General features: G+C 40.7%; 4 long non-coding RNA genes across 18 annotated transcripts; 2 read left to right on the top strand and 2 right to left on the bottom strand.

Moving 5' to 3' along the window:
* Positions 1 to 3,060: 3,060 nt before the first annotated feature.
* On the top strand, positions 3,061 to 168,398 carry LOC138757038 (uncharacterized). 15 transcript variants are annotated; one of them, XR_011353298.1, is made up of 8 exons: positions 3,061 to 3,331; positions 29,891 to 30,078; positions 78,690 to 78,835; positions 82,291 to 82,738; positions 83,369 to 83,451; positions 85,379 to 87,107; positions 89,032 to 89,166; positions 168,085 to 168,398. It is a non-coding gene; the product is annotated as an uncharacterized lncRNA (long non-coding RNA). The 15 variants fall into 15 exon arrangements; XR_011353301.1 differs by lacking the exon at positions 168,085 to 168,398 and adding an exon at positions 79,873 to 79,976 and having other exon boundaries at positions 89,032 to 91,072; XR_011353300.1 differs by lacking the exons at positions 85,379 to 87,107; positions 89,032 to 89,166 and adding an exon at positions 128,412 to 128,478.
* A 13,439-nt stretch (positions 168,399 to 181,837) lies between these two features.
* Positions 181,838 to 184,011, bottom strand: LOC138765270 (uncharacterized). Its single transcript, XR_011358554.1, has 3 exons — positions 183,940 to 184,011; positions 183,002 to 183,119; positions 181,838 to 181,947 (listed from the first exon to the last, which is right to left on the bottom strand). It is a non-coding gene; the product is annotated as an uncharacterized lncRNA (long non-coding RNA).
* A 4,320-nt stretch (positions 184,012 to 188,331) lies between these two features.
* On the top strand, positions 188,332 to 236,697 carry LOC138765327 (uncharacterized). Its single transcript, XR_011358555.1, has 3 exons — positions 188,332 to 188,392; positions 234,556 to 234,760; positions 236,589 to 236,697. It is a non-coding gene; the product is annotated as an uncharacterized lncRNA (long non-coding RNA).
* A 21,105-nt stretch (positions 236,698 to 257,802) lies between these two features.
* Positions 257,803 to 279,812, bottom strand: LOC138757052 (uncharacterized). The gene is made up of 4 exons (XR_011353313.1): positions 279,561 to 279,812; positions 276,044 to 276,228; positions 274,807 to 274,894; positions 257,803 to 258,015 (listed from the first exon to the last, which is right to left on the bottom strand). It is a non-coding gene; the product is annotated as an uncharacterized lncRNA (long non-coding RNA).
* Positions 279,813 to 288,358: the final 8,546 nt, after the last annotated feature.

The raw sequence follows: 288,358 nt of genomic DNA on the forward strand, positions 1-288,358 counted from the left end.
TTGTGGTCCGGTTGACTACCGTAAGCAGGTAGCGCGCCTCCTTGGACACCGGCAGGGGGCCCACGATGTTAACATGTATGTGTTGGAACCTTTTGACTGCCGGGTCGAACTGCTGAATCGGGGCCTGCATATGCCGGTGGACCTTGGAGGCCTGACACTGAGTGCAGCTCCTCGTCATCTCGTCTACCTCCTTCTTGAGCCTGTGCGACACAAACCGCTCTGCCACCATTCACACTGATGCCTTCACTGTAGGGTGTGGTAGATCGTGGACCATGTTGAAGGCCTGCAATCTCCACTGTGGTGGGACTACCAGGCACAGTGAATTGGTGGAGACATCGCAGAGCAGCAAGTCCAGGCTGTTCGGCAACTGAATGTCCTGGAGGCGGAGCCCCAAAATTGCGTTATGAAGGGTTTGCATCTCCACCTATTCCCTCTGCTCCTGTGCCAGTTTGGTGTAGTTGAGGGTGGGGGCAAGGGTGTTGATCGCCGGTCAGGAAAGCGCGTCCACCACAACGTTGTCTCTATTTGCCCTGTGCTGGATGTCGGTGGTGAACACCAACACATAGGAGAGGTGACGTTGCTGGCGGGCCGACCATGGATCCTTGGCAATCGCAAGAGCCTGTGTGAGAGACTTGTGGTCAGTGAATGCAGTGAATGGCCTGCCCTCCAGGAAGTACTGGAAGTGCCAGATGGCTAGGTAAAGCGCCAGGAGCTCCCGGTCGAAGGCGTTGTACTTGAGCTCCAAAGGTGCCTGCTAAAGAAGGCCAGCGGGCACTACTGTCCAACGAGTCACTGTTCGAGTATGCCTCCAATGGCTATGGCTGAGGCGTCTACTGTGTGCCTCCGGGCATGGCTGAACTAATAAGGTGGGCTGGCCAGTGCGTCCTTTGTGGCTGCGTAAGTGTCCTCTGCCTCTTCAGACCAAACCAGGACTTTATCTTTGGAGGCAATTAATGAGAACAGTGGCCGCATGAAGTGGGCGGCGCCGGGGATGAAACAATGATAAAAGTTCACCATAGCTATGAATTCTTGCAGGCCCTTGAGGGTGATGGGTTTGGGGAACTGCTGTATGGCCATTACTTTTTCTGGTGCCGGGGCGGCTCCTGCTGCCGAGATGGTGTGCCCTAGGAACTGCAGCATCTGCTTGCTGAACTGGCACTTGGCCACGTTGACTGTGATGCTGAATTCTGCCAGGTGGGCAAACAGGGTGCGGAAATGGGCCTTGTGCTCCTTGTGATCGGGACTGGCGATAAGGATGTAATCGAGCTATATAAACACAAAGTCCAGGTCCCTGCCTACTGCATCCATGAGGCGCTGGAAAGTCTGGGCCGCATTTTTAAGTCCAAAGGGCATGCGCAACTACTCGAATAGGCTGAACAGCGTGATGATCGGCGTCTTACCAATGTCCTTGGCGTGGACTGGGATTTGATGATAGCCCCAAACCAGGTCGACTTTTGAGAAGACTTGGGCACCGTGGAGGTTGGCTGTAAAGTTCTGGATGTGAGGGATTGGGTACCTGTTCGGCGTAGTCACATTGTTCAGGCATTGATAATCCCTGCAGGGTCACCAGCCTCCGGAAGATTTGGGGACCATGGGAAGAGGGGATGCCCAGGGGCAGTCAGAGCAGTGTATGATGCCCAACTCCTCTAGGCGAGAGAACTCTTCCTTGGCTAACTGCAGCTTCTCAGGCTGAAGTCGTCGAGCCTTGCATAAAGATATGGTGGCAGACCCCGTGCTGGGGCATGGCGGCAGTGAACTGCGGCTGCAGGATAGAGGGGAACTCGTCGAGTATGCTGGAATACTCATCCCTGGGGGCGGTGATGGTGGCTATTTTGGGCTTGCAGGGGTCCGTGGCATCGAGGCGGACTGAGTTGAATGTCTGGGTTTTAACTAGTCTTCTGCCCTTCATGTCTACCAGCAGGCCATGTGTTCTGAGAAAGTCAGCCCCCAAGAGCGCTGAGGCCAGCACAAACTTCCAGTAGAATTTATCTTTCCCGATCTGGATTTGTGCCCTGCGGGTGCCGATAGTTTTGATGGGGGAACCATTGGCTGCCCTCAGGGTGGGACCATGAGGTCGGGTGCGGGCCTCAAGGGTGGTTGGGGGCAAGATGCTCCAATATCCACAAGGAAACACTGGCCAGTGGACTTATCGGTCACGTGCAGGATGCTGTTCGCGTGGCCATCTGCCGCAGCCATCAACGGCAGCTGGCCAAGTAATTTCCCTGGTAGGTAAAGGTTTGCCTGCACTTGCAAGCTTGTGCCCCCCAGCGTTGATGATAAAAGCACCAAGTGGGGTGGTTGCTCCTCTGGCTTTTGCTTGTAGCGGGAGGGTCCTGTGACCGGCTGGCTCCTGGATGGGTGACCTGGCTGAGGGCGGCTTCATTCTCTCTCTTGGTGCACCAAAGGATGTCTTCTCAGGCCACAACTCACCGTGGGTCACTGAAGTCTTCATCCACCAGCAGGAGCTGAATGTCCTCGGGCATATGTTCCAGGAAGATCTGGCGGAACAAAAACAGGGCATGTGATCTTCTGCCAGTGCCAGCATCTCATCCATGAGGGCCGATAGTGTTCGGTCTCCCAGCCTTCCAGATGCAGGAGTCTGGAGACCCGCTGTTGTGGGGAGAGACCAAAGGTGCCCAGAAGGAGTTTTTGAGGGCAGGGTATTTACCCTCAGCTAATGGGTTGTGGATGAGATCGTCCACCCTGGCTGCCGTCTCCTCGTCTAGCACACTCACGATGTGGTAAAACATCGTGGAATCTGCGGAAATGTTCCTGAGGTGAAACTGCACCTCCGCCTGCCTGAACCACGTACGCAGGCGATGGGTCCAGAAGGGGGGCAGTTTCACAGCGATGGCATTGATCTTGGCTGGATCTATGTTGGGAGACCAGAAAAGCATCTGGGCTCATTGGGGTCAACAATGTAATGGGAGCTACAGCAAAGAAACTCACAGCCACCACCTTGGATACTCTCAACTACTGTTTTATTCAAATCCTACACGTGCCCCTTTAAGGGCAGCATGAGCTCGGGCACCGCATAAGCGGTGACATCATAATGGCTGCCTGAGGCATGCTCTGGGCTGGAAACATTGGGTAAGGAGGACCCCCGATGGCACCCTCTTCTCATGGCTGCCCTGCCATGTGGCGGTACAAGCGAGGCCAGTTCACCACGAGAGAGTGCACCGCCACAACAGATCTTTATTTCAGTAATAGTCAATTGGTATACGGGAAGTAAGTAAGGCTAATCAGGAGTGGTCAATTTCCTGCCTGAAGCCTTTAGCTCTCACTCCAAAGATACAGAGATTTCATTCTACATTCATATAATTTCAAATGGGTAAGGTGTAGAAGTTATCCCCACCTTTACATTACATAATTTCATCATTTAAAAAAATGTTCACTACTCTGTTTTCTGATGTTTATCTTACACAAAAAATGGTATGTGTTTTTGTGTGGTAAATAATCAACATTATATTGAAGGATACAATTTTAATGATGTTTATGCCAGATTTATTTTAGTTTTGATTATGTTTATACAAGCTATTTTTAAAAAATCTCTGTCTCAGCAAGGTCTACAACTTGTTTTCTACAGAGTTTGCAAAATGAAGTCAGCCATTTTATAATTATAAGCTGCCTTCTAATTCTAACTGCAAAACCTTAAGGACTGAAATATAAACTATACTTCCACATTCCCTCCTTTTTATCATTTGACGATAACTTACAGTGGGAGAGAGGCTGAAACCTATGCCAGTATGGTTGTATAACAAACCTTCATGCAGGTAATAGCAGCACAGAAAGCAACCAATACTGCAACTAGTATCATAATTGCTTGTAAGATATATGGCCATCATGATCCTCCGAATATCCACTTTAGCCAAGCAAACCACTCATCCTGTCTCGTGAGACCCTGTCTAAAATTGTCTAACTGATCATCGATATCCTGCATTGCCTTAGAGAATATTGGCTTGGTGATGCATTTATCTCCGATAACAGTGTATATACCACTCGAGGTAGCTAACTGGTAATCCACTTCATATCGGGTTTGTTGTCCGAAAAGTTTCAATTTTACCAGCTCTCGATTAACAGCCTTCAACCCTGCCATAGTCTCATTACCCAACCCTCTCAAGCCACAGATGAGATAATTGCAATTCTTTGTAGCCATCCTGCCAATCCTCCACTGGATATGCAGCTGAGCACTCCCCATCCAACGTCAGACCCTAGGGTTTTTAGACTATGATAGTCTGCACAGAATTCCTTTGTCACTCCTCTGGCAATGATCCATCTTCTATATCATTTCTTTAACCAATAATAGACAGTAGGGTCTCAAAAGATCACATGCCCTGCTGTCCACCACATGTTTTTATTTTTATTTTTTATTTTTCACACTATGAACCATACTAACCAAAATACACAAAAACATTTCTCTCTTGAATGTACACAGTGTAATTTTCTCCCCTTTTTCCCCCCTCCCTTCCCTCCCTCCTGCACCCCCCCTCCCCACCCACTCAACGGTCAACCTATATGATACATTAAACCCATTAAACAATGTCATCACACAATGAAAATAAACAAGAAATTTGTGTCTTCTACTTTTACATACTGGGTCAGTTCATTTCATCTTCTTCTCCTTCTGTCATTTTAGGCAGTGGAGGTCCGCAGTAGGACTTCTCTGTTGTGTTCCATGTAAGGTTCCCAAATTTCTTCGAATACTGTGATGTTATTTCTTAAATTATATGTTATTTTTTCCAATGGAAATACAATATACACGAGGTTACGCATGATACAATATCATTGATAACACAGGCTATACACCATGCCCCAAAAGTTAAATAAATGGGACCCAACAGTATCAGACAGATGTTTTCGTTGTAAGAAGGAAACGGGAACAACAGTACATGCAATTTGGGCTTGTGGGAAAGTGGAAAAGTTTTGGGAAGATCTAAACCAGGTATTAAATAAAATTACAAAAAGCAACATACCAAAAAATCCAGAGATCTTTCTTCTAAGTAATATAAGAAGTAAAGAACTTGGACTCGATTTGGATGAAGCACAAAAAAGATTTATTATGATAGCCTTAGCTGTAGCAAAAAAATGTATTATGTCAACCTGGAAATCAGAAGGTAGCCTGAGAGTACAGCAACAGTACATAGAAATGAATAAATGTAGCCCACCACATGTTTAAATCCTTACTTTCACTTGTCCTGTTTCAAAATCCATTCTATCACTTTCTGTGTGGGCTAGGGGCTTGGACTTGAGGGGATACCTCTCATTGAGTTGGTTAGAATAGGGAATAGATTCAACAGCTATAAACATTAATCTTATCAACATATAAGTAAGAAACATTGAAAAAAGGTATTTTGCTTCTGCTCAGAATTCATCTTTTCAGTCACAACTCTGGTATACAATTCAAAAGTCAAGTCAACAAAATGCATAAAAATAAAGTTCCTATGTTATAGGTGGGCCTTTTTTTCTCAGTCTATTATAATAAAAGTCTTAATGTTTTAGGTGGGCCTTTTTCCTTAAGTCAGTTTGGTGTATATAGTGAGGCTGTGTTGGGCGCTATCGGTAGCCCCAATAATGACGCAGACAGAAGACTGAGGGGAACGATAGGCTTTATTGAGCAAGAGACTGCTAGCCCTGGTCTAGGCTAGGAAAATGAGCAGGAAGGAGAAGGGACTCGACCTTTATGGCCCGGGGTCACATGGGTAAGATCAAGGGAGGAGCTAAGGCAGGCCAGCCAGTGCATACAGCCATATCACCCTATGTCCTTCAAGCTTTACTGCAGTCACTGTTATTAATGATACCTGCAATGGCCCTATCCGGCGACTTCCCAATTTCTTCCGATCCTAAACCTTTACCAGAATGTAATTTTCAGGTTTGATGTTAAGATATTCACCACTTGGATCAGTTGGATCACCATATTTTAGTTGTGCTTGTTGTACCTGCGAATGCATCGCAAAAAAAAAAGTTTAGTTAGATTACTCAAATATTTTCTTATGTCATCCCTACTAGCAGTGTGGAATTTGCTTACCAAGGTGTCCGTATTAGCTGTCTGTTGACCATCAATGCAGCAGATAGCCTCAACTTAGCCCGTGGTATCATCCGCATTTTAAACAATGCTAGGGGCAACACCTTTCAGCCAATCTTACTCAGTCAATTTCACCATCTTAGTTCTTATTTTTAAAGTTTTGTCCAGGCATTTCACTGTTTCTGCTGCCTGGGGTTAATGGGAATAGTAGAACCACTATAAGAACCCCAATTCCTTATACAGTTCTACATTTATATTGGCTACAAAGTGAGGAGGATTTTCATAGCAGGGAATTATTTCTCTTAACAAAATTTAAAAATAATAGCCAAAACCGTAAAACAAAATCTTAATCAACAATCAAGGCAGTTTTGTCTTCAAATTAAAAAAAAGGAAAATGGCTAATTATAAACAGGAAAAATGGCCTCCTGACAAGAGGAACATACCTTTTGGCATGGTGTCCCTTCACCTAAAATTTGGATGCCACCATTTGCAAAGGTATTTGCAGTAAAGCTATCTATCATTCCCTTCTTGCCAACGTGGTTATCATTGTGTATATAATCAAGAACAAAGATGTCCACGTTTGGCCAGCCGACAAAATCTTATAACTGAGTATTTGTCTGCAAAACTTGCTCTTTGCATTTTTATGTTTGATTGTTGCTGAATTTAAATGCATTCAGAAATCCTATGATCTTGTTAATTTTCAATTTAACCACTTATTAATTGCACTGCCTTTGGTGGGTTTGCAGGAACACTAGGTTAACCGATGATTGAGCTTAAAGTGTCCTCAGCTTGAAGGAAATTGGGATGTTCAGATCGTTGTGATGCCCTAGTCAATGATTATCAAGCATTGTTCTACTTCAAATTACGTAGTCACCAGGCTGGAGGAGGGGCACCAGTGGGTTCCTCGGGATGCCTCTGCGACTTCTAGACCTGTGAATGTTGGACTGACAGTGCTTTGATTAGTTGCTGTACATAGGTGACCATTTTGTCACTTAACATGTAAATCTAAAGTAACATCATGTCAGTCTTAGGATTTTAACCCTGGACTGGCGTGTGGGGTTATATGCATTTCAAATAAAGCCAACAGCAATACCTTTATCCAATTTAACCCAGTTTCTTCTGACAACTTAGTCAACTTATTTTTTTAAGGTCTCAAGTAAATCAATAATAACAAGACAATATTTATAGTCACATACTTGATTCTATAAAATAAATCTATATACACTCAAATGGTAAGCATTCATGTACTTCCCTGAGGGCACAATTTCTTTACTAGGAATACTTTGCAGCCAGAGGATACATCCCTGTGCTTTTCTTTATGCCTATTTTCTCAAATTAGTGATGTGACACTCCTACCATTCCTCCTTAGTCAAATATATTATTGCATATATATGATTAAGCAGTATAAGTAAAAAAATTACATTAGTTACAGAAATTGTCCAGTAGGGGTGATTCATAATTCATTTCCTGGATTTCTGTCACACCCCTTGTTGCTTAATGAAATTAGTAGGACAGGGGTGTCCCCCTGAAGTTATGTTATGCTTCATCCCCATATCAGGCAAGACCGTTGTATTTTCAAGCAGTTTATTGCTTTCTGAATAAATGGTGAAGGGACTGTTTATAGCAGCAGCCTTTGCAGTAGCATCTATGTAACAGGGTTCTGTTATGGACATAAATATTCCTCTCTCTATCATGTAGACTCTAATAAGGGCAAACAATTCAAATTGCTGGAAAAACTGGGTGATTGAAGGCAGCCATTTTTATTATTTTAATTTCTATATTTTTCACAATGGCATAACCGGCACAGTGTAGACCTGTATCATCAACAATGGCTGACCAGTCAATAAACCAAGTTGTAGTTTTATCAATGGGTCTATTTAAATCTTATCATGCCCAGAAGTCAAAAGCTAATTTTGCTGTAAACAGTCATAAACTGGTTCCTCAAGTTCATCTGGAGGCGGTGTTAAAAAGGCCATCAAGTTAATAGTAATACAATCATGGAAGGTCTGATATGAATTCACTAAAGGAAAAGTTCATAGTGGCACAAAAGTGAGACATCAGGAGGGTTGCCACTGAAGGCTGGATGTATTTCACTCTGGGTTTCAAAGGTGCCTTAGCTCCCTCTCTCTTTATTACTTGGCCAGAAGGCCATCACCACTCTTCTGGGTTGTTCTTTGTTTTAAACAATGTTGGAGGTTTTTATTTCTGGTAAGCATTGCTGAGCTACAGCATAAGTCTGGTGTGCTTCCAAAATTCCTGTGTGGTGTCTTTGGGGAGCGGCTAAACTTGAGATTGCAACACTGAAGGAGTAGAACACCATTTCTTACCTGCTATGACCAACGGCTGCAAAGCTGCGTTTTTTTTTTAAACCACTTCTTCCTCATTCATGCACAGTCTCATTATATAACAAATGTGATTGAAGGTGGGAGGCAAACTTTTAGACAAGTTTCTTTTTTTCTAAAATGAGCAACAATTCTCTAAGCTCATTGAAGATTTTTTCTTTATGGTATCTAGTGAGACATAGGGCTGGTGACTGTGGCTGCTAGGGTACATATCGGGGGTGGTCTTGCCCACAGGAATCTTTTGATTCCTCATTCTCATCATTCTGCAAGAATAGGGTTGCCATGTCTGACAGCTCCCTGGAGTTTTCTTTTTTCACCTTCTGTTTGTTAACCATTTGGTGCCTGATTTCTTTCCTCTCACATTTAGGCTGCAGGACTTCTCTATTTTTTTAAAAATTTCTTTGCTGTATCCTTTTCCTATACTTATCTGTCCCTGTGATTACATGATTCTACATCTTTTAAACTACTCCCTTTGTTTCCGTTCCCCTTTTTTTCCTCATTGTTTATTTTTGAAAAAGAGTTCCAAAGTAGATAATCTTCTGGAAGCAATAAATGTCTACTATTTTAAAGGGAAAAAAAATGGTTGCACAAGGGAAAGACTAATAATAATCCACGTGTGGTGATATGTAATTACACCACTAGGTCACCAGAGGTCATCCCGGTGACCTTGTATATAAAGCAGTCCAAAGCTTCAGTCTAGCCTTCCAGGTTCGTCTTGCAGAGAGACAAGACCTCTTAGTGTACATATTAGTTTATTAAAGCTCGCACTGCTGGTGTGGTTATTGTCAGTACACAACCAAAGGTGTTTCCCTTCTAACATGTCGAATCAATGTGTGAAAGTTTCAGAAGCGAGGATAAAAAAGGGCACTTGATGAATTAATTCATTTTATAATGCCTAAAAAAAATTCTGCATGTATTTAAAGACTGCTAATTACTGGCTTGATTTGGTCCATAACATGTTTTTTCTTTGAAGAGTTTCAAGTAAAACATTTAACATGGACTCAGTGCAGTTTTGAGAGTGCTGGAAGCCCTGGCACTTAACGTGGTCTTAGAATGCACATACAGAATAGCAGAACAAAGGGTTAAGTCAGTCACTTAGGCAGCAGAAAATAATCTCTCACCCTCTTTCTCTCTCTCTCAAGGGTGTGGGGGTGGGGGGGAGAAAGAGTGCACTCCCTTTTTAATAGTAAATATCATCTTTAATCTGAAATGCTAAATCAGTTTCACATACTGCAGTTGGTGCTGGTCTGTCCCTTGTTTACATTTTAGCCGTTTGTGATCCTTAAACATTGCATTTAATTTTTATTTCAATATTGATCACAATTGATTAGCACTTTCTAGCTTAATTTGCTGCTCTTCAGAATAACTTGGCTGGGTTAGTTTCTGTAACTCCTGGAGAAACGTTTAATTTCAGTCTTTAAAAAAGATACTGCACAGACAGGGCAGGAGTTTCCAATCATTATTAACTTTATTTTGATGACTAAGCAAGGTCAGGGTTGATATGCCAGTTTCCTCCCCTGTGGCTTGCTTTATCTCTTCAACTCTTTTATTTTTGTCTCCCATTTCTTGTGGGCCTCCACTTTCCATTCTTAATTCTGTTTTACCATTTATTTGATGCATTTTTTTTTCCACATTGAATGTTCTTCTTGGCTGTATTACTAGTATTATAAATTCTTCCTCCTGCTCTGTGACATTTTGGAGCAGTTCTGGTAAGCTAGACATGGATGGGACTGGACCCTTTTCTGGTATACCTTTACCTATATAACTGTATCATAAATTTATCCAGCCAGCCCTTTTCTGGCCTCCTGCTCAATTCTTACAGTTTTTTTTTACTGAGTAGCTCAACTCGCTGTCCAATTTAAATTTCTACCCTTAATCTTTACCATACTTCAGATACAAATTACACATTTGTGTGTTCCATCTGCCTTATTCACTTGCTGACTCATCTTTTATCTCCTGCCTGTTTCACAAATTAAAACCTTTTATCACATAACTTTAAGCCATATTTCTCCACTGACCTGTATGTTTTATTTCTCTTGGTTCTTTTATGAATCTCAGCAGAGAATCAACCTCGAATAAGGGACTACAGTGTTACTGAGAGTGGGGTTTGGAGTCTAGGCGCATGGATCCTGGAGTTGCACAGTCAACTCCATCTGAAGTTCTGGTCTTACTGTTGCCACTTATTCCATTCATGTCAATTGTTTCCATGAGATGCTGCCAACTACGTCAATGTGAAAGTCACCCCTCGCTAAAATGAAATTGAACAGCAGAATAGATCACACACACTGCAAAACATCACTTTAAAGCATACAAATCGTTATTTCAGTAACAGTCAATTCGTATATGGGAAGTGAATAAGGCTAATCAGGGGAGGTCAATTTCTGACACCTGTCTGAAGCCTTTAGGTCTCACTCCAAAGATACAGAGATTTCATTCTACATTTATACAATTTCAAATGGGTAAGGGGTAGAAGTGATTCCCACCTTTGCATTACATAATTTTATCATTAAAAAATGTTCTCAGCTCTCTTTTCTGGTGTTTATGTTACACAAAAGAAAGGTATGTAAGCAATCAACATTACCTTGCAATTTTAATGATGTTTATACCAGCTTTATTTCAATTTTAATTATGTCTATACAAGCTATTTCTTCTCTCTGTCTCAGAAAGTTCTACAATCTGTTTTCTGCAGAGTTTACAAAATAAGGTCAGCCATTTTATAATTATAAGCTGCCTTCTAATTCTAGCAGCAAAAGCTTAAGCATTGAGATATAAACAATACTACCACACTACTGTATACCTCCTTCCTGATGGCAGCAGCGAGAACAGAGTGTGTGGATCCTTTACGGGTTGCTGCTACTCTCCGATGGCAGTGTTCCATGTGTATGTTCTTGATGATGAGGAAAATTTTTCAGAGCTTTCCACTATGAGGTAATTGTCCCCTCATACCAGGCCTTCATAGAAGATTGTGAAGGTTTTCAATTTCATACCAAACCTCCAAAAACTCCTGAAGAAGTTGAGGCACTGATGTGCTTTCTTCTCGAGAACATTCATGTGTTGGGTCCAGGAATAAGCTGCTGAGATAGTGACTCCAAGGAATTTAAATTTGCTCATCCTCTCCACCTCTGATCCCCCAATCATCACTGGATTGTACACCTCTGGTTTTCCCTTCCATTCCTCAAGTCCACAATCAGCTCCTTGGATTTGGAGCAGCATTCAAGATCAAAGTCATTCACAGGAGTCTCATACATGACAAATCTCTTATTAGTGATGTAAAGTGAGCATTGCACATTCCAAGCATTTAGTATAGGGATGATGTGCTCTGCTGAAGAGTGTTTACTTAAAGAATAACTAATTCCAGAAGCCGATGTGCTTTGCTGTGTTTTCCCAAACTGCAGTGCATGTACTTTCAAATAATCTCAGAATAAAATGCATGTGTCCATTGCACACATGGAATGAAAGGTACATATTACTGGATGACATACAGCCTGTACAGGAAAGATGAGTACACCGCACACAGATTAATCATCCAAATGCCTCATTAATGTGAGTGGGAGAACTGAAATATCAATATCTCTTCCTGGTGGAGAAATTTCCAAGACATTTTCATCTATCTGTGGGATGTGGGTGTTGGCTGGCAAGGTTGACATTTAATGCCTGTCCCTTTGTGATTGAAGGACAATTAGGAACAAAGAATAAATATTGTTTGCTACTGGTCTTGCCAGTAGCACATTCATCCCAGAAATAAATGGAAATAAGGAATAAGCACAAAGCATCCACTTAAATCTAGTTTTCACTATCTATTTTAATAAGAATGAATGGCTTTTAAAATTTGAGATCAAATATTGACTTAAGAAATGTTTACATTGATCTTTATTGGTAAAACCACGTTTTGCAAGGATGTTGAGTGCTTAAGATATATATTTATTTTAACACCTTCATATGTTCACAATTTATTTTATGAAAATAATTATATCTATCCCTTCTCAGTTACCCTAAATTAATACGTTGTCCATTATGCATGATTGACTGTCCAAATAAATTATGTTTTAAAAGACATGAAATGACCGGCAGATGGTTTGATTCTGGGAATGTACATTTAAGTAAATTCCTGCTTCCTGGTATTTTGGCAGAAAGTGTAACTCATTTAAAATGACTGAGCTAACCAAAAGGGATTGGAGGAATTTCAGAAATCCATCAAATATTTAAAAATAATTTTGAACCTCTGTCTCTTTATAGTTAAATTACATAGATTGTGCAGGATAAGGGCTTGGAAACAGACCACAGTGTCCCTACAGTTATATCTACTCTGCTCAACCCTCCTCCAATCTCTTTTCATCTAATTCTATCAGCATTAACCTTCTACCCTGTTCTCCCCTACATACCTCTTCTTCTCCAATTTGTTTCAACCATTCCCTATGGGAGAATGTTCAATCTATTTACAGGCCTTTAGAGACAGAAGTTTTTTTTTCTGAATTGTGTTTCAATTACTTGACTAGCTTTTGTTGATAGTTCAACTTTATGCTCTTGCTCAAAAGGGATATTATTGTTCCTGTACCCACTTTATCTAAAACTGTAATAATTCTGAAGGTCTCAGTGAAGTCACTCCTTTCCTTAAGACTGAAGAGACTCATCAATTTATCTCTCCTGATGTCCCTTGCATATCTTGTATCATATTTCTTGTATATCCTTGTTCTCTCTCTCCATCAATAAACACTGTGACCAAAGCTATACTCACCACCAAGTCTGACTAAGGTTTGATATATCTTTCTATATTTCAATTCCATCAAGCTAGACATGTACCATAGTGTTTAGTTTTGCCTTTTATAGTTCAGCTAATCTATGGCTGAACTTCAAATGCTTTCTACATTTGTGCTCTGAGGTTCCTATGTTACTACATTTCAATTTGCATTTTTTTTCCATGATAAAGGTCATTCCTATTCCACCTCCCGAAATATACTATCTCATAATTATCTGCATTGAGCTTCATTCACTCAATGCAGATTTATTAATGTCCTCCTGTCATTAATTTCAGTCCTCCTCAGTGTCAAAACCTTCAGCTCCACTTATTCAATTTTGTTTCACCATTAAGTGTAAACATTGAGCTTTTAATTCCCGAAGGTTTCTTAAGGAAATAATCACTTTTTCTTTTGAATAAATGCAATAGCTCTATTGCACACAGCAAAACTCCATGCATGGCAGGTGAATAACCAAGCCATCTCCTTTTAGGAGTCAGCTTAAGGATAAAACCTGGTTGATAATTCAGTAAAGCTTTCCTTTCAGTTTTGATTCTTTTTAAAAATTCACCAAGGGGTAAAACAGGATCCCACTTTAATATCAAATCTGAAAGGTGGTACCTCTTTGTGGCTGCATTCATTCTCTTAAATAGATCAGAATCACCCAGATTTGATACTCAAGTCTGGAGTGGGTTTCAAACATGAGCTGACTCTGAGGTGAATTACATCACTGGTTATGAAGTGATGTAACAGGTCTGCTTTTAAGTGCAACACCAACCTTGCACTTAATGTCACCAAAACAAAAGAGCTGATTGTTGACTTCAGGAAGGGAAAAACTAGAGATGTACAATCCAGTGAGCATTGGCGGATCAGAGGTGGAGAGTGCGATCAGATTTAAGTAGTTAAAACATGAAAATCTGCACACACTGTGGTTGAAGTAAAAACACAATGCTGGAAAAACTCAGCAGGTCAAACAGTGTTCTTTATATCATGGCTTGGCTTCGCAAACATCGATTTAGGAAAGGAGCTGTCCATGGCTACTGCAGGCTTGCTGGTGGCTGATGTGGCCAATGCAGCACAGACACACTTGGCCATAGCAGCTACAAGGGAAATTCTGTTCTGGGTTTGATGTTGCTGTGTCATGGTGCTTCCTCCATCTCCATCTCCTTTACATGGCATAGATAAAATGCATAACTGATGTTTTGGGCTTGAATCCTTCCTCAAAGTATGGAAAATTTTCGGCAGGTGTCCAAATAAAAGGGTAAGGGCATGGTTGCAAAGGCAGTCAGTAATAGGTGGAGATAGGAGGGAGGGCAATGTAGCAAGTAAGGAGAGGAGGAATGGCTAGATGAACAAAGATGGAGGGAGATGGAGAAATGGGGAGAGGAGGGAAGGGAGGGTAGAAGGAGAGCAGATTAGCATAAACTCGAAAAGTCGATGATAATGCCATCCAGCTGGAGAGCGGCCGGATGGAAAATCAGATGTTGTTCCTCTGATTTATGGGTAAACCGTGGAAGAGTACATGAGGCTATGGACAGACAGGAGGGTGATATGGAACTGAAATGGTTGGCCACTGGGAGGCCTCTGTCACTGGTGTGGACAGAGCAAAGGTGCTCAGCGAAGCAATCTCCCAGTATGTGCCCACTCTCTCCAATATAGAGAAGGCCACAAAGGGAGCACTGGATGTAGTAAATCAATCTTGTGGATACACAGTGATGCTTGAAAGGCTTATTTGAGGCCCTGGGCTGTAGTGAGGGAGGAGGTGTGGGTGCAAGTGTGGCACCTCCTGCAGCCTCAGGGGAAGGTGTTGGGGGAGTAATGGAATTGGTGGGGAGGGATGAGTGACCGAGTGAGTCATGGAGAGAGCCTTCCCTAAAGAAGGCAGAGAGGGAACGAGAGGGGAAGATGTGTCTGGTAGTGGGATCCTGTTGTAAGAGGCAGAAATTCCAGAGGATAATGTGTTGAATGTGAAGGCTGGTGGGGTGGTAGGTAAGGACAAGGAGAATCCAGTATTGGTTGCATCTGGGGGTAGAGGGAGCCAGGGCAGCTGAGCAGGAAATGGTGAAGCCACATTTGTGGAAGAATGCAGACATTCCAGAAGATCTGGACTGGAAGACCTCATATTGGGAACAGATGTGGCAGACACAGAGAAATTGAGAGAAGGGAATAAATCCTTGTAGGGAGCAGGGTGAGAGGAAGTGTAGTTGAAGTAGTTTTGAAGTTAATTGGTTTGTAAAATATGTTGGTGGAGAGCTTGTCTCCCAAGATGGAGTCAGAGAGATTCAAAAAGGGGAGAGTGTTGTCAGAGATAGATGAGGTGAGTTTGAGATCGGGGTGGAAGTTGGCTGCGAAGTGAATGTTGACGAGCTCATTGCGGGAACCTGAGGGAGCTATGATGTAGCTGGAGGAAGAGTTAAGGGACCTTGCCTGTGTAGGCTTGCAGCATTGATCACTCCACAAAGCTAACAAACAGGCAGGTGAAGCTGGGACACATGCGGGTACCCATGGCTACTCTTTAGATTTGGAGGAAGTGAGACGAGTTAAAGGAGAAGTTGACAGATCGGGTCTCTGGTCCAGAAAGAAGTTAAATCTTTAAGACCTTTTGTATGCGAAATAGAGGTTTAAAGGGATTGGATATCCATTGTGAAAGATGAGGCAGTCCAGTTCGGGGAATCTGAAGTAATTGAAGGGTATGTGAGGTATTGTGGATGTAGGTGGGGAAGGATTGGATTGGGGGAGAAAAGATAGTCAAGGTAAGACAAAACTAGTTCTGTGGGTCTGCTTGGATGCTTGGCTTTGTGTATTTTGGGTAAAACATAGAAATGAGCAGTGTGGAAATGGAAGGTCATAAGGTTGACAGTCATGATAGGGAAGTGACCAGAGGTGGTGAGAATGGAGATGGTGTTGGAAATAGTAGCTTGGTGAGCTGTGGTGGGGTCCTGTGGAAGGGGTAAGTAGGAGGAGGTGTCTGAGAGCTGTCATCTGGCCTCAGCAAGTTAGAAGTCAGTGCGCCAGACCACAAGAGCACCATCATCATCTGTGGGTTTGATAGTGAGGTTGGGTTGTTGCGGAGAGAGTGGAGGGCAGACTGTTTGGAGGAAATAAGATCAAATCAAGAGGGGAGTGATAAAGTTGAGACGGTTGGTGGCAATTGGAAATAAAAAGGTCCAAAGTGGAAAGCTGACCAGGACATGGTGTGCAAAAGGAGGAAGCAGGCCCATTGTGGGAGAAATGGTTGGTGGGGGTGGGGGGAGGGGGGTGCTGGTGATTCACAGTTGTGGAAGTAGGCCCAGAGATGGAGGGGATGGAAGTGTTCAGCATCATGGAATGGACAGAACTCATTAAGGTGTGGTAGAGGGGATGAAGGTAAGGCGTCTGCTAAGGACTGAGTGCTCAGTTACCGAGAGGGGAAGGTCAGAGGGAATACTAGAGGCTAAGTAGGGGTCAGAGTGGGAACTGGTGTGCTGGAGGGAGTTCGAAGATGGAGGGTTAGTGAGGTTAGAAGGTAGAGAAGGAAGGCATTGGAGGTCAGAGAAGGGAGATGGGGGTGAGGAGGTCAGAGTGGGAGGAGAAGGGTGGGAAACTAGAGGGGGGGAGATGAGAAAGTCTGAGGATTAGGAAGAAGAGAGGAGCTGAGGGGGGAGATGGGAGTGGTGTAGGAGATAAGGAAAGGTAAGGAGTAGTGGGGAGGGGGGGGATAAGTAAGTAGGATCCAGCAGTGAGATTGACACCACAGTAAGAGTCTATGTTGGGAGCCAAGTGGTAGAAGTCAGTATAGGTAGCTTCAGCCCAAGGGCAGCCAGGACTAAGATGAGAGTCAGCAGCTGAAGCATCAGGTCCTCCTTCAGGTAGGTGGCTATGCTGGAGTCGGTGGTCAAAGTGTTGGGAACTCCAGTGGCCAGGTTCAGTGTCCAAGTTTGTAGCCACGACATTTGGAGCTCCGTTGGGTAGGTGGCCAAGGCTAGGGTTCGAGGCTGAGGCCATGAGCAAATTTAAGTTCTTGGAAGTTACTACTTTGGAAGATCCTTCCTGGACCCAACAAATGAATGGCATCATTAAGAAAACAAGTTTGTGCCTCTGTGGAGATTTGGCATGACATCAGAAACCTTGACAAATTTCTATAGATTTGTGGTTGAAAGTGTGCTGACTGGCTGCATCATGGTCTGGTATGTGAACCCTGAGCATAAAGCCTTGCAAACGGTAGTGGACACAGACCAGGAAATCACTGGCAAAACCCTCCAAACCATCAGAGAGCAGCAGCAATCATTAAGGATCCACACCACCCAGCACACATTCTGTTCTCGCTGCTACCACCAGGAAAAAGGTTTAGGTGGCACAAAACACGTACCACCAGGTTCAGGAACAGCTGCTACCCCTCCACCATCAGACACCTCAACAATAAACTGAATCAGGGACTCATTTAAGAATCTTACTTTTGCACATTATTTTTTCTCTCCTCTCTATATTGCACAGACAGTTGTTTATATTTGTTTGCATGTGTACATTATGTAGTTTTTTTTCACACCAGCAATAAGCGGTAATTCTGCCTGGTGCACATGACAAAGAATCAAAGGGTTGTATGTGATGTCACATATGTGCTCTGACAATAAATCTGAAAGTGAAACCAGAGGTGTACGATTCAGTGATCATTGTTGGATCAGAGATGGAGAGGGTGAACAAATTTAATTTCCTGGAAGTTACCATCTCGAAGGTTCATTCATCATGAAAAAAGCACGTCACTGCCTCTACTTCCTTAGGAGTTTGTGTAGGTTTTGTATGACATTGGAAACGCTAGCAAATTTCTACAGATGCGTGGTGGAAAGTGTGTTGACCAGCTGCATCATGGTCTGTTATGGGGACACCAATACCCCTGAATGGAAAGCACTGCAAAAGGTCGTGGATAGAGCTCAGGATATAACAGGCAAAGTATCTATAGAGAACGGTGGTGTTGGAGAGCAGTAGCAATCATCAAGAATCTACACTATCCAGGACACAGTCTGCTACTACCATCAGGAAAGAGGCATAGGTGCCACAAGACTCACACCACTAGGTTCAAGAACAGCTGCTATCCCTCTATCATCACTCCTCAACAACACCCTAAATCAAGGACTCATTTATGGACTCTTTGTTTTGCATTTTTGTGGTAATACAACCACAGCCTACTGCAGGGGGCGATCACTATACCTAAAGGAAGATCACCTGGGAGCTGACTCCACCTGGCCAGTTGTCAATCACCGACCTGTATATAGACTTGAGCCGGCCCCTCCTGGCCGGTTACACATGGAGCCATTGAGACTACTACTGGTGTACAACAGAGTTGTGGATTAAAGCCTGTAGTAGTCTTTTCTTTGTTTTGTGTTTGCTTGCTGCACCATAGCACACCACAACTTATTTGATTTTTTTTTCTCTCTGTATTGCACAGTCAGTTTGTTTACATTTATTTATTTGTTTACATGTGCCTACTTAAAACAGTTTTTTTGCACTACCTCTGAAATCTGAAGATTTTTCTTTTGAGTGCAAGATGATTTGCTTCCACTCTAATCCAACATAGGAACCACAAACACGTCAAGAAGTGAAGACATTAGATCCCAAATAGGAGGAATGGATGAGCCTTCTACTGATTATATTGGATGCATGAACTTAAGATTGTCAGTAGCATACTTCTTCACTTTGAGCATGAATGGGACAAGGTTCTCGCAATTCATTAGGGATATGGTATTTTTCTTGGAGGCTTTGAGCACATCTTTGAATCTTCTGTCCACCTTCTAATTCTTTTCCTTTGACAAAACATGGAAGAGCACATCTATTTTTGGAGTATAGTGTTAGGCATATGAAAGTCATTGGCCAATCTAATGAAGCCAAATGTAATTAGGACCTCATGCTGAGGATATTGGACTATAAAATAAACTCATGTCAGTTTGTTATTCTGCCTGTTATGTTGCAGGACTTTGCAGGGACAGCATTGGTTGTATCCTTGTGCTACTTTGAGCTGCCTGCTGTAGTCCAGGCCTAAAAAACATACAGGGACACTGGATGCAATACATTAATTTACCAAAGGAACTAAAATATTTATCTTTGCACCTTTCAGCTCCACATTTTTAACACTCACTGAGGGCTAAATTGTACCCTTGATACTCATCGAACCCCATTCAACTCCTTGTCTTCATACACTATATTACTTTCATATCATCATTACTTTCAAGCAGATCCCTGGTCTTAAGAGACATAACAATCCAGAGCCTAGTGCAGGGTAGATCACACATTCCATTCAGATTATGAGATTTAATTCTCTTTGATATTTGTCTATTTGTAATCACTCTAGCCTTTGGACAATTATATAATGCTTTAACAAATTTATAAAATTTGTTGTAATTCCAAAAACCTTCAAAATGTTAAATAAATAATCCCATTCTAATCTATCAAATGCCTTTTTCTGCATCTAAAGCTGAAGCCACTGATGGTATTTTTCTTTTCTGTGCCATATTTAATAAACTTTAAAATCTAACAATATTATCTGCTGATCCTCTATTTTTAATAAAGCCTGTTTTGTCCATATTAATCAATTTAGGTAAACATTTTAACTAATCTGTTAGCTATTAATTTTGACAAAATGTTGTAATCTGTATTCAATTGTGAAATTGATCTATATGAAGATGGAAGCAAAGGATCCTCCCCTTTTTTGCAATAACTGTTATTAATGCAGTTTTGAATGACTCCAGTAAATCCCAAAGATCTTCCATTTGATCTAATAATTCCATAAATATCGGGATTAATAACTCTTTAAATTCTTATAAGATTCTGGAGAGTAACCATCCTCCCTGGAGCCTTATTGTTTGGTAGAGACATCAATATGTCATATAATTCTGTAACTGTAAATGGATTTGTTAGTTCTATCTTCTCTTCTATATTTAATTGTGGTAAAGAAATGTGTTTTATAGGTAAGATGACCAGAATCTTCTTTTAACAGCTACTATTGTTCTCAATAATTGTTCAGTCTTCAATTGCCATGCTAAAACTTTATGTGTTCTATCTCCCAATTCATAATATTTTTGTCGGGTTTATCTTATATCCCTCTCTACTCTATAATTTGTATTGTATTAAGTTTCATTTTTTTATTCAATATTTTCCTTTTCCATCATTTACTTGATTCTGCAATTCTTTTTGCATCTTTATTATTTCATTTTCCAAATAATTAACTTCAGACGCTTTTTTTAACCTTAGCTGTATAACTTATTATTTGTTCTCTTAAATAAGCCTTAAAGAATAAAAAGTTTTATCTGTTGCCTTATAAATTCACAAAAATCCTTCCTTTTTAACAATGCTGTGTTAAATCTCCATCTATAACCTATATTTTGTTCCTCCTCCAGTAAAATTGGCATAACTAAAGGGGAATGATCAGTTAATATTCTTGCTTGATATTCAATATAATGAACTCTTGCCTGCAGTTGAGCAGAGATTAAGAACATATCAAAACAGGAATTGTCTTGTGTCAAAAAGAATAAAATGAATAATCCATAGTACCAGGATGCATCCTCCTCCAACTATCCATAAGTGTCATTTCATTCATAAATTTTTTTACATCTTTTATTACCTTACATTTAGCAATAACTCCACCTGATCTATCCAACTTCAAATCAAAGGTAAAATTAAAATCTCTTCCCATATTTATTTTCCCTTTTGCATAGGCTAACTGCATAAAAAAACATCTTGTATAAATTTTCCATCATCTACATTCAGTGCATATATGTTGATCAAGGTCCAATGTTCAGAATATATTTTACAATTTATCATCACATACCTCCCCACTTTATCAATCCAGTATTTCAACTGTTAAGCTTTTACTTATTAATATTGCTACTCCTCTAGCTTCAGAATTAAATGAAGAGAATACCCTTCCTACTCAATCTCTCTTTAATTTCATGTTATATTTCCATTAAATGAGTTTCTTGTATAGAAGCCACATCTACTTTATTTTTTCATGTAGCCCAATAACCTTTTTCTCTCTATCAGATTATGAATTCTATTAATATTAATTCCAATAAATGACAATTTCCCCACCATTAGACATCAGGATTAAAATCTATATCCATCCAGCATCTGCCTCTAACCCTCCCCCCCCATCCAACCCAACCTTCCTTATATAATATATTGCAAATATAAACAGTCTAGGCTATAAACCAAAAACAGAAAATATAAGAAAAAAAGGGAAAAAAAGGAAGAACCCCAGAGGTGTGTGATGTTATTCTTTTTGGCACAAGACAATTCCCCTGATCTATACAGGATGCAAAGCATGTTGCATTTATGCCCATGACTCCATAGTGGTCAGCATCACATTCCCCACTAACTCACCCAAAACACCATACCATCCCTTACTATAATCTTATCAATAAACCTTTTAATCCATTAATCTTACCCAGTATAATAGATCACACACAATATAGATTAAACCTTCCTCCCTCTTTAAACTCAATATATTTTCAGTTACAGCAAAACCTCAGTTATGTAATTAATTCAGGTATCAACAACCATCTGCTGGTCTTTAGCAGGCAATGAATCGGCATATACCTTTGCTTCATTAGGTTCAGTACAAAATCTATTTCTCCCTCCTAGTACGAATACTGTTAAAATGGCAAGGTATCTCAAAACAAAAGCATAGCCTTTTTTTTCACAATACATCTTTAACTGGATTAAACTCTTTTCTCTTTTTCAACAAATCAAAACTTACATCTGAATAAAAGAAAATCTTATTTCCATTATAAATTAATGGCTTTAATGGCTTGTTTTGCTGGCACCTCCAATATCTTCTCTCTTACTTTGTATCGAAGGAATCTAACAAATACTGGATGGGACCTTTGGTCAGGCTGAGGTTTAGGACTCAATGCCCTATGGATTCGCTCTATCTCCAAGTGACTTTGAAATTCAGTCTGACCCAAAGATCCATTGTTGCAAAAATCTTTTCAAGTCTTGAGCCTAATCCCCTTCTTTAAGTCCATCAATCTTGAATTTATCCATTTACTAAAATGTTTCAAAACATTTGCATTAACTGATCATGCTTAGCAGCCTGCCTCTGCTTGTGCTTTCTTCATTTGATCTTTAATATTTTGAATCTCGAACTCATTTCCATCCACTATTTCAAATCTAGTGTCTACCTGTTATAACAATCCTTTCATCTTATCACCATTCTTCTTTACTTCACCACTTAACCCTTCCATAGACTGTTGAAAGAAGTCTAACATTTGCTTTAATTCACCAGAAGATAAAGAAGCTTCTGCACCTTTTTCTGCTTTTTTTCTTGATTGTAGATTGTTCTTGTTCTTTCCTTTGCTTTTCCAGGACTTCTTCCTGATCACTGGAGCTCCGAGGGTCTGTAATCTTTTAAAAAAATTTCCTCCTTTTTTTGTGCTCTGCGCATGTGTGACTCCTCGCATATGCACAGAGTAACTTCTTCACCCAATGTTGCTGGCCTTTGATGGGGAGATCCTGTGCAGCAGTATCCAAGGTCTCCCTGGCTTCTGGCCTCTCTCCTTTGGATATTACCCTGTGAACAGCTCCAGGATCCTTTCTCAAGGTCAGCCTCTCTTCCTTTCATTGTTCCTTTTCCTGCTCGGTTCCTTGTACTATAGAAAGGTCTTTATCCTTCTTTGGTGGCATTTTTAATATCTTCTGTATATCTTCATGCAGTTCTTAAATTTTCTGTAACTTTTATAGTCTTTTTGTACTTTTTCATAACTTTTTTGAGGCGATCAGTCTAACTCCACGTCATTACGTGGCACGCCCAGGTTTCTTTCTTTTTTATCAACTCCATCTCCATTGCGGATATTGTCTTCACTCTTTGCCAACTGAGCCCTTACCTGGTATTTCTTATTTTGAAAATTATTTTTCATTCTATTTTATTGGTTTTTGAGAAAATAATAATATTAAATACATAGTATTTAAATAAGATATAAAGTTCAGGTAAATGTGAATTAAAATTACAGATAGTAAACAACAGTAAACAAGATACATATGATCCATGTTGTCAATAAAATGGAAAAGTAAAAAAACCTATAACTTAAGTAATTTCTAAACTCAACCTATTATCTGAGTGATTACAATCAAAACCAAGCATCAACTATTAATTTCAATACTAATAGTTCAAAAAATGAAGAAAAATAAAAATAAGGTTTTTGATAAAAAGCAAAAATAATTGATCTATAAATTTTCAAAATAATTAAAAAAAGAATTCCAAAGAGGAAAAAAAAGTAATACTCATTTTAATAGTTGAACACATAATTTTCTCTAGAGAGAGGAATACCATCAAATTCAAACACCATTGTGTATGTGTCGGAAGGACAACATCTTGCCACCACAGCAAACTGAGTATTCTAACCATTAGGGAAGCAAAAGCAACTGCAAGGGATTTAGATGGAGTCAGAATTAAGTCCATTGGTCCACTAATTCCAAAAATAGCAATAAAAAGGCCCGGAGAGAGATTTATATTATTTATAACCCAAATTCTCTTATCATGGCACTGAAGAAGGCTATTCAGCCTATTAAAGTTCATACCAGTTCCCATTTATTCCATTCCCCTTTCATATTTTTCTGCATTCGTGCAACATTTTTCTCCAATGCATGCCAATCAACTTGCTTTTGACTCTTTTTTTAGCCATTAGTCTATGCGAAGTGGCAATTTGCAAAAGATGGTTGACCCACAGCATGCCTTTGGGATGTGAAATGAGTGGAATGGCTGGAAGAAAACTATACAGTCATATGGAGAAAGAGAAAAATTCACACATCTGAAGTTAAAATCAAACTAGGTTCATGGAGATCAGTGCATCCTGTAGACCCATTGTGATGTGCAGGAATGCCAAAAAGAGAGAAAGGGTATTTTGAAAGGATGGGATGTTCGTCAAAAGTAGGTCCACTTGGATAGATTCCATCTCATTGTGGTCATTGAGAAATCTTGACAATTCATCTGGGTGATCTTGTTATGAAATACTAATACCCCAATGACATACAGTGCAAGAAGTCCTGGCTAACTTATCTGGCTCAAAAGTGTTTTCCCCATTAATGACCTCACAATGTATTTTCCCAGAATTGATATGTCACTGTACAACTTTGAGCCCTTAAAGCATTTCTGGACAAGAGCTTTTCATCCAGTGCACACCAGATACCATGATAATTCCTTGTAGAAACTTGGAACAGTTCAGATAGATGTTCATGTCGATAGCCTCTTTCCATTCTTCATGACTGAGTGCTTGGTTGAGTCTGCCATACACAAGCTTACACATGTTGTTAAAAGTTTCTTGCCCTCACCTATTTGTCTCATCCTTTTAATTGCCTTCAGAGAATTCACCAAATTTCAATCAACATGCCATTGAAAAAAAAATCGACCTATCAAGAGGGATTCCAATTTCACAGAAAATTCCACATCCCAAGTTTGAACTGTCAACTATATTTATCGGTGTTGGTGGTTGAATGCATTGCACAAATATATTATGGTGGCTGTGTCACCGGCTTCATTTCATGATTGTCTTTGTTACTCAGCTACATGTCAAGATTCCTATAATTTATTTAACAGAACCAGAATAAAGCTCTTCAACAACACAGTTTTGATATGCTCGACTTGTGCTTTCTTAACACTGGTGTACAGTAGCGAATGGAGCTGTCACTCATTGTGTACCTACAAAAGGTTAAGTTGCCTTGAATAACAAACAATATCTGATTATCATTTGCTTCTGCCTTGAATCTTTCATTTGCTTTACTCTCTCTCTCTCTCTCTCCCTCTCCTCTTCTGTATTTCAGACATCATCCAATTATATATGTGCCTTTCAACTTTTGTTCTCCAGCCATTCAGAGACCATCTCTTTTTTTCTCTCTATAGCTTCCCTATTTGCTCTGTAATTGAAAACTTATTTAATTTCTAACTTTCCAGTGTTGATGAAAAATAATAAGCCTGAACTCGATTTCTCTTCCATAGATCCTGCTGGATTCGCTGAGTATTTCCAGGGTTCTCTTAATTTTATTTCAATGTTTTTAAAATCAGCTTTTATCTAGTATCACACAAGGGCCAGATAATGACTACCACTAACAATAAAAATTAAACCATTTCCCTTTTACATTCAATGGCATTATTATCAGTGACATCCCCACCATCAACATCCTGGGAGTCACCACTGACAAGAAGCTTAATAGACCCATCTTACTAGGTACATTGACAGCAAGACTAGTTCAACAGCTGGGTATGTCATGACAAATTACTTAGTTCTTGACTCCTTAGATCCCTCCTGCTATTTACAAGCTTAAGTCACATATGGGGTGGGATATGCTCCACTAACCTGGATGTTCAGGTCCAATCAATCTCAAGGATCTCAATATCAATTCGGACAAGTTACTCCTTCCAGGCCTTTAAACATTAATTTTTCTGACCAATACATTTGTGATGGGGGAATGTAGTGATGGAAAGTGATGGAAAATGTTTCCCAATCATGAGCAAAGTGACGGCAGACACCATTGACAATGCCATCACACACCATTCACCTTCTCACCAGTGCCAATTTTGGGCTTCACCAAGTCTATTAAGCTCCAGATTTCATCACAGCCCTGGTCCAAAACATGAACTAAAGAAGGGAAAGGGAGAGTGATTGTACTTGCCATCAACTGACCACTGACTATTGTGGCATCATATGGCCCTTGTAAAACTGAAGCCAAGGGGAAGATATTCTTTTCTCTTTAAAATATCTTTATTGAGTTTAATAAAAAAACATATTAATCTGATATATGGGATGAAGTACTGTATATAAAAAAAAAGCAGATAACTTATACTTCTCTAATAATACCTTAAGCATACATGGTATCATTTGTGTGTACCCTTCTTAATCAACCCCATTTGCAAAACACTTTAAAAGAAAAAAAATCAGAAAATAAACCCCTATTAATCGAACCCTTCCCTCTAAATCAGGTTAACTTGCATAGCTAACATCTAAAGGAAACAAAAGCCAATGTTCGGAAACCAGACAACGATGTTCAGGAGCATCTAAACACTGTAATTCTTTAAATTATGATAATTTTTCATGAATGGGACCCACGTCTTATAAAATTTCACCTTCACATCTTTAACATATCTGATTTTATTTTCTAAACTTAGGAAGGTCATTGACCTCATGTAACCATTGAGTACGAGTAGGTGGATTGCTGTCTTTCCATTTCATCAAAATTGCCCGTCGAGCTATCAATGAGATAAAAGCTAAAATTCACTTCTGAGATGGTCAATAATATTTCCTCTTCTTCAGAAAAACCAAATAAAACAATTAAGGGGCACGGTTCTAATTTAACCTTAAGTATAACTGATAAAGTTTGAAAATAATTTTTCTAAACTAGGGCAAGTCCAAAACATATGTTTCAATGAAGCCTCAAAAATTTTACTTTTATCACATAATGGATCAATAGCAGAATAAAAGTGAGATAGTTTAACTTTTGAAATATGTGCTCTATGCACCACTTTAAATTGCAATAAACAGAAGGAGGATTCATTTATCAAATTTAGAGGAAGATATTTTAATGGTGGGTAGCATCATGGTATGTTTTATATATAGGAGGTCAGCCATCTCAGCCTCAGAACATCCGTCCAGGATGCTGTGGTTTTAGTCAATGATTGCAGGTAGACAGGGCCTTGGTTTTTGAAAATAAAGCACCTCCACAATCACAAAACTCCTTCTGCATGTTGTTAACATGATATTCCCAAAATGCTAGATTTGGTCAAGAGCCTGATAGCTTTCTAATTCCAAGACTATGAAATTAAGCACTCAAGGAGTTTTGTGCTTCTCCCATCATATCCCAAAAATTGACGATTAGGGTGATCAAGAACAATTCTAGCTGTTGCCCACCAATAAACTCTGACTGCTGTCTTATGTATACCTTTTTAAATAGCGGGTGATCAAGAACAATTCTAGCTGTTGCCCACCAATAAACTCTGACTGCTGTCTTATGTATACCTTTTTAAATAGCGGGCGATCAAGAACAATTCTAGCTGTTACCCACCAATAAACTCTGACTGCTGTCTTATGTATAGTTTTTAAAATAGCCTCTCTGTGAGGCCTTGATGAATGAGAAACAGAACAAACAAAATGGAAGCAGGGTTTAAAACTCATTTCAAGTTTATAAATATCTGAAGCAGAAAGATATGTTAATGTTTCAGAGAGACTCTTCATCAGTTCTGCTGGAGCATTGCAACTCAAATATTATTCTGTCTTTCTCCTTCTGATGATTGCTGGCATGCTGTGCCCTTCGAGCATTTTCTGCTGTTTTCAGCATTCATGCACTGCTCTTTATCTCCCCAAACATATGGGTATAGAACTGCGCTTTATACAAACATGGATATCTTGGCTGTGTCCTAATATATTTGATACAGAAATCAAGCCAATGCCGCATTTAATTAATGTCTAAATTAAAATGTACCATTGACCTCATTTTTTTGTCCCCTTCATTCAGGAGCAGGTACAAGAATACTCTTGATTGTATCTGTTCCACTGCAGTGCCAAGTGATTTCAACTCTATCACCAATAAGAGAGTATCCCCTCAGCACACTCAGAGTGATACAATCGTAGAGTTTTATTGCTCGGAAACAGGCTCTTCAGCTCAATATGCACAAATTGACAAAACTTGTCCCATTCCCCTTAATGTTCTATGTTGGATAGTCTATGAAAAAAGATGGCTGCACTGGTGTATATGGGCTGCCTATCATCATTTAGATAGTAATCAATTTATTCCTACTTGTGTGTTCAGCTCTTTTGATCAATGTGCGTTATGCTAAGTGCGCTATATAAATAAACTACTACTACAACTATTGTGTTTGACCCTTATGTGTCTTAAACTTTCCATCTAATTCCTTAAGTTCAATGTGCAGGACATCCTCTCTCTTCCTACCTGTGTTACTGAGACCAATATGGATCAATATCCTTTGGTAGTCACCTTCCCCTTCAGAATGTTCAATGCCCACTCCAAGATATCCATAACCCTGGCACCAGGAATGCAATACACCATCCTGGAGTCTCGCATATGGCCACAGAATTGCTTCCCTGGGGCCCCTGTCACTTTTGCTCTGCTAAGCCTGGTCTTACCCTGTTTTAATGCAGAGCTAGGGTTTTGGTACCACTGATCTAGCTGCTGCTGCTATTTTCCTCTGAGGGGTTATTCCCCCTCGCAACAGTATCCAAGATGGTATATTTGTTTGAGAGGAAAATTGCCACAAGAGACACTGGCACGATCTGTCAGCCTCTGTACACTATATACAAATTTGCTGACAATACCACCGTAGTGGGCTATATAAAAGGGGGTGATGAGTCAGCCTACAAAAGGGAGATTGAAACTTGGCAGAATGGTGTACTAAGTACAATCTCTTACTCAATGTCAACAAAGTGAAACATCAAAGTCTGCAGATGCTGTGATTGTAGTGAAAACACATCAAAATGCTGGAGGAACTCTGCCGGACTTTTAGGCATCAATAGGAGACAAAGATACTTTGCCAATGTTTCAGGTTTCAGCGCTTCTTCAGGGAAACCAACAACAAAACAAGGAGCTGATTATAAACTTTAGGAAAGGAAAATCTGACGTGTATGATCCAGTGATCATTGGGGAATCAGAAGTGGAGAGGGTGAGCAATGTTCAATTCCTGGGGGCCACTATCTTGGAGGACCTTTCTTGGACGCTGCAGAAGCAAATCAGTGCCTTTACTTCATCAGGCGTTTGTAGACATTTGGTATGTCATCAGAAACCTTGACAAATTTCTACAGATGTGTAGTGGAAGGTGTGCAGACTGGCTACATCATGGCCTGGTATTGGGTTACAAAAACCTCTGAGCGCAAAATGTAGTGGACATAGCCCAGGACATCACAAGCAAAACTCTCCTCACCATCAAGAACATCTACATGGAACATTGTTGGTGAGAGCAGCAGCAATTATCAAGGATCCACACCACCCAGCACATGCTCTGTTCTCGCTGTTGCCATCAGGAAGGAGGTACATGGACCACATGAGCTGTACCTTCAGGTTCAGAAATAATTCCAAACCCTCCACCATCAGACTCCTGAACAGTAGACTCATTCAGAGACTCAGCTGAGGACTCATAGTTTGCTCATTATTTATTACTGAATATTTATATTTCCATATTTGAACAGTCAATCTGTTTACATCTGTTTATTTGTTTACATTTCTTTCTTACTGAGTGCAGTAAATTCAACTTGTCCTGCAGGAAAAAGGATCTCAGGGTTTTGTGTGATGTCATGTATGTACCCTGACAATAAACTGAGTTTTGAACCAGCCGACTAAAACTTACATCCTTGATCCTCTCTGATTCCTGAATGTTCCTCAGTGAGTTCAACTTTTTTCCAAAGATACAGTTAAAAAAATTATGATCGTTTCAGTCTTCTGAATGAAAGAATATTAGTGAGTAACAATTCCATTTTGTAAAATCCTGACTTGTAACATATATTTCAAATTAATTTAAAATGTAAACCTATATTGAGAAAAATAGCTGTTTAATGCTGTTGGTTATAACCTTACTTTCTTCTGATTTTCTCATTTCTTTTATCTTATGTTGTATTCTATATTTCTCTGTTTTTCTTGTCCTTTCCTTTCCTGTCTTACCCTGTTCCTGTCTTTGTTCATATTTGTTGTCATTCTGTTCATTCTTTATTCCCATTCGCACGAGCTGCTAGACTCACAGAAATGTAGCTGTTTGCTTTGTTGTTATCACTGATAGTCTTCACTTAGTTACTACTTTCATTTATGTAAGATCTTCCTGCTTTCATCTCCAGCTTGAATTTTTTGAGAACACTCTAAAACTGTCGGATGCCCACAAAAGGATTTCATGAAAAACTGGCTTGGTGACTGTTATCCAGAGGATTATCCAACAGGTCGGACAGGAAACTGCTCCTGGAGGATCATCTGACAAGGCAGGTGGAAAGTTATTTTTCCATATCACTCAAGGTTAACCCACGCAAAGGTGAGGGCACATCTTATGATTGGCTCCTTTGAATGTATTGGGTTACACCTCTCACTGGCTCTCTTAATCACCTTCCCTATTTTGGACATACCTGAGTTGACACCCACTCCTACAACTGACTGCTGTGCAAAGTCCAACACATGGAGCAGCTGACTCTCTTTCCCCCTGGAAATGAACCTGAGCTCCACTCCAGGTTGCTAGCTGTGGGTGATGCTGGAGGGTCAGTTGCAAGATGTGTGCCAGTAAAGTAATGAGGATTTATAGAGGTGCATGCCCAGAATTACTATTATTCCTGTAAATGTTTTAACTAATTAATCAGGGTGCTGTGCCTGCACCAGATTGAGGGATGGCAGGTATTGTTTATTGCATCTTTTCACTGTATTTAACTGTCCGTGATTGGTCAAATACTGGTTGTTAGTTGTGTCTGATGTTAGTGTATTGTGAGTACCTTTTCTAAGTGTGTCTGTGTGTGTGAGATCCCTATGGCAACTTCCACGTGGGTAAAGAAAGCTCTTTGCTGTGATCAAATTGTATTCAGACTCGTTGCTTCTCAGACCCTCTGAACTTGTATCCCTTAACACATTTGGTGCTGTGAGCAGGGTCCGAGGCATCTCGGCTGAGCACACACATGAGAGATGTTCTGGAACTGAAGCAACAAAAAGGGATCCACATTCCGTGAGGATAAGGTCCCAGGGTAGACCGCGGACAGTATGTGGTTTGATTGTCTCGCGAGGCCGCTAGCTGTCAATGGGAGACAAGTATACTCACCTAATCTCTTAGACCCCTGTAGGGAGAAAATTGGATACTACGTGATGCCCCTCCTCAAGAAAGTGGGGTTCTCAGCAAGTCGGAAGAGTGCTTTTTGGCTGCTAGCAACCCACCTGGGGCACCAGCGTGATTCCTGAAAACGAAGAGGGCTGGAAATTGCCCATTTAAAGGGGGAGGTGGGAATGGTGCAGTAGCGTTGCTCCACTATAGGAGAAGCAGTCCAAGATGTGCAAACACAGTCCACTGAATCTGAACAGAAAGAGACAGAAAGAGCATAGAGGCTACTTAAATAACCACAGTTAAGAGCAGCTGTCAGGCTGATGGCGACCAGGCACAATCATGGTCCCCAACATGATAGGACGGGGTGGGGGTGATTCTGACACATGTTCGGACAGCGATGATAGGATACTAACCAACGCTGGACATGTCCTCCCCCATGCACCCAATCTCCTGCAAATTAAACCAGTGACCATGCAGACCTGGACCTGGCATGGAGACATCTTGCCTGCCCATATCAAAAGGGAGATAGAGAAAGTTTGGGGAGTCACATGTAACCAAACCCATGGGCCTTCTGAGACCATCAAAACCAGGGAATATTCAGCCAAAGAGCTGACTGGGCTGGGGGATTGTTATAGTCAATAGGATGGCACGGTTGGCATAGCGGTTAGCACAACACATTTACAGCTCCAGTGATCAGTACTGGGGTTCGAATCCTGCATTGCCTGTAAGGAGTTTGTACGTTAGATATCAAAGCCTTGTGAGAGGAAATAGCCCAGCAGCAGCAGCAGCAGGTTTCCACTGTAGGGTGGTGAGAATCCGCCTCATTCCACAGGGGGATGACCAATGTTCCTGACAAGTTTATTCAACAGCTCTTTCCCGACCACAAGACCTGTTGTAGTGGAGGAACGAAGGGGCTGAAGACATCATTATACCCAATAACTCCACCTTGTGGCAATGCCCACAGGTTGCCATGGAGGGATTAGTGGATGCAACATGCCCACCAGTGAAGCTAACCTATGAGCAGCCATTGGCCCTGAGCATACCCAAACAATTCCTGTCCTGCATCCCCAGAGTGCATTCTGGGGATGAACATACTCAATGGTCAGTTCCTATGCACCAACAGATGAAGGTTTACTTTCATGGTACCCCGTGCCATCATACTGGTTGGGGTTGCCAAGTGGGAGCCGATTGTGGTCTCACTCCTGTCAAGGGTAGTTAGCAATATCAAGTGCCTTGGGGCACCATAGAAATCGGGAAGACCATAGATGCCTTGCTGCGAAAGGGGGATTATACAATCTGCTGTGTCCCCATTGAACAGCCCGATGTGGCCTTTGCAAAATAGAAATGGCACATGGGGCATGGTTAGCGACTACCAACAGTGAAATAAGTATGACCCCTCCCCTTCACTGCAGCAGTCCCTGATATAGTGACTTTGGTTGAAGGCATAGGGGGTCAGGAAGGGAAGTGCTGGTCTGCCATCGTGGACTTGGAAAATGCTTTCTTCTCAATCCCCATCTGTCCTGAGTCGCAGGACCAGTTCGCCTTCACCTGGGAGGAGCACCAGAACACCTTTTGCCATCTGCCCCAAGGCTACATCCACAGCCCCACACTGTACCAAGGATCGATAGCCAGGGGTTTACAAAGCATTAAACTCAATACTGACGTGTCCCTAACCCACTATATAGGCAATGTGCTCCTCCAAGGACAATCAGAAGAGGCAATTGAACAAACCCTGGACATGTTAATCACCTTCCTGAGGGCACAATGGTGAATCATCAACCTCAATAAAGTGCAAGACTGCAGTCATAAGGTCCTCTTTCTGGGGATTCTGTGGCACCTGGGTGAGAGGAAGGTCCCAGGTGTGGTGAAAAATAAAATCATTGGTTTATTGGTTCCCCCCCACCACAGCCATTTGTTGTGCTGCTTGGCAATTAGAATCAGCATACCACATTTAACCATATTGCTACAACCCCTGTACAGTATTTCCCAGAAAAAGCCCATATTCCAATGAAGACCCAACCAGCCTATGGTGTTTGAGGCAGCCAATGGAACAAGCCCTCCTGCTGGCCCTCTGTCAAAATGGGGTGCTTTTGAGATGCAAGTCTCTGCAACCAACATGGTGGCAGAATGGAGCTGCTGGAAAATGCTATGGGGCTGCCAAGATCCAACTTCTGGACCAGGACCGTCCCTGAGGCAGCCATTTGCTACACCCCTTTTGAATGGCAGTTACTAGTGTGTTACTGGACGCTTCTTGTAAATGAGCATCAGATTAGCGCTGAGCCAATCATGCTCTAGCCTTATCTCTACATTATGCACTGGGTTAAATCTACAGATGAGATGCACAAAGGGGGCCTTGCCCAATGGTAGACAATATTAAATGGAAATAGTACATTGCAGATTGCGCTGAGGTAGGACCAGAGTGGGCGAGCTGGCTTCATGAAAAGGTCATGTCCCTGCCCAACAGTGAATTCCCACTGTCCACCCCTCCCCCATTACATGGAGCAAACTATTTGATGATCTTTTCCCAGAAGAGCAAGGGCAGGCTTGGTTTACTGATGGCTCCAGCTGCTGGAAGAGTGGAAATCAGTACTGGAAAGACGCAGTGTTCCACCCCACAACAGGCAAGACCCTTGTGCAAGAGGGAACGGGTGGATCCATCTAGCCAGCTGAACTGGTGGCTGTGATTTTAACCCTTAAAGCCACCTGCATCTACACTAATTCCTGGGTCATGGCTAGTAGCTTACCACTCTGGATGGCCTGGCTGTATGGATGGGGCAGGAGATTCATGGTCGCCCACTCTGGGAGGACCCTCATTTGGGAATTTATCTGGGGTAAAGCACAACAGTAGAACCCCACACCTTCCCAGATACCGAAGAGGCTGCCCACAATGCGGCCATTGACTGAGCCGCACAAACATACTCAGCAGTAGTTCACCCAGAACAGACCAACTCTAGTGCACTGGCAGCCTAGGCACACTGCAAAAGTGGGCACCTGGGAATGGATAAGACTCAGCAATGGGCAGAGGGCTGAAAAGTGATCCTTTCCCACAACAAGCCAAAGAGAGTGGTCGCCAATTGCCCAACCTTCCGGCAAGTCAAACCTCAGGGGTCACCTACGGGTCCTTTGAGGCATATTCACGGGCATGGGAGCAGGTCAGATATGGCAAATAAAAAGCAATATGCCCTCACCATGGAAGACACATACTCGGGGGTCCTGCTGGTGTTACCCTGTGATCATGCAGAACACAATCAAGGGGCTACAACACCACTCATCCATGTAAGGGGTGCCTTGGGAGATACAATCATTTAGGGCTCCCCCTTCACTGGCACCAAGGTTGAAGACTGGGCTGCAGAGACCAAAATCTCATGGCTGTTTCATATACGCTACTACCCAGAGGTAACAGGCCTTATTGAATGTATGAACAGCATGCTGATGTAGCAGATTTGCACATTAACACCCAAGCACACCAAGCAGGGGTGGCTCAGTGAACTACAACAGGTGGTAGACCAACTGAATTCCAGACCAATTAGTCAAGTCGTGTCCCCATTCTCACGGCTTCTGGTGGTGTCCGACCCATCAAAGTCCGAAGGGATGGAGGTTGAGCTCCCCGAGGACTCATGAAATATATGAGTGCATTAGGAGCCGCTGAGAAGCTGACAACCCAAAAAGAGACTATGGGGTGAAATTGTCCAACCCTGTGGGTTTTGATTCCATGTTGGAGGAGGTTGAGATGTAATGGTCCCCAACTTACTTTGCCCCACATCCTGTGAGCCTTGGTGGAGTGGGTGGCTCATGGACTGGATTTTCCCTCTGAAATGTTTGGCCCATACAAAGTCCTGACTCTCAGATGGAATTTCCAAATGGTGAGCAAGGCTAAGGAATATCTCTGCAGATAGTACAACTAGCACTGGTCTAATCGATCGGTCAGAGTACGAGCAGGAAGGGTACCCAGACATGACAGTATCCACAGTGGACAGTGCAGTGAAGGTGGGTGCTTCATGGCACTAAATGCCCTGGATATGTGGCTGCCAGGGCCACTCCTAGCTCTCATGGGATAGCACAGCTGCTGCTATTTAGGATACATGCTATCATATACCTCAAAAATCTGAGGGATCACCCATTTGGAGACACTGGCCAACAAGATGGCTGTGGTACTTCATCATATGGAAGGAACGGACGACCTGATTACAGCTGAGAGTGGTACCTGTGCTGTTGTCAGTAAGAAGGTCTGCACTTACGGATCGCACGGGGAATTTCATTCATCCGACACACGCAAGAGTCAGTGAACAAATTGAATGAGCCAGGGACCAATTCCTTGAACACAACCCTGAATCACTCCATGGGGCAGTCGATGACCATTTGGGGCAGTAGGACCACTGAAATTCTGTCGTGCACAATTGTATAAAGTGGCCTTTGTGTTTGCGTTAGTTTGTGGATAGAGTAGCATGTGGCAGTGACTTTCGAGGGGTGAAATGTTATCCGGAGGATTATGGAACAGGTCGGACCGGAAATTGCTCCAAACAAAGGATAATCCATGTGTTTTCTCCTGGGACCAGGGAAGTTGAAAGTCATTTTTCCATGTCAATCAAGGTTAGCCCACCCAAAGGTGAGAACACAGCATTGGCTCCTTTAAATGTATGCACACCTCGCCACTGACTCTCCTAATTACCTGCCCTCTGCTCTATCTCTAAAATGGTGGCGCTGCTGGAATGGTTGTTACAGCAGCAGCGCTGCTGGTGTGGACCACAGAGAGCAGGAAGTAGAGACCTTCCCCGCATGGTTTAACTGCCCAATCAGAATGCAGTTGGCTCTGTGCAGGTTTTAATCAGCCTGTTAAACTTGCCAACAGTGGTTTTTATTTAAAATCCTGCCACCATGGGATCTGGATCCAAGTTGGCAGCGCCTATGATTGGCAGTCGCCACAAGAGTTTGCAGACTCTGGGGAAACAGAGGACTGGCACAGGGCACTAGTTAATAGGGAGACCACACCCTCCCCGAAGGAGAAGCAGAGGAGACAACCCACAGGATGGTGACCATGGCGGCGAACCTGTGAGGGGCTCTGCGGCTGAGGAACACAACAGGTGGCAGGCTGTTGGGGGCTTGAGATGAGGAACCCACATAGGTGGAAACTGGCTCGAGATTGGCTGAAGTGGTATCAGGTTTCAGAACTGGGATGTGAGAGGGGTGTCGAGAGCACTGAAAGGTTTCTGATTGTGTTGGAGGTTTGGATCAGGAGCTCAGGTTGCCAATGGTTTAGACTGGAGTCTGTGTGGCTGCGGGAGTGCTAGAGCTGAATCCACGGACACTCAGTGACTCCGGGGGGGGGGGGGGGGGGAGCGGGTGGACACTGTAAGAGGCACCTGAAAATTTTTGCCAGTGGTGAATATGTCTGCTTACGGCAGACTAAAGTCAATTTCATTTGATATTACACTGTTTTTATTATCTGACAATAAAAGAATTAAATCTTGATTCTAAATTTAAATGTAAACTTTATAAAGTTCATGGTTGAGAAAGCTAATTCAATTGTTTCAGGGGTGATTGGCCTGATTGATGGATGATTATAGTAAACATGCATTACTTACTGATTACAGATGGCTATTGGAGAAGATTATAGGGTGCAGAATTAAGCCGAAGACAACAAATTAAATTAGAAATTAGCTCGGAAAGAAATATGTGTGTCAACAGTTTCTCAGAGTGAATGAAAAACATGAGATTCCTCACCCAATTCTGTTCAGTGAGCACTTCTGTTCACCAAGGAGTGCGGCTTTCATGCCTCATCACCCAATTTACACTCCTACTCAAATAAGAGACATTTTAGACACCTCTGGGCTTTCAAATAAACAAATTAGTTATCTTTATAAAATGGTGATATGGACAAACATGAATTTTTGGCTGTTGAATGTTTTTGGAAGACCTCAGTTGTGAATGGCCCAATGCATCTGTTTATTTCTCAGGAACATCAACCCATTTCAGAATCAGGATCAGGATTTATAGTCATGAACGAGTCATGAAATTTGATGTTTTGCAGTATCATCATAGTCCAAGCATACATATTATCGCCATTTTATGTCAGTACTATAAAAACAAATATTAACACTAATGGTGCATGTAAAGAAATGCAGTGTCTTTGGTTCATTGATTATTAATGAATCTGATGGCAGAGGGGAAGAAACTGTCCTTATGCTGCTGAATGATTGTCCTTAGCCTCCTGTACCTTTTCCCCGATGGTAGCAGAGTGGCCTGGGTGGTGGGGGAGGGGGGTCTTTGAGGATAGAGGCTGCTTTTTTAAGACCCTGTCTCATGTAGATGTCCTTGATGGAGTGAAGTCTGGTGGTTGTGACATCGCAGGCCGAGTCAACAACCCTCTGGAGTTTGTTCTTGTCCTTAGAGTTTGCGTTTCCATACCAGGCAACCAGCCAGAATGCTCTCCACTGTACACTTATAGAAGTTTATTTGTCATTTGTTCCCTGTCCTTACAGGATAGGGTTAAAAGTGGATCGATGCTTTTGGGTTTTGCATAAGTTTAATCCAAGATTTATGACAAGAAAGAGGAGAAATTTATTATTTATGCAGAGGACAGAAAGAGGTTTGAATCCACTATTGAAACTGAGACTAGCTGAGAGACTGCTGACATGATTGCAACATGTGGCTGGCAGGATCTGGGATGGCAGGAAGAGTCTAGCCTTTACATGGAGAACATAATGCCAGGAATATATTAATATTCCTTCTTCATTTCTTCATGGCACCTCCCCAAAATGTACTCCAACAAGTGGTACATCAGAAGAATGAAATTCCAGCTGAAGACAACTTAAGGGGCTCTATGCATCATGTGCGAGTGCAGAAAGGAACTGGAGGACTGAAAGAGATCAGAAATCAGGGTAAGGATGGGTGAAGGGGATTTCAGCATAATGAACACCATGGAAGAGAATGCATGGCAGGAAGAGATAAGGGAGAGAAGTTAGTGATCAGATCAATTGACCCTGAGGGGAACTTTTGCTCCTTCTAGCACATCTTGTGGTACTGACAAATGTTAACAAGCTTACAATCCGGTTTACCGACTGTGCGAAAGCCCCCTCAGCATCAATCAGTTTTAAATGGGCCTCCCTAGTGCAAGTTGCAATTCCATTTATATGTGGTAAGGAATTATTCCCTCTCTTCATACCCATTGGAACTCTTCAGTGGAGTGGTGCTCTGGAATATCCAGAAAACAGCAACTCATACATACGGTTGCTCTTCATCAATTACAGCTCAGCCTTCAACACCATCACTTTCTCAGTGCTTTTCAACAAGCTTCAAACCCTGGGCCCCTGCAACCCCCCTCTGTAATGGATCCTTGACTTCCTAATTAGAAGAACACAGTCAGTATGAATTGGAAGTGTCTCCTCTTCACTGCTCACTGACAATCAACAAAAATGCATCTCAAGGATGAGTTCTTAGCCCACTGCTCTATTCACTATACACCTATGACTGTGTGGCAAGGCACAATTCAAATGCTAACTACAAATTTGGTGATGACACTATGGTTGTCAGCAGAATCACAGATGGCAATAAGGAATTGTACAGGAGGAAGATCGATCAACTAGTGGAGTGGTGTCACAAAAACAATCTTGCCCTCAACATTCACAATAAATTTTAGGAGAACACAAACTAATCATTATCAATTGGTCAGCAGTGGAGATGGTCAAGAAATTAAAATTCCTGGGTGTCAACATCTCTGAGGATCTGTCCTGGAGCCTTCATAGTAACGCAATCATGAAGAAGGCTCATCAACGACTATACCTTGTGAGGAGTTAGACAAGATTCAGTATGTCACCAAAGACACTCGAAGTTCTACAGGTATATCATGGAAAGCATTCTGGCTAGTTGCATCTCTGTCTGGTACCGAAGTGCCAACGCTCAGGACAAGAAAAAAATTCTAGAGGGTTGTCAACTCGGCCTGCGACATCAAGGGAGACCAATGGACAGCCACCATCATCCTAATACCCAAGAGGGTAATAATAACAGGCCTTAATGACTACTGCCCTTTGGCACTGACCTCCACCATTATGAAATGCTTTGAGCATCTGCACACCTCCCAGAGATGCAGGACCAGTTTCAATTTGCCTATAGATGAAAATGTTCTGCAAATGATGCTATAGCCTTGTCCCTCAACTCTTTCCTGACCTACCAGAGAATGACTCCTCATATGCCAGGCTGCCGTTCATTAACTTCAACTTGGCATTTAATAGGATCATTCCCCAGAGGCTGGTAAAGAAGCTGTCCTTGCTGGGACTCAACACTCCTCTCTGTAACTGGATTCTAGACTTCCTGAAGAAAAGACTAGTCTGTCTGATTTGGTAGCAGAACATTGAGCAATCGCAGATCTCAGGGCTGTGTGCTAAGCCCACTCCTGTTCACGCTACTGACCCACGACTTCAACACCAGATCCAGGTCCAATAATGTCATCAAGTTTGCAGATAACCCACAGTAGTTGGCCTCATCAGCAACAATGAGTGGCACTACAGAGAAGAGGTGAAAATCTCATGATATGGTAAGAGAGTAACAACAAGTCTCAATATGGGCAAGACGAAGGAGATGATCGTGGAATTCAGGAGGACCAAGAATAACCATCCTCTACTACACATCAACAACTCTGTAGTGGAGTGCACCACATTCCTAGGAGTTCACTTAACTAGTGACCTATCATAGAGAAACATCTCCTCATTTGTCAGGAAGGCACAACAGTGACAACATTTCCTGAGAAGGTTGAAGCAGGCAAGGCTACCAGACACCATAATGTCAACCTTCTACAGGAGCTCCATCAAGTGCACCTGGCCATTTGCATCACAATGTGGTACAGTTGCTGCAGAGGAATGAATCAGATGTCAATCAACAGGACCATAATAGTGGCAGAGATGATGATTGAAGTCTCCCTCACCCCATCGATGTGATCAACTGGGATTATTGTCTGAAGAGGGGCACAAAATAATTTTGGAGCCCTTCCATCCTGTACACACCATCTTTCAGCTGGTCCCATCAGGAAGGATATGGGAGTATCAAAGCCAGCACCACCAGACTAAGGAACAGCTTTTTTCCACGGGCAATGAGAATGCTGAACGACCTAAAGAACTGCTCACTCTAACCATATGAGACGCCCATATTCATGAAACAATATTTATTTATATATTTGTATTATATGAATACTTGTCCTGCTTATGTATTGCTTGTCTGTGTGCTATGTCTGGTTGTGTGTCTGCTTGTTTTGCACTGATGGCCAGAGAACACTCTTTGTACTTGTGCACTCAGACGACTAGAGTCACTGCCTTATTTTGATATTTTATTTTTCTTGCACTATTTTTATTTATTTGATAAGGTGGTTAACAAAAAAATATTTCACTGCAATGCTGTCACAAAACAATCAATTCCATGACAATAAATTCAGATTTTGTGTCACACAAAAAGTAAATAAACAAAGATAGAATTGATTGAGCATAAGAAACTAAGAAGTGCACATGAATCTGTGATCAGCTGGATGCACTGAATGCAAAACACAGTAGCAGCTGTGTAATGCATACTGTTTCCAAAATTTGGCTCTTTTGATGTCAATGAGACTGAATTTGAAAGCCAAGTATAATATGTAGCTGTGCTTTGTGTTTAATACAACTGACTAAGGATGAATTTCTTGGAGTGGGTGAACTCAAACTCATTGTTCTTTCCCACGCCATAATTTCTTTGTAATATCAGAAATGATCAGAGACTCAGCAAGAAGGCAATAGAATTTTCAGCCCCTTGCTAAAGATCTGCCATTCAATAAAATCATTTGTATTTCATCTCCATCCACTAGTCTCAATAGCTCATTCTATAGTTTTCTTGGTGAGAGAAAGTTGGATTTAAAATTAACAGAGCTTACATCCAGTTTATTTAGTCAAGTTGTTCCCTGCTTCTATCACTTTTTATATAAAGAGGAACCACATCAAAATGGTAGGCTTGATTTTATGTTCATATCTCTTTTTCCCATGCTAACCTTTGAGGCTATAGATCTCATCAGTTTCTTTCAACATCTTACTAACTTCATTCATATAATCCAGGCACATTCTACTAACCAGGCCAGTTTATGTAATCATTCCTTCTAACCCAAGCATTGTGGACTTACCCTTTCAAAAGTGTACCTCTCTGAACTATGCACAGAATTCTAGATGAAGTCCATCCAAGTTATCTTCACATCAAAATATCTCCCTATTTTATTGTTGGCCTTGATCATAAGAAATCTTGTTCCTTCAGCATGATTAGATTTTTTTTTGAAATTGACTGCCCTGTTTTAATACCCGGATCCTAAAATCCATTTGGACTTCCATTGTTCCTAACTTTTCAACATGTCAATAATACTCTGAGCTATGCTTTTTTGTTCTAAAATAAATATTTTAACAGCAACTTACAATGATGTCAACAAGACACAATCTTTGATTTCTCTCACTTAATATTTTAATATTAATTAATAATATTTTAGTTCTATGACAATACCTTTTTCTTCTACCTATCTCCGTGTCATCAAATTTGGGCCACACAGTGGTGCAGCTGGTAATTTTGCTGCTTCATCAGTCCAATGACTTGAGTTTGATCCTGACTTGTAATTTCCTCCCGTGTCTTAAAGAGAGGTGGTTAATTGGCAACTTTAAAAAAATGTCCTTAATGTGGGTGGGTAGTAGGAAAATACTCAACCGTATTCAGGGCATGTGAAAGAGAATAGGTCATGGGAAAATAAATTAGGGAATGGAATTGCTTCGGAGTGAGCACAGACTTAATGGGCCAAATAACCTTCCTCTATTTCATTAGGAAACATGAGAAAATGGATGTATTTTTTCTGACTGGTTTAAATAAATCATTCTAAATAAAGTGAATAACTTAATCCTCTGGCTGCATTCTTCCAAATGGATATATTTCCACACTTTTCTAACCAATATCCATTGTAGCCCAATAGCAGTCTTCGCATCTATCTCCATCTCTCATTGAAAATGTTACAAATTCTGTCTTTAATATACTGCCTAGTTTCCTATCTCATGACCTCTTTCACTGAAAAGGACTGTGGCAGCAGATATATGGAGGACACCACTTCCTGTAGGTTCCCTGCAAGTGAACCACTAGCCAAAACTGGAATATATATCAGGTTCGTTGCCTATGGATATAAATCCTGGAATGTCCTCTCTCACAACAGAATGGGAGTACCTGCGGTGGCTTATGGAAGCAGTTCACCACTAATATCTCAAGGGCAATTAGGCATGAGCATTCTGTATTAATATTTCCCTCTGAGGCCAGATCCACCTAAAAGGAATATATCAAAGGTCTTCTGAATCCGGCACATGAAACGCATTCTGTCCAATTAACTTACCAATCCTGTACATTTTTCAGGAAACCGGAGCACCCAGAGAAAACCTATGCCGGTCATGAGAAGAGCGTACAAACTCTTTGCAGACAGCACCAGATTTGAACCCTGGGTTGCTCATTCTCTCAAAGCATTGAACTAGCTGCTATGTTAACCACACAGCCAAAACAACATTATCAATCCCCAAAAATTTCAATAACATTCCTTACTCATAATCTTACCTGTAGAAACTCCTGCCAACTTTCTTCAATCAACTCAGCTTCCCTGTCACTCTGAATTTCTTTGCCCATTCCAATACCTTCCTGAAGAGAAATTCCAATGACCTCTCTATAACTTCCTTGCCTTTCCCCTTTCTTATATAATGGGGTTATTTGCAGTTGAATAATTTGAGGGGAGAATTGTGGAGGTGAAGAGATTCTGAACATTGTGGCTGAAGCATCTTCAGTTTCACACTATCTTTGTTGCAGTCGTGTGCCTACTTAGGCCTGGTGCCATGATTTGTTCGCTTAGAGTGACGTGTGTGGGAGGTGGTGCGCATGTGCAAGCCAGCCACCATTGGTAATGCACAAATGGCCACCATTGGTAAACATGCACATGCTGTCAGAGAGAGGAGGTGTGATGATGCGTGTGGGGATGAGCCAATAGACAGGCAAGGAGGGTGGCATGAGGGATGTATTGGGAAGAAGGGAGTCCATTGATGATGGTTGGAGATCAGAATAAATGAAGACAGATGCCTATTTTAAGGCTATTAAAACTTAAAAGTTAAAATAAATATGCATCTTTGGGGCCACTGAGTTTACGTTTTTAAGGTATAAGGTTACAAAAGACGACGCCTTGCCAGAGGAAGTGAAGGTAGAGGTAATTTGAGATTTTCCTACACCTGTTATGTTTTGCTAGTTATGGTGGTTTCTAGGAATGGTTCTTTCTATCACCAGTTTTTACCTAATGTGACTGCATTTGTTTTGCCCTTGACCAAACTACTTAAGGGGTCTGATAAGTGAGCTTCTCAAAGACCATTGCTTTTGGATGATGATTCAGTCCATGCTTTCAATGAGGTGAAGACTGCCCCTGTGGAAGCTATGAAGCTGGTGCATAAGAAGCCCAATGCTGTCCTATCTTTCACCACAGATGCATCTGAGAGTCCAATGGGAGCTGTTTCAGAGCAAATATTTGGTGGGGTGTTGGAGTCACTGGTATCTTTTCAGTCATATTGTCACCTACACAGGAAAAATACAGTACTTTCAAACACAGTATAACATTTTGTTTTATGGTTGGAAGGACAAGTTTTTATCATTTATACTGATTACCAATCGCTTACATATTCTGTGCCTATGAGATAACACCATTATTCACCCTGTGAGGTACAGTCCTTGGATTTCATCCTGCAATTTTCCTCAGTCATACGGCACCTCAAAAGGAAGGCAAATTTGGTGGCATACACCCTGTCCAGCCAAGACATTGATGCCTTACATATGGCGGTGGTCATTTATTTCACAAAATCAACGAAAATGGCTTGGTCGCAGCACGTTCTCAATGTCATTGACATTGACACAGATCTGCATTGAGAAAACATGCGCCTAGTCTACTCAGGTGAGAGATTAGTTTGTGACTTTTCCACAGGTCGACAATGGCCTTTTGTACCTGCGACAATGTGGCAGAAGGTTTTCATGGCCCTCCAGATCATGTCCCACCCAGGCCAAAATGCATTGGTAAGGTTGATTATGGATCTTCTTCCTTGGCTTCATGTCAAGTGGGATATTGGATTATGGGCAAGGACCTGTTCACCGTTGTCAGCGTTCCAAAGTCTCAAAGTACACAAAGTCCAGGCTTGGAGATTTTTCTGTTCCAGATGCTCATTTTGCTCATGTGAACAGTACCAGGATTTGGTAAGTCCACTCTTACCATCGAGAGGATTCACTTATCTACTCACATGAGAGGACTGAGCTACCAGATGGCAGGACACCATTCCTATCAGTAAAATATACATAGAGAGTGTCACCCGGCTCTCATTCATCATTGGGTTCTTTATTTTGCTGTCCCAGACACTATTACCAGTTGTTAGTTTGAGATGACATTGTTTTGAGCTCTCATGGATCTGTTGGCCACCACCCACATTCATACTATGCCTGCCATTCACAATCCAACAGCCTCTTGGAGTGTTTTCATCGACTGTTGAAGACTGTAATAATGGCAGAGGGTGATGTGTCTCTTTGAAGTGAACATTTGCCCATGGTTCTCCTTGCCATGAGACTGGCTGTAAAAGAGACCCTTGGGTATTTGGCAGCAGAATTGCTGTATGATGTCATGATAATGAATATGCATGAGATGTATGCAGATAGAGGTTGAGCTATTAACCTGACTGGAAGTGAGAGGGCATGTGAGTGTTGTATGCAGGCGTGAAATGGTGGAATAATGGAAGCAGAGAAATAAAGACACACTGATGTTCAACAGGTAAATCATGTGTTGATGGTGTTATCAATTTCACATTTCGGGCCACAAATGTGACATTGGCGACGAGGAGAAACATTTTGGATTTTGAATCTGTGGCTTTGAGCTGGAACGATTCATCATGGCAGTCACTGGAGCTGAATTTCTAGCACTTTGCGGTGTTCCTCATTTTAACTCGACGGGCGATGCAAGCACTGTAAGCGTGAAGTGGAAGGGATGGCTTGAAGAGTTCGAAGCTTATGCCGACAGTCGTGGCCTATTTCTTGATGGGAGTACGGCGGAACAGAAAGCGCAGCGGAGGGCGTTACTTTTCTTCACCGCAGGACCTGTAGTTCGGGAAACTTTTAAGACGCTTTCGAATACTGGAAGGAAGGAGGAATACCAGAAAACTGTAGATGCATTGAATGCACACTATGTAGTGACACCGAATGCCACATTTCAACGCCATTTGTTTCGCAAAACAAAACAGGAAGATGGGGCAACGGTCGCCTAGTACATGACAAGATTGCGACAACTGACTGTTGGATGCAATTACGTGGCAGCTGATTTGGACAACCCGTTATTGGATCAAGTCGTGCAGCACTGCAGATCAGACAAACTCAGAAGGCGATTGCTGGAAAAAGGGGGTGAGTTGAAACTTACCAATGCTTTAGCAATTGCTGCTGCATTTGAGGCTGTTGAGGGGCAATTTCATACCATGAAACTGAAAGACAACTCAAGCCAGCCCAGTAAAGACAAAGTTGGTCAACAAGTAACTAGGCTCTTGCATAGCCATAGCCAGCCAAGAAAGATGCTGACACATGAATTGGAGTGTTACAGATGTGGAGACAGAGGTCATTTTGGAAAAGACCCATGCTGCCCAGCAAAAGGCAAACTTTGTAGAAAGTGTGGAGGTAAAAACCACTTTGCAAAGAAGTGCAAAAGCAAGTCAAATGCAAACCAGAATGGGAAGAGTACAGCTTCTAAGGGCAAAGCTTGGGGGAAAGGAAAGTCTCCTGGAAAGAAAGGCAATTATGGACAGAGAAAGCAAGGCACTATTCGCCATATAGAAGGTGACCCAGAAAGTGACGATGATGACGACAACCAGGATGGGCAGAAATACTATCAATTTACATTGAATGATGACCATCATGAGAAAGTCCCAGTGATAATTTGTGGTGTGACAGTTTCAGTCATTGTAGATTCAGGCGGTGACAGTAATGTAATTGACTGACACTTATGGGAGAAATTGAAAAAAAAAGATAATTTGTACGTCAAAAAAGTGTTCAAATAAACTGTATCCATACACAGCAACCAAGCCATTGCAACTATTGGATGTTTCACTGCGACTGTTGAAGCTGGTGACAAGCACACCGAAGCAGAGTTTGTTGTCATAGATGAGAGGGGAGAACCATTGCTGAGTAGACGCACGGCACAAGATCTGGCAATACTTCATATTGGAGCTCATGTCAATTCAGTTCAATCATACGAGGATATGAAGCAAGAATTCCCCGCAGTTTTCCAGGGAGTAGGAAAGCTGAAAGGTCGACAACTAAAGCTAACAGTGGAAAAAACGGTCAAACCCAAGGCGCAACCAGTGCGCAGAACCCCATTTGGACTTCGTGGGAAAGTCGAGGCCAAAATCAAAGAGTTGATTGAGCAAGACATTATTGAACCTGTAGAACATTCAACGCAATGGGTCAGCCCAGTCGTGATTGTGCCCAAACCAAATGGTGACATGAGACTGTGTGTTGATATGAGGATGACCAATGAAGCTATAATTTGAGAAAGACACCCAATACCAACAGTAGAAGAAGTACTCCAGGAGTTAACAACCAGTCAGGTGTTCTCAAAAATCAATTTAAAATCGGGCTATCATCAACTAGAGCTGGACCCAGAATCCAGGGATGTGACAACATTTGTGATTCACTGTGGATTGTACCGGTACAAGAGGCTATCGTTCGGCATCAATGCAGCTCCTGAGATCTACCAGTACGAAATCTATTGAGTGATTCAAGGCATTCCTGGAGTCAGCAACATTTCTGATGACATCATAATCCATGTGGCTACACAGGAAGAGCATGACAGATGGTTGAGGATTGTGCTATCCAGACTACAGGGGGCAGGTCTTACTGTTAATGGAGACAAGTGCCATTTCGATGTCTCAGAGATGGACTTCATGGGACACAGGCTTACACGGGAAGGATTGAACCCAGCTGATGCCAAGGTGAAAGCTGTTGCCGATACATGTGAACCCCAGAATGCAACGGAGATGAGGAGTTTCTTGGGATTGGTCAATTATTGCACAAAGCTCATCCCTAATTTTGCTACACTGGCAGAACCACTGAGGAATCTAACCAGGAAAGCTGTATCATTCAATTATGGCCCTGAGCAGAAGGAAGCATTCACAGCTCTGAAACAAAGTCTGACAAATGCCGATACTCTTGGGTATTATGATCCGGATGCACCAACCAAAGTCATAGCGGATGCTAGCCCTGTTGGTTTAGGAGCCATGTTTGTCCAGACGCATGATGAGGGACCAAGAATCATTGCCTATGCCAGCAGATCTTTGACAGACATTGAAAGGAGATATTCTCAGACAGAGAAAGAAGCACTCGGACTTGTATGGGCCTGCGAGAGATTCCGTGCATATTTGTATGGCATTGAATTTGAACTCTTCACGGACCATAAACCATTGGAGGTGATCTACGCCGCCAGGTCCAAACCATGTGCCAGGATAGAATGATGGGTGCTCAGACTCCAACCGTACAAGTACAGAGTAGTCCACATTGCTGGGAAAGCGAACATTGCTGATCCACTGTCCAGATTGTTGAAAGATGGATGCCCTCAATCCAAGTCAGAACTGGGAACAGAAGCAGAGAGCTCTGTATGCTTCGTAGCTATCCAGTCGACACCAGGAGCTGTGACAACGAGGGAAGTCGAGAGAGAGTCCGAACATGACCCAGAACTCATGGAAGTTAGAGAATGTATCCAAAATGGACAATGGGACAAGTGCACTCACAAGGCATATGTTCCCATTAGAGACGAACTTTGTTGCATCGGGCAGTGTGTGTTGAGGGGTTGTAGATTGGTGATACCACAGAGGTTGAGACCGAAGATCATATCATTAGCTCATTAAGGACACCTAGGTATTGTTGGTACCAAGCAAAACCTCAGGAGTAAAGTATGGTGGCCAGGTTGTGATAAAGATGCAGAGAAATTCATCAAAACCTGCCATGGGTGTCAACTCACAAATAAGAGTAATCCCCCAGAGCCAATCTGGAGTACGCAACTCCCGACAGGACCGTGGATCGATGTAGCTGTTGATTTTCTCGGACCTTTACTAACTGGCGAGTCAATCGTGGTAGTGGTGGACTACTACAGCAGATACTATGAGTACTCTCTGATGAGGTCAACAACCACTGAAAAAACGATACAAGCTTTGGCAGAGATCTTCGCGAGACATAGATTGCTTGTTACGCTATACTCTGACAATGGTCCACACTTCATCTCAGAGACATTTTCTGAATATATGAGGACTACAGGCATCCACCATCACAAAGTAACTCCTAAATGGCCGCAAGCCAACGGAGAAGTAGAGAGACAAAATCAGTCCATCGAAAAATGACTATGGATTGCTCATGCAGAAGGACAAAACGGGAGAGAAGCATTGCTATCCTATGTAGCTGTCTATCGGGCAATCCCTCATGCAACCACAGGAAAAAGTCCAGCAGAAGTATTCTTCGGGAGGAAAATCCACACAAAAATGCCCGAACTGAAGGAAATCAGGGATGACCAGGTGATGAGGGACCACGATGCTGAAAAGAAGGGGGCAGCAAAGCTGGATGCAGACTCGAGACGTGGGGCCAGGTACTCAGACATCATGCCCGGAGATAATGTTCTTGTGAGGCAAGAGAGTGGTGGTAAGCTAGACACACCTTATTACCATCAACCTTACACTGTTGTATCCAGAAGCGGCAGTATGGTGACAGTCAGGTCTCCAGCTGGAGTCCTCTACAAAAGAAACGTGTCTGGTGTCAAAAAGTACCAATCCAGAGCAGCACCGAGTGAAGTGGTTGGAAATCCAGTACGAGTTGCTCAACCTGAGGGACCAGACAATGTTCCAGACGTAGTTACCAGTTTTCCCAATGAAGTGGCCAGAATACCAGAAACACCAGAGGCCGTAGCGAGCAGTGTTTCCGGTGCTGAGGGTGAGCAACCAAGTCGTGACAGTAGCATTGCAGGAAGGTTGAGATGGGACAGGAAACCATCTAAGCGATATGAAGATTTTGTACCATATTTCTAATCATGCTCGCATTATCATGAAAGTGAAAGTTTGTGATAGTTGGAATGAGTTTCAATGAAGAAAAAAAAAGTGCATTGATTCGGTGGAAGCGCAGTAATGATACACGCCAAGGAAAAGTGGAAATGTGTGATGATTGTGAAAAAAAGAGAAATAATGAAAAGGGTGTACGCCGAACGCTACCCTTGTGAAACACGCAGTGAATGTGTATATGTGGATGTCAGGAAGGAAACCATCGCAAACTCCGAGAAAGAGACCTTTGCGAAGTTGTGCTATGATTACCTGGATCATTGCTGTTTCGTTGTGTTTAGCATTATTAGAAAAAGAAAACTGTGTGCCCAACATTTATTTTATACTTGACGTGGTTTGACTTTGGACCATCAATAGCAGTAACCAACAATCAGAAATATTTTGATGCAGGAAGAGGAATGATAAGGGGAACATTTGAATAGTGATTTTGATAAATACATCATAAAGTACATGTATGAGTGCTGTAAGAATAGCATTTTTGTTTTGGTTGACTATTTGGTATTAAATGAAAACAAAAATGTATAATTTTAAACGTGTACATTTTGCATATGAGGTGACCATTCTATTAGTATAACTACAGAAGAAATGTTGAGCCATTATATTACATTTGGTTATAACATGATTACGTTACATTTTGTGAAGAGGGAATTTGATGTTGCTTTTGTTGGTTTGAAGGCAGAAAAATGCTATTGATAGTGTTAAAGTGTTTACACTTAAACAGAAAGAAACACAGCAATGTATTATGTTCGGTGATATTCATACGAGATATACACTTAGATTGAAAGGTTAAGACACATAAAGATATAAAGTTTATTTCTGGTGAAAGGAGGGATGTCATGATAATGAATATGCATGAGATGTATGCAGATAGAGGTTGAGCTATGTAAGGTAAAAACATCATGAGTTGGGACCAGAGAAGGAGTCACCCAGTACTAAGGAGTAACAGGATGCAGGTGTGACGCTCAAGATAAGTTTGGCAATAACAAGCTGATGAGCAGCAGACTAACAGAGAACGGTAGCAACAGCTTATTCATTGGACAATGTAATGGTATGATAATTTACTAAGTACGTGTCCTGAGGTATAAAAAAAACACCACTTGCTGATATCGGGAAGATGCGCCTTCTCCAACTAACACTGTTAGTTGCAAGTGTTACAATCCGGTAATAAAGAACCTTGATTTCGACTCAGTCTGGTGTCCGACTCACTCATTCTCGAACAAAGCAGACCTAACAGCTATTAACCTGACCGGAAGTGAGAGGGCATGCGCGCGTTGTATGCAGGCGCAACATGGTGGAATAATGGAAGCAGAGAAATAAAGACACGCTGATGTTCAACAGGTAAATCATGTGTTGATGGTGTTATCAATTTCACATTTCCGGCCACAAATGTGACATATGGCACCACACTAACTTTACTTGGTGAATTTGTTGAGCCATTTGTTAGAACTCAGCTGCATGAACCGTCATGCACCTGGAGTATTGTGTGCAGTTTTGGTCACCTTATCTAAGGAAGGATGTTCTTGCAATGGAGGGAGTGCAGAGGCGATTCACCAGGCTGATACCTGGAATGGCAGGAATGACTTACGAGGAAAGATTGCGCAAATTGGGATTGTACTCGCTGGAGTTTAGAAGATTGAGAGGGGATCTCATAGAGACATATAAAATTCTAGCAGGACTGGACAGAATGGATGCAGATGGAATGTTTCCAATGATGGGAAAATCCAGAACCCAGGGCCATGGTTTGAGGATAATAGGCAAACCATTTAGGACCGAGATGAGGAGGAATTTCTTTACCCAGAGGGTGGTGAATCTGTGGAATTCATTGCCACAGAGGGCAGTAGAGGCAGGTTCATTAAATATATTTAAGAGGGAATTAGATCTATTTCTTCAGTACAAGGGTATTAAAGATCACAGAGAGAAGGCGGGGACGGGGTACTGAACTTTAAGATCAGCCATGATCTCGTTGAATGGCGGAGCAGGCTCGAAGGGTCAAATGACCTACTCCTGCTCCTATCTTCTATGTCAAATTATGACCACCATCTTCAGGAGAATATGTCGGTGTTAGGACTGACTACTACCCGACATTTTTCAACCATGGCTTATATACCACTTGATTTGCAACACTGGAAACATGTGTTCGTACATCATGATGAGATCTGCCAGCCACTCCATCAGATATACGATGGCCCCTACAAGGTCATGGAATGCCATCCTAAATATTTTATGATCCGGTTGAATGGTAATGCTGACTCTTGTGTATATTGATGCCCCATTCGCTTTGGCACTGATAACACCAGAGAAATATCTTAATCCCTGACCGTCCGGTCTTTCGATGCCTGCCGGACAATACCGGACTAGGTCTGGTTGGATGATCTGCCCACCAGATTGTTTTGTAGCAGCGCAGATCCAGTCAGTCGCCTCCTTGAATGACTCAGAGGCAGAAAGGGTAGTGGAGGGGTTGTTGTGGTTATCTACCTATCTGGGCTGGTGTCACAAGTTGTTTGCTTGGTGTGAAGTGTTTGGGAGGTGATGCATATGCGCTAGCCAGCCACTGTTGGTAACTTGCACGCATGTTCAGAGCGAGGAGTTGTGATGACTCATGTGTAGATGAACCAATAGGTAGCTAAATGGGGGTGGAGCAAGGGGCTTGTTGGGAAGAATAAAGGGGATAATTGAGAATAGTTGGAGAACAGAATAAGGGAAGGCAGATGGCCATTTGTGGCTGTTAAAACATGTGAGTGTTTGCTTTATTTTCGGATATAATATTTAAATTACACTCCTATACCTTTTTTACGTAAGCTTTGGCAAGAAAGCACAGGCACCTGGGATTTGTAGTCAATAATATTTATTTGTCAATAGCTTCTTACCCATTTTCTTTCATTAGTAAATTATTAATGTGAGTTAAAAATGGCCGCAGCCTTCCACTGCTGGAGAGCCACACCAGCTTGTCAACTCGATGCTCACGATTGTCCAAATTGATTGAGCTCCTCCACACGATCTTCATCCAGGATATCCGATTTCTGCTGAAGAACAAAGACTATCCCAGCACTGGGCTTTTCCAATTGCAAGCTCAGTCTTGGGATTTACTTGAATTGGTTGAACCATGCCTCTCTTGCTTGATGGGTATCGAAGCTGTCAATTAGATTAAAGCTTGTGAGTGTAGGAGAAAGCAGAGAAATCAATTAAAATAACCTTGTTTTCTCCTTCCTCCCAAGTGTGCCTCAGGGTTGAGGATCAGCTACTTCTTCTTTAGTTTTCTTGGTGTTGATGATGATAGATTCCATCATAGGTGAGGCAGGAGGTAGCTGGTGGACAGATGGAGTGGTAGTTTGTAGGTGGTGCACTTCTGTCATTTACTTTTGGCTTCTGTGTGCTCCCAATGCAGGAACCTGGGATTTTCAATTCATCTACAATGCTCTTCACTTTGAGCATTCATGGCCCAGGAATTCCCAGGAGTTCCTGAGGATATTATACTTTTACAAGTATGCTTTGAGAAGATCTTTGAATGTTTTCTTCTGTGTGTTGATCATCTCTTTCATCAATGGAACTCAATTCTCTTTTGTGAGTCTAGAGATAGGGTTGCCAAGAGAGCAAAAGTTATCGTTATTAATGCCTCAACACTGGGTTTTCTGAACTGGGGAAGATGCTGATACTGCTTTGTTGAAGGATATGGAGAATGTAGAGGCAGCATATTGGTGAACCTTTAGAGTGCTTGAAGTGCCAGCTGAAGGTATGCTTAGAATCAAAAACAAGCAGGAGGGCAGAGTTCAATGCCATCTGACACTCGTTATTTTCACAGTTGTCTCACCTCAGTCATGTTGTTCTTGGGATGAAAATTTCTGTGGAACTTAACCATGGCACACAATGATCCCAAAAGGTACAATTCGCTGAGAGCAATTTGGGGAATTTTACCTTCGCTTAGAAGTCCTGAATTTTCTCACAGTTATGTTGATGAAAATGGGGAAATCTGAGAAAATTTGCTGGGCTGAAACATAACATTTAGCTCATTATCTTTTTCTGCTATATGAAAATTATAATAAAATACTAATTCAATATATCTCCTACTCTCATATTTCCATTTGTACATAAACCCTTGCTGCCATTGTCGTTTAATGTCATTATTAAAAATGTGTTCATCTTGTTTTTTTTATATTTTGTGTATTCCATTCATGAGTTGGAATTAGGAAACAATGGATGAATTAGGAAGTGATAAGTCACTCATATGAAGGATGATGGAGACTTCCACACACTGTTGAGGTCATCCTTTATAATCTACATCAAACCCACTGTCTTTCTTATACAGCCTGTGATGCAAACAAATATGCCTTGTCTTTGAGTGACAGTAAGTATCCACAAATGGAAGCAATGGAGGAACATTCTGTCCTTTACCCTCAACAATTTTCTCATATTCAATAAGCATCTATTTGAATGTACAGTACTAGTTTCCTAACAGAGCAATAAATTCAGCAAACTTGCCAAAGAAAGCAAGTTTTTTTAAATCACTGAGTGCATATCTATATGCAGATATTTTTTTTTTAAATGGCTCTTTGACTCTTTAAAGTCTTTTCAAAGCAACAGTGAGTGGATGCTCTAAATCAGTGGTTCTCAACATTTTTTCTTTCCACTCACATACCACTTTAAATAATCCCTATACCATTAGTGCTCTGTGATTAGTAAGGGATTGCTTAAGGTGGTACGTGTGTGGGAAGGGATTGTTGAGAATCACTTCTCTAGACCCAAATGTTGCTGAAATATTTTGCTTGAAAACAATTGTCATTGGCCCATTTGCTTTGGAGTTATGAAACCGTGCACATAATAAGTCAATTAGGTATGATTAAAGCATTTTCTTTTGAATCACATACCACCTTAAGCAATCCCTTACTAATCACAGAGCACCTATGGCATAGGGATTACTTAAAGTGGTATGTGAGTGGAAAGAGAAAGGTTGAGAACCACTGCTCTAAGTAAACTCCTCTGACTACATTTAATCTTCATTACTTACCCAGAACAGCATTCCAATTTGGGAGCAACAAACTTAGTGGGTCAAGTGGAAGAAAAATAATTATCAATGTTTTCAAGTATCTGCAGTTTCCTGGGTGTTTCAAATTTGGGAGCATCTGTTCAACAGGTGATAATTTGTTTCTATATGATTTTTTTTACTTTCCCATTTCCCCCTCTCTCAGTGTTGAATGGCCTTGCTATTTACATAATTAGTACAGAGACCCAAACTCATTTATTTATGAACTCTTCCTTTCCTCAAATTATCTCAGATTCAGATTTATCATCAGATTATATATAGGACATCGCATAAACCCTGAAATTCTTTTTCCTGTGGGAGAGGCAGAATTACCACTTATTGGTAGTTCAAAAAAATGTACTCAATGGAAACAAATAAAGAAATGTAAAGATGTAAGCATCTGGCTGATGAAGACAGGGTGAAGTATGAGATAGTTTGACATGCCAGGACTGACAGAAGCAGAAATATTCTCATGCACTGCAAATTGGAGGAACAACACCTCATATTTCATCTTTGCACCTTTCAACCAGATGGCATGAACATTGACCTCCGGTTTCTGTTAACCTCGGTATTTGCTTCCCTCTATCTTATTTCATCTAGCTATCTCTCTCTCTCTCTCTCAATCTCTCTCTCTCTCTCTCTCTCTCTCTCTCTCTCTCTCTCTCTCTCTCTCTGAGAATCAAAATTTATTGTCATGAACAAGTCATGAAATTTGTTGTTTTGTGGCAGCTTCATGTGCAAACATTCATATTATGAACTGTCTTACAAAAATAATATTAAAAAAATAACAGTGCATGAAAAGTAAGGCAGTGTCTTTGGTTCATTGATTATTCAAGAATCTGATGGCACTGGGGAAGAAACTTTCCTTGTGCCACTGAGGGCTCATCTTTAGGCTCCTGTATCTTTTTCCCAATGGTAGCAGAATGAAGAGGGCATGGCCTGGGTGGCGGGTGTCTTTGAGGATAGAGGCTACCTTTTTAAGACACTATCTCATTTAGATGTCCGTGATGTAGTGAAGTCCACCTCCTCCTCCAATTTCCCAGCCTTTCTTTAATTCAGATATCTGTCTTTTGAACTCATACTTTAAGGAAGAGTTCAGGCCCAAAGCGTTGGTAATATATCTTTACCTTCTATGGGCACTGAAAGACCAGCTGAGTTCTTCCAGCATTTCTGTGTTTTGCCTACAAATTTTTGTGTTTCACCCCAAAATATTTTTGAGGCAGTCCCAGACTGAACCTTATGGAGATGCAAGGATAGTGCCAAGATATTTTACACTGATGAATTAAGAAATGAGAGCATACTGACAAGCATAAGTAGCACCAATCCTCTCCTTGTAACTGATTAGATACAATAACATATATTAAGGATTATTTAGCAGGCTCAGTTATAACTTTAGTTCTTTTGTTCTTTTTGTTGTGTGTGAACATCAGCCACAATGTCTGTCACTGTTTTATTATTTTCCCTCCTTTGTTTCTGTTGCACCATTCACACCAATCAGAATTAAAGCAATGCTTTTCCCGCAGTGACAAGCAATGGGAATTGATCCCTTCAATATGGACACTGATTAAAGAACGCCACCATTTCCCTTTGTAACTTGATATGCCTCAAGCTGTTTGAAGTTGATTCACTCGGTATTGGCAACCCTAGGTGCCTGAGGAAAAACATGAGCAGAGAATGAAGGGCCATGGAAGGGCCACTTCTGTCATCATTCCAAGATCTTCCATGACAGACAAAAAGGCTCAGTTCTCATTCCTACTCCCACTTCACCATCACTCAAGTGCTTACATCTTTTGCCAAATAATGACATAAGATATTTTATAAATGTTGTAGAGAGCAGTGATAGATAAAGAATTCTTAATTTAGAAGTGATGGTTAGAAATTTATATATCCATAATATTAAGAAACCTACAACACAATCAAACAAGCACCTCAGTGTTATGCCGATACTCTAGTTCTGAGTTCAAATCTCACCATTGCAATTTATTAAATCACATCAATTGAATAAATCATAAAATCTTTGGTTTGCAAAGCTCTATCATTTTGGGGCTTGGCTGAGAACTCCAGCACTCTTGTTGACAGCTCTTTAGACAATTTGCAGGAATAGCTTTGAATGGGAATCCAGGCACGTAAGAGTCAAAAATGTGCTGCTAGCAATAAACTAATTGTATTCAGTCATCCATGAGGGAGAACAATCCCATAGGCCTTTTAAAATGTTTCATAAAATTTTCAACAGGAAAACTGACCAATCAATCCATTTGGCCATTCCTGTGTCATCTGCTCCACAGTTGACACTCTCCCCTCTCTTTAAACCTTCTGTTTTTCTCTCCCTGATATCTCTTTCCTGTAATATACAAATCCCAACTGTTAGATCCTAATAGGATCAAAAATCCAGTTCTAAATGAAGCATAACACTATCTGCTGGAGAAAGTAAGTGGGTTGGACTGTGTGTGTGTGTGTGTGTGTGTGTGTGTGTGTGTGTGTGTGCGTGCGTGAGCATTGGGTGGGTTGAGGGGAGGTAGAGCAATTGGCAATGCAATGTTTCAGAACATGTTGAAGCTGTTTATCAAGGCTGATGGGAACATAGGAACATAGGAAGTAGGAACAGGAGTAGGCCAAAAATGGCCCATCGAGCCTGCTCCGCCATTCAATATGATCATGGCTGATCTAATTTATGACCTAACTCCACCTACCTGCCTTCTCCCCATATCCCCTAATTCCTCTATCATGTAAAAATTTATCTAACCAAATTTTAAATATGTTTAATGAAGCAGCCTCAACCACTTCCCTGGTTAGAGAATTCCAAACATTTACTACTCTCTGGGAAAAACTATTTTTCCTCATCTCTGCTCTAAATCTACTCCCCCAAATCTTGAGTCTGTGTCCTCTCATTTTAGTTTCCCCGGCCAGCTCAAAAAACCTTCCTATATCTATCCTATGCATACCCTTCATAATCCTATATGTTTCTATAAGATCTCCTCTCATTCTTTTGAACTCGAGCAAATACAATCCTAGATGATTTAATCTTTCATCAAAAGTCAACCCCTTCATCCCAGGGATCAACCTAGTAAATCTCCTCTGGACCGTCTCCAAAGCCAGTATATCCTTCCTCAAATATGGAGACCAGAACTGGACACAGTACTCCAGGTGTGGTCTCACTAGTACCTTATACAGTTGCAACATTACCTCCCTACTCCTGAATTCAATTCCTCTAGCGATGAAGGCCAACATTCCATTTGTCTTCTTAATAACCTGGTGCACCTGCAACCTAACTTTTTGCGATTCATGCACAAGCACTCTCAAGTCCCTCTGCACAACAGCATGCTGTAGTTTTTCACCCTTTAAATAATATTTAGCTCTTTTATTTTTCTTGCCAAAGTGGATAACCTCACACTTACTAACATTGCACTCCATCTGCCAGACCTTTGCCCACTCATCCAGCTTAACTATATCCCACGGCACACTCTCCACATCCTCATTACAATTTGCTCTTCCACTCAATTTGTTGTCATCCGCAAACTTGACTAAACCACATTTTGTCCCCTCCTCCAAGTCATCAATGTAAATGATGAACAGTTGTGGGCCTAACACTGACCCCTGTGGCACCCCACTTACCACTCTCTGCCAACCTGAAAAACTCCCATTTATCCTGACTCTCTGCCTCCTGTCAGACAACCAATTTTCAATCCAGGCCAATATACTTCCCCGGACTCCACTTTCCTATAACTTACAAGTCTCTTGTGCGGCATCTTATCAAACACTTTCTGGAAATCCAAATATACAACATCAACCTGTTCCACTCTATCCTCAAAGAATCCTAACAAGTTTGTCAAACAAGATCTTCCCTTTCTAAAACCATGCTGCGTCTGCCTAATTGAACCCTTACGTTCCAAAAGTTTCACTATTTCATCTTTAATGATGGCTTCAAGCATTTTTCCAACTACAGACGTCAAGCTAATTGGCCGATAATTTCCAGTCTTCTGCCTACATCCCTTCTTAAAAAGTGGCGTGACATTTGCTGTCTTCCAGTCTGCCGGGACCTGCCCAGAATCGAAGGAATTTTGGTATATGGCCACCAATGCATCAACGATAACTTCTGCCAATTCCTTCAGAACACTTGGATGCATATCATCAGTACCAGGTGATCTGTCTGGCTTTAGTCTCATTAGTTTCTCCATCACTACTTCCTTTGTAACAACTATTTTATCAAGGCCCTCCCCAACATTCACATCCTTAACTCCGCACTTGATCATGCTGGACATGTCTTCCACTGTGAAGACTGACACAAAATATTTGTTTAATGCCTCGGCCATTTCCTCATTTTTTGCTACCAGTTTTCTGTTCTCATCCTCCAAGGGTCCTATGTTAACTCTGGCCACCGTCTTCCATTTTATATATTTATAAAAATTTTTTCTTTCTGTTTTTATATTTTGTGCCAATTTACTTTCATAATCCTTTTTCCTATTTCTTATTACCCACTTTGTAACCCCTTGTTGTCTCTTAAAGTTTTCCCAATCTTCCAGTTTCCCACTGCTCTTTGCAGCTTTGTACACCTGAGCCTTCAACTTTAGACTCTCCTTCATTTCCTTTGTTAACCATGGTTGATTTTTCCCTCCCTTGATGCCCTTTTTCCTGACCGGAATATATTTTTGTTGAGCATTACAAAATATTTCTTTGAAAATCTTCCACTGTTCCTCAACTGTTTCATCAATTAGCCTGTGCTCCCAGTCCACTCTGCCCAATTCCTCCCTCATCCTATGGTAGTCACCCCTGTTTAAGCATAATATATTCATTTTAGATCTAACTATTTCCCCTTCCATCTGAATGAGAAATTCAATCATACTATGATCGCTATTTCCCAGATAGTCTCTGACTATTACATCATTTACTCTACCTATCTCATTGCATAACACTAGATCCAGGAGAGCATTTTCTCTTATTGGTTCCTTAACATGTTGCCCAAGAAAGCTATCGTGGATGCATTCTATGAAGTCCTCTTCCAGACTCCCACGACCAACTTGATTTTCCCAATCTATGTGGAAGTTAAAGTCCCCCATGACTCTTTGGCTTGGCTTCGCGGACGAAGATTTATGGAGGGGGTAAAAAGTCCACGTCAGCTGCAGGCTCGTTTGTGGCTGACAAGTCCGATGCGGGACTGGCAGACACGATTGCAGCGGTTGCAAGGGAAAATTGGTTGGTTGGGGTTGGGTGTTGGGTTTTTCCTCCTTTGCCTTTTGTCAGTGAGGTGGGCTCTGCGGTCTTCTTTAAAGGAGGTTGCTGCCCGCCAAACTGTGAGGCGCCAAGATGCACGGTTTGAGGCGTTATCAGCCCACTGGCGGTGGTCAATGTGGCAGGCACCAAGAGATTTCTTTAGGCAGTCCTTGTACCTTTTCTTTGGTGCACCTCTGTCACGGTGGCCAGTGGAGAGCTCGCCATATAACACGATCTTGGGAAGGCGATGGTCCTCCATTCTGGAGATGTGACCCATCCAGCGCAGCTGGATTTCGATGCTGTCAACCTCTGCCATCTCGAGTACTTCGACGTTAGGGGTGTAAGCGCTCCAATGGATGTTGAGGATGGAGCGGAGACAACGCTGGTGGAAGCGTTCTAGGAGCCGTAGGTGGTGCCGGTAGAGGACCCATGATTCGGAGCCGAACAGGAGTGTGGGTATGACAACGGCTCTGTATACGCTTATCTTTGTGAGGTTTTTCAGTTGGTTGTTTTTCCAGACTCTTTTGTGTAGTCTTCCAAAGGCGCTATTTGCCTTGGCGAGTCTGTTGTCTATCTCATTGTCGATCCTTGCATCTGATGAAATGGTGCAGCCGAGATAGGTAAACTGGTTGACCGTTTTGAGTTTTGTGTGCCCGATGGAGATGTGGGGGGGCTGGTAGTCATGGTGGGGAGCTGGCTGATGGAGGACCTCAGTTTTCTTCAGGCTGACTTCCAGGCCAAACAATTTGGCAGTTTCCGCAAAGCAGGACGTCAAGCGCTGAAGAGCTGGCTCTGAATGGGCAACTAAAGCGGCATCATCTGCAAAGAGTAGTTCACGGACAAGTTTCTCTTGTGTCTTGGTGTGAGCTTGCAGGCGCCTCAGATTGAAGAGACTGCCATCCGTGCGGTACCGGATGTAAACAGCGTCTTCATTGTTGGGGTCTTTCATGGCTTGGTTCAGCATCATGCTGAAGAAGATTGAAAAGAGGGTTGGTGCGAGAACACAGCCTTGCTTCACGCCATTGTTAATGGAGAAGGGTTCAGAGAGCTCATTGCTGTATCTGACCCGACCTTGTTGGTTTTCGTGCAGTTGTATAATCATGTTGAGGAACTTTGGGGGACATCCGATGCGCTCTAGTATTTGCCAAAGCCCTTTCCTGCTCACGGTGTCGAAGGCTTTGGTGAGGTCAACAAAGGTGATGTAGAGTCCTTTGTTTTGTTCTCTGCACTTTTCTTGGAGCTGTCTGAAGAGGTACTGGGCTTCTCCTCCAGGAAAAACAAGGACTGGTTTGACGAAAACAGCCAGGAAATCCAGGAGCTGCTGGCAAAGAAGCAAGCTGCCCACCAGGCTCACCTTACAAAGCCGTCCTGTCCAGAGAAGAAACAAGCCTTCCGTCGCGCATGCAGCCATCTTCAGCGCAAACTCCGGGAGATCCAAAATGAGTGGTGGACTAGCCTCGCCAAACGAACACAGCTCAGCGCGGACATTGGCGACTTCAGGGGTTTCTACGAGGCTCTAAAGGCTGTGTACGGCCCCTCACCCCAAGTCCAAAGCCCGCTGCGCAGCTCAGACGGCAAAGTCCTCCTCAGCGACAAGATCTCCATCCTCAACCGATGGTCAGAACACTTCCAATCTCTTTTCAGTGCCAACCGCTCAGTCCAAGATTCCGCCCTGCTCCAGCTCCCTCAACAGCCCCTAAGGCTAGAGCTGGATGAGGTTCCCACCCTGGATGAGACATATAAGGCAATCGAACAACTGAAAAGTGGCAAAGCAGCAGGTATGGATGGAATCCCCCCAGAAGTCTGGAAGGCTGGCGGCAAAACTCTGCATGCCAAACTGCATGAGTTTTTCAAGCTTTGTTGGGACCAAGGTAAACTGCCTCAGGATCTTCGTGATGCCACCATCATCACCCTGTACAAAAACAAAGGCGAGAAATCAGACTGCTCAAACTACAGGGGAATCACATTGCTCTCCATTGCAGGCAAAATCTTCGCTAGGATTCTACTAAATAGAATAATACCTAGTGTCGCCGAGAATATTCTCCCAGAATCACAGTGCGGCTTTCGCGCAAACAGAGGAACCACTGACATGGTCTTTGCCCTCAGACAGCCCCCATGACTACTGCTGTATCATTATTACATGCCTCACTTATCTCTCTATTTATTTCCTGTGCCACTAAACTATTGTTATTTGGTGGGCAAAGATAACACCCACCAATTATTTTTTCCCTTTGTTATTTTTTATCTCTACCCAAATGGACTCAACATTATGCTCTTTAGATCTTATATCATCCCTCACTACTACCTGGAGCTCATCTTTGATTAAGAGTGCAACTCCACCTCCTTTACCATCCTGTCTATCTCTTTGCACCACCTGATACCCTTGAAAGTTTAATTCCCATTTAAGGTCACCTTGTAGCCATGTTTCCGTGATGGCTACCAAATCATAGGCATGGGTACCGATTTGCGCCTCAAGTTCACTAACCTTATTTCTAATACAGCGGGCATTCAGATAAAGTGCCCTTATGCTCTTTGTCCTTTTAATATCTACTGTCTTCTGTAACCTTTTCTTTTGATTTTTCTGCCCACTATTTTTCTTTGTAATTTTCTTAACACTATCATTGACCCGAAAACTTACTGCACCATCTGATTTTTTACTTTCTCCTCCCAACATAACTTTTCCTATTTTACTTTTCCTGGCCATTACTTTATCTTCCCTACCCTTTTCCCTATCACTCTGGTTCCCATACCCCTGCCAAATTAGTTTAAACCTTGCCCCACTGCTGTACCAAACATACTTGCCAAAATGTTGACACCTTTTGGATTTAGGTGCAACCCGTCCCTCTTGTAAAGATCATGCCTTCCCCAAAAGAGATCCCAATGATCCAAGAAGCCAAATCCTTGCCTTGTACACCAGCACCTCAGCCACACGTTCATTTTCCTTATCCTTACATTCTTTTTATCACTTGCATTTGGAACAGGTAGTAATCCCGAGATCACCACCCTAGCGTTCCTGTCTTTCAGCTTTCGCCCCAGCTCACTGTAATCCCTTTTCATTATCTCCTCCCTTTTCTTGTCAATGTCATTTGTACCCACATGTACCAAGACATCAGGCTGTTCTCCCTCTCCTCTCAGAATATTTTGGACCCAATTTGTGATATCTCGTACCCTTGTACCAGGGAGGCAGCACACCATGCGGGTATACTTATCTGGCTCACAGTACCTCCTGTCTGTACCCCTGGCAATGGAGTCCCCAATAACTACTGCATTTCTCCTTTTCATTTTCTTTTGCACCACTCTGCCAGGCTCATTGCCATTGACCTGGTTCCCATGGCCATCTTCTGTCCGGTCATCTCCCTAAACAGAATCCAACACAACATAACTGTTGCTGAGTGGGATAGTCACTGGTGTGCTCTCCATTTTTCTCGCTTTTTTCTTTCCCCCCCCCCCTGACGGTTTCCCACTTACCTGACATGGGTTCTGGAGTATTTATCGCCCTGAAAGTTGAGTTGATTAACTCCTCACTTTCCCTTACAAGCCGCAGGTCATCAATCTGCAACTCTATATCCCTAATTCGCTCCCTTAGTAACTGCATCTCGGTACACCTGGTGCAGATGTGGTCATTTGGGAGGGTGGAGGTCACCCATTGTTCCCACATCTGACACCCAGTACAGAGCACTAACCCTATTGGCATGACTCTGAACATGAAGGCAAATAACTCAGCTTACCTTTTCTCCTTGCCTGCTTTCGCCGAAAGCCAGGAAGTCTCACTCCTTCACTGCTCCACTCACTCGCTGGCTGCTCCCTCCCCTTTCACTCCTTTTATTGGCCCCTTGACCAATTAACCCTGTCACTTTCAACAAGCCCCTCCTCCTCTGACTCACAGCCCGACTCTCTCCAAGCTCCTCCTCTGACTCCCAGCTGAACCAAGTAGGCCCAAGCCCCGGTAAGCCCCCGACTTTAATAGCTTACCTTCTCCTCACTTTCAGCAAGCTCCTCCTCCTCTGACTCACAGCCTGACTCTCTCCAAGCTCCTCCTCTGACTCCCAGCCGATCAAAGATAGGAGTAAGAATGAAAGAGTAAGAATAAGAATTCAGTGTAAGAATGAAAGGGTTGGGACGGTGATTCAGCAAGCATTAAGGAATGGGTGAACCAATGAAAGGTGGAGGGTGGACAGATGTAGAGGATGACTGTGGAGTTGGGAGACAGAATCGGGTGATTGACAGGTTCATGACAACGAGCAAATTAGAAGTGTATATAACAGGGGTGGAATGAGAAAGGTGGGCCAGGTGGAGGTGGAAGGTGGAGATAACTAGTGCAGAGGTGATGACTGGGGGGAAAAAACTGCTAGTGCTGGAAAGTGATGTGATGATGGTGATAACGGTGGTAATGGGGAACCATCAAAAGCAGTGAAATATGTGGGTAGAGTTGGATATATATAAGAAGAAAGACAGGGATAAAAATGGATGGACCAGGAGGAGAATTGTGGGAAAGTTGAATTAAAAGTGTGGGGGAAGAAGCAGAGACTGTCCAGGTAGAAAATGCCTTCACTGGGCAAGGTATTCAGTACAAATTTGGGGCCTCAATCATTGGTGAGAACATGTAAAGTACTGTATGCAGTTCTGTCTCCCAGCAATATAAAAGACATCAATAAATAGGAAGTGGTACACAGGGTTGCAGTCAACTGGAATTCACTGTCTGTGTATTGTCCTGATATCTGATTCCTCCCTTAGCTCCACCCTCACCTTCCCCAATATAAACCCTGGCTTTCCCACCTTATCTCAGATTACCTGAGGACTATTGTGTCTACTGGCCATTGATTGTAAGCTATTAAAAGCGTGTTTGTACTCCTCCCTTGTCTCTCAGTGCATTCAGCCGCGTAACAATTTTAATAGCTTAACTTTGAAATGGGATGGAAGCCCTTTCGAAGCCAGGTTTGCTCCAGGTTGACCTTCTATTCCCTGAGGCCCCAGAGGAATTCAGCTACCGGCTGGAGTGCTTCCAGACCTAGATTATGGCCAACCAAGACATCTTCACCTCCGATTGTCTCTGGAGATTGGCACTTCTCGCTCGAGTCAGACCCCAAGGTGTTTGCAGTCATCAGAAACTGTGCTACTTAAGAGTCTGCCATAGAAAACGAGGGCCCGCTATACATGAGGCCCCAGAATGACGTGCTGGTGAGGCACTGGCTTTCCCAACAATGGCAGCATCCGGATGAGTTGCTGGATGATTATGTTCTTGAATTATGAGCCCTGACTAGAAAATGCCACTACAAAGTGGTCACGGCCTGGGTGATAGAGGAGGACGAATCCGGGACACCCTCATGGCAGAGGTGAGGTCGAGTTGCATGTGGCAACGACTGCTAGAGTGGGGAAGAAAGACTTGGCCAGCACCCTGGAGCTGGCAAAAGTGCTCAAACAGGCCCAACTGGGAGTTGATGACCTCATGGGCGAAAGTGGCGCCTTTTCAGAGGACCAGGTTATTGGGGCACCAGCAACCCCCACAGCCCCAGCGCAGACCACTGCAGCCACACACAACCAGGAATGCTTCTTCTGTGGATAGTCACAGCACTCCCGTGCCCAATTCACTGAGAAGGATGCCATGTGTCCAGGATGCAGTAAGCAAGTGAACTGGGTGAAGGTCTGGAGAGCTAAGGGGAACCCAAACAGGGTGACCGCGTGTGTGACCCCTGAATCGGTGTTCGACCTGCTGGCCCCAACCTCTCTGTGCTGCTCACTGTCAGCATCTTACTGCGTCACATGGCGAGACCCGCAACTGGAAGTAAAGCATCACAGAAAGCAATGATTGCCATCTTGCCGTGCCTCGAGGGCAATGATTGCCATCTTGCTGTGCCTCGTGGGCAACGGCACCTAGATCTCCATCGGATCAAGGTGTAGAGTGACCATCTTGCCATACCTAGTGGTTGATGCCATCTTGTCTACCAGTGGTCCAGGAGGAAAGTGTCGACATCAGCATTGGGAGCGATGGGGTTTCCTGGATCAGGCAATACCTCACTCATTGAATAACTTGACGAAGTGGTGCACTATCCAACAGAAGCAAACACACAAAACATAAAGTCTGTTCTACAGGCTTTATTCAACATAAACTTCCACAGAGCTGGCTGTGAGAATGCTGTTGCAAGCTCTGAGATTGGCTTTGAAGGGCCACATCTAACTTATATACCGGAGGGTGAGTGGTAGCCGACCAGGTGTTGCCTTGTCCTCCAGTGCCCTTCTGCAGGTACACAGGTTGCCCCCTGCATTAGGCTTGTGGTGTATCACCACATTCACTCCCTTCTTTAAAATTGTCCTGGCAGGGGTGGGAGGAGGTTGCAGTCCATCATCTACCAGATCATATATACATTATTTAAAGGTTTAGACGGTCATGCGGCCGTTGGAGTCTCTGTGACCGTCCCAGGGTTGGCTCCTGGTCACTGGTCGGCCAGGGTAAGCGGGGGCTGAGGGCAGGGACCGGAGCAGCTGGTGTGGTGCAGCACAGAGGGGTGGCCGGGGTGGGAGGGGGGGGGGCTAGTGTTGAGGTGTGTGTGATACGGTAGATGGGTGAGTGGGGCAGATTCATCCCCAGTGGTTAGAATGAGTCCTGGGTGCCTGGGGAGGGCTTGGATGTCCCATAGCTATCCGGGGTTGGGGGATGGTGTCAGGCCAGTGTGGTTTTGGGATGAAGGATGCTGTTGTGCTGTGGTGGGTGCTCCAGATGGTGCCAGGTCCCTGGTTGAGATGGAGTCCTCTCTGCCGCTGCTGAACCTAACATAGATGTAGTTATGCTTTGCGTGTAAGAGGAACACCAAGGGTTTCGGCCTTGTGTGCCTGCACATGTCTACGCTGGAGCATGGTCCCAGGGACATGAGCCATGGTGGGAGAGATGTTCCTGTTGCCAATTTCCTGGGGAAGGAAAACAGGCATTCACAAGGGGTCTCGTTGGTAGCTGTGCACAGGAGTGACCTAATAGCCTTGGGGAGGGTGTCCTGCCAGTAGTCTACAGACCATCCCTTAGATTTAAGGACCAGGAGGACTGCCTTCCTGATTACCCTGTTTTCACGTTCCATTTGTACACTCTCGGGTTGTAACTAGTCATGCAACTGGTTGCGATATCCCTTGCTGTCAGGTACTGGCGCAGTTCCTCAATCATGAAGCTGGAGCCCCGACCACTGTGGATAAATGCGGGGTACCCAAACATGGTAAAGATCTGTGTCAGTGCCCTGATGATGGTGGCCATGGAGGTGTCTGGGCATGGGATGGCGAAAGGGAAGCGGGAGTACTCATCTATTACTGTGAGATAATAGACGTTCCAATTCGTGGAAGGCAGGGGGCCCTTGAAGTCTATGCTGAGACGCTCGAAGGGCTGAGTGGTCTTTACGACTTGGGCCTGGGGCAGGCGGAAGAAGTGGGGCTTGCATTCCGCACAGACTCGGCATGCCTCGGTCATGGTCCTGACATCCCTGATGGTGTAAGGGAGGTAAGGAGACTTGATAAAATGGTATAAGCGGGTGACGCCCGGGTGGCAGAGGGACTTGTGCAGTGCCTGCAGCTGGTCATCGTCGAGCGACGCGCATGACCAGGAGAGGGCTTTCGGAGAGTAGTTAAACTTCCCCGGATGATAATGGATGTCGTAGCTGTAAGTTGCCAGCTCGACTCTCCAGCGCAAGATCTTGTCATTCTTGATTTTGCCCCTGTGGGTGGTGTTGAACATGAACACCACTGCATGCTGGTCGGTGAGGAGGGTGAACCTCCTGCCGGCCAGGTAGTGACGCCAATGGTGGACCACTTCCATGATTGCCTGGGCCTCCTTTTCAATGGCGGAGTGCCCTAACTCGGAACCACGGAGGGTCCTGGAGAAGAAGGCGACCGGGCACCCTTCCTGATTAAGGGTCGTGGTGAGGGATACATCAGAGGCATCACTCTCCACCTGGAAGAGGGAGTCCTCATCCAAGGCATGCATTGTGGCATCTGCGATATCCTGCCTTTTGCATGTGAAGGCTGCCTGCACCCCGGGTGTGAGAGGAAAAGTTGTGGCCTGGACCAGTGGGCGGACCTTGTCCGAGAAGTGGGGGACCCACTGTGAGTAGTAGAAGAATAAGCCAAGACACCTGTGGAGGGCTTTGAGCATGGGAGGAAGGGCAGCTCCATTAATGGGCGCATCCGTTCTGGATCTGGGCCGATAACACCATGTGCCATGATTACCACAGGATGGTGAGGCAGGTGGTGCTGAACACGCACTTCTCTTTGTTGTACGTTAGATTCAGCTCCTTGGCCATCCGGAGAAATTTCTCCAGGTTGGCATTGTGGCCCTGCTGGTTGTGGCCATAGTTCGTGACGTTATCCAGGTACGGGAAAGTCGCCTTCAGCTTATGCCGGTCTACCATTCTATCTATCTCCTGCTGGAAGATGTAGACCCATTCGTGACCCCAAACAGAACCCGGCGGAACTAGTATAGGTGTCCATCCACCTCGAAGGTGGTATGGGGCTGGTCCCACGGGTGGATGGGGAGTTGGTGATAGGCCGACTTCAGATAAATTGTGGAGAAGTCCCAGTAGCGGGCTATCTCATTGACCATGTTGGCTATCCTTGGTAAGGGATAGGCCTCCAGCTGGGTGTATCAGTTGATGGTCTGTCTGTAATCCATAACCACCCTTGGCTTGCTGCCCCCTTTGAACACCAGGAATTGGGCTCTCCATGGGCTATTGCTGGGCTCTATGATACCTTCCACCAGAAGCCGCCTCACCTTTGCTCTGATGATATCAGGGCTATGGGTTTGCAGTCTGGCGTGAGGTGTGAGAAGAGGGTGGGAGGGAAGATGCGCAGCAAGGAGAGGCTGCAGATGTCTGGGGCTGGTTGGATGGCGCACGGTGGAGCGTGAGTCGGGGTAGGGGCCCTCCCGAAGCCCAGGAGGACCGGGGAACAGAGTTTGGGCATGACCAGGAGCCTGAACCTGGTGTATGTCTCCCCCCACCACAGTCAGATCGGCAGAGCAGTGCCTGAGAGTACTGATAGTTCAGTCCTGGGCGGTGAAGGCAATAGAGAAGGTGATAGGGTGGATTTTAAGTTTTAGAGAGTGGGCCACACTTGGGTGAATAAAGCTCTCGGTGCTGCCACTGTCAATTAGGCACTTTGTTACCTGCCCATTGATTTTGATGTCCATTATGGAGTGACCGAGGCCATGAGAGATGTCCCTGGTCAGAGTGGTGGGTGCTAGGACCATCTTGAGATCTGAATCATCATTGCTCGACGGTGGAGGCGTGTTACAGCCAGAGGCATCTTCTACAGGCGTCGTGAGAGGTGAGTGTTGATCGGTGGTGCTCTCCGTATGCATGGGGTACAGTGGGTGGTGATTGACGGCTTCCAGAGGCGTGGGGTTGGGCAGCCTGGTCAGTGCCCATGTTAACCATGTCATCATCGTCCTTGGGACTGTGTACGCTGAGGCCTGGGAGGGCCCGGGTGGCAGTGGAGCCTGCGCTTGTCCGGGCCAAGATGGCGGCGTCGCCACGTGGGGATGCAAGGCAAGTCATGGCTGGCCTTCCACTCCAGCTTTACTTGTTGCACTGGTGGAAGTGATGTCATGTTGTCAGCCGTTGGTGTGGTTAACATCATCACGTGCGGCGGAAATGATGTCACTCCATGGACCGGAAGTGATGCCATTGTTGTCTGCGGACTTGGCATGTTAGCAAGGCAGTGCTGGTGTGCACAAGGACTGGTCTAGACGCATGGCACGCACATGGTGATCGTTGCCGGTGAGGCCAGAAGTAAAGTGCCAAGGTTGGCAAGGCCGGAAGCAGCTGAGGGGGCAACGGTGTCGCCCGGTAATCACATGTGGCGGGGACCGGGAAGGAGGGGGTCTGGTCATAGAGGACCACTGAGCTGCCTGCCGGCGTACTTTTGCAAAGTGGCCTTTCTTGCCACATCATGAAAACAGTACTGATTTCTGGCTGGGCAGTTTTGTTGTGACCGAAAATCTGACCCATACCAGGACCCACAGTACTTACAAAGGCACTGGGTGCCCGCAGCAGCGATGTTTTTGTCTTTGTCTGGTCTAAGGTCTCAGCTGCTGTCTCTGCTGACCATGTGGAGACCTGGGGAAGCCCGGAGTCGAAGGCTTCGGTATGCAGGGCAGATGCCTCCAAGGTTCGGACTACTTCCAGTGTTTTGGCCAAGGAGTAGATATTGTCCTCTAGCAGCTTCTGCCTGATGACTTTTGCATGTAGACCCAGGATGTAGGTGTCTCTGATCAGTCTTTCAACTTCCCTTTCATTCATGCTGGGTTTTGCTAACTAACAGTCAGGCTAACTCACTCAGGGCTCCCAGATAGAACTCGACTGTCTCTCCAGGCAGCTGGGCACAGATATCTAGAAGGTACCTTGCGAAGATCATGTTTGTGGGAGGTTTGTACATGGTCTCTAGGGTGTTTATCACTTCTGAGTACCTGGTGCAATCTTTGAGTGCCTGGAAGGCTCGGGGACCCAGCTTTGAGTGGAGTAAAACAAGCCTTTTTCTGTTGGAGTCCAAGATGCCATTGGCATGTGCCTCGAAGATTACTTCAAAGTGTGCCTACGCTTCCAGGTGGTGTGGGTCGATTTCAAGGCTCCTGGTGCTCAGGAGCTTCTCCATAGCAGCTTCAATTTTATGTTGAATAAATTGTGGTGCGCTATCAAACAGAAGCAAACACACAAAACATAAAGTCTGTTCTACAGGCTTTATTCAACATAAACTTCCACAGAGCTGGCTGTGAGAATGCTGTTGCAAGCTCTGAGACTGGCTTTGAAGAGCCACATCTAGCTTATATCCCGGAGGGTGATTGGTAGCCGACCGGGTGGGGCTTGTTCCATTCAGGTTGGCAGATTGACAGCCGGCCAGGTGTTGCCTTGTCCTCCAGTGCCCTTCTCCATGCACACAGGTTGCACCCTGCAGAAGGCTAATGGTGTATCACCGCAGACAATGGAGATGAGGGTAAATGAACACTTGACTGATTGTTTAGTAGACTCTGGCTCCACTGAGCACTTTATAAACTCTGTGACTGATCTGCGGTACAACTTAAAATTGTACACAACTAACTATCGTATTTTCCAGGCTTTGCACTCACACTCTGCGATGATCCAGGGGTATTGTATAGTACATATAACTGTAAAAGTGGCAGAATTTTGTAAGTTCTGATTGTATGTACTGAAGGATTTGTGTGCTTCTGTGTTGCTGGGTCTGGACTTCCTGTGTCACCCTAAAAGCGTGACCATCAAGTACTCTGGCCTACTTCCTCCAATCACGGTGCAGAATGGAGGGTCCCAAAAGCTGGACGCCACATGCAGTCTCTCCACCCTAAATATTGATCCCCGCCTCCCCTCTCATTGTTTCCGAACCTGACTTCCTATTGCAAACCAATAGCGATAAAGACCAGGTGATACAGTGCGGGGGATCGGGAATTTATTAGAGCCGAGACACAGTGGCTGCTTAAAGAAAATATTATTAAGCCTAGCATCAGCCCATGGAGAGCTCAGGTTGTAGTAAAAAGGGAAGAAAAGTCCAGGCTAGTGATTGACTCTAGTCAAACAATTAATCGCTTCACACTCCTGGATGCATACCCCCTCCCTCAAATTTCGGACATGATAAACGAAATTGCGCAGCATCGGGACTATTTCACCATTGACCTGAAAGCTGCATACCATCAGTTACCGAAACATTCTGAGGACTGCCCCTACACAGCATTTTTAGGAAGACAGATGGCTTTATCAATTCCAGAGGACCCCTTCGAGTATCATTAATGCTGTCTCGGTCCTCCAGAGACAGATGGACAAAATGGTCGACAAATACAGGTTGAAGTCCACCTTCCCTGATCTCAACAATGTCACAATTTGTGGGTATTCTCTGGCAGACCACAATGCCAATCTCCAGCAGTTTCTCCACACGCCCAAAACCCTGAACCTCATATACAACTCCAGTAAGTGCATGTTCTGAACTAAATGTCTGGTAATTCTGGGCTACGTGATGGAGAATGGCGTCAGTAGCCCTGACCCTGATTGAATGTACCCCCTCGTAGACCTCACGATCCCATGGGTCCCTTAATCCTGTGGGTCCCTTACTATGCAAATAATGTCTGCCTCCTCTTAAAGTTGAACTCCTTCCCTTTATTGGCCGAAGCCAAGGCAGCTTTCAGTTACGTTCAGAGTTACATCGTAAAGGCCACCATGCATGCAGGGGACGAGAATGCACCTTTCCAGGTGGAAAGCTATGCCTTTGACATAGCTCTGGCTACTATTTTTATCCAGGCAGACAGGTCAGTTGCCTTTTTCTCCTGCACCCTACAAGGCCACGAGCTTTGCAACCGATCAATAGAGAATGAGGCTCAAGCCATTGTAGAGGCCATCAGGCACTGGAGGCATTACCAGGCCAGCAGAAAATTTACACTGCTCACTGACCAGTGATCGGTGGCATTTATGTTTAATAATGAAAAAAGGGGAAAAGTAAAGAATGATAAGATTGCTATGTGGAGGATCAAGCTCTTCACCTATAATTACCATGTAGCATGCAGGCCAGGTACTCTCTATGAAGCTCCAGATGCCCTATTAAGAGGAAGTTGTGCCTTTCCACACACTGGCCAGATATGGTCACTGCACGATGAGCTTTGCCATCCGGGCATCACCCATATAGCACATTTCATCAAGGCATGCAACCTGCCCTACACCATTGAGGATATCAGGGAAATGACAAGGTCCTGCCAGGTCTGCACAGAGTGCAAACTGCACTTCTACCACCCCGATAAAACACACCTAATAAAGGCATTCCACCACTTTGAATGACTCATTGTCAATTTCAAGGGTCCCATCCCTTCCACCAATGGAAATGTGTACTTACTCAACGTCATCAACGAGAATTCACATTTTCCGTTCGCCATCCCTTGCCATGATTACCACCAAGGTCATCAAGGCCTTGCACTCTATTTTCATTCTGTTCTGGTGTCCAAGCTATAGCCATAGCGACCGGGGTTCATCATTTATGAGTGAAGGGCCTCGCTAATATCTGCTCTTAAGAGACATTGCCTCAAGCAGGGCGATTAGCTACAACCCCTGGGGGAGCGGAAAAGTTGTAGAATAGAACGTGACAGTATGGAAGGCTGTGAAATTAGCTCTTTGGTCCAAAGGCCTTCCAGATTTACACTGGAAAGAAGTCTTACCCATGGTGCTCCACTCCATAAAGTCACTCCTCTGCAATTCTACTAATGCATCTCCTTACAAGCTTATGTTCACATTCCAGAGGAAATGCACATCTGGGATTACTCTCCCAGCTTGGCTGATGGCACTGGGGCCAATCTTGCTGAGAAAGCATGTGAGGTGGAGCAAGATTGAGAGGGTGCACCTGCTGCACGCCAACCCAACTTATGCCTATGTGGCAAACCCTGATGGCAGAGAGGACACCGTCTCGCTCAGAGACCTGGCACCCACTGGAACTGAGGTTCCGACACTTCAAATAAGCCAGGAACTACCAAGTACCCCAACCCAGGGTCCTGGAGGATACTCTGCGACCAGAGCCGGAGACCTCAAGACCCATTGACCCTGTACCACAGGGGGTCTAGAAAGTTAAGGAAGCCCAAAATCCTCCAGTACTGTGGCGCTAGACCAGAATAACTAGACCCCCAGACAATTCTTTTTTTGAATGTATGGTCTCTGTTTTTCACCAATGGGCTCAATTCTGAAGGAAAGGGGTGAATGTAGTGAACTGGAATTCACTGTCTGTGTATTGTCCAGATGGCTGGCTCCTCCCTTAGCTCCGTCCTCACCTACCCCAATGTAAACCCTGGTTTTCCCACCTTGCCTCAGTTTCACCTGAAGACTATTGTGTCTACTGGCCATTGATTGTAAGCTATCAAAAGTGTGTTTGTACACTCACTTGTCTCTGAGTGCAATCAATTGGATTACAAGGATATTCACCAGGATGTTGTCAGGACTAGAGTGCGTGATTTATAGGAAGGGGTTAGAAAGGCTGGGCCTTTATTTCCTAGAGCAAAGGAGACTGCCGTGGAATCTTATAGAGGTTTATAAAATCATGAGAAGTATGGATAAAGTGAATGCAAATGGTCTTTTTTTTTCCATGATAGATAATTCTAAATCCAGAGAGCTTAAGTTTAAGTTGAGAGGGGAAAGACTTAAGAAGAAAGTTAGAGGCAACATTTTAATACCAGATGTGGAAATGAGCTGTTGGAGTGAATTGTGGAAGTAAGCACATTTTTTTCTACATTAAAAAGATATTTGGTCAGATTTATGGATAGGACATGGATTTGGATCTGGTCCAGAATGCCAACTAGGTCAGCATGAATGAGTTAGGCAAAAGGACTTGATATTGTTCCTCAAGTTTGCGTTGTTCCTGTCTGCAGCCGTGGAGTAGGACAGGTCAGTACAGAATTGGAAGGGGAGTAGTACTGGCAAACAACCAATATTATTGGGGATTTGACAGGAATTGTTCTTACACATAGTGGTTGATATCTGGAACATTTTGTCAGAGGAGGTGGTGGAGACAGATTCATCAGCATGGTTAAGAGATGAATACACAGACATTTGAATGCTTAAGGCTTTACAGAGTATAGACCTAGTGTAGGCAAAGGGAATGATGTAAATAGGCTAAAAGGTTTCCATGGATATGTGGATGAAGTGATCATTTTTGTTCTGCACCATTGTACACAGAGTGCACATTCTCTGTGAAAATGGTGTAGAGTCTGCATTTGATCTTATTGACTTGGAGGAGGCCACATCAGGAACATCAAATGCAGAAGGCAAGGTTGGAGGAGGCACATGTGAATCTCTGCCTCACCTGGAAGGGATGATTATGTCCTGGATAGTGGTGATTTAAGAAGGTGTAAGAACATGTTTTGCACCTCATGAATTCACAGAAGAAAGTGCCAGGGATAAGGAGTGATGGGTGGGGAGGGGAAAACAGAGAGAGAGTGGTCCCTGCAGAAGTCAAAAAAGGGGTTGGGAGGGATAGATGTGGCGGGGTGGTGGAATTTCATAGTTGGTGGAAATGAAGGATGTGCCATATGTGAAGGCTAGAGAGAGAAAATCTTAGGATTAGGGGAATTATATCACTATCCTTTTTTGGAGTGACGGGGAGGGGTTGAGAGTGGAAAGCAGACCAAATCTAGTTGGACATTTTCCTGGCAACATATTCACATAGAAAATGGCATTGACTTTTCAAAAAGCTACATCACCCACTGGGATCATGTTTATGTTCCATACAAGTTACCGCACAGCATTGTTTATCTCATTATATCAATATATCTTTTTTATTACTTTATCTCATTCCTTGATCCAGTTTGCTTTTAGCTACGTCCTCTAAAGAGCTCAGCAGATGATAGCAGATTCCACATTCCTCAACTTTCTGCATGAGAAAATTTCTACTGAGTTTATTTATTGGTAATTATTTTATATTTATAAATCCTAATTTTGAAATCCCCGACCGGCAGAAAAACCTTCTCAACATCAATGGAATGACTTCCTTTAAACTCCCCATTTAAGAAGCTGACAATCTTTCATGATGGAGAAAAAATAATTGATAAAACTGAAATTTGAAAAAAAAGTACTGGAACTATGGAAATGTGATTGGAATTAAAAATAAAATACAGAAAATTCTCAACAGGTCGGGTAGCATTTGAGCTGATGTACTGATCATTCTTTTTCTTCCATTTGTGCTGTTCCATTTACTGAGTTCCCCCAGCAGATTCTGTTCAACAGGAGATAAAAGGGGTACTGATGAATATTTTTGCACAGGTGAAATGCCAGAAGATTGGGTGATAGCTAATGTTGTTCTTTTATCAAAGAGGGCAGCAGCGATGAGCCATGGAACTACAGAGATGCGGGAAATATTGGAAAGATACCAAGGTGTAGGATTAATACACATACAGAAAGGTAGAAACTGCTCAGGGATAGTGAGGCAGCTTTGTGTGGAGAAATCCTGTCTCATTAATTTGATAAGAGTTTTTGCTTAGGTAACAAAGAAGATCAAGGAAAACAGGGCAATAGATATTGTCTTTATGAACTTGAGTAAGGTGTTTGACAGCCTCTGAAGGAACCAAAATAAGATATCTAATTTGATCCAAAATTAGCTTAATGATGGGAGGCAGAGGGTAGTGATGGAAGGATGCTTTTCTGGTTGAAAGTATGTGAACAGTAGTGTACCACTGGGATCTGTTTTGGTACCCTTTTGTCTGTGAAAAATATTTATAACTTGTATATGACTGCAGGAGGTATGATTATTAAGTTTACTGATGACACAAAAAAGTTGGCAATGTTATGAAAGCAAGGAAGGTTGTCTATGGCTAGAACTGGATTTACTGTGCCCTCCATAATGTTTTGGACAAAGACAATTTCTCCTTTATTTTCCCCTGTGCTCCACAGTTTTAAATTTCTTATCAAATAATTCACATGTAATTAAACTGCACATTCCAGATTTTATTTAATGTTATTTGTGTACATTTTGGTTTGACTATGCAAAAATTACAGTACATTTTATACATAGTTCCGTCATTTCAGGGCACCATAATGTTTGGGACATTTGGCTTCACGAGTGTTTGTGATTACTCAGATATGTTGAATTGCTTCATTGGTTCAGGTATAAGAGAGCTAGGCTTGCTTCTAAGCTTTTGATCACCTTTGAAATCTGCAATTGCTATTTTTTAACATGAGGACCAGAATTGATCCAGTCATAAAAGGGTTTAAAGTGGACCAGGAAGAACATAAAATTAATTTATTTGCAGATGATATTCTAATATATTTGGCTGACCCATCCAGTTTCTTGGTTAGGCTCAAGACTGTATTGGAAAATTATAGTATAGTCTCTGGTTATAAAATAAACTGGGACAAAAGTAAATTTTAACTTTAGCTAACGCAGATTATACTCAACATCATCATCGCAGTCACTTCACTTGGGTTAAAACAGAAATGAAATACTTGGGGATCAAATTTAATACTAATTTAAAGGATTTATATAACTTTATTATCTCCCCTTGCTGTGGAAAATTGAGGAAGACCTACATAAATGGATGAATCTGTCTATCACTTTGTTGGGCAGAGCCAAATGTATTAAAATGAAAATAATTCTGAGACTTTAATATCTTTTTCAATCATTATCTATCCCATGACTTCCTAATTTTTTTTAAATTTTAAATGGACATGTTTGTTTATTTTCAAGATATCTTGAATCTCCATGGAAAAATTGACCTGGGATTATAAATTTGGAGGGTTAAAACTACCTGATTTTAAGAAATATTATTTAGCAGCACAGTCTGGATTTGTTGCTTCCTTTTTAAATCAGATGGCCATTCCTTCCTGGGTTACAATGGGTTTGTGCATGGTAGGAGAAGAGATGCCAGAAGAATTTGCATGTTAATGGAATGCTAAAAAGTAAAAAAAATCCTCTATTGAGGCATATATTTTATGTCTGGAACAAGATCGAACAATTTATGGCACTAAAAAAGGGATTATCCTCAAAGACACCTTTATTTCAAAATAATATAATACCCATGACTTTGGGGAATAAAATTGTAAATACCTCGTACCAAAATGGTATCAGGTGTATTGAGGATTGTTGCAATCAATAGAGGCAAATCATGTCTTTTGAGAAACTAAAAAATATATATTTTGACTATTAGAACATTCTTCTACTATCTCCAATTACGATCTTTTTTAAAGGGTAAGTTGGGACCACCAATGGCCCTACTAATGTGCACAGAAATGGAGGTTCTAATTCGAAAGGGAAATGCAACTAAATTTATTTCTATTATGTATTTCCTGCTCCAAGACCAAAGCCCAAAAGTTGTGTACATAGATCTCGGGAGAGATGGGAATTGGATTTGGGCATTGTAATTGATCACCAATGTTGGTCAAATTTATGCTTCGATAGTATAACAGCTCCTGTTAATTCAAGATATAGAATGATAAATTTCAAATTTTTACATCAACCTCAAAAGTTACATAATAATAAATCAGAAATCTCAAATATGTGCTTAATATGAGGCATAGATATTGATGCTTTTATACATTCTATCTGGTTATGCATGAAACTAGGAGCATTTTGGATACATTTGGGTGAAATATTAACGAAAATTATGGACATCCTTCTTGATCCTCAGTTGTTCCTTTTGGAGTATTTGGCTGTTGTGAATGTTAACTTTCCTAAAAGTAAATCCAAATTTATTAAAATCACTTTGGTAATAGCCAGGAAATGTATAGAGGTAACAGGGAAATCGAATTTCCTCTTATATATTGATCGTTGAAATATGGAAAAAAATATGGAGAAAATTACTTATAATCTTTGAAATGAACATAACATGTTCATAGATATTTGGCAGTCTTATTTGAATTATTTAAATGACTGGATAGTTTATCTATTTATTAAATATTTTATATTTAATTTTCATCCCTTATTAGTAAGTTAATTTTATATTTTTAATTATTGTTTGATTGTATTAACTATTGAGATCGGCTCTTTCCACTTTTCCTTTTTCCTCTCTGTCCACTGTTTCTTTTCCTTTCTCTTAGGGTAGGGAGGGGTTATTTCTTGGCTTAATGTGCATTTTAAGGATATAATTTTTTTTGTACATTTGTATATATTCATAAATACATTCACTAAGTCCTTCTTTTTGAGTATAACTCTCATTATCCGAACTGGTCATTTAAAAAAAAACAGCCCAGTAGCAACAGCAAATCACTTGTAACAGTGTTTAAACAACAAAAACGACAAGGGAAGGCTTTTAAAACATTAAAGTAATGTTAAATTCTCACCAAAAAAAATGCTGCCTGCGCCAATCACTGACACCTCCCCACCAAGCCCGTTCTCGTGCTTGGAGCCCGAGGGTCCCCCTCCTACCCGGGAGCTCAAGGTCACCACTGCCGCCAGGAGCCTGAAGTCTGCTGTTGCCTCCATGGGAGCCCAAAGCCCATTGCTGCTGCCACCAGGAGCCTGAGGTTCCTGCTGCCACTGGGAATCCATGATCCATTATTGCCCCTGTGGGACCCCAATATCTGATGCTGCCACCACTGGGAGCCCAAAGCTCACTGCTGCTGCCACCAGGACCCCAAGATTCCTGCTGCCGTTGCCACTGGGAGTCCGGGGTTCCCACTGCTTCTGGGAGCCAGAGGTCCACTGCTGCTGCCATCGAGAGCCTGAGGTTTCTGCTGCCACTGGGAATCCATGATCTGTTACTGCCCCTGTGGGAGCCCAATATCTGTTGCCACCACTGGGAGCCCAAAGCCCACTGCTGCTGCCACTGGGAGCCCGAGATTCCCTCTGCCATCACCAGAAGCCTGACTCCCCAGTCAGTTCGACTCTGAAAAAATTTCGGATAAATGAGGATTTCTAATTTGAGGATTTTGGAGAATTTAATTTTGGATAATTTGAGTTGTATTGTGTATATATAGGCCGCAGTTGTGCCAATGAATGTCAAAGAACCCATTATGAGGCTGAAAAACAAAATAAAACAGTAAGAGACATCATCTAAACCTTAGGATTACCAAAATCAACAGTTTTGAACATCATTAAGAAGAAAGAGCGTACTGGTGAGCTCAGTAATTGCAACGGGGCTGGTAGGCCAAGGAAGATCTCCACTGCTGATGACAAGAATTCTCATCATATTGAAGAAAAATCCCCAAATGTATGTACGACTGATCATAAACATTTCTTCAGGAGGCAGATGTGGACTACTGTCCACAAAACACCTAATGCAAAGAAACATAGAGGCTACACTGCAAGATGTAAACCATGGCAAAGGTGGTATGCTTTGGATCTTGGGCAGTTCCTTTACACCTCACTTTGTTCTTGCCATCGCTCTGATATAGATTAATCTTGGTCTCGTCCGTCCATAAGAGCTTTTTTCCAGAATTCTGCAGGCTCTCTTAAATACTTATTGGCAAACTTTAATCTGGCCATCCTATTTGCGGCTAGCTAAAGGTTTGCATTGTGCAATGTAGCCTCTGTATTTCTTTTCAGAGGAGGTGGTGGAGTCAGATACAATCAACATGTTTAAGAGATGCATACACAGACATTTAAATGGGAAAGGCATAATAGAGTTTAGACCTAGTGTGGGTAAAGGGAACAATGGAAATGGGCTAAAAGGTTGCCATTGTGGGCCAAAGGGTTCATTTCTGTGCTGAACTACTCATTGACTCTATAACTAAAACACTAAAACCCCAAACTCCTTCCAGTCACATTGTGAGACAACCTCACCACCAGAAGTTTGAGAAGGTGACTCACCACCACCTATATAAAATAACCCTATAACAATTACAGCACAGAAACAGGTCAGTTCGGCCCTTCTAATCCATACAAACACTGACTCCCACCTAGTCCCATCGACCCACACACATACCTCTCTCGTCCATATACCAATCCAACTTTTCCTTAAATATTAAAATTGAGCCCGGATCTACTACTTTAATTGAAAGCTTGCTGAAAACTCCCACCACCCACTGAGTTAAGAAATTTGAGGACAGGCATTAAATTCTGGCCTTACCAAAAAAAGAAGTAATTAGAAAGGGAAAAAGAAAGGAAGTCGGAAGCATCTGTACTGCAGTTAAATAAAGGGGATTATGCAGCTATGAGGGAGGAGCTAGCCAAAATAAAATGGAAAGATACACTAGCTGGGAGGACAACTGGGGAAAAATGGCACGTATTTTTCGACATTTTTCACAGGATTCAGGACAAATTTATTCCAAAGTGGAGGAAAGGCTCTAGGAGATGCAAATGGCAGCCGTGGCTAACTAATGAAATCAAGTGCAATATCAAATCCAAAGGGAGTAAGTATAAGATAGCAAAGTGGAGTGGGAAGTTAGAGGATTGGGAAACCTTAAAAGAGCATCAGAGGGTAACTAAGAAAGTCATAAGAGAGGGGAAAATGAAGTACGAGAGGAAATTAGCAAATAATATAATGGATGATAGCAAAAGCTTTTTTAAATATGTGAAGAGGAAGAAGTTGGTTCGGTCCAAAATTGGTCCATTAAGAATGGAAAAGGGTGGAATTATTACCGGAAACAAGGAGATGGCTCAGGAATTTAACAAATACTTTGCAACTGTCTTCACCAAGGAGGATATAGGTTATAGTCAGTTAGGGGGTAGTGGTCATGCAGTATCAAGAGACTTGGGGAACTTTCCTTGGGAAGTAGGGGATCTAATGGATATCCGGATCCAGAAGCAAGAGGTTGTGAGTAAATTGTTGGGACTGAGGGCTGATAAATCCCCAGGGCCTGATGGGCTGCATCCCAGTGTGCTTAAAGAAGTTGCTATGGAAATTGTGGAGGCACTGGTCGACATTTTCCAAAGTTCCATAGATTCGGGGGAGGTCCCTGAGGATTGGAGAGTGGCTGATGTGGTGCCGATTTTTAAGAAGGGAGGGAGGGAGAAAATGGGAAATGATAGACCGGTCAGCTTGACGTCAGTGGTGGGGAAGATATTGGAATCTATCATAAAAGGAGTAATAGCAGAACACTTGGGCAGAAATAATAGTATAAGGGCTAGTCAGCATGGATTCCTTAAGGGTAAGTCATGCTTGACTAACCTTCTGGAATTTTTCGAGGATGTGACAAAGAGGGTGGACTTGGGAGAGCCAGTGGATGTGGTGTACTTGGATTTCCAGAGGCCTTTGATAAGGTACCGCACGGGAGACTAGTGGGCAAGATCAGAGAGCATGGTATTGGAGGTAAGGTGCTGACATGGATAGGAAATTGGTTAAGAAATAGGAAACAAAGGGTTGGAGTAAACGGGTCTTTTTCAGGATGGCAGGATGTGACGAGTGGAGTGCCGCAGGGATTGGTATTGGGTCCTCAGTTGTTTGTAATTTATGTAAATAATTTGGATGAGGGGATTATTAATAACATGAGCAAATTTGCAGATGACACTAAACTGAGTGGCGGTGTGGGGTGTGAGGAGGATGTCAGGAAAATGCAGAGGGACTTGGACAGGTTGGGGGAGTGGGCTGTTGAATGGAAGATGACGTTCAATGTGAGCAAATGTGAGGTTATCCATTTTGGGGGCAATAATAGGAAAGCTGAGTATTATTTAAATGGAGACAAGCTAGGGAGTGGGGAGGTGCAAATGGATCCAGGTGTACTTGTTCACCGGTCACTGAAGGTTACATGCAGGTTCAGAAAGCTGTGAAGAAGGCAAATAGCATGTTGGCTTTCATAAAGAGGGGATTGGAGTATAGGAACAGAGACACCCTTCTGCAGTTGTACAGGGCCCTGGTGAGACCCCACTTGGAGTATTGCGTCCACTTCGGGTCTCCAATTTTGAGGAAGGACATACTAGCTATAGAGGGTGTGCAGCGCAGATTTACAAGGTTAGTTCCAGGGATGGCGGGGTTGGTTGACAAATGCTGAAAGGCTAGAAAAACTGGACTTGTATCCGATGGAGTTTAGAAGGATAAGGGGGGACATGATTGAGGTATACAAAATTATCAGGGGGATAGACAGGGTGAAGTCGGATTACTTGTTCCCAATGATGGGGGAGACGAGGACTAGAGGGCATAGTTTAAGAATACAGGGTAGGCCCTTTAGGACGGAGATGAGAAAACATTTTTTTACCCAGAGAAGTGTGAATCTGTGGAATGCTCTGCCACAGAGGGTGGTAGAGGTAGATTCGCTGATTATGTTCAAAAGAGAGTTAGATAAGACTCTAGTGGGCAAAGGAGTTAAGGGTTATGGGGATAAGGCTGGAAAGGGGTACTGATAGTAGTGATCAGCCATGATCTGTAAAATGGCGGTGCTGGCTCGACGGGCCGAAGGGCCTACTCCAGCTCCTATTGTCTATTGTCTATTGTTAAAATTGCAAGACAATCGCCTTTTGGTAGAATGAGAAAAACTTGGAAATGAAACATATTAAAAGGTGCAGAGAAAAAATGGAAGAAGGAACAAACTGAAAGATCATTGGAGACTTTAATTGAACTGGCTCAGGAGGTTCCAAGTGTCGCCATGACGTCATAATGCGATGATGTCACTTGGAACACGTGGGGTTTTAAAAAGCTGCGCGTAACTGTTTGATTAAATGACTTTTACTGAATTTCGACTCAACTATGTCTGATCATTTTCTCATTCTTCATTTCGCACTGCGACACAGTTGCAACATTGATTACTCTTGATGGTGACCGGTGATCGGAAGGGAATCCAATGGTGCCGGATCCCGGATCAAGACCATGTCCTTACGCCCAACGGGGAAGACAACGTTGGCATACTGGGGGTTAGCATGGAGGATGTGGACACTCTTGACCAGTGGATCAGTCTTAGACGACCTGGCGTGCTTTCAAAGCAAGACTGGTCCTGGGGAGGTCAGCCAGGCGGGCAATGTAGTCCCTGACCCAGGAAATCAATGAAGTTTAAAGGACACAATATGGCTGAGAGAGGATGGAGACTATAAATCTGGAGAAGGTGTAAAGATAAGTTGCTTGTAATACTGGAAGTGAAGGAAGAATAAGAATGAATACACAGATTTGAAATGCAGTACTGATCATCTGAAATTACTGAATCCAGATTTGAGTTCTGTCTGCTGTCAAATGACTTATCTGAAGGTAAGGCTAATGCTTCAGTTTACATTCTCCCTTATTTAAATATTACAAAGGCAGCATAGGTTAATGTGGAATATGGTTGCCATTGTTGTGTGAATGTGCTTTCTGTACATGCACGTGTGTGTCTGCACGCTTGTGCATGTGTTATGTATGTGGGAGGGAGAAAGAAGCCCCTTTTCCACTAGCATCAAAGTTAATCTGCTGTGCAGTGTCCTGGGGTAGGAAGCCCTTTGTGCCGTTTCCACTGGGCCACACTTAACTGGGACACTAATTGCTTCTCCACTGAACACTACTCATCCCTGGTGATCGGAGGGTTCTACCTTCAACTGGAAATGGGTGACTTCCTGCTGGCCCTTTTCCATTGGTTTTATCAGCATGCCAACATCAGCAGACACTGGGAATATGAGTAGGGGTAGAAGCAGTTCATCTCCGACGTGAAATGACATAATATGACGCCAGTGTTCGGACAGTATTCCTTTTCCACTGGACACTGTCCCAATAAATTTCCAGTTAATTCCTGGAAGAGGGGGCCAGTGGAAAAGAGGCTAGAGAGAGAGAGAGAGAGAGAGAGAGAGAGAGAGAGTAATCATCTACATATATGGTTAAAATTAAATATGTGATTTGCCTTTTTAGAATATTTGACATTTATGGGGAGTTTGGGTCAGTCAACAAAGAAAAGAATAGATGAAGTCTTCGGGTACAAAATTTCATTCATGGTAAAATGAGAATATGATTATTTCACTTTTAACAAAGACAATTTAATCATATCAACAAGTTGATGAGTGTAACGGTCTTCACAAAAATGATAAAGAGGGACACATGCCATTTAAATAATATAGGGCATGGCCTCACCAGTATTTTAGTCCTGATCCCAGAATGGATTTATAGTCTGGAAGGTTCCACACTGCTCAGCATTTCAGTGTAAGGCATTAGCACAACTTCCGCTAAGTTCATCTAGGTGTTGCTTGATTTTTGTAAACCTTGTTCTTTTTGAAACACTGCTGACCGTATTGGCTGCACATTGGTTGGTGTTGCTGGTAATCAGTTTACCAATTTCCCATGTGTCAGGTTGCAGCAATGTTCACCAATGTTTAAGCTTGTTGTCACGGATACCAATGTGCAATGTCGTTTGTTGTGCAAGCAGTCAAGCCGGACCCCTCACACACAGTATAGCGAATAAGACATAGTGCAGAAGGCAGAGTCACAGAGAAAGATCAGTTCGTAGAAAACAAAGTCATCATAATTTATTATTGTGAGGTTCGTTCAGTAAATCTGGTAACAACAGGAAAGAAATCATTACTCAATCTGGTGGTGTATGATCTCACACTTCTTCCCAATTTGGGAAGGGGGGGGAATTGGAAGTGGGGAGAGAGAGAGGGGGAGGGTGAAAAGAGTGTGACTGGGTTAGAAAGAGTCTTTGGCTGATTTTCCAAGGTACAGGAGGCATAGAGGGAAAGGGTTGTTTGTGTGATGGACTGAGGCATGTTCACACCCTTTTTTTTATTGTGGTCTTGGGTGGAGCAGTTCCTGAACCACACAATGATTGCACCCTGATATGATGCTTTCAAAGATGCACCTGTAGAAGTTGTTAAAGGATGCAGGGGACATGCTGATTTTCCTCTGACTTAGAGGAAATAGAGGTGCAAGTGCACTTTCTTGCATCGAAGTAGGCAGTGAGAGATGTTTATTGCTGGGAAAAGGTCAAGCCTGGCTCTAGATAACATCAATAAAGATGATGGGGGACTTATATGAAGGTGGATTCCATGCTAAGGCTGAAGTAGGAGAGATAATGTGGTCTCTTTCCTGTTGGTTGCTTCAAATGTTATTCTTGTTTTCCTCATTGCTGGCACCCACTGCTTCTGCTTCCAAATGTCTATCATCCCTGCTTAGTCTCTCAATAGCCCCACTTCTTTGGTCACTTTGGACTGTCTGATACCCTAGGCAAGTATGGTCACCATGCTGAACTTTTAGCCCCAGATATCACCCTGAAAGGTCAGAGAGAAAATAATGAGAACACTTTCCAAAGTTGTTCCACAACTTCTAAAATAAGTTGTTTCCTTATGTCCCCAGTTTAATTGCAACCTGTTCTGTTTATCCTTTCTGTAATCGTTGTGGGTTTCCATTCATGTTATTGCAAGTATCATCACTCAGGAAACACCAAACTTACAGCGGATTTCAGTAATGAATAGAGCTATTTGAAAACAAAAACAAAAATTAATGTCCAGTACAAAAATACATTGTGATCATAAGTTGCTTTTGCTTTAAAAGAAATATGCAAATCATCATCTTTCCACATATTAAATTATATTATCAGACAACTCTTCACACACGTGAATTTATACGACTAATTATTTTTATATATACACCGATATAAACTAACCAAACATATAATTAGTCTGATTCTTGACTTTCTTGATTACAAAGCTCTTCCCAATAAGCTGTACTTATTGCCTGTATAATTGTTGCATGGTTACCTCTATAACTTTAAACACACTGTCTGCAAAATGCAATTAAGATAAACTAACTTTAATTAATAACTACATCACAAACAATAATACAACATACGATGATGAGAGTTTATTGTCAAGTACGTAAGGACAATGTACAGATGCACTAATATTCTTCTTTGTTTGAGCCACACAGGATACTGCAGCTATAATAGTATATACTAACTTACCTCAGCATGCCAAGATCAAAGATAAATCCAAAATATAAAGGGAAATATAAATAATCACAGTTGCAGTTGTAGAGGATCACGTCAAAGTTCAGCTGCCCCGCCAAATTCATTCAGATAGTTTGTCAGTTCCATGATGGCATGAGAATCATCGAAGACATTCCCAGTCACCAATTGTGACAAGCAGGGCTGTGTGTTTTCACCCACGCTGTTCAGCATGACGTTTACTGCCCTGCTGAATGATGCCTTCCAGGACAGTGATGCTGGAATCAGCCTCAAGTACAAAGCTCTTCAACTTGAGGAGGCTTCATACTATTACAAAAGTGAAGGAGACTATTTTGAGAAACTTTCTCTTTGCCGATGACTGGACCCTGTCAGAGCCAGAGATGCAAGTCAGTATGGACAAATTCTCCACGGCTTGTGCCAACTTTGGTCTCATCATCAACATTAAAAAGACTGAAGTCATATATTAGCCTACTCCTCATGCTCCGTACACAGAATCCAAACTCACAATCAAAGGGCAGAAACTACAGGCAGTAGACCACTTCACTTACCCTGGCAGCACCCTCTCCCAAGCATTGACTATTGATACAGAAGTTAACTGCAGATTAGTAAAGGCAAGTTCTACTTTTGGAAGGCTGCATTCCACTGTATGGGAATGTTGAAGAATCAATCCAGCAACAAAACTGAAGGCCAACAGAGCCCTTGTACTCACTGCCCTCATGAATGCCTGTGAAACGTGGAATGTGTATTGAAGGCATGCAAGAAAGCTGAACCATTTTCACATGACTTGTCTTCACAGAATATTAGGCATCAGATAGCAAGATAAAGTATCAGACACTGAAGTTCTCTCTAGAGCAAGTCTGCCATTAGTCCACACACTGCTGATGCAGTAGGCAAGTCATGTCACCCGTATGCCGGATAAGCACATACCCAAGCAGCTCCTTTTTGGGGAACTCTCTGCTGGTACACACTCACGTGGAGGGCAGAAGAAACATTAGAAAGACACTCAAAAGGGCTTCCTGAAGTCATTTGACATAGTCACGACTACCTGGGAAATGCAGGATCAAAACCGCCCTACCTGGCGCGGCCTTATCCACGCAGGATGTCAAGCTTACGAAGCAAGGCACATTGCTGAAGCACAACACAAGTGAGAACTGCGCGAGTCCAGAGCCATCAGTGCAACAACTGCATGTGCCAGGACATTCTGTGCCAAAATTGTCTTGACCAATCATCTTTGGACACACTGCAACCAATTTTAAAGTGATTAATGGCTTTGAGGTCTTCATCAACGATGATGTACAAATGACGGCCTTCTTCATAGCCACCTTAAAGAACTGGCTCCAGATGAGGTCTCCCTATAGCTTAAAATTATTAACCCTCTCCAACACCATACTGTCAATGAAGACAGACTTGTGGTTCCTAAGCCTTCCTTTCCTAAAGTTCACAATAAGCTCTTTGGTCTTGTTGAAAGCAAAATTATTGTTCTGGCACCACACAACCAGATTCTCCATCTCTATCCTAGATTCTGACTCATAATTACTCTTTATTTGGTCAATGATTGTGGTGTTGTCAACGTATTTATAGATGTTATTGGAGCTGAACTTAGCCCCAGAATCTTGAGAGTAGAGGGAATGGAACAAAAGACTAAACATGCAATCTTGAGCTGCCCCTGTGTTGATGGTCAGCAAGGAGGAGGTAATGTTATTAATTCACATTAATTGGTGTCTACTAATAAGGAAAGTGAGGATTATATTACAAAGGGAGGAACAGAGTCCCAGATCACTGTGGTTGATTAATATTTTAGCTGTCTTTGGCTTGGCTTCGCGGACGAAGATTTATGGAGGGGGTAAAAAAGTCCACGTCAGCTGCAGGCTCGTTTGTGGCTGACAAGTCCGATGCGGGACAGGCAGACACGATTGCAGCGGTTGCAGGGGAAAATTGATTGGTTGGGGTTGGGTGTTGGGTTTTTCCTCCTTTGCCTTTTGTCAGTGAGGTGGGCTCTGCGGTCTTCTTCAAAGGAGGTTGCTGCCCGCCAAACTGTGAGGCGCCAAGATGCACGGTTTGAGGCGTTATCAGCCCACTGGCGGTGGTCAATGTGGCAGGCACCAAGAGATTTCTTTAGGCAGTCCTTGTACCTTTTCTTTGGTGCACCTCTGTCACGGTGGCCAGTGGAGAGCTCGCCATATAACACGATCTTGGGAAGGCGATGGTCCTCCATTCTGGAGACGTGACCCATCCAGCGCAGCTGGATCTTCAGCAGCGTGGACTCGATGCTGTCGACCTTTGCCATCTCGAGTACTTCGACGTTAGGGATGTAAGCGCTCCAATGGATGTTGAGGATGGAGCGGAGACAACGCTGGTGGAAGCGTTCTAGGAGCCGTAGGTGGTGCCGGTAGAGGACCCATGATTCGGAGCCGAACAGGAGTGTGGGTATGACAACGGCTCTGTATACGCTAATCTTTGTGAGGTTTTTCAGTTGGTTGTTTTTCCAGACTCTTTTGTGTAGTCTTCCAAAGGCGCTATTTGCCTTGGCGAGTCTGTTGTCTATCTCATTGTCGATCCTTGCATCTGATGAAATGGTGCAGCCAAGATAGGTAAACTGGTTGACTGTTTTGAGTTTTGTGTGCCCGATGGTGGGGAGCTGGCTGATGGAGGACCTCAGTTTTCTTCAGGCTGACTTCCAGGCCAAACATTTTGCAATGATATTAAATGCCAAGCTGTAGTCAATGAACAATAGTCTGATGCAGGTGTTCTTGAGGTTTCTAACATAGAGTGGAGGGCCAGTGAAATGACATCTGCTGTTGACCTGTGTGACACATACTTGATCCACATCTAAATATTACAAATTCAGAAATATCTCATAATTCCCAACTCACTCTCATGTTGATCTGATTCCTGATGATTGTCAATCTAGATGTCCCTCAACTTGAAGCTATGGATGGACAAGGAGGACATTTACTTCAAATTTGAAAAAAAAAATCTTGGCCCAGTTCCCAAAGGGAGACGTGCAGAACTGCTGGTAGTGATTGTGGTTCAATTCTAACCTCTGACGTTGTCTCTGTGGAGTTAAATATTCTCTCCATATGAATAGAGGGCAGCACAGTTGGCGTAGTGGTTAGTGCAATGCCCTTACAGCATCAGCGATTGGGACCAGAACTGGGATTGAACCCCGTTGCTGTCTGGAAGGAGTTTGTATGTTGAACATGTGGGTTTTCTCCGAGGGCTTCAGTTTCCTCCCACCATTCAAAGACTTACCAGGGTGTAGGTTAATGGGGTGTAAATTGGGCAGGATGGACATTTTGTGGGGCTGAATTGGTCTGTTATAGTTTTTTATGTCTAAATTTTTTTTAAAAATTAAGAATACATGGATTCCCTTTGGGTGTTCTGTTTCTCTTCCATTACTCAAGGGCAAGTGATTTAGGGTCATTTAGTTAGCCACTGTCTGTCAATTGTCCAAGTGTACAGGTCAGTGGACTTGATATGCTGTATGTCTTTATGGTCCTTCGGGATGACTTCAATATCATGGTGAGAAAGAATGCAAAGCTTTTTCCTTCTGTTCTCCTTCTGATAAAATGCTTGGAGAATACTCTTGAAATAATCAACATCCTGTCTTCACCAGAGAAATCAGGAGACTTCAAGGCAACATTCCCTTCCAAACAGAGTCAAAATCAGAGAATGTCATGAACATGTGTGGAGAGTGACATGACCTCTCCACCTGGAACCTCGTCAAAAGTTGCATCATCTGCCAATCAAGGTTGGAATCTGCCCACCCATTAGTGGACAATTGATCCCTTTAAATCACTTGCTGATAACCCCTTTAGATAATTGGGCTGGACTCCCCAGCTTACTGCACTTTAAAAATCCTTGGTTTTGACTATGAATGCTGCTCTATGCCAGGTTGCAAAATGTGAACATTGTTGGAGGATTCATTGATAAGATGTACACGACACTTCAAGTCGGACTGTAGTATTGTGTGGGAATACTTAGCATTGAGATGCACCCTCTCAATTCAGGGAATCGGGAGTGTCTGTTGAGTCCCCGTTTTGTGAGAATGCGTTAGTGACCGTATATTACTGTGCGTGTGTAATAAAAGAGAGTGCGAGAGAGAGAGAAAGAGAGATTGCTGTATCCGATGTGAATGCCAGTGAAGTTTTAGAATTGTGTCGTTTACTGTCTTTCCCATTATGATTACCCCATTTGCACAATAAAGATCATTCCTTGTTTGTCACCCTCTGCTTGGACTCCCTTCTCAGTGAACCTACTGAATCTGATTTAAATCTCATGTATCAATTGGCGCTGTGAGTAGAGTTCAAGGAGTGTCAACCAGACACATGCACAATAAGTAACCATGTGGGAGATTGTGCTAACCAGTGCGTGTGGACATCCTGTTAGGTCAAGTATGGGAGTGTACCTCCTCATGAACACGGTCGGAAATAGAATTTAGGATCCCCGGGTACATGGATGATAGGAGTTCAGCAAGTTAGTGGCTTGGTTGGTGAGCCATGTCATTCTTGTCGACTGAGTCAACAGGCTGGACCCCTGTTGGGGAAAGATTGAGCATCTCTTGGAGGAATTGGGATTTCCTGAAGCCAGGGTGTGTTGTGAGTTGCTCATATTCCTGCTGAGGTGTTAGTGGGATATCACTCAGAATTTAACAAAACAGGTGGTCAGAAAGATGAGCAGATCGAACTCCTGCAACACAACTGTGCCTCACTGCAGAAAGCACTGGACGCTGTCAGTGCACGCATCGGCAGCCTCGAGGCCAAATAGACTGAGACTGCCTACTGAATGGTCAAAGCGCAGCAGCTGAGGCATACCACCAATCTGCGGGAGGGGCCAATCCCGTTAAGATAAGGGTTATGATCATGCATGGAGGAGAGGGCGATGTGTGTTGGGGATGGGGACGTGTGGATGGATGATAATGATGACCCTGAGGAGTCACATTACATTGTCCTGTCCCAGTGAAACCAAGATCCTGCCAAGCCTAGCCAGGTGGTCCCAGACTCACCATGAGGACCACCAACCCACCCTCCATCGGCCCTCCTAATGGGGAGGCAGCTGAGAATGGGGAGAGAACGAGTGGCCACTACAAGGTCATAGAGTCCTGGGATTACTCCATCAAAGAGCATATTGGGCTGGGAGATAGATATCACCAATGGTCGGGCGAGCACTTGGCCACATGGTTGCTCCGGCTGTGGGATTGGTGAGGGGGGACTCCCTATATCTGCCTCTCCCAATTAGAGGTCAGTGTACTGGGCAGCCTGTCAGCACAGTAGACGATGAACAACTCCCTGCAGGTGTTGCCTGAAGGAACTGATGAGGGCACCACCCTGTGGGATCAGGTGGTGGCTGCGGTGATTATGACCATGGCTCATGAACTGTGGATATCTCTGCAGGAGCCATTGGTAAGATGTGCACTACACTTAGAGTGGGACTGTAGTATTGTTTGCAAATACTTAGATTGAGCTGCATCCTGTTGGTACAGGGAATCCGGAGTGTATGTTGAAATCTCTGTCTTTTAAGAGTGTGTTAGTAACCCTATATTACTGCATGTGTGTAATAAAAAGAGAAAGTGGGTGGCCATTGATATTGGAGATCGATGTATCTGATGTGAATGCCTAAGCAGTTTTAGTATTGTGCTGTTTTATCTTCTCCGTTACAATTTTCCTGTATGCAGAATAAAGATAATTCCTTGTTTATCAGCTTGTGTCTGGACTAATTTCTCTGTGATCCCACCTAGCCTGCTTTAAATCTCATGTAACAAAAATATGTTACATTTTTTTTGTTTTGTGGCAGCATTACAGTGTAAATATTGCTATGAATTTAGATTTAAAAATAAATAAATTGGTACAAAAATTAGAGAAAGTGAGTTCATGTCTGTGGTTCATTACCTATTCAGATATTTGATGACAGGGGAAGAAGCTCTCCTTCTGCCTCTGGAAGTTTGTCTTCAGGCCCTGTACCTCCTTCTCAATGGTGCCATTTAGAAGAGAGCATAGCCAGAGTGTTGAGAGTTCTTGAGGAGTCAGACTGCTTTCTTGAGACACTGCTTCTAGTAGATGTCTTCAATGGAGTGGAGACTGATGCCTGTGATGGCTCTGTGGTTGTTTTCTTGACTCGTACATTAGCACTTCCATAACAGATAGTAATGCAACCCATCAGAATGCACCCCATGATACACATGTAGAAATTTGCAAGAACCTTTGATGAAACTTCAGATCTCCTCAAACGCTTCATGAAGTATTGCTGCAGACAAGCCTTCTTCATGATCGCATCGACATGGAGGCCCCACAGATTCTTAGAGATCTTAACACCCAGGAACTTGAAGTTCTTAACCCTTCACACTACTGATCCCTCGATGAGGACTGGTTCATGTTCTCCTCATTTTCCTTTCCTGACATCCACAATCAGCTACTTGCTTTTGCTTATGTTGAATGCAAGATTGTTGTTGTGGCATCACTCACCTAACTGATCTCTCCCCCTTTTTGTATGCTTCCTTATTGCTGTCTGCGATTCTGGCATTTGAATTGTGGCTGGCCACACATTCGTGGGTGATTAACGAGTAGAACAGTGGGATAAGCATGGATCCTTAAGGTGATGATCGTCAGTGAGGAGGATATATTGTTTCCACTTTATAATTACTGTAGAACTGTCACCTGCTGGATTATCTAATGATATAATTATCTAAGCAAGAAACCATAAGAATATCCACAGAGCCTACATTATGATAGGAACCATTGACAGTTGGACAAACCACTGCGTAATGGTTCTGTTATCTCCATAAACCTAGGCTCAAAATACCAGTATCATCAAAGAAGTGCTGCTTGAAATCTCAAAAATCCCATAAAATGCAATTCTACACAGTGTCCCATAATCTTTCACCTCTCATCAACCAGGGGCCACAGAGAATCCAACTAAAAGGATCCTCTGCCTTAACGGGTGCACTTTATACCCATACCTCACAAACTGCTTGGTCAAATCTCCCTGACATTCCTCACGAATGAGTAACTCAAAAGTTGTATCTCAATCAAGAAACAACAAGGCTTCTGGAATTGAAGTTCTAAAGGGTGGAAAGAAATTGAAGGATGTGATGAAGGGAACGTGCAAACTCTATGCTGACAGCACCTGAGGAATAGGTTGAACCTTGAGCCCTGAAGCAGTGATTAGTTCCTTGAGATTCTTTATGATACTACCTCCGTGTCCCCTCACCTGTACCTTTATATAGCCAGACAATCTGTTCCAAAATGTATGAAACTACTGGAGGTTATTTCTCCTACTCTCTGCCATTGGCCTAACCTTGATCTCCATGTGATCTACTTTCTAGTTTTCGGTTCACTCTTCTCCAGAAACTCACTTCCTTCTGCAGAGCCAAATTTTTCCCAATATGACCTCCGCTAAGACCTATCCCCATCCCTCTATCATCCTAAGCCTCACTCCTTTGACATTATTGGCTTTGAGTGGCACTCAAAGGGTCTCCAAGCAGATATGTTGTGGTCAGGGAACTGAAACTGGTTTGGAAGAAAGGAGAGTGACGTGGACAAAATCTAGTTTAATGGTAAACAACTTGTATAGTTGCATCAAAGTCTGCTGATAGTTATCATGTGGATTAAGAAAGGAAGTTGCAGAAGAAAACATTTGACACGACGGGGAAGAAAAGGGTTCAGTGGGCAAATGCTCATATTTTAATTTAGGGAAATCCATACATTTCTCACTGCTAGCAAGGATGGAATAAAAGGAGATAAAGGTTAATGTGTATAAGTAGATGACACATTTTTCTTGTTTGTTTTCCTTTGGTATAAAGATTTTGTTTTATTGTATTTTGTGTGTTCAATATTTACTGGTTTTGGAGGGCGGTGGGGAGGGAGGAATGGGGGAAAAGAGAAAATCTCACTGTGTATATTTAAAGAGATGCATCTATAAATATTTTAGTTGATATGCTTCATAGTGCGATAAATAAAGAATTAAAAAAAAAGGTGAATGGTCATCCAGTGATGATAATGGAGGGAAGTAATGAGAAGTGAAGTAGTAAACAAGCAGGAGTTTCTGTGTATACCTCTACCTCTCCACTCAGGGTAAGATGCACTTGTCTCTACTATCTGCCACACCAAGCCTCAAATTTCTGCCAACTTCAACAAGACCACTTCCTCTCACAACCACCCCGCCCCCCCCACCCCTTTGCCATTCCAAAGGAGGCTTTATCTTTGACAGTTTCCCATTTCATTTTTTCATGTTCACCAACCACACCTTTTCTCACATCACCTTTCCATGCAACTTCTGGAGATGTAACATTTGCACTTTTTCCTCTTCCCGCCTATCATTGAGTGATCTATTTATTCCAGGTGAATCAGTGATTCAAATGCATTTTATACTTCCTGGTTCATGCCATTCATTTCTCAAAATGGGATCTCCTTTACACTGGAGAACCCAACTGCAAATTGTCCGAAACATTGTAGTATACTTCCAGTTTGTATGAAAGGGGAAATCTCAGTTTTTAATTACTTGTCACTTTCACTCAGACCTCTGTGTTTGACCTCCTGTTCCATCATGGCCAATGAATTTCACTTGCTGTGTAAACATCTTGCAACTGTCAGAAATTTGGCATTAAATTCAATATTTTCAGATATCAAGTCTTTCCAGTTGGGTATCAGCTCATCAGTTCCAATGCAGGAAAAACACAGAAATGATGGAGGAACTTGGTTGGTTTCGCAGCATCCACAGTGGGTAAAAATATATTACTAACATTTCAGGCCTGAGCCCTTCTTCAAGGCATAAGTTGGTATAAGAAGAAAAGAAGTGTCAGAATAAAGACAGGAATGGCAGGGAGAAGAGTCCAGGCCACAAATGTTGTTAATTGGATTTGATAAAAGGAAAAGTAAGAAGTAGTTTTGGATCTGTGAAAGGAGACAGAGGGATAAGGGAAGTGAGAGAGAGAGAGAGAGAGAGAGAGAGAGAGAGAGAGAGAGAGAGAGAGAGAGGGGGGGGAGGCAACAGGGTGAAGAAGGGAGGGGGGGGTTTAATGTAAACCGGAGAAGTCGATGTAATGCCATCCAGTTGGAGGAGTACATAAGAAATGCAGGGCCCTCAACCTGTAGTACAAACTCACCTTTACTCTCTATAGATCCTGACTGCCTTTTTCAGCTTTCCCAATATAGTTTTATTTTTCAGATTTCCAGCAATTGTTGTATTCTGTATCTCAGAATATTTCCATTGATTTTTCTTCTTTTTCAACTCTGTTTTCACTAATTTTGCTCCATAAACACAATTGCCAGAAAGATTAATAGTAAATAAAAAAAGGCTTTGTCATTCTCTCTCATGCAAAACATATGGTATCATCCAGATTCTGTATGTCCCTCTCTAAGACAGGAATTCCTTTTGTTTTCTTCACCCTTTCCCCTTTGCTGTGCCTTAAAACACCGATTGCCTTCTCAGTGTTCTTGGTTCCAATCATGCATCAACAGCCTAAAAATATTAACTGTTTGTCTCTCCACGGATGCTGCCAGTCCTGCTATGTACTTGCAAAACTCTTCTGATTTCATTTCAGATTTTGAGCCTCAGCAAAATTATGTTTTTCACTCATATTACAATTCAATTCATTGCATGACCCTCAGGCTAAACTTACAAAGTCAAGTGGTGCAAAATCCATTAAAGTTATGCTTTAGTAACTGTAGAGCGTGTTGAAAGAATCAAAGGCTTGTTGATCCAAACCAAGGCTTTTATTAATTAGAAGACTGGAGCGTATCATACGTAAGTCGACAAGTCCAGAATGACCTGGTCTGGCTAGAAGAAACCCTTTAAGACCTGCCAGTAGGTGTGGCTATGCTCTCAGCCAATCACAGTCATCCTACACTACCATCTGTACATATGCACATTGGTGATAGAATCTGTACGATCACAGTAACATTGATCAAAACAGGGCTCTCTACAATCTTCTGCCTTTGACTTGCTAAACTTTTCGAACCAGCAACGTAGCTTGATGCAACCACTTTGAGGAACTGTGTTAAAATGATTTACAAAGAAAAAGACACATTAAAAACAAATTGTTGTTACCAGAATTCTGCTCTGAATTTGTTTATTTTTCATATGAAACCTCACCCAGCTTCACTGATAGATCTTTGATTTGTTGCATTGGGCAATGAGGATGCTATGGCACATGTCACTGCTTCAGCTGACTCTCTGGATGTGACAATCTTCTTAGGCCATAAGCCCTTCAGTCCTTCTAGTCTGTGCCTAATTATTATTCTGCCTAGTCCCACTGACCACACCTAGTCCATTGCTTTCATCCATGTACCTATCCAAATTGCTTTTAAATGTGAAAATTGAACCTGCATTCACCACTTCAGCTGGCAGCTCATTCCACATTTCCACTGCTCTGTGTGAAGAAGTTCCCTTAAATTTTTCCCCTTTCATCCTTAATCCATGTCCTCTAGTTTATATCTCACCTAACCTCAGGGAGGGGGGGGGGGAACTACTTGCATTTTACTCTACCAAAATCCCTTATAATCTTGTATGGCTCTATCAAATCTCCCTTCATTCTTCTACGCTCCAAGGAATAAAGTCCTAACCTGTTTAACCTTTCCCTGTAATTCATTTCTTGAAGTCCTGGCAACATCCTAGTAAAATCCTCTAGCACCCTTACTACCTTATTGATATCTTTCCTGTTAGACCACAAGTAGCATTCTGTAACCAGGCAGCATCTGCATATCCCAGAGAGCACAGCAGCTGAAAGGAAATACTGCAGAGCCATCAGCTTTTGACTGACAGGCTGATGAAAGTGAGAATAAGCCAATGAAATGACTCGCTTGTATCCATAAATGAAATGGAAATATCTCTGCCATTAAAAGTATTATTTTATTACTTATAACACACTGGGAGTTAACCTATTGGCACACAGAAGAGGGAGATGCATGCTTGTTTTTATATTTTGATTGATGGCTATTCAGATATTGATAGGTATATCAAGATATATTTACAAGTAAATAATCAAACAATGCTTTACAGAGATAGTTTCTCCAAGACTTTTTTTCTGTTACCTTAATGTATCCATTATATTTTGTTGTCTCCGTGTTTCCTGTACTTGGGAAGTCAATTAAGCAGAAAATAACCCTTAAGACATGACAACGGAAAGAGGTCAAATCAGTGGTTTTTAATTTATTCTGCTCATGACAGTAATTATTGCTGATGCAAAGGAAGATGCTGAAAGCTATGGTATTAATGTGTAATGGGAATTGATCCATGGAGGACATTTTTAAAGCTAAAATCTCTAATTTGCCAACAATTGTTATTTCATCCCATTTACCTGTACACATTCTTTGTTCCCAAAATCCTTCACATTGATGATTAACTTCTGCCGATGGAAGATGTGTTACTTATGAGATAATAAGAAAAGTCTTGATCACATAAATCATTAATCAGATTAAAGAAATGCATACTGATGTGTATGATATTGCTTTGAATTCACTCTTCTAAAAACAGTCAAATTAAATTCCATTGCACACACATTCTGTATGAGAGTATTCATTTTTTGTCTCGCAAATTTTAAAATTCTGCTTCTAAATAGGAAACCATAATCTCCAAAATTTCATCTTTAGAATGTACTTCACATGAATGCTCAGCCCAAAAAGGCAGTGTGATTTATTTTGAGTTAGAATGGAAGGAAAAAAATCTACCAGTGCATTAAAGTGATTAAAAGATTAGCTTTATGGCTTTTTAAATGGACTGAATAGGCTGTACCACCCTTATTTGCACAAGAAGGGAAGATTGAGATCTTCAGAATCTTGGAGATGTTTGAATAGAGAAAATATTAAAAAGTTATTTCTATGTGCAGTTTGGACCAGAACTAATTTTCACATGTGAGAGGTAGTCCCTTAAAAGTCTGAGGAATTCAGGAGAAATACAAACTGAAACTCATTAGGACAAAAAAAAAGTGAAGTGATAAGCAATGATAAATTTAAGTAGAAGGCAAACAGGCAAGTGAGGAAACATTGGATTAGATAGAGAAGGATGAGGCTTGTAAAGGGTATTAACCCTGGTCACCCAGGTTTCGGGATCTGGGTAGTGCTGGCAAGAACAGCATTTATTATCCATCCCCTAATTATCCTTGAGAAGGTGGTAGAGTCCTACCATTAAGAGTACTCCCACAATGCAATTGGGGAAGCAAGTCCAGTGATATATTTCCAATGAGGAAGTGGTGTGCAGTTTGGAGGGAATTTTGCTGTTCCCATACATTTGCTTTCCTTGGTGGGAGAAATGGTAGGACTGTGAAAGAATATTGGGCAGCCTGGGCAAGTGTATGTTGTATTGCACCAGTAATGGAGGAATGAAATATTTAAGGAGACACCTTGGATGCCAATCATGTAGACTATTTCACCATAGATTGTATTTAGCTTGCTAGTGTGGTGGAGATTTCAATCACCCAAGCATCATGTTCCTGATTTCTACCTTGTCGATGATGGAAGGACTTTGGAGTATTAGGAGTTGAGTTATTTGCTGCATGACAGCTGCTCTTTTGAGTCCCTGGACAATGGAACCCTCATATTGTTGATAGTGGGGATCTCAGTGGCAATCATATTGGATGTTAAGGACAGTTGATTGAACTGTCTCACATTAGATATAATTGCCACTTGGAATTTATGTGGTTCCTTTCATCAGCCTTATACCTGAAGTTATTTAAGTCTAGATGCATGCAGATAGAGGCAGCTTCATTTGCTGAAGAGACCAAATGGAATTTAACATTCCTCTAACTTCCTCTTTGACAAGCTAATACTCCCAATTGCACTGTCTCATGACTGTCACATGTCTCATCAGCACATTCTCTTTCAGGTGACTTGGGTCATTTGATACACAGACACTTACATGAGGCTTTTGATCATATCCTACCAATTTGAATTCCTGACTCTTATCCTTACCCTCCATCTCATGCCTTTCAGCCTAATTGGGTCATTACAAGGCAGTTTATCAAATTAGAAAGGGAATAATTGGCTGAATATTATGTTAGTGCTTTCCCAGAGCTAGCTCTAGCAGAGAAAATTGATTAATCAAAAGAGAACTCACTGATGTTGCAATCAAATCATTCATATCACAGGAATATTTTGACCATTTTTCTGCCTCTTGCATTGAATTAATCTTTTTTAAGAGTACTATTTCCTTTTAAAAAATAAGCCTGCTTTGGCTTTAGGCTCTGGAATTTTCTCCTTCAATCTAGCTCTCTCTTCTAAACCCTTCTCTTTCAAAATATACCTTTTTTAAAAAAAAAGTCCTTCCACTGTGACTGGCTTATTGTCAGGAATACAATTTTTTTGAAAAAAAAAATTGTATTTTGTATTACAGTTAATAGTTTGACTTGGCTTTCAACTGGTCTGGTTGAAGGTCAAACAGGCAAAAATAATCCAAGTGGATTATACAAAAAAACTGGGCGATTTATTGATATTGCAGCTGGTACAATTACTCATTATTTGGCAGCCAGCTAAAAGGTTGCATTAGAAAGCATTGGAATTCTTTTTTTTTGAAAAGTACCACACAACTCATTGATGCAAAAATAAATAGAAGACACCAACCAACCAATCAACTAACACACCCAGCTCCTCCTCCACAAACTTAACTATTCACAAATCCAACCAGTCCACCTAACCCAACCACCACCCACTCAGCCATTCCATCCAACCCATTCCCCTAATACAATCAACCTAACCATTCTCTCAACCTATCTACCCCAGAATGCTCTCAACAATCCATCAATATCATTCACCCCCTCATCATCCCACCCATAAATTCCATGCCACAGCAGCATCAAGGCAATGGGTGTGTGGTGGGTAGTAGTATGAATGCAAAAGTCAGTGCTGGGAACAAAACCAAACAAATTAGTGAAAGAAGATTGATGCACTGGACTCCCAAACAATATATGTTGCCATTCAGGGGCCTTCAAATGCAACACTAATGTCTACGAGTGGTATGGAAGATTCTAAAGAAGTTGTCTTTTGTGTGCAGCCTGCACTTCCTTCAAAAAGCTTTTTTTTTCCTATGTCTTTGTACATTTTGCAAGATCATTCTTCCTGAGATCAACATTCAAATGATTTTTTTAAAAGAAACGGTGCATTGAAAATACCCAAAGAGTTTTTTTAAAAATCTATAATGTTGTAAATGTCAAAAATATTTTCATGACACACCACAGTTATTTCTAATATAGTCCTTTATTAATGAAAATCTATGAAATTGTTATAAAAGTTTTTTTCATAAAAATATGGATTAACTTCTTTAAAGCTAGATTAGTATCTCAGGGCTACATTAGAGGTAAAGATGTAGCTGTCTTATTACAGAGAACAGAACTGTATTCCTTATGGCTCACATTCTTGTCTTGGATTTGCACACTGAAGTCAAAGGATATTTGCATCATTTAAAGCTTTAATCAAAAGGCTTGTTTATATTCAGCCGTTCATGAATTTTAATTGGAAGGTAATGAAGTGTGAGATATTTCCAATAGTGGCACACACAGTCACAAGGATGTAGACTGATAATAAAATTGAAAAATCTGTGGCAGATTATAGAGAATTAAGTAATGTTACAATAGTTGTAATCTCAAGTAGTAGAAGAAAGCTTGTTTCGATAAGTAATAAATTCTAGTTGCAATGAATAGATTTACATTTATTTTCCAAAACAAAGTCAAATCAAGTTTATTATTATCTGATAGCGCAAGTACAACCTGACGTAAGTGTTCGTTAGTCCTCGGTGCTAACATGAGGACACACAAGACATAACACCCATTGCAGACAAACAATATATATGCAAAACAAGTATTCATATATACGAATAAACAAATGTAGTTTCATGAATATGAGAGTCTTGAATGGTCAGTGGGAGCAGTTCCTTTGATTGTTCAACATCTTACTGCCCATATGAAGAAACTGTTTCTCAGCCTGGTGAGGCTGGCTCTGATGCTCCTGTATCACTTTCCCGACAAGAGTAGATGAAAGGTTCTGTGTTTGGTGTGGAAGGGGTCTTCAATTATACACCCTTTTCAGATAGTGATTCCAGAAGATCATATCAATGGGGGAACAAGACTCCCCTGATCCTTTCTGCCACACTGATGGTCCTGTGGATTGACCTCCAATCCATTTCTCTGCAGCAACCGTATCACACTGTGATGCAGCTGGTCAGAACACTTTGGATAGAGCTCCTGTAGAAGGCTGATACCTTTTATAGCCTTTACCAGGCTTTGCTGGTACCTTTTCAGTCTTCTCAGGAAGTTCATTTGCTGTTGTGCCTTCCTGACAAGTGAGGAGATGCTATGTGTCCACGATAAGTCACTAGTTAACTGCACACAAAGGAACTTGGTGCTCTCCATGCTACAGAGTTGTTGATGTGTAGTGGAGGGTCGTAGTTCATGATCCTCCTGAAGTCCATGATCATCTCCTTCTTCTTTTCTTCTTTTCCACATTGAGACTTGGGTTGTTATTCGATACAGTTGCCAGATCCAACACTAAAAGGTATTCAGATAACACAATTTACCTTTGTGGGAGAAAAAATAATCTGTAAAACATGGAAAGTCTGCAGATGCTGTGATTATAGTCAAAGCACAGAAATGCTGGAGGAACTCAAACGTTCTTGCAGTGTCCATAGGAGGTAAAGATATGTCACCAAAGTTCTGGGCCTGAGCTCTTAAAAGTATAAGAAAAAAAAGCAGGCTGGTGCCTGAATTAAAGACCAGGGAGGGAAATAGGGAAGAATGGGAGGGGGAGGAGTACTGACCAACAGACAAAAGGAGTTAATTGGTTATAAGAGGAAAGGTGAGAATCGATTTTCACTCTGTGAAAGGAGACAGAGAAAAGTGAGTGAGAGAGAGAGAGAGAGAGAGAGAGAGAGAGAGAGAGAGAGAGATCTAGAGTAAAGGGAACAAGGGAAAAATATGGGAAGGGGAAGATTTCTAATGGAAACTGGTGAAGTCAATGTTAATGCCAGGTGTTTTGGATGGCACCCCGGCAGAAGCTGTGGCGTTGTTATTCAATTTGCATTTGGTCTCAGTCTGGCTATGCATGAGTCCGTGAACAGACATGCCTGCAAGGGAATGGGACTGGGAATTTAAATGGGCGTTCGGTTTTGAGGCAGACAAAGCTAAGGTGCTCAACAAAGTGATTTCCCCGTCTTTGCTAAGTCTCTTTGATGTAGAGGAGACCACAATGGGAGCATTGGATGCAGTAGGTAACACCTGCAGATTCACAAGTTAAGTGTTGCTTCATTTCAAAGAACTGTTTGGGGCCTTGAATGGTGGTGAGGGAGGAGGTGTGAGCACAAGTAGAACATCTTCTATGGTCACAGGGGTAAGTGCTAAGGGGCTGATAGGTAGGGAGAGAGGAGTAGTCAAGGGAGTCTCAGAGAGAGCGATCCCTGAGGAAGGCGGATAGGGGAATATGTGAGTGGTGATGGAATCATGTAATAGATGGCAGAAATTGTAGTGGAGGACATGTTGGACATGGAGGACAAGGGTATTCCTGTCTTTGTTGCGCATGGGGGTGGAGGGGGCCAGGGCAGACATCTGGGTAATAGAGGATATGCAGTTGAGGCCCGATTTCATGGTGGTAGAGGGAAATCAACATTGTTTGAAGAAGGAGGACATTCCTGATGATCTGGCATAGAGTACCATGTCTTGGGAGCAAAGTTTCTCCAGCAGGTTGATTTTGTTTTCATTTGTTCTTGTGCAATCTGTTTTAGTGACATTGAGAGAGTGCCATTACATTGTGGGGAGCTTCCTTCCCCTCCTTCAAACTACAATATGGTATGTTTATGCCTAGCTTGGACCTCTCCTCTGAAATATTGGGCTTCCAAGCATACAATCCTTCTCCACTGACTCTTGAATCACTTGCCCATGTCTGCTCAAAGTGGAGAAGCAACTTTCATGATAGTGTTGTAATCTTAAAGGCTGTGCATTAGAAAACATGTGAGAGCACCAAAAAGAGTACACCATCTCACAAATTACCCATGTCTCAGTCCTGTCAAGTATCTTCCTAAATTAAAATGTGGAAGAATCTCTGATTCCCAGTTTGACCTCATCAGCCTTCCCAGGATTCACAAAACCAAAATGGGAGCAAGTCAAGCTTAATCCTGAAGAACAGTCTGCAAAAGATATTGTATTGTTAACACCTCCCCTGCTGGTCTGATGACAACATGAAAAATAGAAATACACAAAGAAAATGGTATTCAACTTATTTGTATAAAGAAATAATTGATTTGATGAATGACTTGATTTTTTTGGGTAGAACCTTCCTGCATTATACAATTTTATAGATTCAATTTATATCGACTAAATTAAAAAAAAATCTTCTGGCTGCATTTTCACTTGTAACTCTTCATTAAAAAGGTCTGATTATCTTTAAACCATGCAGAAGCTGGCAACTCTGTGGTATCTGTCTCTGAGGCCAACTTCAGAACATCTTTCAAGAGGGTGAACCCACGCAAGGTGATAGTTCACTAATGGCGTTCCAGGCAAGGCGCTGAAAGTCTGTGACAACCAACTAGCCGGACTGTTCATGGACATTTTCAATCTCTCATTGCTGCAGTTGTAGGTTCCCATTTGCTTCAAAGGGGCATCAATCATTCCAGTCCCCAGGAAGAACAGAGTGAGCTGCCTCAATGACTCAGTAGCATTCGCAATAACTGATGAAATGTTTTGAGAGGTGAGCCAAGGCCAAGATTAACTTGCACCCAAGTAAAGATCTGTATACATCGCAATTTGCCTGCTGTCACAATCTCTCCATAGCAGATGCAATATCCACTCAGCTCTAGACAATAGCAACACAAATATCAGGCTACTCTTCATTGACTACATCTCAACTTTAACACTTTGATGTCCTCAGTGCTAGTCAACAACCTTGAAAATCTGGGCCTCTGCATTCCTCTTTGCAATTGGATCCTTGACATCCTCATTGGAAGACCACAGTCAGTACAAATCAGAAACAATACCTCCTGCTCAATAATGATCAATACAGTACACCTCAAGGATATGTGCTTAGGCCACTGCTCTATTCGCTTTACACCCATGACTGTGTGGCCAGTCACAATTCAAATACCATCTACAAATTTGCCGATTACATGCCAGTCATCAGCAGAATCACTGACAGCAATGAGGAAGTGTACAGGAGAGAGATAGATCAGCTAGTTGAGTGGTGTCACAACAACAATCTTACACTCAGTGTTAGCAAAACCAAGACAAAGAGTGGATTGTATGCTTCAGGAGGGAGAAATCGGAAGAACACGTACTAGTCCTCAGAGGGGTCAGTAGTGGAAAGGGTTAAGAACTTCAAGTTCCTAGGCATAAATATCTCAGGAGATGTGTCCTGGGGCATCCATGTTGATGCAATCATAAAGAAGGCTTGAAAGTGGATATAACGTGTGAGGAGTTTGAAGAGATTTGTAATGTCACCAAAGACTCGTGCAAATTTTTGCAGGTGTTCCATGGAGAGCATTCTGACTGGATGCATCACCACCTGGTATGGAGGTTCCAATGCACAGGACAGGAAAATACTACAGAGAGTTTGAACTCGGCCAGCACCATCACTGGCATTAGTTTTCATTCCATCGAGGACATCTACAAGAGGTGGTGTCTCAAGAAAACAGCTTCAAGGATGCTCACCACCCAGGCCAGGCCCTCTTCACACTGTACCCATTGGGAAGGAGATACAGGAGCCTGAAGATGAACACAGAGTGGCACAAGGACAGCTTCCACCCCTCTGCCATCAGATTTCTGAATCAACAATGAACCAGATGTTTTCTTATTTTTACATTCATTTATTTTTAAATGTAATTTATAACAATATTTGCACTGTAATGCTTCTGCAAAACAAACTTCATGACAATAATTTTGATGAATATTATTTTCAATTCTTTCAAAGTTGTACTGTGCCTTAAAGTTGTGAATGATGCTTCAGATACATACTGTTCTGAAATCACCCCTATTTACAGCCTTCAAAGTGTTAACTTTACGATGATTTGATCAGGTCAGGAATTATTCATCTGCGATAACTCAAAAGGACGGCACAATTGTTGTTGCAGTTAGCGCAATGCTGGGATTCAAATCCCATGCTGTCTGTAATGAGTTTGTATGTTCTTTTCATGTCTGCGTGGGTTTTCCTCAGGGCTCCAGTTTCATCTCACCGTTCAAAATGTACCAAGGTTATAAATCAATTGGTTGTAATAGGGTGCATGGGCTCATGGGCCAAAAGGGCCTGTTATCATGCTGTATTTCTAAATTTAAAAATAAATAGTCATCCTAGTCAAGATCCATGAGGGCAGTTTCCAGAATAGAAGATGATTGAAATTCTCTTTACAGGACATGCACATATAGAACAAAAATATATTGGATACTCATTAAGTCAGACAGCATCTGGGAGAAGTGAGAATCAAAACAAGCCTCAAAAAGGAGAGAAAGTGAGGAGAGAAGGAGGAACATGATAAGCTTGAGGGTGGGAAAGGCAATGGAGGAATGCAAAAAGAGTAAGAAGAGATAAAAAGGATATAAAATTTAAAAATGGATCTAAATATCTACCTGGTGGACATTGGATGCACAACCTTTCAATCATTATGCAGTGTGGGATTTTTATTCCGCAAATTCAGGAGTCCTCAAGAGACTTAAGCTTATTAGTGCCCAAAGCATTAAGTTTTGGGACTGTCTGACAAATGGATATTGATAGATCATCTGTCACCATTTTGGGCTACCCAAGCTCTGTAAATTATCTATTCTTCTGAAATGAGTTGAAGTTTGGAACTGCTTACTTAAGTGGGGCAAACACTGTCTATGCAAGACTGAATTGGGACATAATAAATCATTTGGTGATCGAAAAAAGCGAGTCAGTATTTTATCTCAGAAGAAATCCTTCTTTAATATAAATTTGGCTTTTTCGTGCTGTCTATGTTTGAGCGACTCATTCAGGATTAATAAACAGTGCATGAGACATGTCCAGGAGAAGATTTGGATTGGAATTTGGCACAGGGCATTAAATGACAGTCACCTGGCTTGAAATACACTGGAGGTAATTTTAAAAAATCAACAGAATGAAAGTTACCCTCACTAGATGAGACTTGGAAGTAAGGTTTCCTTGGGTGGATCAAACATGGCACTATTACAATAAATTGCAGAGGACTTAGCCTCAATTCCCCAGCCAACATTTGCCCCTCAATCAACATGGATCAATTGGTTCTATTATCATATTACTATATAGGATAGCTTTAAGCAAATTGCCTGCAGCTTTTCTGAGATTACAGCATTGATTAAAATGCTAAAGTGCATCATTGGGTTTAAACTACTTTTTTTTTAAACTTTATTTAAAGATTTTATCACAGGAATAAAAAGAAAAATTACATTTAAAGAAAAATATAAAATAAAATAATATAATTACAATATAAACATCAATAACCTAACTTAATTCAACCTAACTAAAAAAAAATCTATATTAAAAAAAAACCACACTTCCCCTCCCCCAAAATAAAGAGTGAAGAATTAGTAAAATTAATAATATTATATATTAAAAAAACACACACAGAAAAAAAATAACAAATAAAAATAATTTAAAAATAGATTTATCAAATCTAAAATATCACATCTAGGAACATACTTAAATCAAACTTAATTGCATATACTTAACAAATGGAGTCCACTTCAACTTATAAAAAGACATCTTATCTTGAATTGAAAAAGATATCCTTTCCATAATTAAACAAGACTTCATCTCTAAATATCACCTATCCAAAGTTAGTATATTTCTATCTTTCCAAGTAGATGCTATACATTTCTTGGCCACTGCTAAAGCTAAATAGATAAAAGAAATCTGATAATCATTTAATCCTAGATCAATTAATAATTGCATATTCCCTAACAAAAATATATCAGGATCTAATACAACACAAATATTATATAATCTATTAAATATAGGTTGAATACCTTTCCAAAACTGTTGCAATCGGTCACAAGACCAGACAGTATGTAAAAATGTACTAGCTATCTGATCACAACAAAAACAACAATCTGACTTACTAAGACCAATTTTTTTTAAAATTTTTCTGGTGTTAGATATAATTGATGTATAAAATTATAATTAATCATCGCTAATCTAGCATTAATCAATTTCCGAATACTATTTTGACAAATTTCCATCCAGGCTTCATCAGCTATTGTAGAACCTAAATCTTTTTCCCATTTCAACTTATCTTTATCCCAATCTTTATTACTTTCAATTTCTTGTAAAATACAATACAAATCAGATATATACCCATTTTCTGGTATTGAAAGTACATATTTCTCAAAACTAGTTTCGGGCAATAAAGTTATTTGATTACATCATATTTGTTTTACAAATTATCTTAAATGATAATACACAAATACAGAATTTCCACTAATACCAAATTTCTTTTGTAATTCCTCAAAAGAACAAAAATGTCCTTCAAAAAAACAATCAGATAAATTTTTTATTCCTTTCCTTTCCCATTGTTTCAAAGTGATATTGGAGACCGTAAAAGGAACAAGTTGATTATTATATAATGGCAATCGCCCAGACCATTTATATTTAAGCCCCATTTTATCAAGTTTACTCGTCCATAAATTCAATAAATTTTTCAATATTGGTACATCATAAGTTCGTAACAAATTTTTATTCCATCGAAACAAAAATTCATGTGGAGATTTTTCTAAAATAACTGCCAGTTCTATCTTTGCCCAACTGGGCGGATCCTCCATATTCATTAATGCACTAAGAAATTTAAATTGAGCTGCCTCATAATAATATTGAAAATTAGGTAATCTCAAACCTCCAAATTGAAAGTCCCACATCAATTTTTTTCATTGCTACCCTCGGAAATTTTCCCTTCCATAAAAATTCTCTAACTGCTTTATATAAATCCTTTAAAAAACTTTTTTTTTTAAATAAGGAATTGATTGAAACAAATATTGCATCCGAGGAAAAATATTCATTTTTATAGTATTAATCCTCCCCAATAAACCTAAAGGTAAGTCCTTCCACCTAATCAAATCTAGTTTAATCTTTTTTTATTAAAGGAAGGTAATTAATTGAATATAAATCTTGATATTCTGTATTAACGTTAATTCCCAAATATTTAATTTGTTTTGTCCACTTCAATTTTGTAATATTTTTATAAATCGAATAATCATCTTTACAAATTGACAAAATTTCACTTTTAGCCCAATTTACCTTATAACCAGATAATTGACCATAAATTTCTAAAGATTCTTGAATTGCTGGTAAGGAAATATCAGGATCTACCAGATATAATAAAACATCATCTGCAAACAAATTAATCTTATATTCCTCATTCAAAACTCTCATACTCTTAACATTTTCATTTTGATGTATTAACTGTGCCAAAGGTTCAATAACTATAGCAAATAAAGCAGGTGACAATGAACATCCTTGTCTAGTAGACCTTGTTAAATCAAAAGATTCTGAAATCTGTCCATTAGTAGCAACTCTAGCCTTCGGACTATTATATAAAGCCTTTATCAATCCAATAAATGAAGAACCAAAACAAAATTTCTCAAGTACTTTAAATAAAAACTTCCATTCCACTCTATTAAAAGCCTTTACTGCATCTAATGAGACCACTATTGGATAATTCATTTGAGATTTAAATTTATTTGTCAAAGTAATTAATCGCAAAATATTATCAGACGCATATCTATTTTTTTCTAAATCCTGTTTGATCTTTATATATTATTTTAGGTAAATATTGAGCCAATCTATTAGCCATAACTTTAGCCACAATTTTATAATCTACATTTAACAACGATATTGGTCGATAAGAAGAAACCTGTAAAGGGTCTTTATCTTTTTTTGGTATAACCGTAATTATTGCATTAGAACAAGATTCAGGTAATTGAAAAGTTTTATAAATCTGCTGTATTACATTCTTATAAATAGAAGATATATCAACATAAAAAGTTTTATAAAATTCTATAGAGAACCCATCTTCACCAGGTGCCTTTCCATTTGGCATATCTCTTATAGCCATTTCAATTTCATTCTCTGTAAAAGATTTAACCAACTCTTGTCTATCTTCTTGATTCAACAGTGGCAAGTTAATATTTTTCAAAAAAGAATCTATTGCATCTTCATTTACATCTTTACACTCAGATGTATATAGTTTTTTATAAAAATTACAAAATTCCTCATTAATTTCTTTTTGTCTAAAAGTAATACCCGATTTTTTTCTAATTGCTGGTATAATCCTAGATAATTGTTCTTTTTTTAACTGCCATGATAAAACTTTATGAGCTTTCTCACCGCATTCATAAAACTTATGTTTAGTTCGATTCATTAAACATTCAAATTGATATGTTTGTAATTCATTATACTTTAATTTTAAATTAGTTAACTGATCCTTTTGCATTTCAGAAGCATTTTTTTGAAATTCTTTTTCACTAACAGTTATCTTTTTTCTCTAAATCTTTAATCTCTCTAATTCTCTCCCTCTTTACATTAGATGCATAGCTAATAATTTAACCTCGTAAACAGCTTTCATTGTGTCCCATAAAACAAAATGACTAGAAACGGAATTAGCATTATTACTAATAAAATCCTCAATTTGTTTTTTTAAATAACTAATAAATTCTGGTTTTTGTAATAACATAGTGTTAAATCTCCATCTTGGGGTTCACTGAACATCTTGTGAACTCTGATATTCTAATAATAATAATGAATGATCTGAAACCAACCTTGCCTTATAATCCACAGATATAACCTTATCCTGAAAATGTGTTGAAATTAAAAAAATAATCAATTCTTGAAAAGGAATTATGACGTGAAGAATAAAAAGAAAAATCTTTCTCTGTAGGATTAAGTCTTCGCCAAATATCAACTAAATTCAAATCTTTCATCATATTAGTCACTTGTACTGCCATCTTAGATTTCTAAATTACTCTTGGATACTTGTCCAATAAAGGCTCCAATACCACATTTAAATCTCCCCCAATCATCACATTGGAATTTGTTTGTCCAAGTAATAAAGACACATCTACAATAAAAGCTGTATCTTCAACATTTGGAGCATAAACATCAAGCAAAGACCAAGCCTCATTAAGAATTGTAGAATTCAATTTTAATAATCTTCCTCCATTTTTCTCTTCATTCTGTAACTGAAATGGTAGATTCTTATGCACCAGAATTGCCACTCCTTTCTCCTTTGAATTAAATGAAGAATAAAAAACTTGTCCAACCCATTCACGTTTAAGTTTCAAATGTTCCTTATCTGTTAAATGTGTTTCGTGCAAAAAAGCCACATCAACTTTTAATTTTTTTAAGTAAGCAAGTACTTTCTTACGCTTAATAGGATTATTTAAACCCTAAACATTAAGAGAGGCAAACTTAAGTTTAGACATTACTTACAATAACACAAAGAAAAAGAGAAGGAGAGAAAAAAAAAAGAAAAGAGAAAAAAAAAAGAAAAACACCCCCTTCCCTTATCCCCTCCTAAAACTACAAAAAAAAGTTAAAAATAATTTTAAAAAACTTCACTCCAAAAATTGATTACAAAAAAAGAACAGGTAGGAGGTTACAACCACCTCCTCCTGTCTCAACCACTCAATGCGGTAACTCCCACAAAATATTGGGTGTGAGATAACTCACACGTAGCTGATGGCTTCTGGAATATGATGCCCACCCAGCTCCCTCTCCCAACTCCCATTTCACATTAAACTATCATCATTATCTGAAATCTTCTCAGGAAAAAAAAATTTTTTTTAAATCAACTTTGTCACTCCAACCACCATTGCTTCCATTTCTTCTTGGAATTCGGTTCCTATCTTGCGTCTCCACTCTCCTTGGAGACCATGGTGGAATACGTCGTTCCTGAAATTGCGTAATTGGTAGTAATTGAGCAAAGTCCATAGCTTCCTTAGGATTATCAAAAAATTTTGGTTGATAACCATCTTGAAAAATCTTCAATACTGGAGGATATCTAAATGTTGCTTTATATCCTTTTTTCCACAACACTTCTTTCACAGGATTAAATTCACGTCGTTGAGACATAACTTCTTGACTAAAATCCGCATAGTAAAAAACACGGTTGTTCTGAGCCATCAGGGGAGATCCTCTTTGTTGTGCATTTCTTATAGCCACACGCAAAATTGTCTCTCTATCATAATAATTTAAACAACGAACCAAAACAGGTCTTGGATTTTGTCCTGGAAAAGGCTTTCTTCTCAAAGCTCTATGAGCACGTTCCAATATTATGCCTTCTGGAAACTTATCTTGTCCTAACACTTGTGGAATCCATTCAGTGAAGAATTTTCTTGGATCTGATCCTTCCATATCTTCTGGCAAACCAACAATTTTTATATTATTCCGTCTAGATTGATTCTCCAAATAATCAACCTTTTTCACCAAATTTCTATTCTGAATTTGTAAAATTTCAATTGTTTTATTTACATCTTGTATTTGGTCTCATACCTCAACTATGCCTTGATCACAACCATCAAGTCTTTCACTCATTTCAAGCTTAAAAGCTCCATAATCAACCATCTGTTGAGTATTAATGTCCACCAAAGTATTGAGCTTTGTATTAACTTGAACTAAAGCCTTACCTATTTCTTTTATTGTAGAGGATAACTTAGATTCAAGATTCTTAATAAGCATATCTACTGGAATAGATTCAGGCACAGTAGGATCTTGATGTTTCTGTATAGCAAAAGGGTCTTCTATTTCCTTTGGTTTAACTGCTTTTCTTATAGTATGACTATGTGTGGAAACCCCTGCCACAACCTCCTCAGCAGTATCTGGAGGCTGATGGCCAGGGTTATCCTTAACCCATATATCAAATGCCTTCATTACATCGATATCTGTTGAAGTCTTCATTACTGGAGGTGCATTTCGCAGCACCACCGCTACATCAATTGGTAAGCGTCTTTTCGAGGTCGGGTCTTCAGCTGGCAGCGTCCCAGCTGTTCTAGCTGTCAAAGACTCACTGACAGTGCTCACAGCGGGCGTTGATTCACACGCACGCGCCTGGCCAGCCATTTGTTCCAAGGGCTGCCGGGCGCCATCTTTAAAGAGCCCTGCCGACAAAGAGCGGAGCTCCGTTGCCGAATCTTGTACCTCTCTTCCTGGATCCATTCCACACTGAGTCCTGGCTTCTTGTAAACAGGTAGGCTCAGATAACTTCGGGAAATGCAATTTCTTAACAATCTGTTGCTGTTTTTTTTTTCTCCTTTTCAGCAGTTGTACCATTAGAAACTGATTCAACACCTCTAACTATTTCTAAACTTTTAAAATGTTTTAACGGGCATTTATAGACAAAATAATAACAAAGAGTCAGGAGAGGACTGGAAGGCACGTCTGTTCCTTACGCCATCTTTAAACTACTTTAAAGACTCCCAAAAGGAAGGTGGCCTTAAGTTTTGTTTCTTCATATGATATACAGCCACTGTTTACCTTCTAGCACTTTGGGCAAATGTGTATTATTCAGAGTATATAATCTTTGATGAAAAGTATTTCTAAAGTAAATTCTCTAATTTTTTTGTTATTAAGCACAACATTTTGTACACAAAAGAATCTTGACATTTTTGTTTTGGCCTGCAATATGTAACAAAGCAACTGATAGAACATGAATTGAAGTAGCATTTGGAGGACAATTAATGTTCTTGGATTATGAAATTCTGCACATCCAATTGTTTTAAAGCATAAGTTCTGCTTTATATTTAAGTGCTAAACCAGTAGTCTGTCAAAACTGCCTCCAAAGTGAAGTAAGGAGGAAGCAAGGGTGGCACATCTAGAAGAATTGCTGTTTCAAGTGATCTTGACTGCTTCAAATAGGGGCATGGATGAAAGAAAATTAGAGGGTAGATATGAGAGGTAGGGGAGAATCAGATAGCCATAGAGTACTTTACTTAGGTCAGTACAATGTTGTGGGCTGAAGGGCTATACTCTGCTGTAATGTTCTATGTTTTAACTGTTCTGTCCAAACCTCTGGTGCATGTTCTCACTCTGAGTGCAAGGGTTTCCTCCCACATCTCAATCATCTAAAACTTGGTAAGTTTAACTAGCCACCATAAATTGCCATTTGTGCATGGATACACAATAGAATCTGAAGAACATTGATGGGGGTAAGGCAAATAAAAAGGAATAAAACAGTGTTTAAAGCATTTGGTGATTTTTACATTCCTTTATTTCCTTAATTGCACTCATTTGAGAGTTTTTTTAAAAAAGTGAACAAAGAACCATTCTCTTATTCCTAATTGACACTTTGTTGAAATAGATAAATTATGACCTCATTTATAACCTTAACTCAGAACAACCCTCACAGAAATACTTTTGTCTTATCCATCCCTCTACATCACTGGTTCCCTATCCTTCTCAACTCTGATGAAGAGACATAGACCTGAAGCATTAACTTTGTTGCTCTTTCCACAAATGTGATCTGAGATGCTTATATTTCCAGCCACTTCTACTTTTTATTAACGATCCAATGCATGGGTGCGAATCTCACTTCAATGGCAAGACTGGATTTTTTTGTCCCACGAGAGCCTACAATGGTGATGTTATCTGCAAATTTATGGATGGGCAAGGCTGGAGAGGAGTTTGGCTAAGCAGTTGTGCATGTACAAAGAACAGAGTAACCATTCTTATGGGGCTCTGGTGTTGAGATCATGGAGGAAGTGCTGTCTCCAATCCTCACTGCTTGCAATCTACCAGTCAGGAAGTTGAGGATCCAATTGAAGAAGAATGTGCTGAAATGAAAGTCCAGGAGTCTGTTTAGGACTATGGTTATAAATCAGGCAACAAACAAAGCAGAGCAGGTGAATAAAGGGGTGGATTTCAAGAACATGGCACATTGTGCTACAGCACATAGGAGCACGATTTGGCATTCTGGCCTGTTGATAAAATCATGGTTGATCTGGTAATGAACTCAACTCCACTGACTTGCTTTTTCCCCATAACCCTTAATTTGCCTACAATGCAGAAATCACTCTAGTTGTACCTTAAAAATATTTAAGGAGATAGCCAGAACTGCTTCCTTGGGCAGATAATTCCACAGATTCACCACTCTCTGGGAAAACTTCATCTCCATCCTAAATCTACTCCCCCTGGATCTTAAGGCAATGTCTCTTTGTTCTCATCTCACCTACCAGTGAATACAATTTTCCTGCCTCTGCCTTATCTATCCCTTTCATAATTCTACATGTATATAAGATCCCATTCTTCTGAATTCCAACAAGTATCAAACCAGGTGACTCAATCTCTCCTCATAGGCTAACTCCTCTCATCTCTAGAATCAACTTGGTGAACTTCCTCTGCACCACCTCTCAACCCAATATGTAAATCCCCTAATATCTGGCACTTATGGAGATTGGTAGATGCTGGATAAGTGTATTTTCTGACTGCTTGAGACTTACTCTCACAATGCCTAATTAATACACCTGCATTCAGAACAAACAGTTTGAAAAACCAAAAAAAATGTACTTGAACTGAACAAGCTTCACTTGCATGAATACATAAATTTTAAAGCATTTTATTTTAAGTCACATTCTTAGAAAACATTTCAATGTTGCTGTGTCTGCAGGTTCCTCCCCCTCCACAGAGCTGCCCATGCACAAACGATAACATTATAGATAATTAATCCCCTTTCCCCAAGTTTACAGATAAAGCCTCTGACCAGGATGATTATTACTAAGCAGGGATAAGGAGACACTTTAAAAGAGTCACCCCAACTGTGAGGAGCATTAATCAGCTCTTCATCCTGGGCGATGCCATTGCTGTTACACACAACTTTATTCAAACAGCTGCTTTGAAGAAAGTAAAACTGAGGCTCTCTGCTGGCTGAATATTTGCTGCCATCACAAAGGTTTTTATTAGTGCAGAGAACATTTAATTTAATTTTAAAAATTTATTTTCCTCAATTTTTTTGCCGGTTTCTTGAATTCCGGATACCATGGGTTTTGCTGTATATCTTTTTTTTAAATGTATGCAGTATTCTTGATATGGCATCACCACTACCCTGTACTGTTGCAATAAACCTCCTTATTCTTAAATTCAGTCCTTCCAGCAATGAAGATCAACATCCCAGTTGTCTTCTTAATAACCCATTACATCTAAAAATCAACCTTGTGTAGTTCATGTGCAGACTCCCAAGTTGTTTTTATATCATCATTTAATAATCTGATCTTCCATTTTTCCCCTACCAAATTGATTGGCCTCACATTTACCAACATTGCACTCCATCAGCTAGACCCTTGCCCATTTATGTTTTCTCTCTCACATTTTCGACACAATTTGCTATTCCACTTAATTTAGTGTCATCAGCAAACATAGATACACCACACTTGGACACCTCTTCCAAATCTCTCCCACCCATTCCTTAACTAATTTTTTCTCCATGCTATGATCCCAACTCCTTGCATCCTTTTCGGTTATGTTGCACCATATTGAATGCCTTCTGCAAATTCAGTGAACAACATTCACTTGTTCCCTTCTATGCACTGTGTGTGATCTTTCCTTCCCAAATCTATGCATCTTGGAACAATTTCTATCCAAAAGAATTTCTATTTCTTCCTTTTTAAAAAAAAAATTGTGTTTAACATAACAATTCTAAAAAGTATTCTAATTTAAATATATATATGTAAAAAAACAAATTCATATAAATGTTAATTTAACATTATTTCTTAAAAATAATTCTGAATAGAAACCGATTTAGTTACATTACACCAATATTGTTCAAAACAAAATAATATGTTTAATTAAACCCATATAGAATCAATTATTCTAAAAAAAATAAAAATAAAAAAAGGAAACAAAAAAAAAGAAACTAAATCTAATCTACCACATCCCTCTAATAAGGGTTACCTTGTGGAAAAAAAAATAACTATATGGATTAAAAAGCAACTTTCAGAAAGCAGACAGAAAATTACAGGAACACCCAAACTTCTTAAATCTGCCAATCATGATAATATTCAACAAATAGGCCCCACAACTTTTCAAATTGAAACTTTCTATCTACAATGTTGCATCTAATTTTCTCCAAGCTTAAATAGGACATTATGTCATGTAACCACTGCGTTTGAATAGGTGAAGAGACATCTTTCCATTTCATTAAATGTTTTCATCTGGGTAGCAATGTGCTAAAAGCATAAACTTTCTCTTGAAATGCAGACAAAAGTATACACAGTTCACCAGAAAAAAAAAGCAAACAAAGCAGTTGATCTTAAAAATAAGATTGAAAAATGTTTTTCCAAAATGTTCCTAAATTGAGACACTCCCAAAACATATGGATCAATGAAGCTTCAGAAATGTTTCACTTGTCACATAATGGATCAACATCTGCATAAAATGAGATAATTTAAGTTTGGACATATGTATTCTCTGTACCATCTTAAATAGTAATATGCAATGCCTGGCACAAAATGAGAAATCATTAATCAAACTAAGAGCAGAGGACCATTCTTCATCTGAAAATGTTATTCTGAGATCATACTCCTAATCATTCTTAATCCCAGCCATTGAGGCTGATCGTAAATCCAATAAATCATTGTAAATACATGATATTAATCCATCGTGAAAAAAACTGTAAATTAAAAAAAAATATATATATATAGTCTACATCATTGTTTAAACAGTAGTATGAAATTCATCATTTTCCAATCTGCTGGGGTCTGTCCAGAGTTCAGGAACTTTTAGAAAATTATCACAAACATCTCAAAGTGGGAAAGTCAGAGGATAGAAAGTTTAAGAATGGAATTTCCGAGAGTAAAGCATGACTGCAGCTAGTGAAGTTGTTGAAATTATGGATGAGCAAGAGGTCTGGAAACTAAGGAAGGTAGGCATCTTAAAAAAAGTTATGGGGAAGATTACACATTCAGAAAAGAGTGTGGACATAATAATTTTGAAAATATGGATTAAAATAGATTACATAGGTTTGCTTCATACTACATTTTTAAAAAAATGGATCTCATCAGTGGAAGACTTTGGGTGCAAAGTTTTCACCAGCACAGATAGGTTTTAAGAATCTCAGTAAATTAAAACATGCTCCATGCAACATTAATTATAATTGTCAATATTTTCTGGAACTGTTATTCAGCACACTTGTTCCAAATTTAAAAAAAAATTCAGTAAACTCTGGCTGTCATGGAATTCTCACGGAATTCTGATCATCAAAGATTACTTGAGATGCAATTCCTTGGCTAAGCATGAATTTGCATATGTTTTATGAGACTGCACAGTTACATTTATTAACTCAGTTGAAACCCTGTGGATCATATACTAAGCAGACATAATATCTGCCTTAGCCATCCATATTCTCAACCCGGAGAAATGTACTTTACAAGGAATCTGCTTGCATTTTAAACACAAAATTCAAAGAGTGAAAAGGCAGCACAAACATTAATTTTCCACTGAAAAGAAAATAAAATCAATAAGATTGCAATTGCCCACTTGTTTATATTTCAAAGATAGACTTTTGATACAGATTATTGACCATTTTTAATCATTTACCGTGATTGTCTGAATATATTCATTCCATTTGTGTGTCCTACAATTAAATAATCTTGAAAAAACTTGTTTATCTGGTGCATTTCAAAGCATTCTCAAACCAATTGCAATCTTTGATGCATTTGAAACCTTAGCAGCTATGATGTGTACATAAATCAAAATATAAATCATGGAAAAAAGAATGCATAAGCCATTCTATCACTCGTATCTGCTCCGCCATTCCACAAGATCATAGCTGATCTTTAACCTCAGCATTGCTTTCTGACATCTATATCCCTTGATTCACTCAATAGCTAAAAACTTGTCTTGAATAGCAACTGAACCTCTAAAAATTAAACATCCTATGGGTGAAGAATTTGCTACCATCTCTTATTTTGAGAGTGAAGTGCTGGGCTCTGGACATGCCATCTGGTAAACAACCTCTGGATCTGAACAACCTATACTTTCTTATTAATGTTTCAATAATATCAACTCTAATCCTTCTAAACTCAAAGGTATAGGCTCTGCCAGTTTGTCTCTCCTTGTACACCAAATCCAACATCCCAGGAATCAGCCTGATACTTTGCTGCACTCTGTCTATCATGAACATTAAGCTTCCAAGACCCTGGCAGCAGTCACTCTAAGTGACCTCGACTATTGGTCACAATCAAAATGAAGCACTTCACAAAAAACCTGACACAGGTCAATCCACTGAGAAGGCCCAGTTATTCAGAAAGCGTGGTTTGCTCTGAATTCCACAGAATGGCTGGCCACAAAACCTGGTTTCTCTTTAGCAGTTGTGTGTCTGGAGTTATTTGGGAGGCATCTTAAATAACTTAAAGATGCAAGATTCAAATAACAGAAGAGATTTTACTTATTGATGCCTTCCATCATCTCAGGAAACTGTTCACACACTCATATACATACGCCCCATAGTAGTGCACTACAGTTACAAGGGTGTATTCTTACACAATTACAAAATAGTTCACATTATCCAGACTATATAACAGCAGTCAGAATGGTTCTTCCTTGCAAAATCACAAAGCCTTTGCAAATGTATTGAATTCTGGACAAACCTTCCCTCAGTTTTTCCAAAGTATCAAATTATTCCTGGGCTGTGATTTGTGTTGTGCTTGTGTGAAATGTTAAATATTAACTGTGATTATTTAGTCCTTCATGTCTATACTATCCATTACAGAGATAATCCCATTTTACTAAAACAGGAGCTGGTAATAAGTAACATTAGTGCTAATGCTCAACTAAAGTTTCACTCATCCTTTTCAATGGCTCTATGTTTATAATATTCCAACTGAACCCCCGATTTAGGCTCTGCCCCACCGCACATGCTCCTACAGGCACTCAACACCCAAAGACACTGTGCACGCTCCATGCGCACTGCAAAGGTGGCCGATGAAAGTAATAACTAACTTGGTGATTCCAATGCTTGCGGGAACCAAACAGAACCCCAATTAACAAGGTAAGTAAAAGAATTAAACATTTTGGCCACTACATTATGAGTGAAGAACAGAAGACACCTCAAAGTAATTGATGCTTTCCCCAACTACTTTTTAATTTTAATTAATGTCAGCTTGTTTGCACTCTGATCTTACTAGTTCCTATCTCCAATTCTAAACCTACTGAGCATTCTTGTTTTGGAGCATTCCATCAGTGACCATAACCTCAGTTTCCTAATGCCCTGAGGTTTGACATTCTTTCTCCAAACACTTTCATTTCCTTTGCTCTCCTTGAATAGTTCCATAAAACAAAAAAATCTTTGACCATTCCCCAGTCGCAAGTGTGAAACAAGGAATGTTTTGCCATGTTAAAGAAACTTTCTAAACCTGGTTGCCTCAACAATATAGACTGTTCTCTTTGTAGATTAACCATATATGCTTTGGCATTCAAATTATGCTTTGGAAAATGATCAGCACAAATGGCTGCTTTTTATTTTGATGAATGCTGGGGAACCAGACTCATCAAATGCTTACTGCTTTCAGCAATGCTAAACAAAAAAAAATTTTGAGCAAAGAAAATGATGTAATTAGAACAGGATTTAAACTAGCACACAGGTAATGCCCTACCATCAATATCTCACACTGCATATGGAGCACAGGCCAGCAGACAACCACATAGGTATAGAGAGGTATAGAGTTTTCTCCATGGATATCCACCTTGATTGTATGTATACTCAGGACCTTGAGAGAAGTTAGTGAGGAAATAGCAGAGGCTCTGGCAGTGATTTTTCAAATGTCATTAGATACGGGTATAGTGCCGGAGGATTAGCGTGTTGTGCATGTGGCCCCTTTGTTTAAAAAGGATTCGAGGAGCAAGCCTAGCAATTATCCACTTGTAAGTTTGATGTCTGTGGTAGGTAAATTGATGGAAAGCATTCTTAAAGATAGTATATGCAAGTATGGAGGGACAGGGTCTGATCAGGGACACTCAACACAGATTTGTGCACGGAAGGTCATGTTTGACCAATCTGATTGAATTTTTTGAAGAGGTGACCAGGAATGCTAATGAGGGTAGAGCAGTGGATGTTGTCTATATAGACTTCAGTAAGGGCTTCGATAAGGTTCCGCATGGGAGGTTAGTTAGGAAGGCTAAGTCCTTGGGTATTAATTTGGAGATATTCAAATGGATTCAACAGTGGCTGGAAGGAAGGTGCCAGAGAGTAGTAGTGGATAATTGTTTGTTTGGATGGAGGCTGGTGGCAAGCGATGTACCTCGGGGTTTGGTATTGGGACCATTGCTGTTTGTCATATATATTAATGATCTGGAAGATGAGGCAGTAAATTGGATTAGTAAATATGCAGATGATACTAAAATAGGGGGAATTGTGGATGAAAAGGGTTTTCAAAGATTGCAGAGGGATTTAAACTGCTTAGAGGAGTGGGCAGAAAGATGTCAGATGGAGTTTAAGTGTGAGGTGCTTCCTTTTGGAAAGAATAATCAAAGCAAGACATATGTGGTAAATAGGAGGGATTTGAAGAATGCAGTGGAGCAGAAAGATCTAGGATAATGGTGCATTGTTCCCTGAAGGTAGGAGCACATGTGGATAAGGTGGTGAAGAAGGCCTTTAGTATGCTTGCTTATATAAATCAGTGCATAGAATATAGGAGTTGGGAAGTAATGATGAAACTGTACAAGGCATTGGTGAGGCCAAATTTTGAGTACTGTGTGCAGTTCTGGTCACTGATTTAAACATGAAAACAGAATAACACTTTAACTTATCACTATTAACTTAACTAACCTAACTTAACCCCCTTCTATTTCTAAATACACGTGTGTGTAAGTTCAGAAAAGTTCTTTGATTCACAATCCAATCTCATTTCTCATTCCTACAAGTTCACTGGTTGCAGGAAATTCTTATACTGTGCACAGAATTTAACATTTATGAAGTTCACCAGGCTTTGGTGCTTAAAAGGTAAATGGTTATCACTCAGGAAGGTTCTTGTCAGTTTTCAGAGAGAGATTTCCTGTTCCAGAACACAAACTGATCCCTTCTAATCAGCCACATTGGTGTCTTGCCAAAGAAATTTGCGCCATCAGGGTTTTCCAGATGATAACCTTTTTTTTTCATGTCACCAGAGTTCCTTTGTGTTTCTCTTATTTCAAGTGAAACATTTGGCAGCCAGTCCTCTCCTCTTGTATGAACCACAAGGGCTTAAACCAGACTTAACTAAGCACTCACAGCTTGTCTTCCAAATGGGATTTTTTCACAAGTTTTCCAGCTTATGCTGTTCCAGTCCCAGCTGCAGCTGCTGTCCGTAAAACTGCAGAACTGAATCCTCTCTCTCACTCTCTCTCAGAGAAAAACATGTTTTACTCTCTCTACACAGTATTTGAGGCAGACAGGCGGTTTTATCAATTCTGGAGGGTCCCTTCTGATATCTCTAATGGGGTTTCGGACTTCCAGAGACAGATGGACAAAATGGTCAATGAGTATGGGTTGAAGGCCACCTTCCCTTATCTCAACAATGTCCCTATTTGTGGACACACTCTGGAAGACCACGATGCCAACCTTCAGATGTTTCTCCACATGAGGAAATTCCTGAATCTCACGAACAACTACAGTAAGTGTGTGTTCCGGACAAAATGTCTGCTATTCTGGACCATGTGGTGGAAGATGGAATCATAGATCCTGACTCCAATCAAATGCACCCACTGTTAGACTTCCTGATCCCAAAGACCATGAAGGCTTTAAGGAGGTGCCTGGGCCTCTTTTCTTACTACACCCAGTGTGTCCTCACTATGACGATAAAATCTTCCCCCCTTAAAAATGCATTGCCTTCCATTATCAGCTGAACTTCAGGTGGCTTTAGGGATTGTAATGCAATTGATTGCACTCAGAGACTTGAAAGGAGCACAAATGTGCTTTTAATAGCTTACAATCAATGGCCGGTAGATACAATAGTCCTCAGGTGAATCTGAGGTAAGGTGGGAAAGCCAGGGTTTATATTGGGGTAGGTGAGGGTGGAGCCAAGGGAGGAGCCAGCCATCTAAACTACACATAGTCACTGAATTTCTGTTCACTATGTTTTGGCACACTACTCAGATTAATGCAGTCAATGTGTAACTAACATTATTGGGCTGAATACTGAAATGATGGGACTTCCCTTTGTAGGGGAATGGCCTGTTTTTAATCAGAGTTTATAAGAATAAGAGTGATTGATATGAGAGGCCAAGAAGATTTATGAATTATCAGTGGAATCTGATATTAAGGGTCGGGCATTTTAAACTAGAGATGAAGAGAACATCCTTACTCAGAAGATAATCTCTGCCCCAGAAGTCTGTGGACATTCAGCTGTTTTATATTTGTGAAAAGTGGGATCGATGGACAAAAAGGGGAACCAAATGACCAAAGTCTTCTCAACATAGGAGAACAGGACAAGTGATCAGTGTGTGCTACTCCGCTTCCATTTTAGGGATGGCAATTGGGAGTAATTAATCCCCATCAGCCTGAAGAATATTGGACTGCTCTTTCCTAGAGATGTGGACTTGGTTTTCAGTGTCTTCCCATTTCCAATGAAAAGTCATTGAAATGAAACAATCACTCTGTCTCTCCGCTGACTTTCTCTCACCTGATGAACTTTTCTTCCATTCTTGAAATGGTTAATTTAGCTCGGAAGACAAGTGTTGAATAGGTGAAATAAATTTAAAAAAAATCTGCTGCATGACCATTTGGTTTCCACTCTTATTGGAGTGCAGTTGAATGAAGGGAATTATCAGGAACAAAGGACCAATTATTCAGAATTAATAACTATCAAAAACACACTTTTGGATGTGAATGTAATAATTTCTTAATTGGGAGCATGGCCTGATGGTGTAGGGAGAATACATGGAAAAATACCTCCCCCTGGCAGAACTATTCAAAACCCGTTTTAAGTTTTACATTTAAAGAAAACAAAAGTTCAACCAGCAAAGAAAACAACTACTAAACAGTTAACAAGTGCTGAGGCCTACCTTGCAAGTGGAGCCTCTGGACTCGATGTGTCCTCATCCTCGTCCACAGTACCAGTCCTCCAGTACGATCCAATCTACACTGGTGCTGATTTCACACAGCACTGGAGAAGATGGCACCGGCACCCAACGTCATCCTCCTCTGGTCCAGGAGGAACAATTGCGCATGCGCAAAACTTCACACATGTGTATTACATCGAGTGCGGCCCAGGCTGTGAGGGGACCTGACCTCTCTCAGTCCAGCGAAGAAGAAGAAGAAGAAGAAGAAGAAGAAGAAGAAGAAGAAGAAGAAGAAGAAGAAGCAGAAGAAGAAGAAGAAGAAGAAGAAGAAGAAGAAGAAGCAGAAGAAGAAGAAGAAGCAGAAGCAGAAGCAGAAGAAGAAGAAGCAGAAGAAGCAGAAGAAGCAGAAGAAGAAGAAGAAGAAGAAGCAGAAGAAGCAGAAGAAGAAGAAGAAGAAGAAGAAGCAGAAGAAGAAGAAGAAGCAGAAGCAGAAGCAGAAGAAGAAGAAGAAGAAGAAGAAGAAGCAGAAGAAGCAGAAGAAGCAGAAGAAGCAGAAGAAGAAGAAGAAGAAGAAGAAGAAGAAGCAGAAGAAGAAGCAGAAGAAGAAGAAGAAGAAGCAGAAGAAGCAGAAGAAGAAGAAGAAGAAGAAGAAGAAGAAGAAGAAGAAGAAGAAGCAGAAGAAGAAGAAGAAGCAGAAGCAGAAGCAGAAGAAGAAGAAGAAGCAGAAGAAGCAGAAGAAGCAAAAGAAGCAGAAGAAGCAGAAGAAGAAGAAGAAGCAGAAGAAGAAGAAGAAGAAGCAGAAGAAGCAGAAGAAGAAGCAGAAGAAGAAGAAGAAGAAGAAGAAGAAGCAGAAGAAGCAGAAGAAGAAGAAGAAGAATATTTTCCAAATGGTCTGGAACTGAACAGAGCTCAGAGCAACAAGGAGGAAGCCTCCTCCTGGTCAAGCTCCACATTCTATTTTGATTAGATGTCTGCATTATGAAGATAGAGGGTTTATTTTAAGAGTTGCTGTTCAAAATGCGAGGAGTAATCAGGGCCCTTCAGTAGTTAAAAATAATAGTCTTTCATTATGCTGATTTGAGTTATTAAAATTAGTAAAAAATTTAATTCGGCTAAGGCTGTCTTGTGGAAGAAAGGATACAAATTTGCTTTACTGAATCCTGCTGTTCTTAAAGTTTTTATGGAGATTATCAATCTCAGATTTTTTATTGATGATGCTGAAGCTCTTACATTTTCTAATTCTTTATCCATTAAAAAATAGGTGCAAAGTCAAGAAAGGTTTCCTCAACAACCTGTTTTGGTTATAAAGAGGAAGAATGGAAAGCGAGAGATGGAATTTCAATGGTTGATTGGTATTGATATTGATGATGATCAGGTTAATAGAGATTTGGAGGAAGCATTTCATACTTGAAATATTTTTTTATATTTTTTTGGTTCTGTTTGGGGGAGGTTGTTCAGCTACTGATCCTTCTGAAGTTGTCAGCTACTTTGTGGCATTGGTCACTCCCATATAATTGAGGGAGATAATACTGCTTATTGTATATTTTTGTTTGTTTTTCTTTTAAATAGCATTTTTTTCTTTGTAAGAGATCTTTTGGCCTTATTTTTGTTGTTGCCTTGGGAAGGTGCTTAACCATGTGTGGTGAGGTGACTATTGTTATGTCTTAATGGCCAATTTAAATTTTGGTACTTTTAATGTTAATGGGCATAATAATCCAATTAAGAGAAAAAGGGTGTTGGCGTATATTTAAAACAAAATTGAAGGTTGATGTTGTTTTTTTGCAAGAGACATGTTTGACTGAAAAGGAACATCAGAAATTAAAAGGAGTACTTTGCAGAGATCTCTCCAATAAAGGATCCAAAACACAATTAAAATCTCCCCCGACCAAAATATTATTATTGGCCTGATTAAGCAATAAGAAAAGACTCCAACATAAACAATTCATCATCTACATTAAGTGCATAAATATTTAACAAAGTCCATGATTCAGCAAAAAATTTACAATTAACCATCAAAACCCTCACAGCATTTCCTTCAAATGATTCCAATTCAAACTGTAATTTCTTATGAATTAAAATCACCACACCCTTCATTTTATAATTAAAAGAAGAAAAAATACATGGCCAATCCAATCTCTCTTCAATTTCAAATGTTCTTTTTCAGTTAAATGTTTTTCTTGCAAAAAAGTAATATCAACTTTGATTTTTCTTGTATAAGCCAAAATTTGTTTACAATTAATTGGGTTATTCACACCCTGAACATTAAAAGTTGCAAAATTCAAATTAAATATGTCTTAATCTAATAATATATTCCACTACTATAAAATAATGTTCACCTTCTAATTCCCTTAATATTCTAACCCCCCCCTTATGTAAAAATTCCAAAAAAAGGAAAAAGAAACTAACAGTCCCCAAAACAAACTACTAAAAAAGAGGTAGCCCTTGAAAATCTGGGTGTGGTAAAACCCACTAGTGGCGGATGACTAAAGGTCTCAGTGTCATCCACCCCCAAGTCAGACTTTCACGAAGTACTGAAAAAAATAATCAACCCAATGGTTCCAGTCCCACTGATTGCTCCAGATCTTCAATATCAAGAAGACTTTGTCAATTCAACTTTCTTCCCATTCTTTCCATGTTTTCCATTCTTCCCATTTCCATTGCCATTTATCCTCCCCTTAGGTAACAATAATGATGATTGTCCATTTCCTAATAAATCTGGCAATGAATTAGCAAACATTAATGCATTATGATCATTTTCAAAGAATTGAGATTGAAAGTTCCCATAAAAACTATCAATACCGCCGGATAACAAAAAGCAAATTTATATATTTTTTTGCCACAATACTTCCTTAGCTGAATTAAATTCTCGCACCTTCTAATAATCTCTTGACTCAAATCCGCATTAAAATAACACCCTATTATTCTGGTTCCTCATTGGAGCCTGATTCTGCCATGCTTTCTGCAGTGCCATTTATAATATCATTTCTCTATCCTGATATTTCAAACAGCGAATCAAAACTACTTGTGGTGGTTGGCCTGGAAATGGCATCTTCCTTAGTGCTCTATGTGCTCAATCTAACTCCAGACGATCCAGTAAAAAATTCCTTGCCCAAAACTTCAGGAATCCATTTCTTTAAAAAAAAACTTTACCAGATCAGAACCTTCTACATCTTCTGGAAGACCTACAATTTGTTACGTTATTTCTTCGACTCTGATTTTCTAATGAATCAATCTTCTTCAAAATTTCCTTCTTATGGATCCCCAATCCATGAACAAATTCTCCACTTTTTCTCTATTACACTCCACTTGGTTCTTACATTAAAAAAAAAACTTCTTCAATCTTTTTAAAGTATAAGGAAATCAAAGATGACAGCACAAATAGGAGCTTTGATGAAGGACTTGAATTTGGTTGATGTTTGGAGGAGAGTAAACCCTACAGAGAAAGAGTTCTTTTTATTCCTCTAGACATGATTCCTTTTCTAGAATAGATTTTTTTTTGTTTCGGCAGATCGGCAAGGTAGAGTATTACAGGTTGAGTATAAAAGTCAGATTATATCGGATAATTCTATGTTACTTTTTTCCTGTGTAGGTTCAGAAGTAGTACAATAATCTTATAGATGGAGGTTTAATACAATGCTATTGAAGAAACCGGAGTTTATTACTTTTGTTAAGGAGCAGGTTACTTTGTTTTTGGCTGAGAATGTCAATTCAGTACGTAGTAATTTTGTATTGTGGGATGCTTTGAAAGCATATTTACGAGGGCAAATTATTAGTTATACTATGAAAGTTAAAAAGCATTATGCAGCGGAAAGCTTAATATTAGAGAAACAAATGCTGAATTGGAAAAGGAATTTCAGAAAGATGCTAGAGAAGACAAAAAAGCTGCTTTAATGAAGTTGAAACTACATTATAATACTTTGCAAACTTATCAGTATGAGCGTCTACTTCATTGATCTAAGCAATATTATTACGAACTGGGTGAGCGAGCTCATCGCAATAAAAAACAGAACAGACTTTACAAACTATTAATGGTGTGAAAAAGAATTCAGTAGTTACCTAAACCTCAGGAAATTAATGATCAGTTTTATTAATTTTATCAAAAATTATATACTTCTGAGGGAAAGAAGGATGCTGGTTCTATCAAATCCTATTTATCTGAATTAAACTTACCTGTTTTAGAGGAGAATGAGGTTAAAGAATTGGAAGCTCCATTTACGGATTTTGAGATTAAAGAGGCTATACAAGAGATGCCAAATGGAAAGTCGTCAGGAGATGATGGATTTTCTGTTGAATTTTATAAATTATTTTATGAAGATTTATCCTCTATATTTGGAGATGTGTGGCAGCAAGTAACAAAGGAGCAGTTGTTACCGGAATCTTGTTCAAGTGCTGTGATTCCTAAGAAAGATAGGGATCCATTGAAAGTATCTTTGTATAGACCTATTTCTTGATTAAATGTAGATTATAAAATTATGACAAGTCTATTCACTAACACCTTCACGAAGTTGATACATATAGATCAAACAGGTTTTATTAGAAAATATAAATGTGTCTGATAATATTCTTAGATTGATAACATTAGTCATTGCATTTAGACAGCATCCCAACCACTTGATGAGCTGGATGTGGATGAGGCCTTTGATTTGGTCGAGTGGAATTTTTTGTTTAAGGTGTTAGAGAAGTTTAATTTTGGCCCTTATTTTATTGGCTGGGTTAGGGCCTTATATACAAATCCAACTGCTAGGGTGGTGACAAATGGTCAAATTTCTTTATCATTTAACTTAACGCGTTCAGCTCGACAAAGTTGTCCATTGTCACCAGCCTTATTTGCATTGGCTATTGAACCGTTAGCTCAGACAATAAAACAGAATGATAAGATTAAAGGAATGAAAATTGTGGAGGATGAATATAAGATTAATTTATTTGTGGACGATGTGCTGGTATATTTGACAGAACCGGAACAGTCTTTGCAATATTTACAAGCTTGTTTGTTAAAATTTTGAGTTATCTGGATATAAAGTAAATTGGGATAAGAGTGAAATAATGCCAGTTGGGGATGGAGATTATTCAGAATATAAATGTATTATAAATTGAAGTGGTCAGATCAAATTATGTCCCTTAATTAAAAAAGGATTAAAATGGATTTAATTAAACGGAAAGATTTGCCGTTAACATCAATTGATTGAGTAAATTGTGTTAAAATGAATACTTTTCCTCGAATTCAATATTTGTTTCAGTCTATTCCATGTTTAATTTCAAAGGGTTTTTTCATGACCGGAATAGGGCAGTGCGGGAGTTTTTATGGAAAGGAAAATTAGCCTGAGTAGCTTTACATAAAATTACATGGAAATATACAAATTGGATTGCAGTTACCTCACTTTCAAAATTATTATGATGCAGCTCAGTTGAAATTTGTTAACAGATTGATTGATGTGGACCAACCTCCGAGTTGGACAAAGGTGGAAATGGCTTGTATATCTGAAGTTGAGATACATCAGTTTATATTTAAATGGAATGTGGATTTATTGTGGGAATGTAATATGCTGGTATTAAAACATTTGTTAAGGATATGGGTTAAAAGAAATAGGGCTTTAGGATCAAATTCAGACCCCGTTATATCATAACCAGCTTTCTGAATGTTTAAAAATAATTTAAAGAGATGGAATTCTCAGGGAATAAAGATAATTCAGGATTGTTTTGAAGAAGGCCAATTTCTTTCTTTTATTCAATTGAGGGAGAAATTTGATATATCTGTAAATTCTCTGTTTGCATATTATGAACTCAGAGCTCTGAGAAAAGATAATTAAGGTAAAGAGATGAATTTACCCATGTTGATGAAATTTGAGTGTTTGATTTCTTCTGTACCTAAGAAAAGTTATATTTCAGATATGTACCAATTGTTACAGGATAGTATGGATAAACCAGAATGGGAGAAATCCAGGCTTAAATAGGAAAGCGATTTACCCTATATTTTTCTGGAAGATAGTTGGGAGGTTATGTGCTATGATAGTGTAACTAAAATGACGAATGTACGTTATGGAATGGTCAATTATAAATATGGATTTAGTCATTTGGATTTTTGTTTTAGATGTGGACTATGTACTGGAACTTTTTTTACATGCTGTTTGGTCTTGTTTTAAAGTACAACCATTTTGGTAAGTAATTAGATTGGTTTTGGAAAAAAAACTATTTAAGATTAAATTATCGTTAGACCCATCAATCTTTTTGTTGGGATATATTGTTTCTTTGAAAGGACTAGGGTTGGATAAATTTCAAATTGCATTCGTACATCTAGTGTTATCTGTAGCACAAAAATGTGGACCTAGTTCTTGGAAGGATAATGTGGAGGTTAATATAACATGCTGGCATAATGAGTTTAGAAATTGTATTATTATGGAAAAAATTACATGTAATTTGCACAATAATTATTTGTTTTTTTGTTAAAATGTGGTCTTCTTATTTGGAGTATATGAATTTAGAAATACTTTGAAATATTCTTTATAATCATTGTATTATCTTTATATTGGGCTCCCCTTAAGGGGGTTGGCTGAAGGAGTGGGAGGGTGGTCGGGGTTTTTGTTTCTTTTATATATATATATATATATATATATATATACATATATATACAAAAAATTGTTTCTTTTTCCATTATGTTTAATTCCAAGTTGTCTAAGTTCTTTTAAATAAAGTTATCAAAAATAAAATTAAAAAGAGGTTTAGTTGGGCAAGTTATGGCATCTTCTTTTAATTCAAAAGCAAGAGATGTGGCTATTTTGATTAATAAAAAGTTACCTTTTAAATTGGAATTAGTTATTGAGTCAGTTGGTAGGCTTTTGATTGTCAATTGTTTTTTTTTCCCTGAGTGTTAGATTTTAATGAATATTTATACTCCTAATGTAGATGATGAGAAATTTATGTTGGATTATTTTCTTAATTTAAATATGATAAAATTATGGTAGGAAGTGATTTTAATCATTGTTTGGATCCATTATTAGATAAATCTCCAAAATCAGTAATTAGGACCAAAATGGGTATGAATTTAATACATATATGGAGAAGGTTAAATCCTAATGAGAAAGATTTTTCATTTTATTCATTTCATCATGATTCTTATTCTAGAATAGGTTTATTTTTAGTGTCAGCACAATTACAAGGCAGGTTTTGAAGGCTGAATATAAGCGTAGGATTTTGTCTGATCATTCTTTGCTATTAAAAAATGTGTACTGGATCAGAGAAAATTGAGAATGTTTATTGTTGGAGATTTAATTATTTGCTGTTGAAAAATGCTGAATTTTGTAAATTTATAAGGGATCAAATACAGATTTTTTAAAAATATATATAGGTTCAGTTGTTAGTAAATTTGTTTTATGGGATGCTTTAAAAGCTTATTTAACTCCTTAGTTGTCAAAATTAAGAAATAACATAGCTCAAGTTAGTAGATTTGAGGAGGAGATAGAAATTTTGGAAAAGGATTTACAACAAAATTCTATGAAAATTAAGGAAGTATGCTTAGTTAATATGAAATTGTGATATAATTTGTTACATACTTACAAATTTGAGAAATTATTACAGAATTAGACAGAGGTATTATGAATTGGGCAAAAGAGTTCATAAAGTATTAGCTTGGAACAAGCTTCTAGAACAATAAATGCTATTAGATATGATTCAATGATTACGTATAAACCTCAGGAAATTAATGATTTGTTTTGTAAATTTTATGAAAAATTGTATACTTCTGTATTGGAAGATGAAGCCAAAATAAATAATTTTTTTATGTGGTTTGGATTTACCCTTTTTGAGTGATAAGGATTTTAAGGATTTAAATGATTCCTTTACTGTTAAAGTAGTAATAGATGCACTTTGATCTATGCCCAGTGGGAATTCTCTAGGAGATGATGGTTTTACTTCTGAATTTTATAAAAACTTTCAGGACTTATTAATTCCTTTATTGATGGATGTATTGAAACAGACACCAGAGGTTTGTTCTTTTCCAGATTCCTTTTCGAAACCAATTATTACAGTTATTCATAAGAAAGATAGGGACCCATTAAAAGCAGGGCTTTATAGATCTATTTCTTTATTGAATGTGGATTATAAAATTGTGGCAAATGTTCTAGCTAATAGGTTAGCTAAATATTTACCAGACTTAATTCATGTAGATCAAGTAGATTTTTATTAAAAATTGATATTCAGCAGATAATACTGTAAATTTATTTCTTTAATTAATGCTTATCAGAAGCAATCTAACCAACCAATCATTATTTCTCATGATGCAGAGAATGCCTTTGATAGAGTAAAATGGAGTTTTTTGTAATTTAAAGTTTTGGAAAAAAATCAACTTTGGCCCTTTTTTTCTTGGTTAGAAAAAGGCCTTGTATAGAAGTACTAGAGTTGTGACAAATGGACTGTTATCTTCACCTTTTATGTTAACTAGATCAACTAGGCAAGGCTACCCTTTGTCACCAACTCTACTTGCATTGGTTATTGAACCTTTGGCTCAGATGATTAGACAAAACAGTAATATTGAAGGTATTAAGGTGAAATCTGATGAATTTAAAATAAGTTTGTTTGCAGATTATGTTTTGATATATTTAACACAACCTTTGAGTTCTTTGAGGAATTTGCATGATAGACTGATGTATGGTGAAATATCAGGTTATAAAATTAAAAGGGAAAAGAGTGAGATTATGCCATTAGCTGAAGTGGATTATTCTTTATGTAGGTATATTGTAAAATTTCAGTGGTCAGATTGGATTAACTATTAAGATAGATAGTAATTATAACCATTCATACAAATTGAATTACTTGGCTTTATTTTCTAAAATTAAATATGATTTGAATCAATGGAAAGATTTACCTATTACATTAATAGGATATGTTAATTGTATTAAAATGAATATTTTTCTTTGAATTTAATATCTCTTTCAGTCTATTCCTTGTAAGATTCCTCAAAAAAAAAAAAAGACTTAAATGCTTTAGTGAGGAAGTTTCTATGGAAAGATAAAACGGTAAGGGTATCATTACAGAAATAACTTGGAAGTATGCAGTAGGAGGTTTGCAACTCCCTATTTTTCAGAATTATTATGAATCGGCACAGTGAAAATTTATTAATAGGATATTTGAAGTGGATAAACCTTTGATATGGGCCAATATTGAATTATTGGTGAGAGGAAGGTGGATCAGTTTATTTATAGATGGAATCCTCAATTATTAATTAACCATAATTCACCAGAATTAAAATACTTAATGGATTTATGGTATATATAAAAAATGAAGCTATAGGTACTCAAGGTAAAATTTCGGGCAAAACTCCTTTGTATCAAAATCAGCTTTTTTTTCTTTTACACTTAATCAACTTTTGAAGTTGTAGAATCAAAAAGACATTAAATTGGTAAAAGATTGTTATGAAGCAGAATATTTTATTTCATTTCAAAGGATGAAAGAGAAATATCATACATCTTTGAATACTTTTTTCTTATTAGCAAATTGATAAAGCTTTATTTTTGGATAATTTTGGGCATGATTTACAGTTACCTAGTTGATCTAAATTCGAAATTTTAATTATTGAAGGTGGCAAGAAAGGATTCATATCTGAGATGTATGCTTTATTACAATATAAAATACTTTACCTGGATGTTCATAAATGTAGATTAAAATGGGAAAAAAGATTTGGCTGTATCTATTTCTCAGGATAATTAGATGAATCTATGTGAGGATAATGTGACTAAAATTGTAAACATAAGGTATTGATTGATTCATTATAATTTTCTTCATCAATTATATTTAACTGGAGAAATTAAGGAAATATAGGTTTATTTCTTTGGATATATGCTTGCAATGTCATAAGGAAGTAGGCTCCTTCTTACATTCTATTTGATTATGTGAGATGGTGAAACCTTTTTGGAACTTTTTAAGGAACATTTAGAAGGTATTTTTAAATTTAATATTTCACTTGATCCTTAGGTATTTTTGTTGGGTTATATTAAGAGATTGAGTTTGGAGTTAAAATTAAATAAATTTCAAATTGTTTTTCTGAGACTGGCTTTAGGTGTGGTGAGAAAATGTTTGGCAATTACTTGGAAAAATGAGAATAACTAGTATTCAGAAATGGGATTGGGAAATGAGATCTTGTATTCCATTGGAAAAATAACATAATTTACACAATAATTTTTTTTGTTAAACCGGAGCCCATATTTGGATTATATGGGGTTGAATTATTAATATCCTTTCCACACATTAATGGTGTTGTTCCGCACCATGGCAACTAATTGATGATTATTATGTTATGTGATCTCTTCTTTCTTTTCTTTTTCTTCTTTGGGGATAGTTTAGAGGGGGGTGGGGAGGGATGGGTGAGTTAGGGTAGGAGGGTTGGGAGTTGTACTGGGTATTATTTATATATAATATATCATGTATGTATTCTGTTTTTTCTTAAGTTGTATTTATTCATTGTATAGTTTATCATGATTAATAAATTTTTAAAAATTAAAAATCTTAATTGCATGCTTAATATGTTAAAGTACATCTCTGCACCCCACTGATAGCCAGAATATTGCTGTATGTGCATCAGTCTATAAGACTATAATAAAACTTACAATTGGGCCATTCTATCCATTGAGTCTGCTCTACCATTCAGATCATGGACGATGTAATTTTCCTTCCATCACCATTCTCCTGCCTTCTCCCCATAACCTTACTCATCAAGAAACTATCAAGCTCCACTTTAAATATACCCAATGACTTGGCCTCCACATCCATCTATGGGAATGAGTTCTGAAAATTTACTACTCTATGATTGAAGAAACCTCATCTCAAACACTCTTCTCATCCCTGGATCATTCTTGCAAACCATTAACATATCATTCCTCAGATTATGGGGCCCAAAACTGTTTGCAATACTCCAAACGTAGTGTGACCATTCCTTTGTATAGCCTCAGCTTTGCATCTTTGCTTTGTACTCTTGTCTTCTAGAAATTAAGGCTATCATTGCATTTCCCCTCCTTACTACTGATAAACCTGAAGGTTTACGTCTATAGGTGCGGGAACACAGGACTAATTGCAAGGACACTGCTCAGGGTGAGTAATATCAATCCAGATGCAGAAATCCAATGAAGGGGCATGATTGTATTTGGAATAGATGTATTAATATCTTTGAAAGATGATTATTTTCATTTCATTGATAGCAATTATCGAATGAATGAATTGTTTGGAGCACTTAACTTTTTTACTGATGGATGTAATGAGTGATACAAAAAAAAGGGGCTTCAAATCATTACAATGGGGCTGATTAACTAGAGTAATTTTAAATGTGGCTTCTATGTTGCTGTCCTTATTACTCTGGAAACAGACCACAGATAGTGATTGGAACTTTAGTCATTGTACCTGGACTCAGTGAGAGCAAACAATGCACTGAAATATATTTTTTTTTAAATTATTTCCTAATTTCTCTGCATTTAGAGTGATCTACACATATCATTGGGAGTGCATTGAAGTATTTGCAGTGATGGTTCAATGAATAATTTCTTGTCTTATCCCTTCCTGTTGGAAAACTAAAAATCAGCAGGCCTTTTCATCCTTGGTAAATCAAGGGAGTTACCCTCCCAGATTCTCTGCCACTTTTCCCAATGAAGAACCTGAGCAAATCTAAATGGTGTGAAATCTGAATAGTACCTGCAACACCATGGGAGTGACAGAGGATGTTGTTCACCTAGATTTCTTGAAGGCCTTTTACAAGGTGTCACACACAAGGTTGCTAAACAAGATAGAAGCCCATAGTATTATGAGAGAGGTACTAGCATGAATAGAAGAATGGTTGACTGGCAAGTAGAAAAGTGTAGGAATACAAGGCCCTTTTCTGCTGGCTGCCAGTGACTAGATGCATTTTACAGGGCACAATGTTGGGTCTGATACATTTCACATTATATATATATTTTTTTAGATGATGGAATTAATGGTTTAGTAAAGATTGTTGATGACACAAAGTGGAAGGAGTGTCATGTTGAGGAAGCAGGGAGTCTGTAGAGGGACTTGGATAGGTTGGGAGAATGGGCAAGAAGTGACAGATGGAATACAGCAAGGGCAAATGTATGATCATGCAGTTTTGGAGAAGAAATAAAGAAGGAGATTATTTATAAGTGAAAAGAGAATTCAGAACTTGAAGGTCCAAAGATTTTGGAATTCCCAGTGCAGGTTTCCCTGAAGGTTAATTTACAGGTTGAGTCAGTAGTAAGGAAGGCAAATGCAACATTTCAGCATTCATTTCAAGAGGACTAGAACATAAAGGCAAAACTAATGCTGAGGCTTTCCAAGACATTGTTCAGAACACATCTGGTGTATTGTGAGCATATTTGGCCACTTGTCTAAGGAAGGATGGGCAGATATTGGAGAGGATGCAGAGAGATTTATGAGAATGATCCTTGAATGAGAGGGTTTAATGCATGAGCAGTGTTTGATAGCTCTGTTTGGATGTTTACAAGAATAAGGGAGGATCTCATTAAAACATTCCAAATAAGGAAAGTACTGGATGGAATAGACATGGAGAAAATGTTTCCAGTAGTGGGAGAGACTAGGACTAGAGGGCACAGCCTCAGAATAAAAGGATGTACCTTTACAAAAGCAAAGAGGAGTTGTTGTTTTTTCCCAGCCAGAATACTGTAAATTTGTGGAATTCATTGCCACAGATGGCTGTGGAGGCCAAGTCATTATGTGAGTGAATTAAGGACTATTGTGATCTTACAAAACATTAGCTTTGCATTTGGGCTTTTATATGAATGTAAACATTCTATTTTTATACCAGCGGAGCTGTCTTAGAAAAAGTTATTCTATCTTTCTAACAATGCATCAAACTATTAATTTGAGTTGAATTGCTGTAAAAGATTTTTTCAATGAACAAACTATATCATTCTTGAGCTCAAACATGCCATGACTTCCAATATAACTGGGACAGGCATCTTGTCCTATTCCAGTTTAACAAGGATAGTGCATGCAATTGTCTTGTCAAGGTCACTCTCCCATCACCATTTCTGCATGTTGTACAATGCACTCTTGTTGTTACACATGGAGACGTAACAAAAATAATGGCTGTCACAGGAAGAAACTATTAAAATCAGATGTGGTGCCTGAAACTCATTTAAAATTATAAAGAACCAACAATATGCTTTAACAATTCTCAAGATAAACTACTACCCTTCTCACCAATTTGCAATACTTTCATGTATTGAGATACAGCATATATTGTCATTAAGCAGAGATCCATTTACAAGGCACAACACTGTATACCGAGTCTCTACGTTGTTGGCACCCATTGGGTTTTCAGCAGGTCAAACAGTACCTTTGTGTAGCACCTTTGCTCACACAGAGGATGATGAATGAATTGAACCAACTGCCAGAGGAGGTAGTTATGGTAGGAACAATTTAACCTTTAAGATATTTAGACAGATACATGGATTGGAAAGGTTTAGAAGGATATAGGCCAAATATAGCCAAATGGAACTAGCTTGGTCATCAAGGACATGTTTGGCTGAAAGATCAGTTTCTGTGCTACAAAATTCCATGATTCTTGACTGTATATGTTGAATGGCCTCATTTGATCTGTAAATTATGTCAGAGATGCGAGTGTGACTGGTGCTAGGATATACCTGAGCATCTATAAAGATGCAAAATCACCCAAACATAGCAACTAAACATTTTTCATTCAGAAAAATGAAATAACTATAATCAAATTTATGGTCCTCAATTTACTCATTTATTCAGCTGCAACGGGTAATGAAGCACAATCAAAAAAAAAACACATTTCAGTTTCAATAAAACCCTTAATGCTTAAACTAAGTTAGAATACAAACTATTTCTATTAGTGAAATGACAAAGCCCTAATTAAATACATCCTTGGATCCTCATATTGAATGCAAGGATCTGCGCCCTAGCAGATGTTGAACCAACTCTATGGCTTGTGGAAAGCTGACAAGAATGATTAAAAATTAAAATGGGTGTTTTACTGATTCACAGGAAATGATATTCTCAGCTGTGTGAATTAGTTGAATGTAAATGGAATGTGGGCATGTTGCCAAAGCAAGGTAATCATTGCTATAAGTGATGCTAAACATCAGAAATTCAATCAATACTAACTTACATTATCTGTAAAACCTCACATTTCATGGAGTCTGAGAAAAGTGCAACTGGTTTAATACTCATCATTAATCAATTGTACAATGGGTTCAAATCAAGAGGTGCTGAAGGTTTGGGTTCCTAAATTTTAGTTTTGTTCCAATATGTAGGTTTGCACACATCTTCTGAACTGTATCAACCTCATTAACTTTCAATTAGCTTTATGCTCTACATTTGGCAAAACTGTGGAATCCAGACACAACTTGTCAATTTAATTGGCAGTGGTGGTGTCATGGATATATTACCTCTTTCTCCAAGCCTAAAACTTTCTCATGATATCCACAAGAGCATTGCAGTCATGGCACTGGGCTGATCAACCAGAGGCTAGGGACAATATGAAGAAGAAACAACTTTAATCACAGAGTTAATCAAGAAAGTCTGTAAATGCTGTGATTGCGGTTCAATACAAGAAAGTGCTGGAGAAACTCAGCAGGCCACGCAACATTCTTTGTGTAGCAAAGATATGTAACCAAAGTTTCAGGCCTGAATGCTTCATCTTGATGAATGTCTTTGCTGCATAATGAACCTTGAATAACCAGCTGAGTTTTTCCAGCACATTTGTGTATTGAATAACTTAAAATCACACTGTTGCAGTGGGGTTATTTGAAATTAACTGGGGTAAAATACAAGGTGCAGTGATGAACATCATGAAAATATTGGATTCTCAGTAAAAAACTGATCAGATTCACTAATCTGCTTGAAGGGAAGGAATCTACTGTTCTCTGAAGGATTTAAATATCTGTGACTCTTGGTTCCAATCATATGATTAATCATTAAAACCCTCTGAAATAACCTTTCAATTTGAGAGCAGTTGTGGATGGATAATAAATACTGTCTTTGCCAGTGATGCTTTTATTATTGTGAATCAATGAATGAAATGATCAAGAACTTTTAAAAAAAAACAATTGCTTCAATTATCTCAGGAACTGCTCATTAAAAGATATCATATGGAGGAAGGAACACTGGTTGGTAAGTTATACCAATCTTAAAATAGGCATAAAATTTAGGGCAGTTTCTGCAGGACATTGGACTTTTTTAAAAAGGCTAGCCAATGAAACCCAGGCTGGAAAATTATCTGGAATCTGGCTGAAATCTGTTGGATGATGGTGGAAAACAATCCAGAGGGCTGAAGCTTGCAGGGAATTGAAGGAAGAGTCATAATAGGAAGGGGAAGAAGCTCCCAGGAGTTCGAGGGTCTTTGGGCAGGGGAAATGAGATTACAGAGAAGCAGAAGATAGGCATCTGGCTTGGGAAGGAAAAATGGAAAATGAAGGGAAAGAGCATGGTTGAATGGAGGAAAAGGTGAGAGTGAAAGAAGCAGGCAGGAAGGAATGAAGATGAGGGAGAAAAATGGAGAGGATAGGTGGGATGACTGATTGGGTACTTTCAACACAGCAGGATACCCCACTTCACTTTGCAGTCACTGAAGAATATTTGAAGTGAAGTTTTCGTTCAAAAATTGGTTGATTTTCTTAGAGCAAATTTTAGAGGAGCTCTGTTCTAATGTACTGTGCGTGAATGTATGTGTAGTGGCCTCACTTCCAACATCCAGCTTCTTTGACTTCAATGTCACTGAATATTTAGAAAATCTGCTACTCCTGTTGCACATTTTGTGCATGCAACCAAGGGGAAGCATCTACCCATCTATAATTTAGAGCTCTGGAGCCTTCTCATTGTTCCTCCTGTTCAACCAGTTCTCATTACCTTTCATGTCCTCCAAAGCACCAATCATTTCTGTTACTGCCCCGCAGATTTCTCTGATGTTGAGCCATTGGCTACTCTAGTTTAACTCAGGTTAACATTCAATTTTCCAGTTAATTAAATAATGCTGGGCTCCATTGAGAGTTAAATCTGAGTTGACTTCAGAATCAAGTTTTTAAAAGAATTCTGCAGTAAAACAAAAAATGCAAACTATTTTTTTTTAAAGATGGACATCTTTACCATAGAGTTGATGCTGGTTTATAAATGCCCAGTGAACCATGGTGTTTTAAAATCAGCAATTCCATATAACATCAAACACAAATCTCAAATGAAGAGTGATTCAATAGTCTGTGAAGATCTGATGGAAGTAAAACCAATTATCAAGTGTTATGAAAGAAAATTACTAGTGCAACAGTGAAACCAATAAGATGTTCTTAATAATGAATATGTTATAATAAATTGATTCTTGCCTTTTACCTTCCTTATTATGCTTTACAATATCTTTAGTTATAGAACAATTACAGAGGCCATAGAATCAAAGAATCATATGGAACAGTGGAAAGCCATTCTGCCCACGTTGCTTTCCCCAAATAATGCTATAATTAGCTAGATCTCTAGTTTGTTCTCATTTCTTTTTAGTTCATTTTAAAAGAATTCAACAGAAATCTAAACTTATCTTAAATGTTATTATTGAACATGATTCCCAACCCATTTTACATTGTAAATCCAGATCATTAATTACTACTAGAATCCCTGCAAAGGCTGAGGACCCTGTGGTATCTGTCTAGGGTGACAACGTTAGGACATCATTCAAGAGGATGAACCCTCCCAAGGAAACAGATCCTGATGGCATACCTGGCAGGGTACTGAAAATCTGCATCAACCAACTAGCTGGAGTGTTCATGGACATTTTCAACCTTTCATTGCTGCAGTCAGAAGTTCAAAAGGTCACCAATCATCCTGGTGCTCACGAGCAGTGTGAGCTGCCTCAGTGACTATCACCCAGTAGCACTAACTGCTACTTAAAGATATGTTTTGGGTGATTGTTCATGGCCAGATTTAACACGTACCTAAGCAAAGATCTGGACCCACTGCAATTCACCGATTGTCACAATCGCTCCACAGCAGATGCAAGATCATTGGTTCTCCACTCAGCTCTGGTTCACCTCGAACAGTAACTCATACTCTTCATTGAGCTCAGCTCAGCCTGCAATACCATTATTCCCTCAGTGGTGGTCAAGAAGTTACAAACTCTGGGCTTCTCTGCAACTGGATCCTTGACTTTCTCATCAGAAGTCCACAGTCAGTATGAATTGGAAGCAAAGTCTCCTCCTCAATGATTGCCAACAGAGGCACACCCAAAAGATGCGTGCTTAGCCCACCGCTCTACTCATTATACACCCACAATTGTGTGGCCAGACAATTCCAATGCTATTGGTAAGTTTGCCAAATGACACCACAGTTGTTGGGAGAATCACAAACAGCAATGAGGAAGCGGACAGGAGGAGATAGATCAGCTCTGAGTGGTGTCACAACAACAACTTTGCGCTCAATGTTAGCAAACCAAGGAGATGATTGTTGACTTCAGGAGGGAGTCAGGGGAACATGACCCAGTCCTTATCAAGGGCTCAGTAGAGGAGAGAGTTAACAAATTCCTTGGTGTCATCACCTTCAAGGATCTGTCCTGGAGCCTCCATGTTGATGCAATCAAGAAGGAGGCTCGCCAGCAGCTATACTTTGTGAGGTGTTTGAGGAGATTTGCAATGTCACTGAAGACTCTCAAAAAACCTTTACAAGTGTACTGTGGCGATCATACTGACTGGTTACATCACTGCTTGGTAAGGAGTCGACAAATCTCAAATCAAGTCACTTTTATTTGTCGTTCATACCATGCTCACACAGTAAGGACAAGATTGGATTACATTTCTTCAGGACCATGGAGCATACAAGTTAGAATAGGATCTATGAGCATTTGGTGAAGTACAGTCTACTCAAGGATAGTCAGCATAGCTTTGTGAAGGGAAGATCATGCCTCACAAATCTAATTGACTTTTTTGAAAAGGTAACAAAAGAAGTTGATGAGGATAGGGCAGCAGATGTGGTCTACATTGATTTTAGCAATGAATTTGACAAGGTCCCCATGAGAGACTCACCCAGAAAGTCATGAGATCAGTGGAACCTTGGCTGTGTGGATTTTAAAAAATGGCTTGTAGGAAGAAAGCAGGGAGTAGTAGTGGAACTATTTTTCCAGGAGGTCAGTGACTAGGGATTGCTGCAAGGATCAGTTTTGGGACCCCTGCTATTTGTGATTTTTATAAATGACCTGGATGAAGAGGCAGAAGGATGGATCAGATAGTTTGCTGATGTCATGAAGGTTGGAGGAGTTGTGGATGGAGCTGAAGGTTATTAAAGGTTACAAGAGGATATAGACAGGATGTAGAGTTGAGCATAAAAGTGGCAGATGGATTTCAATCTGGATAAGTGTGAGGGGATTCATTTTGGAAGGACAAACCGGAAGGCTGAGCATAGGGTTTATTGCCAGTTTCTTAAAAGGGACCTTGGGGTACAAATCTTTACATCTCTCAAGTTTTCCACATAGGTTGATAGGATGGTTAAGAAGGTCTATGGGATTCTAGGCTTCATTAATAGAGGGATTGAGTTCAGATCATACTGCAACTCTACAAATCTCTCATGAGACCACACGAGTATTATGTTCAGTCTGGTCACCTCATACCAAACATTGATGCAACCAGTCAATATGATCAGAAGGATGTTGAAACTATGAAGAGGGTGCAGAGGAGATTTACCTGGCTGTTGCCTGGATTGGGAACAGAGTCTTATGAAGCGAGGTTAGCTGAGCTGGGACTTGTCTCTTTGGAGTGTAGAAGGATAAGAGGAGTCGATAGATGTCTGCAAGATTATGAGAGGCAGAGATAGGGGGAACAGCCAGCACCTGTTTCCCAGGACAGGATCACTAAACACCAGAGGACTTGTGTACAAAGTTAAGGGAGTGAAGTTTAGGGGAGACATCAGTGGTAAGTTATTTTTTTTTTAAATATACAGAGTTGTGGACCTGGAATACCTTGCTAGGGATGATAGTGGAGACAACCATTGGGTGCTTTGAAGTGACTGAGACAGATATATGGATGTTAGAAAAATAGAGGCTTATGGGGTAGGGAGGGATGACTCCTTTTTTGGGAAGAATATGGGTCAGCACAACATTGAAGGCTGAAGGGCCTGTACTGTATTGTTGTATGTTCTAATACCTACACTTTCCTTTCAATCAAAAGCATTCATCATATTGAAAATTTCATTTAATCACACTCAACGTGTTCTGTTCCAACTTTTTTTTTTAAACTTCTCTCAAATGAAATCCCCTCTCCCATGATCAAGCTGAAGTAAATATATCCATGACACCACTAAAGCCTTGGCATTTCTTCTGACTTGAATTTTAATAAATGGTTGTAAAGGGTTCCACTGCTGTGCTGAACAAACATCCAGTGTCACTCATCATAATGTGATGAAATATTTGGGAATGTTTTTGGGAATTAAATTGGTAAAATTAGAGTAGTTACATACACACACTTTAAAGCAGTTCTTATTTGAAATACTGAAGAATTCATTCAGTGACTTTACAGAAACTATTGAGAATAGTATGCATATTTCACAAGTAGGTGCTAATTGAAATTATATCATGAAATGAATGGACTATTGTCTTCGAAGAACAACCAGAGCCAAGTTGTCTGTTTTGGACCTTTTTGCAAAGCTTTTGACCTCTCTGCAAAGTGCTCACACAGAGGTCATTGTTTACCTAAAACAACAGATGGACCAGAAGACTGATTCCTATCGTTTGCTGGAGAAAGTCAGGGGTTTTGCAAGTGAGAAAGAGGACACGCTGTTGGCAGTTTGAATCTAAGATAGAGAGATTCTTTGATTGTGTGTGACACAGAAAGCTGCAACAAGCCAGGATAAGCTTGTTGGAACTGAAACAGAAGCTCCAGAGTGGCGGATGGCTGGAAGTGCTCTCTGTCAGATATTTCTCTTGGAACAAGTGGAAAAGAAAAGAACTTTGTGATAGCCTGAAAGAAAGAGATTTTCATCTGTAGAACCCTGATGCGGGGGAAGATTCATCAGCAATACATTGAGGTGACTAATGGTGGTACCTCAGTTGTGGAAATCCTGGGACAACACATCTCTCTGCAAACCTACAACAACCTTCCTGAGCACTAAACATTTACCTTTCGAACACCAAAATCTGGTGAACTATATACATGTTCAATTCTGTGCAGTATAAGAATTGCCTGCAATGAGTGAACTTGGAAGAATGAGAAGCGAGATTGGACTGTGAACCAAATAACTTTTCTTAAATTTACATACACACACACATTACATACATGTGGCTTAGAATTAGAAGGGGGTTAGTTGGGTTAGTTAATAGTGATAAGTTAAAATTTGATTCTGTTATCATGTTTAACATTAATTAAGAACAACTTTTGTTCAAGAAACCATTCGTCATGGTGAATATCTATTGTTGCTAGGCTTTGGGGTCCTTTGGGCTCATAACAATACTCAAATCAGATTTTATTAGACTTACAATTTCATCAACTCCTTTCACCCATATGACGCATGTAATTTAGTGGTTAGCAGCAGAGGTCAGGATTGAACCAAAAGTAAGTAACTGGATCTGTGAGCAGCGACATTATGCACTGCCCTGACTTAGATTTCTGAATAATTTTGCAATTATAATTTTTTAGAAAATTTTATTTATTAATCATAGTAAATCATACAATAAAGATACAAACAAATACATGATATTTTACTCCTTATAACCCCCACCTCCTCTAAACTACCCTAAAGAAGAAAGAAAGAAGAGATCAAATAACATGGTTTGGGACAACACCATCAATATGTGGGGGGGGAAAAAAAATTCAAAACCACATAATCCAAATACAGGCTTATGATGTAAATTATGTTATATTTTCTAATGGAATACAAGATCTCATTTCCAAATGCTATCAAGTAATTGCCAAACATTTTCTAGCCACAGCTAAAGCTAACCTCAAAAAAGCAATTTGAAATTTATTTAATTTTAAATCCAAGCACAATTTCTTAATATAACCCAATAAATATACCTAAGGGTCAAATTAAATTTTAAATTTGAAAATAGGATCTAAATGTTCCTCAATTCTATTCCAAAAGGATTTCACCATCTCGTATAACAAAGTGTAACAAAAGAACCAACTTATGACTTTTGAAACATAAATCAGAAGAAATAAACTTATATTTCCTTAATTTCTCTGGAGTTAAATATAACTGAAGAAAATTATAATGAAGCAATTTATACCTTACATTTACAATTTTAGTCATACTATCTTAACATAACGTCATCCAATCATCCTGAGAAATAGACATGGACATTTTTTTTTCCATTTTAATTTAGATTTATAAACATCTGGCTTGAGCATTTTATTCTGCAATAAAGCATACATCTCAGATATAAATCCTTTCCTACCACAATCAGTGAGTAAAATTTCAAACTTGGACCACCCAAAATTATCCAACAATAAAGCTTTAATTTAATAAGAAAAAAGTATTTGAAGATACTTCATATTTCTCTTTCAGTCTTTGAAAAGAAATAAAATATTCTGCTTCATAACAATCTCCTACCAATTTAATTCCTTTCTGTTCCCACAACTTAGAAAATTGATTATCAAGCATAAAAAGGAAAAAGCCTATTTTGAAACAGAAATGTTGTAGCCGAAATTTTACCTTGAGTACCAAGAATTTCATTTTTTAATTCCACGATTATAATTCTTGTCATGGTAAGAATTTTATAATTCTTATTTCCTTTGACCTTATTTGCCTTTTATAAATACAAGTACCCATACACATTTATATTTTGCTTATTATTTTTTCTTGCCCCCTTTAAATTATAGTGCATGGAAACTAAGCATTTGATACAATTCTGGCATGTCATAAATAATTAATAAATACAATCAGGATTAAGTGGTTGAAAACCAGACATTGGTCACTCAGATCAACATACCTGATTAGCGGTAAATCACTTTGGAGCAGACTCCCGTGGTGGAATTTTTCATGGCCATCTGATGAATTCCGATAAACTGATCTTATTTCACATCCACAAATTCCAATAGTAATTCGCAGTTGTTTTCCTTTGCTGTTTTTTCTCATATTTCACTATGGTCACTCAGTGTGCTTAAACGCACATAGCAATGATAGTTCTAGCAACACATGTCCCTTTCTCTGCAATGTTCCAATGAAGCTCAAACCAAACTTTAGAAATTTTGCACTTTCTACTTTAGGGACACAACACAAAGTTCCTTCAACATTTGGAGCATAAACATCAAGCAGAGTCCAAGCCCCATTAAGAATTGTACAATTCAGTTTTAATAATCTTCCTCCATTCTTCTCTTCATTCTGTAACTGAAATGGTAAATTCTTATGCACCAGAATTGCCACTCCTTTCGCCTTTTAATTAAATGAAGAATAGAAAACTTGTCCAACCCATTCACGTTTAAGTTTCAAATGTTCCTTATCGGTTAAATTAGTTTCCTGCAAAAAAGCCACATCAACTTTTAATTTTTTTAAGTAAGCAAGTACTTTCTTACGCTTAATAGGATTATTTAAACTCTGAACATTAAGAGAAGCAAACTTAAGTTTAGACATTACTTACAATAACACAAAGAGAAAGAGAAGGAGAAAAAAAAGGAAAAGAAAAAAAGGGAAAAAAGAAAAACACCCCCTCCCCTTATCCCCTCCTAAAACTACAAAAAGAGAAAAGAAAAAAAAAATTAAAGATAATAATAAAAAAACTTCACTCCTTAATCCAAAAATTAATGAAAAAAAACAGGTAGGAGGTTGCAACCACCTCCTCCTGTCTCAACCACTCAATGCGGTAACTCCCACAAGGTATTGGGTGTGAGATAACTCACACATAGCTGATGACTTCTGGAAAATGATGCCCGCCCAGCTCCCTCTCCCAACTCCCATTTCACATTAAACTATCATCATTATCTAAAATCTTCACAGAATTTTTTTAATTTAAATCAATTTTATCACTCCGGCCACCATTGTCTCCATTTCTTCTTGGAATTCGGTTCCCATCTTGTGTCTCCACTCTCCTTGGAGACCGTGGTGGACTACGTCTTTCCTAAAATTGCATAATTGACAACAATTGAGCAAAGTCCATAGCTTCCTTAGGGTTATCGAAAAATTTTGGTTGATAGCCATCTTGAAAAAACTTCAATACTGCAGGGTATCTAAATGTTGCTTTATATCCTTTTTTCCACAACACTTCTTTCACAGGATTAAATTCACATCGTTGAGACATAACTTCTTGACTCAAATCTGGATTAAAAAAAAAACATGATTGTTCTGAACCATCAAGGGAGATCTTCTTTGTTGTGCATTTCTTATAGCCACACGCAAAATTGTCTCTCTATCATAATAATTTAAACAACGAACCAGAACAGGTCTTGGATTTTGTCCTGGAAAAGGCTTTCTTCTCAAAGCTCTATGGCCACGTTCCAATATTAAGCCTTCCGGAAACTTATCTTGTCCTAACACTTGTGGGATCCATTCAGTGAAAAATTTTCTTGGATCTGATCCTTCCATATCTTCTGGCAAACCAACAATTTTTATATTATTCCGTTTAGATTGATTCTCCAAATAATCAACCTTTTTCGCTAAATTTTTATTCTGAATTTGTAAAGTTTCAATTGCTTTATTTACATCTTGTATTTGATCTCGTATCTCGACTATGCCTTGGTCACAAACATCAAGTCTTTCACTCGTTTCAAGCTTAAAAGCTCCATAATCAACCATCTGTTGGGTATTAATGTCCACCAAAATATTAAGCTTAATATTAACTTGAACTAAAGCCTTACCCATTTCTTTTATTGTAGAGGATAACTTAGATTCAGATTCTTAATAAGCATATCTACTGGAATAAGTTCAGGCACAGTAGAATCCTACTGTTTCTGTGTAGCCAAAGGATCTTCTATTCCTTCCCTTGGTTTAACTGCTTTTCTTACAGTATGACTGCATGTGGAAACCCCTGCCACAACCTCCTCAGCAGTATCTGGAGGCTGATGGCCAGGATTATCCTTAACCCATATTATGTCAAATGCCTTCATTACATCGATGTCTGTTGAAGTCTTCATTACTGGTGGTGCATTTCGCAGCGCCACCGCTACATCAATCGGTGAATGTCTTTTCAAAGTCGGGTCTTCAGCTGGCAGTGTCCCAGCTGTTCTAACTGTCAAGGACTCACTGACAGCACTCACAGCGGGCGTTGATTCACACGCACGCGCCTGGCTAGCACTTTGTTCCAAGGGCTGCCGGGCGCCATCTTTAAAGAGCCCTACCGATGAAGAGCGGAGCTCCGTTGCCGAATCTTGTACCTCTCTTCCTGGATCCATTCCACGCTGAGTCCTGGCTTCTTGTATACAGGTAGGCTCAGATAACCTCGGGAAATGCAGTTTCTTAACGATCTGTTGCCTTTTTTTATATATACTTTTCAGCAGTTGTACCATTAGAAACTGATTCAAAACCTCTAACTATTTCTAGGCTTTTAAAAAGTTTTAACGGGCACTTATAGACAAAACAATAACAAAGAGTCAGGAGAGGACTGGAAGGCACGTCTGTTCCTTACGCCATCTTGCCACGCCCCCCCCACACAACACTAAGTTCGACTGCTTCCATTTTCTTGGACTTCAGCTAGTCACAGTGGCTCTGATGTGGCCATTTATTCATCCTTTGAGAACTTTTTTTATTTCAAAGTTCCCATAATTATCTCTTCCCTTGCACCATCACTCCAACACTCAGCAAATCACAAATCTTTGGCACTGAACTTCCCTTCTGTTCTTCCCTGTCTTCCTCCCTACTACCCCACCACAATTCTTTCAAGAGAATCTTCAGTCATGCCAGATACAGCAAAGATGGTTTAAAATCCTGCTCATAAAGTTCTGCCATTACGTTATAATATTTATTCCTCACAACTTCTAGACAGTAATCCTCAGCAAGTTGAATGTTTTGGTCTAAGTACAATAAAACTTTCTTTGAGCTTTGAAGATAATCTTCTGTTTCTTCTGAAAATAATGCAGTCGAATAATCACTATTCTCAGGTGATCTCCCGAGGGCATCTTAGGATATGGGGCCCTATGTTCGAGGTCGAGTAGCTTGGAAGTAGCGGGGAAAAAAATTGCATAGGTGACCCTTTCTTAGTTCCTTCTTTTAGCCCCAAGATATAAATGTTGTTACATCTATTTCTGCTCTCCAAGTCACATGTGGTATTAACTTATTCTTACTTTGTTGTTTCTTCCCATCTTCCTTCCAGTCTTTTCATCTTTTTGTTCATTATGATCATCTCTTTCCTTCCAATGTAGATTCCAAATGTGCCATGAACTCTTCAAAAATTGGAATTTTATACAAACTTTTAAGAAAGCCGTTCTCATTTCCAACCAACATTTGTTCTAGATGCTTCAATACTTTTGCCATGAGGTCTTTGTATTGCTCCGCATTCCCACTTTATGAATTAGCCATGACTCCAGTTCAGACTGGAGTCCCATTTCTTCTTCCTCTTCAAGTTCTACAGTCCTCTTTAGAATCTTAAGTTTCGCTCTTGACAATTTCTTAGTGGAAGTAATACTAAGAATCTATTAAATCAGTCAAACTTTAAAAAAAAGTTGGGTTTAATAGTGGAAATAGTAAGGGTTAACAGGAGCGCACAACTACAAATTCACTCCATGCAGTTGCCCCACCACAATTCTTATACATTATCTGTTGTTGCAAACTAGCAGGTTGAAACAAAATCTTCAAGACATTTGGACAGTTATATAGATTGGAAAGTCTTCAAAGGACATGGACCAACTCCAGGTGAATATGGAGTAGACCAGAATTCCCTCTTGGGTGGCATGGATGAGTTGATCCAAAGATTGTGTTCCATACTGTATAGCACTGTGATTCTACTCTCAGCCCTGATCAAATGTTTACTCATTTTCTGTCTCCAGAGAGGAATCCACATGTCAGATCTGCTGGGTAGATCATTTCAACGGCATATTAAAAATACCTCCTGCTGAACACTGCACAAGCTGGCTCTTTGGAGAGGCATGACAAGAGAGTAACTCCAGAGTCACGAGTTAGAACAATAGGACACAACAGCACAGAAACAAGCCCCTTCACCCCTTCTAGTCTGTGCTGATCCTTTTTTTGCCTTGTCCCACTGTCCTGCACCCAGTCCATAGCCGTCCATACCTGTCCAAATTCTTCTTAAACTTTAAAATTGAGCCTGCATTCACCACATCAGCTGGCAGCTTGTTCTACATTTCCCCCATTCTATGTGGAGAAATTCTCCCTTTATGTTTCTGGCTAAACCTTTCCCCTTTTACCCTTAATCCATGTCCTTTGCTTTGTATCTCACCTGCCATCAGTGGAAAAAGCTTATATATCTTTCCTCTATAAATTTTAAATACCTCAATCAAATCTCCCCCCATTCTTCCATGCTCCAGGGAATCAATTCCTATCTTGTTCAACATTTCCCTGTAAATCAGTTCCTGAAGTCTGGGCAACACCCTGGTCAACTTTCTCTGCTCTCTATCTTAGTGATATCTTTCCTGTAGTTGGGTGACCAAAACTGTACACAATACTCCAAATATGGCCTCACAAATGTCTCATACAACTTTATCATATATCCCAACTTCTATACTCAATACTTTGATTTGTGAATGCTAATATGCCAAAAGCTCCCTTTACAACCTTATCTACTTATGATGGCACTTTCAGGAAATTATGTATCTGTATTCCTCGGTCTCTCTGTTCCACCACACACCTCAGTGGCCAACCAATCATCGTATATGCACCTTCTTGTTTGTTGTTCCAAAATGCAACACCTCTCACTTGTCTACATTAAATTTCATATGCCATTTTTCATCCCATTTTTCCCCAGCTAGTCCAGTTTCTTCTGTAAACTTTGAAAAAATTCACACTCCACAACACCTCCAATTTTTGTGGTCTGCAAACTTGCTGATCCAATTTACCATATTATCATCCAGATCATTCTTTTCTTTTTCAATATTTTTATTAACATTGAAACATCACATCCAAAAAAAATAGAGTACTTATGGATAGAAAATTCAAAAAGATACATTACACTTAAATCATAATTTCATCCAAGGTACTCCACATTTTGATTAAACAGATTATATTGATATATTCTTTTATTATAAAAAGGAAAATCTAAACCCACTACCAAGAAAGAATCTGTATGACAAAAATTAATAATTCTTAGTGATAAATTAGCTAATTAGACAAAATTTCTACCTTCATAAGAAATCAAAGATTATAAAAGTAATTCAAAAGGGTCCCCACAGGGTTTGAAAATTTACATTCAAATTAGAAATTGAGCATCTAATCTAAATTTAAACATTACATCATTTAGCCATGGAGCATGAATAGGCAGGGTAACATACCTCACTCTGAGCAACACCACCAGTTGAGCCATAACAGAAATAAAAGCTAATGCTGTTGTTGTTGTTAATGTTATGTCACTCTCTCCAGCAATACCAAATAAAGCAGTTAAGGGATTTGGTTTTAATTAACTCTTAAAAAGTGCAGAGAGAGTTTGAAATACTTTGATCCAACATTTTTCAACATTTTTCAAGACTCTGACATGTCCAAAACAGAAGAATTAATGAAACATCTCCATTGCTGCATTTCTCAATGAGGAGATGCATCCAAACAAAAAAAAAACTAGATACTTTGCCTTTGGACATGTGTGTCCTATGGACTACTTTAAATTGTAGGAGAGAGTGGTGGGCACAAAGATATTAATCAATTTGAAAATTACATTCCAAGTTTCTTCAGGAATTAAATTCTGCAGGTTCTATTCTCAGACTACTTTAATTTTATGTGAAGGAGCCTCCCTTATTCCCAACATATCATAAATGTTAGATATTCAACCATTATAGATTAATTAATTAATTTCTTATCAGTCCTCTTAGGTAATGTATGTAATGAACATTGTAAAAAATTTAATTTGTAGAGAACAAAAAAAGACTTCAGTAGACCATATTTCACTGAAAATTGTTCAAAGGAAGAGAGGTTTCCCTCATCAAATAAATCCAAAATATTTAAAACCCAATCTATACCATTCTTTGAAAATTACATCAACCATGAAAGGTTTAAATAAATAATTAGAAAAAAGGACCAGAAAGAGAAAATCTAATTGAACCAAAATGTTTTCTAAATTGTATCCATATCCTCAATGTATATTTAACCACCGATTAGTTAATTTATTTAGAGATATGGATTACACACAACAATGATCCCAGCACCGATCCTTGAGGGATACCTTTAGTTATCGGCCTTCAAACTGAGAAGCAACCATCCACTAATATTCTCTGCCATCTCCTGTCCAGCCATTGTCAAATCCAGTTCACTACTTTACCATGAATATCTCGCATCTGAACCTTCCTGATTACCTCCCATGTGGGACCTTGTCGAAGATCTTACTAAAGTCCATGTAAACAATATGCACGGCATTACCTTCATCTTTCCTGATAACCTCCTTGAAAAACTCTACAGGATTGCTTAAACATGACCTACCATACCACAAAGCTATCCCTAATCAGTTTCTAGATATCCAAATAATTGTATATCTGATCTCACAGAACACCTAATAATTTACCTACAGATGATGTCAATCTCACTGGCCTTTAATTGTCAAGGTTGCTTTTAGAGCCTTTTTAAAAAAAAACAGAACACAAGCTAACTTCCAATTATCCAGCACCACACGCATGGTGAAGGACATTTTAAGTATTTCTGCCAGAGCCCCTGAAATTTCTACACTAGCTTACCTCAAGGTCCAAGGGAATATCTTGTCAGGTCTGGGAATTTATACACCCTTATTTTCTTTAAGGCAGTGAGCACCTCCTTCTCTCTTATCTGAATATGTTCCATGACCTCAGTGGTAACTTTCCTCAATTCCCACAGCATTGCCTGTTTTCTAAATGAATACTGATGAAAAAAAATTCAAAATCTCCACCTTCTCTTTGGCTCCATACAAAGCCAACAATTGATCTTCAGAAGATTCCCCCACCCCCACCCCAACCCCTTACTATCCTTTTTCTCTTAATATACCTGTAGAAGCCCTTAGGATTTTCTTTCACAAAATGTTCCAAAGCAACATCATGTTATTTTTAGCCTTCATTATTTCTTTCTTGAAGTTTTTGTTGCATTTTTATATACTTCTCAAATACCTCACTTGCTTCATGTACATTTCTCTTCTTCCGAAATAGAGCCCCAATATCCTCGAAAACCATGGTTTCATATGTCTGTTATCCTTACCTTTAATCTTGACAGGAACAAACTATTCTGAAAATTACACCTTTGAAGGTCCTTCACTTACCTCACACATCTTTCCCTGATTATCCCTATCCACACATTCTCGATCCTTTTTCTCATTTGCTCAAAATTAACTTTTTTTCAATTTAGAATGATAGGCCCAGACCTATCATTCTCCATGTTGTTCAGGTTCATGCAGGTCCCACATGTTAAGAACCAGACCAAAGTTGAGGTCCAAAGAGGCAGAACAAAAAGGCACATGGTCCTTTATAGTTCTGCAGGCAGTACTGGGGGTGGGGTGGGGGGGCAATCTGAGCCCCATTGGCTGCTGTGGCCAATGGCTTGAAGCCAAGTGCACGGGCTCAGCAGGGGTCAGCTGAGGTGATTCACCTGGGCCAATTGTATGAAGGTCAGGGTTGAGTCTGGGTGGGCTGCCTGGATTGCAGCATCTGATGTTTTAGTTGTGCCAATCGTAAGGGTCACCATGAAGGCTTGGGTGTGTCTTTGACCTTGATTGGCAAGCAGTGTGTGATCTGAACTGGAGCACAGCAGCACCACCAGGTGGTGGACACTGCCTCTCCATTACATTCCATAATTAATTTGAAACTGATGGCAGTATCATTGGATTCAAAATGTTCCCCTACAAATACTTCTGTCACTTGTCCGGTCTCATTCCCCAAAAGAAGATCCAGTATTGCATTCTCTCCATTTGGTACTTTTAGATATTGGTTTAGAAAACTTTCCTGAACACATTTGACAAACTCAGAGCCATCCAGCCCTTTTACAGTATGGGAATCCCAGTCAATGTGGAAAGTTAAAATCTCCTACTATCACAACTTTATGTTTCCTGTAGCTGTCTGCTGTCTCTCAACAAATTTGCTCCTCCAATTCTTGTTGACTATTAAGCAGACTATAATACAACCCCATGAGTGTGCTCATACCTTTCCCATTCCTCAGCTTCAACCATTTGGCTCTGTAGACAGACCCTGTCTGTCCTGCCTGAGCACAGCCATGATATTTTCCATGATGAACAAGAAATCCACCGTCCACCCAGTTCTATCACATCTAACACAACATTGAGTTGCCAGTCCTTTCCCTCCTGCAACCAAGTTTCACTAATCCCCACAATATCATAATTCTATATGCCAATCCACACTCTAAGATTGTCTGCCTTTCTTACAATATGGTACCCCTTGCATTAAAATAGATGCAATTAAAAATTTCCACCACACCCAACCTATTGACTTCTAACAGTGTATTCATTTTTCACAATCTTCCCTGGAAGAAAGCCCAATGATCTAAAAACCTGAAGTCCTCCTTCCAGCACTATGTCTTTAGCCATGTGTTATGGTGCATTATCCTCCTATTACTAACATCACTGGCACAGATAGAAATTCTGAGTTCACAACCCTAGAGGTCCTATCTTTCAACCTAGCACCTAAATCCTGAACTCTCCTTGCAGGACTTGCTTACTTTTCCTCTCCCTTGTCATTGGTCCCTATATGGATCACAACATCTAGCAGCTCCCCCTCCCTCATGAGAATGCCTTAAACATGTTCTGAGATATCTCAGACCCTGGCACTAAGGAGGCATTATAGCACTCAATCTCATTCCAACTATGGGATCCTCTATCACTACAGCTTGCCTCTTCTCTCTTCCTAGCCACAGGATGAGACTCTGTGCTAGAGACCAGAACACCATGGTTTGTCCCTGGTAGGTCAACCCCCTAACAGTATGCAACATGGTATACTTATTATTGAGGGAAACACCCACAGGGGTGCCCTGCACTGCTTTCCTGTTCCCTTTCCCTTTTCTGACTGTCACCCATCTACCCTCCTCCTGCATGTGAAAATGTCCCTGTAACTCTTATTTATGATCCCTCTGCCTCAAAAATAATCCAGAGTTCATACAACTCCAGATCTAATTCCTTAACTCAACTTGTTTGGAGCTGCAGCTGGATGCACTTCTCACAGATGAAGTCATCAGGAATACTGCTGGCTTCCCTGATGACTCACATTCTACAGGAGGAGTATTCCCCTGCCTTGGCTGCCATTCCCACTGTATATGACAAGGGGAACAAAATAGATAATATCTAAAACCTACCCTCACATGTGGCTACCTTCTTCTTTCTTGAAACGGGGGCCATTTCTTACTTCAACTCTTACTATCCTTCACCTCTTATCTATTCTCACTAAAGCCTCTGACAATAACCATTCCCTCAATGAGCACTCCACAGTTGCTCACTTTTTATAGCAAATCTTCTTCCTCCAATCCATTTCTATCTGCTGCCTCATCCCATTTTAAATTCTAACTGCTGCTGCTCTACCAATCACCTGACCTCTTGGTCCGATCAGCTTCTTGCTCCAATCAGCTTCTTGCTCCAATCAGCTTCTTCCTCCAATCAGCTTCTTCCTCCCATCATTTCTGTCCTTCCACAACATCTGCATGGAAGTTTTATATCTCCCTGTGACAGTGTGGGTTTCTTCTCATATCCCAAAGATATGGGGTTGGTACTTTAATTGGCCACCACAATTTGCCCGCATGTGTAGGTGAGTGGAAGAATTTAGGGGATTGGAATGGTGGGGAGAATAGATTTTCAGTGGTTCATTAGAATTGCAAAGATTATAGGCTAAGTTAACACTCAATGAACTGAAATGAGTCTTTATGTTGAAACCTGTTATGTCTCTGTGTTGATGGAAGGATTATTAAATAACTTAGAGATGCAAGATTCAAAGAACAGAAGAGATTTTACTTACTGATGTCTTCCACCATTTCAGTCAACTGTTCCTCATATATACACCCCACAGTGATACACTACAGTTTCTACAGTGAGAAGGGTGTATTCTTACGTAGTTACAAAATAGTTCACATTATCCTACTATATAACATTCCTCCTTCTCAAGATAAAGAAAAATTTAATGTTCTTTATCACTTTCTTTCCAGTGCAACTTAAGTAACTGTACTTGTACACTAATTTTGTTGGCTCTGACACCATTGCGTGTACGCAATGATGTGGGGAACAGATTTATACTGAACGCTTCGTAGTAATGCTTGTCGTATGTAATTAGTAAAGCATTGAGTTAGTCTGCACCGACATTGTGGCTGTTGTTATTTACAATGGGGAGGGGGGCTCAACATAACACTGGTGATAAAAATTCAAGAACTCACTCAACCATTACAGATTTATAAACTAACTACCACAAAACGTTGGGAATCCCAAGAGATGACAGCAGCAGTTTCTGCAGCACACTTCGACAAATTCAATAAAGACAAAGACAATTGGGAAGCGTATATAGAATATAGTGATTATCATCGCTATATTGTACATGATATTACTGAAAATCCTCTATTGGATAAAAAAAACAGGCATTGTTTTTAATGGGAGGAGGCACCTATGAGCTCTTAAGATTGCTAACTAATCCACGCATGCCTTCAAAGAAAACATATGCTGAAATCTGTCAACACCTTAATTCCCAACCTCCAGAAATGACAAAAAGACATAAATTTTATCGACGTAAATAACAGCACGGAGAGTCTGTCCCAAATTTCATTGCTGCGTTATGTAAACTGTCTAGATTCTATGCATTTGGACAATTCAGAGACAGTGAGTTAAGAGATCAATCTTAATTGGTTAATTGGTTATTTGAACAAACTACCTGAGGAAAAACTAATTACAACATGAAATCTGACACTTGAACTGACGTTAGACATTGCTACTGCCGCCGAGACAGTGGCAAACAACACAGATGTCTGCCGGAGAGACTTGGCTATCAATAAATCTTGGCACCAAGATTCTTCCCAGTGGGAACTTGCTCTCCAAAAATGTTTTCGCTGTGGGAAGACGAATCACAATCCCAATAATTGCTATTTCAAAAAAGCCAAATGCCACAGATGCATTGAGAAGGGGCACATCAAAGCAAGATGCCCAGTGATTAAACTAAAGAAAGATTACCAGCCAGGCTCCAGAAAAATACAATTTGCACAGGAGACAGGAGAAAGCCCAGACACTCAAAACTTGGATACCAATGAATCAGAAATGGAACCAAACGGAAGTAAACATGTTATACAAGTAATCCACATCCGTGGACTGGACCACAAAGGGCCGAATTTTTACATCCATGTCTACATTAACAACAAACCAATACTGATGGAATTAGATATAGGAGCAAAGGTTTCTCTAATGTCCAGAACAATGAAGGAGCATCTGCTAGTTCAGACAAAGAAGCCTCAAATGGACACCATCTTAAAAACTGTTATGGGGAGGAAATACAAGTTTTTGGAAAGTGCAAGGTACATGTTAAGTACAAGGATCAATCTAACCAGTTGTCTCTCTATATATCGTGTACAGCGAGGGGCCAGCATTGCACGGTCGCAATTAGTTAAGCAACTTCAGCTGGATTGGCAAGAAATTTAAGATAATCAGCCAAAAGAACAAAGTAAAGTGGGATGAAGATCTGCAGCGAACCACAGACCCCAAACTGTCTCCAATTTTAAAATGTTACGTCACAGTGTTCAAAAATGTTTTGGAAAAAAATTCTGGTGTACGAGCCAAGCTACACGTGAAATCCGAAGCAGAACCCAAATTTTTCAAACCCAGAGCCGACCGAACCTTTCGCAATAAAGGAAAAAATTGAATCGGAACATAATAGACCACAGAAAGAAGGGATATTAGAAAATATCCAGTACACCAATTGGGGAACTCCAATTGTACCAATACGCAAGGCAAATGGAGAAGTACGTATCTGTGGTGATTACAAGATGACCATCAATCAAGCACTACAAATTCTGAAACACCCCATTCCATAGGCCGAAAAACTATTCCATACATTAACTAGAGGTCAAACGTTCACTAAACTGGACTCGTCACAGGCCTACCAATAGGTGGAGTTAGACTACAGCTCCCAGAAATATGTAACCATGAACACACATTTGGGATTATTTACATATACCCATATGCCGTATGGAACATCAGCAGCGCCAGCCATATTCCAAGCAATTATGGACAAGTTACTGCAAGGACTCAGTGTAGGCTGATATCATTCTGACCCAACTACAACAGACCAACATCTGACCTCAGAAAGACAAATGTGTGTTCATGCCACCATTGGTGATCTATTAAGGTTTCACCATCAATAAGGAAGGGGTACAAATGAACAACAAGTGTACAGAGCTGAATGGGATGCTCCCTACCCAACCAAAAGAACAAAAGTACAATCATTTCTGGGTCTAGTAAACCATTCCAATATGTAATCCCCTGAATGAACTACTTAAGAAGGATCAGAAATGGTACTGGAACACAGAAACCAGATGAGCTGTTGATGAACTAAAAACAAATTTAAACAAGCAATAACCATATCTTAATTCATTACAATCCAGACAAAGATCTAACACTGGCAGTAGACATGTCGCCCATGCTGTACTGTCACAGAAAACTGAAAAGGGAGGATATTCATGGCATACGTCTCCCAATCACTGACTGCTTGTGAACAGAACTATGCTCAATTGGAAAGAGAAGGACTAGCCATCATCTTCGGGATAAAAAGATTTCACCAATACCTGTACAGACATAAGTTTATATTGGTGGCAGATAACAGACCACTGAGTCTAATATTGGGATCAAAAAACGGAATACCGATGCTGGTGGCAGCCCAAATTCAAAGGTGGGCGATGCTATTGGCAACATATGATTTTGATTTAAAACCCAAACCAGCAATACAGAATAACCTCACAGATGCCTTCTCCTGCTTACCACTCCCAGATACAGAGCAGAACGAAACAATTGTAAGTGGACATCAGAAGCAACAGAAATAAATCAAAGCCACCTGAATTAACTTCTGATAACAGCAAAGGAGATCAGTAAGGAATCCCAGAAAGATATAATACCAGAGTATTCTATTTCACAAACAATGGCTGGCCAGAAGATCAGGAATTGTCTGACAAAATGAAACCCTATTACATCAGACATGGTGAACTGTCCATCAAAGAAGGATGCCGACTATGGGGCACCCGAATTCATGGAAAAAAATTTCCAGATAGTAGTCGATATGCACTCGAAATGGCCGATTGTAATCCACGTGAAAAAAATGACCGCGGGTCAAACCATTGGAAAACTTAGATGATTTTTCACATCATATGGATTACCCATTGAACTCGTCTCCGACAACGGCCTTCAATTGGTATCAGCAGAATTTAAGGCTTTCATGTACAACAATAACATTCGCCACATACTGTCTGCACCAGACCATCCCAGTAAAAATGGAAAAGCAGAACGTTTCATACAAACTTTCAAGAAAGCCAAGAAAATGAGACGAAATTCAGACTCATCACTGTCCCTTAAAATCACAAATTTCCTGCTGAATTACTGGAACACACCACACTCAACCACCAAAAGAACACTGGCAGAGCTTATGTTCAGGCGAAATCTAAGGACCAGACTGTCGCCAATACATCCAAGTATCAGTCTCAGACTGCAACAGACAACTTCTGCTAAGAGAGACCCAATATCGATTGAAGAGGGGGAACCATTGTTGGTGCAAGACTACCACGTCTAGAAAGCTCCATGGATGTGGGGAGTAGTCCTGAAAAATTTCAGCCCATACTTGTGTCACATCCTAGTGGGGAACATGATATGGAAAAGATACATCGATCGAAGACCAGTGGATGATGCAATGACACCCAAAGTCGGAAAGGATGACCCAGCTACCAGTAGAAGCACTTCCACCACATGTCGATGGACACGGAGAAGGGCCAAGACCACCCGATTGAGGAGATACCTTCAAGAGGGCACCTGGAACCAGGGCCCAGGCGAGCAGCCCACTGGATCTTCACATCCCAACTCTGAAGAGACGGCCAATATCATTTTCTCCACTGCCCAGTTATATCCTGACTGATGAACCAGAATAGATCATGCCTAGAGCTCCTTTACAACAACAAAGTGCCCGACCAATACCCTCTCTGTATATCCAAATGACCACACACCCACAGGAGGGGGAAGAGTGTTGGATATGACACCATTATGTGTATGCAATGATGTGGGGAACTGATTTATACTGAATGCTTCATGGTAATGCTTGTCAAATTTAATTAGTAAAGCATTGAGTTTGTGGCTGTCGTTATTTACAGCTATTTTAAAATAGTTCTTATCGATATCGCCCTGGCGGCAGTATGTTGCTTTGCCATCTTGTGGATTTGGCTACAACCGTTGGGCTCTGTGCTGCTGGTACACATGTAGGTGATCTAGCTTGTTGTGCTTCACCTGACAACTGCTGTATTGATGTTTAGGTATTAGTAGTTTTGGTCTCTTCACTTGATACCTCATTTGATATTGGTGTTGCAGGCTTTGCTGGTATTAAAGCTTTCTGCTTCATCATATCTTTTGTCAGCCTGATGTGAATTCTGTTCCTCTTCAGCTGATTGCCAGAGACTGTCTCGACAATGTACGATCTTGGTGTCTCAGCTTCTCTCATGACCTTTTCTGGGGTCCATGTTTCCAATATCGGCTCTTGAATATGCACATGCTACCCTCTGAAGAGTTCTGGCAATGTTTGTGCATGTTTGTTGTAATGTTGGTGTCCTTCTTGCATTTCAGCCAGTATTTTTCTGGTTTCCTCCTGGACTTTTGGAGGGTGTAGTTTGCTTGGCAGAGTTGTTTTAGATCTCCTGCTATTTAGAAGTTCTGCTGGGGACTTCATATCAGCCCTTAAGGGTGTTGCTCGTAATGATAGAAGAGCTAAGTCTGGGTCTTCTTTTGTCCCGTGACACTTAACTAGTATGTGTTTCACAGTTTGCACTTGTCTTTCAATTAACCCATGACCTTTGGGTTAGTGATAACAAACCCATAGTCTGTAGCCATCTTTCTGAATTCTTGCAACGTGAACCGTGTTCCATTGTCACATATTAGTTGCTCAGGTATTCCTTGTTCAGCAAGGAGTACTCTCATTTCTGAGGTGATAGTTGATGCTCTCAGGTTTTTCACCGTTTTGACTAATGGAAACTTAGAGTAGTAACAGGCTACTATTAAATACCACTCTTGATTCTCGGTGAACAAGTCTACTCCCACTGTGTGCCATGGTACTTCTGTGGAAAAGATTTCCTCTTTTTGATGTATGTTTCTGTTGATGCTTTTGGATATCTTCTTCATCTGGATCATAATTGATAGAGATCAACTGCAACTCCCAGAAACTAGCCAGAACTAGAATTGCTAATCCATCTGTGTCTACCACATAGAACATACAGAGGATGATCTTTCCCTTATGACAGCCATTGACCTTAGTTCTCCCTAGTTGCTTAATCATAGTTTGTGTAATTTGCTGTTTCCAATGCACCATCTTTTGGATACCCTTTTATAATGTTCTCTGGGAATATCTGGCAGTAGAGTCTGAGTGGAAAGTCGTTGCTCTGTGATCCAGTATCCAACTTCACCTTTAGGTTAAATATTCTGGATTGTTCTGGATTGTCCTCTGTATTTAGATCCTTGTGTGCAACTCACTCCTTCTTTCATCTCACTCGACAACTCGTGAAGGTGTATGGATTCTATCTCCAGTATCTTGGTGATGGAGTCCTCATTATTATTTTTTTTTATGTGGTGGATCTTCTTCTTGTCTTCTTTCTTCACTGGTATCACTGTTTTATTCATACCAGACTTGCACATTTTTGCCAAGTAGTTTGCTTTACTACAGGCTCTATATTCAGAACTGTGTGCAGGGTATTTGTTTTGGTTATTGAAGGGGTGTTATCTGCTGCATTTCCTGCAGGTCTTGGAGGTTTGCTCTTTTTTGATTGTGTTCTTTATAGCATCAACCCTTCCTTTTCTTTGCTTTGAGTGGGTCTGCATAGATAGGGATTTCATTTGAGTCCTCGTGGCTTTGAAAGCTCTGGCTGTGTCTATAGCGTCAAACAGCTTCAAGCTATCCTTCCCTATAAGAGAATTTTGCACTTTGGGATGTGCACTCCCGCATATTAGTTGATCAACTAATCTTTCCTCTATATCTTTAAATCTGCATTTTGCAGCAATAATTTTTAGTCTAATGAGGACATTATCAACAATCTCATCAGCCTCTTGCATTAAGCCTTGAAATTCATAGTATTTAATTCTATGATTAGATGGGGGTTCAAGGTGAGAAGCAAAATTTGCAAATATCTGCCCTGGATCATTTTTCTCCACCTCTGAAAGCTCACAGCTATTAAACAAGTGAAGGCCTTGCTTCCCTGTCCAGAGAAGTATATAACTGACTTTCTCCTCTACTGTTGCATTTTTAAAATTGCTTTTGAATGCTTAATTGCACTTCTGCTGAAACTTTTTAAACAATTTAACAATGTCTTCAGCCTCCCAGCCCATCACTGGGTGAATTGCTGTTGCTCCAGCCATGTTTTTCAGTAATGTTTTCTTTGTTCTTCCCCTTTGTATTTCATGTCACTTTCAATAAATTGTATGGCTTTATTCTTGTTCCCTTATACCACTGCCACCATGTTATGTCTCTGTGATACTTGGGAGGCTTCTTAAATAACTTAGCGATGCAAGATTCAGATAACAGAAGAGACTTTACTTACTAATACCTTACACCATCTCAGGAAACTGTTCTCTCTGTCTCTCTCTGTCTCTCTCTGTCTCTCTCTCTCACTCACACACACACACACACACACACACACACACACACACACACACACACACACACACACACACACACACACACACACACACACACACACACACACACACACACTACAGTTACTACCATGAGAAAGGTGATCCTTACTTGGTTACAAAATAGTTCACATTATCCTACTATATAACAAAACCTAATATCTTAGAATAATGAAGAATAAGAAGCAGTTCGTAATTTATATTAAGCATCCTTAGTCCCCACAATATAATGTTTATTTTAAATGCAGTGATTTGGTAATTTTGATCCTTAAAATGTCTTCATTTATTTGGACAATGAGTAGGAAATTGCTCAAAGTCCACTTTCTCAGAATCAGATTTATTCTCGAAGATATTACAAAATTCTACATTATAGGTAGAAATATTGCTATAAATTACAATTTTTTAAAATAAATAAATTTGTTCAAAAGAAGAGAAAGTGAGGAAGTGTCTCTGGTTCATTGTCTATTCACAAATCCGATGGCAGAGGGATACAAGATGTTCTTGTACCTTTGGGTGTTCATCTTAGGCTAGAGCAGGTTTTGAAGTACTTCATTGACTGCATTTCACATTGGGATGTGTAGAGACTGTGGGAAAAAATAAATATTTCTTACATATTGAAGAATAACATCAAATTCCAATACTCATTACAAGTTTTTTGACTTCAATTGGAATCTGTCAGCTGCCTGAAGTTGAATGGAGCATTATCATTCCAGGTCCTCCAATGTTCAGAAGACCTCAGCACTGATTTGAGATCAGTATTAGGCATTTGTAGTACTGTTGTGAAGCACTTAGAAATGAGGAAAGAAACTGTGTGCATAGGTTTGATTATTTTTTTTAAATTCTGAGAAACAACAGCTCGCTATTCAAAAGAGAAGCAAATGCTGGAAGTCTCTGAAAGAAAAGCAGGGAATGGCAGAAATATTCAATCTCCCTGATTGGCTCATCATTTCCAATCGTTTTTTTTATTTCCATCAACCATTGGTGTTCCTTCCTGCCACCTTTCCAGCCATCTCTATTATCGATATGTTGAATTTGCCTATATTAGCAAAGGCTGATTGTGGGATCTCCCTGTAATTTTAGTGTTCAAATACTCACTGAATGTATTTACTAAGCCAACAGCAAAGAGCTTGACAAAGTGTGGTTTAATCCTCCAGAACTGTCAGGTAAATACTTTTCAATACTGCATTGCATATAATTGCTTCATCTTATCGCTAGTTCGGCAGCAAAGTAGAGAGTACCATTCTATTTTGTAAATGATCAATATCAGCATGCATTATGACCGGAATCAGAGTAGAAAAATCTCACTAAATCTGAATTGAAAAAGGATTGCAAAAGTTAGGGAGGCACAAACATACAAGAAAGTTAGTTATTCTTGACTGTACTGTACCTTAGGCCAGTAAACAGCTTTAAAATCTCAAGAGCAAAGGTTTAGTCTAGTTTATTTATATAGCACATTTAAAATCACTCACGTTAACTAAAGTACTCTTCGGATCATAAATTACATCTTAACTTAAGCAGCTATTTAAAGTGCAGTATAAAATGGGTACCTGAGGTTTAGAATTGTACATACAACATGGTGAACATGGTGACAATCACTTCAAAACACTTTCGAGTAAAATACAACTTCAGCCTGGATTTAAAAGAGTTAAAGGAAGGGGCTGATTTGATGGAGCGAGGAATATTGTTCCACAGTTTGGGGGCTGCAATCATGAAGGCGCAATCTCCCCTGAGTTTGCGATTCGAGCACCCTAAATTGGCTGATATAAGGGGTCTTAAAGTGGAATAGGGCATTGGGAGATCAGTGATGTAGGAGGGTGCTAGTCCATTAAAGGCTGGAGAACTTTAAAATCTATTCTGAGCCGTAATGGCATCCAGTGAAGGGAGGTGAGAATAGAGGCGATACGGTCCCTTTTCTTGGCTCTTGTCAGGAACCTTGCTGCAGCATTCTGGACCAGTTGCAGACAGGATAATGATGACTGACTAGTTCCCACATGTAGTGAGGAGTCTAAATGGGAGAAAATGAGGGCGTGGATAACTTTCTCGAGATATTTCAGTGACAGGAATGATTTGATTTTGGCAATAGTGCAGATCTGTAAAAAGCTCGCTTTGACTACTGCATTGACTTGTTTGTCAAACTTGAAGGTGAAATTGAATATCACACCAAGAGATTTGACACATGGTTTAATGAAGGGTATTGGCAACAATTTTGGTGGAGTTGGGATGGGACCAAATAGGATGATCTCAGATTTGGCTTCGTTTAGGGGCAGGAAGTTTTGTGTCATCCAGCACTTTATGTCCTCCAGATAGTTGATGAGGCTGGTTATCTTTTCTTGATCATTGTGGTTCAAGGGGAGATAGAGCTGAGTATCATCAGTATAGCAGTGGAAGGAGATGCTGTGTTTTTGGATGATATGGCAGAGGGGAAAGGTGAATAAGGAGAAGAGAATGGGGCCTAGAATAGATCTTTGTAGGACCCCGCAGGAAAGGATAGCAGACGGAGATGAAAAATTGCCCATGTTGACCGAGAAAGTCCTATCACTGAAATAAGATTTATAGCATTTCAGGGCCATGCCATCAACACCGACCCTCTGCTGGAGGTGATCTATAAAAATAGTGTGATCCACTATATTGAACGCTGCTCTAAGGTCAAGGAGAATTAGATTGGTAGAGCTTCCTGAGTCAGTGTCAAGGAGCAGGTCATTGTAAGCCCAACTCTGTGCTGTGATGGACCTTATAACCTGACAGGAATTTTTCAGATATGTTGTTTTGATGTAGGTAGGGGAACAATTGGCTAAGAACAACTTTTTCAAGGACCTTTGACAGGTATGGCTGTTTAGAAACAGGTCTATAATTTTTGGGTGTAGAGAGGTTTAGATTGAGTTTTTCAGGATGGGCTGTCCCAGTGGCTAAGGAAATGTTAATGATAGAGTATGCTACGACCTGCTGCATTGAAAACATCCTGCAGGAGGGGATTAGGGATAATGTCAAGGGGGCATATTGTCAACTTCATGGCAAACACAATCTTTCTAATGGTGGGCAATGTGATTAGGCTAAAACAGTCCACGTTGGATGAACAGAGCTGTAGTACAGCTAGATTGTGGGCAGAGGGGGCAATGTTGATCCTGATGTTCTCGACTTTGTTTATGAAAATGTTTTTAAATTCTTCACATTTTGTAATGGAAGCATCGGATTTGGTGTAATAATTGATTGATGGTATAGAACAAGACCTTGGAATTTTGGGAGAGTTGTTGGAAATTAGGTTGGTAAAGTATTTTGCTCTTTCAGCCTTTACTGTTTCTTGCTATGTGTTCAAGTTGTTTTTCAGAATTTTGAGGGTACTTTGTGTTCAGCTGTCCTGCACTCCCTCCTCAGGGTTTTGGTGATGCTATTGAGCCTTGAGCCAAGGTACAGTCTTGAGCTTGGGTTTTTTTTTCTCCTTGAGTGGGGCTACATTATTCAGAGTAAAAGATGAGGTGGTATTATATAGGGACCAAAATCCCTCCGTGTTGAGGTGAGCAGGATGCATCTCCATTGTCGTAGTACTTGGGGCAGTTATAAGGGCCTCTGAGAATCTATTCATGGTTTGTGACTTAATGTAGCAAGAATAGCATATAGGAAGACTAGGTTGTTTGAGGAATGAGGCAGAGCTAGGTTGAAAATTACTGCTGTATGGTCCGACACACAGGTATCAATTAATACCGGATTGTTAATAGATAAATTGGATGACAGGACAAGTTAACCATATATAACCATATAACCATTCATCCTCAATTTTACTGTCTAACTCTCAGCAAAGACACACACTAGTGTAAAGGTGTTAAGACATCTACTGTGTGCTCAATTATTTTACATGATATTGTAACAGTAGTGACAACCTCTGGGCAGACATTTTTCCCCACCTTACACCATTTTTATTGTTTAACAACTTCAAAGGAGGTCAAAATTATGAACAAAATATGAGTGCCAAGAGTCTTTAAATGCAAAACAGAGTATGGAAGATCAAAATTAGCACTGTGTATTTTGTCAACCTATTGTAGTTTATGCCACTTAGCTATTTTGTTTAAAATGAAGAAGGACTTACTAACCATTCAAATGGATCAATCATTTGAAACAGTTTCCATTATATATTTTAATCATTTAGAATTAAATAGAATAGTTCATTTTAATAAATATGTAACTGGAACATAACATTTCATTTTTATGAAAACAAATCATAAACTTATTTCTCACCTAGTATTATGAATTGTTCTTTGGACATTTGATCATTCGTTTTGTAAGTGTTCATCTTGTTTTGCACGGAACATTTGGCTTCAGATATATTACCAAAACCATCCTTCCAAAACTGGATGATGGGTGTCTGAAAGCCTCTTCTCCCACAAATGTGACTTTGCTCTCCTCTCCCCTTTCCTTTATATAACCAAATCTATTTACTATTTTTCCTGTGAGCCCCATTAAGTGCAATTGAGAGAAAAAAAATTAAAATTGACAAAACAGGTCCAGAATCTTTTACAAATTGACTGTTGGATGAGACTTTGGACCAGATAATCTTGAAAATCATTATATGCAAACAAGCAAGGTTCAAATTATAAAATTGTTGCTGACATATAACTGAACATGTTTTCATATTAACATGCGTGATCTAAACTGAACCTTGCTGAATTTTTCTATGCATTCATCTCTGCTCATAATCAAGCAGAGAGCAGCTGTATTCATGTTCATTTTGATATGCAAATTATTAAATTTAATCTTGATATAACCATCATATTTTCCATGAAGGCAGCTAGTGCCATTTGTATTATTTTAACCTTTACTTTTCATGTTGTTCAACTGTTGTTCTGTTTCACAAGCCATTTCCTTTGTGGTTTTTTTTAAATTTGTGAATATAAGTGCTGCACAATTACTCAGCCAAATGAAGTGTAAGGTGCTCCTATAGCCTACAGGTTACCCTTAGGCAAGGAGTAGTACCTGTTTAGCCTCCCAGTCATGGTCATGTGAAGCCATAGATTGCAGATGGTGGATTTTTTTTTTACAAGCAGCTTCTACAAATTGGAATTTATGATTGTAAAAACATAAATGCTGGGCAGATGAATTTGCTGATCAATGGCCAGGGTTACCTGTCCAGTATGGACATTGCAACTGAGAAAGGCAATGGGAAACCACTTCAGCATTTTTCCCTTTGTATAATCATGAACTCAACATCGACTATGGTCTCAGCTCAAAGATGGAGCCTTCACTGAAGGAGAACAGGGGAGGCAACAACTACAATTCAGGGTCAGAGATCATGATGGACGGAGAGACATGATTGCCCATGCTAAATGGCAAGGCTGAATGAAGTGTTTTCCTTGTATTCATAAGCAATATTCATTTTCTGGCTAGCAATCCTGTGCTGGGGTTTGTACACTGTAGCTATATGTTTTCTTTTATCTGATGAAGCATTTCACTGCTGTAAATGGGCATTCCTGGGGGGGGATTGATTTTCATTTTCTCAGTAGCAGCATTTCCTACCAATCTACTACAATGGAACTACTGTGTTGAGCCCTTAATTGACTTTGTACCAAAGCACCCAACTTTTTAAATGCAAATCGTTTTTTATGTTTATGAAAACCATTTCCATTATGTGGCAAATTTATATGTGTGCTCAGATTGTAATATCTATGTATTCATTTGAATTGAATGTGCCTTCAGTTATACCACAAACACAATGGTGATAAAATGCTTGATAAGTGAAGGCACCAAAATCTCAGTGCTGAAATAGATTCTTGAACATTATGGTATGGTAACTAAAAGTCTCTATTGGATTCTCTGCAATAGATTCTGCAGCATTCTATAACCTTCAAAGGTGCTGGATTAAAGTAATTCTCCAATGTCACTGTCACCTCAAACAAATAAATCTTTTGTTTTGAATGGCTAGTTTGTTGATGGTGCCACTGTAGTGGGCTGTATAAAGGGAGGGGGGGGGGGTGATGAGTCAGCATACAGGAGGAAGATTAAAAACTAGGCTGAATGGTGTACTCACAAAAACCTTGTAAACCTCATACTCAATGTTACCAATACCAAGGAACTGATTTTAGGAAGGAGAAACCAGAAGCTTATGATCCAGTAATCATTTGGGAATAAGAAGTGGAGAAGGTCAGCAACTTTCAATTCCTAGGGGTCACTATCTCGGAGGACCTGTCCTGGACCCATCATATTAATGCCATTGTGAAGAAAGCACGTCAGCACCTCTACTTCCTCAGGAGTTTGTGAATCTTCAGTATTTCATCGGAAATTTTGGCAAACTTCTATAAATGTGTAGTGAAAAGTGTGCTGACCGGCTGCATCATAGCCTGTTATGGGGGCACCAAAACCTCTGAGCATAAAGTCCTGAAAGGAGGACAGCTCAGCTAAAACTCTGCCCACCATCAACAAAATCTATTTCAAATGCTGCGGTAGGAGAACAACAGTAATCATCAAGGATCCACACCACCCATATTCTGTTCTCGCTGCTGTCATTAGGAAAGAGGAATAGGTATCACAAGAATCATACCACCAGGTTCAGGAATAGTTGCTACCCCTTCCATCATCAGACTCCATAACAACAAACTCAAACAGAGATTCATTGAAGGAGTCTTAGTTTGCACATTCTTTATAATTGAATATTTATCTTCTGTATTACACATCAGTTTGTTTATATTTTGTTCTTTGTTTACTGTTCTCTCTTTGTAAATGTATCTTTTTTTTAATAGTATTTTTTGCACTATTGATAAGTAGAAATTCTGCTTGGCCCACAGGAAACAGAATTCTGATAATAAACCAGAATTTTGAATATCACTAGGAGACTGCCATTGAGATGATCATATCGAAACCTTTGGGAAGATAACTTTCTCATTCTCTTGTATTGTTTCATTTTCAGCTTTTATCCTGGCCCTCAATTTCAACAATATTGCTTAGGACAGAGAAGATTTCCATCTGATTCTCTCTCTATAAACACTGCCTTGTCTGCTGAATGTTTCGAGAACTTCCAGCATTTATAACAGAGAACTACTCAGTTTGGTGTGCCATGGAGTATAATCTCACCCTTGTATTCAGCAACATCCCAACTTCAAAGTGAGGGTGCTACTGATTGATGTTCGGCTGGCATTTAATAGAAAAGGGAGAAAAATAAACATTCTGTCATCAATTTTCAATGCCATTTCTGCCAAGGACAATAAAGATACTGTTGATTCATTTGTCTGGACACTGATGTATTTCCATTTTTTTGTGGAGTAGCCGGCCCCACACTTTGAACACTGTGATTGCATTTCAAAGTGATGTTTTATTTCAACTCTTCCATTATTGGAAAGTGCCACATCTTTCTGCTTCTCAAACAAACATTGACATTTTCTATTTGAACATTTACACATGAATGTGTTTTTTCTCCACTTCCATCACAGCAACATCTCGAGCAATCGTCCTACAATCAGATACTACAGCACAGTAGTTCAGTGTTGAGTTACTATCCACGGCACTAGTGATCTGGATACAGGAATTTAAATCTCAACAAGACACCTGAAAATCTATATTCAAACAACTAAAAAAAATAAAACATGCCTATACAAAAAGATCATGTCTGTGTCAGTAACACGGCAATCCATTACCGATCCAGACATGTATGGCCTGGCACTACCACCCATACTCATGTGACTTATCCTTACAACACGATTGGCTTGAGAAATGCAAGAGACTGCAAATGCCAAATCTGAAGCCAAACACACACTGCTGGAGGAATTCAACAGCATTAGTGGGAGAAATAGAGTGGTCGACATTTCGAGCCAAAAACTTTCATCGAGTCTAGCTCTTAAGTGCATTATAAAATGGTGACTCAGCATGCTATTCAATTTAGGGCATAATTAGATGAGTCTTCCCAGAAACCTTTCTGTTCTCTGATTGAACAAAGAAATTTAATACACTTAATTTCAACAAGCAGTTGCACACACATCATCATTCTCTGTGCTTCAGCAAACTTTGGACTTCTTTTCCAACATCTGCTGTTCTTGTGTTTTACATATAGAAAAGCATGGGGAACTTCTGAGAGGTTAGATGTCAGCTGTCAGCTCTATTGCAGGAGTCATAATAATTCCAAGATGGAACAGTGAGGGGAAGATAGTAGAACTCTTTAAAATCTAGTTCTATACTTGATGGCTGGTACAGGAATCCCCAACTCCATTCATTTGAATGGTGGGTCACCAACCGAATGGAAGATATGGTAAGGTTTTCACTGATTTTACATCACTTTACATCTTTAAAGTTTTAACTTATTAGTTGGAATATGTTTTCAATTAAATTTGCTCATTTATTGTTTCATAAAAGTACTTTTATGATTACTTCATCAACTCTAAGATTTGAAGAGCATGTTACCATGTAACTTCTTGAAGTTTCAAGGGAATTTCAAAATCTTCCTGATTAGCTTCAAACTATCTGAAAACTATTCTATTTTCTCTGACAAAATTGGTCATGGTAAATCAGGAGTGAGAGATAAAAACATGATTCTGAGGCCAATTGTTGATCAGACACTCTGCCACCTCACCTGGATTCCCGTATCCTGACTTCATGTTCTACCCTCACATGAATCTAGCTATGGAACAGGCATCAAACCTCCAGGAAGTCTCAAATGTCCACATTTTGGGGTGGCACAATTATCATAGGGGATAGAGAAAGGCTATTGTAGTGCCAATAACCTGGGTTTGAATCCATCTCTTTCTGTAAGGAGTTGGACATAATCCCTTTGACCATTGGTGCTCCAGGATCTTCCTGTGTTCCAAAAAAGATACAGGTTAGCAGGTTAATTAAACACATGGGTGTAATTAGGCAACATGGATTCATGACCTTGTGTTTCACTCAGGAATAGATATAGACTCAATTGCCTTGCTCAATGTAACTATTTGGTGTGGTTATTCCCTTTAAAGCAGTCAGATGTTTTACCTCTCCACAACTGGAGAAGATCTGGGAATGGATGAGAGATAGATAGGTTCAATGAATAGCCTGGATCCAGCATAATTTGTTCCAGTGACAGTACTCATCAAAATGAAGGGGATAAAGCTGCTCTATGAAAACATAAGGATCCTCTTGAGATTAGTGGTCCAATCTTATTGGGTAAGTTCACTCTCACCCATGGATAATCTGCAGCTGCATCATAAGGTGGCCATTTATTCTGCCCATACTGATGTAGGCCTTGTAGCTGGAGTAATAGTATATTGAAGGCTCTGCTAAATGATCAGATCTTGCTGGTCCTTTTAATCCCAGTACTGGGGCAATGGGTGTGAGTGTTGCTGGAAGAGACACTGAGGCTTGTGGCTAATGATATAAATGGTCATTAATCCAAGAGCCTTTCAAATATGGTGATGTTTCATGTAAAGTGACCAGGCTGTGCTACATGAGCTGCTTGGTAATAATTTAACACTTTCCTACTACCAGAGAAGGAGGCTGATGCCTTAGATTTCAGGCTATTCTTTGCAGAGTTCTGCCGCTGATGGAAGTACTTATCTGCTGTGTCTTTAAAAAAAAACTCTGCTCTTTGCAATCTTTCTCATAACTGGAGCAGTGATTGATGGAATTTTCCACAAAATAGCATTAATTCTTTTGCTGGTGTTTAAACCAGATAGAAAAGAAGTCTACAGTTCAAATATGATGAGGGAATGGGACTGAGGCTGATGAATGATATTCAAGGTAGATTGATGTCATGCTATACACATGGATCAGGATAATATGAGATTTGAAAATGTCACAGTGAACTCAAATTTGTAGGGAAGTTGTTGAGTAGGGAAGTTATGAAGATTAATGACATATCCTTTGAGTTGAGAGCATAAAGAGATAAAACACAAGCACATTTGATGGAATAATTCAGTAGAAGAGAAGCGGAGGCCTAAAAATCCTGTCGCATTAAAATGGATCAACATTGCATGGGAGTGAAAGGTGGCTTTGATTCTTGAAGGCCTGTGTCGTGTCTTCCCAGGTTTGAAGTAAATTAGGAGGTTGTGAGGGTGGGGGCAGTGAAAATGTTGTGGTAGAATACCAATGACGCATAAGGGATGTGTGCTTTGGAAACAAGTCGGACATAGGTAACAGACTAATCTTACATGGGCCCCAACCTAGTTCTGGGTTTGCCTTCAAGTGTTCAACATTGATCTATGCTGGGATAATTTGTTCAATTCTCCTCTACAATGTTTGAAAGGGAATGATGAGGAAATTGTATAAATTTCAAAAAACTTGTTTGAATTCCAGGGTGACATGAAATATGCCAGAAATAATTACTATTCCAGAATATACAGGGTAGTCAATTTTCATTTGCATATTGTTGGAATGAAATATTATACTATTGAACTTTTAGGCCATAATATCCTTTCACGTGATCATGTGTGTGGTTCTTCCAAGATATTTTTATTCAGGAAATAGAAAGATTCTGATAAAGGGGCCATATAAAATGACCCTGCACCTGGACTCAACCTGTCTCTTGCAAGGATGCAATCTCTTTCTCCCACTTCATCTACCTTCACCACATCTTTTCTTGGGATAATGCCTTCCACTCCAGAACACTTTCTTCATGAAATGTGGTTTCCACACTCCCTCATAAAGTAATTGATAAATCTGAAACCAGTATCACCTTCATTTCACTCACATCCACTCTCTCATCCCACCTCCTTGTGGATAGAACTAGGATAGATTTCTTGGTCCTCACTTTATACTCCACCATTTAACACATCAATTTTTGATTCTTTTGCCTTTAATGTGATTTTTTTTAAAAACTTTATTTATTCATTCAAAAAACAAATAATATATGACATATACAGCAATTAAACATGAAACAATTTTTTTTTTAAAAAAGAAAAAAAAGAAAAGAAAAGGACCCCCCCCTTCAGCCAACTCTCCTAAGGATAGCCATAAAAAAAGAAAAAATATTAAAAAAAGTTAAATATACATATTAAAATCTAATCAATGTAAATTGAAATGTAAGTATTCCGAGTATACAGCCACTTATTAATAAAAAAATATAATTATCATGTGAAACATATGTAATTTTTTCCATTATTAAACAATATTTCATCTCATTATTCCATCTATTAATATCAATCATATTTGTATCTTTCCACATACTAGCAATACATTTTTTCACTACATTTAAAGCAAAATGTACAAAAGCAAGCTGGAATTTATCTAATCCCAAGCCTTCTAGAGGTTGCAAACTACCCAATAAAAATACTGTTGGATCTAAAACTATTTTAATCTTATACAGATATTCTAAAAACAATTGAATTTTCTTCCAAAAAGAGGATCTTGTCCTTCTTTACCCTCTGGAAAACCAACAATTTTCACATTATTCCTTCTGCTTTGATTTTCCAAATAATCTATTTTTCTTTCTAACTCCTTCTCATGTTCTCCTAATTCTATAACTGATTTTTCCACCTTCAACACTTTTTCTGTTAGAAGTCACTTGTTGTTTACAGTCCAAAAAAGCAGTCTGAATTTTTAAAAATTCTTCATAAGATGCATCCACACGAGTCTTAACCATATTTAATTCTGAACTTATACCAGCATTCATTTGAACCTTTGAGATTCATTTGAGATGTCAACAAAGGTTTTATAACAGCTTGAATAATTGCATTCAATTGCATACACTGTGAGTCAGTAAACCTCAACTCTGCTCTCTCTGACATAGTGGCAGAACAAGGTAACTGCAGCTCCTGCTGCAACTCAACAGAAGGCATTTTAAAAGTTTTACTGCGGGTCTGGACTCCCAGCAACGGCAGCCTGATTTCCTCAGGGGGGTCACCGCTGGTCTCCCCCCGTATCTCGTTTTTTCATCAATTCACGAAGAAAAACGATTTCTTCAGATTGAAATGCTACCTGATGCATTTCCAACAATGGAGTCATCTTCCTGCGTGCTCCCTCCATTGAAATCAAAAGGCTTTCCAAATCGGGGTCCACTTCTTGAGAACACGCACCTTCTTTCGGAGAACGGGTAATTCCAGCCCCATCCTTCATTTGGCGAGCAATAGATTTTTTTTTCGGCCCCCACAGGCGATCTTTGGGGTTTAGACAATGAAGAGATTGAACCTCGGGCTGTATCAGGTCGTCTAGGCCACAAATCTTCAGCACTTCGAAAATGTAACTTCTTATGAACTTGAGGTTTAGTCTTTTTACCATTAGTGGCCATAATAGTTCCTTAATACTTTAAGCTAAAATTTTAAAAGTTTAAGCTTGAAAACAAATGGTTAAAAAATGGATATTTAAAAGTCTGGTCAGAGAGGTCAAGATTGCACGTCTAGACTCTACGCCATCTTGCCACGCCCCCCCCTTAATGTGATTTTATCACTTGCCTCATCTTCCCTCCCCTTTCCAGCTTTCACAGGGATTATTTTCTCCCTGACCCCTTGTCTGCTTTTCCTTCCCACTCTTTCACCACTTTAGGCACTTCTGAAGAGGGTGCAACATCTCCTCATTGCCTCCATCCAGGGCCACAATCAGGCGAGGCAGAGTTTCACATGCACCTCATTCAACTTTATCTATTGCATTTAGTGCACTCAATGCCAACTCTTCTGCATTCTGAGCATCAGCTCTCTGTTCTTGACTTCAAGCTGGAACCACTGGTTGCCAGTCATTTTAATTGTCATCACCAATCCCACACAAACATGTCTGTCATCGACCTTATTCATTGTCAGAAACAACAGATCATATGCTACTTAGGTTGCCCAAATCACAATGCAATGAATATTGAACTTTTCAAATTAGGTAACCCCAAATGGGATCTGGTTCCTATTTCCCTCTATCCTTTTCCTGCTCCTGCTCTCAATTTTCTCTCAAATCATCCCCCCTCCCCAATGGTGTCCTCCTCTTCCTGTCACTCTATCTCTCCCGCCTTCCAGTATCCAATCATTTCTTGGCCTCTCCCCTGTCCATTCCTCTTCCCCTTTATGCTTGCTATCTCCTCTTCCCATTTCAGGCCCAAAAAAGTGACCTGAGCTGAAGCGTCGACTAACCATTTCTCTGCCTGACCCACTGAGTTCCTCCAGCTTCTCAATTTTTAGCTTATGATCCTGGTATCAGTCCTTGTGTTTGCTTCAGAGCCAGGTATTCCTGTTCTTGCAAGAGTGTGGACATGGCATAAAACTGAGGTAGTTAAAATTCATCAGTTTAAGACACAGATTTCTTTCAATGGTTGCAAACTGTCTATTGCAAGCCATGCATGGGTTAACTGATGGCCAATATGCAGTTGAGCGATCATCTTGTGATTTCCTTAACATTTGCTTTGCTGATGCATTTTGAACCAGAGCGTAAAGACACAAATAGGTCTTGTTCATGCATTTTTTAAAAGGCACAAGCAAAAAGTTTGCAAGCTCAAGCAAAATAAATAACATGATCTTGTGAGATAATAAAATCCAGTAGTCAAAAATAAAAATACATGTTCAGTGTTTTCAAACACTAGGCCTTTTCACACCATGGGTGAGAGATGACACTACTTGGACCTGGTTGAAATTCCTGGGAAGGCAGGACCACCCAGGCCTTTCACACCACAATCCAAATTCCCTGTAATTTGACCTTACTGGAAATTTGGGGGGGGGGGGGGGGGCTGTGGCCTGCCCCAGCGATGATGTAGAGAGTGACACATTACGCACTCACAGGAAGTCCTACCGGAAATCCCCATTTTACACAGAGGTGTGAAACTGTACAACAAGATTTTGATAACTCCACCATTGGCTGAAAGGAGTGTCACAACTCAATACCAGAGACAAATATACTTTTTAAATTTATGTCAAATTAATTTTTAATTGAAATAAAAGCTCTCCAGGGCTCTTGGGAAGAGGCAACAGATGTTTGATGTGGACCAAAAGGGTCAAAGGCTTGTTTCCATTCTATTTGATTAAATGGCTCTATTTGGAATGTAGGAAAATGTGGATGGAAGTGGGATGAATTGAGTGGTAGACTGGAGTATTGGCGAGTGGAATGTATGATGTAGGTGGGAGGAACTTTGATAAAGGGGCAATTGAGGTTGGGAGGGGGATAAGGTCAGCAAGTAGGGAATGGGGGTTGAGAAAGATTTGGGGTGACATTGGCACAGCTATTAGGCTGCAGCCTCAGTGATTCAGAGAATCCTGACCAAGGGTGCTTTCTCTGTAGAGTTTGCACTTTCTCTCTGTGATTGCATGAGTTTTGACCAGATGCTCCAGTTTATTCCCACATTCTAAAAATGTCCAAACTAGGAGGTTGATTGGCCCCTGTCAATTGGCACTGGAATCTTGGGAGAGTTAATGAGAATGTCAGGAGAAAAACATGGAATTATAGTAAAAAGATGGGTGCTTGGTGATCAGCATGGTGTCAATGGTCAAAGGGCATTTGTGGTGTGTGTAGGTGGGGTGGGGGGGGTACTGAGTCCATTTGTGTACAATTAGATAGTGAATTGAAGTGGACATGAAAAAAAATAACCACACAAGGCGTTTTTAGAGTGAATCAAATGGATTTACTCTTCATCACCTGCACAACCTTTTAAAAGCCAGAATCATGTGCTGGGCACGTGCTGTCGTCATCATGCACTGACATCATATGGCCGGTTTGATGCCTCCTTGGAGTCATAGTGCCACCATAGTGCCCCCCCCCCCACCCCAAGAACCAGCAGAAAGGTTTGCCTGTCTTTTAGGTTGTTGATATCTGACAGACTGTTGGCTCCTGCAGTGGCAAAGTCTTGTTCACATGAGCTGGTTTAAGCCTGTCAATAATGAAGGACTGTGGCTTCCCTCCAATGTCCAAAATACAGGTTGACCTAGTTTGTCTGAATATCCTATAAGGTCCTTCGTAGGGCATCTGTAAAAGGTTGAAAAAGTGTTCCCCTAGGACAAAGACATATTTGCAGTTTTTGAGGTCTTCAGGCACAAAAGATGAGTGTTTTCCATGTGACGATGGTGGTATAGGGATCAATTTTGCTACAGTTTCCCTTAGCCTGCTCAACAGTTCCTTATGATCACCACTGGAGTTGGAATGGTAGGGGACATACACCCCTGGAACCATCAGCAATGTGATGTACATAACCTCCATAGGTGAAGCTTGGAGATCCTCCTTTGGAGTTATTCTAATGCCCAGTAAAACCCAGGGAAGCTCATCATCCCCATTCAGGCCCTCAAACCTATGTCATCCTAAGGCTAACTTGAGATGTGAATGATAATTTTCCACCATTCCATTGGCCTGGAGATGATAGGCATATGTATGATGAATTTCTGTACTGTGCAAGTGAGACAAGGCCTTCCACAGCAAGGAAGTAAATTTTGGTTCACTATATGAAGTAACATGCACTGCCAAACCAACATGAGACACTTAGGAACTGAAGAACACCTGAGCATAAGTGTTGAATAGTCATGTAAATGGTCAAAAGCTCTTTATCAAACGTACTGTATTTCTTTTCTGCTTCATGAAGATGGCAGCTGAAGAATGCTAACAGTTTCCATTGCCCATTGGCATATTGATTAAGTGCACCTCCTATGGCCTAAATGGAAGCGTCTGTAGAAAGGGCGGTGAATGCATTTAAAAATGGGAATCTGAGCATAGTGGCATGAATCATCTTCATCTTCAAGAAGGCATTGTTTCCCTTTTCAGTCCAATGGATGGTTCTGGCATTTCCAGACAGTAAATCGAAAAGAGGCTTCATGATATGCACTGCTCCTGGAAGAAACCAACAATAAAAATTCCCAAGAATTTCTGCAGGCTTTTAACTGTAGCATCTCTTGAGTACTTGCTAATAGCATTAAATCTGGATGGCAGCAGGTAATCGTATGCCCCAAGAAATCATAATTTCTTGCCCAAAAACGCATTTGTCCAGATTGATGATCAGTCCAAACTCTTCAAGATGAATTAAAAAGTATACGAAGATGTTTCAAATGTTCTTCCTTCGTCCCACTGGCTACTAAAATGTCATAGAGGTAAATGAAGACATTGGGCAAACCACATCCTAAAGCATCCATCACCCGTTGAAATGATTGAATGGCATTCTTTAATCCAAATAGCATTCGTAAATATTTGAACACCCAAATGGGGTAATTATTGTTGTTTTTGGAATGTCTTCTGGCTCTACTGGTATTTGGTGATAGCCATGCACCAAGTCTATTTTGGAGATTTTCACTTCATGCAAATTAGCTGAGAAATACTGAATATGAGGTATCGCCTAACCATCTGGGATGGTGACATTGTTAAGCCACCTATAAACTCCACAAGGTCACCAAGCTCCACTATGTTTCGGGACCATATGTAGCAGAGATGCCAAGGAACTGTCGGACCTATGAATTGTGCCTAGTTCCTACATTTTGGCAAACTCTTCCTTAGCTAAATGCAACTTCTCTGGAGGTAAGCAGCACATTTTAGCATGAATAGGAGGGCCCTTAGTACAAATGCAATGAGTAACACTGAGCTTTGCAGTGGAGGCAGAAAGTTGTAGAGTAGTAATCTCAGTGAAATCTTCTTACAGCTTGGAGAATTAAAGTTTGAAGGTACAGAACAGGGGTATAGGTGTCTGCCAGAGAAATAGTCCGAAAAGTATTTCATCGATTAACTGACACCCTTTTAAATCAATGAGGAAAAAATTAGCCCAAAGAAAATCTCCACCAAGCAAAGGATTGGATTCAACTGCTGTAATAAATGGCCAAGTATAAAGATGATTCTTGAACTGGATATTCATCTTCCTGGTGCTGAAGGTCTAAATGTTGGAACTGTTTACTGCTCTTAGTTGCAGGTCTGGGGTAGGATGGCGTGTGTCAAAACTGGTGAGTGGAAATATACTAACTTCTAAACCTATGTCCACCAGAAATTTTCGCTGGGACAACTGGTCCCATATATACAATAGGTTTGCAGATTTCTTGCCAACCACCACAGCCCTTATTGGCGGTTGGCCTGGGCATTTCCCGCAAATGGACAAGGTGGAAGGCACTTGCGGGCATTTATTCCCCAATGCCTGTGGTAATAATATGAAGGCAAGGTGTCCACAGGCTGCTTACTAGTCTTGGGGCATTGCTTGCCTGTAGGGAGTGATGTGCTAAGATCACTAGAGTGTGACACAAGGTCAATATTGGAGGGGTTGACTATGCAGACTTGTCTTTGCTTGCTGTGCTTTTTAGGTAGCCATAGACTGTCTGCCTCTGCCACTACAGCCCTTGGGTCTTCAAATGAACACTTGGATAACAAGAGCCTAATATCATCTGGCATTTGTTCTAAAATGAGCTGCTCGAATAACATATTGGGCCTTTCGCCAGCTGACAGGATCAGCATTTCTTCCATTAGTTCTGAAGGGGTGCTGTCTCCCAACCCATCGGAATATAGTAGTTTGGCTGCCCTTTCCCTACAGGTCATACTGTATACACATAATAAAAGTGCTTTTAAAGCATCATACTTGCTGGTGTGTAGTGGATCCCATAGAAAGTCGTCGACCCTTTTGCAATGGCCTGGTCTAAGGCACTGACGAGATGGTAATAACAAGTGGTGTCCAATTCAACTTGGCAAAGGTGAAACTGCGCTTTCACCTGTTGGAACCACAGTTCGGACTCAGCTCTCCAAAAAGGTGGTAGCTTCACAGCAATGGCTGCAGAGTCTATATTTGTCCAAAAATACATTTTTGGACTCATCAGGGTCACCAAATGTGGCCACTGGAATACAGTGGCCATGATGAAATAACCACACAAGGCATTTTTAGAGTGAATCAAATGAATTTACTCTTCATCACCCGCGCAACCTTTCGAAAGCCAGACTCACGTGCTGACACCACATGGCTGGTTTGATGCCTCCTGGGAGTTGTAGTGCCGCCATAGCGCCACTACCAGTGGATCGTAGTATGAGAGCCCATTGAATTTCCAATTGTTTCGATTATTCCTGCCATTGGACTAAAACCACTTGATGTTGCACTTCTCTGGTAGTTTGCAAACACTCAACCCATATCAATGGAATACACCCTCAGGCATCTTCTTTGAACACAAAAAAAGCAAGTCATCATCAACAGCAAAGAAAAGGCAAAGATACAAGAATTTGATAGGTTGTTTAAGAAGGCCTATGGTATGATCGGACTTGTCAGCCACAAACGAGCCTGCAGCTGATGTGGACATTACCTCTCCATAAATCTTCATCCGCGAAGCCAAGCCAAAGAAGTATGATGGCTTCATTGGTTGGGGAGGTTTGAGATCAAGAGTCATGAGGTAATGTTGCAGCTCTATAAAACTTGTAGAAAATTGCATTCAGTTCTGGTCACCTCATTAGAGGAAGGATATAGATTCTTTAGACAGGGCGCAGAAAAAAATCACCAGGTTGTTGCCTGGATGATAGGTTGTCAGAGCCAGGACATTTCTCTTTGGAGCAACAAAGGATAAGAGGTGACTTAGAGGTACAGTATATAAGATTATGATGGACATAGATTAAGTGGACATCACCTATTTCTTGGGATGACAGAAACCAACACCAGAGGACATCTGTTTAAGGTGAGTGGCATAAAGTTTAGGAAAGATGTCAGAGGTTATTGTTATTTTCACAGAAAGTGACTGGAATACTTTGCCAGGGGTGGTAGTGGAGGCTAGTACAATAGGGACATTTAAAAGATATAGATAAGTACATGCATGTAAGAAAAATAGAGGGCTATGAATGTGAGTTAGGGATGGAGTAGATTGATGTGGAGTAAGTTTGCATAGGTCGGCCCAAGATCGTGGGCCAAAGAACTTGTTCTGTCCTGTCATGTTCTATACTCCATTTGTGACAGATTATAGATATGATTTTGGGAGATAAATTGGAACAGGTTTTTTTTTTAGTGTAGGTCACATACAAACACTTTCAAACAGATCTTAGATCTTATACTGGAGCTCTCCTCAAGTTAAAAGTGTTGTGGCCAACAGTCTTTGTGAAAACCCAAGAGACTTCACTAATGGATTGTTGTTTACAAAGAGGCAGCAGATGAAAGAACTCATTGACAGCTGTCTAGAGTGGAACTTGCTGTTCTAAGAGGGTCATGTGGTTTTGCACACAGAGAGAGTAAAACAGGCTTTCTCCCAGAGAGAGAGAGAGAGGGCGGGCTGGGGTGGGTGGGAAAGAGAGAGAGAGAGGGAGAGAGAGAGAGAGAGAGAGAGAGAGAGAGAGAATTCATTTCTGCAGTTTTACAGTCAGAAACAGCAGCTGGGATTGGAACAGGATAAGCTGGCAAGCTTGTGGAAAACCCCATTTTGAAGACAGGTTGTGAGTGCTTAGTTCAACCTGGTCAAAGACCTTGTGGTTCATACAAGAGGAGAGGACAGGCTGCCTAATGTTTCACTTGAAATAAGAGAAACAAAAAGGAATTCTGTGGTGACATGAAAGAAAGAGGTTATCATCTGGAGAATCCTGGTGGGCAAGTTTCTTCGACAAGACGCTGAAGTGGCTAGTTACAAGGCATCAGTTGTTGGTGTCCAGCGAACAACAAATCTCCCTCTGAAAACCGACAAGAACCTTCCTGAGCAGTAACTATTTACCTTTCAAGCACCAAAGCCTGGTGAACTTCATAAATGTTAAATTCTGTGCAAGTACAAGAATTGCCTGCAACCAGTGAACTTGGAGGAATGAGAAGTGAGATTGGACTGTGAATCAAAGAACTTTTCTGAACTTACACACACACATTACATACACGTGTGCTTAGAATTAGAAGGGGTTAAGTTAGATTAGTTAAGTTAATAGTGATAAATTAAAGTGTGATTCTGTTTTCATGTTTAAAGATAATTAAAAGCAACTTTTGTTTAAGTAACTATTTGTCTAGGTGAATGCTGCTGGGTGTTGGGGTCCTTTGGGCTTGTGACACATTTTAAAAATTTGAATCAGTTTTCAGTTTTAATGCCAGAATTTGCAATGAATTCAGGAATAAAATAATTGACCCAGCTCAGAGCAAAAATGATTTATTCATCCAAGAAATGTTTGTTCCTGGTAAATCCACTGTGGAAGTGTCTTTATTTTACTTCCCCATTTTTTACTTGATTCAACGATGGATGATTTCAAGAAACATAATGTGTTCCTGGAGGCATTTCATTTGATGTGTGGCTTTGTTCAATCAGATGGATATTGGCTTCAATGAAAAGAAAACTTCACTGATTGCTGTCAAAATAGCAGAGTACTTGGCTTTTGATTGCAAACATTTTGTGACCACAATCTTTTCAAGTTGAATGAACAATGTGTATACTGGATCAAGGAACCATACAACTGTAACTGGCCATTCTATTACCAGTTCCCAGACTTAACCTCACTGTAATGATATGACCATATAAGTTAGAAGCAGAAGTAGGCGGCTGAGCCCCTCAAGTTGTTCCGTTATTTAATAAGATCATGATTGATCTGATTGTATCCTGAACTCTACTGTTCATCTACCCTGGTAATCTTCCATCTCTCACTTGTCAAGAATACCACCAGCTATTGTGAAGATATTCAAGAAGTCTGAATCACTCTTTGAGACAGAGTTCAAAACATTCTTAACCCTCTGTATTAGCTCAGCAATCCCATATTTTCAAACAGTAACCCCCAGTTCCAGCTCAGAGGAAAACATAGTCTTTAATCTGTCAAGAATATTCAAGATTTTATATGTTGATTTACAGACCCCTCTCACACATCTAAGCTACAATAGATAAAAACAAATAATCTTAATTTTTAAACTTGCTCTTCTCAGTTGTTGCTTTGAGATGAGATGAGAGTTTATTGTCATACACATAAATACAATGTTCAGATACACTGGCTCCGACAACCTTTCCTCCAGTCCACATAGAATCAGCAACTAGAAAATTATAAATAAAACGATCTCAATATTTCAAGATAGACAAAAAGATAATAAAGGATACAGAAATAATATTCATGATTGCAGTTAGTGAAATAAATAAAGTAACGTTTTAATAGTGCAGATAAATTTTTCGGTGCCCACAGTAATTAATGTTTGGGTAGCTTTTGGTTAAAAATAACTGTTTTGAATCAAGACCTTGTGGACTTCAAATTTCTGTACTTACTCCATGAAAATAGCAGTGGGAGAGGTTGTGACCAGGGTGATGGAATCCTTTATTTTGCTGGCTGCCTTGGAGTGTCTCACATAGAGGTCTTGAATAGATGGGAGGTTGGTGCCTGTAATGGACTTGGCAAGATTGGCCATTTTTTTGCACTCCTCTGCATTTCTGAGCACCTGAGTGTCCAAACCTGGCCACAATGCAACCAGTTAGTCTACATTCTACAGTTCACATGTAGACATTTGCTAATGTTCAATATGTCAAATCTCCTCAGACTTAGAAAGTACATTCAGTGTGGTGTTCCTTCTTCCTAGTTACCTTGATGTGTTGGCTCCAGGAGAGGTACTACAATATGTAGATTCCCAGGAACTTAAAGGTACTAACCCTCTCCACCACCATCACACCAATGAATGTATAGTCCACAATAAGCTCTTTGGTCTTGCTGATATTGAGTACAAGATCGTTAATCTGGCACGTCCCAACCAGATTCTTGATCTTTCCCCTGTGTCCTGACTCATTATTACCTGTTATTTGGCCAGTCACAATGGAGTCATTAATGAATTCAAAGATTGTGTTGGAGATGAACTTGTCTATGCTATCATGAGTGTAGAGGGAATAGAGCTGGGGTCTAAGGACTACTCAACCTTGTTTTGCCCTGTGGATGGTGGTCAGTGAGGAGGAGGTGATGCCGCTGATGTGCATTGATTGTGATCTGGTGATGATGAAACCAGCTGCAAATAGAACCGCAGATTTCTGAACATTGAAATCAGAAGAGGGTGCAGAAGAAGAGACAGGGAACTTATCACTTGAAATGAGAAAATTCCATGCTCATACCATTGGGTTGTAGACTTAGATTGTGAACACCTCATATTTCATTTTAATATCTCATGTTCTGTCTCGAGATGGCATCCACTGCTGACTTGATATGATGAGATGTGGACCCAGGTCCTTCCTGAAATGGGAATTAATTTACTCCATAAACAACCTCACAAAACATTTCATCATGGTAGATGTAAGTATCATCGGCTTATGGACTTTGAAGCAGGTCACCTTCCTCTTCTTGGGCCCCAATATGATGGACATCTTTATGAAGCAGATGCGGACCTCAGACAGTAACATCGAAAATATCTGCAAACACTCTGCCAAGTTGGTCCCCACAGGTATTTAAGATACAGCAAGGTACACTGTCTAGGTCGGGTAGTTTCATAAACCTCTCTGAAATGCTTCTGATCCATTAATATTCCCCCTTAACCACAGATACACATAGCATGTACAGTACTTCAAATGTTCTGGTTAACTGAAACATAATTTCATTAAATGATAATACTCAGTTATTAAAGGTTGAGTCTATGATAATCAAAGATTGTTTTATTTGAATGTTAAAATATTTAAGAGTGAATGGAATGACCAAATATAAACTAAAGCTTCTGGCGAAGGATGGATGGATGTATCAATGAATGAATTAAGTTTATTGTTATGTACATAAATGCAGTGTATAGATGTAATGAATGTCTTACTTGCTGAAGGTTCCCAGGTGCATACAACATGCAACACATGAGAAAAGATAAAAAAAGATAATGTAAAAGGGAGCTGAAAAATTACAATGAATTCTCACAGATGGTCAGAGTACACAAATATGTTAGTCATGGGTGGAGGCAGATCTTTGGTGGTTTTGAAGTAATGTTATTGAACGGTGTGCGGGGGTTTGTTGCTTAAAGAACCTGATATCTGTTGGGTAAATTCGAGAGGCGTGAGACTTCAGACTTCCGTACCTTCTGCTTCTAGGTAGCAGTGACAGGAGAGCATAATCAGTGTGGTGGGTCTTTTACGATGTTATCAACTTTCTTCAGGCAGAACCTTCATATGGTGTCATTAATGGATAGAAGGTTGGTGCTTGTGATGGACTTGGCTATGTGTACCATGTTCTGCAGCCTTCTGCATTCCTTGTCATTCAAGTCTTCAAACCAGGCGGTGATTCAACCAGTCAGTATATTTTAGAGAACCCACACATACATGTTTGATGGAGTGTTCTGTGAAATCCTACACCTTTTCAAAGTCATTTGAAAGTAGAAACATTGCAGTGTCTTCATATTTGCCGTGATGCACTGGACCCAGCATAGGTCCTACAATATATGAATGCCCAGATATTTCAAGTTCCTCTCCACTGCCATCCCATTAAATAAGATGAGTGTGAGGTCCCTTAGCTTTTCCTTCTGAAAGTCCACAACCAATTTCTTGGTCTTGCTTATGTTGGATCTAAGAATGTTGTTCACCCAGTCAGATTCTTGATCTCTGTTCGATATTCTTATTCATTATAATCTCTTATTTGGACAATGATTTTCCATCAGCAAATTTCAAGATGGTGTTGGAGACAAACTTGTCTACACAATAATGGGTATAGCATAAATATAACCAAAGACTTAACATACAGTATTGACCTGACTATATATTGATTAGTGGCAATGAGGAGATGATGTTTCCAATCTAATGAGAATTTGAGTAAGGAACAGAGTCCCAGGTCCCTGAGTTTGGTTATCATTTAATGTGGTATGGTTAACAGAGCACAATGCTAATACAGAACCAGTGAATTGGGATTGTGAGCTACCGATGGGAGGAGATGGGCAAGCAACCGACCTACTGATGGTTGGGGGGAAGGGAGTGGGCGGGTGAGTGACTGATCTACTGTCGGTCGGGGGGAGGGAGCGGGCGTGTGAGCGACCGACCTACAGACGATTGGGGGGGGATGGGGCAGGCAAGTGATCGACCTACCGACAGTTGGGGGGAGCGAGTGGGTGGGCAAGCAACTGACCTACTGATGGTTGGGGAAAGGAAGCAGGTCGGCAAGTGACCTACCGATAGTCATGGAGGAGGGGGCGGGCAGGCAAGCGACTGACCTACTGATGGTCAGGGAGAGGAAGCAGGTGAGCAACTGATGGGAGGTAGTGGGTGGGCGAGTGACCTACCGACAGTTGGGGGAGGGAGCGGGCAAGTGAGTGACCGATCTTCTGATGTTCTGGAAAAGGAAGCAGGTAGGTGAGCAACCGACCTATCGATGGTCAGGGGGAGGAATTAGTTGGGCAAGCGACCTACCAATGGGAGGGAGAGAGAAGGAGCAGGCAGGTGAGTGACAGACTGACTGACAGCTGGCTGGGAGGGAGTTGGTGGGTGAGAGACCAGAAGGGCAGGGAGGGACCAGGCGAGCAATCAATGAACTTGCTCTTACTCCTATGTGTGCATAACATGTCATTGGTTGGGGGCGGGCCTCCCCCTAAATTGCCGGGGAGAACAAATTCTCAGGAATTTGGACTGTGGTGTGAAAGGCTTGGGAGGTCCTGAATTCCTGGGAATTCCTCCAGGACAAAGTTGGGTCACTGCTTTCCTGTGGTGTGAAAATGCCTATTGAGACAAGGCACCTTGAACTTCTTGGATACCAGAATGATAAGTTTCTTTTTGCAGCAAGTGGGAACCGCAGAGCAGCAAAATCTCAGAAAAAAAAACATCACCCAATGTGTCTCCGTAGGTTTTTGAGGATTTGACCAAGTACACTCTCTAGGCCAGACACTTTCTTAGCATTCACCCTCTTGAAGGTTCTTGTGATATTGGCCTCAGTAAATGAGAGCACAGGACAATTGGTATTATCAGAGCTCATGGGGTGCATCAATATTTTCCTTTTTTAGGAAGTATGGAAGATGTCGAGTTCATTATAGGAAATGAAAGTGCGCAAACTCTGTCATTGAGACTCTGGTCTAGAGTACGTTTTCACATTAGTAAGTGGTCTTCTGGAGGTCTCAAGCTATGGATGCTACATGGCCTGCTGAATTTTTCCAGAAGGTTTGTGTATTGAACGTGACCCCAGCATCTGCAGACTTTCTTGCTTACCTCTTTCTGAAGGTCTTCCTGAATCACCTGATTTGAACACCACAAATCTCATCTTCAGCAAGTTGTCAATCTTCTGATTCTCATTAGGAAGTACCCCTATGGATTTAGTCAGGACACAGTCGTCCATGCATTTCCTGATGAAGACACAAACTCTAGCATATTCTGCAGCCAAGTATTTCAACTTGGCCTAATCTACTAGCTCTCTGCAATCTCAAAACTGCTTTTCTGCCTCTCCATACAATATCAGTACCTCTTTACCTGCTCTTCAGTCACTGGCTGGACACAGGGAGAAAAAGCACAGCCAGGTAGTCCAATTTTTCAAAGTGCAGGTGAGAATTGGAGTGGTCATGTTCTTGGTGGAAGTGTAGCAAAGGTTGAGAAAAGTCAGTCTTCTGTTGTTGCAGGAGACATGCTGGTGGACATGCTGGTGGTAAGAGGTTCTGTCTTTATGCTAGGCTGATTGAAGTCCCTAGCGATGATGAAGAAGGCATTCAGGGTGTCATAAGATACTTGATGATGATAGTATGCAGTTGAGGGATGTCATATGATGCCATGGGATCAATAGTAGGCTCCTGACTCCCTTGGGAAAATAGTTAAAACAAGTTTTGAATAAACACTGTTTCAATGTGTATTTAAACCTTCTTACCTTACTTCAATTATGCCTCCAAAATATGAAAAAGAAACAGCAAAGACCTTTGGAACCTGACAGAAAGAAAATAAGAAAAAAAAAATTGAGGCCTAGCCCAACTTGACGATGAAACATGGAGCTGGAGTCTGTTCTGTCTCCCGACCTGGTGAGTCCTTGGAGGGGACCCTTGCTGGTGCCCTCTCAGCTGCTACTTTGGAGAGATAGCATCGATGACGAACCTAGAAGTGAACCGTGCATGGGCGAGAAATCACACATGCTTGGCACAATGAAGTCCAAGGCATTACTGGGATTGCAGCAACTCTATAGAAAAGTTGGGGACCTCGACTTTGGCACTGGCGGAGAAAGAATTGGGTTCAAGAGGAGGTTTGTCAGCTAAAGATGAGGAAGAAGGGATACAAGAAGAGGAGGTAATGGAAGAAATTGAATTTAATCCTCAGACTAAGACTGTAATGATAATGCAGCAGCTTAAAAAAATGAAAGGGGAAATGAGAGAAAGATTAATGGTGTCAAGGCTGAAATGAAAGAAATGGAAGAAGAAACTGCTAAGTTGGATGTTGTAAATAAAATGAAGAAGAAATTAAAGAAAATGGAAGAAACAATTACAAGAGTACAGGATGATCTGAAACATGCTGAAGACAAGGTGTCTAATGTGGAAAATACAACAACTGGTTTAATTACAGTAAATGAAAGGCTTTCTGATAGTGGATATTTTAGAGAATTTTAGTAGAAGAAATAACATTAAGGCACTAGGCCTTTCAGAAGGAAAAGAAGGTCCAGATTCGAATTGCTTCTTTCAAGATTGGATTCCTAAATTATTGGGAGATCACTTTGAGAATATGATTGAAACTGAAAGAGCCCATAAAGCTCTGAGACCCAAGGCTCTCCCTAATCAAAATCCACGTACTACATTAATAAAGTTTCTGTGGTATCAAAACAAAGAGGAAGTTTTGGGTCTTGCTGTGAAAGGAACAAAGGAAGGACGAGGTCCTTTGTTACGGGAAAGGGATAGGATTTCTACCCTGATTTGAGTGAAGATTTGTTGAGAAAAATGAAAGAATTTAATTCAGCTAAGAAAATTCTATATCATTATAGGTTATAAATTTGTCCTTCATTACCCTGCGACTTTGAAAATTTTCATTACATATTTTCATTAATTTTTTTTACATATTTTGCATAAGCGTAAGAATACGCTTGGAGTCTTCCAAAAGCTCAACCTTTAGCAATACTATGAACTTGTTCCAATGAACTATCCTTTTCCCCATTACTTTAATTTCATAATTGGATGGAAGAATTTGATGATATTCCTTCTTTATGCCCTTTCTTTTGATTTTCGAGTTGCTATTTTAATTGTGGATAATTGACTAATTAATTAACTAATTAATTGACTAATTTCTATTACTAAGTGATTAAAGCTTGTATATTGAATGTACCAAGGGAGTTTGGAGGAGTGGGATGTGTTGATTTCTGTAGGATACAAGTATGTTTGTGACCTTGGTCACAACCTGTAAAATGGAGGGAATTAGTGTTGAATTAGGCAACACTTATTGGGAGGGGACTTTTCTAATATTGTTATAGGTATGAACTTGCAAACTTTTTTTGTAATTTTGTCTTTTACTTTTATCTTCTTTTGGATTGTATGAAGTGATGTGTACAGATACAGAGAATTTTGTTGCATTTGGAGGAGACTTGAGGATGAGGTGAGGGAGAATGATTGATAAATATTTGATCTAGATGAGTAAGGTGATTAAGTTTGTAAATTTTAATGTTAATGGACTAAATAGATCAATAAAAAAGAAAAATGAGTGCTAACATACATTAAGAAACTTGGAGGTGATGTAACTTTTCTTCAAGAAACACATTTAACTTAAAAAGAACTTGAAATTAAAAAGGGATTCGGTGGGGTATGTAATATCTTCTTCATTTAATTCTAAAGCAAGAGGGGTGGAAATTTTTATTAAAAAGAATCTTCCGATTACACTTCAAAATATTGTTACAGAACCTGCAGGTAGATATGTAATAGTAATTCTCAAATATTTTTGGAACTGTGAATATTTTTGAATTTGTATGCTCCAAATATTGACAATGAGAAATTTATTCAAGATGACTTTTTAAATTTAGCAGAGGCACATGAAAATATTTTAATAGGAGGGGATTTTAATTTTTGCTTAGATCCATTGTTAGATAGGTCCACTCGAGTAAGGGCAAGAATGAAAGCTGTTAAAGTTATATTGGGTTTAATTATTTGAATTTAATTGATGTATGGAGAAAAATCGATCCTGGAGAGAAAGATTATTCATTTTATTCTTGCAGGTCTGAATCTCATTCTAGAATTAATTTATTTTTGGTTTTGGCTCAAATGTAAGCTAGGATTTTTGAGGTGGACTATAAACTGAGGATTCTATCTGACCATTTGAGTTTATTAATAATTATGGAAATACCTAACAAACAGAAGTTGATATATAGATGGAGATTAAATTCTTTATTATTGAAAAGGAAAGATTCTTGTGATTTTGTTTGAAATAACATTCGGACCTTTTGTAATACAAATTTGAACTCAGTAAATAATAAATTTATTATATGGGATGCTTTAAAGGAATATCTATGAGGACAAATTATAAGTTTCACATCTAAAATTAAAAAGGATCTATAAGATCAATTAGAAAAAAGAAATTAAAAAGGATCTATAAGATCCTTATAGAAATTAAAAAGGATCTATAAGATCAATTAGAAAAAAGAAATTACAGTTTTGGAAAAGGACATTCAAAAGTGTGTTTCTGAGAATAAGCGTAAACAATTGATTAATTTTATAATCTATTATAATGAAACTTTATCATAAGATGAGAAAGCTATTAGTAGAGCAAGGCAAAGATCACATAATGTATTAGCTTGGCAATAAAGAGTAGAACAGACTTTGAGAATAATTAATGCAATTAAAAAGTACTAATGTAATTACATATAAGCCTCAAGAAATAAATGAATCCTTTAGAAATTTCGATAGGAAATTATATACTTTGGAGTCTTTAGGAGACAAACCTAAAGTAAATAATTATTTATCACAGATAATATCGATTAGGCTAAGTTTAAAAGAAGAAATTGAAATTAATGCTTCATTTACTGAGGCAGAAGTAAGAGCTCTTTACAAAGAAATAAATCTCCAGAAGATTATGGTATTTCATCTGAATTTTATAAAGAATTTATGGACTTATTCATTCCTATATTTATGAAAGTACTAGACCAGGCTTCACAAAATTCAACTCTTCCAGCATAATTTTCAATGGCAATAATTATTGTGATTCCTAAAAAAGACAGAGACACTTTAAAACCTTCATCTGATACACCTATTTCATTATTAAATGTGGATTATAAAATAGTCAAAGAAGTTTTGGCAAATAGAATGAATAACCTGTCACCTTAATTAATTTATTAATTAATCTGATAATTAATTAATTAATGGGGATCAGACAGGGTTTGTTTTTTTTTAAAGACTATCTTCAGAAAATGTAGCTAAAGTGTTTAGTATCATTCATCTAGTGCAAAAAAAGTGATTTAAGTGTTGCAGTGGGTTTAGATTCAGAAAAGGCATTTAATAGATTAGAGTGGGATTGTTTTGTTTAAGGTTTTAGATAAGTTAGGATTTGAATCAAATTTTAAAAATTGGATTAGAGCATTATATAATAGTCCTAAAGCTAAAGAAGAAACAAATGGCCAAGTGTCTATGCCATTTAAATTAAAGAGATCAAGTAGACAAGGTTATCCTTTGTCACCAGCCTTATTTATTTTAGCTGTAGAACCATATGTCAAGGCAATTCACTCTGATTTACAATTAAGGGCTTTAGGGTGGGCCAGGAGGAACATAAAATTAGTTGATTTGAAGATGATGCTTTAATATATTTGACTGACCCTGAGTCATCTTTATGAAGACTGTATGCCAAATTGGAAGAATATAGAAAATTTCAGGTTATAAAATAAATAGGGATAAATGTGAAATTATGCCATTGATAGTAGGTAATTATACTCAATGTCAGAGGAATACACAGTTTAAATGTCCAAAATAAGGTATCAAATATTTAGGAATACATAAAAATAGTAAATGAAGAATTTATATAAATTGAATTATTTGTCTTCACTTAAAAAGATTGATGCAGAGTTTTAAAAATGGATAAATTTACCTATAACTTCAGTTGGAAGGGTGAATTGTATAAAGATGAATACATTTCCAAGGTTACAATATCTTTTTCAGATGTTACCAATATTAATACCCTAATTTGTTTTTCAAGAATTAAATAAAATGTGATGGTTTACATTATATTTTATATAAAAATGTCACAAACAGTAACACTTCACAAAATACATCTAATTTAAAATGAAAGAGCTATGCATAAGGATACCATGTCAATAGTGACTTTATAGAAACTTTGAAGAATGCCTATGGAGACTTCATTGGACTGATGCTGTGGAGTAATTGGGTCATTATTTTGAAAGCAACAGATAGCCAGGCAGAAACTGATTCCAGTGCCGGCAATCTGTCTAGTTGCAGTTTGCTGTTCTAAGTGGATCCATATGTTTTTTTTTAAGCAAAGAGAGAGAAAAGACCAAGAGAGAGAGAGAGAGAGAAAGAGAGACAGAGACAGAGACAGAGACAGAGAGAGAGACAGAGAGACTGAGACAGAGAGAGAGAGAGAGAGAGAGAGAGAGAGAGAGAGAGAGAGAGACAGAGACAGAGACAGAGAGACTGAGACAGAGAGAGAGAGAGAGAGAGAGAGAGAGAGAGAGAGAGAGAGAGAGAGAGAGAGAGCGAGAGGGGTGGGGGAACTGACTTCTGTAGTACCTTTTGGAAACTGGTGGAAAAACTCCATTTTGAAAAAGAGTTGTGAGTTCTGAGTTCACCTGTTCAAAACCCTTAGAGTACTTACAAGATGAAATGGCTGGCTAGAATGTTTCTCCTGAAATAAGGGAAACAAGAGGAACTCTGTGGTGACTTGGAAGAAGAGGTTATCATTTGGAAAACCCTGATGGGCCTAGTTTCTTCAGTAAGACACTGAAGTGACTGATCAGAGGAAATCAGTTTGTATGTGTCCAACGAGCAACAAATCACTCTCTGAAGCCAACAAGAATTTTCCGGAGCTGTGAACAATTACCTTTAGACACCAGAGCTTGGTGAAAATTTATAAATGTTAAATTCTGTGCACAGTATAAGAATTGCCTGATACCCATGAACTTGGAGGGGTGAGAAATGAGATTGGGCTGTGAATCAAAGAACTTTCCTGAACATATGCACATTACATACATGTGTGCTTAGAATTAGAAGGGAGTTGTTAGGTTGTTAATGGTAATAAGTTAAAGTGTTTTCATGTTTAAAGAAAATTAAAACAATTTTTGTTTAAGTAACCATTTGTCTTGGTGAATATATATTGCTGCTGGGTTTTGCGGTCCTCTGGGCCCATAACAATTTGGGATTTTAACGTGGGACCAATGGGCCATAATGAAATTTCTTTCGAAAGGTAAAATATCAAGAATTTCTATAGAGAAACTAATGTGGAAATATGAATAGGGAGGTTTACAGCTTCCTAATTTTAAAAATTATTGAGTGGCACAGATAAGATTTCTTGCTTTTTTTGAAAATAAAAAAAAAACTGGTATGGGTAAATATGAAACTAAATAAAACAGGAGAGAGGTAAGCAGACAAAGTTATATGTAGTGAATCAAATTTCTGGATGCTAATAAAGAGACACCATTATTTAAACATTTGTTTAATGTTTGGAATAAAATGAATCATGATATTGATGGAGGGTCCATATTACCTACAAATGCCAATGATAAACCTTTTTTTTTAAGAGATAATCAGTTCTTTAATATATGGCACCATAAAGGATTGTTCATGTTGAAGATTGGTATGAAAGAGGTCAATTAATAAAGGATTGTTCATGTTGAACATTGTCATGAAAGAGGTCAATTAATAAAGGATTGTTCATGTCGAAGATTGTCATGGAAGAGGTCAATTAATAAAGGATAGTTCATGTCAAAGATTGTCAAGAAAAAGGTCAATTAATAAAGGATTGTTCATGTCAAAGATTGTTATGAAAGAGGTCAATTAATAAAGGATTGTTCATGTTGAAGATTGTTATGAAAGAGGTCAATTAATAAAGGATTGTTCATGTTGAAGATTGTTATGAAAGAGGTCAATTAATAAAGGATTGTTCATGTTGGAGATTGTTATGAAAGAGGTCAATTAATAAAGGATTGTTCATGTTGAAGATTGTCATGAAAGAGGTCAATTAATAAAGGATTGTTCATGTTGAAGATTGTCATGAAAGAGGTCAATTAATAAAGGATTGTTCATGTTGAAGATTGTCATGAAAGAGGTCAATTAATAAAGGATTGTTCATGTCGAAGATTGTCAAGAAAGAGGTCAATTAATAAAGGATTGTTCATGTCGAAGATTGTCATGGAAGAGGTCAATTAATAAAGGATAGTTCATGTCGAAGATAGTCATGGAAGAGGTCCATTAATAAAGGATTGTTCATGTCGAAGATTGTTATGAAAGAGGTCAATTAATAAAGGATTGTTCATGTCGAAGATTCTCATGAAAGAGGTCAATTAATAAAGGATTGTTCATGTCGAAGATTGTCATGAAAGAGGTCAATTAATAAAGGATTGTTCATGTCGAAGATTGTCAAGAAAGAGGTCAATTAATAAAGGATTGTTCATGTCGAAGATTGTCATGAAAGAGGTCCATTAATAAAGGATTGTTCATGTCGAAGATTGTCATGAAAGAGGTCCATTAATAAAGGAATGTTCATGTCGAAGATTGTCATGAAAGAGGTCAATTAATAAAGGATTGTTCATGTCGTAGATTGTCATGGAAGAGGTCCATTAATAAAGGATTGTTCATGTCGAAGATGTCATGGAAGAGGTCCATTAATAAAGGATTGTTCATGTCGAAGATTGTCATGGAAGAGGTCCATTAATAAAGGATTGTTCATGTCGAAGATTGTCATGGAAGAGGTCCATTAATAAAGGATTGTTCATGTCGAAGATTGTCATGGAAGAGGTCCATTAATAAAGGATTGTTCATGTCGAAGATTGTCATGGAAGAGGTCCATTAATAAAGGATTGTTCATTTCGAAGATTGTCATGGAAGAGGTCCATTAATAAAGGATTGTTCATGTCGAAGATTGTCATGGAAGAGGTTCATTAATAAAGGATTGTTCATGTCGAAGATTGTCATGGAAGAGGTCCATTAATAAAGGATTGTTCATGTCGAAGATTGTCATGGAAGAGGTCCATTAATAAAGGATTGTTCATTTCGAAGATTGTCATGGAAGAGGTCCATTAATAAAGGATTGTTCATGTCGAAGATTGTCATGGAAGAGGTCCATTAATAAAGGATTGTTCATGTCGAAGATTGTCATGGAAGAGGTCCATTAATAAAGGATTGTTCATGTCGAAGATTGTCATGGAAGAGGTCCATTAATAAAGGATTGTTCATGTCGAAGATTGTCATGAAAGAGGTCAATTAATAAAGGATTGTTCATGTCGAAGATTGTCATGAAAGAGGTCAATTAATAAAGGATTGTTCATGTCGAAGATTGTCATGAAAGTGGTCAATTAATAAAGGATTGTTCATGTCGAAGATTGTCATGAAAGAGGTCCATTAATAAAGGATTGCTCATGTCGAAGATTGTCATGAAAGTGGTCCATTAATAAAGGATTGTTCATGTCAAAGATTGTCATGAAAGAGGTCAATTAATAAAGGATTGTTCATGTCGAAGATTGTCATGGAAGAGGTCCATTAATAAAGGATTGTTCATGTCGAAGATTGTCATGGAAGAGGTCCATTTATAAAGGATTGTTCATGTTGAAGATTGTCATGGAAGAGGTCCATTAATAAAGGATTGTTCATGTCGAAGATTGTCATGGAAGAGGTCCATTAATAAAGGATTGTTCATGTCGAAGATTGTCATGGAAGAGGTCCATTAATAAAGGATTGTTCATGTCAAAGATTATCATGGAAGAGGTCCATTAATAAAGGATTGTTCATGTCGAAGTTTGTCATGGAAGAGGTCCATTAATAAAGGATTGTTCATGTCGAAGATTGTCATGGAAGAGGTCCATTAATAAAGGATTGTTCATGTCGAAGATTGTCATGGAAGAGGTCCATTAATAAAGGATTGTTCATGTCGAAGATTGTCATGAAAGTGGTCAATTAATAAAGGATTGTTCATGTCGAAGATTGTCATGAAAGTGGTCAATTAATAAAGGATTGTTCATGTCGAAGATGGTCATGAAAGAGGTCAATTAATAAAGGATTGTTCATGTTGAAGATTGTTATGAAAGATGTCAATTAATAAAGGATTGTTCATGTTGAAGATTGTTATGAAAGAGGTCAATTAATAAAGGATTGTTCATGTTGAAGATTGTTATGAAAGAGGTCAATTAATGTCATTTGAGCAATTGAGAAATAAATATGCTCTACCACATAATTCTCTTTTTTTTCTGCTGTATTCAGATAAGAACATATTTGAGGGACAGATAGGACCAAGCATGTTTCTGTTTAGTTGTACTGAAGTAGAAATTCTTATTAGGAGTGGGATTGTTTAAAAAGAAGTTACTCTTTGAAATATTCAACATTACAAGCAGGAAGTCTTAAACTGGGATTTCATAAATCTAGACAGATATGGGAAACAAATTTGAATACTATAATAGATCAAAAAATGTGAGAAATTTTATGTGGGATTGTATGACTAATACTATCAATTTTTTACATCAATTATATCTTACATCACAGAAATTGAATAGATTGAAATCAGATTTATCAGACCAGCGTGTTAGGTGTGGTGAAGATGTAGGATCTTTTATATATTCAACATGTTCTTGTCCCAATGTGAGACCTTTTTGGGTGGCTTTACGTAATTTTCTGGAACAAATTACAGAAATTGCTTTTCCGCTAATTCATGATTTAATTTTATTAGGAAATATTGAGGGTACAAGTCTTAAACTGAAAATATCATCCTATCAACTGAAATTTGTTAAATTACCATTAGTGGTAGCAAGAAAATATATTGCAATTACTTGGAAAGTGGATGCATCTTTAAGCATGCCAAGAGCATGCTGAAATTCAAAGTTGTATTCCTTTAGAAAAAATGACTTATAATTTATGAAATAAATACTGTTTTTACAAATTTTACAAATAATGGGCTTGAATTTGTATCCTTCTTATCCCTCTAGCCCCGGCAAGATTCTCCTCTGTATGTTTACATTAGGATGGATGAGTTGTACTGGATAATATATCTCCCTGAAATCCAAACTTTTCTTTTCTATTTTTTCTCTTTTTTTATATACCTATAAAGTTTTTTTGTTCAATTTGTATATTGTTTCTTTGAGGTGGGTGGTTGGGAGGGAGTGGTTTTGGGGTGGGGTGAAAACCATCATGTATGTAATCAATTTGATCCTTTTTTGATATCCGTATATTATAATACATAGTTATTGCATGTATGGAATAGGAAATGAAATATTAAAAAAAAATAGTATGCAGTTCCTCAAGTTCTAGTTTACTACCTGCCTCTGGAAGGATAATGACTGCAGTCAGTTGAATTCCCTCGGTAGGTAGAAGGATCTGCACTTTAGCACTTGCTGGTCCAGGTAAGGGATAATTTGAAGGTGATATAAGTAGCACCATTTCATAATCCCTCTCCGTGCAAATATCTGAATGAGATTGCTAGTCCTATTAAAGTTTCAATTTGGAGGCTGTGTCTTTGTTAGAAATAAAGCCTTAATCTGTCGATCAGTCCCATTCCTGTGTTGTTGAAAACCCCTTTCTTCAATTGTACAGTGAACTTCTGGTCATTAAGTCAGACTTGTGGCCAAAAATACGATATTCTGAAATCCATGTCTGCAATTGTGTTCCTTTTCCAAATGAACTGTTCAATTATTTATTCTGGGTACAACCATGCTCCTTAACTATTATCGCAAGCAGATGTAATAATATTCAGAGATGCAGAAGAGGGATATTTGTATCCATGCTCAATGAAGAAAGTAGTAATGACCTTCTTCCAGTTTCCCCATCCCCTTTTAACATCACACGATGTTTTTTTGTCATTTAATGTTTCCATCCTTCACAGACCTTTATTTTTCTTTTCTGCTTTCATGCCTTTCTCTGTAACTAAAAACTCTTTTGTCTCTAATTTCTTATCCTTCTGATGAAGGATCACACTGGAAGCATAAACGCACCACTTTCTAGATATGCTGTTGGCATTTTCCAGCATTTACTGTCCTTAATGTTCTCATTTTAAAAAAAATTAAATGTAAAATATAGACATAAAGTATGGTAACATGCCCTTCTGGCCCATGACCACATGACACTCAAATAGCCCAATTAACCTACAAACCCTGTATGTCTTGAAGGGTGGGAAGAAACTGGAGCACCCAAAGGAAACTCATGCAGACAGAAGAATGTACAGGAACCTTATACTAGCACAGATATGTTCATCCAAATGTCCTGCTTATATACTGTCTGACTGTATAACTCTATTTCAGAGAAATAAAAAACATTAATTTGAGGTCATTAGATCATCTTAATCCACATTCTCTGAATGAAAATTGATTTATTGCTCAACAAAAGCTCTAAAATAATACTAAAATACAACTACAATATAATTGGAAGAAAAAACAAGCTGTCATGTTCAGGAACATATTATGCATATTAATCTTGTCTAATTGCCTTATCAGTTTGTCACATGGACTGTAACCACAGCAACAGGGAAACACTAGTTCAGGCATTTAAAGGAACAGCTTTTTCCTGCTCCCAGAACTTTATTGCTCTGACTACCACCCTTCAGTTCTCAGATGGGTACCTCTTGATCTAATGATTTTAGAAATCATGTCCCTGTTTATTTTGCAGTCCCAAAATGTTGGATTAAATAACATTCAGAGAGAACAACTGAGGATGTTCCACTTGCACTGAAACTGGTGCAATGTTAGTCTGGGATCTGGGGTTGGCTCAGCTGATGACTTCACTTGCCACAAACAATGGGGTCAGACATTTCAGGTGTAATTTGATAGGTGGGAAAGTCGCACAGATGAGGAACCAGACAGAGCAAAGTTGCGAAGCCTTCTGTATCTTTGTTCTCTGCATCACACGGACATTCATCCTTCAAATAGGGAGATGGTTACAACATCAGAAAGTATCAGCAATACTCAACATCACATTTTTGTTTTTGTTTTCGAATTCCAACTTTTTTTTTCAATTACTTTTCAAGCAAACTTTACACATCATCCTGTCAAACTTACCCAAATCAGAAACAACACAAAGTTGAATTCCAAGTAAAATGTCTTTTGCATATATTATCAAACCTTTCATCAGCATGTGATTCTGAGTATTGCTGATACTTTCTAATGTTGTAACCATCTCCCTATTTGAAGGATGGATGTCCGTGTGATGCAGAGAACAAAGATACAGAAGGCTTCTCAACTTTGCTCTGTCTGGTTCCTCATCTGTGCGACTTTCCCACCTATCAAATTACACCTGAAATGTCTGACCCCGTTGTTTGTGGCTTGTGAAAATGTGGAATGAGCTTCCAGTGTGTGGGTTTGATTTCAATATTTAAGAGAAGATTGGATAGGTACATAGTTGGGCAGGGTATTGAGAGCTATGATAAAGCTACAGGTTGATGGGGTGAGGCCTAAATAATAGCTTGGTACATCCTAGATGTGCCAAAGGGACTATTTCTGTCTGTACTACTATTCCATGGTTTAATGGTTCTATTTCCATGCATATACAATATGGGGAATAAATAGATACTGTCTGAACTGCTTAATATTTCTTATGTTGTTACTGTGGGAATTTAACGTTTATTCATTTCCCATGTTATGTCTGCTTGGAAATTTTTGATAATATATGCAAACAAAATTTGACTCCACATCCAACTTTGTTCTGTCCTTGTTATGGGAGAGTTTGACATGACAAAGTGTACATTTACATGTCAACTCTTCAGCCATTGTAGTTGCCTTAAAAATCTCCCAGAAGGCTGTTTCCTTCTGAAGATGGTATCCTTGGTTCAAAGTAAAGAACTCACAGTGAGTGGAAGCTTGGTGCTGGGGAACAATTTGAAGTGCCTGTGCATCTGTATATTTCATCAAATAGCCCCCACCTCAACAACTATGAAAACAGGTCAACCGAGGATGCCATTTCAATAGTGCTTCACTCTGCTTTGACTCATTTGGACATCTCTGACTCTTATGTTAGAATGCTATTCACTGACTATCGCTTGATTTTCAGTACTGTTGTCCCCTCTAAGCTGATAACCAAATTTTGTCTGCGTGGTATCAGCCCATCCCTTTGTAGTTGGATTTTGGACTTCCTAACTAACAGACGTCAATCTGTTAAGCTGGGCAATATTTTCTATTCCATTCTTACCTTGTGTCTCTGGGTTGTGTGTTGAGCCCCCTTTCATATACCCCTCTTTATCTCTGTTCCTATGTACAGTACAAATGTAATAATCAAGTTCACAGATGACACCATGGTGATTAAAGGGGACAATGTAACCCCCTCAGGGATGAGGTTCAGCACTCATGAAGTGCGACACTCAACACTCAGAAGACCAAGGAGATTATCGAGGACTTCAGGCATGCCAAAGCCACACTTGCATCCTGCTTTATGTCAATGGAGTTGTGGTTAGAGCATTTACCAAGCTTTAATTCCCTTGGTGTCCATATCTTTGAAGATTTCACTTGATCCTTGAAGTTTTCAATTCTGATTAAAAAGGCACAAAAGCATCTTTATTTTTTGAGTATGAGGAAGATTCACCTCTGTCCCAGGATCCTGTTGGATTTCTATAAATGCACAATTGAGAGCATGCTAATATATAGACTATCGGTGCAGTAGGGGAATTGTATTGCACAAGATGGCAAAGCACTCCAGTGGGTAGTGAAAAATTCCCAATGGATTATTAGAATCCAATTGCCTACCATCAAAAACATCTATAGCAGTGGTTCTCAATTTTTTTCCTTCCATTCACTACCACTTTAAGTAATCCCTATGTCTGGCAAGAACAACGTGGTGGCCGACGCACTGTCCAGGCAATGTATCCACACGCTATCAAGGGGAGTAGACTTTGTGGCACTTGTAGAGTCGCAGCAGAAAGATGAGGTGATGCCCCAATACAGGACTGCCATATTGGAACTGCAGCTCCAGGACATCCCAGTCAGCACAGGTGATACCACTCTCCTGTGCGTCGTGGCCACCAGTCAGGTCAGACCTATCGTCCCGGCAGCTTGGAATTGACAGATTTTCGATTCCATCCATGGACTGGCTTACCCGTCCATCAGGACCACGGTCTGGCTGGTGGCCAGAAAATATGTGTGCATGAATGTCAGTCTCTCTCTCTGTGCTTAGCCCTGCTTTACTGACATTGGACGTATATTATCTCTACCACTAAGGACACTCCCCTCGGGTATGCACCCATTATCATTCATTATTGTACCAGTAGTTTCTGCTAATAAAAGCCATGATTCCTGGTTAACTACACAGTCTTAGTCTTCTTCATTAACCGGCACTTCAATTTTATTAGCAAAAATGGATGCGGCACTCAAGCCAGAGCGGCTGATAATCGACTAGTCTGCCCCAAGGCTCAGAGAAATTTTCAACCACTGGATTGCTTGTTTCAATTACTACATGGCTTGGAACAACATCGTTGATGAGCCGATACAGTGGGGCCACCTGAATTCCTTACTGGGTGAGATCCCTTTTGCTGTAACGTGAGGAGCTATGACTCCGGCTATAGCCCGGGAATGACTGACCGCTTACTATGTGGCACCACGGAATGTGGTATTTGCTTGACACCAGTTGCTGACTAGAAACCAGAAACTCGGGGAAAGTGATGCTGCCTATGTACTGGCTCTCGACTCACTGGCAAACGAATGCGATGTTGGGGCAATCAATGTGGAACAACATCGCAATGCTTTGAAGCTGAATAATTTTGTCAATGGAATCGACTCCAGTGATATCCATCAGAGGCTACTAGAGACAGAGCCCCTGTCCTATGGCCGGGCAGTCTCTCTAGCCAAAACACTGAGAAGTGCTATACAGTCCAGCAAAATGCTGAAAACTAAAAAAGAAACATCCAGGAGTGCCAGAACCCCAAAGGAGAAAATGGGGTGAACCAGGCGTGGCCAGATCTTTTAGGGGTACATTGTCCATGCACCCTTCTGGAAATTTAACATGGGCATAATTGGGATTAGTGTGCAGTAGTTGAACTGGCTGGACCAGAGGGTCCGTTTTACACATCCGAGCATACCTCTTCAGCAGTATGGTCCCAGGCTCAGATAGACAGGCTGGCCAGTCAATCACAGTTCCTGATTTCCTTAGGAAAAGTAAACATACATTCTATTTGGTCCTTATTATGTACAGCAACAAATCAAACACCTCATGAACAGATGTACACTATCTGTGGTAAGACCCAGACCGAGCATGATAACAACCTAAAAAATATTTCTAGCAATGGCCAAAGAACTCAACCTTACATTTAACAAGGGTAAATGTGTTTTCAAAGCAAAAGAACTACCCATTTTTGGCTACATTGTTTGTGAGGGCGAAATCCACCCTGATCCTGAAAGAATGGCACCCCTTAAGAAGTTGCCACCCCCAGACTCCACAAAAGCCCTTAGGAGGTGTATGGGATTCTTTTCCAACTACTGCAAATGGACATGTGACTATGCTACGCCCCCTGTTTGACACAAAATCTTTCCCTCTCTCTTCAGCAGCTCTGAAAGCTTTTGAGAGAATTAAAACTGATATTGCCAAAGCTGCACTCTCGTCCATCGACGAGGATGTCCCATTCCAAGTGGAAATCGATGCCTCAGATTGTGGTTTAGCAGGAACCCTTAATCAAAAGGGCAGACCAGTGGCATTTTTCTCCAGCATGCTACACAGACCTGAACTTAAACATCCGGCCATTAAATAAGAAGCCCAGGCTATCATTGAAGCTGTTCACTACTGGAGACACTTTCTAGCTGGTAGAAAATTTACCCTGATCACTGATCAGAAATCTGTAGCTTACATGTTTGATACTAAACACAAAAGTAAAATTAAAAATGACATGATGGCACGCTGGCAAATAGAACTCTCAACTTACAATTATGAGATCCTGTACAGACCTGGCAAGTTAAATGATTCCTCCGATACAATGTCACGAGCTGCTGCCAATGCTCAGCTTGAAAGACTAAAGGAGATCTAAAGCAGACTGTGCCACCCGGGGGGTCACAAGATTCTTCCACTATATAAGGGCTAACAACCTTCCTCACTCCCTTGAAGAAGTCAGAAAACTTACTAAAAGCTGCCCTGTTTGCACAGAATGCAAACCGAAATATTTTAAAGCTCCAGGGGCCACTTTTATCCTCTCTTTTGAGAGGATCAGTTTAAATTTTAAAGGGCCATTACCTTCTAACAACAAAAATATATTTTTTCTTACTGTAATTGATGAATATTCAAGGTTTACCTTTGCGATACCCTGCCCTGATGTCTCAATAAAGTTTGTTATTAATTTGCTTGACAGAATCTTCAGTATTTTTGGTTTTCCCAGTTACCTTCATACAGACAGAGGCTCAGCAGCGCAGAGCTGTGGCAAGCTCTGTTACACAAGGGGATTGCCACCAGCTGCACCATGAGTTACGATCCCCAGGGCAATGGGCAGGTCGAAAGGGCTAATGCCAGAGTCTGGAAGGCTGTCAACCTCGCGTTAAAGATACATGGTTACCCTGTTACTCGGTGGCAGGAGGTGCTGCCTGAGGTGCTACATTCTATTCGGACCCTATTATGTACAGCAACAAATCAAACACCTCAAGAGTGTATGCTTACTTTTCCTAGGAAATCAGGAACTGTGATGGACTGTCCAGCCTGTCTATCTGAGTCTGGGACCGTACTGCTGAAGAGGCATGCACGGACGCTTAAAATGGGCCCTCTAGTCCAGCCAGTTCAACTACTGCACACTAATCCCAATTATGCCCATGTTAAATTTCCAGATGGGAGCACAGACACTCTACCCGGAAGAGATCTAGCCCTGCCTTGTTTACCCCTTCCGCTCGCCTCTACTCGGAGTGATCCTGAGAGGTTGAATGCACCACCCCAGCCTATGACCCTTAGTAAGCATTTAGATAGCCATGCTGAGGCCCCACTGCCTCACACTGGTGTTTCTGGAGTGGGTCCAGATGTCCTGCTATCTCACACTACAGACCAGGGGACTGTATCAACACCGTCAGTTCCCAAGGTTGTCACTCCTGCAAAACCACCACCTGCACCAATAAGAAGGTCTTCTTGCTTTCACAAACAACCCGAGAGGCTCCACTATTCATAAACATCTCATTATATTCTGATTGCTCTGATAGTTACTAGCCTTGTTTTGGCTACGTCAGTAAAGTCTCAATGCCATTTATTTTACAGTTTTATTATGCTTACAGTAGATGTGCTTGCCTGATTGAATATTATTCTAGAAGCTGTTCTTTTAATTTTAACCCTACTTCTGCCAGGAGGAGACTGTGGTGAATCTGTGTCATGCTGTCAGTCTTTTGCTGTGCTTAGTCTGCTCTACTGACATTGGACATGTATTATCTCTTCCACTAAGGACACTCCCCTTGGGTATAACTGTGTATGCACCCATTATCATTCATTATTGTACCACTAGTTTCTGCTAATAAAAGCCATGATTTCTGGTTAACTACACAGCCACTTTAATGGATTGTAGAAACAGGTCAACAAGTGGCCAAAGACATGCATGAAGACCAAAACAACCATGGTACAGAGGCACACCAAGACCCCACCTCAACACTTTGAACTGACCCCGATTCCGTCTTCCAAGCACAGACATGTGAGGACCAGCATACTCAAAGACCTTCAGGTCTATGAGTATGTTTTCATTTGCAGGGGTCCAGATTCTCCACTGCTTCAGAGGCTATACGAGGGTCCATTTGGGGTCATCCACAACAATGGGCCCACATTCAAGCTGAAGGTCGGAGGCAAGATGGAGGTCTTCACTACAGGCAGGCTGAAGCTGGGACACCTGGACTGGCATGTCCAGTCGAGACACCAGCACTACACCAAAGAGGTAGGACCCTTGCTGGTAACCCAGGGTTTTAACTATCTGTTCAAAATGGTCGATTGCTTCACCAGGTGGCCAGAAGCAGTCCCACTGGCAGACATGTCCACAAGCTCGTGCCCCAGGGCCCTCATTTTGTCCTGGGTAGCATGGTTCCGGTTTCCATCCCATATCACATCCGAGAGGTCCAGTTCACCTCCAGTCTGTGGTCCGACCTCACCAGCGTATGGGGTGCCCAGCTGCATCACACAACAACTTACCACCCACAGTCCAAAGGATTGGTGGAGCACTTCTATAGGCACCTTAAAACTGCGCTCATGATGAGACTCTAAGGGCCTAACTGGGTAGACGAGCTACCATGGGCACTGTTGGGTATCCGCACAGCACCCAAGGAGGACCTTAACACCTCTTCGGCTGAACTCATCTACGGAGCTCCACTGGTGGTCCTGAGAGAATTTGTACATCCCCAAGCAGACAGCAGGACGACTCTGCAGCATTCCTCAGCAGGCTAAGGGAAAGAGTCAACAACCTGACCCCGATTCCACCTTCCAAGCACAGACATGTGAGGACCAATATACTCAAAGACCTTCAGGTCTATGAGTATGTTTTCATTTGCAGGGGTCCACATTCTTCACTGCTTCAGAGGCGATATGAGGGTCCTTTTGGGGTCATCCACAACAACAGACCCACGTTCAAGCTGAAGGTCAGAGGCAAGACAGAGGTCTTCACTACAGGCAGGCTGAAGCTGGCACACCTGGACTGGCGTGCCCAGTCGAGACACCAGCACTGCACCAAAGAGACAGGCCATCAAAGGATGCAGAGACTTGGCCTCCAGGCACCAAGGACAATATCGCAGGTTCTGGGGGGGGGGGGGGGGGGTGGGTGTCATGTGGCGGCCCGCCACTGCAACAATTCAACTGGTGCTCCAGGGAGTGAGCGCAACCAAAGGCCAGTAGCCCATGCAGTGGTACTGGGCCCAACAAGTGAACCAGCGGGTGAATGGTAAGGGCAGCTTAAAGGCCAGCACCCCCAAAATGGTGCTGGCTTTGCTGCACAGTCAACAGTCAGGGACAGAACGCGGGGAAGAAGGGATTGTTATGCCTGCATGCGGGAAAACCACTTTTGTTATGCATGTTGTGATGCCAGCAAAGTGGGGGCCACGGTGGGAACAGTGCAAGTATAAAAGTCGGGCCTGAGCCCAAATAAAACTCAGAGCTTAATCTGACTACACTACATGTGTGTGTCTTATTTCGAGTAGTGTGCAGCTACAGCCAAAGATTTTCCTTTGAGTTATAGTTATTTACAGAGATAATAATGCAGTCAAAGTGACAAGCTTTCAAAGGCTGAATAGAGAACAGCTGCAGATATTTGTAGAAGCTAGTTGATATCTGAAGGTTTTGACACATTTGAAGGGGATAAAGTGTGAGAGGAGCCCGGATCTCCAGGGATTGGGTCTGACAGAGAGAGAGAGTTTCTGGGCAGTATCCGGGTGAATAAAGCTCTCTGTGCTCCCACTGTCAAACAGGCAGTTTGTTCCTTTCCTGTTTACCTTGATCTCCATTATCAAGTGGGCGATCGGATGAGGGCTGCCCTGGTTCAGAGTCACAGAGGCCAGGATTGAGTTATCATCGTCGTTGTCAGAGGGGAGGCCCGACCAGCAAAATGACAGCTCCCGAGTTGTGCACGTGGTTGAGCTGTTTGGGGCTGGACATGACGTCAGCGCTGCGCTGCTCGCGATGGTTTAGACTTACAGACATACTAGTAATATCCCTTCTTCCCACATCCTGAACAGATTTCCTCCTTTGCTGGGCAGAGTCATTGGGGATACTTCCGCTGGCCGCAGAAGTGGCAACTCAGGTGTCCGATCACAGTGGCAGTAGGGTTGTGGCTCGTTATCACAGAGAGAGTCTGTGATGCCAGATCCCAACATGGCAGCACCCGAGGTCTGCACGTGGAGGTCCTGTTCTTACCGGCAATCTTGTCAGCATTGTGTTGGGCGAATTCAAGGGTTCTGAAAAGCTGGAAAGTCTCTTCAGGGGCAGCTTGTCCTCCTCAAGCAGTCGCTGACAAATGTAATCAGACCTCACTCCAGCCACGCAGGCATCTCGGACCAGCTCCACCACACACTGGGCTATAGGCACAGGGTCTATAGTAGTGCACCAGCAGTCTCTCCCCAGGTCGTACAGTGCTTGGAGGAACTCATCCATGGACTCACTGAGTTACTCTCTCCTCAAAGCCAGTCGATACCATGAGTACACTTCGTTCACCAGAGGTCGGTAGAGATTGCAGAGTTCAACCATAGCCTCCGGGTAGATCATGCAGTTCCAGATCACCAGGTACACTCAGTGGGCCACTCTAGCTTGCAAAACCTTGACTTTCTTCTCATCAGAGTCCACCAGGCCCACTGTGACCTTGAGGAAGTTTGCAAAGCAGGTGATCCACTGCTTGTACCATTCAGCAGCACTGGGTGTCTGTGGATCGATTTCGAGTCTGTTGGGTCTCAGCAGCTTGTCCACCTTGTGTGGAAAGTTAATGTGTATTAAATTGATCTACACTATCAATGACTCCAAAGACTGAGTGAGAAACGATAGGCTTTAATACACATTAGATTTCAGCGGGCCCAACTCCATGTGCTTAAATGAATGGAAGGGGGTAGGGAGGTCGACATTTATGGCCAGGTCACAGGGGGCGGGGTCATCAATGGGCAGGCCAGCCACTGATACACAGGACAGAACAGTATATGAGGACATGCTCAATCAGCAAGTCTGCTCCTCACCTTTAGCTGGAAGCATGAAGGGCAGAGAGAGAACTTCCAATAGGAGCAAGAAGACCACAAATGTGATCAAGTGCCCTCACCTAAAATTCTAGAACTTTCAGTTGTAGCTCATCACTGAATATTTTACATGTACTGACTGTCACATCTTCAATCCACTGAAAGCTGGGCTGAAAATAATTAGGAGCTTACAAAGGCATTTTTTTTTTCTTATTGATAACTTCTTCCAGCTTTGTAACCCTCAAAGATTCATTGCCTCCATTAACCCAGGCCTCTTGTTTATCTCACTGAATTCTTCCCTCTAGCTGCCATTGTCCTAATGCAGTTGGGGCTGCTATCTCACAGGTCCCACAACCTGGGCTCAATCCTGATCTGCAGTGCTTCACTATGTGGTCCTTCCTCAGGTGGTCAAGCTACCTCCCACAATCCAAAAATGTGCTGATGGCAAGGTTCCTTGGCGATTGTACATTACCCCTGCAGTGGATGGTAGGAGAATAAAGAGAGGTGTAAATGGGCACATGTGAGAGAATAAATTACTGAGAAATAAATTAGGAATGGGATTGCTCTGGAAGGCAGCATGGACTCGTGTTCTGAAAAGCCTCCTTCTATGTTATATGAACTATAGTTTTTGGAATCTCTGCCCTAAATTTTGAACCCCTCAATTAACTATTATGTCAAAAAATTTACGTCTTTGATCAAATTTTTGTTGCTGCACCAACTGAAATGTTCAATTAATTATGTTCTCTTGAAGTGCCTTGCCACACAGAATGTCCCACAGAATTGCAAGTTTGTGCTGTTGCATTAGTTCAAACACCAACAAAAAATTTATGATCAAACCTAAAGCCATCATTCAGCCTTCTGTTGGTGATTCCCCCGGAGGGAAAAAAAAACTCTTCACTGACTTGTACCATTCTGTCTACATACTGAATCACTTTAACAAAGACTAACCACAAGTCTATAATGGGATTATGTAGAAGGATATTGATGATGCACCTTTTATCTCTTATTCATCTCAAAGATTGAAAGCTATCTCAACAAATATCCAAAGCAATGTGTGTTTTTGCTGTGTTGTAATGTGCCAATATGCAAAGGCGAACATTTAAAATAAATTTAAAGCATGTAATTCAAATGGAAAGTAAGGGTTTCTTTGGAAATCAAATTCCCGTGGTTATGAAGTCTGCATTGATCCAATATTTTTTTTTAAATTGAAGACCCTTTGTAGTTTGGTACTTAAGATATCTTTCTCAAATTATTCTAGTTTAAAATCTGCAATCTGGTGCACAATAACATCTAAAGAATAAATGCCAGCCATTTCATAATGCCAGGGTCATGATCTTATTGCTGTAATTTGAGCTCTTGCTTATGAAATGACTGAAATGACTGGTTTTGTTTCTATTTCCTCTTTTGGTCTTCGTGGCTTTGCTTGAATGAATCCTTCAAAGCTGGCAGTTGCTGCGGTTTTTCCATTAAACGAATCACATTAACTGAACTGTGTAGATTTATGCATCAATTTGCTGTTTTCTCCTTTTATACCAAGACAAGGACTGATAGGAAAAAGCTATCCACAAATAGTATAAAAAGCTACTTTTATAATTCAATAACAGCAAAAAAAGGTTGATATCAATGAAAATTGCTGATACATCTGAACTGCAAGGATTTGTCTCTTTTCCAACTTCAATGTTTAAAGTAAATCCAGTATATTCTTATTTGCTTGCATTGCCTTTATTTCATAGAAAAGGTGTTAATCTCATTGACAAGGGCAGCCTTTACTCCCCCTTAGGCTTCAGGATAAGGTGGTAATGAGCTGCCATCCTAAGCACCTGTTCTGGTGAAGGCACAGTAGTGTAACAGTGAGCTCAGGGCCTTGCCTTCAATGGTGTTTCTGGTGCTGTCTGTGTGGAGTCTGCACATTCTCCTTGTGGCAATTATGTTTTTACACAGCCACTGCATTCCAGAAAATTATTCCCAAATTCCCAGAATGCAGTCTATGTAAAAAGAACAGAATGGAAATTTATGACTCATTCCCATTCTGAAATTTTACCTCTGGCACCCCTAGACATTATGGCCTAATGAACGTGACATAACAGGCGACGTCGACCCATGTCCAGCCTACATAAGTGCCACACATCAGGTACTTTGTCTAAACATGCGGCGATATCCAAACCCAGGTTGTTCTGTGTGAAAAGCCACTCTAGAAGGAGAGTGTGAAAATTAACGATGGATAGATAATGTTATTTATATGTAAAAAAAATGCATGCTGCTCCTAGGTGCTCCAACTTCCTTCCATAGCTTGTGAAAGACTAAATTCTGCAGACATTGTATTTGTAATAAAAATACCTAATCTTCTGTCTGAATGCCCTCCATCCGGATGGCATTAACATTGACTTCTCTGGTTTCCATTAGCCCTCCCCTCTTCTTTGCCCTGTTGCCTTTTCCCTAGCTCTCTCTCTCTCTCTCTCTCTCTCTGTTTTGTCTCTGTCTCTCTTTTCCCTCTGTCTCCTTTCACAGAGCCAAAATCACTTCTCACCTTTCCTCTTATCATATCCAATTACCACCTTTTGTTGGTCTGGACTCCTCCCCCGCTCAGTTTTCAGTCATTATTCTTTGCTTATTCCTGAAAGAAGAGTACAGGCCCAAAAAGATAGGAATACATATTTACCTTCTATGGTCGGTGCAGGACGGGCTGAGTTCCTCCAACATTTCTATGTGTTTTTCCCTCCATATCTTGTTTATGTGCTGGTTATCAGGTTAACTAGCTCCTGCAAATCATCTCCAACGAAGGTGGCTGATGGGAGAAGCAGGGATATGACATTAATTGCCACACATGGAAGAGTAGATGGAAAATAAGTGGAGGAATGACAATGTTCTGGGAGCTTATAGACACTTGTTAGAATTACAGGCATACGACACCAAAGGGAAAACAGCAAGAGCGGCCATCTTGGGATCAAGGGCAGCCATCTCAGCATCGTGAGCACCCATCGGACTCAGACACCAAATCTACACTGGCCTCCATCACACTGAACCAAGAGGCTCCACACAAACTCGTCAGGTCCATGATGGACATCCAGGTAAATGGGTGTGTTACAAATTGTTTATTTGATAGGAGGAGTACAGAAAGTTTTATTCACCTCAATACTGCTAAGTGCCTATTGCTTAAGGTATGGTCCACCAAACACAAGGTATCACTTGCAACCAAATCCCATGCAGTAGCCATCCGTGGGTCCTGCATAGTGATCCTGACCGATGGGGGCATAGTTAACAAATATTTCAGGCTACTTATCATGCCATAACTCTGTGCCCCCTTGCTACTGGGGGCTGGACTTCCAGTGGCAAGTTCAGAAAGTTACATTGCAATTTGATGAGCCCCACCCCCACCTCACCATTTGCAATACAAAGTTCATGGACAGTTGTCTATCTCCATCCAGTGGCCTCTCAACCCTCAAGGTCGACCCGCCCACTGTTCGCCAACCTCACCCTGACTGCAAGCTGGTGGCCACCAGGAGTAGTCGATACTGTGGGGCTGACAAGGTTTTCATTAAGTCAAAGGTTCAGCTTTTCTTGGGCTATGGCATCACTGAGGCTAACAATAGCCCTTTGAGGGCCCATGTGGTTGTGGTCAAGAATGAGGAAAAGAGTAGGATGATCATAGATTATTGTCCATGCAGCTCGATGTGTATCCCCTTCCCTGCATACCCGATACGGTCAACTAGATCGCACAATATTGGGTATTCTCCAAAATCAACCTGAAGTCGGTGTATCACCAGCTCCCGATCCGCCCAGAGAACCACCAGTACACTGAATTTGAGGTGGATGGCTGCCTCTTCCACTTCCTTCGGGTCCCTTTCGGCATCACTAATGAGGGTCTCCATCTTCCAGCGGGAGATGGACCGCATGGATGGACCACTATAAGCTGCATGTCACTTTCCCATATATGGACAATGTGACCATCTACGGCCATGACCTGCAAGATCATGATGCAAATCTCCTTAAATTCCTTACTTATAACATGGACAAGTGTGTGTTACAGACAGCACAACTAGCCATCCTCGGCTGCATGGACGAGAACAATGTCATTAGCCCTGACCCCGACTGCATGTGTCTGTGCTAGAGCTACCCCTCCCATATACCGTCAAAGCACTGAAGAGATGCTTTGGGTTCTTCTCATATTACGCTCCATGGGTCCCCAACTATGTGGACAAGATTTGCTCATTGGTCAAAGCCACCATGTTTTCCCTGCTGGCAGAGGCCCAACCTGCATTTGACTGTATCAAGGACAATATCGCCAAGGAAACCATGCATGCTACAGATGAATCCATACCATTCCAAGAGGAGAGCGATGTGTCTGACTTTGCCCTGGCTGTCACACTCAACCAAGCAGGCAGACCCATCCCCTTTTTCTCATGCACCCTCCAGAGCCCTGAAATTCATAATTCCTCCATTGAGAAGGAAACTCAGACCATTGTGGAGGCAGTACGCCACTGGAGGCACTACCTCATAGGAAAACGGTTCACCCTTCTCACGGATCAGCGAGTGGTCGCATTCCTGTTTAATAGTAAGCAGAGGGGTAAAATCATGAATGATAAGATCCTCAGGTAGAAAATTGAACTGTCCACTTACAACTACAGCTTCTTCTACTGGCCTGGAAAACGTAACAAGCCCCAGGACATTCTATCCCGTGGGATGTGCCAGTATCCAAATGGACAGCCTGCAGACTCTTCATAATAACCTCTGTCACCCTAGAAAGACTAGGTTTTTCCATTTTATTGAAGCTCGGAACCTACCACAGTCCATTGAGAAAATCCGGACAATGACTAAAAACTGCCAGGTCTGCGCTGAATGTAAACCACAATTCTACCAACCAGACAAGGTGCACTTAAACAAAGCTACCCGTCTCTTCGAGCACCTAAGCATTGATTTCAAGAGGCCCCTCCCCTCCTCCGACCAGAATATCTACTTCCTTACAATCATCAACGAATACTCACGTTTCCCTTTCACCATCCCGTCCCCAGACATGTCCACAGCTACAGTTATCAATACCCTTCGCAATATCTTCATGCTCTTTGGGTACCCTAGATTTATCCACACCGACCATGGGACCAAATTCATGAATGATGAGCTGTGGCAGTATCTGCCGGTCAGGGGCATCATCACGAGCAGGACCACCAGCTACAACCCTACAGGAAACGGGCAAGTGTAAAGGGAGAATGCCGTGGTCTGCAAAACCATCCTCCTGGCACTAAGGTCACGGGCCTTCCCATCTCACAAGAAGTCCTCCCAGATGCACTCCACTCCATCAGGTCACTTTTATGTACGCACACTAACAACATGTCTTATGAACGGATATTTGCTTTCCTAGGAAGACTGCATCAGTGACTACGCTCCCGGCCTGGCTGACCTTCCCAGGACCAGTTCTGCTTCGAAAGCAGGCCAGGCAATCTAAGACCGATCCATTGGTCGAGAGGGTCCACCTCCTTCATGCTAACACCCAGTATGCCTACCTTGTCTTCCCTGACAGAGGTGAGGACACGCCTCCTGAGACTGATCCTACCCACAGCCCTTTGCCTGCTCCCCATTCCAGTCAATGGGGTTGATGGCTGTTCCAGTCTATAGTTCATAAAAACATATCAGTTCCTCAACTTCAGTCTTTTGTGATTATTGATGGTGCATCAGATGGCCTAATCCTACTGTGGAGACACAAGAGACTGCACTTGCTGGAATCTGGAGCAAATAACAATCCACTGGTGGAACTCAGTGAGTTGAGCAGCATCAGTGCAAGAAAAGCAGTGGGGAAACAGTAAGTAAAATGCCATCTACTTCTTCAAAGTTTGCACACTTGATAAATGGCCTTGTCTTCATTTGCCTCTCAGTGAGTGTAGAGCAGCGAGTCCAGGTATGCAAGTAGTCAGGGGCTGCTCATCTTGGTACAAGAGTACAGGATGTAGAGGTTTCACCTTCAGGTATCCATAGAGGTTGTCATATTTCTTTCTGCATTTCCATTTGTCGAAAGGTGCCTTTGAGAGAAAAGCTTGCTGATTATATTGTAATTGTAATTGAAAATTGGGATCCTTGAACCTAATTATATCAATATCATTTTCAATTCTATATAAGGTACAAGTAGAAGTTATTATATGGAGAGTTGTATACATCTTTCACATGACCTGCAGTCCCAGCTGAACATGAAAGGTCCAATATAATTACTTTGAAGAAGAATGGAGATATGGGTGTCCTATTCATAAATCAAGGTCCTTCATAAAAGGTGGCTGGTCATTATTAAATTGTTTATTGCTGTTCATTCTGTGCAAATTGACTGCTCTGTTTTATATTTGACAAAAATGATCACACATCAAAATTATTTCTCTTGCTGTACAAAATTTGAAGATGAGAATCTAGGAAATGTACTATTTCTATTCAAGATTATTTTTATTTCATTAATAGTAATACCATGACAAGTAATAATTGTAAAAAGTTATTAATATTTGCAAAATATTTGGGCCAGGCTTTCTTAAATCTAATTTTGTCAGACAGAGACAGAAGAAATAGATAGAGACATTCCTTGTAGAAACAAATGCTTTGTTTCAGGACAATCTGCTGGGTTTATGAATTCTATTAATAATAGTCTTTTTTTATTCAAAATGTATTTAATTAGTTAAATTTTCCAGCTGCTTTGATTTTATTTTTCTCATTTCTAGGTAATGGGCATTTGACATCTAGCCTAATTGCCTTTCACAAAGAGAAGGTAGATTTAGATGATTCACCAAATCACAAGCACGGGGGGGGGGGGGGGGGGGGGGGGAGGGGGAGGAAATACTGTGTTACTGTGACCTATTTGTTTTGCACTTGCAAGGGCTATAGTGCATGTCAAGTACTTCACAGTGAATGAAGTACTTTTAAAAGTGTATTTCCCTGTGGTAATTGAGAAACCACAGAAGTAAATTAGTGAAAGTGAGCATGGTAAATCATTAAGAGATCTTAGACTTAGTCTAGTTCTGTGGTTAACCAAGTTTTCCTGATTTAGCTCTTCTTTTCAAAATAATTTCATGCATATCAGTGGCACTGAGCATGGATGGCTCACCTCAGGATATTGGTGTTGAGCTGTCTTCTTGCATTAATGCAGCATTTTTAGTGAACGTGCTCCCACAGCACTGTTGGAAATTGAGTTTCAGTGGTGCATTGCGCTGCCTCGTATGACTTAAGTTTTTCCTCCTCATCATTTTGCTGCACTAACATCATATCTCTTGATTCTGTGTTATAATGCTGGATATGCAACAGTCGATTATACACAGCAAGTTTCCACAAACGACAGTGTGACGATAAGCAATTGACCTGGTATTGTGATATTCACTGATAGATAAACATTGACCAGGAAAACAGTTTAACACTTGTTCCTTTCATTGAAATAAAGTTTGTTATTACAGCACAGCGTTTCATCAACAATGATCTTGAGTATCTACTGAACTTCTTTTCTGGGATATCAATTTACAAACACTTGCTTCACAGAAAACTAATTTTGAAAAACCACTGAGTTTTTTATGACTTGCATTTTCTTAAAATCAGATGACTCATCATAATCTAAGAGAAACTCAGACTAAATATACTTATTTTTGATGTAATTGATCTATTTCAGGGTGCTAAATAAATCTTGCTGGGTTACCATTATTAAATATCTCAAATATGGGTTTAAATGAAACCTAAGCACAAATTAGTTGGAGAGAAAGAATGGCCGATGTTTTGAACCAAACCCCGTCCTTTTTTTCTGCACTGGTGTTGCTTCATCCGCAGAGTTCCTCCAGCAAATTGTGTTTAGCTTAAAATTGCAGCATCTGTCTTCTTCTGTTGAGTCTCATGCTAAAGTCTAAACTTATTTTATAAGCTACGCCACATTCCAATGACAGCCATTCAAATGGAATTCAACTGGAAATCTAAAAGAATAATAATTATTTAATGCATGTAATGGTTTCCTGGATGATATTGATCCAAAAATGAAAACCTTTGGCTTATTTTCTCAAAGTATCAGTAACAACAGATAGTTAATTGGACAGTTAATTCGAAGTGAAGTTTTGCACAGAGAAAGTGCTTTGAGGTGAGCATTTACTTTATTTCCCCCCATCATTTATGCACTGAACTGCTCTAATCAAAGATTTCAGAGACAAGGAGTGGCCAGGCCATGAGAGGAAATTTAGAAATGAAGATTTTTAAATCAAGGTACATGCACCTTTAACTTGAAGTAAATATAGATCTACATATAAAGGGATGAGAGATGAAAAAGTCTTGGTTTGACTTGAGGCTTGCAAGAAGATGGCCATGAGTTTACAGGTAGTGAAAAGATGAAGGATAGTCACTGGTGTATTAAAATTGTGAAGCCCAACCATAATGGGTTTGTAACAGAAACATAAATGTTACAGCAGCTAAGCAGCTGAGTAAAGGCCAGAATCAGGCTACGTTGCTGAAGTAGGCATTCTTAGCAATGATGTAGATACGTGTTGTAAAATTTATTTCAGAGTCAAATATGACTCATAGATTGTGAACTGGAATGCTAAGAAGACACTGAAAAAATTTCAGAAGATGAAATCAAGAACTTTGGTGAGATTTAAAAAAAATCAGAGTGGCTCTCCTGAACATTAAGAGGTAGTCCAATCGAGGAGTCATGTGATGGAGTAGTGGCTGGTAGGAGAATACCAGCCCTCTCAAGAAAAGAAGAAAAAAAGCGAAGAAAAAGCAATGCCCCAGACACACAAATCACAACAAATAAAAAATAAAGATGTGGAGAAAATGGCACCTAAGAAAGAAAAGCCAAAGACAACAGGAAGAAAAGAAGGAAAGATGCCGGAAGAGAAAGGTGAAGGCCTTACCTGTATGAAAAAGCAGGGATCCGCCATGGAAAGAGGAGCCCATTCCCCAAGATTAGTGGAGACCCCAAGGGTCACGGCCCACTGACCGCGGGACTTCAAAAATGGCTCACTGAGCCAAACAGAGGTGTGCAACTGCACATGCGCAAGGCGCACGACAAGGAGAACACCGACGGGAGGGGGGACCAGCTGTGGAGTAAAACTCCACAGCACTAACAGCTGAGAGATGCCCAACAGCAGGACTCCCAGCTGGAAGATAAAGAAAGCAACGGGAAAGGGAGGAGTGAAAAAGAAAAAAGGAAACAAGAAACACAACAGATAACCAGCCCAGAAGAGGACCAACATCAAGAAACCATGGAAAAAAATACTAACAAACTGAGAAAAGCAGCTCAACAAGAAAGTCAAAAGAGACACAGATACAAGGAAGAGAAATAGAAGACACAAACCCAGGAGCAGACACAGAAGAAGAAGAAGAAGAAGAAGAAGAAGAAGAAGAAGAAGAAGAAGAAGAAGCTGTGCACAGAGGAATAGGAGGTAAAATGAATGGACAGTACATAGATTTTAAAAAATTCATCAACAAATGAAAGCATTCAAAGAAGGTTGACACTAGAAATTAGTGAAATGAAAAGAAAAATGAAAAGTACAGAAGAAAAACTGAGTAGAATAGATATGGTCATAACAGATGTAGGGAAAGGATTAGAAAATGTGGAAGAATGTGTGTGAGAGTACAAACCTATCACCAATGTATATAGTTACAGTATCTAGAGTATAATGACTGTGTTTATAGCGATTGGCTGAGAGCTTAGTCACGCCTACTGTCTGGGCCTTAAAGGGTTGTGTCCCTAGCCAGGTCGGATTATTCCGGACTGGTTGGCCACCTGTGAAGAGCTCCTGTCTTTTGCTAATAAAATTTTAGAGCTCATCGAAAGAACCAAAGACTTGTTGATCCAAACCAAGGCTTTTATTAGCAAAAGACAGGAGCTCTTCACAGGTGTAATGGCAGTAGAAATGGAAGTGAATGACTTAAAAAGAAAATAGAAAGAAAGTGACAAAATAGTTAAAGAAATACAAGAGTTGTTAGCTCTGAAGATGGATATAATGTTAAACTACAGTAGGCGAAACAATGTATAGATAGTGGGCCTTAAGGAAGATGAAGAAGGCAAAGATATGAAAGAATTTATAAAAGAATGGATCCCAAAAGTCCTGGGAATGCCAGAAATGCAGGACGGAATGGAAATAGAAAGGGCACACAGAACATTAACCCTGAAACCACAACAAAAACTAAGATCCATTTTAGTAAAATTTCTGAGATACACGACAAGAAAAAATATATTGGAGAAGGCAACAAATAAAATTAGAGAAGACAAGAAACCAGTGGAATACAAAGGTCAAAAAATTTTTTTCTACCCAAACATAAGTTTTGAGCTCCTAAAGAAGAGGAAGGAGTTTAACGCAGCAAAATCGATCCTATGGAAAAAAGGCTATAAATTTATGTTAAGATATCTAGCGGTGCTTAAAATAGTTATACCGCAGCAGCAAAACAGACTGCTTTCAGATCCGGAGAAAGCACGAGAATTTGCAGAATGCCTGCAAGACAGAAAGAGAGATGAAGAGATGTAACAAGAACAAAGAACGACGACAAAATACATATAAAGAAGTAAAAATAATATATAAGTAAGAACTAAAAGAGGGAAGAAAAGGGAAGTAAGGTAGAAGGGGGGAGAAAAAAAGAAAGAGAAGGGGTTAAAAAAAAGAAAAAGAGAAAAAAGAGGGGAGCTTTGTTGTAATGTGAAGATAAAAGTATTTTCTGGAGGGGGTTGGGTGGGAGAGAGTAACAGTCTCTGTGAAATCAGTTGACAATTGCGAACAAGTTCACAGTCTGAATTGAGAGAGGAGTTGTGGTTGCCCGTCAAGGGATGAGAGGTGACTCAGCGAGGCGGGGGGGGGACACTTGGGGTTAAGGGAATTTTAGATGTGGGAATGGTTGAAATATTTTATGATTTAGAAGTGTTGTCATACAGTGCGTTCAAAAAAAGAAAGGTGGTGGTGAGGAATCGGAAATGAGACGTAAACAGAGTATGAGATGGCAATGTTGAACTATATGGCTATAAATATTAATGGAATACATAACAAAATCAAAAGGAAGAGGCTATTAAATTTACTGAAAAAATAGATATACCAATTGTGCAGGAAATGCATCTAACTGAAGTGGAACACAATAAATTAAGGAGAGATTGGGTAGGGCATGTAATGGCAGCATCATATAACTCAAAAGCCAGAGGTGTAGCTATATCAATCAATAAAAATGTACCAATTAAAAGAGAGGAGGAAATAATAGATCCAGCAGGGAGATGTGTAATGTTAAAATGTCAGAAATATTCAGAACTCTGGAATTTGATCAATATATATGCACCTAATGAAGAGGATCAAAAATTTATGCAAGATACTTTTCTGAAGATTGTAGATATGCAGGGGAATATATTGATAGGAGAGGAATTTAACCTTAATTTGGATTCAAAGATGGATAAAACTGGACAAAAGACTAGCAGAAAGTACAAAATAGCCAAATTTATGGTTAAATCAATTCAGGAAATGCAACTTTTAGATATATGATGGAGACAACACCCAAAGGAGAAGGAATATTTGAGTAGACATAAAACATACTGATATGTTGTCAGCCCATAACCAAGGGAGAGTTAGGAAAATGGAATATAAAGCTAGATTATTATCTGATCACTCATCCCTGTTATGAGCAATAGAACTGGGGGACATCCCACCAAGAACATATAGATGGAGATTAACTTAAAAGACAGGATTTTAGAGAATTTATTGAGCGCCAAATTAAAATGTACTTTGAAATAAATACAGAATCAATGAAAGCCTTCATTAGAGGGCAGATAATAAATTACGTAACTAAGATGAAAAAGGACTACAATTGGGAAATAGAACAGCTGGAAAGGGAAATAGTAAGTACAGAAAGAAAACTTATAACAAGGGAAGATACAACAAAAAGAAGAGAATTGGTGGTCAAAAAAAAAAGAAACATTACAAATGTACAAAATGGAGAAGAAAATAATGAAAATAAAGCAGAAGTATGAAGAGCTAGGAGAAAAAACACACAAAATACTAGCCTGGCAACTTAAAACAGAACAACCTAAAAGAACTGTATTGGCAGCAAGGAAAAAGGACAAACAAATTACATATAACCCAACAGAGATCAATAAAAACTTTAAGGAATTCTAGGAGCAATTATACCGAACTGAGAACGAAGGGAAAGAAGACAAAATAGATGAATTTCTAGCTAAAACTGAACTACTGAAATTGCAAGAAGAGGAGCAAAACAAATTGATAAAATCATTTGAAATAGAGGAAATACAAGATATATTAAAAAAGCTACCAAACAATAAAACGCCTTGGGAGGATGGACTCCCAATAGAATTCTATAAAGCATTTAAAGAGTTACTAATTCCTCCTCTTCTGGAAGTAATGAACCAGATAGAAGAAACACAAAACTTGCCAGATTCATGTAAAACAGCAATAATTACAGTATTACCAAAGACGGGGAAAGATCCACTAACACCAGCATTGTATAGACCAATATATCTACTTAACTCATATTATATAATAGTAAAACTATTAGCAAACCGATTGGGCGACTGTGTACCAAAAATAGTAAAACTGGATCAAACTGATTTTATTAAGAAAAGACGAACAATGAACAATGTTTGTAAGTTCATTAACTTAATCCATGCAATACAAGGAAATAAGATGCCAACAGTGGCTGTCGCTTTAGATGCAGAGAAAGCCTTTGAAGGGTAGAATGGATAGTTTTAGGGAAGAGCAAAGAAGGGCCTAAAGTTGAGGTTCTGGATTGGAGAAAAGCAAATTTCAAAGGAATAAGAATGGATTTGGGGAATATTGAGTGGGACATGATTTTTTCAGAAAAGGATGTAAATGAAAAATGGAGAATATTCAAAGAAGAAATTTTGAGAGTACAGAGTAGATGAGGATCAAGACAGTGAGGATCAAAGGAAAGGCTGGAAGTCATAGGGAGCCTTGGTTTTTGAGGAATATCAGAAATTTGGTTAGGAGAAAGAGGGAGGTATACAAGAGCTATAAACAGCAGGGTGATGAGAAATTGAAAGAGGACTACAAGGAGTGTAGAAAAAATCTTAAGAAAGAAATTAGAAAGGCCAAAAAGAGGCACGAAGAGGCTTTGGCAGGCAGAGTAAGAATAAATTCAAAGGGTTTCTATAGGTACATTAAAAGCAAAAGATTAGTGAGGGATAGAATTGGACCCCTTATAGATAGGGAGGGTAGGCTATGTGAAAACTCAGAGGAGATGGGGGAAATTTTAAATGATTTCTTTTCCTCGGTATTCACTAGGGAAAAAAAAATTGTACCAGTTGAAGTAAAGAAAAATAGTGGGGAGGTCATGAATCATATAAGGATAACCAAGGAGGTAGTGATGGCAGTGTTAAAAAAGATAAAGATGGACAAATCTCTGGGTCCGGACACTGTATTCCCAAGGACACTCAGGGAGACTAGTGTACAGATAGTAGGGCCATTAACAGAGATATTTAGGATGTCACTGGTCACAGGGGTAGTGCCAGAGGATTGAAGGGTGGCTCATGTTGTTCTACTGTTTAAGAAAGGGTCCAAACATAAGCCTGGAAATTATAGACCTGTGAGTCTGACGTCTGTGGTGGGTAAGTTGATGGAAAGTGGTAAATATGGTAAATATATTTGGAAGAACAGGGATTGATAGGTAGTAGTCAGCATGGTTTTGTCAGGGGTAGATCATGCTTAACAAAATTCATAGTGTTTTTCGAGGGGGTTACAAAAATGATTGATGAAAGGAAGGCTGTGGATGTTGTCTATTTCAACTTTAATAAAGCTTTTCACAAAGTTCCCCACAGGAGGTTAGGAAAAAAGGTGGAGGCATTAGGTATAAATAAGGAGGTAGTGAAATGGATTCAGCAATGGTTGGATGGGAGGTGTCAGAGAGTACTGGTAGAAAATTGTTTGTCAAATTGGAAACTGATGACTAGTAGAGTTCCTCAGGGATCGGTCCTGGGTCCACTATTGTTTGTTATATATATTAATGATCTAGAAGAAGGGGTGGTGAATTGGATAAGTAAGATTGCAGATGATACAAAGATTAGTGGTATTGTGGACAGTGAGGAAGATTACCATAGCTTAAAAAGAGATATAGGAAAGCTAGAGGAGTGGGCTGAGAAATGGCTGATGGAATTTAATACGGATAAGTGTAAAGTATTGCATTTTGGAAAGGCAAATCTAAATAGGACATATACATTGAATGGTAGACAATTGAGGAGTGCAGAGCAACAAAGGGATTTAGGAACTATGGTAAATAGTACCTTCAAAGTTGATACTCAGGTGGATAGAGTGGTGAGAAGGCATTTGGAATGTTGGCCTTCATAAATCAGAGTATTGAATTCAAGAGTTGGGATGTTATGATGAAATTGTACAAAGCATGGTGAGGCCAAGTTTGGAATACTGTGAGCAGTTTTGATCACCAAATTATAGGAAGGATATAAACAAAATAGAGAGAGTGCAGAGAAGGTTCACGAGAATGTTGACAGGATGTCAGGGTTTGAGTTACAAAAAAATGTTGAGCAGCCTGGGGCTTTTTTCTCTGGAGCGTAGAAGATTGAGGGGGGATTTGATGGAGGTGTTCAAGGTTTTTAAAGGGTCAGAGAGAGTCAACATGGATAGGCTTTTTCAATTAAGAGTGGGGGATATTCAAACCAGAGGCCATGGTTTGAGATTGCTGGGGGAAATTATAAGGGGAACATGAGGGGAAATTTCTTCACGCAAAGGGTGGTTGGATGTGGAATAAGCTTCCGGCAGAGGTGGTTGAAGCAAGGACATTATTTACATTTAAGGAAAGACTGGATAATTACATGGAGGGGAGCAGATTGGAGGGGTATGGAACAGGTGCTGGTCAGTGGGACTAGGAGGGTGGGGATTTGTTCCGGCATGGACTAGTAGGGCCAAACTGACCTGTTATGTGCTGAATATGGTTATATGGTTATATGAAATTATTTATTCAAAGTATTACAGAAGTTCAACCTACCTGAGAAATATATTAATTGGATTAAAGGATTATATAAGGATCCAATGGCGAAGTTGACAGTAAATTAATATATATCGACCCAATTTATATTAAGCAGGTCAACTAGGCAGGGATGTCCACTATCTCCCTCACTGTTCACTTTAGCAATAGAACCACTGGCAGAACTGATAAGAACAGAAAATAAAATAAAAGAGAGGGAATATAAAATCAGTCTATTTGCTGCTGACATCATAGTATACTTAACAGAACCAGAATTATCAATAAAAGAATTACATAAGAAATTGAAGGAATATGGAGAAATATCGGGGTACAAGATCAACGCAAATAAAAGTGAAGCAATGCCAATGAATAGTGCAGATTTCACAAAGTTTAAGAAAGAATCATCATTTAAATGGCAAACACAAGCAATCCGATACCTAGGTATTAGACTAGATAATAATCTAGACTATCTATACAAATTAAATTACCAGCCATTAATGAAGAAACTACAAGAAGACTTAGAACATACCTATTTCAATTGTTACCAATTATCTTAACAGATAAATTCTTCAATGAGCTAAAGAAAATAATAAGGAAATTCTTATGGAAATGAAACTGAGGATAGCGCTAGATAAATTAACAGAATGGTACAAACAAGGTGGTTTGCAGCTACCAAACTTTAAAAATTATTATAGAGCAGCACAATTAAGGTTATCTATCAGATTTTTATCAAGGGAAAAACCAGATTGGACCAGGATAGAGCTAGATAAAATAGGGGAGAAGGTACCAGAACATATATTTTATAAGTGGGTTGAAAAACTGGTGCAATATAGATGTTCACCAGTACTGCACCATCTGCTCAACATTTGGAAGATTCACGTAGAAAGGAAAAAAAACAAATTACCAACTACCAAAATTACTACTGATGCAAAATCAACTAATCCCTTTCACAATAGATAACCTTTCCTTTAGAAAATGGGAGAGAAAAGGGATTAAAAGAATAGAAAATTGTTTTTTGGGAAATAATTTCTTACCATTTGAACAAATTAAGTATGAATATAGAATAACTCATGGTATAATGTTTGCATACCACCAACTGAAGACCTAATTAAAGGGCAAATTGGGAAGCAGACTGAGGTTACCAGAAGGAAGCAGCTTTGAATATGTGATTACAGATACAATGATAATTAAAAGATTTATAACAAACATGTACATCAAGCTGCAAGAGAAAGATAATGATGAAATAAACTGTAAACCCAAATAAAAGTGGGAACAAGATCTAAACATAAAGATAAAAAATGAAAAATGGGAAATGCTATGCTCCAGAACTATGAGAAATACAATAAACACGAGGTTACGCATGATCCAATATAATTGGTTACACAGGCTATATACCACGCACCAAAAGTTAAATAAATGGGACCCAACAGTATCAGGTAGATGTTTTTGCTGTAAGAAGGAAACAGGAACAACAGTACATGCAATTTGGGCATGTGAGAAAGTGGAAAAGTTTTGGGAAGATCTAAATCAGGTATTAAATAAAATCACAAAAAGCAACATAGCAAAAAATCCAGAGATCTTTCTTCTAAGTAATATAAGAAGTAAAGAATTAGGCCTAAAACTGGATGAAGCACAAAAAAAGATTTATTTTGATAGCCTTAGCTGTAGCAAAAAAAATGTATAATGTCAACTTGGAAATCAGAAGAGAGCCTGAGGGTACAGCAATGGTACACAGAAATGAATAAATGTATTCCATTGGAAAAAAAAACATAATTTAAAAAATAAAGTCACATTATTTGAACAAATTTGGGAACCATACATGGAACACAACAGAGAGGGCCTATCATGGACCTCCACCCCCTAAAATGATAGAATGAGAAGAAGACTAAATGAACTGACCCAGTGTGTAACAGTAGATGACACAATTTTCTTGTTAATTTTCATTGTGTGATGACATTGTTTAATGGGTTTATTGTATTGTATATGTTGAACGTTTAGTGGGTTTGGAGGGGGGTGGGAAGGAGGGAGGGAAGGGAGGGGGAAAAAGGGGAGAAAATGACACTATGTATATTCAAGAGGTAAATGTTTGTGTGTATTTTGATTAATATGGTTCATAGCGTGAAAAATAAAAAATAAATTTAAAAAAAGAGGTAGTCCAATCGAGATCCTGATAAAGGGTTTTGGTCTGAAATGCTTTGTTCTGCCTTCCAACAATACTGCTTGAACTACTGAGTTCCTCCAGGATATTGTGGGTTGGTCTATTAGAGGTTTGTAGGTTGATAGAGGATTTTGATGCTGCGGGTAAACAGAAACTATTTATTGCAGTGAATGTTTTAATATCTGGGCTCAGAGATTTAAAATGATTGGAAAAAATTCAGAAGGAAGGTGAGAAGTTATGTTTCCTATTAGAAATAAATCAGGCTCTCTTAAAACCTATCTGAACTGAAGAAAGATTAAAATAATTTTAAAAGACCCTGAACATATGCTGGTGAATTTGAAGCTTACTGAAAAAGAGAGAAAAAAATTTCTGGCACTCATTGCTTTCCAAATAGAACAAGGCATAAGGCACACTAAGTTATACTAGGCACTTTCAGGTAGCCAATTGTGCTGCATGTAAAGCCGCATGTTTAGGCAATATGCAGCTGTTATGAGGCCACCTGAATATGCAGGAGGCACTCTTGAGGCGAGCTACGTAACCCTCCTCTGAGAGGGATGATCAGCTTAGCTCAGTGGCTCCCCCAGCCACCTGAATGCAGCTGGCTGAAAGCGGATGTTAGAGGGTCAGGCTGCTAATCATAGCTGACACTGGGCAGGAGCCGGAGTGTGCTCAGAGCCGCATCCTGTGCAGCTGTGTCCTTCAGGTGGCCAGCATTGCGCTTTAAATGCTGCCACCTGAATGGCAATTTAAAGGGCCACTTCTGCTTCTTCAGGCGCATTCTTAGCGTAGAATGCACCTGATAAAGCCTACTGTTATCTCACAGTTGCTGACCTGGGGCTTAGCCTTGACCTCTATTGCTATCTGTGAGTAACTGGTAGATTTCTTCCCTATGTATCAACTTAGACATATAGCATAGTAACAGGCCATTTCGGCCCATGTGTTCGTACTGCCCTATTTACACCCAATTAACATACACATGAATAGTGTGATGAAACCAGAGCCCCCATGAAAAACCCACTCAGACATGGGGTGTATGTACAAACTCCTTACAGACAGTGCGGGATTCAACCCCTGGTCTGGATCGATGGCACTGTGAAGTCATTGTGCTGACCACTACACCAACTGTGCCACCCATTACTTTCACATAACAAACATATGCTCATCGATAAGATAATCGGCTACTATAAATTATCCTTGGTTTGTGGGTGAATGGTAGAGGATTCAACTTACGGGGCTGAAAGAGTGATTTCAAGTTTACTGTCACATTAAACAGTGAGAAAGGTTCTTCCATGAGTGGTTGATCATGATTAGCTTAGCAGTTAGCACAACTCTATTACTGCACCAGCGATCTGTATTCGAATCTGGAACCGTCTGTAAGGAGTTTGTAGATTCTCCCTTTATTAGCAAATGTTTCCTCCAGGTGCTCTGATTTCCTCCCTCCTTCTAAAAACACATAGGCTTTTATAGATGAATCGGTGCATTTGGTTGGCATTAGCTCATGGGTAGGAAGGGCCTGTTACTGTGCTGTATCTCTAAATTAAAATTTTTTAAAGTTGTGAAGTTGGCACACCAATCAGAGGGATTAGTAAATACTTTTTTACAACGCTCTGGGGGGAAGGGGGGTTGAGGTTTTTTTTTGTGATAGTAAGGGGGGAGGGGATGTAGTTTATATATATTTTTTATATATATGTATTTGATTTTTTTCTTATGTAATTTGAAAATATAAAACATATTTTTTTTTGGAAATTAAGTTAACTTTAACGTTCATTTGGCTCTATAAAGTAGCACAGTTACAAACCAGATGAATTCATTGAGAAAGTTCAATTAGTATATAGCAAGGGCAGAATAAGAGTATTGTTGTGGGGTTGTTCAGAAGCCTCATGGCTACAAGGAAGAAACTGTCTTTTACCCTGTTGCTACTTGATTTCATACCCTCAAACCTTCTTCTTGATGAGAGGAGTTTAGCTTAAAGGTTTTTTTTTCTCACAAAATACCTGGTAGAGTGAATGTACTTCTGCAAACTGTCTAACAGATCATCTGTAACATTCATACAGCGGTGTAACAAGCGCCATTTACAGAGGAAATGATGATGAAGTGGCATGGAGCAAGTGTAGCATGAAAGCACTGATAATGGTTCATTCAGAAGCCTGATGTACATGGGGAAGAAACTGACTTTGTCTGTTGATGTATGCTTTCACACTCTTAACCCTTCGCCCAAATGTGAGAAAAGACTGTGCTGAGGTGTGATGGGCCGTTCACTATTTTGTCTGCCCTTCCTGGGCATCGGGGAGAAATAGATGGACTCCAAGGAGGAGAGGGGTTTGTGATATGCACTCAACAATTTCTGTAGCTTCTAGCAAGATTGCTATCAGAGATGATTGTGGTGGAACCACTGTTAATACTGTTTGTATTGTGTATGGCTGATCCGCCCCTTGCTGATTGTATCTGTGGCTCCTCCCCCTTGATTCCCCTAATATAGGGGGAAACACCATAACCCTTCCCCCAGAACAAGCTCGGATCTTAGGTCAGCATGTGCCTGCTGTTTACGGTAATAAAAGCTTATCAGTCAAGTAACTTCTAGTCTTTGGAGTTATTGACAATGTATCAATTTTATTACCATATTTATTTTTGGAATGTACAAGTTACTGAGACCAGAGAGGTTGGAAATCGATCCGTGATCACCGGAAGCATCCAACAAGTTCAAACTCTGGCTACAAGCTGCACCTATAACTCTCACAGGTCGGACACCATGTTTACCCAATGGTCAGAGACTGCGAGAAATTCACTGAAGCAATAGACATTCTGAAAAGCCAGTACCTGGCCCAGGTGAATGAAGTCTATGCCAGGCATGTCCTAGGCGCGTGTAAGCAGCAACCTGGGGAGGCAATGGATAGTTACCTTTGGGTCCTGAGAGACTTCACAGGCCTGCGGCTTCAAGGCCATATCAGCAGAAGAGTACACAGAGGAGCTGATCAGATCGGATTACATTCACCAGCGATTTCTAGAACAGGTGAAATGAAGCTGCAGAAAGCCATTGAACTAGCTAAAACTCTGGAAGTAGCCCTCTGCTACACGGACTCATTCTTGATCAATAATGTGGGCACCACCATCTTGGGATGCGGGTATGCAGGCCTCCCCACATCCTGACCCAACTACGGCCACCGCTGCTGGGAGGTACCCAAAGTGCTACTTCTACAGGCAGCAGAAGCACCCAAGGAAGTTCTGCCTGGTGAAGGGTGTGATCTGTTCTGGCTGCGGGAAGAAGGTATGCAAAAATATGCAAATCCATGCAACCTTCTAACCCAAGAAGCACTGCATGAGGACAGTGGGGTCCGCCACCATCTTGAATGCTGTCATTTCCAACAAACAACTACAGCATCACATGCACACCATGTGGCCGCCATCTTGGATGCCACCATCTTACCAGATCACAAGGCAGTGCAGCAGATCAGACAGCAACTCTACTCTGGCTTCAGTCATGCTCAACCAAAGCAGCCCTCAACAGCTCACCAGGTCAACAATGGACATAAAGTTAAATGAGCTGCCTGTTCAATAGCGGGAGCATGGGCAGCTTCATCCACCCAACACGGTGAAGCGTTTCTCCCTCGCGGTGAGACCAATGAGTTACAGAGTCTGCATAGCCTCTTAATTCCCACTCAGCAGAGATCCGCATCAGCTGCGCAGTGAGTTGGGTATCATCCATTGTTCAAACACGGTTAGATGGGCCACATCACTACACCAGTCATCTGACACAAGATGGCATGGGCCTTCTTTCCCTTCCGAGGAGAAGCCCACGGATGGCGACTCATGTTGCCTGGGAGTCAGCACCACTTCCGTGTTGCATGCTGCTGGATGGGGAGTGATGCTGTGATGTACTGATATCACTTCCTAAGGCCAGTGTGCCCCTTATAGGCTGTCTCCTCAAGCAGTGTGAGTAATTAAAAATAAAGTTCAGTTACTGGTTCACCTTGTGCTGTGAGGACATCTCTCATTTTGGTAGTACTGCCATTAGCAGACGCTACACCATAGCACTTTTCTCCCGTACCTTTCAAGGCTCTGAGATCTGTCACACTTCCATTGAGAAGGAGGCCCAGGCCATCGTTGAGGCGGTATGGCACTGGAGGCACTATCTTGCTGGCAAACTATTTACCCTGCTGACTAACCAATGTAGACATCACCACTGCCATCGTCATTAAAGCCTTGTGCAGCATCTTCACCCTGTTTGGATACCGCTGCTATATTCATAGTGACTAGGTGTCCTCCTTCATGAGTGATGAGCTGTGCCAATATCTGCTGGCCATAGGTATCACCATGAGCAGGACCATCAACTACAACCCCTGAATGAACAGCCAGATGGAAAGGGAGAATGTCATCATCTCCCAGCCCTGAGGTCACTGGCAAGAAGTCCTCCCTGAAGCACTCCATTCAATCAGATCTCTCCTGTGCACTGCTGCTAATGCTTCCCCACATGAAAAGTTGTTTCCTTTACCCAGGAAGTCTGCATTGGGGAATACGCTGCCATCCTGGTTGACATCCAAGGGTCAGTACTGCTCCGGAAGCCACAAGTCCAATTCACTGGTTTAGAGGATCCACCTCCTCCAACGTCAACCTATGCCTATGTGGCGTACCTGGATGGATGTGAGGACACGATGTCCATCTGGGACCTGGGGAGCGCCAACCAGTACATCCACCTCCCTCAATCAACCACCACATACCATGTCATCCTACCCCAGCCCTCGCCCCAACTGTCTCAGTTTAGTTGCCAGACACCCCACCCACTGACAATGACCAGACTGTCTAGGAGTCAATAGACTGAATTTGTGCTGGATATGGAATCCACTTCACCCTGCTGGACTTCTTTTAAAAGAGGGGGTGAATGTGGTGGAGCCACTGTTAATAGTGTTTGAATGTGAATGGCTGGCCTGCCCCTTGCTGATTATACCTGTGGCTCCTCCCGCTTGATTCCCCTAATCAAGGCTGCAACGCCATGACCCCTACCCCAGAACAAGCTCACATCTTGGGTCAGCTACATGAGATGTGCCTTCAGTTTATGGTAATAAAAGCCTATCAGTCAGTTAACTTCTCGTCATTGGAGTTATTGATATCACATCAATTTAAAAGGCTGAATACCTCTTTTTTGTTGTGAAAATCAATCAGAGGCCAGCTGCAGTTTTGTATCACTTCAGTAAGGTGCATTAATGTCCTTCAAAGTAATGGAAAATAAAAAGAATGTTGGGTATATGGACATTGCTTTAAAATTCGCCATGTGAGTTTAAATTACAAGGACATACTGCAAATTTTAAAATTAGTGGAAAGAAAAGATGAATGAATTAGCATTTTTATTGTTCCTTTGCTCAGGACATTACAAAGCTCTTCACTGCCAATGAATCACTTTTGAAATGTAATAAGAGCCCAGAAAACTCCAAAACCCAGCTGCATTCACCAAGTCAATGGTTACCTAAACAAAAGTTGCTTTTAATTTTCTTTAAACATAATAACAGAATCAATCTTTAACTTGTTACTATTAACAACCTAACTTAATCCCCTTCTAATTCTAAGTGCACATGTATGTAATGTGTATACATTCAGGAAAGTTCTCTGTTTCACTGTCCAATCATTCACTTTTGACTTCTCCAAGTTCACAAGTATCAGGCAATTCTCATACTGTGCACAGAATTCAACATTTATAATTTCCACCAGGCTCTGGTGCTTAAAGTTAAATGGTTACCACGTAGGAAGGTTTTTGCTGGTTTCAGAGAGAAATTTATTGCTCATTGAACACACACAAACTGATTTCTTCCGATCAGTCACTTCAGAGTCTTGCCGAAGAAACTTGCCCCATTCTGGGTTTTCCAAATGATAACCTCTTCTTCCAGGTCACCACAGAGTTCCTCTTGTTTCTCTTACTTCAGAAGAGACACTCCAGCCAGCCGTTTCCTCTTGTAAAGACAACAAGGGTTTTGAACAGGCGAAACTCAGAACCCACAACCTGTCTTCAAAATGGGGTTTTTCCAACAAGCCTGCAAGCTTGCCATGTTGCCACTTCAACTGCTGTTGTAGAACTGACCTCTCTCTCTCTCTCTCTCCAAAAGAGAAATCACTTCTTTGTTTTTTTCCCTCTCACTGCTTGTAAAAATCAAATAACTTCACCCAAAGCACCGAACCCAATTTTCAAAAGATCTTATCAGTTTCTGAACCTGGACATGGTCAACATTATGTTCCATTTGCACCTCCTTTTGAAGTCCTTTCCAAAGTAGTTGTAGTTCCATTGTCTCTGCAAAGGCATTGGTGACACAATGTGTGTGTTTATACTAAGGACACCTCGCATCACCGCGATTTTTTGTCCCTCGCATCACCGTGCATTTTAGGACTACCCGAACTGTTTCTACCGAGCGATGAATACGCGGTGATGCAGGGCGATGCGAGGTGATGCAAGGTATGCGAGGTGATGTAGGGCGATGCGAGGTGACCAGGAAGTCCGATGAGCAATTGAAAACCGCAGGTGAAAAATCGCAACTTCTGGTGAGTCACCCATGGTGTTTCCACTGCGAGGTCATCCCTCGCATCACCCCGCATCGACCACCTCAAAAGTAGGACGCCGGAGCACCTCGAATCACCGCACATCGGCCACAACCGGATGTGTTTACAGTGCGGCCAGATTCGAGGTGTCACCACGCATCACCGCGCTTCACTTCGCATTACCTCGCATCACTGCGCTTTTCCCGGCTCAGTAGAAACACCCCCAATGTCTCACTTCAGCAAAGCTCTTGCATTTTAAATTGAGATGTCCTTTGAGAAGCGTTACTCTGTTTGTGAAGTGTAACCTAAACTAAACCCTACACAATCTATCTCTTTCAAAGACATATTTTACTCATAACTATTCTAATGTATCCCGTAACAGTAACCACTTGAAGGTTTAAAAAAACAATTGAAAGAATTCAGCTTTTTACTGATGGTATTGAGATGATCGGAAATTTAAGTAGCTTGGTGTATAGTTGAGGGATAGAATATTGATGGCTTTGGAAATGTTCTTTGCCTGCCTCAGAAGAAATGCAATGGTATATTTTAAAAATTCTCTTAACAATCAGGGAAGCATTTATTTGATATGCCATGTTAAGATCCTCACCTCCAAAAATATTGAGCTAAATTTTAATTGACTACATTGGTATGTGATTGACATTTAAAAATAATTGATAGCTATGTTCTTGCCTCCAGAGTGCCATAAATTATTTAAAAATATTTGACATTTGAAGAACTGAACTTATTTCATGATAGATGCAAATCTATGGATAGGCATTGAAAATGCACATAGTTGACTGTTAAAGCATTACAGAAACACACAGAAAACTCCTGTGAAACATCCCCAATGCCCTATTGCTGTGATAGACATTCAAAGCATTACCGCAGCAGGATAAAACTATCTGAGCAAAAAAAAACTTCCAAATGCACAGTTCTGTTAAAAGTTTGCACCTGAAAATTCACACCTGAAGTGATTTACAGGCTGGAGGTCAGGCTATCCCAAGGACAAGATGACTAGAAGTTAACTGTCATTCAAAGGTTAACAATGAAATTTAAAACTAAGAGAAAGTTAGTCAAATAAAGGAGAAGAAAAAATAATGACAGGATATATTCAAAGTAATTTGGGGGAAAGAACACCAGGGATAAAATAATTCTTTCCCCATAACAAATTGTTGTGGTCTGGAATGTAATGAGGGAATGAAGCAGACTCAGTGTCTTTCAAACAAAAAATGGAAAGTAAAATCTTCAAAATTAACAAAATATCTAGTGCTACAGGGACTGTGAGGGAAAATGGGTTCTTTGGAAGCTCTTAAGGTTGGCTATTCTGAATTCAGTGTCCTTTCTTTGGCTACATCTGTTTGGTCTTCTATAGTTACACCCCATTTTCAGAATTACTATTAATTTTTTGCAAAAATTAGAACAAGAATTAGGAAGAAGCACTTTGCAGAACTTTCCCCACTGATTTGTAAAGTCCTTCCATTCGCATCTGATCATTATTTACATTGATGATTTGGGAGAGGGGACAGGGTATAGTGTAGCCAAGTTTTGAAATGATTCTAAATTGAGTGGAAAAGCAAATTATACAGAGGATGTGGAGAGGCTGCAGAAGGATATAGTTAAATTAGGTCTGGCAAATGAAGTACAATGTTAGTAAATGCAAGGTCATCCATTTATTTAAATGGTGAAATTCTGCAGGAGGACTTGGGAGAGCTTGTGCATGAAATGCAAACAGTTGGGTTGCAAGTACAACTGGTTATTAAGAAGGTAAATTTCCTTCATCGCTAGAGAAATTGAATTCAAGAGCAGGAAGGTCATGCTGCAACTGTACAAGGTACTGGTGAGGCTACACCTGAAGTACTGTGTGCAGTTCTGGTCTCTATACTTGAGGAAGGATAGACTGACCTTGGATGCAGTCCAGAAGAGGTTCACCAGGTTGATCCCAGAGGTGAGGGGGTTGACCAACAAGGAGTGATCAAATTGTCTGGGATTATACTCACTTGAATTTATAAAAATTAAAGGCGATCTTATCGAAATATACAAAATTATAAGATAAGATAGAGGTAATAAATTTGTTTATACTGGTAGGTGAGACCAAAACTAGGGGACACAGCCTCAAGATTCAGGGGAGTAGATTTAAGATGGAAATTAGGAAAAACTGTTTTTCCAAGAGAGTAGCGAATCTGTGGAATTCTCTATCCAGGGAAGCAGTTGAGGCTACTTCAATAAACATATTTAAAGTTCAGTTAGGTAGGTTTTTACATTAAAAAAAGGAATTAAGGGATATGGGGAAAAGGCAGGTAGGTAGAGTTGAGTCAATGATCAAATCAGCCATGATCTTATTGAATGGTGGAGCAGGCTCGATGGGCCGGATGGCCTACTCCTGCTCGTATTCTTATGTTCCTATGTTCTATGTCCACAATAGGTCACTAGTTAAGTGAATTCCAAATAACTTGTTGTTCTCCAGAGTTACTGATGTGTAGTGGAGGGTGGACAGTTCTTGGTAACCCTGATGTCCATGATCATCTCCTTCATCTTGTCTCTGTTGAGACTCAGGATGTTACCCTAATACCATATCATGAGATTTTCCACCTCTGCTTTGAGGTGCAATTCATCATTGTTGCTAATGAGGCAAACTACTGTGGTTTCATCTGCAAATTTGATGACATTGTTAGAGCTGGATCTGGTGATGCAATCATGGGTCAGTAGTATGAACAGGTGTGGGGTGAGCACACAGCTCTGAGGAGCACCAGTGCTCAGCGTTATGGTGCTTGATATTCTGCTACTGATCTGGACAGACTGATCTGGACATTATCCAGTTATAGAGAGGGGTTTTGAATCCCATCGAAGACTGCTTCTCCAAAAGCCTCCAGGGAATGATTGTATTAAACACTGAGCTGAAGTCAATGAACAGCAGCCTGGTGTATCTATAGGAAGAAAATTACAAATTTCTATGTGTGTCTGGTCATACTGAGATTGCTTTGGTTGGACCTTCATGCTCTATTTTGTTATAACAGCTAAAACAGGTGTTGTGCAAATAGTCACATTATTATCAACCAAATGGCCATCAACAGTTTATTATTGGTCAAATCCTATCAGAGATATTCATTATGCTCTTTCCATCCCCTCCCATCCTTTCTGAAAGTTAAAATTGTATTTTTCTCTTTTCCAGATCTTATAAAGAGTCTACCTCTGCATTAGTTTCCATAGAACAATGGTTCTCAACCTTTTTCTTTCCACTCACATACCACTTTAAGTATTCCCTATGCTATTGCTGTTCTGTGATTAGTAAGGGATTGCTTAAAGTGATATGTGGGTGGAAAGAAAAAGTTTGAAAACCACTGTTTTAATAGTACCTCATTGACTTGTTATGTGCACGATTTCATAACTCCAAAGGAAATGGGCCAATGGCAATTTTTCTCAAGCAAAATATTTCAGTAACAATTTGGACTCGAGCAGTGATTCTCAACCTTCCCTTCCCACTCACAAACCACCTTAAGCAACCCATTACTAATCATAGAGCACTGATGGCATAGATATTACTTAAAGTGGATTGTGAGTGGAAAGAAAAGGTTGAGAACCACTGGTGTAGATGCTGCCTGATCTATTGAATGTTATCAGTATTGTTCTATTTTGAATTTTAGATTTCCAGAAGTGCAGTTTTTCTGATTTTTCATTTCTTGCACATCTGATCCTGTAGACCAGGGGTGTCAAACTCAAATTCACGGAGGGCCAAAATTAAAAACTTGGACTAAGTCGAGGGCCGAACTAAATATTTATTGAAAATTTTCAACAACATCTGCATGTTTTCTCTTCTTTCAACATATGTAATGTTAAACTTTAGGATATAACTTTAGGAGGATAATGTTACAGGTCAGGAGTAGGTAGCTCAAGTTCACCCTTTGCTTGACCTGAGGGAAACATATTTGGTCCCTGTGGAGATGTAGTCAGCATTCACAGGCTGTGTCCATTTTGGCCTGCATCAGGACTCAGCATTTCCTGCTCACTCCTCAGGCTCTAGGCCTCTATTCGCCCTCGACCCACCATCCCTCTACCTGACCAGTCCTTTACCCAACCTCTACTCATCCCTCACTCCACTCGCTCTGCCTCTACCCACCCCATCCTACTGCCTCTCCCCTCAACCTGTTCCTCCCTCTACCCGTCTCTCACCCTCTAATCACCCCTCCCCTACTCACCCTGCCCCTCCCCTTTAACCTCTTCCCTATCCACCCCTCCTTCTACTCATCCCTCCCTCTAACTTCCCCTCGCACCACCATAACTTCCCCTGCCCATTAATCCTCACCTACACCCTCTGCCCACCCCTGCTTACCCACCCACTCAGGCCCAGCGCGCTGCCGATCAACCTTTGCGGACAGCCACCATCTCTCTCTTCACGTGCAGGGCCGAACCAGCCGTCTCTGTGGTCCGCGCGGGTGCAAGCGCTGAAGGCCGTGGCGACAGGGAGAAGTGCGCTCACGCTGTGGAAGGGCCATCCGGTGCCAGTCGCACAGGGCTCGTGCTGCCCGAGGGCCGTGCACAGCCTGCCATGCCCATCGCGCCGACAGGAAATCACAGGCGCTCGCCCATCCGCCGCACCGCTCGACAGGTGGGAGAAGTGACTGGTTGTGTGGGGAGCCTTCCAACCGGCTTGCCGGCTGATGACATCGACAGATTTCTCGTGTTACAATTTCTCGTGTTACAATGGGGAAGGATGTGCAATGAAGGGGGAGGATGGTTTGGGTGACATTACCAAAAAACAGCATCGGCTCTCGCTGCAGGGCAGGCCACCTCTAATACATTTTTGAAATGATCTTGCGTGCCAAATATAATTATATCGCAGGCCCAATTTGGCCCGCGGGCCAGAGTTTGACATGTGTGCTGTAGACCATCAGACACATTTACATGGATCATGTTTGTACTTGCCCAGCATATTTTTGTAATGGACACAATATTTTTTTCCCCCAGGAATGATCATCAGTTTTGTTTGTTCCAACTAAAATTGATTGTTATGCTATTAGCCCCCCAAAAAAACAGTGAAATGGACAATACACTTCCCAGTCGAATGTAACAGTAGAATAATTCTAAAGCCTGCAGCTAAAAAGGAATGACAACCCTTAAAGGGTCATGTTGGGCAAGCCTACTGATTCTCAAACATTGCCTCCAAGAGAATCAATAAAGTTCACCACTTCAACACAATTTTATTAATTCACACTTACTATCACAGTTATAAATGGCATTAAGGCATACAAGGAGAATTTAGTAACTCAGTGAGGCTCCTTTTATTGCACTTACCAAGCCCACCATTAATAATGGAAAAAACAGCATAGTGTGTAGCACTTTCACTTTGTACAAATGCCCCTTCAGGTAATATAGTATCCTGATCTGAGCATTTATCTTGATTCATAGAAGTTGGGTCAAGATTTCAGACTTCCCTACCTAATTTTACCAGATAGAATACATTGGTTCCAGTTGAATACCCATCAACTCCTTACAGAAACAACAGCAATATCCAATAAATATTCGCCTTGCTGGCAATGTTCAAAAAATGCATACATTAAGAAATGCCTCTATGAGAAGGGAACAGAAGAGAGGAGTATATTAAAACACACAGTTATCAGGATTATATTAGTAGACAGGAATCACCCCTCAAGTTCATAACTGAGAGTGTTGTAAATTTAATGGAGCATAAGATGACAAATTGCTTAAGATGCAGTCCTTATGACAAACTAGAGGCAATGAGAGTAAGGCTTCAATGTAGAAGTTTGCTCTGAACGGAATAGGAACATAGGAACATAGGAAGTAGAAACAGGAGTAGGCCAAAAATAGCCCATCGAGCCTGCTCCGCCATTCAATACGATGATGGTTGATCTAATTTATGACCTAACTCCGCCTACCTGCCTTCTCCCCATATCCCCTAATTCCTCTATCATGTAAAAATTTATCTAACTGAATTTTAAATATGTTTAATGAGGCAGCCTCAACCACTTCCCTGGTTAGAGAATTCCAAACATTCACTACTCTCTGGGAAAAAACTATTTTTCCTCATCTCTGTCCTAAATCTACTCCCCCGAATCTTGAGACTGTGTCCTCTCATTTTAGTTTCCCCGGCCAGCTCAAAAAACCTTCCTACATCTATCCTATCCATACCCTTCATAATCCTATATGTTTCTAAGGCCCTTTTAGAATTTGATGCAAGAAATATAACTAATTTCCTTTTAGGTAGAAATCTTTTTCTCACTTAATTTTCGAATGATTAGATGAAGATGAAGAAATTTCATGCACAAAGTGCAAATCAGGTTGCTTTGGTATAGAATTAGCTCTCTGTCTGGGAGTGGTGTTTAAGGCACATCTCTGGGCTTCAGCAAAATGGAGGTTATATATAGCAGGCAATATTGGGTGCATTCATGACAAAAATGGATTTTCTGTTTCCCCAGATTCCAAACACAGTTGATCGAAGAAGACCAAAACATAACATTTCATCAATGGCGGAAATATAGAAACAGAATAAATGAGATTGGGGATTCATGCATACTGAGCATTCTTTTGTGTCTATCTTGGACACACATCTACTCACATGTGAGAAATGTAGGAAAAATCTGTAAAAAAGAAAATACAAATAAATTTAAAGTTGGAGAAAGGGTGGGAGGGGATGAACAGAACATAACGAATATCTCTGATAGAATTTGACCGATGATAAACTGTTGATGGGCGTTTAGTTGATAAATTAACAATGTAATAATGTGATCATTTGCACAACATCTGTTTCCAGCTGTCATAATAAAATGGAACTTGAATATTCTACCAAAGCAATCTCAATACAACCAGATGCACACCAACAATTTGTTATTTTCTATAAACCAGGCTGGTGTTCATTGACTTCAGCTCACTGTTACTACGATCATTTCCCAAATGCTCATGGAGAAGCTGAGCTCAATAGGACTCAATACACCTCTCTGTAGTCAGATTCTGGACTTCCTAACAGGAAGTCCATCTGTCTGGGTTGGTATCAGAACATTGAGTACTGGAGCACAACAGGGCTCTGTGTTAGCTTGCTCCTCTTCATGCTACTGATCTATGAAAGCATCGCCAGATATAGCTCCAACAATGTCAACAAATTTGCAATGACATAGCAGTAGTCGGCCTCATCAGCAGAAATGAGTCGCATGACATAGAAGAGGTGGAAAATCTCATGAAATTGTGCGAGTAACAACGTCACTTCTGAGAAGACTGAAGTGGGCAAGGCTACCTGCCATATTCATATCAACTTTATGCAGGAGCTCTATTGAGAGCGTCCTGGCTGGCTGCATCACTGTGTGGGATCGGTGGTCAATCCACAGGGTCATAAGAGTAGCAGATAGAATCATTGGAGTCTCCCCCTCCCCCCCCCCCCCCCAACATTGATGAGATCTACCAGGATCACTGACTGACAAGGGTACACAACATTATTGAGGACCCATTCCACTCCCCACACATTTTTCAGCTGCTTCCATTGGGGAAGAAGATACAGCAGTATCAGTTTCTGTTTCTTCCCTTAAGCAGTGTGAATGCTGAATGAACAACGGAACTGCTCACACTAACCATCCGAGATTCTCATATTAATGAAACAATATCTATTTATTTATTGGTATAGGTGAATACTTGTCCTGCGAATGTATTGTTTGTCTGTATGTGGGTTATGTCTGGTTGTATGCCGGCATGTTTTGCATCTTTGCGGAGAATGCGGTTTCATCGGATTGTACTTGTGCACATTACAATAAACTTGACTTGACTTTTTCTACCTGGGCATGAATATGACATTTTCATTCCATCAAAATGACCTATGAGAATGGCTGATTTTTCCACAGATGAGGCAGAAGGTGCCCAATGTTTCAGGTAGGAGGTAGGCTGTCAGCTGGTGAATTCCTTCTGCCATTTACACTGATCCCTATGCTTGGAAGGATCCACTACCATTCCAAATGCTCTTTCTCTGCCCTGAAGTGTTGAGGGACAGAGATTCTCAAGACTAGATAGGGGGTACTGCCTATTTCCAAGGAAGTTTCAGAATGCTCCTTAAACTCTTCCTGTCTTCACGGAAATATTTTCCCATAACTGAGTCCAATATCAGGAATGTAAATGACATATCCTCCTCTACAGAACCTACTGAGTGTAATTATGGCCTCAATATTGGGGATGTTGGCTTGGGAGTCACATATCCTTCCAGTGAACTGGTGAATTTTGCAGGTGGTCTACATCTCAAGGCATGAGGGCAGGAATCATTGCTGCCTGGTGGACTATATGTTCTTAAACTTCAATCATCCTTTTCCCAAATCAACAAAAAGGTATTGATCATTAATGTGATATAGATTCTTGTACAAAGTAAGTCAGATATGAACTCTGCTTCAGCCCACCTCATATGTGTCAGCCATCAAGCACACTTTTATTCTGATCCTAATTCTCACCACATTCCCCTCAACTTCCCAGATTCTACCAGGCTCCTGCCAATTATCTGACTGACCTTCATGTGCATGGAAAGTAGGAGGAAACCATAGGGCCTCGAGGAAACCCAATCAACTCCAAAGAGAACATAAAAATTCAACAAAGAGGACAGTAGGGATTTAGGATCAAACTCAGCTCTCTGGAGTTGTGAAGGATGTTGTTTCAAAGATGTTCATTGGACTCTTGCCTTATTATTTAAAAGACTGATATGCAGGAGGGAGAAGTTATGCCATTACTAGAGAGAGCCCATACAAATGCACTCATGCACCACTATAATCAATCCTGGACACCATATATTTTTAAACCTGTGCTGCCCAAAATACATCAACATGACCAGTTAACCTACTAATCCTGCCTTTGAATTGTGAAAGGAAACTGGAGAACCCAGAGGAAACCCACACAGGCAGGGGTAGAACCTACAAACTCCTTTCAGACAGTGCCGGATTGCATCCCGGTTGCTGGCACTGTAATATCTTTACGCTAACCATTACACCAACTGTGCAGCCCTTTGTTGGTGTGGAGAGACTTCTCCATATCAGTATGAGATTACACTATAAAGTGAGATTATGTAAACTAGGGCTGTTTCCCTGGAATTAAAATGGTTAAAAGATTAAATGATTCTAGGGTACAAAGAGGAAATAGGACTGGCACCATTTAAAAATTATCTCAGGAATGATGTTAGGAAACACTTTTCCATTCACAGGGAAATAGCAATCTATTGACTGATGTTGGGTCAAAATTTACCTTTAAATTTGAAATGGAGAGTTTTCAGTTACGTGAAGATATTAAGAGTCAAGGTTAGGCATATAGATTGATGTGACCTCCAAATTAAGAAGATTTAACAGGAGTACAATTGAAAGGGTCCTCCCTGGCTGCAAAGCATCAGATTGGAAGTCAATACAAAGGATCTTCAAAATGGCTGAAAAAATCACTGTGGTCTCCCTTTCCTCTATTGACTGGGACATTCTTGCTTAAGAATGACTTAAAGAATTACTGAGAACTATTCCATCCATCATTCAGCATCTTTGATCTACTACCATCAAGAAGGAGGTACAGGAGAATCAAAATCAGGACTACAGGCTAGGATATAGTTTCTTCCCACAGGCTATGAGATTGATGAACAGTATCCTGTAACAAAGTAAATAATTCCAAAATATTTATATACACTCTATTTAAATTATATCTGTTGGAATATATGTGATGCCTTGGTGCTGTGTATGTGTGTACACTGTAGTCTAGAGAAATGCTGATTTGTCTGATTGTCAATGAACAATCAGATGATAATCAACTTGAACTTGAACTTGAGTCACAGTCCCATTGAATGATGGTGCAGACTGACAGGGCAAATGAGCTTCCTCTGTTCCTAGTGTTCTATTTTACTATCATTGTCTTTGATGAACTTGAGAAAGATATCAGATGCGTCTGCTCCAAATCAGACAAAAAAAAACCACTCAGCAGAAGCATTTAGATTTACATTGTTTGTGTATGGTGATGTGTGTCTGGTGAGAGTTTGCTATTAAACATTCTCTAAGAGTTATAGACACTTATGCTATAGAAGGAAACCGTTCAGTTCATTCTATCTATTCAAATTGTCTCACTCTCCTCTTCATTCCGCCATCTGTGGAAAATGATTTGTTTATGATGAACTCTGTTTCATTTCTAAATCTTTTGGGGCTGTGGACAGCAATGCTTCATGCCTATTCCTTTGAACTACTGAGCATTTGTAATCCAAGCCATCATCTGCAATGCACAGATTAACAGAGCAGGGAGGAGTGAACTGAAATAAAAGCAAATGCTTTCAAGTAAGCCCACTTGTCATGTAAATTGATGACCTGGTCTGTCATCTGCATTTATTTAAAATTACAAGCAATCAAGGAGTAATGGAATGAAACTCAGAGTTGGCTGTCACGTTCTAAGGCAATGAATTCCAACTTCATTCATTCATCTTGGACAGCAGAATGGTTCAGCTGGTAGAGTTGTTACCTCATAACTCTAGCTATTTATGTTCAGTCCTGACTTCCTGTGCTGTCTGCATGCTGTTTTTACATCCTGTGACTGTGTGCAAAGGTGTACAGGCTGGGAGGTTAAGTGGCTGCTGTTTGGTTAATTCTGCCATCTAGTACATTTAAAGTTGCAGGAGTAAATGGAAAGAGACATAAGAAGTTTGACACAGCCACTGATACGTAATCAATAACTCAAAAGATTGGAGTTACGGAACTTCAGGCTTTTATTTGCAATAAACTTGAAGGTCATCCTGTGCTGTGACCCAGGCTTTCTGGGGAGGGGTTATGGTGTTGGAGCCTTGATACAGGGTCAAGAGGGAGGAGCACAGGTACAGTCACAGGACGGGGTGGAGCCAGATTAATGAGTGTACAGCAATTCACCACATTCACCCCTTGTTTTTTTTTAAATTTAGTCCAGCAGTGTGACGTGGGACACAAAATCTTGCAAGTTAAGTCTGCCTGGTGGCCTGGTTTTCCATTGTCACTGGCAGAGAGCCATTTGCTGTGCTGTAGCTGGGGGTGTTGTTGAGTCCTGGTTGTCCAGTGCTGTGTCGACCTGCTGGAGGTGTGGTGACTGGGGCGGGGGTGGGGTTAGGGAGCGATGAAATGTAGTGTATGTCCATGGAAGGGGGTGGGTGCTGTTTTGTGGGTATGTAGAGAGGTCCTGGATGGAGATAGTTTCCTCGCACCCATCCGGGTAGGCCACATATGTATGCTGGTGGCTCGCATGGCCAGTGGGGCCAGTTTTATGGCCCCTCATTTGTGTCCTAGCAGAACCGACCATGGGGACATCAACCAGGATGGCAGGGTGGTCCCTGTCACAGAATTCCTGGGAAGAAGAAAATGTGTTTGTGAGGTGTAGCAGTGGTGGGAGAACATAACAGTGACCTGATAGTATAGAGTGCCTCAGGAAGGACCTCCTTCCATTGAGAGACAGGCAGCCTCCTGGACTTAAGGGCACACGGTGCACACGGTGACGTTATCCCTCTCCCCCTGACTGTTCCCTTAGACAGCAGGTATTGACGCAGCTTTTCGCTCATGAATGAGGACCCCTAGTAGCTGTTGACATATGATGGGTTCCTGAACAGGGTAAACAAGTTGCGCAGGGACCTGATGACTGTGGTGGTTGTCATGTCCAGTCAGGGGATAGCAAAGAGGAAAGGTGACCATGAGTAAATACACATTGCAGTTAGTAGAGGGAAGTGGAGCCTTGAAGTCTATACTCAGATGTTCAAAAGGCCATGTAGCTTTTACCAGGTCTGCCTTCTCAGGTAGGTAGAAGTGCAGTTTGCACTCCCTGCACAACCAGCCGTCCCTAGTCATGTCTCTGACATCCCCTATGGAGAACGCCAGATTACAAGATTTGATTAAGTGGAAAAATCTCATGACCCTGGCAGAGGTCAGGGTGGAGGGTCTTGAAGCAGTCTATCTGTGCACTGGCACATGTCCCTCGGGACAGGGCATCTGGGGCTCGTTGAGCTTCCCCGGCTGATATAGAATATTGTAGTTATATGTGGAGAGTTCAATCGTCCACCTCAAAATTTTATAATTCTCCATCTTACCCTGCTGTTTGCTTATAAACATGAATGCCATGGCCCATTGGTCCGTGAGCAGGATAAAACTTCTGCTGGCTACATAATGCCTCCACTGCTGCACTGTCTCAACTATTGCCTGAGCCTCCTTCTCGATGGAGGAGTGTTGGATTTCAGGGCCTCGGAGGGTAGAGGAGAAGACCATGGACCAACCTGTCTGATTAAGGGTGGGAGCCAGGGTGAAATCGAATACATTGCTCTCTATCTGAAATGGGGCAGATTCATCCACTATGTACATTGCAGTCTTAGCGATGTCTTCTTTTTTGTGACAGAAGGCTGCCCAGGCCACTCTCGTCAGGGGGAAGGATGTGGATTTGATAAGGGTTGGCTTTGTCCACATAAATATGGACCCACTGGCATAGTAGGAAAAGAACCCTAGGCACCTTTTGAAAGCCTTAAGGCTTTGGGAGAGTGAGAGCTCTTGCAAAGGATTGCCAGATGGGTAGTGTGGAAAACACATTTATCACTGTCGTAGGTTAGATTGTGGTGTTTGGCAGTTGTGAGGAATTTCTGGAGGTTGGCATCATGATCTTGTAGGTGTGGCTGGAGATTGTGAAGATATTCAGGCAGGAAAAGATGGTGCGCAGGTCATTTTCGTCCACCATCCAATCGATTTCCCACTGGAAGACAGAGACACCGTTGGTAACACCGAAGGTACTCTGATGAAGTGGTAGAGGTAGCCGTTGTGTCTGGATAGTACCATTGGAGATCTTAATAAATACTAGAAAGGCTTGTAAGTTTAGCAGCCATTTCTTTACTCACATCCAGCTACAGGGTCAAGTATAGATACAATGTGTCTCACAGTGCATGTGCCACTCTCAAGTGTGATGTGGCTCTTACAGTGTTAGTGTTCATGCTCTAGCATAAAATAGTCTCAGGTTTCCTCAGTATATAACATCCCTCCTTCTTAAAAAAAAATTCCTAACATTTAAAAAAATTATTAAAATTTAAGATGTCTTAAACATAAATCATTACAGCTTCTTTATTTGCAATTGCAATTAAGAATTAACTATTCTGTTTACACATTTGCAGTTCTATATTCTTTTCAGTGGAATCACACTGGTGGTAGGATGTTGCTTCTCCACCTCATAGACCTTGTAGCAACAGTTGGTTCTGCGGGTCTCCTGCTGCTTGCTGTGCAGTCGTTGCGGTGTTGTTGGTTGGGGTTTTGTCTCGCGCTTCCTCACAAGTTGTGGGAATTACCGAAGCTGCTAATGTTTCTGGCACTTTGTGTCAGATCTGGTGTTGACCGACACCAGATCCTGGTCCTGTTTCGACACAGTTGCCTGCTAGATTCTGTCTCAATAATGACCTTGGCATTTCAGCTTTTCTAACAATCTTTGCTGGACTCCAGGTTTTTATCACTGGCTCTTGAACATACACGTGCTGCCCTGTGAAGAATTCTGGTAATGTTTGTGCATGTTTGTTGTAATGTTGTCAATTTCTCTCTTGTATGTTAGTTAACTTTCTTCTTGTTTCCTCTTGGTCGTCTGATGGACAGATTTTGCTTGGTAGGGTTGTCTTGTGCTTTCTGCCATTCAGAAACTCTGTCAGGGACTTCATGTTGGTCCTCACGGGTGTTGCTCGCAGCGACAAAATGGCGAGGTAGGCATCTTCATTTGTCTCTCGACACTTTGTCAGAGTGTGTTTAATTGTCTGTACGTGCCACTCAATGAATCTATGGCCTTTGGGGTAATATGGTGATGATGTAGTTATCGTAAACCTATATTCTGTAGCTATTTCTCGGAATTCATGTGATGTGAATTAGGTCCCATTGTCACATCTCAATTGTTCGAGTATCCCTTGGTCTATGAAGAGTGCACATACTGCAGCAGTGATGGTTGGTGGTCTCATGTCCTTCACTTTCCTGATGAGGGAGAATTTAGTGTAGTAGCAAGGCACAATGAGATACCACTCTTGGTTTTCTGTGAATAGGTCTGCTCCCACTGTGTGCCATGGCCTGGTGAGTATTTCAGCAGGAATCATCTCTTCCTTTTGTTGTGTATTTCTGGAAAGCTGGACATGTAGCCACCATTTTTTTTGATGCCCTTATACATGCCTGTCCAGTAAACTGCTGACTTTGCTGAGTTTGCATTTCTCCATTCCCATGTGGCCTTGGCATATTTTCTGGAGAATTTCTTTTTGCATTGTTTCTGGTATTATCAGCCGAGATTCTGCCAGCAGTACACCATTCTCCAGAGATATGTCATCCCTGACAGACCAGTGCTGACTTATTGTAGGCTGCACCTGTTTTATCCTTTCTGGCCATCCCTGTATCACTTGCCGGGAGAGCAGCTGTAGCATCTCATCCTTTGTGGTTCCTTCTTTAATTAGGTTTAGTTTGTTACTGGTCACAGTGATGAAGTGATGTACCTTGATCTCCATGTCTTCTATTTCATATTTTTCATTGGGGAAAGACGTGACAAGCACCATTTCCTTCCCAGGCCTGTATTTCAAGGTGAAGTCATGACACTGAAGCCGGAGGAGTAGCCTCTGTAATCTGGCTGGTGCCTTGATGACGATCTTTTTCTAGATGTTTTCGAGTGAGCGATGATCATATACTGACTGTCTCCTGTAGAGGAATTTGTGGAAATTTTCACAAACCTATATGACTGCCAACAGCTCCCTTTCGATATTGGCATATCGGGTCTTTGCTGTTGCCAGGGCTTTTGAGGCAAAGGATATCGGTTTTCCTTCCTGTACCAATGGTGCCCCAAGCATCTACTTGTAATGTGACTGCTTTTTTATGTCGTAGTAACTCAAATCTATTTCTTTGCAGACCACTTCCTTAAGCTTGTTGAAATTTTGTGGATGCAATGGTGACCACTGAAACTCCACATCCTCTTTCAGCAACTCTTTGAGGTATGTGGTGTGAAGGAACTCATATACTGGACCAGGCCGAGGAAGTTTCTTAGTTCTTTTATGACCTTTGGGTGTTCCATTTCAGCAATGGCTGTTATCATCTCTGGGCTTGGCCTGACCCCTTCAGGTGTGTACATTGTTCTGAAGAACTGGCACTCCTTCACCTTAATGATGCATTTATCTGCATTGAGTTCGATGCCGGCCCCTTTTGTTCTCTCCATGGATTCGTAGGTTTTCCTGTCTCCACCAAATACCTGCATGTTGTCTGTGATGCCATCAGCACCCTTGCATCCCCTGTAGGTCTCATCTATCTTTTACTGGAAGATATCTTGGCTCACATTTAGGCCAAAAGATAGTCACAGGATCTTGTACCGGCCAAATGGAGTATTGAACGTTATTAGCAGTGTCGATTCTTCATGCAGCTTCAGGTTTCAATATCCATTCTTTGCATTGAGCTTGCTGAAAATTTTGTATCCCGTTAGTTCAGAAGTGATGTCTTCTAGCATTGGTGTTGGATAGTGACCTCTTTTGATTGCTTGGTTTAAATCTTTGGGATCCAGACATATCTTCAGGCGGCCATTCGATTTGTCCTTTATTCACCCAGTCGGTTGGCTCCACCACTTTCATTATCACTATTTTTTCTTCCATTTCTTTGAGCTCCTGCTCTAGCCTTTGTTTCAGCTCTATTGGCACCTTTTGTGGAGCATGGATTATTAGTTTGCATTCTGGGTCTATGGCTATGTGGTATTCAAAATTTCCAAAGCACCCAACTGTGTCATCAAAGCATTCAGGGTACATGTCCATGAGCTCGGCCTTGCTTGTGATCTGAGGGTGAGGCACAAGCAGGATGTCACTTTAGATCCTCTTGGACATTTTCTTCTCCCCGATCGCATTATGTACAGAGATTAGCTGTAATTCTGACAACTATTCAAGCCTAGGATTGCTGGTCCGTTGGCATCAACCATGATGAATGTGCATATGACGCTCTTTCCTTTATCAAAGCAGTCCGAGGCTTCTGGCGATTGTGGGTTGATCTCCAGCTTATCAGGCTGTGATAGTATAGATTCTATCACCAATGTGTATATGTACATATGTACAGATGGTACTGCAATCCACTGAAAATGTACTGGGCTACTCTTCCAGGAAAAACAAGGACTGGTTTAACGAAAACAACCAGGAAATCCAGAAGCTGCTGGCAAAGAAGCGATCTGCCCACCAGGCTCACCTTGCAAAGCCTTCCTGGCCAGAGAAAAAATGAGCCTTCCGTCTCGCATGCATCCACCTTCAGCGCAAACTCAGGGAGATCCAAAATGAGTGGTGGACTAGCCTCGCCAAACGAACCCAACTTAGCGCCGACATTGGTGACTTCAGGGGTTTTTATGAGACACTAAAGGTGGTTTACAGCCCCTCACCCCAAGTCCAAAGCCCTCTGCGCAGCTCAGATGGCGAAGTCCTCCTCAGCGACAAGATCTCCATCCTCAATCGATGGTTAGAACACTTCCAATCCCTTTTCAGTGCCAACCGCTCAGTCCAAGAATCCGCCCTGCTCCAGCTCCCTCAACAACCCTTGAGGCTAGAGCTGGATGAGGTCCTTACCCGGGAAGAGACATATAAGGCAATTGAACAACTGAAAAGTGGCAAAGCAGCAGGTATGGATGGAATCCCCCCCAGAGGTCTGGAAGGCTGGTGGCAATGCTCTGCATACCAAACTGCATGAGTTTTTCATGCTCTGCTGGGACCAAGGAAAGCTGCCTCAGGACCTTCGTGATGCCATCATTATCACCCTGTACACAAACAAAGGTGAGAAATCAGACTGCTCAAACTACAGGGGAATCACACTGCTCTCCATTGCAGGCAAAATCTTCGCTAAGATTCTCCTTAATAGACTAATACCTAGTGTCGCCGAAAATGTCCTCCCAGAATCACAGTGTGGCTTTCGCGCAAACAGAGGAACTACTGACATGGTCTTTGCCCTCAAACAGCTCCAAGAAAAGTGCAGAGAACAAAACAAAGGACTCTACATCACCTTTGTTGATCTCACCAAAGCCTTTGACACCGTGAGCAGGAAAGGGCTTTGGCAAATACTAGAGCGCCTCGGATGACCCCCCCAATTTCCTCAACATGGTTATCCAACTGCACGAAAACCAACAAGGTCGGATCAAGTACAGCAATGAGCTCTCCGAACCCTTCTCTATTGACAATGGTGTGAAGCAAGGCTGCGTCCTCGCACCAACCCTCTGTACTATCTTCTTCAGCATGGTGCTGAAACAAGCCATGAAAGACCTCAACAATGAAGACGCTGTTTACATCCGGTTTAATCTGAGGCGCCTGCAAGCTCACACCAAGACACAAGAACAACTTGTCCATGAACTACTCTTTGCAGATGATGCCGCTTTAGTTGACCATTCAGAGCCAGCTCTCCAGCACATGGTGTCCTGTTTTGCGGAAACTGCCAAAATGTTTGGCCTGGAAGTCAGCCTGAAGAAAACTGAGGTCCTCCATCAACCAGATCCCCACCATGTCTACCAGCCCCCCCCCCCCCCCCCCCACCACATCTCCATCGGGCACACAGAACTCAAAACGGTCAACCAGCTTACCTACCTCGGCTGCACCATTTCATCTGATGCAAGGATCGACAAAGAGATAGACAACCAGACTCGCCAAGGCAAATAGCGCCTTTGGAAGACTACACAAAAGAGTCTGGAAAAACAACTACCTGAAGAAACACACAAAGATCAGCATGTACAGAGCCGTTGTCATACCCACGCTCCTGTTCAGCTCCGAATCATGGGTCCTCTACCGGCATCACCTACGGCTCCTAGAACGCTTCCATCAGCGCTGTCTCCGCTCCATCCTCAACATTCATTGGAATGATTTCATCACTAACATCGAAGTACTCGAGCTGGCAGAGTCCGCAAGCATCGAATCCATGCTGCTGAACACCCAACTGCACTGAGTGGGTCACGTCTCCAAAATGGAGGACCTTCGCCTTTCCAAGATCGTGTTCTATGGCGAGCTCTCCACTGGCCACCGAGACAGATGTGCACCAAAGAAGAGGTACAAGGACTGCTTAAAGAAATCTCTTGGTGCCTACCACATTGACCACCGCCAGTGGGTTGATATCGCCTCCAACCGAGCATCTTGGTGCCTCACAGTTCGGCGGGCAGCAACCTCCTTTGAAGAAGACCGCAGAGCCCACTTCACTGACAAAAGACAAAGGAGGAAAAACCCAACACCCAACCCCAACCAACCAATTTTCCCTTGCAACCTCTGCAACCATGCCTGCCTGTCCCTCATCGGACTTGTCAGTCACCAACGAGCCTGCAGCAGACGTGGACATACCCCTCCATAAATCTTCATCCGTGAAGCCAAGCCAAAGAAAGAGAAGAAAGAAGAAAAGTGAAGTGTAGGATGACTGTGATTGGCTGAGAGTGTAGCGACACCTACTGGCAGGTCTTAAAGGATTGGTCCTAGCCAGACCAGGTCATTCTGGACTGGTTGACCTACTTGTGATATGTTCCAATCTTTTAGTTAATAAAGCCTTGATTTGGATCATCAAGTCTTTGGTTCTTTCAACGCGCATTACACAGGCTTCAATGTTCCATTGTTGGGAAAAAAAAATCATTGTAAATAAAATTGATGCGCTGTCAATAACTCAAAAGACTGGAGTTACAGAACAATAGCTTTTTATTTACAGTAAACTTGAAGGTCATCCTGTGCTGTGACCCAGACTTTCTTGGGAGGGGTTATGGTGTTGGAGTCAAGAGGGGGGAGCCATGGGTACAGTCACAGAACGGGGCAGAGCCAGATAAATGAGTGTACAGCAGTTTACCATAGCCACCACAAAGGTTAGGAAGGGAGGGATTTCAGTCTAAGGTTTGATGCCCCTCAGTGTTCTACAACTGCTGGACATTGAGAAGCTGGGCCCTGTGCATCAGCCTCTCAACCATTTAATGGGCACATTGTTTGCAGAGGAAATATAATTAGCTGAGTTGAATGTTTCCATGCATGGACTGGAAGTAAACATTCTCCTGCAGGGAGCCATTCTCAGGTCATTCCCATCCCCCCCCCCCCCCCTCCCCACTCCACCCCAACTCTATTCTCTTTCTTCAAGCAGGTTTTGCTGCTTTCTGCATCTGTTCCTCATCTTCCCTGTCATGCTGTGCCCTGAGGCGAATGACTGTCAAAAAACTAATGCCTGAAAGAAAAGAAAATTGAGCTTCTGGGGCACACTGTTCTTTATTTACATTACAAACTCTGAATAAGGATGGAAACACCAAACTGTACTTAATCCAGCTTTTTGCAGAAATCAGTCAGTATTTAACCTGTAAATCATTAATTATCCCACTGAAAGGCGCTGGTGGGTTTGACATGAGATTCTGCATCCTCTGTGTATGATGAGCACTTTCAATTAGCCACATCATTGAGATCCAGACTGGCAGTGCCGGTATCAGATCATATATGCTTGCTGATTGATATCACAATTGTCTGGCAGCAAGCCACATGGGAAGAACAGCAAGTCTTTTATTTCCCCTTGCAAAGATGTCAATAACTATTGGACAGAAATTTAAGGTAACAGGTACAGAAATCGGAGGGGTAGTGAGGAAATATTATTTCAGCCAAAGAGTGGTGACGGTCTAAAATTTACTTGCTGAAAGATGATGAGGACTGAAACCCTGTTCATGCGTATAATGTATGAATGTGTTGGGACTTTCAGGGCTTTCATCCAAGAGATGGGATTTGTCCAATTTTTTTTTTCCCTTTGTGGCCAAGCACACTGGACTAATAATCGTAGAGCCATGTAGTAGAAAAAAAAGCCCTTCTGCCTAACTTGCTCATGCTGACAAAAATGTGTATTCCCCCCCACCCCCCCCCCCCCGACCTGGATTTGGCCCATATTGGTCTAATCCACCCTATCCATGTATCCATCCAAATTTGTCTTAAATGCTGTAATAGTATCTACCTCAACCAACTCTTCTGGAAGCACATTCCTTACACCCAACACCCTGAAGAAAAGTTATGCCAGAATCCTGATAAATCTCTTTCTCCCACCCCTTAAACCTAATACCTCTGGTTGCCAATTCCTCTACACTGAGAAAAAGATCCTATGTGTTCACCTGATCTATTTATCTCATGATTTTGTACACCCTTATGAGATTACCTTTCATCTTTCTGCAATCCAAGGAATAAACCCCTTGCTTGCTCAACCTATAGCTCAGTTCCAAATTTTGGAGAATGTAATTAGACAAATGAATGAAGCAGAAAGGCAAGCACATTTTTGGGAGAATGTCCATAATTCTGAAATGCTCAATGTAGTAATGGTAAGGAATGAGATGGCATGGAAGTTAAGGTCTTGAAGCAAGTTGTATGACAATAACGCCATATACAAATTTGCTCACAATACCATGGTAATGGGTTGTACAGAAAAAAGGTGATGAGTCAACATGCAGAAGGGAGATTGAAAATCTGGCTGAATGGTGCATCAACAACAATTTTGCACTCCATGTCACCAAAACTAAGGAGCTGATGGTTGACTTCAGGAAGGGAAAACTAAATGTATATAATCCAATGATCACTGGGGGGATCAAAGGTGGAAAGGTGGTGAGCAAATTTAAGTTCTTGGGAGTCACTATCTTGGAGGATCTTTCCTGGATCCAACACACTAAGATTATTCATCTAAGATTATGAATTGTTGCAATTTCCAAACAATTAGAAAAGAGATTATTAGAGCTTCACTGTAAAAGAGTCAATGGTGGGTGATGGCATCATGCATGTTATACAAGGACCTAAGCATATCCTGAAGTTCCTGGTAATTCCTGGAGCTTATTTAACACAACAATCATCAACTCTGCAATTGTTCTAAAAATATGTCACAAGACTATTTTGGAAGATGAAAAGAAAGCAAAACACTGAAGATGCTGGAAATATAATAAAAGGCAGTACCAATAGAAAGTCAATGCTTCAGTTGGATGAGCTTTTCATCAGTACTGGAGATGTGTGAAAACAAAGTAAACATATTTTACATTTCAGAGAGAGAAAGGGTAGATAGAGCAGAAAGAATGTTTGTCATAGTGTGAAAGTTAGTTATTTGGAATTGTTGAATTTATTATTGAGTCCCTAGGAGTGTAATATGTCTAGGAAGATAAGGTACTGTTCTTTGATCTTAGGCTGGGCTTCAATAGTATTGTATGAGTGGTCAAAGGTAGAGGAAAGTGGGAGTGGGATGGAAAATTAAACTTGACAAGAAAATTGAAGTTCAAGGTCTCCCTTACAGACTGAATGAATGTATTCTGTAAAGCTGTCATCTAATGTGAATAAGAAATCCATTGTCAGCATTAAATGCAAGACACGAGTTTGGAAGAAATGCAATTGAATATTGTTTTACCTGAAGGAATAGGTCTAAGGATTATGGGAATTTAAATGATCAAAATTGTACCTCCGTAGCTGCTGTGAGGAGGGAAATGGAGCAGAACATTCATGTCAAACTATGAGTGTATTTTTTGGATGTTTTCATAACTGATTAAAGAACCACCCATTCTTTCCTTGTTTGTTTTTGAAAAAAAAATGTTTGAAGGCTAAATAAATCACACATTTTGGAAAAATTACAATCAAAATCAAATAGCCAAGTATAGAAGCAGTCATAAAATCATGATTAAACAACAAAAGGTTCATCAAGCATGAAGGAGGGTGTTCGTTGGGGAGGATTGAAAAGAGTGAAACCAATTAAATTGCAGGTATCATGTTTTCATTTTGGAAATAATAAGATACAGCTGCAAACATCTGCAAACTAGACTGTTTAACTAAGTTTCGTTGCTTCATTTCACTGCCTCCTGTAGATCTAACCCATCAGTGTAGCTTTTAGGTTCTCAATCTTGCTTCAGGTCACATAACTGCAAACTAAGGAGAAATCAATGTAATACCACATCAGTGGAGATCATTGTAGTTTGGCTCACATTATCTCTGTAGAAGAATAACAAGCTGGTCATTCTCTGACTTCAAACAATCATAACATTAACCTGCAGATAGAAAATTGCTTCAGAGCAGCGCAAAAATACTCCCTTTGAAATATTTTCTCTTATCTACTCTCCTAATGTACATCCTGGCTTTGAAACAGTCCTGATGCAAAAAAAAAACACAGATTTACAGGATATCTATAACCATTTTTTCCACATTTTTTGAGTGTGATACAAGAAAACTTCTTCTAGAGTTTGCAGTGTTTTGGGGAATTGGGCAAGAATTACAAGGAAGAGACCCCAGCGACTTTGTCAGTGAGCCAAAGAAACCCCCACCTCTTACCACCCCCTCCCCGCACCTTTCCCCACCTAACCATTGTTGAGAAGCAAAAAACAGAACATTTTGGAAATCTGAAATGAAACAAAATGAAAATGTTGGAGGTAATTAGCAGGTCTGGCAACATGGGGGAGACAGAAACAGAGCTAACATCTCAGACCATTTTCTGTTGTTCAAAACAGGCTCAAAGATTTTAGATACAAAATTGTTGTTCTTGTAAAGCATCTTTTACACTAGATGCAATGGAATGGTAGCAAAATACCTAATATTAATATGACTCATTTTTTGATACTCTTTTTAATATTGTCCTTCAGATTTGAGATGTGGGTGCTGCACAATAAGACAGGCAGAGGGTTCATATAGTTTTGGGATTACAGCTATCTGAGAAATGCAAGGTCTTTCTTGATCCCTTGCCAGATGTTCTCTTTAAGTGCTTCCTTTGCAGTGACCATCAGTCCCACCCTTCCCCCTCATCTATGCACTGACGTATTCACTCCCTTAGACTTCCTATCCATCCATCACTGAAATATAACAGCGTGTCTGATCAAGTTACTGATCTACAGATACACAAAGTGACTGCAGAATCTAGAATCTAGAGCAACAAGCAATCTGTTGGAGAAGCTCATGGGAGTAAATAACTATCAACATTTGAGTCCATAACCCTCGAAGAAGAGTCAATGATGGGTTTTGGTCTGAAACATTGACATTTTTTTCTCTATTTGCTCAAACGCCTGAATTTCTCAACAAATTGTTACCCAACAACCTATAACCCTTGACTTCACTCTAATCTTTCTTACCCCAGCCCAAGTATTGCTCCAGTGGATCTCATCTTAGATCCTGAATCCTACTTCTCCCACACACACTCTACTTCCCCAAACCTAATTCTACTGTTCCCCAAGCAGGATGAGTCACCTATTATATCCTGTAGGAAACTCTGCAGTGTAGGAGATGAGTGAATGAAAGGCCTGTTATCCCCAATATTTGTGTGTGACTTTATCATCATCAGTGCCTTGCAGTATGTGCACAGTACCACTTTTCAATGGTCTAATCAGGTGTGGCACAATTTTTAACCCTATTATTTTAAACCAGCAGCTAAAGCAGATCATTATTTTTCATGGGTGAGACCAGCATGTCTGAGTGGGAACATGGATCCATTCCAATTCAAACTCTGGCAAGGCATGGCACCCATCTGTTATATACAATGGAAAATTGGGACTATTTTATGTTGGAGCATGAACACTGAAAGACTGTAAGAGCTGCATCACACTTGAGTGGTGAGCATGCTCAGTGAGACACATTGTAAGAGCCGCATCACACTTGATTGGTGAGGATGCTCAGTGCAACAGTGTATTCATACATTACCGACAGCCTGAGATGTGAGTAAAAGTTTGTGCTGTAAACTAACAAACTTCTCTGAGTGTTTAATAAGACCTCCAATGGTACAGATGAGGACATAACACCTCCTGTTTCAAACAGGCCTCAATTACACCAATGTGGTAACCATCTCCTCTACAATCTTCATCAGTACTGGAACACCACAGGGCTGTGTTCTTAGCCTCCTTCTCTGCTCACTTTACATCTACGATTGTGTGACTTGGCACAACACCACTAAATCTTTCTACATGTTCGCTGATAATACCACATTAGCGGGTTGTATAAAAAGGGGCAATAGGTCAACATACAGGAGGGAGAATGAAAACTTGGATGAATGATGCACAAACAACAACCCCACACTCAATGTCACCAAAACCAATGAGCTGGTTGTGACTCCAGGAAGGGAAAACCAGAGGTGTGCAATCCAGTGATCATCGATAGAGAGGGTGAGCACATTTAAGTTATTGGGAGTCACTGTCTCAGAGGACCATTCCTGGACCCACCACACTAATGGAATTGTGAAGAAAACACATCAGCACCTCTACTTCCTCAGGAGCTTGTCAGGAGTGTGCTGACTGGCTGTATCACAGTCATGTATGGGGACATCAATGCTCCAACAGTGTTGTCAAGTTTGCAGAAAGCACAACAGTAGTTGGCCTCATCAGCAACAACGACAAGTAGCACTAGAGAGAAGAGATGGAAAATCTCATGAAATGGTGTAAGAGTTACAACTTTAGTCTCAATGTGGACAAGATGAAGTAGATGATGGTGGACTTCAGGAGGACCAGGAATGACCACCCTCTACTATACATCAACAACTCTGTAGTGCAGAGAGGGAAGAGTGACTCAGCATCTCCTCACTTGTCAGTAAGGCACAACAGTGTCTGCACTTCCTGAGAAGGCTGAAGTGGGCAAGGCTACCAGCTACCATCATGTCAACCATCTATAGGTGCTCTATTTAGATCATCCTGGCTGGCTGCATCATAGTGTTGTATGGTTGCTGCTGTGAAATGGATTGGAGGGTCAATCCACAGGACCATAAGAGTGGCAAGGAGGATCACAGGAGTCTCCCTTCCCCCCAACAACGTGATCTACCAGGATTGTTGTCTAAAGAGGGCACATAAAATTATTGAGGACCCCCTTCCACCCTGCACACAGCATTTTTCAGCTATTCCTGTCGGGGAAGAGATACAAGAATATCAGAGCCAGCATCACCAGGCTGGGGAACAGCTGCTTCCCATGGGCATTGAGGATGTTGAATGACCATCAAAACTGCCTACACTAACCATCTGAAACTCTCATCTGTACAAAACAATACTTATTTATTTTTTTAATAAATTAAATACTTGTCCTGCATATGTATTATTTGTCTGTATATATGTTACATCTGCATGTTTTTGCACCAAGGACCAGATAATGGAGTTTCATCGGGTTGTACTTGTACAATCAGATGACAATAAAATTGACTTGGCTTGACTTGACCAATGTTCCCTGCAAAATATAGTGAACACAGCCCAGAATATCATGGATAAAACCCTCTTCACCATCAAGAACATCACTGCTGTCGTAGAGCAGCAAAAATAAAGATATACACTACCCAGCATATGCTCTGTTCTCACTGTTACCATCAGGAAAGATGGCACAGACTCACACCACCAGGTCCAGGAACAGATGCTACCCTCCACCATCAGACTCCTCAACAATAAACGCAATCCGGGAATTATTTAAGAACTCTATTTTTGCACTTTACTTATAATTTTTCTCTCCATTGCAGTCAGTTTGTTTACATTTCTTTATTTGTTTGCATGCTTTGGTTGAACCAGGTTTTTGTTGCATTGGCAATAACTTTGCCTCACCCACAAGAAAAAGAATCTCATGGTGTATGTACTCTGACAATAAATGTGAATCAACATGAATGTATTGCCCATCATTAAGTGCACTTGAGAAGTGAGTGGACAAATTTGAAATGCTGCAGTCCTTCTGGCGATAGTTTTCTTTAAGAACTATGTCTGGCTCCAGTTTATTTCATGGAATTTATCTTCTCACAGCTCAGATGCACCCACAATCACAGATAACTTCAAACCATCCAACCTAACCTTACTCAAATCATTGCTCTCAATAGATTCAGGGCTGTGTTATTTCTAATAAAGGTGCCTTTGGTTGAAGAGTCCCCAGAGTTAATATCAATAATGTTGCCGAGTGAAGATATGATCTGATGATCAGACTGATGTGCAGCAAAAACAAAATGTTCAATTCGTGTAGAATTTGTGGAAAGAAAACAATGTTTTAGATCAGGGACCCTTGGTCACAACTTCACAATAAATGGGATATGACCGGAGGCAACGTCACAATCAGAGCATCAAAGAGCATCTTTGCTGACACAAGGGCACTCATCCATATCAATTGCATCTTCCATCATTTGACCTCTGGACTTCAGTCAAGGTGATCTAAATGTACGGAATGAATGAAAAGATAGTGTGAGATGCCAGTCAAATTCTGACAATCCCTGTATTGCGGGTGAGTTACCTCCCTAGAAATCGACCTCTATCACGATTGTCGATAACACAAGGCTGCATCTGTGCACAAAACCAGAAATGCAAGTTGAAAAAAATGTTTATTTAATTTTTTCATGTAAATTCTCTTTTTTCATTTTTCATATTTTTGTGTAATGATCTATGAATTCTTTAAGATTGCTTTCTGTGATCTGAATGACTATAATGCAGGGGTCATCTGTAAGCCTTATTTATTCTGTTTGATGTTGAGACTGGTGAGAATTGTTGAAAACTGTTGAAACTGCACTCACCCAGATACTGCTGAATGACTGATGAACTCTTCATATAAACCCTCCTTGACTCAACTATTTATTTAACAATAATATTTCATTATTTTAATATTTGTATATACATGCTGTGCATACAGTATGTATCATTTGTCTGTATGTGTGTCATGTCTGTATGTGTGTTTGCAGTGTGTTGCACTGAGGACCAGAGAACATTGTTTCGTCAGGTTGTACTTGTACAATTGAATGATAAATAAATTTGAACTTGAAGAGCCGTCCATCACATTCTTGCCTCCGATCTTGAACTTGGTGATAAACCTTTATGGTGTCAAGAGATGAGTCACTTGCTGCAGGATGCCTGCCCAACCTTTGAATTGTACTTGTAGCCATGTTGTTTTCAAGAACAGTAGACTGTTGATGTCAGGGGAATTTATTGATCTAAATGCCATTGAATATCAAGACTTTTGCTTCAGATAGGTCATTGTCTACTATGTGCTCTATGAATGCAATTTGCCACTTTCTATCCTCTGTCTGAATGCTGTTCATTTCTTTCTCCATATGGGCATAGACTTTTTTGCCTACAAAGGAGTTGCAAAGGAATTATGAATCTTCAATAAGGAAGAGTAATAGAACATATTTTGATATGAACAGGGACTGTCAGCACAAACTAAAGAAGAGTCAGAGCATAAAATATAGAATTAGTAGAATTATTGCCCTCTTTGACTTGGGAAAGCAGGGCAATGCATCAAGTCATTGTCCTCACACATGCATGATGTCAGGTAGCCATCTTGTATATCTTGGAATGCAATGGAAACTGGGGTAAATTGGAATGGACAATGACAACCAAATATCATGAAGAATAGAACTCCTTGCTAAATATTGACCTGGAGTATCCAGGTAGGTAGGCGAATATACAGTAAAAAAAATGTGGGCAAATTGAGATATATCTTACTTTAATACAAATCACAGCATGATTGGAGTGAGATAAGATGGCAACTTGTTGAGCCACTTAACAGCGGAAACTGGAAGCAAGGCTGTCTGGTTAGGAAATTCAAATTGCAACTTTGCCATCGGAGACCTGAATATCAACATTCCATATTTAGAGTAACTTATTCAGGCATGAATCTGTGAATGCCGTGGTGCCCCCAAGCTGATGTGATTCATTAGTGCTGAGTTCCTTCTCACTACCAAATCTTTAAAGTAGCAGAAGCAGAAATATCTCCAAGACTAAAATGCAGCTTTTAATGCAAACGAGGAAATTACACTGATTTATTTTAATTTAACTTCATATTTTTAATGATGTTCAGATAATATTGGCCTCTGGCTTGATGAGATTGGGCTTCTCTTAATCCATTGCTGGTGGCCTGAATAATGTGCCTGTCAACAATCAGATCAGTTGATAAAGATACTCTGCATCTCTTTACCATTTGGATCAATAAAGCTGCCCACGGCTCCAGGGTTTTATAAATATTCTGTTAGACTGCACCTGGAAGAGTAAAATATTAATGCTGAGGTATGCAGGAAACTGGAGCTGAAGTCACATGGGGCTTCTTAAAGCCCAATCCATTACAGATCAGCTGACATCATTTGAATGGCCCAGTTCTTTCCGAATCATGATGGAGTTCTAAATCTTTTGTCGACTTAATTAGGCACTAACCTACTGGAGAAAAAGGGGTGTTGACCATTGAAAAGCTCTGATAGAAAAGAGCAAAGAAGCACTTTGGTGCAGCAAGAATAATTTACTGCTGTCAACCAGCACAGTGAAATTCAGTAACATGTCATTCTGACTCTCAAGGGATCAAACATACTTGGCACACTTAGACTCTCTTGTCATTGATGAAATAATATTTGTGCTCTTGAAGCCATTGGCAATGGGTAATAAACACAGTAGTACCTACTCAGTCTCATACCTGATAATTAATTACTCAAGGTTACTAAAAGACAAGCTTAGTCCTCTGTGGTTTTATTTTACAAAATCTTCAATGCACTTATCTCTATCAAATTAAACACAGGTACTGTCCTCATTTTGACTGATGTGTGACTAATATTGTTCAATTAACCTGTTGACTTTCCTCATTGATTCTCTGTGATTAAGATGGGTAACATTGTTGTATGAATCTAAAGGAGGATGTCAGGGTTTCCCCAGAATTCAGAGCCCATTTTCAGGATGTTTTAGCATATATATTTAAAATTACAACTCTGCTCTCAGCATTTTCAATATACAAAAAATAAAGCGAATTTTAATATTTTCCAGAAGTAAAACTGTGGGAACTGTGGTCTGGAAGAAATAGTGGCCATATCTATAGGGGAGGGGAAATGTCTGAGGGCCAGAAATTCTTCAGTACCTAAAGAAATGTGCTGAGTCCGCAGTACCTGTGACTTCAGCGGTAATGCTCTTTTGTAGATGAGAACCAAGGCATTATCAATGAGAAAACTGACCTTTCATCCTAAATGACCTCCTGTGCTAGCTCTATCATTGCAGAAAACATCTTTGAAACTTAGTCCTTATAATATTAACCAAAATGTTAATTACCATCCTATTTGAGAAACAAAAAGGGAATTCAGCAGTTAGGCAGGTTTTATATATCATATTTTTTTTCCCTCCTGTCATAGAGAGTGGGAATGGCTGCCAAGGCAGGGCAAGGCTCCTCTTACAGAATGTGGGTCATCAGGGAAGCCAGCAGTATCCCTGACAACTTCATCTGCAAGAAGTGCATCCAGCTGCATCTCCTGATAAAAAGAGTCAAGGAATTGCAACTGGACTTGGATGAAATCTGGATGATTCGTGAGGCTGAGGGGGAGATAGACAGGAAAACAAGCAGTGAGGTCATGGAACCTATACATATTAAAGAGGAGGAAGTGCTTGCTGTCTTAAAGGAAATAAGGGTGGATAAATCCCCAAGGCCTGACTAGATATTCCCTCATACCCTGAGGGAGGCTAGTGTAGAAATTGCATGGGCTCTGGCAGAAATATTTTAAATGTCCTTAGCCATGGGTGTGATGCTGGAGAATTGGCAGTAGCTCACATTGTTCTGTTGTTTAAAAAAGACTTCAAACTAACCCTGGAAATGATAGGCCAGTGAGCCTAACATCAGTAGTAGGTAAATTATTGGATGTTGTTCTAAGAGATTGGATATATAATTATTTGGATAGCCAGGGACTAATTATGGATGTAACAGCACTGAAAATCAGTGGTAGCCGACACCACTCATGACGAAGGTAAATACATGACCGTGACAGGGATAGTCAACATGGCTTTGTGCGCGAAAGGTTATGTTTTATCAATCTTATTGAATTTTTGAGGTTACCAGGGAAGTTGATGAAGGAAAGGTTGAATCTGTGCTCACTTTTGACATTTAAGAAAAATTTGACCAGGTACATGGATGGGAGAGGTACAGAGGGCTACGGACTGGGTGCAGGTCAGTGGAAGTAGGCAAAAAAAAATGGTTTGGCACAGACTAGAAGGGCTGAAGGGGCCTGTTTCAGTTCTGAAGTCTTCTATGGTTCTATGGTTCTAGGTTTTAGATCAGATGTTGTGGTACCCAATTCTGACATGGGAAGACAAGAAGTCAAGAGGTGATCCTTCAATCGGATGCACAGTAAATTGTGTAGTGGGTGTATTTACAAAGTAAGATCTTTAGGGTATCAGTGTTGATTATTTCTAACCTGATGAAAAACAAATGGAAAGAGAAAGAAGATTAATGCCCAATTAAAGATGGTGGAGAAGGGAGGGTTTCAGTATCTTTGAGCCAATGCAGATGTCAGGGGTCATGTTCACGACTGGAAAGAACACTGGAGCAGGGGGGGAGAATGTGCAATTGGGGTTACAGATGGCATCAAGTGTTACCTGAAATTAGAAAATTCAGTGTTCCATATATCCTGTCCGACACATTAAGTTCCTTGCTTTTTTTTCTGAAGATGGTTCTGGGAGTTCAATCATCCCAGCCTCAGGAATTCCTTGTGACATTGATCTAAGCTCAACCACCTTTAGGTAAACAATAAATCTGCAGATGCTGGGGCCAGCTGCCATAAAAAAAAAATTGCTGGTGTTGGCTGGAGGAACTCAGCAGATCATGCAACATCCATTGGAAGGATCTCAACCATCTTCAGCTGCTTCATTTATTACCCTCCTTCCATCATTAGGGGAAAAAAATGTTTGCGGATGATTGTGCAATTCTATTTGCAGCTTTTTAGCAAATGAAGTCATCCATTCTCACATGAAGCAAGCCCTGGATTCCTTTAGTCATAGGATAATAAGTGATAACTCACACACATGTGACAGGGAATGATGCATCTAAAACAATAGAGTCTAACTGCCTACTGTTGACAACAATGAATACTCCGTTAATAACATTATCAGAATCACAAAACAACATGGCTCCAAGTGGAGTACAAATACTGGTATCCTGCAATGAGTGACTCAAGTCCCAGCTTCATCTGAACTCTTTGAACAGTGGGTGAACAGCTTCAATAACTTCCTCAAGGCCGCCGCTGGAGTGGTTGATTCAGACAAGAAGAGGCTGAAGGTCCTGCAGGCAAGAGTCAGCAAGAGGGCTTTCCAGGCCATCAGAAGCAGCATGACCTACACCGAGGCGATGGCTGAACTACGGGCACTGTACAAGCCCAAGGTTAACGAAGTCTACTTCTGTTACCTCCTGGTGAGTCAGCTGAAGGGTTTGTTTGATCCCTGGTCAAACTGGGAAAAGACTGTTTGGGGAACCCCACAGCCCTGATATCAGTGACCCAGTGCATGGAAGACTTGGTCTGGGATGCCTGTGTGTCGGTGTTGAGGTCGGATTATATCCAACAACATCTCCTTGAGGAGGATTAACTCCTACTAAAAAGGGCGATCCAACTGATCAGAACCTTAGATTTGGCCCAGTGCCACAAGTAGTCGATCGTGGGCAGAAGTGGGCCTACCATGTATATACCACTGCGAGGGCCGCCATCCTGGGAGTCAGCATTGGGGGCGACCACCCGACTGACCATGGCCACGGTGATGCCAGCTTCATCGAAATGCAACTTCTGCGGGCAGGCTAGACACTTGCGACGACTCTGCCCCATGGGAGGAGCTAACTGCTCTGGCTGCGGAAGAAGGGCCACTACCAGAAAGTTTATAAGTCCAGAACCCTGTCCACGACCAGTGCCGCATGTGGGACTGAAGAACTTCCAGTACTGACCGCATGCGCAGTAAGGGGGATGCCATCTTACTTGCTACTACCCCCATCCTCTACTCCACGGCCTACCTAATCGATGACATCATTTCCGCCCTCGGTGACAACACTTCCACCTTCTTTCTCAACGATGGCAGCGTACTCAACATGGAGGTTGCCATCTTGAGCGTCGAACCTCCCCACTGATGATTAGGAGGAGATACCTGTCCTGGCATCAGTCACCCTGAATCAAGTCATCCCTCACCCGATCACAATCTCCATGATACAGATCTAGGTGAATGAGCGCAAGACAAACTGCCTCTTTGACAGCAGCAGCACTGAAAGTTTTATCCACCAAGGTGGTCCGCAGACTCTCCCTTCCCATCTGCCCAATGACCGGATCAGTATCGATGGCAGCGAAAGGCCAACAGACTTGTATCCAGAGGTACTGTGTAGCATCTCTGACAGTGGGGGGGGGGGGGGGGGGGAATGTTACAAATATTTCATATTGTTGATCTTTCCCCAGCTCTGTTCGCCAATCCTCTTGGGCCTCGACTTCCAGAGTCAGTTCAGGAGAGTGACGATGGCGTTCAGTAGCCCCCAACTGCCGCTCACCATTCACAACCCCCAGCTTATGGACTCCACTCCCCAACCAAGCACCCAGCACCATCCTGCAGCCTCACCACTCTGCGGGTGGCCTCTCTGTTACTATTTGCAAACTTGACCCCAGACTGTAAACCGATTGCCACCAATCGCTATAGCTCTGAAGATATGGAGTTCAACTGGGCCGAGGTTCAGCAACTCTTGATGAAGGGGATCATAGCTCCTAGCTCCAGACCCTAGAGGGTGCAAGTCCTTGTGGTCAGAGGGGCAGGAAAGCCACGGATGGTGATTTACTATAGTCAAACGATCAACTGCTTCACCCAGTTGGACGTGTACCCGCTACTCCAGATAGCTGACTTGGTCAACAAGGTCGCGCATTATAGAGTCTTTTCGACCATTGACCTCATGTCGGCTTACCATCAACTCCCTTTTTGCCCGAGCGACCGAATAAACACGGGATTCGAGGCTGACGGCAAACTATTTCACTTCCTGCGGGAGTCCTTTCGGAGTTGCTAATGGTATCTCTGCTTTTCAGAGGGTTATGGATCGGATGGTGGAGAAGCACATGCTGACGGTGACATTCCCATAGCTTGACAATGTCACCATCTGCGGCTATGACCAGGAGGACCACGATGCTAACTTCATAATGTTCTTACGTATGGCCAAGTCCCTCAACTTGACATACAATAAGGACAAGTGCCTGTTCAATACAGATCTCCTGACCCTTCTTAGATGCATCATGACACATGGTGTAATTGCCCCAGTCCCTGACCGCATGCGCCCCCTCATAGAGCTCCCAATCCCAAACACCCTAAAGGCACTGAAGAGGTGCCTGGGGCTGTTTTCCTATTATGCACAATGGGTGCCCAATTATGCCAATAAAGCCAACCCCTTGATTAAGTCCACAATCTTCCCATTATCGGCAGGAGCTCAGGCTACTTTTCACCAGATCCAAGGCTACGATGCATGCCGTGGATGAATCTATCCTGTTCCAGGTGGAAAGTGATGCCTCCGACTTTGCACTGGTTGCCACACTTAACCAGACAGGCAGGCCGGTAGTGTGTTTTTCCCACACCCAATATATTCCTGAAGTACAGCACTCCTCTGTCGAGAAGGAGGCACAAGTGATCGTTGAGGCGGTGTGCCACTGGCGACATTATCTGGCCGGTAAAAGGTTTACCCTGCTGACAGACCAGAGAGCCATGGCCTTCATGTTCAATACGAAACAGCGGGGTAAAATTAAAAATGACAAGATTCTTAGGTGGAGGATTGAGCTATTCACCTATAATTACGACATCTTGTGTTGGCTAGGTAAAGTCAATGATCCCCCAGATGCTTTATCCTGGGGGACGTGCGCCAGTGCACATCTCGACCGTCTCCAGGCCCTACATGACAATCTGTGCCACCCCGGAGTCACAACGGTGTACCACTTTGTCAAAACTTGGAAACTTCCATACTCCGTAGAGGATATCTGATCCATGACCAGACACTACCAGATCTGCATGGAATGTAAGCCGTAGTTCTACTGGCCAGAAAAGGCACACCTCATTAAGGCCACACACCCCTTTGAATTACTCAGTGTTGATTTCAAGGGCCCCCTTCCCACCTCAAATAGGAATGCCTATTCCCTGACGGTGGTGGACGAGTTCTCCAGGTTCCCCTTTGCGATTCCCTGACCGGATATGTCCTCGACAACAGTTATCAAGGTGCTGTGCAGCATCTTCACTCTGTTCATGAGTGAGGAACTGCGACAGTACTTCCTAGCCAGAGGCATAGCCACCAGCAGGACCACCAGCTATAACCCCAAGGGTAATGGCCAGGTGGAAAGGGAGAACACCACTGTCTGGAAGGCAGTGCTCCTGGCCCTCAGGTCCAGAAACATGCCAGTGTCTCGCTGGCAGGACGTTTTGCCCGAGGTGCTCCATGTCAACCAATCGCTGCTGTGCACTGCTACTAACACCACCCAGCATGAATGCCTCTTTGCTTTCCCCAGGAGATCGGCGAACGGTTTCTCCATCCCTCCTTAGTTGGCAACCCCAGGGCTGGTCCTGCTATGGAAGCAAATCAGGGATCATAAGATGGATCCACTGGTGGAAGCGGTGCACCTCATTCATGCCAATGCCCAAAATGCATTCGTGAGGTACACTGATGGCCATGAGGACACTGTACTGATCCAAGACCTGGCGAGGGCCAGACACTTTGAAATGGCCCCGCCTGCTGCCAACCAGCCTACAGATCTGATCACACTACACAGAAGCACAATCCTGGAGTCCGAGCTGCCTGACTCCCTGTCTGGCACCTCACCGCAGGAGACGACCCCTTTGGAGTCATCGGACCACCCATCCTCCCAGGAGTCCCCCATCATCACCCCAACCCAAACTGTTCCCACCCCGGCCTCTCCCGTGACAGCCTCCACCCCCCCCCAAGGAGCAGCGCATGGACACACCGGCGCCTCGTCAGTTCAGCCAAAGGAGGAAGTCACTGGTGCGACTGAACCTCTAGTCAGATAGAGGGTTTGCTTTTTCCCATTTTTTATCTTCTTCTCTCTCTCCCCTTCCTCATTATCATTTCCTGTGATCTCTATTTAAAAAGAAGATGTGAATGTAATGATATGGTTTTTTGTATGTACTGGCCAGTATAGGCACAGGCTGGCCCGCCCTCCTCATGACATCGTCTCCTAGACTCCTCCCTGGACTCCTCCCCTGTGACCCATGTTGGTGAATGTCTGCCAAGCTGCCTTTCTCCCCCCCCTCTGGTGAGCCTTGCTGTACTAATATTGCCTGTGCATTATCTCTACTGTTAAGGACACTCCCCGTGGGTATAACTATATATGCATCTATTGTCTTTCATTATTGTACCATGAGTTTCTGCTAATAAAAGCCATGATTATTGTTTCACCACATTGTCTTTGTCTACTTCATCAACTGGCACTTCAACCCAGGCCATAAAGGTTGTGAAATATAAAGTGTTCACAATCACTACTCTGGAGACAAAGTCTTGTAGAACAGGTTCAGTTTTATTTCGAGTCTGTAGAGTCTGGTGTCCCTGGTCTGGAGACACACCGGAGGTTCAGAATCATCACTCTTTTGTACAGTCCTATGCTCAATATCACCCCACCTTCATTTACCTTCTTCCAATCAGCATCCCAATACATTACAATATTCTCCTTCTCTCTTCCATCAATCCAGGTATCACTCAGTTCATCCCTCTTCATACATCGCATGTTATGTTAATTAGTTCATTCCCTCCTTAGGGGTGTCTAAGTTAATATTCATGTCTCTATTAAGCAAGCACAGTACTAGCTATAGACTACCTTAGGTCACTGCACCAGCCTGAACCAGATCCTTGCATCCTTGGGGCTCCTGATAAGAAGGGGCCGACTAGCTAGTACTGTCTACTCTCAAGCTCTAATCCTCATACTTTGGATTCCATCACTTTTCACAGAATGGTGCGAGTTTAATCACCTTCAACCATTTTTCACAAGGTCGAGTCACCTCTTCCTTCCTTGCACTTCCCTAGCTTGGTCCCAGGCCAGCAAGTCTTGTGTGTAATAAAACCTATCTTTCCCCTCTGTGATTATTGGGGGAACATGTAGAGCCCAACACCGACACAGCTACTGCAGCTGCTCCCTCATAATACAGCTGTCCTTGTGCTGCTAGGTGCTCAACATCAAGCTCCTGTGCCTCCTTCCCAATTGTCGCAGTGTCAAGAGGACATGGTCTGGGTGATGAGTGTCCTTCTGTTGAAAATACCTCATTGCAATTGGGTAGGGATTCCTATGATCTGGAGTCAACAGCAATAAAGTTACAGCAACATATTTCCAAGTTAGTCTATGTGAAACCCTTACCCTGCTGCTAATCACTGGTTTAGCAGATAAGACCATGGAAATTTCTAGGAGTTACTGCAGACCATTATGGCAATGGTACAGACTTCAGCCATTTTGTGCTGCTTGTCGAGAGAGTAAATTTTTAACATAGTGACATGGCTGAATTCATTTGATGATTGAGATTGTTATGTAGAATTGATAGTTTTGACCCCTGTTCACCACTCACTGGACAGGAAACATTTATCCATTTGGATATACAGATTAATTATATTGTAAAATGTTTACACATTATGACCTTCTCTTGTTAGATGTAAAAATGCTGATTCAAGTTAGAACATAAAATTAATGTTATTTCCAACTGCAGCCCAGACATTATTTTTTCCATAAAGAAATTTTCCAGTTGAATTCTAATCATAGCTTTAAATATACTCCACTTATTCAGAGATATTCTGTAAGATCTCAAAGGTTAAAAAGAAAACCCTCATAGGCTGGAAAACGCATTGGGACATCTTGAGGATCTGAGTAGCAAAAGATAAATGTTAGTCATTTTTTTTTGCTATTTATCCTTGACTTTAAAAACTTGCTGTAACTTTCAAGAAACTTTATTTGTATTCTGCCTGAGATTTTATTCCCAATTGCTGACAGTAATTTTTATTTCTGTTTGATGATTGATACCAATTGCTCAATGAGATTGTGAGCATTTGTGTGGGCCATTCAGGCATAGAACAATTATAACACAGAAGCAGGCCTCTTTGGTCCCTCTAGTCTGTGCCGAACCACTTTTTCTTGCCTAGTTCCACTGACCTGCACTCAGTCCTGAACTCACCCGCCCTCAATGGAAAAACCATATTCACATTTACTCTGTCTATCCTCCTCATAATTTTAAATACCTCTATCAAATCACCCCTCATTCTTCTATATTCCAGGGAAAAAGTCCTAATCCGTTTAACCTTTCCATGTAACTCAGTTCCTGAAGTCCGGACAACATCCTAGCAAATCTTCTCTGCACTCTCTCTGTCTTATTGATATCTTTCCTGTAGTTAGGTGACCAAAACTGCACATAATACTTCAAAATTGGCCTCACCAATGTCTTAAACAACATTAATATAACATCCCAACTCCTGTACTCAATACTTTGTTTTATGAAGGCCAAAATGCCAAAAGCTTTCTTTACAACGCTATCCACATTTGACGCCACTTTCAGGGAATTATGTATTGGTATTCCCAGATCCCTCTGTTCTACCTCACTTGTCAGCGCCCTACCATTTACCATGTATGTCCTTCCGTGGTTTGTCCTTCCAAATGCAATTCCTCACATTTGTCTGCATTAAATTCCATCTTCCATTTGTCAGCCCATTTTTCCATCTGGTCCAGATCCCTTTGCAAGTTTTGAAAACCTTCTTCGATCTCCAAAACACCTCTAATCTTGGTGTCAACTGCTAATTTACTAATCGAATTTACCAGATTATCAGCCAGATCATTGATGTAGATAACAAACAATAATGGTCCCAGAGCTGATCCCTGAGTCAAACCACTTGTGAGATGCCTCCAATCTGATAAACAATCATCCACCTCTACTCTCTGGTTTCTCCCATCATTGTCAAATCCAGTTCATTACTCCACCATGAATACGTTGCTTGAACCTTCATGACTAACCTTCCATGCAGGTCCTTGAGAAAGCCTTGCTAAAGTCCCTTGTCCGTGGATTGTCACCTTATCATAGAGGAGAAGCTTGTGTGGTCCTGAGATCCTAAGAGAGATGCCATCTGGAGTTATGCTCCTGGTAGGGTCACCCATGACAGTAAGGTCAAAGGTGAGGTCTCTGACAAAGAACAATCCAACAAGTCCTCAGTGGTGGAACAGGCAGACCAAGTTATTCTAAACTCAATGGCTGTGAAGGCAGATGAAGGCTGCAACAAATTCATCAGCTCCAATTGTCATGGTTTTCATGCCATTGGAATTAGATGGTCGATTTATGAAATATTGTGTGGTTCTTGGAGTGCAACATCAGGTACATGTTAAACAAATACACACATAGGCGTCTTCGCTCTGTGGATCAACGGAACGAAGGCCATCGTCCTTGACTACATGGGATTACCACAATGGCTAAAGTCCATGTAGTCCATCTACAGCCTTTCCTTCGTCAACTTTCCTGGTAACCACTTTGAAAAATTCTATAAGATTAGTTAAACTTGACTTACCATGCATAAAGCCATGTTGACTATCCCTAATCAGTTTCTGGCTGTCCAAATAATTGTATATCCAAACACTTAGAACACCTTCCAATAATTTACCTACTACTGACGTTAAGCTCACCAGCCTATAATTTCAAGGGTTTCTTTTGGAGCCTTTTTAAAACAATGGAATAACATGAGCTACTCTTCAATGCTTCAGCACCTCACCCGTGGCAAAGGACATTTTAAATATTTCTGTCAGAGCCCCTGCAATTTCTACATAGCCTCCCTCAAGGTCTGAAGGAATGTCTTGTCAGGTACTGGAGATTTATCCACCCTTATTTGCTTTAAGACTGCAAGTACTTTCTCCTCTTTAATCTGTATAGGTTCCATGATCTCACTGTTTGTTTTCCTTACTTCACACTTTTTTGCGCCCTTTTCCTGAGTGAATACTGATGAAAAAAAAAATTAAGGTCTCTCCCCATCTCTTTTCGGTCCATACAAAGCTGACCACTCTGATCTTCAAGGGGACCAATTTTGTCCCTTACTATTGTTTTGCTCTCAATATACCTATAGAAACGCTTATGATTTTCCTTCATACTATCAACCAAAGCAACCTCGTGCCTTATTTTAGCCTTCCTGGTTTCTTTACTGAGATTTTTTCTTGCATTTTTTATACTCCTCAAGTACCTCATTTTCTCCATGCTACCTATGCCTGTTATACACCTCTCTCTTCTTCTGAACAAGATCCCCAATATTCCTCAACAACTAAGGTTTCCTAAGTCTGCTAACCTTGCCTTTAATCCCAACAGGAACATTAAAATTCTGTACTTGCAAAATTTCTCCTTTGATGGTTGTCTACTTACCTCGCATACCCTTGCCTGAAAACAACTCATCCCAATCCATGCATTCTAGATATGTTATCATTTCCTCATAATTGGTCTTTCTCCAATTTAGAATCTCAATCCAAGGCCCAGATATATCCTTCTCCATAATTAACTTGAAACTAATGGCATATTGATCAATGGACCCAAAATGTTTCCTACACATACCTTTGTCAACTGTTTTGTTTTGTTCCATAATGGGAGATCTAGTATTGCACTCCCTCCAGTTGGTACCTTTATATATTGGTTTAGAAAACTTCCCTGAATGCATTTGACAAACTCCAAGCCATTAAGTTCCCTTCAATATGTGGAAAGATTAAAATCACCTATCACATCCTTGTTTCCTAAAGCTGTCTGCTATCTCTCTACAAATTTGCTCCTCCAATTCTCACTGACCATTAAGTGGTCTATAATGCAATCCCATGTTTGTTGTCATACCTTTCCTGCTCCTCCTTTCCACCCATATAGCTTCAGTGGACAAGTTCTCTGATCTGTCCTGCCAGAGCAAAGCTGTGATATTTTACCTGACAAGCAATGTCATTCCTCCCTCTTTCATTCCCCCCTCCCCCATTCCATTCCATTGAATAAAGCAATGGAAGCCCTGAACATTGAGCTGCCAAACCTGTCCCTCCAGCCAGTCCTGTCCCAAGTTTCATTAATGGCTATAATATCATAATTCCATGTTCCAATCCATGCTCTAAATTCATCTGCCTTTCCTACAATACTCCTTGCATTGAAATAGAGGCACCTGAGAACATTTCTACCATGTTCGACCCATTGACTTCTAATGGTGCATCAATTAGATTAATATATACAGCTAGGTCTTGCCTCTGTGCAAGCCTAGATCAGAATGGAGGAGCCTAGCTCCGATCGCCTTTATATATAGGTCGTCAGGTGGTGGCCCCTGGTGACCTAATGGTGTAATAGCTTATCACCACATTGCCCATATCTGTGTAGGTTTCCTCCAGGTGTTTCAGTTTTCTCCCACCATTCAAAACATATTGGGGATGGTTGTAGGTCAATTGAGTGTCAATGGGTAGCATGGGCACATGGGCTAAATGTCTAAATTAAAAATAAATTTTAAAAAATCAAAGCTGCATCATTCTCCTATTTTTAAACTCACCAGCTCGTGGGATGGGTAGCTATCCTGTGATCACTACCCTGGAGGTTCTTTCCTTCATCCTAGCATCTCAACTGCCTGAACTCTCCTTGCAGGACCTTCTCAACCTTCCTACCCACAACATCTGGCTGCTCACCTTCCCACCTGAGTATGTTGTGAACTTGATCTGAGATATCTCAGACCTTGGCACCAGGGAAGCAACATACCATTCGGAGTACTCAATCTCCTCCACAGAAACTCTTATCTGTCCCCCTAACTATGGAATCACCTTTCACTACAGCTCACCTCTCTACCTCCCTTCACTTCTTAGCCACAGGACCAAACTCTATGCCAGTGCCTGATAGGTCATCCCCCTCAACAGTAACCAAAAGGGTATACTTGTTATTGAGGGGAACAGCCACAGGGCTGTCCTGTACTTCCTCTCTGTTGCATTTCCTCTCCTGACGGTACCTCCTTCTGTCTCCTAGGTGTGATAGTGTCCCTATAACTCCTGTCTCTCATACCCTCTGTCTCCCAAATTATCTGAAGTTCATCCAACTCCAGCTCCAATTCCTTAACTCATCTTTTCAGGAGCCGTGGCTGGATGTGCTTCTCACAGATGACGTTATCAGAGATACTGCTGGCTTCCTCGACAACCCACATCCTGCAAGAGGAACATTCCCCTGCCTTTGCTGCCAAATTCGCATTCTCTCTCCCTCTCTCTCCGTCGCTATCTCTATCTCTCTCTCTTTCTATCTATCTCTATCTCTATTTCTCTCTATCTATTGCCACTAATCCTTTTGGATTACTACCACTCTCTGCCCTAATATTCTAGTAATGTGGCTCCATGGGGAGGTGAAAAACCAAAGACAAAACCTGTGGCCAATTTCAGGAAAAACTTTAGGAAATTCCTCTTGACTCCCTAATGGCAATCAAGCAGAGCTCCAGATATCACTGAAATTTGTGATACCTTACCAGCAATTTTAATTTTAATTCTAATTCCTATTCTAATTGCTAAATTGACAGGATGGGCTCCTTCCTGCTGCTTCTGCTGGGCCTCGCCTCACCTCGTTGAGTCCAGTTCCTTGCCACTGCTTCTGCTTGGCCTCGCCGAGTCTGGCTCCTCACTGCTGTTCCCATTCTTGCCGGACCTCTCCCTCTCGTGCAGAACTCCTGCTCTCACCCTTTGAACCGTTCTTCTATTTGCTGGGATCTGTCCCTTTGTCCAATGGTGCATCACTTTATTTATTCATGCTTCCTTCTTCCCCCACAGAACCATTCTCCTTCGTATTAGTAAATTTGATCCATAACAAGAAAATCAACTTGGAATTGCACCTATGAAATTTCTTATCACCTCAGTAAATTTAATCCTAGAAATTAATTGAAGGCACCTCTGTTGTTGGCTGAATAACCGATAATGATGAATCAGATTAGACAATAGAGATTGAGAATCTGGTTGTGTGGTGACTGAACAACAATCTTGCTCTCAACATGACCAAAACCAAGGAACTTATTGTGGACCTTTAGAGCATAGAAAACTACAGTACAGTACAGGCCCTTCAACCCTTGATGTTGTGCCAATCCAGAAATTCCTTAAAAAAAATGCTAAACCCTTCCTACTCTGTAACACTCTATTTTTCTTCCATGTACCTGTCTAAGAGTCTCTTAAATGCCCCTAATGTTTCAACCTCCACCACCATCCCCCAAAAGGTATTCCAGGCTCCCACAACTCTCTGCATTAAAAAAAAAACTCTTACCCCTGTTTTCTCCTTAAACTTTCTTTCCATCACCTTGTTCACATGTGTTTCTATTCCTGCCCTGGGAAACAAGAACTGGCTATCCACCCTATCTATGCCTCTCATAGTCTTGTAGACTCTATTAAGTCTTCTCTCATCCATCCATGCTCCAAAGGGAAAAGTCTCAGCTCTGCTAACCTTGCCTCATAAGATTTATTTTCCAATACAGGCAACATCCTGGTAAATTACCTCTGCACCCTCTCCATTGATACCACATCCTTCCTATAATTAGGTGACCACAACTGAATACAATCCTCTAAGTGTGATCTTACCAGAAATTTGTAGAGTTGCAACATGACCTCTTTACTCTTGAATTCAATCCCCCTATTAATGAAGCCTAACATTCCATAGGCCTTCTAACTATCCTATCAACCTGTGTGGTAACCTTGAGGGATGTATAGATTTGGACCTCAAGGTCCCTCTGTTCATCTTAAGTAACTGACCATTAGGCCTGTAGTCAGGCTTCAGGTTTGTCCTTCCAAACTGAAAGGGAAAGCCAAGGGACCATGTACCTGTCTTCATTAGTGGGACAGTGGATTACTCACATCAAGTTCCTGGACTTTCACCTATCCTGGATCTCACCCATTGAGACAACTGTGAATGAGGCACATCACTGCCTCTACTTTTCAAGAAGTCTGAGATTTAACATATTAACTACTCCATCTATATGGATGAATTGTGGAGAATATACTGACTGTTTGTATTATGGTCTGGTTTGAAATTTAGGTGCCCAGAAACATAGTCAGTGCAGAAAATGAAAACTAGCCAGGTCTGTCATAGGCACTGATCTACCAATCCATTTATGTGAGGTATTGGTTCAAGAAGGCAACTAACATCATAAAGGATTTCCTACAACCTGGTCATCAACTCTTCTTGTGACTATCTTCAGGCAGAAGATACAGAAGCCTGGAGTCCAGCATTTTTAGGTTCAAAAACAGTTTTTTTTTCCAAAACCCTTCAGGATCCTGAACCTCTACAATACTAACCTAACATTAACAACGCTAAATTGAGATCCCCATAGGATCTGCGGGTACGAATGAAACATCATTTTTTTCTTGCACTTACTGCAACTGTGAATATTTATTAATCTACAATTTGAGGTAAATATAAAAGTTCCATTATTGACACATATACTATTTAGAATGTAACAAACATGAAATTTTTAAACTTTGTCTACCGTAAGGAAGACAGAGAGTCACCACTTTGTCCAGCGCCCCTCACAGAAATGAAGCCCCAGCGAAGAATGAATTCACAACCCCTGATTTACAAGACCAGTGCTCTAACCACTGAGATATCAGAGCCTCATTATCCCTTTTTATTGTCTTGGTATATTGTGGCAATTTATTCTACACTATTGTAGTTGGTGTACCCTCTGTACATGTATGGCTGGAGTAAGTAAGAATCTTGGTGCCACTGTACTTTGTACTTCTTCTTTGGCTTGGCTTCGCGGATGAAGATTTATGGAGGGGGTAAAAGTCCACGTCAGCTGCAGGCTCGTTTGTGGCTGACAAGTCCGAAGCGGGACAGGCAGACACGGTTGCAGCGGCTGCAGGGGAAAATTGGTTGGTTGGGGTTGGGTGTTGGGTTTTTCCTCCTTTGCCTTTTGTCAGTGAGGTGGGCTCTGCGGTCTTCTTCAAAGGAGGTTGCTGCCCGCCAAACTGTGAGGTGCCAAGATGCACGGTTTGAGGCGATATCAGCCCACTGGCGGTGGTCAATGTGGCAGGCACCAAGAGATTTCTTTAGGCAGTCCTTGTACCTTTTCTTTGGTGCACCTCTGTCACGGTGGCCAGTGGAGAGCTCGCCATATAACACGATCTTGGGAAGGCGATGGTCCTCCATTCTGGAGACGTGACCCCAGAAAGAGGTTCAATGTTGGAAACCTGCAGTCAGACGAAGCGAGAGGAAACTTCCAGGCAAACCTCAAAGCAAAGCTCGACGATGCAACCCGCCTCACGGACCCGTCCCCTGAAACCCTCTGGGATCAGTTGAAGACTACCATACTGCAATCCACTGAAGAGGTACTGGGCTTCTCCTCCAGTAAAAACAAGGACTGGTTTGACGAAAACTTTGTACTTACATATAAGATAATAAACTCTCTGAGAATCTTTTTCCAATAATTTCCCTGTCACTGATATAAGACTTACTACCATATAATTTATTCAATTATTCCTATTGTCATTCTTAAAGAAAGAAAGAACATTGACTATTCCCCGGCCTTTGGGACCTCATGTGTCAATAAAAAAAAGATATAAGATCTCAGCCAAGGCTCCAGCAGACTCCCGCCTTGAAACCCTCAGTATTCTCACATAAATCCCATCAGGTTCTGGGGATTAATCCTCCTTAATGTTCTTCATGAGAGTGACACCTCTTTCTTCTTCATATCAGCATGTCTCTCTCTGATTTTATTTCATCCACATCCAACTCCTTGGTGAAAACCATTGTGAAGTACACACATCTTACCTTGCCCATTTCCTTTTATCTCCAAGGATAAATTATCTCCTTTTTTTCATGAGTGGATATGCCGAATATGTAAATCTTTTTCCTTAACTGATGTATAAAATGCCTTTTAACAAAGGCAAAATGTTTCACCAATAGCAATGAGGCTTGTCCAAGTCCCAGTCATGGGCCCTAAATGCACAATTGAAGGCTGAACTCCATGCTGGCATTAACTCATTCACTAAAGTTCATGAGATCAGGTCATACAGCATCATTAGGAAGGCAAAAATTTTCTGTCAACCTTACCCTGCTTCATCACTCTTCCTTCCTCGATAAAGATTCATGGAAAGAACCTGGAGAATGTGGCGACTTTCCCATGCCTCAGGAGTCACATCTTAGCAAAAGAAAATATTGATGGCAAAATTAATTTTCCTCAATGTTTCAGTAGAACTACTGATAGATTCAGAACACCAAATCCACTAAATCTATTGGATGGATATGCAAACCAATATTGGTGCCTTCTTCCAGGCTGTAATCCCCAGCACAAAGTAACAAAGCTTATTGCTGACCATGATTACTCCATGAAGTCTCTGAAATTTCCAGCTAACTTCCTTTGATTAGGATAGGCACCTGTAAAATGGAAAGCAAAAGTAGAACCTGCACTCAAATAGATTAGATTTCACTCAGTATGAACCGTGCTGAAACTGAGTGTCAAACAGAAGCTGTTGGATCTGAAACAGAAGTTCCAGAGTGGCGGATGGCTGAAAGTACTGGCTGTCTCGTATTTCTCTTGGAATAAGAGAAGCAGAAAGGAACTCTGTGCTAACCTGAAAGGAAGAGGTTATTATCTAGAGAACCCGAAGGGGAAAGTTTCATCAGCGAGACACTGAGGTGATTAATGGTAGTGCCTCAGTTGTAGAAATCCTGGATCAACACATCTCACACTACAAACCCTACAAGAACCTTCCTGAGTGGTAACCATTTACCTTATGAGCACCAAAGCCTGGTGAACTTTATACATGTTAAATTTTGTGCACAGTATAAGAATTGCCTGTAACCTGTGAACTTGGAAGAATGAGAAGTGAGATTGGACTGTGAACCAAAGAACTTTTCTTACATTTACACACACATTACATACACATGCACTTAGAATTAGAAGGGGGTTAAGTTGGGTTGTTAAGTAAGTTAAAAATAGAGATAAGTTAAAGTTTGATTCTGTTTCCATGTTTAAAGAAAATTAATAAACAACTTTTGTTTAAGTAACCATTTGTCATGGTGAATATCTATTGCTGCTGGATTTTGGGGTCCTTTGAGCTCGTAATGCTAGTGTCTGATGATGACCCTCACCAGAAGTAGCTTCTCATGCTGGAAATGGGTAATGCCAATTTTACTAAGAAACTCATTAGCACAATGATGTTTTATAATCAGGATATCTTTTGTTTGAACATGGTTTCAGCGGCAGCAACTTCTATTAGCTATATTTGTTATTGCAAAGGATAATCTACATAATATTGGTTCTACTGTGGGTTTGAAAGTCTCATACTGTGTCATTGGCCATCCTCTGTGGCCTCTGTCTGATTGATGGTAGGTTGACTTGATGCTGCTCTGAACTTGAATCCTTAGATGATGTTGTGCCTTTGATGGGGCATATTTCAGACTGCGAAGTACCAACTAGCATAGCAAGCTTGGGTCCACTGAGAACTAGAGACTGTGGAGATGCCCTGAAATCTTAGGAGAGAACAGAAATTTCCATTAGTGGCTTCTCAATGTACTGAATAGACAACAGTGTGCCTCTCGAGAGCTGTTAAATTATGGTTTGAAGAAGCCGCCCCCCCCAAAAAAAAATGGCAAGTAGATCAATGAAATATGGCTGTCTTCTCTCTAAAAGGATGATGGCTATATGGAGCTAGCTGCCAGAGGCCATAGTTGAGGTGGGTACAATTGTAATTTTTAAAAGACATTGAGACAAGTATATGGAGAGGGCCAAGTTTTAGAAAGACATGGCAGATCATAGGAATTAGCTTGGGAAGGAAACTTGGTTGTCCTGAACAAGTTGGGTAAAGAGTCTGTAAAACTTTATAATTTTGTGTCCAACCCCCCCTTTCCCCCCCAAATAAAGAGTGAAGAATTAATAAAATTAATAATATATGTGAGAAAAAAACCCACTTACAAAAAAGAAACAAAAACATAACCGATTAAAATACTAACAAAAAGAAAAGTAATTAATACTAAGATATCAGACTTAAAAAACATATTTAACTCAAACTTAAATGCATATATTTAACAAACGCAGTTAAGATGAAACATATATTTAACTCAAACTTTATATAAAAAATTAGTAAAGTTAGCAAAATTATCTATAAAAAATTCTTAAACAATAATTAATTCTTAAAAAAAATTGTAGCATGAAAAAAAAGATGAAAAAAAACTTTCTCTATAGAGATAAACCTTCACCAAATATCAACTAACTTCACATCTATCATCATATTAGTCACATAAACCACCATCTTAAAACAAAATTCAAACCTCATTAAGCATTGTACAATTCAATTTTAGTACTCTTCCACCATTTTTCCCTTTTACTCTTGAATAGTTATCCAATAAAAGCTCCAATACCACATTTAAATATCCCCAATCATTACGTTAAAATTCAGATATCCAAATAATAAAAACACATCTACAATGAAATCTATATCTTCAACAAATGGAGCATAAACCACAAACAAAATTCAAGCCTCATTAAGAATTGTACAATTCAATTTATAACTTTCACCATTATTCCCTTCGTTCTATAACTAAAATAGCAAAATAATATACACCAGAATTACCACTCCTTTCACCTTAAAGTTAAAGAAAAAATTTAAAAAAACTTATCCATCCCATTCACATTTAAATTTCAGATATTCCTTATCTACTGAATAAACTTTACAAAAAAAACCACATCAATTTTTAGTTTTTTAAACAATCAAATACTTTCTTATGCTTTTTTTTATATTTAAACAAAAAAAACCCTTCACTCTTTAATCTAATAATATAAAAAAAAAGGAAAAAAAACGGGTAGGAGGTTAAAAATACCCCCTCCCGTCTAAACCGCGCAACGCGCTAACTCCCCAAAAAAAATGGGTGTGAGATAACTCACACGTAGCAGATGACTTTCAGGAAATAGTGCCTATCCAGTTCTCTCCCCCAACTCTCACATCATCTTAAACTAACATCATCATTATTTAATATCCCTTTAAAAAAAAAATAGAAAAAAAAAGGACAACTCTTCTTTTAATCAGCTCCAACTGCCGAGTCACCATTACAACCATTCCTTCTTGGGGCACGGCTCTTTTCTTCCATCTCTTGTCTCCTTAGAGATCGCGGCGGACTATGTCTCTGTTGAAACTGAGTAATTGGCAGCTCTTGAGCAAATGCTATAGCTTCCTTTGGAGAATCAAAGAACTTTGGTTGGTAACCATCTTGAAAACCTTCAAAACAGCTGGATATCTAAAGGTTGCCTTGTAACCTTTCTTCCACAACAACTCTTTAGCAGGATTGAATTCCCGTCGTTGGAACATAACTTCTTGACTCAAATCCGCATAGAAGAAAACTTGATTATTTTGAATCATCAAGGGTGATTTTCTCTGTTGTGCATTTCTAATAGCCACTCGTAAAATAATTTCTCTGTCCTAATAATTCAAGCGACGAACCAAAACAGGTCTTGGACTTTGACCTGAAATAGGTCTTCTATGCAAGGCTCTGTGAGCACATTCCAGTATTATACCTTCCGGGAAATGTTCTTGACCCAGCACCTGCGGAATCCATTCAGTAAAAAATTTTCTTGGGTCTGGTCCCTCCATACCTTCTGGCAAACCAATAATCTTTATATTGTTCCATCTGGATTGGTTTTCCAAATAATCAATCTTTTTCACCAAATTTTTATTTTGAGTTTGTAAGTCTTCGACCATTTTGGTCACATCCAAAACTTGATCCCATATTTCGTCTATATCTTCTTCACACGAATTAAATTTATCTCTCACTTCAAGCTTAAAAGCTCCAAACTCAGCCATCTGTTGAGAATGTATTTTCACCAGAGTATTAAACCTAGTACCAAGTTCAGTCATAATCTTGGATAATCCCTGCATTGTATAAGATAATTTAGATTCAAGATTCACAAAAATCTTTTCAATTGGAAGCGATTTTGGCTCAACAGATTCCTGCTTCTTCTGCATAACCAAAAGATCTTCTGTTCCTTCCTTCATTCTGGTTGCCTTCCTTGTAGTATGACTGCGTGTGGAAACCCCAGCCACAGCCTCTCCAGCAGTGACTGGAGGACGCTGGCCGGGGTTTTCCCCAGTCCATAATGTATTAAGTTCTCCCAGTACATCAAGTTGTATAGGTTCTTCTATCTCAAGAGGTGCTGTTTTCAGCGCCACCTCTACAGTTGACAAATGCCTTTGAATAACTCTTTGTTCTAAAGGCTGTTTGGCGCCCTCTTTAGGGGGCTCTACCGATGTAACATAGAGCTCTACATCCGAACACTATACCTCTCTCCTGGGATCCATTTCACGCTGAGTCCTGGTGTCTTTCCTGTAGGTAGGCTCCAAAACTTGAACTTTTGGAAAATGTAGTTTTTTGATGATCTGTTGTCGTTTTGTTTTTGCTCTTTTTCACCAATTGTACCATCATAAGTTAAATTAACAGCACTGAAATTATCTAAACTTTTAAAGAATTTTAACGGGCATTTCTAGACAAAACAATAAGATAAAGTCAGGAGAGGACTGGAAGGGCCGTCTGATCCTTACGCCATCTTGCCACGCCCCCCTTTGACAGAATGTTTAACAAAAAATATTTGTCCTCAAGGCACATTAGGGGATAAGAGAGACGACTGAAGTGTGGTTGAATAGAGTACATTTAAGTTCTGTTTTAAAGGAGGAGAGAAAGATACAGAAATAGAAAGGTTTAATCAGTGAATTCCAGAAAATGAGGCTGAAGTAGTTGAAGGTGTGTGAAGAAATTTCTTGTGAGATTTACTCATTGAGTTTCCTGCTAACAAATCATTCCTCATCCATGCTGACCTGTTGAATGGCACTGGTTTGGAATTCTGGAGTTGGACAGCAATCAAGGTGCCTTTCTGCACTCATCCCATTTGCCTGCTAAATATCATGCTAAATCTTTCCTATCCATGTATCTATCCAAACATCTTTTCAGTATTTTTATTGTTTTCAATAATAATAAACAAGTAAAAGCCATTAAACAAAGTAGTAATCATATGTAGAAAAAAAAACCTATTGTAGAGGTGTGAGCAGTGGAAGAAACAGCCACCACATTGAGGGTCGTTAACGACTATTTGTATTCAAACTCAGCTCACCCCTTTAAGGGCAGCATGAGCTCAGTCCCTTGGTGTATTGTGACATCATAATCACTGCCCAGGGTGTGCGCTGGAAGGGCTGCTGGAGTCAGAGAGAAACCTCTGACGATGTTATTTTCCCCATGGCTGCCCTGCCACGTGGTGATACAAGCGGGGCTGCCACACAACACCCCCACCTCCACAGAACCGGTATGCATCCTGTCGCTTTGGTGGCTGACCCTGGCACTTGGGCGCAGCTGTCTGCACCGGCTGTGATAAGTTCAGATGAGCCGCCTTCAGGCGGTCTACTGTAAAAAGTTTCTCTCTCCCCCCCAAGGTCCAGGGTGAAGGTTCTGCCAGACTGGTGCAAGACTTTGTATGACCCCCTCGTATGGTTGCTGTAGCGGTGTACCTTGTGGTCCCCTCCGCACGAAAACAAACTGGGCTGGGTCGAGCTCTTTGGGGAGATGTAATGGCCAGGTGCCATGGTGTGCCGGGGTTGGGGGAGCTAGGGCCAGTCGGTGGCCGTGGTGTCAGGGCCTGGGCCAAAAAGCTCACACAGCAGGGAAAGCGATGCTCCATAGACCATCTCTGCTGCTGAAGCCTGCAGGTCCTCCTTTGGTGCTAATTCTGAGGAGGACCCAGGGTAATTCATCTGCCCAGTCTGGTCCAGAGAGCCTGGCCATAAGCGATGCCTTTAGGTGCCTGTGGAATCACTCCACCAACCCGTTGGACTGCAGGTGGTATGCTGTGGTGTAGTGGAGCTTGACCCGCAGGAGCTTCGCCATCTGAGTCCACAGGGCAAACGTGAACTGCGCCCCTCTGTCGCTAGTGATGTGGACTCCGAAATGGGTGATAATGGCCGTCTTACCCATGTCATCTGGATGCACCGGGATCTGATGGTATCCCCACACAAGGTCCACTTTGGAGAAGACCCGTGCACCATGGAGGTTGGCAGAGAAGTCCTGTATGTGGGGCACTTGGTACCTGTCGAGGGTGGTTGCATCATTCAACTGACGGTAGACCCTGCACAGTCTCAAGTCCCTGGACGATTTCGGGACCATATGGAGTGGCGATGCCCAGGAGCTGTCCAAGTGCCAGATGATTCCATTCCTGGAGCCTGGAGAACTCCTCCTTTGCCTGCTGGAGATTCTCAGGCAGCAGCCGTCTGGGTCTAGCATGCACCGGGTGGCCCTGTGTGGCGATGAGTTGGAAGACCCCATGCTGGGGCAGGGCGGCGTTGAACTGTGGCTCTAAGATGGTGGGGAATTCATGGAAGATCTCGTCGAACTCATCCCTGGCAGCAGCTATGCGGCAATTTTGAGCCTGTGGGCTTCTGCTGTGTCTAGTTGGGTGGAATGGAACGTTCTGGTGTTGACAAGCCTTTTGCCCTTCATGTCAACCAGTAGGCCGTGAGCTCTAAGGAAGTTGGCCCCTAACAGCGCAGTGCCCATGGAGGCTAGGACAAACCTCCAGTGAAATCTTTCCCTCCTGATCTGGATCTGTGCCCTGCAGGTTCTGTAGGTCCTGATGATGGAGCCGTTGTCCGCCCGCTGGGTTGGACCTCGAGATCGGGTCCAAGTCTCTAATGGTGTGGGGGGAAGGAAATTGAGCTCAGCCCCTGTGTCCAGCAGGAATTGGCGACTGGTGGCTCTGTCCGTCACATGAAGGAGGCTGTTTGTATGGCCAGCCATCGCAGCCATCAACGGTGGCCGGCCTGGTCATTTCCCTGAAACCCGCAGGACTGGCGGCACTTACAGGCTTGTGGTGCTGGTGATAGAAACACCAGGTTGACTGGACCTCCTCTGGTTTGACCTTGGGACCGGGTTGCGGTCGGCTGGCTCCTGGTTGTGCTACTTGGTTAAGGGCTGCCTTTTTCTTCCTCTTCGTGTGTCAGATGGCATCCTCACGGGCTGCTGCTCTCCTCGGGTGAGAGAAGTCTTCATCTGTGAGAAGCAGCTGGATGTCCTCTGGCATCTGTTCCAGGAATATCTGGCGGAAGAGAAAGCAAGGCTTGTGGTCTTTGCCTAGGCCAGCAGTTCGTCCATTAGTGCCAACAGATTACGGTCCCCAAGTCCATTTAGGTGAAGAAGCCTGGAAGCCCGTTGCTGGGGAGTTAGGCCGAAAGTTCCAAGCAGCAGGTCTTTGAGGGCGGTGTACTTGCCCGTAGCCGGGGGGTGGTGGATGATGTTGTCCACCCTCGCTGCTGTATCTTGGTCCAGAGTGCTCATGACATGATAGAACATCGTGGTGTCTGAGGAGATGTTGCAGAGTTGAAACTGTGCTTCCGCCTACCCGAACCACATTCTCGATCAGTTGGTCCAAAAGGGGGGAAGCTTGCTGGAGACAGCGTTATCCTCTGCTGAATCCATGGGGTTTTGAGTCCAGAAAAATGTTGGGGTCACCACTGTGTCAGTGTGAGCAGTGGAAGAAACGCAGCCACCACGTTGAGGGTCGTTAACGACTGTTTTTATTGAAATTCAGCCCGTCCCTTTAAGTGCAGCATGAGCTCAGTCACCTGGTGCATTGCAACATCATAATCGCTGCCCAGGGTGCGCGCGGGAAGGGCTGCTGGAGTCAGAGAGAAACCTCTGACGATGCTATTTCCCCATGGATGCCCCACCACGTGGTGATATAAGCGGGGCCGGTTCGCCATGAGTATGTGTGCTGCCACACTATTATATATAAACCAAGTACTTTAACAAACAGACTAACAGGAAGACAAAAATATATATTATGCACTTAAACAAATATAAAAATGGCTAATTGAAAAAGACAAAAAAAGATATTAGTCTTCTACAAAATCTACCCCTTTCCCCTCTGAAGTTGTTAGTAGTTGTATATCTTTTATTACCATATAGAGAAGACTAAAATCACAAAACAATATCTGAATAATCTTATCACTTTTGAATTGTATACATTTTAAACATTGTAATTCTATCCACATTCACCACTTCCTCTGGCAGCTTGCACAGTACACCCATCACCCATCATCTTCTCGGTTGAAATCTTGTGCCTCAGATGTCTTTCAAATCTTTCCCTTCTCACCTTAAACCTATGTCCTCTATTATTAGACTCCTCTAGTCTTGATTGTGATTCGTGACAGTACGAGTCCAGGGAACAAGCAATGAAGGATTCTGTTAACAGATAGTCACTGTAAAAGGAATAATTACATAAAAATGATCTGACATGATAAATACGCACTGCTGAAAATTCATATCATTGGGGAAGTTCAGTTACTACTCCATATATTTTCAGAGTTCAGCACTAAAACAAATGTATAATCAGAGAATAATCCCGAGAGGTATGATCTCATTGAAACACAGAAACAGTCAGTAGACCATTCATCGCTTTGAGGCTGTTCTGCCGTATTGTTCAATCACTTATATCCACACCACATTCCGGCTTCATCCTCACACACATTAATGAATCATAAGAAAATTTGGGAAACTAAAATTAGACAAGACCCTTGAATTTCAATGTAAATTTAGGTATACAGCATGGTAACAGGCTATTTTGGCCCATAGTCTATACCTCCCAATTTACACCCAATTAACGTACAATCCCCAGTATGTTTTGAATGGTGGGAGGAAACTGAAGCCCCGGGGAAAACCCACATAGTCACGGGGAGAAAATACAAACAGACAAGTGCAGGATTTGAACCCCAGTCCCGTTTGCTGCCCTTGTGTAAAGGTGCTTCACTAACTCTTATGCAAACAGTGACCATAAAGGAAGCAGAAAAGAACTTGAATGGGAAATTAAATGGGCTAAAAAGCATCATGAAGAGACCTGAAAGAGAATCTTAAGTCATTTTACACCTGCATTGAAAAAGAGTGTCCCGCATGTCACCAACGAGCCAGCAGCAGACGTGAACATACTCCTCCATAAATCTTCGTCCACGAAGCCAAGCCAAAGAGAAAGAACTAGGGCAGGGGTGTCAAACTCAAATTCACGGAGGGCCAAAATTAAAAACTTGGACTAAGTCGAGGGCCGAACTAAATATTTATTGAAAATTTTCAACAACATCTGCATGTTTTCTCTTCTTTCAACATATGTAATGTTAAACTTTTTCTTATTAAAATAAATGTTTAATAATAGTTTTGGATAAACTCTTTCCAGAAGCATTAACAAATGAGAAATAAAATATTCAACAAATAATATTTCTCTATAGAGGATTTGTCAAATGTTGCTAGTGTGCTGTCGAATAGTAAAATCTGAGGGCTATTGAGAATGTGGGAGAATAACATGATTCCTGAAACAATCAAATGGGTGACTGATTGTGGGCATGAACTCTAGCAGGGTTATTTGCCATGCCCATTTTCCATTGGTACAGATATCCTTTGATTTACACACTTTTCAAGTTTTATGCCTAATGAGCTTGAATCCAGGTGCAGGACCATTTGTAACCAGGAATATATTTATCACTGTGACATGAAACTATTGGAAGATTGTTTAATCCTGAGATTAAAGTTCATAATCCTTACTCAGGCCTGTGTGCGGGAGGGCGGGGTTTGCGGGCGATCGGGTTGGACAACGACAGTGCGGGGGCATCGGCTCTCGCTGCAGGGTGGCATCTCGGCGGATCAACGGCCCCGTCACCGTGAGTCGCGGGTCGGTCTGCGGCAGGGAGGGGGAGTGGGTTACGGTCCTGGCGAGGTCAGGCCCGAGGCCTCCGGTTCCGGGCACTGGGAAGTGGCCTTGGCTTCCCCTGACACCGGCCATGGCCCAAAACCAGAGTCCACGGTGAGACCCTGCAACGTAAACAGAGGAGGTGGGGGCGATTAGTGGGCTGACGCCAATGCATTCTGGGATTTATAGTATTAGCTGTGCATGTGCTATACTGGCGCAGCGGCCAGCGGGCCACCTCTAATACATTTTTGAAATGATCTTGCGGGCCAAATATAATTATATCACGGGCCAAATTTGGCCCGTGGGCCAGAGTTTGACATGTGTGAACTAGGGGGAAGATAGGACCACTTAACGACAAGAAAGAATTTATGTGTAGAGCCAAAGGAAGTGGACAGAGCACTAAATTAATCTTTTGCATAAGGATTTACAATTATTGTCTGAGTATATACTGTACATAACATCACATACAACCCTGAGATTCCTTTCCAGTGTGCGAGGCAAAATTATCACTTATTAGTAGTGCAAAAAACAGTAAGTAAACCGATAAAGGTAAACAAATTGTGCAATACAGGGATATAATAAACCAATAAAGTGCAAAAGTAAGAATTTGTTGTTGAGGCGTCTGATGGTAGAGGGGTTGCAGCTGGTCCTGAACCTGATGGTGCAAGCCTGATGGCACTGATACCTCTCTTCTGATGTAGTAGTGAGAACAGAGCATGTGTTGGTTCATTTGGATCCTTAATAATTGCTGCTTTTCTCTGACAGCTGCGTTCCCTGTAGATTTTTTCAATGGCAGGGAAGGTTTTACCTGTGATGTCCTGGGCTGTGATCATTATCTTTTGGAGGGCTTTATGCACAGGGGTATTGGTGCCCCCATACCAGACCATGATACAGCTGGTCAGCACACTTTCCACCACACATCTGCAGAAATTTGCCAGTGTTTCTGGTGTCATACCAAACCTCTGCAAATGCCTGGGAAGTAGAGATGCTGATGTGCTTTCTTTACGATGCCATTAGTGTGTTCAATCCAGGAAAGATCCTGTGAGATAGTGACTCCAAAAAACTTTTGCTCACCCTTTCCACCTCTGATTCCCCCAGTGATCACTGTATCATATACCTTTGGTTTTCCCTTCCTGAAGTCAAAAATCTGCTCCTTGGATTTGGTGATATTGAGTGCAAGGTTGTTGTTGAAGCACTTTTCAGCAAAGTTTTCTATTTCCCTTCTCCTGAATGGTGACTGCTCGACTCTTTTTATATATTCCTCTACGGTAGTATTGTCAGTGAGTTTGTAAATGGATTTGTTGTTGAACTGAGCCACACAGTTATGGGTGTATGACAAGTAGAACGGGGGGCTAAGAATGCAGCTCTGTGATGCTCGAGTACTGATGGAGATTGTGGAGGAGATATTCTCACAAATCTTCACTGATTATGGTCAGGCGGTAAGGAAATCAAGGATCAAATTACAGTGGTGTGATGAGTCCCAGGTCTTGGAGTTTGCTGATCAGTTTTGAGGGGATAATTGTGTTAAATGCCAAACTGCAGTCAATATTGAGCATCTTGATGTATGCATCTTTACTGTCCAGGTGTTCCAGGGTTTTATGTAGAACCAGTGAGATGGCATCCACCATAGACCTATTGCTATGGTAGACAAATTGGAATGGATTCATATCACTGCTCAGACAGGAGCTGATATGCTTCAACATGAGTCTTTCAAAATATTTCATTGCTGTAGATATGAGTGCCACCAGTAGATAGTCATTTATGCAGGTTACCACATCTTTGTTGGGCACAGGTATGATTGAGACCTATTTTAAGCAGGTGGGTACCACACCATGTCAAAGTGAGATGTTGATGATATCCGTAAATACATTGGCAAGTTGGTCAGCTGGGTTTTCCATCTGGACCAGATGCTTTCCTGATTCATTTTACTGAAGACAGCCATTATGTCATCCTTGGATATCGACAGGAGAGGATCATCAGAGGGCTTTGGGGTGTGCAGTGATGTTTCTTTTTTATTGTTAAGATTAAAGTAGTTGTAGAAGGCTTTGCGATCATCTGGGAGTGAAGTTTTGCTGTCTACTGTTGCAACGGATTTGGTTTTGTTGCAAGTTATGTCATTTAGGCCCTGCCATAGCTGTCAGATATCCTCCGCTGTTTCCATTTTCTTTCAGAAATTTTGCTTCGCCCATAAGGTGGCTTTCCATAGGTTGTACCTGCCTGCTCTTTCTGCAGTGATCTGGCTCTCAGCAGATTCTGAATTTCATTGTTCATCCAGGCCTTATGGTTAGGGACAACCCTCCAGACCTCTCCCATCCATGTATCTATCCAATTTATTCTTAAAACTTAAGAGTGAGTCTGCCTTTACCATGTCAGATGGCAGCTCATTCCACACTCCTATCACTCTTTGAGTGAAGAAACTCCCCCTAATGTTCCACCTAAATCTTTCCCCTTTCATGCTAAAGCTATGTCCTCTCATATTTATCTCTCTGAATCTAAGTTGAAAGAATCTACTTTCATTTACTCCGTCTATATGCCTCATAATTTTGTGCAGTCTCTATCAAATCTCCCCTCATTCTTCTATGCTGTGAATGTTGAAGCCATCGGGCTAGATAATGGTTCCCTGTGTTTGTTCTCTGTTCACCAGGTCTCATGGAGTGAACAACAGATTTATCTTGTCTCTTGAAAAAGCACCCATGAAGGACATGGAGAACAGTGAGATTAGGGAGGGGTGTGCAGATATTCTAGAGCATGTTGATATCAAGAAGGATAAGATGTAGATCTTTTGAAGAATATTAAGGAGAATGACTTCAGGCCTGATAAGATCTATCCCAGCTTATTGAGAGAAACAAGAGGAGATTTCTGGGGCTTTGAGAGAGATATTTGCATCTTCTTTAGGCACAGGCAAAGTCCCAAAGAAAAGGAAAATAGCAACAAAGACAAACTAGGAAATTATTAGCTGGTGATTGGTGCTAGGGAAATGATTGGAGAATATTCTTTGAGATAAGATCTGTTTGCATCTGGAAAAATATGTACAATGTAATTAGATTGAGGAAGTTGAGGAACTGAAGATGATTGACTTTAGGAAGTGAATGATGTGCATGTGCAGTTTAGAGTAGCTTTCAACAATGTCCTTTTTTAATACATTATTTAAAATTTATACCATGATACAGAAATGCAATAAACTTAATAGAACATAAAATATTAATAGTTATACATGGTATATAACAAAACCCCCTCTAACCCTCCCTTACTAAAAAAAACCCTCCCTTTTATATCTTCTTCTTCTTTGGCTTGGCTTCGCGGACGAAGATTTATGGAGGGGGTAAAAAGTCCACGTCAGCTGCAGGCTCGTTTGTGGCTGACAAGTCCGATGCGGGACAGGCAGACACGGTTGCAGCGGTTGCAGGGGAAAATTGGTTGGTTGGGGTTGGGTGTTGGGTTTTTCCTCCTTTGCCTTTTGTCAGTGAGGTGGGCTCTGCGGTCTTCTTCAAAGGAGGTTGCTGCCCGCCAAACTGTGAGGCGCCAAGATGCACGGTTTGAGGCGTTATCAGCCCACTGGCGGTGGTCAATGTGGCAGGCACCAAGAGATTTCTTTAGGCAGTCCTTGTACCTTTTCTTTGGTGCACCTCTGTCACGGTGGCCAGTGGAGAGCTCGCCATATAACACGATCTTGGGAAGGCGATGGTCCTCCATTCTGGAGACGTGACCCATCCAGCGCAGCTGGATCTTCAGCAGCGTGGACTCGATGCTGTCGACCTCTGCCATCTCGAGTACTTCGACGTTAGGGATGAAAGCGCTCCAATGGATGTTGAGGATGGAGCGGAGACAACGCTGGTGGAAGCGTTCTAGGAGCCGTAGGTGGTGCCGGTAGAGGACCCATGATTCGGAGCCGAACAG

This window comes from Narcine bancroftii, chromosome 1 (genome assembly GCF_036971445.1).
Source record: "Narcine bancroftii isolate sNarBan1 chromosome 1, sNarBan1.hap1, whole genome shotgun sequence".
NCBI lineage: Eukaryota > Metazoa > Chordata > Chondrichthyes > Torpediniformes > Narcinidae > Narcine > Narcine bancroftii.